This window comes from Sturnira hondurensis, unplaced genomic scaffold (genome assembly GCF_014824575.4).
Source record: "Sturnira hondurensis isolate 20B ecotype Veracruz unplaced genomic scaffold, ASM1482457v3 Scaffold0001221, whole genome shotgun sequence".
NCBI lineage: Eukaryota > Metazoa > Chordata > Mammalia > Chiroptera > Phyllostomidae > Sturnira > Sturnira hondurensis.
In genome coordinates, this window is record NW_028073852.1 from 3447759 (window position 1) to 3680253 (window position 232495).

General features: G+C 58.1%; 10 protein-coding genes, 3 long non-coding RNA genes and 2 other non-coding genes across 31 annotated transcripts; 7 read left to right on the forward strand and 8 right to left on the reverse strand.

The window, feature by feature from the left end:
* Nucleotides 1-7091: 7091 nt before the first annotated feature.
* ST6GALNAC2 (ST6 N-acetylgalactosaminide alpha-2,6-sialyltransferase 2) lies at nucleotides 7092-20711 on the forward strand. Of its 2 annotated transcripts, none has more exons than XM_037064829.1 (9): nucleotides 7092-7323; nucleotides 10465-10525; nucleotides 13170-13344; nucleotides 13906-14071; nucleotides 14438-14576; nucleotides 15923-16029; nucleotides 17732-17815; nucleotides 18949-19048; nucleotides 19961-20711. In XM_037064829.1, the coding sequence occupies exons 1-9, from the start codon at nucleotides 7199-7201 to the stop codon at nucleotides 20126-20128; spliced, it is 1125 nt and encodes a 374-aa protein (XP_036920724.1). In that variant the 5' UTR covers nucleotides 7092-7198; the 3' UTR covers nucleotides 20129-20711. The 2 variants fall into 2 exon arrangements, with proteins under 2 accessions (XP_036920724.1, XP_036920725.1); XM_037064830.1 differs by having other exon boundaries at nucleotides 7094-7323; nucleotides 15926-16029.
* Nucleotides 20712-22013: 1302 nt separating this feature from the next.
* On the reverse strand, nucleotides 22014-26814 carry LOC119000046 (uncharacterized). 3 transcript variants are annotated; one of them, XR_005069240.1, is made up of 6 exons: nucleotides 26470-26814; nucleotides 25882-25960; nucleotides 25338-25421; nucleotides 23845-23939; nucleotides 23638-23706; nucleotides 22014-22213 (listed from the first exon to the last, which is right to left on the reverse strand). It is a non-coding gene; the product is annotated as an uncharacterized LOC119000046 (long non-coding RNA). The 3 variants fall into 3 exon arrangements; XR_005069238.1 differs by having other exon boundaries at nucleotides 23830-23939; nucleotides 25338-25414; nucleotides 26470-26813; XR_005069237.1 differs by having other exon boundaries at nucleotides 23830-23939; nucleotides 26470-26805.
* LOC119003378 (small nucleolar RNA R38) lies at nucleotides 24056-24139 on the reverse strand. The gene has a single exon (XR_005069942.1). It is a non-coding gene; the product is annotated as a small nucleolar RNA R38 (small nucleolar RNA).
* On the reverse strand, nucleotides 25507-25584 carry LOC119003371 (small nucleolar RNA R38). The gene has a single exon (XR_005069941.1). It is a non-coding gene; the product is annotated as a small nucleolar RNA R38 (small nucleolar RNA).
* Nucleotides 26815-32024: 5210 nt separating the features above from the next.
* Nucleotides 32025-41516, reverse strand: PRCD (photoreceptor disc component). 4 transcript variants are annotated; one of them, XR_005069242.1, is made up of 5 exons: nucleotides 40762-41515; nucleotides 40434-40496; nucleotides 38075-38151; nucleotides 36121-36243; nucleotides 33351-33407 (listed from the first exon to the last, which is right to left on the reverse strand). XR_005069242.1 is itself a non-coding variant. In XM_037064855.1 (4 exons), the coding sequence occupies exons 1-3, from the start codon at nucleotides 40833-40835 to the stop codon at nucleotides 38076-38078; spliced, it is 213 nt and encodes a 70-aa protein (XP_036920750.1). In that variant the 5' UTR covers nucleotides 40836-41516; the 3' UTR covers nucleotides 32025-33407; nucleotides 38071-38075. The 4 variants fall into 4 exon arrangements, 3 of the variants coding, with proteins under 3 accessions (XP_036920750.1, XP_036920742.1, XP_036920764.1); XM_037064855.1 differs by lacking the exon at nucleotides 36121-36243 and having other exon boundaries at nucleotides 32025-33407; nucleotides 38071-38151; nucleotides 40762-41516; XM_037064847.1 differs by lacking the exon at nucleotides 36121-36243 and having other exon boundaries at nucleotides 32025-33407; nucleotides 40762-41510.
* Nucleotides 41517-43349: 1833 nt separating this feature from the next.
* Nucleotides 43350-52388, forward strand: CYGB (cytoglobin). The gene is made up of 4 exons (XM_037064840.1): nucleotides 43350-43616; nucleotides 48190-48421; nucleotides 48698-48861; nucleotides 51110-52388. Exons 1-4 carry the CDS (start codon nucleotides 43474-43476, stop codon nucleotides 51141-51143), a joined length of 573 nt encoding a protein of 190 aa, XP_036920735.1. The 5' UTR covers nucleotides 43350-43473; the 3' UTR covers nucleotides 51144-52388.
* An 11931-nt stretch (nucleotides 52389-64319) lies between these two features.
* Nucleotides 64320-87572, forward strand: RHBDF2 (rhomboid 5 homolog 2). 3 transcript variants are annotated; one of them, XM_037064893.1, is made up of 20 exons: nucleotides 64320-64392; nucleotides 77444-77608; nucleotides 78399-78523; nucleotides 78872-79064; nucleotides 79149-79352; nucleotides 80409-80537; nucleotides 80893-81011; nucleotides 81168-81362; nucleotides 82101-82212; nucleotides 82396-82470; nucleotides 82635-82796; nucleotides 83036-83145; nucleotides 83296-83359; nucleotides 83441-83535; nucleotides 83816-83891; nucleotides 84012-84112; nucleotides 84282-84435; nucleotides 84929-85352; nucleotides 85389-85894; nucleotides 87561-87572. In XM_037064893.1, exons 2-18 carry the CDS (start codon nucleotides 77465-77467, stop codon nucleotides 85346-85348), a joined length of 2478 nt encoding a protein of 825 aa, XP_036920788.1. In that variant the 5' UTR covers nucleotides 64320-64392; nucleotides 77444-77464; the 3' UTR covers nucleotides 85349-85352; nucleotides 85389-85894; nucleotides 87561-87572. The 3 variants fall into 3 exon arrangements, with proteins under 3 accessions (XP_036920788.1, XP_036920797.1, XP_036920778.1); XM_037064883.1 differs by lacking the exon at nucleotides 64320-64392 and adding an exon at nucleotides 74534-74584; XM_037064902.1 differs by lacking the exons at nucleotides 64320-64392; nucleotides 85389-85894; nucleotides 87561-87572 and adding an exon at nucleotides 74533-74584 and having other exon boundaries at nucleotides 84929-85380.
* AANAT (aralkylamine N-acetyltransferase) lies at nucleotides 69791-89089 on the reverse strand. 4 transcript variants are annotated; one of them, XM_037064928.1, is made up of 5 exons: nucleotides 88939-89089; nucleotides 88013-88249; nucleotides 87633-87787; nucleotides 86964-87279; nucleotides 69791-69802 (listed from the first exon to the last, which is right to left on the reverse strand). In XM_037064928.1, exons 2-4 carry the CDS (start codon nucleotides 88173-88175, stop codon nucleotides 86977-86979), a joined length of 621 nt encoding a protein of 206 aa, XP_036920823.1. In that variant the 5' UTR covers nucleotides 88176-88249; nucleotides 88939-89089; the 3' UTR covers nucleotides 69791-69802; nucleotides 86964-86976. The 4 variants fall into 4 exon arrangements, with proteins under 4 accessions (XP_036920823.1, XP_036920817.1, XP_036920833.1 ...); XM_037064922.1 differs by having other exon boundaries at nucleotides 88013-88221; nucleotides 88939-88983; XM_037064938.1 differs by lacking the exon at nucleotides 88939-89089 and having other exon boundaries at nucleotides 88013-88292.
* On the forward strand, nucleotides 70071-87028 carry LOC119000121 (uncharacterized). The gene is made up of 3 exons (XR_005069249.1): nucleotides 70071-70080; nucleotides 76311-76316; nucleotides 86969-87028. It is a non-coding gene; the product is annotated as an uncharacterized LOC119000121 (long non-coding RNA).
* A 10631-nt stretch (nucleotides 89090-99720) lies between the features above and the next one.
* UBE2O (ubiquitin conjugating enzyme E2 O) lies at nucleotides 99721-141137 on the forward strand. The gene is made up of 18 exons (XM_037064959.1): nucleotides 99721-100210; nucleotides 129974-130033; nucleotides 130153-130263; nucleotides 131898-131995; nucleotides 132487-132550; nucleotides 132857-133000; nucleotides 133483-133592; nucleotides 133725-133875; nucleotides 134136-134608; nucleotides 135047-135201; nucleotides 135465-135577; nucleotides 135666-135794; nucleotides 136446-136535; nucleotides 137394-138090; nucleotides 138336-138472; nucleotides 139782-139985; nucleotides 140078-140135; nucleotides 140251-141137. Exons 1-18 carry the CDS (start codon nucleotides 99800-99802, stop codon nucleotides 140907-140909), a joined length of 3864 nt encoding a protein of 1287 aa, XP_036920854.1. The 5' UTR covers nucleotides 99721-99799; the 3' UTR covers nucleotides 140910-141137.
* Nucleotides 141138-143189: 2052 nt separating this feature from the next.
* On the reverse strand, nucleotides 143190-149243 carry SPHK1 (sphingosine kinase 1). 5 transcript variants are annotated; one of them, XM_037064987.1, is made up of 6 exons: nucleotides 148847-149243; nucleotides 145659-145862; nucleotides 145180-145332; nucleotides 144955-145049; nucleotides 144757-144872; nucleotides 143190-144286 (listed from the first exon to the last, which is right to left on the reverse strand). In XM_037064987.1, exons 1-6 carry the CDS (start codon nucleotides 148854-148856, stop codon nucleotides 143473-143475), a joined length of 1392 nt encoding a protein of 463 aa, XP_036920882.1. In that variant the 5' UTR covers nucleotides 148857-149243; the 3' UTR covers nucleotides 143190-143472. The 5 variants fall into 5 exon arrangements, with proteins under 5 accessions (XP_036920882.1, XP_036920873.1, XP_036920898.1 ...); XM_037064978.1 differs by lacking the exon at nucleotides 148847-149243 and adding an exon at nucleotides 148015-148187; XM_037065003.1 differs by lacking the exon at nucleotides 148847-149243 and adding an exon at nucleotides 146709-146781.
* A 1851-nt stretch (nucleotides 149244-151094) lies between these two features.
* LOC119000157 (uncharacterized) lies at nucleotides 151095-152548 on the reverse strand. Its single transcript, XR_005069256.1, has 2 exons — nucleotides 151828-152548; nucleotides 151095-151402 (listed from the first exon to the last, which is right to left on the reverse strand). It is a non-coding gene; the product is annotated as an uncharacterized LOC119000157 (long non-coding RNA).
* A 13965-nt stretch (nucleotides 152549-166513) lies between these two features.
* PRPSAP1 (phosphoribosyl pyrophosphate synthetase associated protein 1) lies at nucleotides 166514-189584 on the forward strand. Of its 2 annotated transcripts, none has more exons than XM_037065023.1 (10): nucleotides 166514-166927; nucleotides 169654-169706; nucleotides 170732-170798; nucleotides 179870-180042; nucleotides 181367-181482; nucleotides 181883-181938; nucleotides 182496-182641; nucleotides 187161-187231; nucleotides 187834-187980; nucleotides 188475-189584. In XM_037065023.1, exons 1-10 carry the CDS (start codon nucleotides 166758-166760, stop codon nucleotides 188631-188633), a joined length of 1158 nt encoding a protein of 385 aa, XP_036920918.1. In that variant the 5' UTR covers nucleotides 166514-166757; the 3' UTR covers nucleotides 188634-189584. The 2 variants fall into 2 exon arrangements, with proteins under 2 accessions (XP_036920918.1, XP_036920927.1); XM_037065032.1 differs by having other exon boundaries at nucleotides 166525-166613.
* A 2268-nt stretch (nucleotides 189585-191852) lies between these two features.
* QRICH2 (glutamine rich 2) lies at nucleotides 191853-212449 on the forward strand. The gene is made up of 22 exons (XM_037069375.1): nucleotides 191853-192551; nucleotides 192731-192814; nucleotides 193798-193857; nucleotides 194239-194395; nucleotides 197530-199626; nucleotides 199888-200067; nucleotides 200382-201260; nucleotides 202076-202161; nucleotides 202693-202790; nucleotides 203242-203356; nucleotides 205998-206252; nucleotides 206990-207112; nucleotides 207211-207285; nucleotides 207480-207644; nucleotides 207757-207878; nucleotides 208300-208365; nucleotides 208623-208724; nucleotides 209430-209633; nucleotides 209920-210064; nucleotides 210404-210488; nucleotides 210827-210955; nucleotides 212263-212449. Exons 1-22 carry the CDS (start codon nucleotides 191853-191855, stop codon nucleotides 212433-212435), a joined length of 6099 nt encoding a protein of 2032 aa, XP_036925270.1. The 3' UTR covers nucleotides 212436-212449.
* A 2124-nt stretch (nucleotides 212450-214573) lies between these two features.
* On the reverse strand, nucleotides 214574-220091 carry UBALD2 (UBA like domain containing 2). The gene is made up of 4 exons (XM_037065043.1): nucleotides 219685-220091; nucleotides 219293-219355; nucleotides 215052-215730; nucleotides 214574-214833 (listed from the first exon to the last, which is right to left on the reverse strand). The coding sequence occupies exons 1-3, from the start codon at nucleotides 219802-219804 to the stop codon at nucleotides 215416-215418; spliced, it is 498 nt and encodes a 165-aa protein (XP_036920938.1). The 5' UTR covers nucleotides 219805-220091; the 3' UTR covers nucleotides 214574-214833; nucleotides 215052-215415.
* Between the last annotated feature and the right edge of the window lie 12404 nt (nucleotides 220092-232495).

The following is a 232495-nucleotide window of genomic DNA, read 5'->3' on the forward strand; positions in this document are numbered from 1 at the left end:
CTCTGGTCTTCTGGGAGCTTCCTTCAGAAGGAGTAGGAGAGAGGAAGAGTCAAAGACATTAACGCTGAAAAAGCCTCATTCTTCCACAGCGTCGGTAATTTGGCCAGGTATGGAATCCTGGGTCGAAATTTATTTTCCTTCATAGTTTTTAAGACATTGCTCCATTGCTTTCTGGCCTCTCCTTTTGCCTTTCAGAAACCCAAAGCCATGCTTGGTCTTTTTCATGTAAACTGTTTTTCTTCCTCTGGAATCTCGTAGAATCTTCTCTGGGCTTTGTGGGCCCTTTCAGGCTAGAAACTCATGTCCTTCAATGCTGGGAAGTTTTATGGAATTATTTTCATTGGTGACCTGTACCTTTCTGTTCTTCTCTTTCTGGGACTTTTATTGTTTGGGTGTTGCACTTCCCACATTTGCCCTATACTTTTTCTTAATTTCCCCTCCTATTTCCACCGAGCTCCTCTGCCTCCTTTCGGGAAGCATTCAGCATCCACACATCCCCTCACTGCGGCTGACTTCACTGACGCACCACATCTTCAGCGCTGCCTGCTGTCTTCCAGACCAGGCAAGCCTCTATTTCACTGGCCAGTGGGAAAACCTCGGGTCTCTCGCCGGGGCTGGGAGGGGCGGGCATACACTCCCAGAAGAGTGTATGGAAGGGATCATCTTAAACGGATTTCTACCAGTCCTTATTATAGTTAACCGCCTCGTCCCATTTCCAAATTCCAAACATTCCCAACCCCTTTGAAGTTTTTATAGTGGCTGTTGGTTTGGTTTTTGGCTACCCACTACGAGTTGAGATGCTAAATCTGTTACCTCTTATCTTCTGCCTCCAATTCCCAGAACTGCGTTCCTGTGGCCGCGGATCCTGGCCTCCCCCGACTTGGTAGCTTTGTGCTTCAAAATATCCCTCTAGTGGCGGCTCGGTGGGGTTTCCGAAGGGAACAGAACCGGACGCAGGTGCTGTCTGTCGTCTTCCTTCGGAAACCTGTGAGGAAGTTTAGAGCCGTGTTTTTTCTTCAACGATGTTCTTTTAAAAGTTTGCTGCAGGCCTTCTGGGTCATCCAAACCCGCACACTCAAGTGTCGCCCTGCGGTGTGTGTCCACATTTGTATTTATGACTATTTAGAATCTCCTAAACTGTCGCAGTGTAACTTCTAACACTGTGTTTGTCGAACCCGAGGGTGGGGCCTTCCCGTCTGTGTGTTCTCACACTGGAGCAGTTCCTGTCGGTGGGCTGGACCCCCGGGAGACTCTCGGGCAGAGGACAGATCCAGTCGGGCCCGCACCTCACATGCATCCCAGTGGCAGCCCGCTGAGTGAGACGTGAACTTGAAGGACGAGCGGGAAGACAGGGAGGTGAGTTCGAAGACAACTGTAACGCGGGTGGGTACAGGCACTTGCCTGCAGTGTCGGGGGAAGAGGTGAACACAGATGTGGGAAGTGTTTAGGGCCAAAATGGCAAATGGGTTCAATCTGGATTCCAAACTAATAAAAAAATTATTAGCTTGGATAAAACCACAGATTAAAAAAAAAATTAAATCACGCCCTGGCTGGTGTAGCTCAGTGGATTGAGCACGGGCCTGTGAACCAGACAATTGCGGTTCGATTCCCAGTCAGGGCACATGCTTGGGTTGCAGGCCAGTTCCCTACAGGGGATGTACCAGAAGCAACCATACATTGATGTTTCCTTCCTCTCTCCTTCCCTTCCCCTCTAAGGATAAATAAATAAAATATTTTTTAAAAATTAAATCACTATGGTTTATTTTTGAAAAGTTCATGAATTATGATAAATACGATATTATGGCAGCACAATTGAGATTAATGATAAAATTATTTTAAAGAATGTAATTTTAACATTTCATTTCCTGGTGTTACCAAGATCAATTTTAACCTCAAAACTATCAATTGCGTTGAGGAAAACAAGTGGGCAAATAAATTATCTACTGTCAAAACGAGTTTCTCATTCCTGACAAATATAATTTACCTTTTTAAAAAATGGACATTTCCAGAGGTTAAAAAAAAACTTTCCAATAATAGGTCTGTAGAAAAAACATTCAAAATCCCTTTAACTCTTGAAAAACATTAGGCTCTAATTGTTTGGCTCACAAGCGCTAGTCCACACCTCGCTGACGCGGGGCAGTGCGGCTGACGTTCCCAAGTCGGTCACCAGACGTGTCTTCTTTCTGCAGCCTCGGTCTCGGCTCGGCTTCAGCTCAGTGTGTGAGTGTGTCTCAGTATACGTTCTCCAAATGCAACCGGGACAATTTTTCACTGTGGCTTTTTTTCATAAAATCATTCATCATCTAAAAATAGTTTTGACTGAAATGACAAAATCAGCCTGTGAGATATCATTACAACATCTAATAAATTTTGATTAGGAACTTACTTGAAATTCATGCTGTTTCAGATAGCGCAAAACAATATCGCCTCTTGGCCTTTTGCCTAAGATCGAGTGCAGATAGCGCAAAACAAAGTGATTTTACTAAGAATATATATTTTACAAAGATGCTTACCCAGGATTGTTTCGGAACATGGAATACTTGACGTTTACATTTCTCAGTTTTGTAGAACCACAATCCACCTCCTAAGTGAAAAGTATGTGTATGTATTTTCAAGATTTTAACTCAACGTAATGATGACCTTATTTCTAAAAAATCTGATGCGGTATATGTCACAGGTACACAAAGAAATAAATTCAGCTTTATGCGATGGAACACTTCCAGCGTGCACGAAACAAGCATATACAAACGTATTCAAAGTAAAGAGTAGTGTAATGAGCTGCCATTTGCAGCTCCTATAATAAAAATCTATACAATGACTAACATGACATAATAATGACCAACTCATCACCTGTCTTGCCTCATCTGTGGCCCCCACCGCTCCCCACTTACAGCCCAGACCTGGTTACTCAGAGTGAATCGCATGTACTGTATTGTTTCATCTGTAAACACATCAGTATGTAAGACTAACGGGTAAGACCTCTTTAAAATAACCACAATACAGCCTGGCTGGTGTGGTTCAGTGGATCGGGCACCAGCCTGCGAATCAAAGGGTCACCTGTTTGATCCCCAGTCAGTGTACATGCCTGGGTTGTGAACCGAGTTTCCAGTAGGGGGCGCACAAGAGGCAACCATACCACACATTGATGTTTCCCTCTCTGTCTCTCTCCCTTCCCCTCTCTCTAAAAATAAATGAATAAAATCTTTTCTAAAAAAGTATTTAAAATAAAATAACCACAATACTATTATCACACCTAAAAAAGTTAATGCTTCCGCTCCGTCTCCCTCTCTCACCCCACACCTTCTTCCTCCCTCCCACCCCCAGGCATGCACCCTTGCTTCCTCTCTCCTAAGCTCCAAGGGCAAAAAAGAAAAGTTAGTGCTTCCTCAGCTTCAGCAAATACCCAGCCCTGATCCAGACAGCAGCATTGGAGGACGCCTATAGTGGAGCCCACTGAGGGTAAAACCCTCGCAGGAGGTGGCCTTCCAGAGCGAGGGCCTGAGGCCCTAGGCAGGCCCCTGTCCAGTGGGTCTGAAAGAGACGAACAGCCGAGGAAAGAAGCGGGCCCTCGCCCTCAGGGTATGCGGCACAGGAAGGAACATCTGATCAAGAAAACCCACTAAAATCTGTTAAGAGACCGAGGAATCTGAGCCAAACCTGCCGCCCCTTTCCCCACGCCCAGCGAGGTGAGAAAAATCCTGCCAACACCGAGATCAGGGCGGCCACAGGCAGGCTTCCTCCCCGCCCCTCCTTCCCCAGGTACCTGCTGCTGGGGCACATGCTGGGCCAGTGTGGCCACACAGTGGAGATTCCCTTCTCCTGCTCCATGTCCCTTGGGTACTGGGGTCTTGGCCATCCCTGCCCTGGCTTATAAGGGTGGCGGTTCCATGCCAGGAGAGGGAAGCCAAGGAGACAGGAGGCGGCCGCCTCTGCCCACCACGTGCTGGGCTCTGGAACAGGGGCGTCACCCTGACAGCCGCGCACCATCGTCCCCACCTCAGCTCCAGAGCCCAGGCTCAGAGATCCTGCCGAGGCACCAGGGCAGACTGTCAAACAGACCGGTCCTGGTCTCTTCCCGAAGGAACGGACTTCGTTTGCAACAGACGGTGGAGAAATTCAAGCCTGAAGTTATTCTCCAACACAGTGGCAGCTGTGGTGAAAGGCAACGGGAAGGAGCCTGCAGGAGAGAGCCAGGGAAGGGGACAGCTGGGAGAAGCCCACTGAGGTCCCGCAACCCCAGCAGCTGTGGCTTCAAAGGAGCCTGGGTCTGTGGGACAGTTTGTGCCCTGGGGCATTTTGGTAAACCAGGCAATCAGCTGGCACTACACATCTGGCTGTGGTCAAGGAAAGAGATAAAGAGAGCCCTGGCCAAATCGCCACCAGCCCAGGTGACAGAGGTCACACCCGGAACTGCAGGTCCCTGCAGAGTGACATCGGAGGTCTGACATTTCAAGGTCCTGGGGAGTGGGGAACTCACAAAAACAAGCCTGCCAGCCACTACACAAACAGGCAAACAACAAGCCTGGGGGCCGGGGGGCGTGACAGTGCTCAGAGTCGCTATAACATATTATCTGAAATGTCCAGTTTCTAACCAAAGTGCGTGGCACAAACCGAGGAGCAGGAAAGCATGACTTGTACACTTTTCAGTGTCTGCTCTGCTGGGAGTGACGAAGGCCCCTGGTGGCCTCAGTGGGGACAGTTTCAGTGACGAGGTAGGTAAAGAAGCAGATAGAGTCCATGGACAGCATGGACTTGGACCTGTCAAGAACTTGGATGAAAAGAAAAGGGAGTAGCTAAGAGGAGGGCCAGCTCCACGGAGGCTGCTGCTGGACTTTGTTTTGCTTCTTAGGATGAGCTATCAGGGGCACGTTCGCAGGCCAGGGTGAGGGTCTTGTGCGAGGTGACAGGGTGGCTGTCCAGGCCAAAGAGGTGGCAGGACGCAGCAGACAGGGAGGCTGGCTCTCCCTGGAGGAGAGCCTGGAGCCAGGCGAGTGAGGATGCGTAAGTCTGGAGGGAGACCATGCTCAGTGGCTCTGTCACATTTCCGGACACCTCGGGGCAGAGGCACTGAGTGTCCCTTTGTTCCGGAATATGTCTTTGAAATGTTGGCATAGCAAACAGCCTTGGAAAATGAAGGCAGTGTCCTGCTCTGGAGCAGGTGGCAGATTTTCTCACCGCCCAGTACATCTGGACAAGGGCAGGGTTCCCTCTGCTCAGGGTCCCTCGGTGGCACTGCAAACCCACTGTGTGGCTCTTCCTGGGCCTCACCTTCATGGGGCTGGGGGATGAGGCACGGAGGACGGACACCTCCAGGAAGCCTAGGCTGCCTGCGATGCCAATAAAATCCTTTGCCTCTGACCCAGGAGTCTTGGGTCTTCTGTCCGCATCCATGAGACGATTGGTCAGGTGGCCCCAGAGAAGGCTGGTGTGGAGTGGTGCCATTCCCTGGACCGGAATCTTGCCAGCCACGCTCGGCTGGGCCACACGGGGCAGGGTACACCGCACAGGCAGATACCAGGCGGCGGGGGTGGGGTGGGGTGGGGGCGTTCGCTGGACAGAAAGCCAGGGACACAAGAGAATCTGGGTAATGAGAGAGAAGCTCAGACCCTGACCCACGGGGCCCTGCCTGGGTAGGAGGAAAGCTTAGGGACAGGTCTGACAAGCTGGGAGACCGTGGAGAGCTGGAGAGACGCTCGGGCCAGCGAGGCTGCAGAGCAGGGGTGAGAGCTGCAAGTGGGCGGGAGACTTGGGTCTGAGGCGGACCGGAGCGCGCCTGAGGCTCGAATCCAGCCAGGCAGGTGGAGGCTGGGCTGTGGTGGGGGCCAGGTGTGTAGGTGGGCCACCCCTGAGATGAAGGGACAGGCATGGGGTGTGGGGGTTCAGAGACAGGGTCTGATGTCTTATTAACCTCGGAGGACGTGGGAGAAGGCGCGATGGGGGATAAGTAACACGTATGGGTGTTTTCACAACTCACAACCAGGAGGACTGAAATCTGAAACTCGAAACCACCAATTCTAAGTAGTGTTCACCAGCGGGGCAGCAAGGTGAGACGTTTCTTAAAATGATGAGAGCCAAGATTGAACAGCCCATTGGTGACCACAGGCATAAGCTCCAGGGAGCTTCTGGGGAAGTCTCCCAGTTGGACAGACAACAGACTGGCTCCCTCACCTGGGGAGAGCAGAAAGCTGGGGAAAGGGTCTCGCTGACCCCTGCAGTTCCTGGCCGTTGAGGGGCACATTCCACAGGCTTTTGAGGTCTGAGTCCAAGAGTTACCGTCCAGCGGAGAATATACCATCCCACCTACGCCGCACTACCTGGGAGGGTTCAGCCTCAAAAGCACAGGAGCTGGGGCTCCGGCCCTTCCTGGCCACACCAGAGGCCCTGGGGACCTTTCGGGTGGTCTCTCTGCCGCGCAGGTCTCCGGGTTGCCCCTGTTTTGCGGAGGGAATGCAGTGTGTTGAGGGCCCTGGCTGCCCTGGGCAGTGACCAAATGAGTGGGCGCCCAGTCTCAGCGCTCCCACCCCTCCCATCCTCGCCCCCGTCAACCCCGACGAGCCTCGGCGCTCCTCCATTCTCCGCCCCCTCAGCTGTCCCGGTGAACCAGTCTCTCATGACACCCAAATTCTGGAAGGGCCCCGAGGCGCCGCACCGACAAGTCTTGGGCCGCCCCACCGGGTCTCAGGCGTCTGGGAGCCTTGGGTGGGGCCTCGGGTGGGGCCTCGGAGGACACATTGCTCGGCCTTCGAGGGAGGTGGCGGCGGCGCCCCTCAGCTCTCACGGGCCCCGGACGGCACCCGCCTTTCCTGCACTTCATGGGAAAGAGCCCGGCTCAGCCCCCAGCGCGAGGCGTCCCGGGGCTGCACGCCCGCGGGAGCTCCATGGAGGGTGCGGCTGTGCAAGTGCCCCGGTGCGGATGGCAGCGCCCGAGGGGCGCAGGCAGCTCCGGGGCTGCAGGCGACACTTCTGTGCCCAGTGCACCCGACGGTGCTGCGGCTTCCGCTGCCCGGCTACAGTCGGGCGGGAAGACGCCAGAGGGGGCGGTGTGTGGGGAGAGCAGGGCTGGGCTGGGCTGGGCTGGGCTGGGCTGGGCGGGCCGGACTGGGCAGAGCAGCCGCTTCTAGCAGGCCGTCCCGCTCCCCAGGGCCTGTCCCCTCCGCCCCGGGACTGCGGGAGACAGGGCGCCCGCCGGCCGGGCTGCATGGGGCTCCCGCGCGACCCGCTCTTCTGGCTGCTGCTCCTGCTCGTGGCCTCCTGCTCGGGGATCCTCTTCGCCCTGTTCTCCTCGGTGGGGAAGCCGCACTCGGGGCCCGGGGCCGGAGCCAGGTAGGCGCTGCCTCCCGGGACCTAATCAGGAGGGCCCCGGGGATGGGCAGGGCGCCTTGCCCAGGGCCCTGGGCTGCCTTTGGTGACCTCTTTGGGGAGACTCCCAGCGGGGACTCCGGCTGCGGCCCTCTGCCCTTAGAACCTCCACTCCGGCGCTAAACTCGCGCTGCCCGGGACGCTACAGCCTCGTCCGGTCCGGCCGGGGAGGAACCTCTCCCCTTGCGCAGGGGCGAGCCGCTGCAGACAGCCTGGTGGGTTCATTCCCTCCAGCCCTGCTCGGAAGCACTTGGTCTAGTCCGGATTTGGCCGGCTCCTCCGAGTCCGATCAAAACAGTCCTGTTTCTGTGGGGAACTCTCCCTTGGTAACGTCACCTTTGCATACTCTACTTTTGGGGCAGGGACCCAAGTCTCCCAGTTCCAACTTTGCCGGGATCCCCAGCTCGGCTGCGACAGGCTGCCTTTTCCCACTCGCTCGCGCCCCTGCCCTCCTGTGCCCGGCTGCCTCTCCCCGGAGCCGTTTGCTCTGTTTATTTGATAAGCACCGTCTGGGCGCCATCCGACAAAGAGACGGCCGCCCTGGGAACAGGGACCGATTCGGGGCTCCGAACAAGTTTTCCTCGCCCAGCCTGCCCTGCGCTCCGCTCCCTCGCGCTCGCCCTGGGCACCTTCCTCTCCTGCGTGCCCCACGAGGAGAAACCTGAGAGCCCGCCTTTGGTCCGTGGTGGTTCTTGTTACTGAAGAAGCCTTGCGAGGACTGAGCTTTACTTGGGGAAGGACAGAGCCGGGCCCACAGCCTGGGTCTGGGAGGCTGCAAGGGCGCCCACAGTGCTGCGGAGAGGCCTCCGGGCCCTCTGGTTCCCACCGGTGCCTTCCTCCTTAAACCTTGCTGTAGGTAGAAGAGAATGAGAGCAAAACGAGTGTCTGCTCTCAGGGAACCAGGTCAAAGAGCACCCCAAATTGCAAAACAATGTAAGTTTGCAACCGAGTGAGTCCTGTCCCTTTAGAATGAAGGGTACTCTGTCTAGCGAGGGATGGCCTGAAATTATGGAATCCCCTTGTACCCAGAAATTGCATAAGGACCAGGGCTGGAAAGGGATGAGGGGGTTAAGAAAGGGGATCCTTGTCAATTTTATGTAAAGATGTATTAAAACAGGTAAATGTCCTTTGAAAGTATCAGATGCAACTTTAAATATGTGGTTTGCTGAACATCCATTATACCTAAACGAAGCTTTTCTAGAACTTTTATTTGTAAAAAACCCAGTAGTCCCAAGAACCTACCCATCTCCTTGGTGTTGCCCTGACTTTATAGCCAAATCCCAGGAAGCAGGTCGGGACTTGGCCTGTTGGGGGTGGGGAGCAAGGGAGGAAGTGGCGTTCTGGGAAGGAAGAGTAGGCTGTGGGCCTCCCCAGCCTGGGTCTGGAAATGGGCTCGCCTAGCCACCTGGAGAGCTGTGTGTGTGTTGGGGGCCGGGGGACCAGGGCGCTGCGGCCAGGCCTCTGGCCCAGGACTCCGAGTCTCTAATTGCGGATTTTTACTCAGAGAAGAATCTGGGTCAGTAGTTCCAGGCGAGGGGAGTTCTAGACTTATAAACAAAAAAAGGGGTGTGTTTTTTTTAATAGAAGAAGGGTGAAGGTAGATACAGGGGCCAGTGACTATCAACTGTCAACATTATTTTGTAAAAGAAAGCTCCCCAGAGGGGCTTAGGTGGGCTGGCTCTTCCCTCACTCCCTCCGCCTCCCCAGACGTGTGTCTGGAAGCCGCGGGAGGGGTCCCTGAGGACTGAGGATACCCTACAGGTGAGCTGGCCGCACTGAAACAGGGGCGGGGGTGGGGGAGAAGCGGAGTTCAGGGTGGCGAAACTGAATGGGGGGCCCCATCACCTCCCCTGCAACCCTATCCCTCCTGTCTCCATCCGGCCCTGCTGAGCAGGTCCTTGTCAGGTTCCTGTCTGGCCGCGGGTTGGCATCCTCTGGGGAGAGGCCCAGGCCAATCAGATCAGAATCCCCGGGGTGGGGCCCGGGCCTGGGTGTTTTCCAAAAGCTCACAGGGGTTTCTAGACCGGGTGACGTTTCTGGGTCCCTCCTCAGAGGGGCTCTGGTGGGCTCATGGCCAGGGTCTACAGGATGTTGTGGGTGGACATTGGCTAGTCTGAAGGGAAGGGGTCACCCCAGCTCTCTCTGCTCTGCCCCTCCAGGGGCCGATAGAAACCTGAAGGGACTCATGACTCAGCTCCGGGAAGCAAACAAAGGCCTTTGTTTCCCTTGCAAAGTGCCCTTCCCTAACCTCCCCACCTTCTCCCTCGTGGCTGCTGGGGGGAGGACTGGAGTCTGGGAGAAACCTGACACCTCGGGGAGTGGGCAGGGGCCCCTCTTCCTTCCTCCCTTTCATGGTGCCCTGTGCCCCATGGGGGGGGGCGGGGGCGCACCTGGGAGGTAGGGGTAGGGTAGTAACGTTAGCCCCTCACCTCCCAGTAGAAGGGACACTGTCCGAGAGGCTATCACCAAGAAGTCTTTTCCCTCTTTAGGGAGCCGTAGTGAACATTGAGTCCGAGGGCGCTTTTTACAGGAAGCCACAACTGATGACACGTAATGTGATTTTCCTTGCTGTCCAGACGCAGGGACTCGGGTTCTGAGAAGTTCGAGGTCCAAACCTCGGGGAGTCACGGGGTCCAAACCCAGGGATCCAAACCCAGGGAGTCAGGCCTCAGACTCGGGCCCCTCCCCAGGGCCCTCAGGGCGAAGGGGCCCAAGTCATCCGGGCCAGCCACAAAGCCTGCTCTGTGACCTCAGCAGGGAAGCCCCTTGCATGGTCACAAGGGGCTGGCAAGCTTTCCTATTTTATATTTTCATCTTTTAACCACTGTTCCTATGAACTCCACATTTCTGCCACTTGCCAAGGGCTCTCTTGATTTCTGGGTTTATACAGCTTGTCAGAACATAATTATGTGGCAGTGTTTGTGCGCCCAAGAGAGAGAAAGAGAGAGAGAGAGAGAGACAGACAGACATGGGTGAGAATCAGAGGATAGAAACCAGGGGATCAAAGGAGCGGTCACTCTGCCAGCTACCTGAGCTACCAGGGCGGCAGAAGCCAACCCCCGCAGGGTGGTCTGATCCCTGCCTCACCTGTGCCTTCTCCCCCAGGAGCTCCACGGCGCCTCAAGTGTTCTCTGGACCCAAGGCTGCAATTTCGGGGACAAGAAAGGTACGGTGGTTGGCTACTCGGTACTTTGAAGCACCCTCAAGTTAGCAGGGAGGAGGGGAAAGAGAAGAGCAAACACAGAACATTCTCATGAGATTGCTGGGCTCTTTGGAAGGCCCCCCCGCTCCCAGAATGAAGCAAACAGCGGGGCAGCCACAGGGCTCCTCAGCCCTGGCCGATAGGGCTCGTTGCACCCTAGATGAAGAGGTGAATCAGTAGGGTCCCTGAGGTATAGCTAGCTGAACATTTCTTGGAGGTCCTGTGATTTATACATCTATCTATATTTTTGGCTTTTATTTGTTTATTTTTATACAGAAGTAAGGAAGGGAGAGAGGGAGAGAGACATCAATATGTGGTTGCCTCTCGTGCACCCCCTACTGGGGATCTGGCCTGCAACCCAGGTGTGTGCCCTGACTAGGAATCAAACCAGCGACCCTTTGGTTCACAGTCCAGCGGTCAATCCACTGAGCTACACCAGCCAGGGCCCCTTAAAAAGGCCTGTGAACTTGACATTCTACTGCTCCAAATGTTGTTTTACTATGAGAGTTACATTTAAGCTGCTGGCCATAGAGTAAACACTAAACCCTGGGAGGACAACCCAGGTTTGCCCTGAGGGTTTAAGACCCTTCCAGGCCCTGCCGCATAACTAGCAGTCGGTGGAGACTGTGGGCTGCCACAGCGCAGAGGGGCCAGGTACCTCGCTCAAGGTCACTCAGGGGAGAGAGGCAGTCCTGAGATTCAAGCCCCTGGGCTGACCCCAGCGCCCGGACCACTGAGCACCCCAGGCCAGGCGGGCCCTTGGACAGCGGCAGGTGGAAGAGAGGCTGCTGGCATCGCGCGCACCCACACTCGCCCAGGTCATGTTCACGTGCCTCAGGTCCTTTCCCCTGGCGCTGCTCCGTGACCCCACTGGTCTAAAAGGAGGACTTGAGGTCGCTTTTAGACACATATCACAAGGCAAAAACGTAAAATAGAATAAAATAAACAGCGAAGGAAGATGTCAGACAAGCACATGAAACTGTGCCATGAGGCTTTAGACAGGCCATGTATCTGCCTCTGGGCTTCCTGGTGGCCACAGTGAAGCAGGAAGCTCCGCCACCAGGCCCGTGAGATAAAAGCCAGCCACAGGCCCAAGGGAAGCCGCCCTTCCGGATGGGGAGACCCTGGCGCCTCCTAGAGAAGGTCCTGGAAAACGTCGTGATGATACCCTGAGTGGCGGCGAAACTGCGACAGCCTGTCCTGCTCCGGCGCTTGCTTTGAAGGCACGAATTTTCCAGGTTCCAACCGTTTCCAAAGTTGCAACATCAATCCCACAAGACTGATATCTTAGGAAGCAGTTTGAGCATCACACAAATTTCGTGTTTGCTTCTGACCCACTTGTCAGCGAGAACACTGGATTACGCGGCCGAAAACCACACCCGGCTGAAGGGAGCTGCGTAGGAAAACGCAAAATGTGCACACGCACGCACATTTGCACACGCACACGCTCCACCTGCTCCATCGCGTGTTAGAGCCCCCTTTCCACCGCTTCCCAGTCACTTCCACGGTGCAGGGCACGTCTTTTCCAAGGTCGCCTGCCATGCTTATTAGCACTTGTGCAGTGAGCCACTGAATGTGCGAAAGCTGTGCTCCCATCCTCCTTGGGCTCCCCTGCGTTTGCCGCGTCACTGAGCAAGTTTTTGAGCGTCGTGCCCTGTGGCTTTGATTGCACAGTCTGCTGCTCTGTCACAGGATAGCAGATGTGACCACACACAGCCCCTTCCTGCGTTATCCAACCGGCCCCTTCACCAAGAGCCCCTGGCAGTGATAAGGGTGGCCCCGCCCAGGCCGAGGCTGGGAGGGGATCTGCCTTGGGATCCACAGGGTGCGGTGCTTGGGCCCGTTCTGCACGCCCCGTCCTTCAAGGTCCCAGAGGCTCCGTGTGTGGTTTCGTGGGGCTGCTGGAACAGATCACCAAAACTGGGGGGCTTAAAACAAGGAGCGTTTGTTCTCGAGCAGTTCCAGAGGCCAGAGGCTGAAAGCAAGGCGCCAGCGAGGCCGCCTGGGGGACTTTCCTGGGCGGGGCTCCTCCACCGCCTTCTGGTGCTGCAGGCAGTCCTTGGCTCGTGGCTGAGCACCGGCCCCTGCCTCTGCCCTCACTGGACCTCCTCAGAAGGACACTGAACTTAGGGCCAGCCTGATGCAGTATGCCCTCATCTTAACCACTCACACCTGCAAGGCCCTTCCAAGGTCCCGTTCCGAGGTGCTGGGCAGAGGGGCATTTTGGGAAGACACTACTGAACCCAGTCTGGGCACCGCCTGGAAGAAAGACGGTCGCTCTCTCCTGGCAGCCCTGTCCCCACAAACCCCACAGCCAGGACTCCAGACTTAGCAGTCAGACGCAGGCCCACCGATCCCAGAGCCCAGGCTGACCTCACCCACCCATGGGAAAATGCCCCCAAGCTTCCCCAAGAGTGAGGGACAGGAGTAGGGGGCCAGGGCCCTCAGGCTGCAGAGGCGTGGTATTCAGGAGAAGACCCAGCAGGGTAAACCCAGAAAATCCTCTGCTCCCCGAGTGTGGAGGGAGGAGGGCGGCTCTTGACCCCAGCCCTACTGCAAGGCCAAGCAGCCCCCCGAGGCTCAGCCCCTCTCCTCTGCTCACCCACAGGGCCCACCGTGCGGACGCCCTCTGGCTCTGGCCGCCCAGCGGCACCCACGCTTCCAGGGACTGTTTGACTTCTCCAAGCCAGTGCTACTGTCCGGGGGCCTCTACACCCAGGAGCTGTGGGACGGCCTGAGCCAGCGCAAAGCCCCCTATGGCTGGCAGGGGCTCTCCCGCCAAGGTAACCCACAGCCACGGCCCCTCGGCCAGCCCTCTGGCCTCAGCCCGTCCCTTCCTCACAGCCATGTGGGACCCCCATGTCCCATTCCTCCCAGAAAGGCCCCCAAGCTGTGTGGCTCCTGCATTACTTTCCTTCCCCCGCAGCGCCACAGAGTCAGCAAGAGGGCTTGGCTGCCCTCCTCCCCCAGAGCTCTCACCCTCCTGGGGCTTCCCTGGCATCAAAGACTAAGGTGCCAGGGTCCAAAGATGGCCGAAGACAGGGGCTGCAGCGCCCCAAGCTGCCCCCTGAACTCCGACCCCCTCCCCATTAATTTACCCCTTCCCCCACATGGCTCTGGTTATTTCCTTTCGGAATAGTCTCCAGGGGACCAGTTATTCAAGTCCTTGAGTCCCTGCAGGCACAGCCAAACCCTGTCCCCCTTTCCGTTCTCATGGCCCCACTGACATTGCATTCCCCTCCCACCCTCTGTGCCTCTTGGGAGGGGCTGGGGTCAAGCCTTGGGAAGGTCCCGGATGACCCGGACAGCCTCTGCATAATGCCCTACGTGCCCCTCGCCCACAGACATCGTCTCCACCCTGAGCCTTCTGAACAGCTCCGAGAGCTCCGGGCTGTTTGGCTCCGGGAGGCCGCCCCAGGACTGCATCCGGTGTGCCGTGGTGGGTAACGGAGGCATTCTGAACGGTTCCCGCCAGGGTCTGAACATCGATGCCCACGACTACGTGTTCAGGTACGTGGGGCAGGGGCCAGGAGGAGTGGCAGCAGCAGCTGGGCAGCAGCATCTTCACCGGCCTGGGTGGCAGCCAGTGGTGGCACCCGGCGGCTCCGCAGTTACAATGGGCTGACCGGCATGGACGAAGGCACATGCAAACATGCATGCCTCGGGGACCTGGGAGGAAGGGACAGCAGGGCCAGATGTGCCCACTTCACAGGCAGCCCCCTGAGGTCCGGAGGAGTGGGTGCCAGTGTGACTGTGAGCAGAGGGAGTGGTCCATAGAGGCGTGGGACAGGCTTGCCAGAGCCCGCCCGGGGGATGGAAGGGCACACACAGTGTGGTGTGACTGCCCGGAGGTTGACCGGCCTCTATCCGGACCAGACTCAATGGTGCTGTGATCAAAGGCTTTGAAGAGGATGTGGGCACCAAGACCTCCTTCTACGGTTTCACCGTGAACACAATGAAGAACTCGCTCATCTCCTACAAGGAGCTGGGCTTCACCTCCGTGCCACAAGGACAGGTGAGGCCTCTGATGGGCACACTATTCCCAGAGCCCCTCCGTGGGGAAAGCCAAGGGCTCCCAGGCCCTGGTCCAGAGGGTGCAGAGCTGTGCCAGGATCCTGGGCACAGGGGTGGAGCCTTTGAGGAGGGGGGTCTGGGCAGGGATGCCCTACTGTCTCAGGCAGCCCCTCGGCACCAGAGTGTGCATGGCTAAGTTCACTGAGAGCTTATGGGGCGCCACGGCGCCCATCTCCAGGTGCCACAGCGGCTCCGCTGTACAGGGCTCCACGCCCCGTGCCCAGCAGAGCAGCAGTAGGGCCAGGGTTCACGGTCATGCTCCCACGCCAGGGCTGCACGCAAGGGAAGGCGTTTGCTGAGGGCTCCAGCATTGCCCCGTTTTCCCAGAGCTGCCCATTTCCAGATGGCAGCGTGTCCAAGGCCATCACCAGCTAGAATCAATAAAAACCGGGCCCCTCAGGTTGCGGACCTGGAGTTCTTTCCATTCTCCCACGTGGCCCACCAGAACAGTGGCGTGTGCCTCCCGACCTCTCCCAGCAGCCTGTGCAGGAAGCCGAGGCCCAGAGACTGAGGAGCTCGCCCGAAGTCCTCTTTAGCCACACCCAGTCGCTATCACAAGCTTCCCCTTAAGGAGGTCTGGGTGCTGCTGCAGGGTCAGGGACATCCCCAGAGAAGGAGTTGCAGGATGCTCCCCAGGGCTGAATTTTTAGAAGCTTCCTCCTCTGAAAAGGGGATTAAGGAGTGTTCCACCCAGGCCTCACAGTGGAACCTGTTTTGGCTTCGGACAGAGCAAACGGAACGGCTTTATTTCCGGTGAGGCCACAGCACCTGTATGAGCTGTGTCCCGAAACACCCCCAAACGTGGTCGCTTTACTATCGTACAGTTTCATTGTGTCAGGAATTGGAAGCAGTTTAGCAGAGTGGTTTTGGCTCGGGATCTCTCCGGTGGCTGTGGTTTTGGAAAGGCCCTTGTCACCTGGGCCCCTCTGGGGGCTACCAGAGTGTCCTCAGGCCGTGGCAGCTGACTTTGCCCAGGGTCATTGATCCCAGAGAGCAAGAGGGTGAAGTCATACCCCGTCATTGTTTTCCTTTTTCTTAGAAAAACTGTTCTTAGTCATTGTCTGGCCCATGCTCCACGGCATGGTGGGTAAGCTTCCCCTCTGGACGGGAAGAACACCAAAGAATTAGCGAGCAGGTCCTGAAGCCCCTGGGAATGGCAGTTACAGGCATGGGCAGGAAATTCTCCTGTGGGGATGATGGTGGCACTGGATGGGGGGGCTGTCCCTGCGGAGCAGGAGCTGGAGGTGATCTGGTTCCCCCCTGGGCTCAGGGTCTCTGTCGCCCCAGCAGGACCTGCGGTATATCTTCATCCCCTCAGACCTCCGTGACTATGTGATGCTGAGGGCGGCTGTTCTGGGTGAGCCTGTCCGCAAGGGTCCTGACAAAGGGGACAGGTGAGCAGCCAAGCAGGGGCAGGGCACCTCCCCTTGCTCCTGAGACCCCCCTGTCAGGTAGGAAAGGTGGGCGAGGGCGGCAAGAAAACCTCCCAGTGCTCAGGAACTGTGGGGGAGGCTGCTTCCTTCCGCCACCTCCAGGAAGCCCAGGGAACCCTCCCAATCTGCTCGGCGGGCTCAAGGGGCCACTTTCCCGAATGGAGCAGGCATGCCTGGCTCCTCAGCTTCAGGCTGCTGACCCCTGCACCGGCCCAGCCTCCCAGGGGCAGCATGTGCAGGGCCTGTCCCCAGCTGGTTCTGCTGTCCTGCCCCGCCCCTGGCTGGCCCCCTCCCCAAACCGTGTGCATGAAATGGGAGAATGGGTGATGTGGGCCCAGCGTCCTGTGCTGTGGGAACGAAGGGCACTCTGTCTTGGCCCCCTCCTTCCTGGGCAGCAGGCCTGTGTCCAGCTCTCTTGCACCATGTCCTGGCCCTCAGCCCATCATCGCTCTCCCAGTGGTGCTGAGACAATTTGTGTCCCCGAGTCAGGTCCTTAGAAATCTCTGCTGCCTCTCCCCTCCCCACACAACGACCAGCCCTCCTCTCTCACTGCTCCCTGCCAGTCTCTTGGAAGAACAGCCTCTAAGGGGTCCTTGGGGTTTAACCCCGCAAAGGTCAGGCCCGCACCCATAACCCGGCCCTGCGCCCCGCCCCCACCCCTCCTTGTGATCACCCAACAGTCGCTCACAATGAGGCAGCTGGTTATGAGGGTGGGCTTTGTGACACGGCTGGGGCTGGGCTCCTGCGGGGGCTAGCTCAGACACATCCGGTGCAGAGAAGCCTGCCGACACCAATGAGCTCCCCTTCCCACACCCCTAATCCGTCCCCGACCCAGTCCCCCTCCCAGTCCCGAACCAACCACAACAGCAGCCCTGCCGGTCAGCAGCCCCAGTCCAACTCGGGTGGCTCCGCCCCTTCCCCACCCCCCAGCCGGGGGGCCACCTCCCGCCCCTCCTCTCACCCTCCCACCCCCACCCCCTCACAGCCCTCCTCCCGGGCTTCCTCCCTGACCCCCAGCCCTCATGTCCAACACGTGTCTCGAGGATCTGTCCAAAACCCCACGCCGCCCGCCTCCAAATCTCCCTCCCAATCCGGCTTGAAATCCGTCTCTCGAAACTCGTCCCAGTCGCCCGCCACGCCCCTCGCCAAGTCCCCCAACCAGAGCCCGGTCACCTCGGCCTCCTACATCGGGTGCATCCCGGGCATCCCGGCCTACATCACCCCCTATGTGTCCCGCTTCCTGAAGGAGCCCCCCTTCTTCCAGCCCCCCACAGCGCCACTGCCCCTGTACCCGGCCCGCGAGCGCGAACGCCAGCGCGAACGCGAGCGCCCGGCGCCCCCCGAGTCCCTCTACTTCCCGCTCCTGCCGCCCCCGGCCCCGCTCCCGCCGCTCCGCTGCTCCTACCGGACTCCGCCCGCCCTGCTCTTGCCCCCCTCCTCGCTCACCTACTCGCCGCCCATGGAGGTGCTGGTGGGCGGCAAGCCGCCCGTGGTGCCCAGCGTGCTGCCGGCCACTTTCTACACGCCCTTCTCGCGCTACTACTCGCAGCCCCGCGCCTACCGCACCGCACCCCGCCGCCGGCCCAGCGGCTTCCCCTTCACCTCGTCCGCCCACGGCCACTACGACAGCCTGAGCCGCTCTGTGCACTTCTTCTCCAAATAGGCCGCAGACCTATTTTGGACCGGAAGCCTCTGCCGGTAAATTCAAGCTACTCCATCCAGACTTCATCAACTACGTGACCCAGAGGTAGGTGGTCGGGGCTGGGGGGTTCGGGGAAGCACAGCCCCGGCGCCCCCCCAGCGCTGCAGGTCTCTCCATGCCCACACACTGCAACCTAGGGCCCGAGCTGTGTGCCAGGCAGGGCACCAGGTCCTTGTTATTGGCCCATTTACTACCTGAGTTTTTCCGTGGATGTGGCCATGGGTCAGTCCCTGCAACACACAAGAGACAGGGCCCTCGGGAGAGCTGGGTATTTATTCACCAGGGATGTTTACGAAGGTCCCAGCTGGCCAGGCTTAGGGGTAGCCCGGGTGCAGGGCAGTAGTGGGACTGGAAGCAGACTTGCCCTCATCTTTAGGTCCAAACACAGCCGGCCTACAGTGTGGGGGAGGGGGGGTGCAGGAGGAGCAGGGAGAAAAGGGCCCGACCTCACTTCCCTGTCCCTCTGGCCTGGTTCTCCAGGACAGGGTGGAGGGTCCTGAATGACCTGGCCCTTTCAAATGTCCCATAGTGCCGGTTTGGCAGGGAAACCCTGCTGCAGCCCAGAGGCCAGCATCCCAAGAGCAGGTGAGGGGTGCAGGTAGCCGAGGGCAAAGGGGAGCCCCAGGCAACAGAGAAAGATGTGGGCTGAGACCAGGTTTGCCCAAGAAAGTTGAATGTGAATCCAGGACTGAGGCCAAGGCCCGCGGTCACCACACTGTGGCCTCACTTCTGGAGTCCCCGTGCACACACCCCCAGGCACCCCCTCACGGGGGGCTCCAGCCACCGGACCTGTGTGCCCTGTCCCTCATGTGTGGTTCCTGTTTGGCCAAGTCTGCAGACAGAGAGAAACTTAGGTCTCAGTGCCGTGTGCCCTGTGTTTCCGCACCAGCCCAGGGCTGGGCACAGGCGGCTGCAGCAGAGTCAGGCCGCACTCAGGCTCCTAGAAAAGGAGAGAACGCGGGATCCTACCTGGGGTTCTCCTGGACGGCTCTCACCTGAAGACTGTTTGATGTCAGAGCTCATTTGGTTATTTTCCCCAAGTTAAGGATTTAATTGGGGTTCAAGGGCCAGAGATTTTCCCACCTTTTGGAACCGGTCGCTGTCAAATGTTAACTGCCCCATCATTGAACTAATGTGCAAGACCTCAATGTCTGCACAATGATGCCTTTTGCTTCCAGGTTTTTGAAATCTAAGCTGATGAACACAAATTTTGGAGACCTATACATGCCTAGTACTGGGGCCCTCATGCTGTTGACAGCTTTACACACCTGTGACCAGGTAAGAGGTCTTCTCTCTCAGGGATCCACAACCGCAGAGGACAGGTGTGAATGGAATCTGATCTGATTCCTGGGACCCCTACAAGCCTGTCACCCCCAGACCTGCCTGGGCCTCCGTCCTGTGGGGAAAGGATCCCTCAGCGGCCAGAGGGACACCACACCCAATATCCAGCGTCCTTGATAGGACAGCCCCGGGGCCAGCCTTTCCTCCCGGTGCCACCTGCCCCAACACCTCCTTCCTTCGCTCCCTCGTCCCCAGGAAGGCTGCTCTCTGTGAACTTGAAGGCTCACATTGTCAAATGGCTCTTCCGAAAACAAGACCTTCTCAACAGAACTGGGCAGGGACGGCCTTTTGTGAGGACATTCTAGAGGTGGGGTGGGACAGCAGGGTTAGCCTTCCCCACACAATCCCCAGGCGCTATAAGAGACAGTTGTGATGGGAAGCTGCCCACACGTGCCACAGGGCAAGGCTGAGAAGCAGTTTCGAGAAAGGCACTCTACACGCTGGCTCTGCCCCTTCTCCCTCTTTTAAAGCGGAGACTCAGTCCGCAGCCACCAGCGGCGCGGAGAACTGGTAGTAATGGGATTACGCCGCCTCCTTGAGCTTCATGGTGGTCATGTCTTTAGAGTCCTGGGTGTGGGTTCAAAACTCAGCCTGCCACTCACAGGACACATTTGGTGACCTGAGTCTGTTCCTCCGTCTATAAAATGGGGATGATAGTTGTAAAGCTGGGTGAGAAGTGCAAAGAGCACACGGGGCTGGATGTTTATGAGCTACAACTGTTGTGCACCTGCACCTTCACGTGGACAAATGTGGGGGGGGCGGGGGGCGTGCCTTCCTGAGTTCACGTCACTGTGCGTGAGCCTGCCCGCAGTAGCTCAGTGAATGCTGACTCCGACAATCTCTGTCCAGGTTAGTGCCTATGGATTCATCACAAGCAACTACTGGAAATTTTCTGACCACTACTTCGAACGAGTCAAGAAGCCACTGATATTCTACGCAAACCACGACCTGTCCCTGGAAGCGGCCCTGTGGAGGGACCTGCATGCGGCCGGCATCCTTCGGCTGTACCAGCGCTGACCCTGGACCACCGAGCCCTCTGTCCTCGCAGAGCTGGGGGCCAAGTCCCCTTCAAAGAAGCCGAAGTGCCACCTCGTCCTTTCAGCGTGACAGGGTCCCCAGCCCTAGACCCACTCCTTGCCTTCGGATGACTGTCACCGAGGCCTGTTCATTGCGAAACAGCGCATGTTGTCCTTGGCTCGTCCCAGAAGACTCACCCCTGGCTCGGGGACAGGCACTCCAACCTGGAGCAAGGAAATGGGCTGCTCCACTGGGTCCATTTAAAACGGAAGACAGCACTCCCAAGATGTGACCGTCACCTCATCAGAAAGGGACACCTCAGAGCCGAGCTTCAAACCAAGGCCAGCGGGCAGGGCTGAGCAACTCGAGGAAGTGGAGGACTCACCAGGCCAAACATCACAGGCAAACGCACACTCCCCAGCCCAGACCCTCCCTTTGCACACAGGGCCCCACGCAACCACCAAGGCAACTCGAGGACAGGTCTTCACCTCCCTGAGAACCCGGCTGACTTACGCTGACCCGTGATGAAGAACCCAGGGCAAAATGTAATTGGAAATTAGGTGATTGCATAAATGATGGACAAGCATTTCATTTTTCCTGTGTCGGGGGCGGTGGTACGCCAAGCAGGGGCATGGCAGGGAGATTGTTCTGAGAATTCAGGAGCCATGGGGAAGTTCTGGAGTTTGGCAGGGGCCAACAGCAGGGAAGGCTGCCTGCCCCTGGGGGAGTTTCCTTAGTGGTACAGTGCCACCCCGTCACCACGGGAGGAACCCTTGCCATCATCAGGTTCCGAACCTCATGGCTGCAACCGTTTGAACTTAACCGACAGGCAGTTTCACTTTAGACACCACATGGGCTTCTACTGGAAGCCAACCTGGCACCGTACTGCCCTTGAACCCTGGGAGTCGCCGTCTTGATGCCAAGCAGCTTTTACAAAGCTGTGGGGGGAGCGGTTGTGCCCACAGGGCTGAGCCGCCAGCCGCATCCAGTCTCCCTCTGGCCGCATCCATCCACACTGCTCACCTCTCCAAAACCTAGGACCTGGCCCCTGGGGTGGGCGGCTGATCCTATCAGCAAGTGTCACCCGGAGGGATGGGCTGTCACCAGCATAGAAGCGCTGCTATCTGAGCAGCTCAGACACGTGAACAGAATGGACATCTTGGGCTTTCACAGTCAAGCAGTTACCCGAGGAAGCTCTAGCTTTCTGCCGCCAGGACCCCTTTCTGTCCACAGTACTTGACCACCCCCAATTCCCATCACTCCGGGGTTATCGGAACCTGCCAATCCAGATTTCCTAAGTGCTGTGGGTGGCAACCCTTTGAAGGCATATAAAATCAACTTAGTGGGCAACTTAAACAAAAACCCTGAACATCGGACTGTGCCTTGTGTTTTTCTGCGAAACTTTCATTTATCTAAAGATGTTTACTGAATCCCAGTATAAATGTTTTCATGTGGGTCTCGATCTGAAATCCATGCTAGTCATTTAAAAAATGATTTATTTGTGCTTCAGAATGTAAGCCCAAGACATGCTGACTTAAACGGGAACACACCAGGGACGGAGTCTGGGGCAGAGCCTGACCCCAGAGCACAGCCTCGCCAACGGCCCTCAACCTGCCCTCACTGCAGCCCCACGGTGCCTGGGTCCTGTCGCCTGGGCTGTGGTGTCCCTCAGGTTCTCAGACCCCAATTTCACTAGTTGCCCAAAATTTTCCGGGATAAACTCACTGCCACCCAAATTGGGTTTTCTTTTTATTTTTAAAAATAGTTTATTTTTTGAGAGAGAAGAGAGGAAGAGGAGGAGAAAGGAGAGAAACATCCATGTGTGGTTGCCTTTCATGCATCCCCTACTGGGGACCTGGCCCACAACTCAGGCATGTGTCCTGACTGGGAATTGAACCAGTGACCCTTTGGTTTGCAGGCCAATGCTCATTCGACGGAGCCACACCAGCCAGGGCTATTTAGCTACTTTTGAAGATGAGGTCCAAAGAACTCTGAAGTGATTCTCCTTTGAGGGGATCACTTTAGAGGCACGAACGCTTGGCCCGGAGGCTGTGCTGACCCCCATCCAGAGGCACAGGAGAGCACCTGTAAAAGCAAAAGAGAAACACCTAACATAACAGCCGATGAAGCGCCTCCACATTGAAGGCTCAACAGTGTCAACTAATCCAGAGAAAAGGCGACCACAGAGGCACTCATGGTACCCAATGCGCCTCTGTGTGTGCTGAAGGCACAGCTGCAATTCAGTGAGCTCCACGCAGGCTGGGGAGGCGCCCAGGTGACCAGGAAGCTTGTTTTCTGGACAGTGCGGGAGGGGAGGGAAGGTGTGGCCAAGGTTCCTGAGTGGCCAGTAAAGACCAACCGGGAAGCTCGGGGGACATCTACATTCACCCGGCTCTGGGTATAAAACTTCTGCAGACTCCCCACTTGCCAATGTGCCCCTTCAGTCTGTTGGACTGTAAGCTGCTGGGGCCAGTGTACGGCTCATCAAATCTCACCCCAAGTGCAGCTTCCTCGGTGACCCAACAAACACACCCCCATCTTAAATAGAAATCTTATATTTAAATATAAAGACCTTAAATATAAAGAGTGCACACACAGCCCCATTTCCGTCAGCAATCTGCCCACCTCAAGCCTGGCATTTAAACAGGAACCAAGCCAGATGCCCTCCCTGTCTCAGCCACTTCACTGCTTTCTTGTCCCCGTGCCAGGCAACCCAGCCCTCTGCTGCCCGTCTTTTACAGAGGGGAAACGGTGGCGACGAACTGGTAACCTAATTTATAGGATGGTTGGGAGGATTAGCCAAAAATATCGGGTGTGAAAACGCCTTGCAAACGGCTCGAGCTTTCAGGATCGAAGGGAGAGATCTTGCCCCAGGCCAGTCACACCGCCGTGCCGCCCAGCCAACCCCAGGAGAGCCCTAAGGTGCCAGCCTGGCTTCCAGTAGAAGCCCATGTGGTGTCTAGAGTGAAACTGCCTGTCGGTCTAGTTTGAACGGTTGCAGCCGTGAGGTTCAGAGCACCTGGAAACCAAATGGCTCTGCTGGTGCCAGAGGCTGCCCTTCTCCCCGAAGGTCAGCACACGGGCAACCACCCAGAAGCCCTGAGTATTCACCACCCAGAAGCCCTGAGTATTCCCACTCTGCCCAGCCGGCGTCCAGTCCACACTCCAGTCTGTTTCAAAGGGCACACTCATCTTCTGAAGTATGTGACATGCGCTCTTTCATTGCACAGTTAAGAGCCTGAGCCAAATCCGGGCCACTTGCCCATTTCTGCCCCCTCTTACAGCTTGTGCCCTCAGAGGCATTAATCAAGGGGCGGAAGGAGTGACAGGGCAGCCGCACCGCTGGTTTTCGAGTTGCAGAGGGACTCGCTGGCCTGGAGTCCCAGTGGGGTGTCCACAGTTCCCTTTGGAGTCTGTTCTACTGGATCCCGCAGGAAGCCCGAGCTGCTTTTAAGAGTGCAGGCGATGGGGCTTCTTAGGGATTGGCAAAGCAGAAACAGGAAACTTACAAAGGATGGAGAGGGACTGACTGTTTCTCTGGCCTCAGGCAAAGCAGTTTGGTGCCTCACTGCCAACATCTAACAAAGAAAACGAAAGCCTATTAAGTCTCCTCGCCACTTAGCGTAACCCTCTCAGTCCCGGGCGGGGCGGGGCAAACAAGCCCTGCCCCCCAGGCCTGTGGGGGAAGTCTTGTTACTTACCCTCGAAAGACCCACCCCGGGTGCAGGGTGGCCAACAGGGCGCTAGTCACTGCTTGTTGGCATGGGTGCAGGGTCTGTTTCAGCATCAGAAACCAAGGCTGTGACTGTCCCTGGCAAGGAGAAATCACAAAAGAAAAAGTCTACTCGAGAAAATATGTAGGTATCTCTCAAGTTACTCACTTTCAAATCAAGCCTAAGTTTTCTGTTTAGGAGCAAACGTGGGAAACCGAGTCTCAGACATCCAAATTCCACACCTGGAGGCCTTTCTCTGCCTTCAGACAGGGATAACTTCACATCATCACAGACTCAGCTCCCACCAACCCCCCCAGCCCACGGCACCACAGCCACAGCTCCCGCAGACTGCTGGGCGTGTCTCGGGGTTTACCGAACTCTGCCCCGCTTCCCTCGGGAGAACTCCCATTCTGTTTCTATCTTGTCTACTTGGATTAGAATGTACTTTCCCTCAAGGGCAAACACTGACCATATCTAATGCTAGATGTACCCTGTGCCCCAGAACTGACACGTAGACAGTTCCCGCCCTTTTTATAGCAGGAACTTCCCCAGCACCTTCCCTCCCTGGCACCACACGTCTACGGCTGACTATGGGGCAGACATTCCACGGTCTCTCCAGCATCGGCGCAGCGTGGGTTACACCTTTCAGCAAGCCCACTGGAGACCAGTGCGCAAGGGGAACCTGATGCCAAGAGGCAACGACACACGTGGTCATTTCCCTTTCACTCGTCTCTGTGTACAAAATGACCCTGCAGAGCAAGCATATGGCTTCCAGTTTTTCAAGATAGAGGATTATGGATCTGCCCTGAGAGCTACTTAAAAATAGCCAGTGGTATAATCTTGCTGCAATAAAAAGCCAAGCTAAAAATATATGTGATCACCCTGGCCTTATGGCTCAGTGGATTGGAGCATTGTCTCATAAACTGAAAGGTTGCAGGTTCAATTCCTGGTCAGGGCAGGTACAAGAGGCAACCAATTAATGTTTCTCTCCTTCTTCCCCCCTCTCTAAGATCAATGAGCATGCCCTCAGGTGAGTATAAAAAAAAACTTAAAAGAAATAAAATGGCTTTAAAAATAAGGCTCTGGTGAGGTTATCTGGGGGTGGAGAGTCCAGATCACCCCTTAGTCTAACAAAGGGTTTCGAACCCCCTTTGGAGGGATGCCCTGTGGAGGGACCAGCTCTCCTGGCATTTCCGATGTATACTTCTTTCATCAGAGGAGTTGGCTTGTGCCTAACAGGACACTCAGAAGCCTTCACTGGACCCCAGTAACGCCCTCTGCCCCCTGCTGAGAACTGCTGGCCTAATCTAATCCAGCAATTGTAAGAAATGCTGTTTGTGAAACTGCTTGGCAAGGAGCCCAGCAAACAGAGCTTCTTATTGCTTGGTCTGGGCAGGACCTGGTCTGGGCAGGACCCACACATTCCGAAATCTCGCAGACCAAACTTAAAAGAGGTCATGCCCAGTGCAAGTCTGTGAAGGAGCTAAAAATCTTACCATTGACAGAAATTTCATCTCGAGGACATCTTAGGATGAGTTTTCAGGTGACTTTTTTCCAAGTTCACAGCCAATGTCTTTAATCTAAAAGAGAAACATGCAAAACATACTTTTCATTCTAATAGAAACAACGTTAAGGCATTTACTCTCAAGACTGGGATTTAAAAAGCTGAGCCTCAGCAAGTCAGGACTCTTCACAAAAGATGTCCTTTCAGACAGGGATAACTTGAAATCATCCTCAGCTCAGCCTGTAACATATCTAAATCCCAGGCAACCAAAACTCTTTTTCCAAGGTTCCCTTTCACCCTGTAAGCAGGGTTATGTATCCATTTTGGGTTCACACAGTGACACCTAGTGGCCCCCAGATCACACTGGCAGACCTTCATTTCGGATTCTACATTTATGCCACCATTGGTTTACAGAATTGAACTCAACTTCGGAAGGAAGTATCCGGCGCTGTATGTGCCAGGCCTGCACACCATCTCGGCTTTCTCGGTTCTGGTGCCCACCCAGATCCTGCCTCCACCCACCCATTCTTACTCACTTCGGGGCCCGATTCAAAACTCTGAATCGGGTTTCAACCCGCAGGTCTGCTTCTATCTCTGTAGATGCCAAAGGCAGGCCTGTGGGGAAGGAAAAAATGAGCATGTAAGGTTCGGTGTAAAAACGCGGCTCTCCAGTCTACAGTCCCACTAATTACTATCTGTGGAATTAAATAAAAACTGATTGAGGCTGTTCCCGAGGTACTCCTCCGTTCAAGAGGAAGTCAAATATTGAGACGGTAACACTCGAGATGGGACTATCAGCCCGCCTCGGTGGCGGCCCCAGGAGACCCCCAGGGCCGCGGGGGCTGCAAGGTCAGCTCACACGTGGCGGTGAGGTGAAGGAGGTCGTATAGATGCGGAGGATCTCTCTCCCCGAGGAGGGACCCTTCGGCGCCAAAGGTGGGCTTGAGATCTCTCCCTTCAATCCTGAAAGCCCGCGCCGTTTGCAAAGCGTTTTCATACCCGATATTTTTGGCTAATCCTCCCAACCATCCTATAAATTAGGTTACCAGTTCATCGCCACCGTTTCCCCTCTGTAAAAGAAGAAGCCAATGTGCTAGCACCCAAGGGAGACCCCATTTTCCCACCTGCCAAAGGCCTGAAACGCCTTGCCTCGCTGGACCCGAGTAGAACCCGCCATGACTCCCAACCACGCGGCCGGCCTCGTAGAAAGAGGACAGAACCAAGCTAGCGCGCAAGTCTTCTCTGCAGTCTCGCTGGAACTCTCGCGATGTTAAGAAAAGGGTGATGGGAAATGTAGTGCATGGAAGGGTCACCGGGGGTCGCCGCATTCTCGACGCGATTCTGGAACCCGGTAAGGTGGTGGCCACCACGAGGGGCAGCAGAGCGCCGGGGCTGGGAGGCCTGCTCAGTGAACGGCCGCGGCCGTTAGAAAATGAAGGTGGATTGTTGCTTTAGCTACCGAGTGCATGGATTGTCCCTAGCCAAGACCGGGGGAAAAGGGGAGCGCAGAAAGTTCTATAGGGCCTCCCGAGGCACAGCTCAGTTGCTCTGTGGGTTCCCTGTGGGGTGGCGCGGGGTCCTCTGGGGTGGTTGGTTGCTTTGATGAAGGGGAGCTAGGTTCCCGGAGAATCGTTGCACGGCCCGCTCAGCCTCTGTTCAGGTCCGGGCGAGTGGCGAGGCCCGGGGCGCCCGAGAGAGGGGAGCCGGGCTGCTCCGAATTCCCCTGAATCCGGGGGCGAGCCTCCCGCCGCAGGCCCCGCGGCCGGTGTGTGGTTCCGATGCTGGGAAGGAAAAAAATAATTACTTTGTGAAAAAGAACAGAGAGTAATGTAACACCCACGGGTACTTCTGAGTGCTCTTCTTTAGGCAACCACCCTGACTTCGTTTTGGAAACAACAATAGGGCAAAACAATTAGAGCCAGGGCCAGAATCTGCACCTTTCTGGAAGTCAGTTTCAGTCTGCAAGACCGCGAAGCCCCATCGGCATCACCCTCTCTCCCGGCCGCTCTTAGGCGGTGCTCCCAGGGTATTTAGTCTGGGTCGGGCTGCACACGCTCGAAGGGAGCAGGCGCTTATTTCCAAGCCACCGCATTTGTTTACATTTGACTCCCTTAATTTGATTGTGAGCACTTCAAGGCAGGAGAAGCCTCTTTTAATTATCACTATTTTTCTTTTTAATTTCCTCCCAGTGCCTACTTGGTATTCTGCTGCCTCTGATCACGGGGAGTACTCCACAAGTAATCATTAACTCACTTAGCGGTCACTTCCGTCTTGGGAAATGGGTCACTAGGTGTCTCTGTCTTACCCTTGAAGGGGTGACTTTTGTTATAATGAGTGGGAAGAGTGGGTTCTCTCCCTGCCAAGTCACCCCTTTTATTTCAGATGCAAGGAGGAAATTCTAAGTGTGGAATTTGCCCAAAGCCCTGGCGGACCTGCGGTTGTAGGCAAGGAGCCTGCGCAGGCAAAACCACGGTGGCTGATTCCATAGCGCTCACAGGCGCCGCTCACCGCGTGAGCACTTAGTAGGTTTGCTGATTCCTCCCCAGGGCGCTGTGACCCGCGCTGCCACCACCCCCACTTTACAGATGGGGGACTGGAGGCAGGCTGGGAGCTCAGCCTGCAAAGTTTGTGCTTTTACCACGAAGTCATGCTGCACCACGGTTATACTGGGTGCGGCAGAAGTTGGTAGGGTAATAATACGGGTGTAATAATTTATAGTTTTTGTTTGAACACTTCACCTATGATGTCGTATGGTGTGCTGGAGGGTGATAGTGTTATGTTACAGAATTCCATGCTTATGATTTTGTAATATAAGATTTTTATGTAATACACTAAGGGCGTTATTTGTGCCAGGGCATTTTTCTGCATGTAAAATTGATCTTCTGTATAAGGGATATTGGTTTGGAGGACATGGAAAGGGAAGGGAAGAAGGTCTTTGTGTGTTTGCTAGATGGTGAGGGATGAAATTAGAAGTAGCCTTGAAAGCAGGGAGGACGGGCACGTCTTTCTGTGTTCTGAGCCACCTTCTGGCTGGAAGAGTCAGGGCGAGGGGCTGCCGAAGCTGAGGCTGGACGCCTGTTGGGCTCTGGGCGTTACCAAGCAGGGCTGCCTTGGGCCCCAGATTAGTTGCCAGTGTGCAGTGAGGGCTCACCCTTCACGGCTCGAGAAGGGCCACTGTGTAGCTTGCACCCCTGGCAGGGCTCTTAGTGGGGGAGCAGCAGGCTCACAGCCAGTGCAGGTGCCACAGGCTGCTGGGCAGTGGCCAAGAGGCCGGAGCCAAGTGCAACGAGGGGCCTTGTGCCAGAGGACCTGTCGGGTACATTGAGTAGACGATTCAGGAATAACCAGGGGGCGCCTCGAATAATGCGCCAGGATTCCCCAATGAGCAACAAGGGCTCAGAGCCGTGGGGCTTCGTGTTAAGGTTGTGGCGATTCATCTGCCACACTCAGCCGCTGGTGCGGCCTAGGACATTTGAGTTTTTACATGTGGTGGGATTGCAACACAGCTATTATTCAGCTGAGTGTAGATGTGTGGTGGCAATGGGAGGAACTGCACAGTGATCAGTGACCGGAGCAGGTCACAGGGCAGGAGCCGGTGCGAGGGCGAGCCCGGCCTGCAGGCTGCTGTGCTGGGGCGGGCGGCTCGTCCAGTTCCCCTCACCGTCGGGGCTTACGGTGCCGCATCCCGGACCCACAGTGAGACGAGGCAGAGTCTCCGGCATGTTGGGGTGGATGTCTCAACCCAGAAAGGAATCTTTAACTTTATCAGTAAGAACGTGAAGGAGGGCGGGTATATCCCAAGCAGTTGGCTGCTTACATCGGGGACAGTGACATCTGTTTGGCAGGCACTGGGCTGACAATCCCACAGCCCTTCTTCTCCCCCCTCACAAGCTGAACAGGCCAAATGCTTCAGGGGAGGCACGCTCCTCCCCAGCCGGAAGGGGCGAACCTCGATTAGCCTGCACCAGACCCAACGATAAATCTGTTTCCTTGGCCAGTAATTGTTTTAGGAAAAGGTCTGTGATGCAGGTCTGCCAAGTGTGGGGAAGTGTTCTTTAAAAAACAAAAAACAACCCCACCCCCACCCCCCGCCTGGTGTAGCTCAGTGGATTGAGCTCGAGCCTGGAAACCAAAGAGTCGCTGGTTCGATTCCCAGTCAGGGCACATGCCGTGGGTTGCAGGCCAGGCCCCAGTGGGGGGTATGTGAGAAGCAACCACACACTGATGTTTCCCTCTCTTTCTCCCTGCCTTACCTTCTCTCTAAAAATAAATAGATAAATTTAAAAAATCCATGCCCTGGCTGGTGTAGCTCAGTGGATTGAGTGCGGGCCTGCGAACCACACGATTGCGGCNAAGAGTCGCTGGTTCGATTCCCAGTCAGGGCACATGCCGTGGGTTGCAAGCCAGGTCCCCAGTGGGGGGTATGTGAGAAGCAACCACACACTGATGTTTCCCTCTCTTTCTCCCTGCCTTACCTTCTCTCTAAAAATAAATAGATAAATTTAAAAAATCCATGCCCTGGCTGGTGTAGCTCAGTGGATTGAGTGCGGGCCTGCGAACCACACGATTGCGGCGGTTCGATTCCCAGTCAAGGCACATGCCTGGGTTGCAGGCCAGTTCCCGGTTCCCAGCAGGGGACGCACGAGAGGCAACCATACATTGATGTTTCTCTCCCTCTCTCCTTCCCTTCCCCTCTAAAGATAAATAAATAAAATCTTTAAAAAAAAATCCTTTTCACAAATCCCCTCTTCCGGCCTTGGGACATGGTGAAGGTGTGATGCCGAGGCTGCAGCAGCCATCCTGGGTCGTGGCGCTTGCTTCCAAGCAGGAGCCGAAGGTCTGGGATGGCAGAGTGGAAGGAGAGAACCTGAATCCCTGACGATGCTTTGGAACTGCTGAAATGACCGGTCCGAAAGCCCCGTGCCTTCAGACCTTCCGTTTCAATTCAGAGATGCGTGTTTTCACATTCCAGCAGCAAATGTATATTAAGCGTTTGCTCCCAGCCAGGAGGCACCCCCGAAGCACCTTTTTCTGAAACCTCTTAACTGCCATCTGGTTGGCATACAAACAGCTGTACCCGTTCGGTGTATGAACTTGGTGACTCTAAGCACCTTTTATGTGGGGTCCCATTTGACTCTCACAACCGCCCTGTTATTCCCCCACCCCCATGTTTGCACCCGAGGGAGCCAAAGTGAAAAGGGGAAAGTAGTAAGTCAAAGCAAGGCCAGCCAAACTCGTGAGACAGTCCAGCCCCAATACCCATGGCCTTAACCACTAAGCTAGGTTTCCTAAAAAAAATGCACCATGACACCGGAATGTGTTTTGCTAATGGGTTTTTTAAAGATAAATGGACTTGAAGACTCTGTCCCATGCTGTTGACTTCTGCTATTTTCTGGACTGCCTTCTCGCAGCTCTTGCATGGCCTTTGCCCATGTGGTCAGTTCCCTGGGCCTTGAACTTTCCTTCCCCTCCTCCTCTTCTCTGCTTAGCAAATCCCAACACACACACGTCTGTGCCTCCTCCGCAAAGTCTTAACCTGAGACGCTGTGAGGGTCCCAGGCTCTTTCCTCAGTGTTCTGTGGCAGGTCGGCCCAGCACGTGCCCTGCAGCCAGGGCGGCCTGGAGTCAAGCCCAGCCCTGGTGACCCTGGCCGCGCAAACCTGGGCGAATGACCGCCCCTCTCTCTAAGCCTCCCTTTCTCATCGGAACCTCTCAGGACTCAGGGTTGTGCGAGTGAAGCGCCCAGCATGGGCCTGGCACACGGGAAGCACGCGATAAATGGAACTCCTGTTGTTTGAACATGTTTCTTCTGCTACTCACTGTTTTATGGTGGTTTTCATGTCTGGTTTTTCCACCAGACTGTGAGCAAGATAAGGATCAGATCTTCATTCTTGTGTTGCTTCTTTTCAAGTTTTTTCTTTTTTCTGATTATAAATGATGACTCTTTAAAATTTTTGATTTTTAGAGAGGGGGGAAGGAAGGAAGAAAGGGAGAAAAATATGGACGTGTGAGAAATACAATTGTCTCTCTCATGCCCCTAACTAGGGACCTGGCCTCCAATCCAGGCACGTGCCCTGACTGGGAATCGAACCAGGGACCCTTTGGTTCACAGGCCAGCACTTAAACCACTGAGCGACACCAGCCAGGGTTCTTTTTAACTCTTTTCAATCATCTTTATTGAGGTGTAATTTACACACAGTAAAGTGCATCCATTTAAAATGTACAGTCCAGACCTGGCTGGTGTGGCTCAGTGGATTGAGCACCTGACTGTGAACCAAAGGGTCACTGGTTCAATCCCTGGTCAGAGCATTTGCCTGTGTTGCAGGCCAGGTCCCCAGTAGGGGGTGTGTGAGAGGCAACCACACACTAATGCTTCTCTCCCTCTCTTTCTCCCTCCCTTTCTCTCTCTAAAAATAAATTAATAAAATCTTTTTTTAAAAGTGAAATGTAGCCCTGGCTAGTGTAGCTCAGTGGATTGAGCACAGGCCTGTGAATCAAAGGTCACTAGTTTGATTCCCAGTCAGGGCACATGCCTGGGTTGCAGGCCAGGTCCCCAGTAGGAGACACATAAGAAGCAACCACACATTGATGTTTCTCTACCACTTTCTCCTTCCCTTCTCCTCTCTCTAAACAATAAATTTAAAATATTTTTTTAAAAAAGTGAAATGTACAGTGGTCTAATAAATGTATTCACCCATGTAACCACAACCCGAGTCACAGTTTAGGACATGTGGGAGCTTGTCCTCTGACTTCAGAGAGCACCTTCGTACCGTGTTATGTACCGTGTTACAGCCAGTCTCCGCCTCCAACCCTGGCCCCAGGCAACTGGCGATCTGCTTCCTGTCACCGTGGATTAGTCTGGCCTGTGCTAGAATTTCACATAAACGGATTCATACAGTGGGTATTCTGTTATGTCTGGTTTTTCTCAATGATCCGCGTTATGGCTTACATCAGTAGTTCATTTCCTTTTTATTTCTGACTATTACTGCATTACACGAACATACCACAGTTTGTCTATCCATTCACACGTTGCTGCACATTTGGGTTGTTTCCACACGAGAGCTGTTACTAATGAAGCTGCTGTGAACCTTTTTGTACAGATCTTTTGGTGAACACGAATTTTCATTCTTCTGGGTAAAGTCGCAGGGAACTGCCAAACCGGTGTGTTTCCCAAGCGCACGCAACATGGAGCGCACCCCCAGCAAGGCGGCTCGCCGTCTGGGCGCCCTGCCCCTCACCAGCCCCTGTCCTGTCCCTCCGCCCCCTCAGCTGTTCTGGGGGGGCCTGAGGCAGGGCCTCTCGATTCCTGAGTTGCAGTTCCCTAGGGACTGACCACGGCAAACGTCTTGCTGTGTGTTCACTGGCCACGTGTACACTTTTTCTGTGAACTGTTAAAACCCTCCCCCTCTTTACGGGCTACCTTTTAGATACCAAGTTGTAAAAGTTATTTATATATTCTGGATGCAGGTCTTTCCTCGGATATTTGCTTGACAAGTCTTTTCTCCCAGTCTTTCCAATAATTTTGATAAAGTCCAATTAATCACTTTTCTTTTATGGTTGTTGCTTTTTGTAGCCCGATGAGAGGACTTCCCTTCGTCTACCGAGTTGCCTTTATGGCGTCTGTTTTCGGGCCCCACTGATCTGTGGGCATCCTTAGGAGCATCCTCTCCTTACCTCCGCGAGCCCTGTGGGCCCTCGGGTGCCCCCCCCCCGCCAGCCCCTGAGCCACAGGCAGGAGCTGTCTGGGGCAGAGGCGGAGGCCGTCACGGGCTGCCGTCCTGGGTGCTGCCTGTTGGCAGGTGTCTGTCTCTAGCACTTTGCCCAGGGTTCTGGTTGTAGGTGGAAGGAAGGCTTAATTCATTTTGCACCCACAGGCACGGGCACCCAGGCGCTCCACATGCTGGCTGAGTGAGCAGGTCCCGGCATCTCCAGACAGTCCACTGAAGTCCCTTTTGATTGGGTGACTCTGTGGGGACCCCAGAGGCTCACCCCCTTCGTTTTACCAGGCAGTTCTCTTCCGGGAGGCAGCCGTCACTTCTGTCCGTCCTCAGCACCAGCCCACCTGGATTCAACACATACTAGTTAGACGGGGAAATTGAGGTCCAGAGAAGGAATGGTCACAGGGCCAGGCAGCGGCTGAGCGGGCAGAACTGGGCTTCCTATGCGGGCATCTTTCTGCTGGTCTGCGTGCAGGGCAGGCAGCGTCTCTTCCATCGCTGCTGCCCACGCCCCAACGCACCCCCTGCAGCCTACACTGTGGCTCCGAACATGTGCTTGTTAAGTCGATGACCAGTGGGATAAATAAACCAAATAATTTTCTAATGCTTAGGTCAACTGTCTCCTACATATGGTATTAGGCATGTGTGTGCATGTGTGTGCGTGTTTGTGTCCCCACATAGAAGCGGGGACTGACCATTCCTCCCCAGGCTCATTGGTCATGGTCCTCAGGAATCTTTAACATCTTTGTCAGCCAACCTCTAGTCTTAACCCCCACTAGGGGGCGTGTGTACCCCACAGAGAGGGTCTCCAGTTCCTGGGTGCAAGGCCTTGTTTCCCACATAAGGCAGCGGGTCCCTCTGAAGCTGCCCCCAACATCCCCACGCCCTGCTTCCCCTGCAACACAGAGCCTTTCTCTCAAGCTCTGCCTCCCCCTCCCCCTCCCGGAAGCTGAAGGAGGCAACAGAGTGCCTGGGAGTGATGACCTCATTGCCATCCCTGCATGGCCCCTGCTTCCTCCCTGAGGGGCATGACAGGGGCCTGGAGCAGCAGCTGCCCCTCTCCCCTCACTGGCCAGCAAGGACAGTCCCTCATGGTCCCGAGTCTGGTCTGCACTCGAATGATGAGCCCCGAAAGGGAGAGCCATGGGAATAACCTTGCCAACCCCGCCGGCCGGACCACCTACAGCCACGTCTCCCAAGTGAGCAGGTCCCAGCTCTCTCTCCTGGGCCCTAGGGGGTGGGTTACACCCAACTCTAGACCCAGGTCCTTTGTGTCCCAACAGCTTCAGGAGCTTTGGCATCACATTGCCATGGAGCTAGTGGTCCTGGCCTCACCACTAGCTGTGAGTGACCTTGAACAAACCCCATGAACTTCACTTTCCTTCCTGAGTAAAGGAGGAAGACAGGGGTTCCTGCCCCATAAACAGGACGGTGCCTATAAGTAAAGCCCTGGCACCGTGCCCAGCACCTCATCAGCGTTTGAGACGTGTCAGCCATTATTACTAATTATATCATCGTTATATTAATGTGAACCACAGTGCAAGCCGCTTGGCCATTCTCTTTCTGAGGCTCCAAAAGAAGCATCGCTCTCTAGCACAGGTCCCGGGCTTCTTCCCAACAGTGGGGACCCTGCCGAGGGATGCTGGGAGCCTGCAGGACCAGCGGGGTGCCCTGCTCCCGGGCCCTCGTGCCTGCCTCAGGTCAGGTGGGTGCCCGTCCCATCTTGGACCAGGGCCTCAGCTGCCTACCCTCCTCCAGGGCCACCCTGCCCACTTTCGCACGTCTGGGAAGGGCAAGGACTCCCTGAGGTGGCTTCTGCCCCCTAGGCTGACACAGGACAGCAGCTGCTACCACTGCTTCCCTCGTCCCCTACTCTTCCTGCCACCTCCTCAGCTCTCTGGTCATGTTCCAGTCTCCAGGGGAGATTGGCAGCATCCCTGAGTGTCAGGCACCGAGGTGGCCGGGAGCTGCACCTCCCTGGTCTGGGCTGCTGCCCTTGGCTGCCCTGCTGCTCCGAGCAGCCTTCTCCCTGTCACTCACCGGCAGTGAGATTAGCATTCGGAGGAGGATGGGAGCACCAGGGCAGCCGCCTCCCGCCTCCTCTGGGAGCTCAGAGTCGTGCCTGGAAGCGGAGCCGGTTGCTGGGGAGGTGTCCGGGCCGAGACCCCCGCTGCAGGTTGGGATGGGGTTCTGGGCTCACAGAGGCAGCATGGTGCTCTCTCATGCTGGGTGCTGGGTCTTCCGAGGTGCCTCCCACCCAGCAGTTGCACCCTCTGCTGTCCTCTGATTTGCTTTAGAATCTCACCACCCCCCGCCCAGCTGTTGGGCACATGGAAAGACAGGCAGAAACGCCGTGGGGTGAGGGGCGCGCGGCTCCAGCTGTTGGAGATCACGATCGCTCAGCAACTGCCAGGGCACAGACAGCCACAGCAGCTCTCGAGCGCCGAACGCTTCCCGTGCTGTGCACTTCACACGCCTCACCTGATTTAACCCCTTCCACACCTGCACGAGCTGGGCCAGGGCGGCCCGGCTCCCCGCCCTAGCCGTCTTCCCACGCACCCTCAGTCCCTCCCTCCTGTTTTGGTCTGTCTGTCGTGCACCTGGGCTTTCCTGCTCCCATTCCCAAGCCTTGGCTCCTTCCAAGGGAATGGGAGGAGAGAGGAACTCAGCCCCTCGGGGACCTTGCGTACACCCCCCACCCAGCTACCGTGGGCAGCCTTCTAGAGGAGTTCTGGGCCGGGGAAGGCCCTTGCTCTGCAGACAGTGCAGACAGGCCAGGGCTGGCAGGCGGCACAAGAGGCGAGCGTGGGCCGCGTGTGGGGGAAAGGTGTAAACAACCCACTCCCACGCAGCAGCCTGCACCCTGGAGGAGAGAGCCCCTCCCTCCCAGCCCACAAGGCCCGCTGTCAGGGCTGCCGCCTCCCAGCTTGTGTAGGCACACCCCCCCATCGCCCCCAGCCCCTGCCTCTCCTTCCCTCCCTTAATCCTGAGTGGATCTCTGGAGGAGCCACCATCTCCAGAGCAGGGCCTCAGAACACTGCTGCAAAGGGGCGTCACCTTGTGGCTGTGTGTCTGGGCTGGGAGCCAGCCCCGGTGCAGCCAGCTGACCTTGGCCTGACAGTTCCTCCGACCAGTGGAAGGAGACAGGCAGCTTGGAAATGGCAGAGAGCAGAGGCCAGGCTGTAGTGACAGGAACGGGGCCAATAGATCAGAGACTGGATGCGGAGATGGGATCGGGGAGCACAGACAGTCTGGGAACAGTGCCCTCTGGCCCTCTGCCCGACAGCCTGTCACCAGGAAGGCCGGGCCGCCCAGGAGAGAGACAGGCCGACAGGAGCAGAGACAGGTGGCTCAGACTCAGGGCTGCTGTCAGGCGGGCAGGGGGGTTCTGACGTGGCCCCAGCACAGAGCCCGTCCCCTGGTGTGACTCCTCCCTGCCCCAACCTGCCCTACTTGGGGGGGTGCTCCCAAAGAGCTGCCGGGCTCCCTGCAGGATCAGCAGCCCTGCCCCCGTGGCTTCAGTGTGGTCCCCTCACTCTCTCCCCCTTCCCTTCCTCCCCTTCAGAGGGGAGGCAGGGCTGTCTAGAGAACTCCTCCATCTCCTGCTTTCACAAAGTCAGGGGCAGAGGCCAGCCAGGCAGAGACCTGGCAGCTTGGGTGGGGGACAGGGAGGGGGCTGGGAGGGGAGGCGAGGTGCACGCCCATGGTGGGCGGCTTTGGAAGATGCATGGCTGCAGGAGACAGTGGGGCGCAGCTGCCTGCAGGGTCTGTGCCGAGATCCCAGCCAGCAGCAGTGGGGATTTTCTTTCATCCCCACTCCGCTTGGGGGGCACGACTGTGAAGAGGGAAATGGCAGAGCAGTGGGGGGGCCAAGGAGGCCTCCACAGTTCCTGAGCAGTCAGCAGGCTGACAACAACAAGTGTCACGCCTTTTCCCGTCCCACACTCTACTGCCCGTTTGGAACACGCACACACACACACGTGCACACACATGCTCAGAAAACTCTTGGAGGACAGCGGGGGTGGCTCCCGTCCAGCTGCGGGCACGGGAGTCGCAGACCCAACCGCATGTCTTATTGCTGGTTCCGGCAGAGCAGCCAGTGACCAGGTGAGCCCTGGGGCCCAGGGAGAGGCCGATGCCCCAGAAAGTGAGTGCCACAGCAGCCAGCTGACGCCACACAGCCCTGGACCACAGGCGCCGCCAGAGAGGCGGCCAGGCCGGGAATCTCCTTCCCGCACCAAGTGGCTGCGAACTTCCAGGTGCCCGCAGGGAGGCCTCTGTGAGAGGCCCAGTCCCCCACTCACGGGCGAGTCCTCACGGGCTCATCGGTTGGCCCGTCTGTGTTTCCTCGTTCCTAAACTGCGGCCCACAGCGTGAGTGGTCTCTGGTGCCGTGAAGGCTCAGTGAGAGGGCCAGCAGGAAGCCCCTCCGTGATAAACAGGAGCCTCCCCCTGGTTCCGCTCCCCCAGCCTGGGCTGCGGGCCGCAGACCTCACAGAGTGGACCCTGCTGAGTCCCACTCCTGGACCTGCCTCAGTGGGCCCCAAAAATCCCAGGGAGGGAGCCTGTCCCAGAGCAGTGATCATCTCTGCCCCCCCACCCCCCACACCAGGCCTGGCCAGGGGCAAACCAGGACCCAAGCTGACATGGAAAACCAGACTGGACAGCACTGTGTCCCACACCCGGGCGGGGGCTTGCTTTGCCGAGTGGACATGCCAGAGTACCCTATCCCTTAGAAGTGCCCCAGCACTGCCTTGTCCCCAAGCCTAGAAAATGCTGTCAAGATCCCATGTGTCGCTCTTGACACTGACCCTCCCACCTGGCGGCAGACAGACAGGTTCTAGCGGGAGGAGCTGGTGGAGGGAGTCCACTCACTTGCCCTCAGCCGCAGCCACGGCCACAAGGCTAACTCGGCCTGCTCTGCTCCCACGTGGCCAGGCCTGTACCCCCTTCCTTCTCCCGCCCCGGCCCAGCCCGGCCCAGCCCTCCAGGGCCTGCACCAACCTACCCACCTCAGCCGGCTGACCCTGGTTCCTGGGGCCGAGCTCCACCCGAAGAGGTAAGGGTTTCCTCCACAGGTGCCGTCTCCCTGAACAGACACACACGGGAGTCAGAGGATGGGAGCGGGGGAGGCAGGGGCTGCTCTCTGAAAACCTGCTGAGGAAGACTCCCTGTGCGTCTCCGTGCTCTTCAGTTCCAATTTCCAGGTGAGATCAGTCTGGTGACATCCGACATGTCCCCCAGGGTGAGCGAGTGTGGTACGGTGACCGCAGGGTCCTGGCTGCCCACACCGTGGCGCCGCGTCACCTCTGAGCAAGGGGCACCTGCCTGCCCCAAGGAGGCAGTGCGCCTGGTCTCACCCCGGCCCAGCAGAGGGAGGGCGGACCCCACTAGAGTGGGTCTGGGTTTGTCCCACCCCACGTTGAGGGGCAGGACACCCGAGGAACCCGCTGGGACTGACTACTGGAATTGGAGAACAGGAAGTTCACCCCTCCCGCCACCCCGGGCCACCCTGCGAGGCAGCCACCATCAGCAGGAGCAGGAGGGGTTGGATGTCGGAACCAGTTTTCCAGTTATCTGGGCCCCAAAGTCTTCCTTCCGGCCAGGTCACACAAGGCCAGGCCTGGCCAGAGGGTTCCAGGTGGGCCTTTCCTCTCCCAACGGGCCTCTCCCAGGCCTGTTTCACAGAGAGAAGACCGCCCCACAGAAGGGGCCTGTCCACCCCACCTGAGTCACAGATTGGATGGATGACCTTGAGCAAGTGACTTGAGTGTCCCTATCTCTCATTCCCTCTGCCGTTCATCAGATAGGGCCCTTGTCCTGCCAGCCCTTGGCTGCTGTTGCGAAGATGGAGCCCAGAGGGAGGCCCCCACGAGAGACCCCTGCAGGGGAGGGCAGAGCCCCGGTCAAGGGTGAGGTTCCCACAGGGACGGGCGTGGGGGCAGCAGAGTTCTCGGAGCAGTGTCTCGGTGCCGCAGGCTCTCCGACAGCCGCTCCGTGTCAGCTGCATGGCAGCCTCGCTGCCACCGCGGGTCTGGCCACCGGTTTGTGTAAGGAGGCAGGGACTCCGAGGTCCACGCAGGCTTCTGGGCAGTGGTGGAGAAGCTGGCGTTCCAACTCCAACCAACGCCAGATCCGACTCCGCAGCGAGGACCGGTCAGCATTTGAGGGCCACCGCGTTCGAGGCCCGGTGATGGCCACTTTATACATGGCCACCCAGTCCGTGCGGATCAGGCACCGCCACGGCCATCTCTGCTGGCCTCTCTGTCCAGGAGGGCGTCACAGAAATGCCTCTTCTGCCCACATGCCTAGCACTTCGCAACGGGCCTTCTGACATGGGAACTGGGGGGACGGGGCCGAGACGTAAAGACCCAAGACCTCTCGGCTTGCCAGGCCCCGCTGACGCCAAGGGGCCCACGGAGCCCGCAGAGACTGGGGTGTGCGGGGCGCACGCCTGATGACCATCTTGGCCCCCTGAGCCCTGTGGGGAGACGCCTTCTTCCAGGGGCCCAGGGGCCCAGGGCACCAGGCCCTCTGCTTCACCGGGAGGGAGAAAAGCAGTGCCCAGGGCCAGCAAACGCTCCCATAGGAGAGAGTGTCCCTCTTCCAAAAGGCCTCCCTCACCAGGTGGGTCCACAGGTGCAGAGGAACCTTCCAAACAGCATGCTCTGCACTGACATCTGTTGATTTTTCTGTGTTTTCATGGACTCGGGAACCCCTCCCATCAAAGGACACTGGTCACCCAGGGAAGGGAAAGCCCAGAAGTGCCTGGAACTTCACCCCCTGCCAGGGCCACATGGCCCCTGCCTAGGGAAGAGTTAACTCTCCGGCCACTGGAGACAGCGGCCTGCCCGAGGGGGCTGCCCAGCCAATGACGCCCAGTGCTGATGACGTCATGCTCCTCCTGCTCCTTCTATTGGGAACTGGACTGCGAATCCTGCTGGAGGCTCAGGCAGCGGAGCCCCTGAAGCTGGGCGGGGCCAGCGGGAGAGGGAGGGGAAGGGAAGGCAGGCAAAGGCCGAAGAGCTTCTTCTACCTCACGCCCTCTCTGACGCCCCCCCCCCCCCCCCCCACCCCCCNCCCCCCCCCCGCCCCAGCCTGCTACAGGAGGGACCCTGGGAGCCAGCCTCTCAGACGAGCAAGGCCAAGCAGCTCTGGTCCAGGGGAGAGGCCTGGAGCTCCCGCTCCCGAATGGACCCCACAGACACTGAGCCTGCCCACCAGGCGTACAGGGGGGCCAGGGGCCATCAGACAGGGCAGGCGCGCACACATCCATACACATCCGTCCCCGGGCGCAGACAGGGACAGGGGACAGCGGCAGCCGCCTTGGCAGCACCCTCCCTCCTCCACCCAGACTCTCCTCCGCCTTACCTGCTGGAGGACTGGGGGTCTGTGTCCACGCTGCTGCCCACAACTGCCCCATTGCTGGGCTCTCTGTGGAAGGGATGAACAGCCAGGAAGCGCTGTGGGCCAGACCCCAGACCCCAGACCCTTCTCCTGCTTCTCCCAGGCCCAGCCTCATCGGGCTGTGGGACTAGAGGTGGCGGCTAATGTCTCTGAAGAGCTCCAGGTGCCCTGCCCTGGGGGGAGTCCTGGCAAACCCCTCCAGCCTCCCTGGGGACCCAGGCAGCTCCTGCCCACCTGCAGCTCAGCCACGCGGTTTCCCCCCACCCCACCGGTGGCCCAGTCAGTTTCTCACGGTTGGACCCGGTTGGCAAATCGCCGGCGCCAGAGCACAGCCAAGGTGCTGAGCAGGAGGAAGGTGGTACACATGGCTCAGCCGCCCCATCCCCTCCAGGACGGGTCTGCGGGAGGAGGCCAAGATGGCCCCTGCCGGCCCTCCCGAGCCACTGTCGTGCGTCCGGAGGTTCCCGTCGGTGATGGATTAGAAGCCTCAAGCTGATTACTGGGATCAGCAGACCTGACCTTGTGCAGACCAACTAACCTCCCCAGGACCAGGTTGTCCCCCCAGGGCAGGGTCAGCTGACCTCAGTCTCTTCAGGATGCAGACAGACGGAGACCTGGGCCTGGCCCAGGCGTGTAGAGGCGTGTAGTCCAGACAAAGGCACTGGCAGGTTAAACAGTGGCCACGGCAGAGTGACACGGCGACTAAAGGCACCCACATGGCACTTCGGGAGTTGTAAGCGTCAGGGGAAGCTTCGAAGAGGAGCTGGGGACCTGTGGGTTTGCGGGGGCTCGAGGAAGGGTGGGCCTGCAGAAGACAGGGCCACCTTCTGTGAAGGTTGTGGAAGCACAGGGCACGAACGTCCCAGCACCTGGAAGCTGAGGGGCAGCAGGGCGGGGACATCCCGGGGGAGATGGTGAGGGGACAAGGGAGAGCAGAGGAGCAGCAGATGAGGCTGGAAGGACAAGGAGGGAAGGGCTGGCCCAGTGGCCCTGTTCCACCCTCCGTACTGTCCTCCCCGAGCCCCTCTGACTGCGTCCCCGCCACATCAGAAGGCAGAGCCGGAGTACACACGGGGGGAAACAGGCCTACTCGTCCACTCGAAAATTCTGTCCGCTGCCACTGGACACAGGCCTGCCCCACGGGTACACGGAAAACGTGTAAAGGATGAGATGGAAATAAACCCAAATGAGATTTCTTCTACTTTCTTTCCACATCCCCGTGAAAGGGCTTGGGCTGCCACCGGGAGGGCCACCGCGCTGGCTTTGGGAGGTGGTCAGAGGGGTCCGGTGAGGTGGCCCAGTGCGGCAGGCTGTGCCTCGGCCCAGGAGGGTGCAAGGCAGGAGGCAAGGCAGCGGGGACCAGAGTGAGGACGTGGGTCTCAGGGGGATCCAAGAAACTGAAACCCCCTCTCTCCTCCACGCCCCCTCAAGACCCCGACATGAAGGCTAGATTTTCCTTCCCTTCGCTGAGATGAGGCATGTCCACGGGCCACCGGCCCAGGATTCCAGGGACGCCCCTGAACCTCAAGGTCTAAGGGGGGTCAGAGCTGGGGCGGCACTTGGGCTCGCTCCTTTGAAATGTGAGTTTTGAAATACACACATAAACCGAAGCTGACGAAGAGAGCCGACCTCTTGCAATCTTTGAGCAGTGGGACACGAAGTCTTGAGAAGGGCAGGGTCACCAGGGAGCCTTGTGTCCAGCCATATTCCTGGACACGCCCGGAATATGCAGTCACATGGTTCTGACGAGCCGCCGCTGCGCCGCCGGGTCTGGCATCAGGCTTCCGCTGGGAGTCAGAGGTGGGACCTGGCTGTCCCACGACCGAACAGCTGCTTGCTGGGTGGGAACCCTGGGGCTCTCAGAGGCACAGTCCCCAGCTCTGGTCCGACAGCACTCACATCTCCCTGAGCAGGGCCACCAGGACAGGACTTTGTCTCCTCCACCCCAGAACCCATCTGTAATGAGAGGCCTTGGTGGCTGAGACGTCTCCATGAGTCCAAGCCTCCCCAAGGCTTCCTGACCTTCCGGGGTCTGCTTTGTTCAGCTTTGCTGAATCCGGGGCAGTGCCTGGTTGTCTTCTGACCATGTCATTAATAAGCCACCAGGGACCTCTTCCCGAGGACATGGGTATTTACAGAGGGGCAGGGGTGCTGGACAGAAGGAAAGTGGGCGCTGGCCTCTGGAGCTCAAGTTTGACAGCGGTCCCCTATCCCCTCATCAGTCACGGGGGCAGGGAGGCGACCCAGCCCTAACCGTCCTTTGCCCCGGGTCGGGAACTCGGGGAGCGGCGCCACCGGCCCCAGCCGCCGGCTCGCCAGAGGCCAGGAGTCAGCGGGAGCTCAGATCCGACCGCGGGGTCGCGGGACAGGCTCGCGTCCCCTCTTCGGCGGGCGACCACACCGCAAACGCCTAGAAGTCTATGACTTTGAGGCAGTTCTCCGCAGCGTGAAAGGTGCACACACGCACGCGTCCGGACACCGACCACAGCGCGAGCGGGCCGCTGGGCCCCCTGACCCGCACCCGCCGGGGCGCACTCCGAGCGCCCGCACCGCCCCGCGCCGCGTGACTGCCCCTCCTGCCGGGACCCCCCAGCACAGCCGCCACACCCACGTCTCAGCCCCGCCCCGCGGTCAAACTCCGTGGGGTCCCTGCGGGAGGGCGGGAGAGCGCCGGCCCGTCGCCCCCACCCTGTCCAGCCCTCACCTTGCAAAATTTAGCTCAGGCAAACGGGGTTGGGGGTTTGGAGCGAATTTGTTTTGGTTTTGTTTTTTTTTTCCACATTTTTCTATCAGACCACATCCCCGCCCCCCGCTCGCGGTCCCCCGCCCCCCGCACATATACCCTGCGCGCACACACACACACACACACACACGCGGCGCGCACAGACACGCTCCCTCCCTCCGGCGCGCTCTACCCCTCGCCCGCCCGCCGCGCACGCAGCCGGCCCCGGCTCCCCGCGCCCCGCCGCCGCCGAGCGAAGCCGGGCTGGGCTTGGTGCTGCCCATGGAGAAAGTGCCGGGCGAGATGGAGATTGAGCGCAGGGAGCGGAGCGAGGAGCTGTCCGAGGCGGAGAGGAAGGCGGTGCAGGCTACGTGGGCCCGGCTCTATGCCAACTGCGAGGACGTGGGGGTGGCCATCCTGGTGAGGTAGGTGTCGCCCCAGCCCTGCGGGGCCCGGGGGAGGGAAACCGGCAGCGGCTCCCGGCAGGGGCGGGCTCGGCCCGGGTCCGAGCTCCGGCGCCACCTCCCCAGATGCGATTGGGGTCGGGCGGGCGGGAGCGGGCAGCGTGGGGCGCCTTGGGTGGGCAAAGCTCTGACTGAGCCCCCGCTGGCCCTGGGAACTAGGGAGCAGATGCAGAAGGAGGGCACCCGGTCCCCCTCCTCTCCCCAGCCTCCGAACTCCAGGCTCAGCCCGTCGTGCCCCCCTGGCCCGCGGCCCCCGCCTCCCAGCCCAGCTGCTGTAGACACACGTTCCACCAGCCCTTGAAGGGGAGCTTCAGTGGGGGCTCCCCATTTTAGAGAAGGGGGAACTGAGGCTCGGCCCCTGGGGAGGACAAAGAGGAGCAGAGCCCTCCGTCTACTCAACCCCTTGAAAGAATTCAGAACCGTGCAAAGGGCAAGAAGACGGAGGTCAGAAGGGGCAGAGGCTTTGGTCCAGTTCCCCCCCCAGCCCCTTCCTACCCCTAGGGAGTGGGCCAGCCGGGGGCTCCCAGGTGGGGCACAGGTGAGTGGAGAAGCAGAGTCCCCTAGGACACTGTCCCTGCTGAGTTCCGTGCAGGGAAGGGGAGAAGCCACGGGAGACAGGGCCCCCACCCTGGACCTGAGACCTGGGGAGGAGGGGCCATGTGTCTGGGGTTCAGGGGCCATTCAGGCACCACATGCCCAGGAGGGACCCCCGTATACACTCATACTGCTCTTCACCCACATACACGCCGGTGCTCGCACCATTCCTATAGAAAAAGTGTCCCCAAGCCCCACAAGCTGGTAGCAGACTGCAGCTACAGATCTGTACTCACTTCCCACAAGTGCGGGTCCCTGGGGGTGCGGGCAGCTAGGAGGACCCTGGACCACACGCACCCGCGGCAACCCGTCCTTGGCTGGGGGACACTACCAAATCTGGGGCAGAGCAGGGCAGTCTTACTACGAGAAGATGGGGTAAAACCTCACTCTGGAAAGAACAGCCAAAGTGCCCGCCTGGCCCCCGTCTCTGGCTCCTCTTGTTCCTCCATACTCTCTGCTGTCTACCTCCCCCAAACCTAGGGCCTCCCCAGCTCCACAGTGATGTGCCCTGATTCCAATGAAGAAACAGATTCTGGAGGAAAAAGAGCAAGAAGCACTCTTGAGGAGTTGGAGGAGGATTCCTGAGGAAGGGGCGGCTCTTTTGGCAGCTCCTGGGGGTGGTAGGGAAGCTGGGAGGGGATTCCAGACCCTCGAGGCCATCAGACGTTGAGATGCAGATCGAATCTCGCTCCCTGTGGGAGCACCCACACAGGCACGTGGGTGAGCAGAGGTGTCCCGGGCACACAGACTGCCTCCAGGGAGGGTCGCCCTCGGCCTCGTGCAAGTACAGGGCCCACCAGGCCTCGGGATGCACCACGCACCCAGGGGCCACCGAGAGGAAATGAGACAGAGTCCCCAGGACAGACCTTGGAAATTCTTTGTGCCTCCTCCTGCCATTTGCCAGTGAGAACACGTAGGGGACGGGTCCCAGATCCGGCTCCTGGGGTACCACCCGGCCTCCCCAGAAATGGGGCATGCAGAGGAGGGAACCGAACCCTGAGAGCTGAGCTGTTTCTGGAGTCTGAGCCCCCCCGAAAGGCTTCTTTCTGTCTCCGAACGCTTCCAGTGCCCCATTCCCAACTCTCAGAAGGGCCGGAGCTGGGCTGGGGGAGGGGCTCACCAAAGTGCCCCGTACTCAGAGGGAGGCCCAGGACGGTGGTCATCACCTGGCCTTCTGTCTCCCCTGCCACGCTGCACCAGAGCCCACCTCTGTGCTGACCAGCGCCCAGGCCAGCCCGGCTCGGCCCTGCCAGCCCCACTCCCTCGGGCCTTCCGTTCTGTCTTCTCCTTCTGCTCTCTGCCCCAGGATCTGGCCAGTGTGTGTGTGGGGGGCAGTTGAAAGGGGGAAAGGCAAGACTGATAAGCTTCTCAGGTGTCCCAAAGCACTCTCCCCAGATCCTGTGCCCCTCAGCTGTGTCACAACCCCTCCTACCTTCCCACAAAAATCCACCAGGACGGGCCCCATTGAGCGCCTGAGACACCAGCCCTCTGTCTGTTGCTCTCACCCTCTCCCTCCCCACTGGGCTGAGGCCAGAGGTGCCCCTGAGCCCCACAGTGCACCCCAGGAGTTAGCAGCCACAGCACTGGTGGCAGTGGAGGCGCCCCCTGGGGGTCTGAGCCAGACCCCACACCTCCCCTGCCAGCGTCCCCTCACACTCAGACCAGCCCCCTGTAGGCTCCTGGAAGGACGGCCGCCGAGGAGAGCGGAGCAAGTCCTCAGGGCTGGCTGCTCCCAGCAACAGAGGCCTGGGTGGAGAGGCTGGGAGAAAAGGCGGAGGGGCTGGGGAGCACAGCCAGGGGAGCTGGCGCAGAAGCGGGGCTGTCATTCCTCGGGGCCATAATCTGGTGCTGGGTGTTGAGGCCACCCCCTGCCACCACCACACTGCAGTGGGGGAAGCTGCCAAAGCGGGGACTGCCGGGCCCCTTCCCAGCCCTACCACCAACCTCACTGGGCAACCGTGGGCACCAGTTCCTAACCCAAACGGCAGGGATAAAACAGGGCCGATGCTCAGGAGGGTGTTCCCAGGATTAAAGAGATCAGACAGTAGATGCTCAACGCACACTTCCCAGTAGCTTCCGCTCGGTAAAATGGATGGGATGACTGCCTAGTCCTGGTAATTAAGTGAAATAACAGGTGGAGATGTTTTGCACATTGCAACCTCCAGGCCCACAGAAACCGTTATTTCTTCGCGCTGTGGAGCCCCAGAGCCGGAGGCCCTCACGTACGGGTGGGGGGGTTCCCGTAGGTCCCTTGTTACAATGCTTCTCCAGAAAACCTGCCACACACTTGCAGACCCCTGGCCTCCCTTGCCCTCACCAGCACGTCTGTAGTAGGGAGGAGGGAGGGACCCCTCTCCCACTTTTGCAGATGTGTCCTGGTCACTCTCCCACCATTAGCAGCTTCCCTCGCCGGGATGACCTGGGCCAGCTGCCCTTCCTGAGTCTGTTCCAGCTCTCAGGTCCGACACTTCACCTCTGGCCTAAGGGCTGGTTTGGCAAATTATCAGCTCTCTAATCACAAAGGGGTCAAAATGTGAAACGACCAGAAAACGCAGACCCAAGACATTCCATGTGTTTTCTGAGGCTGCGGTTCTGTTTATGTAAGTTCCGGCTGAGGTTGTGACATCCCTCCCATGACGTCCAGCCCTGGGTTCCAGTGTCCTCCTGCAGACCGTGGGGCCCTGGGCCGGGGTGATGGACCCCTGGATGTGGGAGACCCCGGTCTTGCCTGCGGGCTGTGGCACCCAGTAACAGGTGGCGGGGAACCCACTCACGGCCTGGGAGGAGAAAGCAGTAGTCCTGGGCCAGGCCGGTGCCTGGGGAGAGGAAAGCCTGGCGTGGGAGGCGCTCCCTGTGTGGGAAGGGAGCTAGCACACCCGAGGACTTCTGCCCACGCTGAGTGGGGCTGCTGGGCGGTGGGGAGAAGGCTCAGGCGCAGGGAAGTGTGCCCACGGCGGTGGAGGAGCAGGTGCGGACCTGTCCGTGGGCAGTCAGTCTGTGGGAAGGCGGGAATGGCGAGTGAGGGACTTTTGACTTTGTCCGATAAACAGTGGGAAGCCGCCGACTGTGTCGGAGCATGAGAGTGAGGTGATGAAAGTGAGAGATGATTTGAGATAAACCAGACAGGTGAGGGGCCGGGGCTGGGAAGGCCTGGGGTCTGCTCCGGGAAGGGCGCGGCTTGCTGGAGTGGCAAGATGTCAGGCGAGAAGCAATCTCAGAACAGTGCCAGGCAGGTAAAATCAATCACTCTCTTTAATCACATCAGCCCGCAGTGAATATCCATCAGTATTCAGGCTGAGGAGGAAGGGAAGAGACGGAGCTGGGAGGAGAAGGCCGGAGTCTCGTGTCTTCCCTTGTTGGCTGGGAGGCCTGAACGCTGTCAGGGGCTTCACTCTGCAACGAGTGCTCCAACGAGGTCGCCCTGCAGACCGGCATGTGCCGAGTCCGCAATGCCCACACTCTGCCGAGGGCTCCACACGCAGCTTCTCACTTCCTCCTCACCACAGTGCACGAGACAGGAACGATGGCCCCCGTTTCACAGATGAGGAAACTGAGGCTCGGAAAAGCACTTGCCTGAGGTCACACTGACCGGTCATTGCAAACTGAAACCTCTCACCCTCTCAGCTGTGACCTGAGCAGGCCTTGAAGGGTGTGTAGGGTTTGGAAAGGAGGTGAGGAGCGAGGAAGGTAGAGGCAAGCTGCCAGCCCGAGCAAGTCTGGCCGACAGAAATGACCGGGGTAGAGATATCGGGCCGCGTGTGGGCCTGCTGGGCCAGAGGAGGGCCTGTGTTTGAGGGATGGCTCACAGGGCAGTTAAAACAATGATTGGGGTGGGTCCCTCTGTCCCTCCCCTCCCAGCCAGCAGCCCCCATGTCCTGGCCACTTCGCAGGGGAGGCCCAGGGAGGCCCTGCTTCAGCGCCCACCCCTTCTTCCCACCAGGTTCTTTGTGAACTTCCCATCGGCCAAGCAGTACTTCAGCCAGTTCAGGCACATGGAAGAGCCGCTGGAGATGGAGCGCAGCCCCCAGCTGCGGAAGCACGCCTGCCGGGTCATGGGCGCCCTCAACACCGTCGTGGAGAACCTGCATGACCCCGAGAAGGTGTCCTCCGTGCTCGCCCTGGTGGGCAAAGCCCACGCCCTCAAGCATAAGGTGGAGCCCGTGTACTTCAAGGTGTGTTGGCCGCCCCCCCACCTGCCTTGCTTGCTCCAGAGACCCCCAGGTCCCACAAGCCACCTGCAGGCTCCCCCCACACCGTGGGCCGTGAAAGAGAGGGGTGGCAGGACACCAGGAGTGGTCTTGGGGCATCTGGTTCCAAAGCTGCTGGCAGCTCGGCCATGAACAACCACCCACACCCGGGGAAGGGTGGGGCGGGAAGGGCACCTGGGACTGCGGGGAATGAGATTCAGGGCACCCAGGCATTTCCTCCCTTCCTCCCTTTGCCCCCAGATCCTCTCTGGGGTCATTCTGGAGGTGATCGCCGAGGAATTTGCCAACGACTTCCCGCCTGAGACACAGAGAGCCTGGGCCAAGCTGCGTGGCCTCATCTACAGCCACGTGACCGCTGCCTACAAGGAAGTGGGCTGGGTACAGCAGGTCCCCAACGCCACCACGTGAGACTCGCCACCTCCCTGCCGTGTCCTCCCCTGTCCCCTGGTCTCCCATCTCTCCTGGGGCCCAGGGCTGACCACTGGGCAGGAGTGCTTCCAGAAGGCGGGGTCTGGGGACAGGCAGGATCAGGAAAGGCCGCTCAAGCCCAGGCCCCGACTCGTGCCTGCGCAGAGCTGGGAGCCCCCGACAAGCCCCTCGCCCCGCCAGAGCAGGGGCATTCTCAGTGCACACCGAGACAGTGGCTGGAAGTTCCTGGCAGGAAGGCTGGCTCGTGGAGCCCAGAGGCTGTCAGGTGGCTGCGGCCACTTCCTCCCCAGGCACCAGTCACATGAGGCTGTTTGCACGTAAGGCTGACCAGCCCCGTCTCCCACCTCCAGCTCCACAAGGTCGGAGCCAAGAGAGTCACGAGGCCCGTGCACAGGCGCCTGCAGGGCCAGGCCCGGGGCCTGTGTGGGTGTCACTCTCCTGCGCACGCACCAGCGTGTTTACTTCTGGCCTGGCCCTGGAGGCCAGGTTCCGGGTTCTGGGGTGAGGGCCCGGGAGGTGGCCCAAGGAGGGTGGCCGGCCTCCGTGACTCCAGATGACGTGGAGCACAAGGGGAGGGCTGGCCCGGAGACGCAGCGGCTGGGAACACTCCGGCCTCCCCGGGCCCCCAGGGGCAGCCGGCGCTGGGAGCCCCGTGCACAGGCGGAGGCAAGAGCAGGAGCGGGAATGGAAGCAGGGGTCAGCCAGCAGCTGGGGACACGCACTGCAGAGAAACATTCCCGGCAGTTTCCCATGGAAAAGGCAGCAGCGTCTGCCCCTGGGCTCCATCCGAGCTGGCCAGCGGGCCCCTGGACTTCTGGCTCACAGGCCTCGGGGTGGGCGCAGCTCCACGGAGAAGGTCCCCCGGGGCAGTGTTGGGAGGCCAGGCCTCCAACAGCCCATCCCTCCACTGACCACACTGGCCCCCGCCTTCTCCTGCCTCCTTCCCCCACCCGCATCACACCACCCAGGCGAGTGGAGCCCTCCGAGCCACAGGCTGCAGCCAGGCAGCCGCTCCAGATGTGCACAGCTGGGCCCTGGTCTGCCCCAGACCCCGGGGTGGGTGGGGGCCGGCAGAGTTTTACCTGCCCTGGGAGGCACCTGCAGGATAGCACTTTACCTGCGGGGCAGCCCGAGGGGCCATGGGGGTCTGTGGAGAGGGGGCTTGCCCTCCCACCACTCTCCCCAGGCAGGCTTTGCCGCTAGAGATGAGTTTGTTTACAGCAGGGAGGCAAGACTTCCTGCTCCTAGAGAAAAGGGCTGTTTTCCTGGGGCCTAGAGGGGCTGGAGAGAGAGCTGGCCACTATAAGCTCCAGTGAATTAGAAACACATGGACAAGGTTCCCGACACTAAGCCCTGGCCCATCCCCTCTCTTGCCCCAGCTGGACCCCTGGGACTTAAATCTCACCAAACCCCAAGAATTAGGAAACCGCCAGAATAGCCTCGTCTGCCCAGTTCTCATCGTAGACTGAGTGGGGATGGCTTCGGAGAGAGGGGCCGGCCCTGTTCCTGATGAGGCCGGGCCCCTTGCCTTTGGGCTACCCCCCCAAGATGTGAAGTTGTGGAGATTGTCCCCTCGTCCCTTTGCACACCCTCCCCCCACCCCTGGCCCCCAAGAAGGCATGTCTCCCTGGCCAGAACCTGCAGACTCAACGTCTGCCAAGACCCCGATGAGTGGGAGTGTGGGAGGGAGGGACAGGACAGAAGTTCTAGAAGGCTCCATCCAATTCCTCTTATCAGGGACCAGGCGTGGGCCAGACACCACTGTTTACTGAGCTGTCTCCGCTCGAGGGCGTGTGTGCGTGTTTGTGGGTGCGGAGGCGGGGGGCGGGGGGGCCCAACTGGCGGGGGCGGCTGGGCAGGGATCTCCCGTGTCCCGGTCCGTATCGGAGAGCACACATTCGTGTGGGTCTTCGCGGTCTGGGACTCACGTTCCCACAGCCCACGGCTCTGGACCGCCCCGGCGCCAGGCGCGGCAGGCACTCACGCAGTAGAGGAAAGAGTCTGGGCTTTCGAGGGCGGCCAACTTGCCACGTGTCACAGCAGGCTCCCAACGGAAGGGGGACAAGAACTCAGGTCTCCAGGGCTGCTTTCACCTGTGTCCCTCAGGGTCTCAGCAGCGTCCTGCCCCGTGTCCCCTGACCCCTCCCCCTACCTCCCGTGGCCCCTGGTCCCAGTCTGTGCCCTTGTGACCTGTGGCCTCCATCTCCTGTCTCTCGTCCACAGCCCGCCGGCCACGCTGCCCTCTTCGGGGCCGTAGGGTCCCTTTCCGCCCTCCCCCCTCCCTGGCAGCACCTTGAGCAGAAGGCCCAGTTCCGAAGACCCTCCTTGACCCTCCGTCTCTGGGTGCCAAGGAAGCTGGAGGAGCCCCTGACTCGTCTTCCCGGAAAGAGGCCTCTGCCTCGGCCACAGCCCATCTGGAGCCGCCGGGAAGTGGCACTGGATGCTGAGCCACTGGGTGGTGGGTGGCCTGTGGGGGTGGGGGTCCCCTCCTCCTTGAAGAGCCAGGCCCACTCTTTCTTAGCTTTTCTACTAACCGTTAGGGACCGGGCTGAGCAGCTGGCAGGAGGCGGGGCCAGGTCTGTGCGCCGCGCAGGCGCCTGCCCTGTTTCTATCTGCCAGCCAGCATGCGGGTCTCCTCAGCGCCTCTCTAGACTATCACGCACACGTACCCACCGTATACACAGATATATTCTATATACAACCTATATAAATATATACAGACATATCTATAACTAGTATCCGCGGGGCCCAGAGGCACATGGGAAGTCTCGGCTCTGCCCATCTGCGTGTGGGGTGGGGGGCGGGGGGATCCTGGTCATGCTTCTGAGCAGAGATCTGCGTGTCCCGGGCAAGATGGGGGTACCACACCCGCACAGAGAGGATCTGGGCCTGTGGGCCGCGTGGCAGGGACCCAAGGGCCTGCACGGGCAGGGTGGGGGTGCCACAGCCCCTTCCCTGACCAGCTCCCCGCATCCCTGCCCTCCACTTCTGGGAGAGAAGGGTTTGGTTCTCCCCCCCTCTTCGCCACTCTTGAGGATGTGTGTGGCTCCCTGCCTTGCTCCAAAACGGGCAAGGGCAGACAGGGGGCCAGAAGTTCTGGACAGGACAGATGTGCTGGGGGAGGGGCCATGGTAAAAAAACAAAACCCTCCAATGCCGGCCCCATATCTGCTTCTGTCACTAAGACAGCCCCAGAGGGAGGAGGGATGGTGACGACAGGACCAGACACCTCCATCTCAGCCTGGAGCTCTGGGGGCCCAGGGCCGCCCCCGCTGCCCTCCTGGCTGCGGGCTGGGTCCGAGGGGCTGGGGACGACTCCTGGTGTGTGCCCCTTGGTCACGTGTATCGTCCCCAAGGATGTGTTGCTGCTGTGACTGTTGTGCCCGTGTCCCCTCCTGTCCCAGCCTTGTGCAGCCGTCCGTGTAACTGCCTGCCCTCCTTCTGTAGCCCCGACGTCTGTCCTCGGACCCAGCTGTGCCATTAAACAGGCTCCTCTTCCCGTGTCTGTGCGTTTGCTCTCTTCCTGCCGTCTGCCCCTCCCCCTTCTGTCTCCGGGTCTTACTTCAGGGCTCGGGACTTCATCTCAGAAGCCTGCCCACCGCCCCCCCCAAACTCTGTGTCAGCCTTGGCTGGTGGTGGACCTCTCTGAGTTGGGGGTCCTGGCCTGTTTAGCCGGGAGCACTGGGAAGGAGACTAGAAGCTGGACTTTTGGGGGACGGCTCAGGAATCTTGTCTGTGCTTGTTTTAAAAAGTCGGGGGGCTTCGATCTTTTGTTCTGGAAATCTCCTCCCTGACAAGGATGGGATAAGTAAGGGGGAATCCAGGGAAAGACACTTGGAAGGAAGGGCCTTGCTGTTCTGCCGTTCTGGTGAGGATGGCTCTCACAGAGCGATGTGCAGGCCCGCTGCTCAAGTTTCCTGTGGCGGGTGGGCCCTTGGGTGTTGGAGGAAGGAAGTGGGCTCCTCATCATAAATCCCAGCACCTCCCCTGGGCTCTCAGCAACCAGACCCCCTCCCCAACCCCTTTCCTGCCCCCCATGGAGTTGGACTGGGCCTGCCCTGCCCCCACGCCGGATGGAGGCAATGGTCAGCAGCATCAACCCTCAGAGGAGGGACTAGGAGGTCACCACCCCTTGAGGGGGCTGCAGGGCGGCCAGGAAGCAGCCGCTGCCCCTCGGGAGGGCTGCCGGCAGCCTGAGAAGACTCTGTGGACACACAGGAAAAGGCTTGTCTCCCAGGCGGGGAACTCCCCGCGTGCAGTCTGCGCCTTCACCTCTGGGGCCTGGCACAACAGAGGTATGCGACAGAAATGCAAAAAAGCAAATAAATAGCACTCTTAGAAAGCAAAGCCGGCACACGGGCCAAGAGCCAGCTGCGTGAGTTGAGACACCAGTGCAGAGGGAGAGGACAGTGTGGGCAAAGCCTTTCCCGGGAAGCCAAGCCACTGCAGGACAACGGAGCGCAAGGCTCGGGGTCAGACAGCCTGCTGTTGCTGCGTGACCTTGGGCAGGTCACTCGACTGGCTGGCTGAGCTGCAGTCACCTGTAATTGAAAGTGGGAACAGCGAACAGGAGGCTGACCTTGCAAGGCAGGTCACCTGCGCTGGGGACCTGGGGAGTGCTCAGCAGGGACACTGACTGCCGGGCCACCAGAGGCAGCAGATGGAAAGAGGGGCAGGAAGGGTGCCCTGGGCTGAGATGAGCCAGGAGCGCTGACAGAGGAGGAAGGGAGGCCAGTGAACAGGCTGATGTCAGGGGGCAGAGGGCAAGGGAAGGGAAGGGAAGCGGAAGCAACCCAGGAGCCCCGCCAGGTCCTGGGGGCGGGTGAGTGGAGGCTGACCCAGAGCCAGATGGGATGAGGGCTGGGCCTCGGGGACTGGGACAGAGGGGCATCAGCCATCTGGGTGGGGGATAGTCTCTGGGAAGAAAGACCCCCTCCCCAGTTTTACTCTGGTTCACTTCAGAGTGGGGAAGGGCTCCTGAACCAGCCCAAACTGGGGTCATTCTAGAATGCAGCCCTTGAGAAATGTCCTCCCCACTCCCCAGCCTCTGGGGAGAGCACACCGGCCACTGACGATTCACCCCAGACCTGAGGGAGGCATGATGCTTGCAGGGAGGGGGCGCCCTAGGTCCAGTGTTGGCGCTGGCCAGGGCCCAGGCATCCCCTAGTGGGCCGTGGGCTGGGTGCCGGGGCTACAGCGTAGGTGAGCACTCTCTGCCTGGGGTTTTGTTTTGTGCTCTAAGAGCTGAGCAACTGGGTCAGCTCCCCCTGGCGTGCTCAGGCTGCGAGCGAGGGGGTGTCGGGAACGTGGGAGCGGAGTCTGCGCCTCTTTCCCAACCTGGCGGTCCCACAGCGCCCCCTGCCGGCTATGCTGAGACCCTCACCCTGGAAGCTGCAGCCCATGCGGCAGGCGACCTGACCTCCCCACTTTTCCTACCTCGGGTGTGAGGCGGCCCCTCCACCTCCCTCCTAGAGAGGAAGTAGCACCATACCTGAGCCTGGGGTCGAAAGAAAAAATGTGAACCCTATACATACTTATGAAAATTGGCCTCTTGTATTTTGAGCCAAGTGGAAAAATTTAATAAATGCTCTAGTAAAAAGAACAAAAAGTCCGTGTATAAAACCCCACCAAGCCCAGGCTGCTGGCTTGCCTTTGTCAACACTTATGAACAGACTCAGCTGGGCACACGACAGCCGCGGAAGCTCATTAAAACAAACAACAGCCTTTGTTGAAAATCTTGATTCGTGAGTCCCACTGGGAGAGAGTTGAGAGGTGACCCGCCAGCTCTACAAGCACGCTCGGTGGCTGCATGGGTGGTGACAGTAGGGGCAGAGTGGCAGTGGGGGAGGGAAGAGGCTGGGATCCCGGGGTCAGTGGAGGTTTCGGGAGGCGCGAGTTCTGGTGCACTGGGCGCCGGGATGGCAGGGAGGAGGGCTGGGGATGCCCGCGAGGGTTTCGTTCCGTCTGCTGTCCTTGGCAGCCGGAGCGGCCCTGTGCTGTGGGGAAACAGCCAGGGAAGGGCAGGCTGGGGCAGGAGAATATCAAGAGTTCTTCCTTGTCCACGTGAAACTCATGGTGATGCCGTCAGAGCTGGGACTCGAACTTGGGACTGGATGAGGTCGCTGGGCGGAGACTGTGTGGGAACAGAGGCGGGGCAGGCCAGAGCCTTGGAGCTCTGGTCCCTGAGGTCAGGGGTGAAGGGAAGAGCCCGCAAAGGGGCAGGGGGTCAGGAGCTGGGACGAACCCCTGGAAGCTGCCGGGGGAGCATTTCCTGAAGGCCTGAGAGGACTCGGCTTGGGGGCGCCCTGGCCGACTGCCGCTCAGTGCGCTGTGCATCCAGGGCGCGCCCGAGAAGCCGGTGGGTGGGTGCGGGGACCGCGGGGGTTTGGCGTACGGTGCGGGTGGGTTTACTAAGGGAAAGGAAGGGCCTATGATGCCTGAGATGTCTGCCAAGAACTTGAAGTGAGAGCATCCAGTCCCTGCCTGTGGTGACTCGTGAAAGACCAACTAGAGTCGGACAGTAGTTAAGGCGTAAGAACCATTTGTACTGAGGACCGTGGTAACCGGGGAAGGAGACCTCAGCACGGAAGCTGGCTCGACCCCGACACCGCCTGCGCAGGGCGGGGGTGGGGGAACTTACAGCCAAGGAGCTGGGGTGGGCGGTGGGTGGAAGGTTACTCCCTGGAAACACCAGAGGGCAGGGGAATTCTGCCTAAACCAACCTAACAGGATTCCTGCTGAAGGCGGGCCAGGGGTGAGTTAGACATCACCTTGGGGGGCAGGTAAAGAACCCCGTGGTGGGACTCTGGCTGGTGCGGCTCAGGGGACTGAGAGCCCGCCTGCTAACTCAGGGCACAGGCCTGTGTTGCGGGCCAGGCCCCCAGTAGGGGGCGCGAGAGAGGCAACCACACACTGACGTTTCTCTTCCTCTCTTTCTCCCTCCCTTCCCCTCTCTCGAAAAATAAATAAATGAAAACCTTAAAAGGAAAAACAAACATAACCCAATGGGGGATTCTAGCTAAACCAGCTAAAATTGAGCAATGCACATGGACATATAAAGAAGCCCAAAAGTCAGGCCTCGTGGAGATCACGGGAACCTCGGCAGAATCTGACCCTTTGTACCTCGGGGTGCCGGGAGCAGCATGTCCCTGGAGGAGGGGTCCTTAATAACTGCAGGCCCGGCCCTGGGTCCCATAGGGATGGGCCACATGGAGGGGAGGCACGCTCCCTGCGGCTGGTGGTGAGGGGGCTGTAAGGGGGGAAGGGGGTGGGCATAGGTGGAGGTGAGGGCCTCCCAGGCAGGTGGGCAAGTCCACAGGCAGAACATGCAATACTATTCATTGTTAAAAACAGTTTTGTGATGTAAAAAAAATTGTTTTCAGCTGCGTTTCATAACATTTAGGAGAGAAGGCACTTGTAATCCGTCACCCTCACCCCATCTTCCAGATGTCTTTTGTACGCATTTAAAAATGTATAACGCTTTACATTTTTATACGTGGCTTTAAAAATAGCATAGAGATTTTGTACGATTGCAAAAACAATATATGGTCATTGCAGGCAATTTGGAGAAAAAAGAAAAACATAAAGAAAAAATAAAAATTCCCCATGCCTCTGCTGGACCAGCACCTGCTGGAGCTGCCCATGCAGAATCCTCCACACAGGCAGGAAATACAGGAGGGAGGCCTCCGCCGGCGGCAGCCATGGCCAGGGGCCAGTGCATACGGAGGTGTGGGCCCTGGTCTCCAAACCAGAGAAAGGGTGTCATCAAAGGCACCAAACACAAACCGTGAGAGTGGTTGGTGATGCAGGCTGTGAGAGAATTCACAAAGAAGAGACGGTGCAGAGAGAAAGGTTGTATTTTTACTTTCCCAAGGGAGGGAAAAGGCTGAGTGTGGCGAGGCGAGTCTCACCGGCACCAGCTCTGAGCGGTGGGGGCTGTAAGTTTTTATGGGGTGATGGGCGCCTGTAGAGCAGGAGGTTGTGTTGGGCTGCAGCTGGTTTTGATGCGGTCTTTGGGTGCAGGGTCTGGTGGTCCTTTTCGGGCCAGCATGTCCCACTTCACCAGTTCCTGGAGCCTCTGCGCCCTCAGGGCACTTCCAGTGATTTTTTTCTAGGCCTGAGGATGAAGGCTCCTAAAGCCGTTGGGGTCAGTCATGCTTCTGGGCTCCAGCCAGCTCCTGGAAAGAGGGCCCGAGAAGGTGGCTTTTGTCCTATTACAAATCTTTTCCGTTCCTCGCAGGTCTCCTGTGAGTCCTCACAGTGTTTTTCTCTTTGCCGTTTAATTCCATTTATTGATGTCATGGACTTTGAAACGGAATGTTAAATTATTAGCACGAACTTCACTGTTTATGTTGGGCGGTGCACGATTTTAAAGGCCAGTATGAAAACACTCAGCTCATCAGCAGAATCGTTGAACTTGCACCATGGGTGTTCCACAGCTTGGGCGCACTGTGTTGACGCGGCGTTCTGACTTCCCGGAATGGCCGGGCGCCGCTGCCAGCTACTCAGCCGTTTCTATTTCACTTTTGATTCTACCAAGACCCTAACTCAGGGGTGTCAAACTCCTTTTCACTGGAGGCCACATCGGCCTCGAGGTGTCCCTCAAAGGGCCAAATGTAATTTTAGGACTATATACATGTAACTGCTTAACCAGGGGCAAGGAGCTGGGCGCGGCCACCGGGTAGAAACAAGGTGCCAGACCGGAATCGGTTTGCGGGCCTGGTGTCTGCCACCTGTGCCCTATATGGAAGGCTGGTACTCACCTAGAATCTCGCTGAACTCCCACCCAGTGTGGGTTGCCCAGAACTCGGCACTCACGGGGTCTCGAAAACTCCAGGACAATGGAGCCCCGAGGAGTGACGGCAGACACGTGTGTGGTGAACCGCTCTACTCACACGCACATTCCGCTGTCCCGGGGGGCGGGGGGTGGGCTTATAGAACACAAGCTCGGAGATAATGGAACTACACACAGTGGAGCATGAAACCCAGCACAGCCCTCTGAGCAGGAGCCCCACATGCCTGTCCAGGTCCCACACCCACGAAGCAGGCCCTGCCTCCGGACAACAGTCAGCAAGAAACCTGCCAATGAACTTGGAAGTGGATCCTCCCCTCACCCAGCCTTGAGAAATCAACCCCAGGCCCCACTAACAGCCGGACGGTAGACCCAACTAAGCCCCGCCCAGATTCCCGGCCCACAGGAACTGTGAGATAATAAGTAAACTGTTGTTTCAAGCAGCCGAGCTTTGGAGTAATTTGTCAGACAGCCGTCAATAACTGCCGTGTTTTGCCGCGTACAGTGCACATTTCTTTGCCCGAATTTTTGAGGGAAAAATAGGATGCTCGTTATATATGGGTATAATGATTACATGGATGTGATAATGGGGAATAATAATCCTGTGCATAATGCGGACCATGCTTGAGTCTCTTCATTCACCAATTTTCTTTTTTTTAAGTTCATTTATTTATTTTTAGAGAGAGGGAAGGGAGGGAAGAAGAGAGGGAGAGAAACATCAATGTGTGTTTGCCTGTTGTGAGTCCCCCACTAGGGACCCTGCCCACAACCCAGGCATGTGCCCCAACCAGGAATCGAACCTTTGGTTCGACCCTTTGGTTCACAGGCCGGCACTCAATCCACCGAGCCACACCAGCCAGGGCTCATTCATCAATTTCCAAAGTAAGATATTGGTTTAATAAACGACTCAAGGAGGCCTAGTGACTTCTTCTGGATTTCTCCCGTTTGATTTTCTCAGGGACACATGACTTTTCATGATTCCATTGTTATTCCATCACCCCAAATCATTTTTCTTTTTGATGCTCAAGGAGTTCCATTAGGCCAGTGGGAGTTCTTTCCAGATGGTTCCTGAGTCTTTTTGAGAGGACCCCATCCGTCTTTAAAAGCTTCCCTGCTTTCTGCCACGAACAAGATGCCCCAGGCTCCCCGAGCACTTCCCTGGCCCAGGCCTGGGCTCCTCCAGGGAGCCGGGCTCCTGCAGTGACGTCGGGACGCCAGGGCTGTCCAAGCTTTACCTTACCTTCCCCTAACTGCTCTATTCCTCTATGTCCACCTTCTTCTGGATCCATGGACTATTGTCATTTATTTTCCTGTGAGTTATCTGTTCTGAGCCTCCGTCCAATGTTCCCTTAGATTAGTGTGTAACTTTAGAATGGAACTGCAGGACCTCGTGTTTGTTCAGTTCCTGGATCTAGACCCTTTGATGACATTGACTGGAAATTTACTCAGCCATCCACCTGGTCTGGGGTACCCTGGACGGCACAGGCGTCCGCGATGCGGGCGACATCGAATCTGCTCACCTTTTGGTTGCGGCTTCTGGGTGGGGCCTCCAGGGTAGGGTGTGTTCCTAGGAAGGCTCTGACACCTCAGGAAGAAGCGAATTGCCTAATGTCATATTTCCGATGAGACAGCCAATGAGAGGTGAGGCGGGTATACTTGAGTGTTTGCCACCAAAGCCAGTGCCCCTTCCCCCAGGCCACCTGGTCCTCCCTGTGGTGGGGGTGGCAAGATGCAGCAGTGGTCTGGGGTCCTGGAGTCCGCAGGATGACCACAGCTGGGAAGTGGGAGGGGACAGGGGCTCAGGGATGACATTCCAAGTTTATTTCCGATGGCCAGTCAGAATGACCAAGCCCTGGCTAAGACTAGGGTGACCCAGAGGAAGGCTGATACACTGCTGAGAACAGCCCGTGTGTGGGGAGCAGGCTGCTGGGAGGGAGGCAGGGATTTGAAGGCCACTGTGGGGGAGGGGACGGCACAGAAGACGGAGCTCAAAAGTACACTTTCAAGCCTTCGGTACCCTGAGGCCCGGGGTCTGACCACATGAGCCAGAACGCTGGCTGCCCCCCGTGTTTCCCCTGGGTGGCAGGCAGTTCTCAGGGAGCCTGGGGTCTAGGAGCACAGGGGCGGAGCCTCAAACAGAGGCTGGCTGGGGCCCCTGCCTGGGCCCCTTGTCCTGAAAGGCAGGCAAGATGGCAGGGACAAGAGTGGCATAGGCTTTGGCACTCACAAGCACTCTGAAGTGTGGGCTCGCGGCCTTGCACAGTAACCTTCGGGCAGGCCCGCCAGGTTCTCCGGTGAGAAAGCAGGTAGACGGAGCTAGAGGGCTTGTGGCTTTTCCGGATCTCCCCTGACCCCAGGTGGGGTTCCTCGGTGCAGTACTCCTTTAAGCCAGGAGGTGGCGACTCTGCACCATCAATACCAGCTTTGACAGGCACTAGACACTGGTTCCCCTCTGAAAAACCCTCAATCTTGCCCCACCCAAGCAGAATCTTTCCTGAGTGAGAGACCAACCCTCAGAGCATAGGTGGAGAGGACATCTGGAGGCTTNCGCCAGGTTCTCCGGTGAGAAAGCAGGTAGACGGAGCTAGAGGGCTTGTGGCTTTTCCCGGTCTCCCCTGACCCCAGGTGGGGTTCCTCGGTGCAGTACTCCTTTAAGCCACGAGGTGGCGACTCTGCACCATCAATACCAGCTTTGACAGGCACTAGACACTGGTTCCCCTCTGAAAAACCCTCAATCTTGCCCCACCCAAGCAGAATCTTTCCTGAGTGAGAGACCAACCCTCAGAGCATAGGTGGAGAGGACATCTGGAGGCTTGTGTTGGCCAAATTCTAGAGACAAGGGGTGCCTTCCTCACCTGTCCCTTCCACGCTGTTCTGCCGCCCTCACTCCCTGTTCCACTCCCCTGGACCCTTAAAGTGGCCTCTTCACTGGCCTCCCCACCTTTGCCCAAACCAACCTGCCCTTAGCACAGCCAATTTTGGGTGACCCTCCCGAAATTGGGCAGGGTCCACGAAGTCTGGAAAGAACGTGGGCCCGGCAGTGTGGCCTCGGGCACAGCACTGTGTAACCTTGCCACTCACATCAGCATCCCTTCACTCAATGGAATGTCATTACATGGTCTCAGATTTTACTTTATTTATTTTAAAGATGACCGCCCTGGACAAACACAGGGACCTCCTTCCCAGGTCTGTTAGCAGAGCCCTCTCCCCCACCCCCAACTTATGACTTCAAGTTCCCTTTCTCCTTTTCTCCCAAGGGTCATGCCATGTGCTCTTCTTGAGCTGAGTGTCACGGGATGGCTGCATTGGGGGACCAGCCAGGGTGGCTTCCTGTCCCACCTTCCCACTTGGTGGCACAGTGTGTGGTCTTCAGCCCTCCACAGCCCGTCTCCTCACCTGCAAAGCTGACCCCGCCTGCCTCTGCAGGTCTGCTACCTTGACTGACTCCTGTAATCACATCTGAGGACTCACTTTTTCACGAGGGTAAAATCTCAGGTGTGATTTCCCAGCAGGCCAATGCCCCATTGCTTACAGGATGAAAATGTTCACAGAAACACCTTACCCTGAGAGCGCGAGCCCGCAGCTCGTGCCCACCTGCCCTCCCAGGCGTGTTGCCCGTCACCCTTCCAACACCTTCTATGACGCAGCCAAACTGGGGGCCCAGAATTTTCCCGACCGTAACCTCGCTCCTCCACGTCTCTGATCTTTTTTTCCACCTGAACCCAATTCCTCAGCCTCGCTCGTCGAGATCCTTCCTATACCTTTGTGCCCATTAAAAAACAAAAGTTTGGACTGTGTTTTTCTGTAAGTTAGGAAAGTAATACACAAACATTTTGTGATGTAAAAAGTAGGTCTCTGGCCCTGGCTGGTGGGGGGCTCAATGGATTGAGTGCCAGCCTGTGAACTGAAAGGTCGCTGGCTCAGTTCCCCATCAGGGCACACGCCTGGGTTGTAGGCCAGGTCCCCAGTTGTGGGCCAGGTCCCCAGTTGCAGGGGCCAGAGAAGTAGCCACACACTGATGCCTAAAAAATAAATAAATAAATAAATAAATAAATAAGTAGGTCTCTGTCCCCCTCTCTGCACCCCACCGTGGGAGACACCCCACACACAACTCCCCTCCCCACCACACAGGGTTACTCCACGAACACACCTCCAGGTTTCTGTGGATCTACCCGTGCACGCACGTATGTTCCTTTGAACACGGTTGAGTGGAATTGCACTGAATGTTCACCTTGCTCTTTTCACTTCGTGTCTCTTGGATGTGTTCCACGCAGCACAGAGTGTGTCCTTCCTGCTTTTAACGCCTGTGACATCACCACCAGCCCCTGCCCCGGCTCCTTTGACACCTTTCCCTCCTGCTGGACAGACACACTTGTCATTGCTGTTCTGTTGCTGAGCAGGGTGCCATGTTTCTGTGGGACAGAGCCCTGCCGTGGGCCTCCAGCATGACCCCTCCCCCCCGGGGAGCTCCAGGGGTGACCGCACAGCTCAGCTCGGGTGCCCAGGGCGGTTGCTGGGGTATAGGGTCAGACTGTGACGGGGTTCAGACCCCAGCTGCTCCCTCTGCCGGTGGTGCCTGGGCCGCAGGCCTCTCACCCCTAGAACCTCACGGCAGAAGGGCCTGAGTGACTGACCACCTGTCTCCTTCCTGTTATGGGACCCGTGTGCTTCCACCCCCCTACAGAGGGCCAGCACTCTGCTCGCAGGTCCCGCTGCACCCCCATCCTGACCCCGCACTGGTTCTGGCGGGGCCTGGGGGATGGGGAGGAGGAGAGCCTTTCTCTGGACGGCCCCCGCCATTTCCTAACCTCCCACTCCCCTCTGATCAGTGAGAAACGGGGGAAGGGGCCTCAGAAGGTCTGTGAAGAGCCAGGGTCTTCGCCGCCTCTGAGACCAACAGGTCTCCACAGGCCCAGACCCCCTCTCCCCAGGCCTGAGTCCTCCTTGAAGTTCTGTTCCTCCAGGGAAGGGTGCGGCCTACAAAGTGAAAAGGTCGCAAATTGGATTCCGGAGAGGGCGCATGCCTGGGTTTGGGCTTCCTCTTCGTCTGGGTGTGTGTGAGAGCAATGGATGGATGTTTGTTTCTCACACTGATGTTCCTCCCCCTCTCTTTTTCCCTCCTTTCCCGAGAAAGGGGCATCCCGACACACACCCTTTCACCATTCTGTTTGTCTAGCCTGCAGGCCCTGGCCAAGGCTCAGCCTCCACTCTGCACCCCTGCCCCTGCCACCCAGACCTACCCAGCTGGCGAAAGTTGGGTGGTTCTAGTCCCTGCCTCTGGGAGAGAGGCTCACCAATTTTGGTCCTGCTGCTGGGCAGATGCGGGAGGTACCCAGGAGGAATGCAGGGGAGGGGGAGGCGGTTGGGGAGTGGAGGAGAGAACGATCACAATCACGGCCCGAGGAGCCGAGAGGGACAGCAGGGCTAGGGGAGAAGGAAGTCAGGAGCCGAGCTAGGGCAGAGAGCAGAAAAGATTGCCTCAACAGTAACAACGATTACGGCAACAGTAGCAATAGCAGCTGCTGACAGTTATGAGCTCCAGCCACTTGCCCTTCAAGGGGGTCCTTAAGAGGCTAGGCCTATTATTACATTCATTTCACAGAGTAGGAAGTAGAGGCCCGGGAAGGGGAAGGATTAGTCCAAGGCTATTCAGGTGGTAATGGTCGGGGCTGGATCTGAACTCAGGACTTCTGGCTCTGGAGTCCCCACTGCCTCTGGTAGGAATCCCATTAGCTGACAACGCTAGGCCTGTTTCACAGGTGGTTTTCACACCCCTTGAGAAGACCAGGCAGGCTTAGCTCCTTTGCAAACTAATAACCGCCTAGGAGGGGCTAGGCCCAGACCTCCCTGCCTCTGAGGCTGACCCGGCTGCCGCTGAACCTCTGGTCCGCATCCACTGCCGGCGCTCGTGGGAGCCAAGGTTCTGCCTACGCAGCACCCAGTGAGGGCGGTGAGCTTGACCCTGAGGCAGACACTCCGCTCACTGTTGTCAGTGGCTGCTCGCCTGCTCCGGGCTGGGAGCCGGGGGAGGGAGAGCGCGAGGGAAGTTGAGCAAGACCCGATCTCAGCCTGGGAAGAGGCCTCCGCCCAAGAGCGTGCGGAGGAGGGAGGCAGCTGGATGTCGGGCAGAGCCTCCGAGGCGGAGGTCAGAGAAGGTTTCCCGGAGGCGGGAGCTGCGCGGGATTTGGAGTAGCCGGGATTCTGCAAACGCATTTCCAGGAAAGGGCGAGGGCTAACAGGTTCGCGGGGGCAGGTCCACTTGGTCTGAGAATGAGGGCGCTGGACGGAGGGGAACGGGAGGTGGCTGTTCCTGGAATGGGTTTTCCTGGGGGTGACGCGTTGATGGCACTTTATACCTAGACTATGCGCTCGTGCGATTACGAGGAGAAAACGGCACCAGGAAAACACCAGCCCCGGCGGAAAACAGGGCTCTGCCTGGGCAGGGCATGGCCCCCCCACTGGGCGGAGCGTGGTGAGGCTGTGCCAGCCCACGGAGCCACAGCGCGACCCGCAGGGCTGCTAGAGCCGACGGGAGCCCCGCCCCCAGGGGTCCGGCCCCGCCTCCAGAGATTCGCCCCGCCCCCAAGGGCCAGGCCCCGCCTTCGCCGCCCGCGCGCAGGTAGGGAAGAGGCGGGGCGTCCGGGTCCCGCCCCCAGGAGCCACAGCCCAGCTACGCTGCTCAGAGCTTCTTCCCGGGGACTTGGGGCCACAGGGAGGTGAGCATGGGCGACTGGTGGGGCCGACTCTTCGCCACAGGGCCTCAGATACCAGAACGCGGCGTCGCGCCCAAGCCCGCCCTGGGGCGGCGGCGCGAGGCTGGCAAGGGAGCCCGCCCTGCGGAGCCCTCTGGCCCCACGTGGGCGAGCCGGACGCCAGAGGTCGGGGCTAGACTCGGACGGCGTCCAGGCTCAGCTCAGACTAGACGCCTAAGGGGTCCCTGGGCCAGGGGTCACCCGATGCGGTGACAAGATGATTGGGCAGAAGTTTAAAGCCCGGGGAAGAAGAGAGGGGACTGCCGCAGGGCAGCACCGCTCAGCCCCGCCTTGGTCCCAGTAGGGCCTGGGATTCAGATCCTTCCCTCCCCTCTCTCTGGGCTTAGCAGCCCTTGCCAAGGTGGAAACAGGTGTGGGAGGCTGGACCGGAGCTCGGAAATTGGACACAGGCGTCTTGACTTATGGACTGAGGGCCTTGGAAAGGTTGGCCCCTCGTTTTTTGGATTAGATTAGAGGGATAGTCCCCTAAGGGGCATAGGCCCCTCACCCCAGGTCTCAGCGTCCGCCTAAGTGGGCTAAAGACTAAGGAAACAGACAGTAGGGTTGGAGTGGCTGAGAGCTTGACCCCACCCCTGGGCTGCCTGCTGTTTCCCAAATGGCTAGCTAGATTAGGACCCCTGTCTGTGGCATTTGCCGGTGAAATAATGACCCCAGCCTCTATGTTATGTTTCTGTCACTCTATAGGGAGGGCGCAGGGAGAAGTGACAAGTGAAGCTTGTGGCTCTTGACCAAGGGGGGTGATTTTATTGGTCAGAGGATATTTCTCGGCAAGGTCTGAACGTGCTCTGGTTGTCACAGCTCAGGGGAGGGGGGTGGTGTTGTTGCTACTTCACATCCGGTGGGCAGAGGCCAGGGATGCTGCTGAACACCCTCCAATGCATGGGACAACCCACACAGCAAAGAGTCACCACCTCAAAATGTCAGAAGGGCTGTGTCACAGCACCTGGTCCATCAAGAAACAGGCATTCCTCGTTTTATTGTGATTTGCTTCAATGCACTTCACAGATGTGTTTTTTCTTTTTTTGTTTTTTTAAATAAATGGAAGGCAAGACCCTCCACCAGTAAAAAAGATTATGACATGCTTTATTGCAGTATCCTAGACCCAAACGCACAATACCTCCAATGCATCCCTGTACTTCCTGACTTCCCCTCCCTGCCCCAGTTTCCTCAGGGGTTTGGAGAGGAACTAGGAACAAACCTAAATGAGATAAGAGGTAAGGAGGGTAAGGGCAGTTATTCCCCCAGCAAGAGACTGCCTTTGATGCCACAGGCTTGCCTCTTCCTGCTCAAACCATGGCCCCACAGGAAGTGGGTCTGGGGGCCTTGGGGAGGAGCTGAGACCGGGGGCAGGGGACAGTCCTGGGGTACTTCACCCCTTGGGCAGCCTCCTGCCCAGGAGCCCACATGTCCCCTGAGAATGAGCTCTGTCCTCGTAGATTTTCCCAGAGCTGGGTTGCTGATGCAGTCATGCTCTCCTGATGCCATGTGACCCGCTGGGATTTTCCCTTCTAAACTCACACCTAACCTCTCCAGTATTTACACTGGGACTCTCACACCCAAGGAATATAACAAGGTTTCTAATTCCTTGTGGCTCCCCAACTGCTCCCCTCCTGCGATAAAAGGTTCCAGTGTGGTCAGATCAGAGCCTGGGGCAGGACAGCGAGGTGCCCGCTTGCGTGCAGTGTTAGCTGAGCCACAGGGCAGGGGGAATCTGGTAGGGAGGACTCCGAATTGACAGAGCTGGACTCAAGGAATGTGCTCCTAGTTTGAGGGGGGTGAGGGCATGAGGGCAAGGTGCCAGGCCACCCCACACCACCTCCCTCCTTCCCCATTCCTGGCAGTATCCAGTGCCCCTTGTCACGTTCACTTCTGGACACTGGAACCCTGGCGGGGCAAGAAGGCAGGTGGCTGTTTCTGGTTTGACCATTGTATTTTGTGTGCTTGGTTTTTTGTCTTTTAACTTTACTTTTGTAAAGATTTTATTTATTTACTTTTAGAGAGAGGAAGGGAGGAAGAAAGAGAGGGAGAGAAACATCAACGTGTGGTTGCCTCTTGCACACCCCCTACCTGGGACCTGGCCCGCAACCCAAGCATGTGCCCTGACTGGGAATTGAACCAGCAGCCCTTAGGTTCCCAGGCTGGCGCTCAGTCCAATGAGCCACACCAGCCAGGGCTGTTTTTGTCTTTTAACTTTAAAAGGCTGGAGTGAGGCTCCCATGTTTTCAGTTAAACAAGAAGCCACAGTGGTGGCCCCCATTGGCGCTGTGCCTCTTGGAACACAAGGCAGCACCAGGCTTGCGTGGAGCTGCTCTGGAAGTAAGTGGCAGGGCCCAGTGTAGAACCTGGGCCACCCTTTCCCAGGTCCAGCCCTAAATCCTTGTGCCACCTGCCCATGAACCGACTACCACTGCCCGTGACCACTACCTGGCTCGCTCATATCTGAGCTGCCTACACCTGGCGTGTCTCACACGCCCCTCTAACAGGGGAGGTAAATCACACCCCAAATGCATTGCAGAGGCCCTGGGGGCCTGAGTCTCGCTCTGGGCCAGAGCCCTGGGCACTGCCATGGCCTCGGCGCAGGGTTCCTGCCCACCTGCTGTGTAAGCTCTGCCCCAGACCAGACCCCAGCCGAGAGCAGAAGTCAGGTGGGGTGTGTCTGTGCATGCCCCAACCCGCTCACATCCTAGTGACTGGGTGCTTCCCCTGGGGTCTGGGTGCGTGCGGGGAGTGAGGTGGCCCTAGCACCCCACCCTACTGTGCAATGTCAGGGGAGATGTGCTCTCCCGCTGCCTCTACCCCGGCATGTCCTTATGGGTCCCTGTGCCACCCACTTTGGAGGAGGCCTCGTTATTGCCCTGGCCACCGGCGGGGATTTCCAGGGTGAGCTCACACACCGGCTCCCAGTTTCCTACCCTGCTGAGCCAGGCCGGGGGAGGGGTGGTGGAGACAGCAGCACCCTCCCAGAGTGCAGGCTGACCTGGCCTGGTGACCAGGGCAGGGAGGCTGCCAGGAGAGGCAGCTCCCAGGACACTAGCCAGGAGGCGGTGTCCTCCAGGCTGCCCATAGAGTTCCCGTCCCCTCCCTGGGGCCGCTGGATGGGCAGGGAAAGAAATTCAGAGAACCACCATGTCCCCATGCCCTCGCTCGGGAGACTTATCCAGGGACCAGCCCAGATACTGGTCATCAGGGATTCCAAAGCTGCCGGAAGGGAGGGTGCTCTGGGCCCCCCTAGGAAAGTGGTGGGAGCTCGGTGGGCCGGCCTGGGGAGCTGGCCTGGAGGGTGGGGGGAAGCGGTGGGAAGGGGCACAACATGCAGGGCCTAGAGGCCAGCGGCATAACCGTCTAGAAGAGCAGTCAGTAGGATGGGGGTCACTTAAATAGTCTGTGCCTCAGTTTCCCCCACTGCGCAGTGAGTAACAGCAGTGTGGGAGGGAGGGTTGCTGTGAGCCCTCCAGCAGGGGGTTCTCGGAGAGCCTTGGGCCGGTGCCCAGCCATCCTGGGAACATGGTGAGGGGGCTGTCAGGATAGTGGTGTCTCGGCACCGCGGCAGTTGGGGGCGTGTGTGTGTCCTTGGTACAGTCTGGGGATGCCAAGCCCGCACCTCTTGGTGGGTCAGGGGGAGGGCTGCAGTGCCCTGAATGCTGAGGAAACTGAGGCTGAGTCTCAGCCTGGGAGCCAAGACTGGCGTGAACTGCCACCCCCGCCTGGGGTTTTCCTGTACCCCGACGAGTGTCAGAGGGGTGTGTGTGCCGGCCTGGTGGCAGGGGTGTCAGGGAGGCGATGGCCTTCCTCTCTGGCCCTGGGGCCCAGTGTAGGGCACGCGCCCAGAACCTTGGTGTTCTCCTCTGCTTCCTGCATGTGGCCCTGGAGTCTGGGCCACGAGCACCCTTAGGTGGTCCTGCGTCCGACGCCCAGCAACAAGCACCTTCTTCCTGTCCAGATGGCTCTCCCCAGGCCAGTGTGGCCCCAGGAGGCCAGGGAGAGAAGGTGGGGGGTCTGCTGGAGCAGAGTTGGAACCAAAGTTCATTATCAGCCAAGGCAGACGGTGAGATAAGGACAGAGATGTGAGACGGGAAAGCCTTTTGATGAACTGAGAGGTGCCGCCTGCGGTGGGTGGTGCGGGTTCTGCTTGAGGGTGTGGGCAGGGCTCTCGAAGCAAAGGCCCAAGCTCCCCCCACTGGACAGGCCGGACCTGGGCTGCTCTCAGATTCACGACTCCAGGTCTGCTCTGCGGCCACTTTGTCTCATCAGTTGAGGGTGACAGGAGGTTGCCGGATGTGGGCCCCACCACCTCCTCACTATGGAGTCTTGGACAGGTGACTTAAGGGAAGGGAGGGAGAAAGAGAGGGAGAGAAACACGGATCGGTTGCCTCTTGCACACCCCAACTGTGAGTGTGGCTGCTGTAACCCAGGCATGTGCCCAGTCTGGGGATCGAACTGGCAACCTCTCGGTTTGCCAGGCGATGGATGCCCAACCCCCTGAGCCACACCAGCCAGAGCGATGAGTAGGCAGCTTTGTAAGCCCCCTGGTGGGAGTGGCCTAGATGGGGTGCCCTAGTGCCTTGGAGCCCTGGCAGCCCAGGGGTCGGGGCCAGCCTCTTCCGAGGAGTGGAACCGGCAAGCCCCAGGGCTGAGTTCTGGAAAGTCAGGTTTATTAGCTCTTTAATGACTGTTTACTAGCTGAAAAGTGTTTGCCTGGCATGTTGCCTCCCTGCTGAGGGCCACCCAGCACCCTCTCTGAGTTTGTGGCCGACCAGGATCCAGGGCAGCTCAGGGCCAGGCTTCTGACAGGAAGGCCTGGGTCAGGGGCTCACCTGTCTATAAAAGACTTTGTCCCTCAGCCGTGTGGGTCTCCGGGGAGAGTGCCAGCTGATGGTAACAAGGGCGCCAAGATTTCAGACCCCTGGGAGGCTACTCAGCATTTTAGGCATAAACAAAGTGAGGTTCAGAGATGCCAAGTGGCTTGTCCAAGATCACGCAGCATTGAGGGCTGAGCCTAAGACCGTTTCCCCAGTTGGACGGTGTATTCGCTAGAGCCAGGCTGTCCCATCTTTCCCCCACCCACTGAGCATGTACAGGCCTCTGCCAGTTACAAGGACCAGTGCAAACCCAAGCCCTGGCGCCCCGGGATCCCGAGAGAGGCATCCATGAGTGTTGAGTTCCGAGTCCAGTGTGTGGGGCCCAGTAGGCCGTGTGCCCCTCTCCAGGAACCCTCCTGTTCCCTGGTGTTGGCCCCAAAAGACCAGGCCCTTCCCCTTCCCAGCAGTGCTGGCGGGTGGGGGGTGGGGGTGGGGGCAGCAGGTCTCGGGTAGAACATGCCACCGCTGGAGGGAGGCCCCGGCCCGCGGGCCCCCTTCTGCCTGATGCCCCGACCTGTGGTTGCCTCCAGGCTCTGGGAGGCGCTGCTGGCCCCGGTGCCGAAGGGCACTGCCCCAGGCCTCTGGCCAGGCACCCGCATCCCTGCTCAGCAGCTGACCCACTTGTCCGTGTTGACCAGCAGCTTCTAGGGTCCCAGAGGGGCGCCTGGAGGGCATCCTTGTGGGCAGGGCCCAGCGCTGTGTCCAACTAGAGACACCTGGGAATACTGTTGCTTCCTGTGGTGCCCGCCCCGTGTAAGGGAGCCCGCGGGGGGTGCCACAAGGGGGGTGCCACGTGACCTCGGGGTCCGAACTGCTCTAAGAGCACGGCAGCCCCCCACGCTCACTCTGCTCTCAGCAGCACGCCGGAGCCCAGCACTCACTTTCCGGCCTGTGGTTGGCCCTGCCACCCAAGCCACTCTCACTGGGTCACGGGGAGCCCGGGGCCTGGGGTCTGATGGGACAAGCCGGTGGGTCCCCAAGGTCCCAAACCTGCCCCTCCAGTTCTCTCTCTCTTGAACTGAATTTAAGCAAAGTCCGTAAAGTGGGCAGGGAAACTAGGGGGCTCTCTGGGCAGGGTGTCGGTGGTGAGGGGGGCCTCTCCCTGTGGAGTGTAGGGGACGCAAACCGCAGGTGCCTCCATTTTTCCTCTCTGTGGGGGGCAGTGGGGCAGGAGACCCTGTCCCTATGTGGGGGGGCTCCCTTTGTGTTCAGCTTGTGCCTGCAGACCGGCACCTCTGGGGATGTGGGTGCCGGCCAGGAGAGAGGGGCACAGGGAGTCCCTTTCTTCCCGTGCCCGCTCTGACTTTGGTAATTGGGTTTCAGCCTCCAGCTGGGACTTTGCTACCTTCCCTCTGTCTTCCCAAGCCCTGTCCCTGGGCCCTCAGCCAGCCTTCTTTGAACTTCTCCTGTCGCCAGCCACGCCCTCTTGCCAGGGCAGGGAGGTGTGCAGGGGCGGGAGCCCCCCCCCCCTTCAGGTTAGGAGAAGCAGGGGTTTTGCAGGGGCTGCGCGGCGGGGAGGGCCCGGCTTCCTCTTCGCCGCTTTCTAAAAACGACTGGTTCCCAGAAGGGCTGTGGGAGGGAAAATCGAGTTTCAGTTTCTGTGGCAGGGAAGTAGGGAGACTTGCCACTTCCTCGCCCCCTCCCCTGTCATCCTGTGAGTCAGCAGGGGACCAGCGGGCAGCCCAGCACCCCTGCCCTTGGCCCTGCCCACTTGCTCATAGCTGGGAGCCAGGGCCAGTTGGAAGGGGACTTCTGCATCCCTGCTGGAGGTCCCCTAGCTTCCTGGTCACACCTTGTGGTGAAAAAGATCTGCCTTCTCTTGGGAGGGCCGACCACCCCCTCGGGTCCCCGTTTGTGGTCACAGACACTCTGGGCCCTCCTGTCCGTTGCCCACTTCTGTCTGGGAGCTGCTGCTGGCTCCTAAAGTCCTCAGGGTGTGGGGGTTCTGGAGACCGGCCCCTTCAGCCAGGCCAGGGAGTCTTCCGGAACCCGCTAGTGTGTGTTGGGGGGGCCGGCAGGTAGAATGAGAGGGAGGGCACTGGAGCCAGTCTCCTTGGTGCTGGTGGAACTGGGGGCAGGCCGGGGGGCTGAGGGGCCTCCTCCGGCACCCTTGCTGGAGGCACAGTGGTGCCATCGGGGACTTCCCCGGGGCAGGCTTCCCAGCCGCTCTGAGTTGGGACCCTGCTCACCTGGCAGTGCCCAGCCCCACCCTTCGCGGCGGAACCAGCTTCCCCCACTGCACCAGCAGGTTCCCAGCCTGCAGCCCTGTCTCAGGGCTGGGCCATCACTCGCTGGCCTCAGGCTCCTGGGCATGAGGGCAGCCGGGGTGCAGACTGGGTGGAGTGGGGCGTTTTGGCCCGCAGTACCTTGGGGTGATTTGAATGCTGCATTTCATTTTTTCAGTGGGTCTGCCCCACCCCGACCCCTGCTGGACCCGGGCCCCCCCCTCAGGCCTGCCCTCTACCCAGGCCCCCTGGGAGCCTCCTAACTACCCTGGGGCCGAGGCCCTTTTTGGGGGAGGCCCCACCGAGGCGGGGGTCCAGCTGAGGTGGGCCAGGCCCTCAGACTCCTCCCCGACCCCATTCATGGGCTGGGCACTGCGGCCTGCCGGGGGTCCCCCCGAGCAGCGGACGTGACTGCGGGCCGGAAGGAAGCCTGGTCCCAGGATGTCATAACTTCCTGCAGTGAGCAGGCACTTCTGGGTCACAGGAGATAAGTGCCGGGGAGGCACTCCCGAGGCCCCAGCCCTTTTCCTGCCTGGTCTCGGCAGCCTGGGCTCCTCCCTGCCCTACTGTGCAGGCATCCAGAGTGGGTGTGAGCACCCCAGCGCTGACACCCATTCCTCACCCTCCCTCCCGGAGCCCAAAGGGGGGGTGCGGGGCTCCTTGTGCACAGAGTGGTCTCCGGCAGCCTGTCCTCCCTGCCCCACCTCCATGGACAGGGGCTGGGGGAAAGTGGTGTTTTTATACCAGATGTCCAGGCTTCCTGGGTGTTGAGGCTGGGCCGCCACCTTCTCCAACTCCCTCGCTTAACAGAGCGGAGACATGTAGGGAGGGGGCTTCTGGGCCGGGGCTCGCACTGCCCTATGGAGATGGGGAAAGTGGCTCCCCTGGGTACCATACCCTCCCCAGATTAGGTGGCCCTGCCCCTGCTCTCTAGGGCCAGGGTTGCCCAGTCCTTCAGCCTGCACTGATGCCAGCACCACAGTGGGTCCTGAGTCGGGGTCCCAGCGGGGGTGAGATGGCCTTGGGATGGGTGGGCTGCTGGGACAGCAGGAGGTTCATCGGGGACCCACCCTGGGACAGCGTCCTCCAAACTCAGCCCTGGTCACAGAGCCTGGGTGGAACAGGCACCACTTTGCGGGCCTTCCGGAGGAGGCCGCCTCTGGGGCTGGTTGCAGAATTGGGGGGTGAGAGTGTCAGCCCTGGGTACACATGGACTGACCACCCATGCGTGCCCACATTCCCACCTGCCTTCCCTTCAGTGAGCTGTGAATGGGGTTGTGGGGACACGTACATGTGGGCTCATCTCCTGCAGGATGCTACGAGAGAGCAGGTGAGAAAGTGGTTGATTCTGTCTGGTGGCAACAGGGAAGGCTTCCTGGAAGAGGTGGTATTTTTTCCTTAGAGCAGCTAGCAGCCAAGGTGGAGCTGGGCACGCCCAGTGCAGGGCCTCAGATAAGGGAAGGTGTGTCTGTTGGGGTGTGGGGACAGGTTTTGAAAAGCAAGGGGTGCCGACTCACAGGGGGTGTGGTCAGCTCTCAGTTCCAGAAGGATCCTGCCTGTTTGGCAACCTTACTGGAGCTTGGGCCCGGCAACCCCACGCTCACCCCCAGCCTCCGTTCCTGGGGCCAGTTTCCCAGGACAGTGCTCCACCAATGCCCTCTCTCTGTACCCTGGTCCCAGAGGAGGCCACTCGGGGGAGGTTTCTGTGCAGGGGCCCCAGACGAGGCTGTTGTCTTGGAGCTGTCCCTAGAGTGGACTCAGAGTGCCACCATCACAGGGCTCCCAGGGCTCTGAGGAGCTGCCTGCCCAGTGCCCCAGGCCCTCTGCTTGAGTCTGTTGGCCTAGTGAGGCAGGAAGCGCCCGAGGCCCCAATTTTGCCTCACCTGCTCTCCAGGGCCACTCCACACCCTGGAGTCAGTTCCTCTCACCTGTAGTCAGAGGACTTAGGCAGGTAAAAGCCCTGATCCAACATGTAAAGCAAAAGGGGTGCTGCCCTATGGACTCGGGGGCCCAGACCCACCCCCCAGCCTCTGGTTCACCCCGTGGCAGTTTCTCGGGCACCTCTAGGTGTCCAGGCCTGTGAAGAACAGTTTGCAAACAGCTCGGACACTGACCATGTTTCCCCGGGGGTAGGACTCTGCTCAGTCCCCTGATAGGGGACTGTCCAGCCGTGAGTGTACCCCAGGTTTAGGGAGGGTGAGGAGCAGCCGTTTCCCAAGGAGACCTCAGTCCTTGGTGCTAGAGGCCCGGTGCTGGGCCTCCAGGCCCTTCCTGGCTGTGTGGTCTTGGGCACGTTCCTTAGTGCCTCCGAGCCTCCTCCATTCCCCACCCACAAAAGGGAGACACGATAAAATCCGTCCTGCAGGGTGTTGAGGACCAGGTTGCACAGGAAGGGCCTGCAAGGCCTGGTGCACCTCAGGACCTGACCCCGCCCCCAGCACCCCTCGGGGATCTGTTCCTCCCTTCTAAACTCCAGGTGGCTTTCATCTCAATAACTTACTCAATGAACTAAAACAGCAGAGGCAGTGCATCTGAACGCTGCCTTAGGTATTGGCGTGTTCACACTGAAACGAAGTCTTAGAAGACGGCCAACAGTTCCGGGGTCTTTGAAGTTAAATGTTTCTAGTGAAGTGCTGTTGAAACCAAAAAGACCCTCTTGATTTTGGGTTCCCAGCCCGGAGTGGGGGTTTGTAGGTCAGGGTTAGAGCTCACCACCACCAGGGACCCTTACTGTGGGGAGGAGGGACATACCTCCTTTAACCCCTCAGCCTTGGGACAGGGCAGGGCAGGGGGGTGCCTGGAGCCACGGTGATCCTCACTTTCCGGGTGAGGGGGCTGAGGTCCTGACGCACCCCTTGAACCTGCCCTTTTGTGCAGGCTTGTGGGCTGTGAGCCCAAGGGAGCCGCCTGTCCTTCTTCCCATCTGTCCCTGCACACGCCCGCCTCTCCGCACAGCAGAAGCTTGGTGCACTCTGTGAGGAGAGGACCGGAACATGCTCTAGAGACCTGTGGCAGGCCTAGGAAGCTGCGAGCTGCACCCCGACACTGAAGGTAGGAAGCTGGCGGCCGGGAGCCTGGGCCCATGGCACCGGCTACTGAGGGTCAACAACTGTGGGCCAGCACTCTTCGCACAGTGGTGGCGGCCGTGAATACAAGGCGGCTGCTTCAGGCAGTTACGGAGGGCTTCTTGGAGGAGGTGGCTGGCACTCAAGCTGGGACTGGAATGATGAAAAGGAGCCGCTCACTGTGTTGTGTGATGGTCTGATCTGGGGGTGGAGGAACCAGCATATCAGAGGCCTGACATTTATGGAGTTTTGGGGTTGTTTTTTTTTTTTCACTTTTTCGAAAGAGTTTATTTATTTATTTCTTAGAGGGGAAGGGAGGAAGAGAGAAAGAGAAATATCATTGTGTGGTTGCCTCTTGCACGTCCCATACTGTAGACCTGGCCAGCAACCCAGGCATGTGCCTGGGAACCAAACTGGTGACCCTGTGGTTCACAGGCCGGCGTCCAATCCACTGAGCCGCACCAGCCAGGCCTTGAGACAGTTTATGGACAGCGTTACTGAGATGGGATTCACACGAAGTTCATCCCTTTGAAAGAATGTGCCATCCAGTGGGTTTGGGTACGTCGCTGGTGGATGGGACCATCGGCATAGTCAGCTCCGGGCCATTTTCATCCCCTCAGAATGTAACCCACATCCTCCCCACTGCCCTGAGCCTGGGCTCATCTTCCTGTCTCTAGATGGGCCTCTGGGGCTTTTCTCTGGAGGGACTCCTGTAGCTTGTGGTCTCCGTGTGGCTCTGTCACTGGGCACTCCACTCCTGCTAGTGCCTCAGCACTGGTCCAGAGTGGGGCGGCCTCGAGTTTCCTGTGCACATGTGGGCCGTGTCCCCCTTTGGGCCCGACGGAGGCACCACCGCGGACGTTCCCGAACAGGCTCCGTGAGGACGCGCTGCCTGTGTGTCTGTCACGTCCACTCGTTCAATGCTCAGGAGGCAGGAGGTTACTCCCCCCGTTGGGGTGAGGATGTGGTGGCCGAGGTCAAGTGCAGGCCCGTGTGTGGGGCAGGCCCCAGCCACAAGTGCCAGTCTGTGCTTTTGACCTTGCCCCGCAACACCTCCTGCAGAGCTGGGCAGGCCAGAGCTAGTGAGGGGCCCCCAGATGGGTGAGCAAGGAGGAGACAGAGCCACGCAGGGCCCTGAGCTCCCAGTGAGAGTCTGGACTTGATTTTAGGTGAGAACAGGAAATCCTGGGACCGTGTGAGCAGGGAGTGACATGGCGTGATTTGTGCTTTAAAAAGGCGATTTTGGCCGCTGAGTGGAGAATGGTCATGGGGTAGGGGCCCAGGGGCAGCAGGTCGATGAGTCTGGAGGCCGCTGTGGCCCTTCAGGTGACAGAAGAGGGTGGCTCTGGTGGGTGCTGGGTAGAGGTGGAGAACACGGACAGATTTGGAACGCACGTGGCCGCTGCGTTGCCCTGTCGTCCCACACCTTGGCTCCATGTCCCTTGGCCGGGCAGCTCCTGTGTGACTCTACCCCCAGCCTGTGCACACCCAGGGTCGGCACCCTCCTCGGAAGGTGGCAGTGGAGCCCCTGGCTTTGCCTGAGGCCAGGAGGGACCAAAGCTGCCCCAGGAGCCTTGGGAGGTTGGATTAGGAAAAGCTAAGGATTTGAGTGAGAAAGAGGTCGCGGGGCAGAGCGAGCGATGAAGAGACGAGCACAGAGTAGGCAGAGGGCGCTGATTCCGGTGGAATCAAAGGGGGAGTGGGGAGTGGAGCCTGGGGTGAATTTGCCCAGGTAGGGGTAAGTGACTACCCCCTCTCGGCAGGGCCACTGGGCAAGGTCGTTGAAAATACTGTCCGCTTCCAGGACTCGGTCCTGCGGTCACACTCGGACAAGCGCACAACGCGGGCAGGGGTCCGGTTCCCTGTGCTCGAGGGTCTGACGTGCCGGACTCAGCCCAAGGGGCGGCCACCCTGCGGCCCGGTCACTCAGCGCAATCGTCACCGGGCATGAGGGGGTGGATCTGCCTGCGCCTGTGGGCGGGGAGGTGTGCACGCCGGAGAAGAGGTGTGCGTGTGTGTGAAGCAGGTCCCCGGGTCCCGTCCCAGGTGCAGAGGAGCATCTGGAAGGACGGGCACGCAGCTCCTTCCCCGGGAACCGGTGGCCAGGAGTTCACGGTCTGCTTCCTATGGTCTTCGGCATCTTCTTTCTTTCTTTCAATGAACATGCACCCTATTTCTCCGCCTCCTTATTTTCCCCCTCAAAAGTTTGGGTGAAAAAGTGCGCCTGATACCACTTTTACATTAAGACAGAATGTTTTTCCTCCACGAAAAGGAAAAAAGCGCTGGACACATGGCAGTTTCGGTTCCTTTTGAAAAGGGAACCGGGCGGCCACGAGCAGCAGGGACAGGTGGCTCTCCAGTTTGGGCTGCCACTTCCTCCCTCCTGGCCTGGGACTGCTCTGAGAGCCAAGCAGTGTGGGGGCAGGGAGATGTGAGTGGCCCGGTGCGCCAGCTTGCTCCCTGGCCTCCTTGTCCTCCCCTGAGCCCTGCCACGGGGACAAAGGCCGGGCTCGGCCACCTGGCAGCCAAGTCCCTGCAGCCCCATCCTTTGTCCCCCTGCCCCTCTCTGGGTGTGCTCCCCTGTCTGAGCTGAGACCAGAAATGGACTGAGGTGGGGAGGTGGGGACAGACACAGACCTTGCCGTACCCGGATTCAGTCTCTGCCACGCGGTTTAGGGTCTGGAGTTAGGTTAGAAACAACTTCTGGCCCTGGCTGGTGTGGCTCAGTGGATTGAGCACCGGCCTGCAGACCCAAAGGTTGCCGGTTCGATTCCCAGTCAGGGCACATGCGTCCCCACGTGCTGTCCAGGTCTCAACACATCTGTGCCCCCTGTATCTTTTCCAGCCGTCCCACCCCCTGCCCACCATGGCTTCTGCAGACAGGAACGGCGAGAGCGTCTCCTCTGTGCCCAGCAGCCGCCTGCAGAGCCGGAAGCCGCCCAACCTGTCCATCACCATCCCGCCGCCCGAGGCCCCAGCCCCTGATGAGCAGACCAGCATGCTGCCCCTGGTAAGGGCTGGCCTGGGGGCTGTGCCCCGCCACAGGTGACAGATGTGCCCACGTCACATGTCTCAGGCAGTTTCACTTCCTGGCGGAGGCCCCTTCCACCCAAGCACAGCTGCCTATGTGGCCCCCAACTCAGGCCTGACCCCTCCCTCCAGGCCCCGAACATCACACACAAGGGAGCTGGCGCTCTGTCTTGTGGGGGTCCAGGAGAAAAGGGAAAGCTTCTCCTGAGGACAGGCTTGTCAGTCCCACTTGGGACCTGGCTGCTTTCAGGTCCTCACCCCGGCTCCTCCGAGGGGCGTGGGCTGTCTGGGACTTGGGTGTGGGGGCCCGTGTGTCTCCAGCATCGGCAGCCTGACCTCCCAGGGCCTGCTCCTCTGAGAATGGAAATGAAGCAACGTGTCTGACAGGCTGGACTGTCAGTCCATAAAGAGCTCATTGAAAACAGGCTCGAAACAGCGTGGGCTCCTGCGCAGCCTGCTACATAAAGGGGCCTGTGTCTGTGCCGCCCGCTCACCCCGGGGGCTCTTGCCCATGCAGAGAAACAGGCCAGGACGCCACGGCGTGACAGGGGTGCAGCGAACAAGGAGTGGGGAGACGCGTGCTAGGGCTTTCTGAAAAACACGAGAAAATGGTGATCTTACATTCAAAATCAAAGCAACTTGGAGTGCAGATGGGGTTTGAGGACTGTCCTCGGGTTTTCACGTCGAGAGCCAGAGAAGGCCCGGTCCGGGACCTGGGCTCCGTGGAGTGGCTGGGCCTGTGCACACCCACCCCCTGCTTCCTCCCGCAGCGGTCCAGGAACCCAGCCTACTTGAAGAGTGTCAGCCTCCAGGAGCCCCGGGGTCGATGGCAGGAGGGCTCGGAGAAGCGGCCCGGCTTCCGCCGCCAGGCCTCCCTGTCTCAGAGCATCCGAAAGTGAGCATGTGCCTGCCCCTCCCAGCCACCCCCTGGCAGGTTCACAGGGTGTGGCCCTGGGTAGAAGGTGTAGGTGGATGTTAAGGAGCAGCCCCTCCCTGCAGAGGTGAACGTGTTGGGGGAGGGGGTGTGGAGGCCCGGAGATATGGGTCCGGCCTAGAGTCACAGGTGGACTGGGAGGGGGGTTCCAGTAGCAGAGAGCAGGGACCATTGCTGTACAGAGTGGCTCCCAGGGGCTGTCCCCGCCCGGCTTCTCGAGTTCCGCACTTTATCTGGCCGTTGGGCGCCACACCAGGGGCCTGCACGAAAGCTGAGCTGTGCATGCGCCCCCCGCTGCCTCTGTCACAGGGGCGCTGCACAGTGGTTCGGGGTCAGCGGCGACGGGGAGCCGGAGCGGCATTGGCAACGCAGAAGCCTGCACCACTGCAGCCTGCGCTATGGCCGCCTCAAGCCCTCCTGCCAGCGTGAGCTGGAGCTCCCCAGCCAGGACACGCCTTCCTTCCAGGGCACTGAGTCTCCAAAGCCCTGCAAGATGCCCAAGGTGGGCTGCCTCGGATCTGGAGGGGGTGGCAGGTGACAGTGCCCGGGGGCTGTCGGCTCTGCTCACCTCCTCCCTCCCTTCTAGATCGTGGACCCACTGGCCCGAGGCCGGGCATTCCGCCACCCCGATGAGGTGGACCGGCCCCACGCCCCACACCCACCGCTGACACCGGGGGTCTTGTCCCTCACCTCCTTCACCAGCGTCCGCTCTGGTTACTCCCACCTGCCCCGCAGGAAGAGGGTCTCTGTGGCCCACATGAGCCTCCAAGCGGCCTCCGCCCTCCTCAAGGTGAGGCCTCTCCCTCCCTCTCCCCAGACCATCGTCTGTGCTCCAGGCCTGGGACCCAGGGCAGAGAAAGGGGCCCACGTCCCAGCCTCGGTTCCCCCTGGCTCCCCTGCCGTCTCCCTGGTCTGGGAGACAGTTTGCCCTGAGGCAGAGGCTGGGGAAGACCCCCACCGACACCGGGGATCTTGTCCCTCACCACTCATCACCCAGGTTCGCCGGGCAGGGGGCTGCGGGCTGAGATGGGCCAGTGTCACTGCCCTGGAAGGGCCCCTGACCCAGGTGAGGGTGGACATCACCATTCAGTGTGATAAGTACAGGGCCTCTCCAGAGGGGGTCCTGCCCCAATCCCGCCCAGGCGAGGGGCTGATGTCAGAGAAGTCACCTTAGCTGAGCCCAGAAAAGGGAAGAAAGAAGGGGACAGCATTCTCAGTAGAGGGGACAGCCTGTGCAAAGGCCTGGAGCCTTGGTCCAGCAGCTGAGGTGTTTGGAGTGTCGTCCAATGTACCATGGCTGCGGGTTCGGTCCCAGGCCAGGGCACGTGCAGGGGCCAACCAGTGGGTGTATGCATGGTAGAACAGTGAGTCAGTGTTTCTCTCTCTCTCCCTCCCCCTCCCTCTTTAAGATCAATAGTTTTTAAAAATTAGAAAAGGCCTGGAGGTAGGAGGGGGCGTGGCAGGTGGCTCCGCCTGGTGTTACTTACAGCAGCAGAAGGAGATGGGCTGAGAAAGGTGGACAGGGGCCTAGTGTGCCATGCCAGGCCAGGATTGGGGGGGACAGCCCGAGTCTCAAGAACAGGGGGCAGAATGAGTGGTCAGGTGCCCCCTGCCCAGCCACAGAGGTCAGGGGCTTGTCAGGGAGAACACAGCAGCAAACCGTGGTGGAGAAGGGATGATGCGGTCAGGGCCGTGGAGAAGCTGGTGCCTTGTTTCTGGCCTTCCCTGCCCTGGGCAGAGTCCCACCTCCCAGGGCACCATCCCCAGGAGGGTGGGCTGGATGATTCCTTTGGTGTTGGGGGGGCCTGACCTGGGCCTGATGCCCGTGCCTCTGCTCCGGGCACAGGGGCGCTCAGTGCTGGATGCCGCCGGACAGCGGTGCCGGGTGGTCAAACGCAGCTTCGCCTACCCCAGCTTCCTGGAGGAGGATGCGGTCGATGGGGCGGACACATTTGACTCCTTGTTCTTTAGTAAGGCAAGCATGGGGTGTGGGCCCTCGGGGCAGAGGGGCAGGGTGGCCTGGGAGTGAGGACAGGTGGCCTGCTGTGACCGTTCCCTGCCGGGAGCCCCTGAGATCCAAAGGCCCATTGGTGGAATGGGATGTGCCACCTTGTGAGCTCCTTTGGGCAGAGTGGGGGGGACCTGGGGGTGAGGCAGGATGCCAGCCAGGAAAGTCCCACGGGGCCGACACCCGAACCTTGCGCTTCCCTCCCAAAGCAGCTGCCTGCCCTGCCTTCTCCTGCCCTTGAATTGCGCCGCGGGGGGCAGTACCTGGGCAGTGACTCCTCACACCGCCTCTCTCTGTGTCCCCCACTCCTCCACCACCCCAGGAAGAAATGAGCTCCATGCCCGACGATGTGTTTGAGTCTCCCCCGCTCTCTGCCAGATGCTTCCGGGGGGTCCCCCGCTCCGCCTCACCTGTCTCCCCTGGCGGGGTGCAGGTCTCTCTGTGAGTTCTGGGCAACCCCACCTGCAGGAGGTGGAAGGTGGCGTGGCCAGGAAAGGGCTCCCCAGAGCCCATTGACCCTGCGGGGGCCCCCAGACCATAGGTCCCTCCTGGGTTGTGTGAGGCGGGCATCGGGCTGAGAGCCACCATCGCCGGCAGGAAGGAGCAGGGCCACGCTCCCGTGCCCGCAGCCAAGCGCGGCAAGCGCATCGCCTCCAAGGTGAAGCACTTTGCCTTCGACCGGCAGAAGCGGCATTATGGCCTGGGCGTGGTGGGCAACTGGCTGAACCGCAGCTACCGCCGCAGCATCAGCAGCACGGTGCAGCGGCAGCTGGAGAGCTTTGACAGCCACCGGTGAGTGAGCGGGGCGCTCTCCCGGCGCCCCCCCCCCACCTCTTCTCCACCCTCCTCGCTTTGGGGCTCCCAGCCAGCAGTCCGTCTGCAAGCATTCGCTGAGTGCCAGGTCACAGGCCCGGCAACAGAGCCCCGACAGACCAGGGCAGGGAGGGCCGGGTGGGTCAGACGGACAGTTAGCAGCTGTGACCATGATGAGTGAGGAGACTGTCGGGGGGAAGACACGTGCAAAGGCCTTGGAGGAAGCCAGAGAATTGGGGAGGGGCAGTTCTCACAGAGTGGACGCTTGGCAGGGACCCAATAGACGTTGTATCCTAAGTTACAAAAAATTAAGTAATAACGTGTGGCGGGTGTCCTGCGGAGGGGGACAGAGAGTGGGAGTGAACAGCTGTGGGGTGGGGGGTGGTGCCTGCAGGGTGAGCATCAGTTAGTTGGCTGGAGAGAAATGGGAAGAGTATCGCTGACAAAGGAAGCCGTGTGTGCAAAGGCCCTGGGGCTGCAAGGAACCGTTGGAGGAGAGGAAGGGGGCTGGGGGACAGGGTGGGCACAGCAGGGCCTGCAACCCGCAGGAGGGGCCAACGTTAGACTCGATCCCAAGGGCAGTGGGAAGCCATCCAACCGTCTCAAGCCTGGGAGAGAGGCACGTAGAGGTGCCTTCGGAAGTCACTGTTGAGGGACCAGTGGCAGGGAGCAGGTGTACGTCGAGGGTCGGGGTGCTGACGCAGGCCCCTGCCGCAGGCCCTACTTCACCTATTGGCTGACGTTCGTCCACGTCATCATCACACTGCTGGTGATCTGCACGTACGGCATCGCGCCGGTGGGCTTCGCCCAGCACATCACCACCCAGCTGGTGAGTCAGGTTGCGGCAGCAGGGCGCCACCTCAGAGGCCTCGGCCCCCCAGGAGGCCTCAGCAGCGTGGGCCTCCCACAGCAGTGGCCTGGCCCAGGTGGGAGGGTGTGCCGGGCTCTCCTGGGGACCCGACCCTGGGACAGAACCCCTGACCCCTCCTCCTGTCCTTCCCACTTCGCACAGGTGCTCAGGAACAAAGGTGTGTACGAGAGCGTGAAGTACCTCCAGCAGGAGAACTTCTGGATTGGCCCCAGCTCGGTGAGGGCCGGGGGAGGCAGGGGAGGATCCCAGCAGGGGGACCTGGGCCCTGTCTCCCCCACTGGGCAGGGAGGGGGTCAGCTCGCCTGGTAGCGCTCTCCTCGGGGGAGACTCAGGAGAGCAGTCAGTCTGGGTCCAAGCTCACTTCCCGCCCCGTACCCCAGATCGACTTGATCCACCTGGGAGCCAAGTTCTCGCCCTGCATCCGAAAGGATGAGCAGATCAAGCAGCTGGTGTTGCGGGAGCGAGACCTGGAGCGGGACTCGGGCTGCTGCGTCCAGAATGACAACTCGGGCTGCATCCAGACTCAGCGGAAGGACTGCTCGGTGGGGCTCCATGCCCTGGCGGCTCGGCCCGGCCTCGGGGGCGGGTCCCCACGCAGGGAGGGTGCTGACCTCCCCAGCCCGGGCAAGTGACAGTTGGGTCTCCTGGTTCCGGGTCTGAGAGATGGGCCCGGGCTCTAGGAAACCAGGGAAGAGCCCTCATCCTGGGGGGCCCCCCCTCCTCAACTGCTTCAGTGGGTGTGGCCCTGTCCTGGCATGACCAGCCTGCCTCCATCCTCCAGGAAACTTTGGCTACTTTTGTCAAGTGGCAAGATGACACAGGGCCCCCCATGGACAAGTCCGACCTGGGCCTGAAGCGGACGTCAGGGGCCGTGTGCCAGCAGGACCCCAGGTACAGTCCCAGGGTGGCCCTCGGCCGGGCCGCTTGGAAGATGGGGCTCGGGATAGTGTTGTCTGTGCCTCCCACGGGGGCATCGGGGTGGGTGCGGCAGACTAGGGGTACCACGGCCCCTCATTTTGGCCCCTCCACCTCTGCCCCCAGAACCTGTGAGGAGCCGGCCTCCAGCGGTCCCCACATCTGGCCTGATGACATTACCAAGTGGCCAGTGAGTATCCAGGCAGAGGGTGGTCTGGGAAGGGGGGCGGGGGTCCTGCCACACAGGCCCACCCGTGTCGGCCCCCCACAGATCTGCACGGAGCAGGCCAAGAGCAACCGCTCGGGTTTCCTGCATATGGACTGCCAGGTCAAGGGCCGCCCCTGCTGCATCGGCACCAAGGGCAGGTGAGCGGGGGGCCCTCCGCCCAGAGCTGCACCCCCCGCCCCCGCGCCTGCGCCAACCGCCATCCTCCCTTGTCCACCCTGGGGCCACCTGCAGTGGGGGCAGGACCAAGGGGTGCTTTGGTCTGGGGTTCTACCTCTGGTCCCTACCACAGGAGCCTGGGTCTCCAAGGAGGGGCCCCGCCTTCCCACTGGTGATGCTGGCTGTGGCCAGGAGGCGCTGGCTCTGGAGAGGTGGGCAGGGGTGCGTGCTCAGGGTCCTGACACACGCCCTGTCCCCCAGCTGCGAGATCACCACTCGGGAGTACTGCGAATTCATGCACGGCTATTTCCACGAAGAGGCGACGCTCTGCTCCCAGGTGAGGTGGGGCGTGGAGACTACTGGAACTGGCCTCACCGGCGCCCTCCCACGCCCCATATCAGGGAGCTCACCCGGCCAGGTCCCAGGCACCGACTGACCTCCATGCCCTTGCCCGCAGGTGCACTGCCTGGATGAGGTGTGTGGGCTGCTGCCCTTTCTTAACCCCGAGGTCCCAGACCAGTTCTACAGGCTCTGGCTGTCTCTGTTCCTCCACGCCGGGTAAGGCTCCTCAGTGGCAGCCACCCACCTGGACCCCCAGCAGAGGGTTCCCTGCACTGGGGCGCAGCTGGCACCGCCCCCGGGGCCCCACTGTTCCTAGAGCGCCTCACGGACTGGTGGCTGTGGGCGGCCGTGGGGGAGGCTGACGCCAGCGTGTGCCCCACCCTAGCCTGGTGCACTGCGTCGTGTCTGTGGTCTTCCAAATGACCATCCTGCGGGACCTGGAGAAGCTGGCCGGCTGGCACCGCATCTCCATCATCTTCATCCTCAGTGGCATCACCGGCAACCTGGCCAGTGCCATCTTCCTCCCCTACCGGGCAGAGGTAGGGGCTCGCAGGGTACAAGGGTGGGGGGGGGGCGGCTCCAGTGCTCCCCCCCCCGCCCACCNGGGTGGGGGGGGGGCGGCTCCAGTGCTCCCCACCCTGCCCACCCAGAGTCTGCCCAGGAGCACGGCCCCTGCCAGCCCGGCTCAGTGGCTGTCCGACCACTAAGCTGGAGGCTTATTGGCCAATCCTTTAATCCTGAGTGTGGGGAAGCAAGTCCCAGAGTCATGCTCCGATGGCAGCTCTGGAGAGGCCTTTCTGGACGCTGTCCCTCCGTGTCCCTTTTCTCTGCCTCGTTTCTCCATGGCCACATCGCCACCCGCCACCATGTCACGTAGGTTGAGTCATAGGAAATTGCCAGAGTGTGACCATGCTGGAGGCCCTGGAGTGTCAGGTTTTGATCTGTTTGCCCTTTCGTTGCCCTGCTGGACATCCGGCCCCGGTGCCCTGGCCTGGCCCCTGCAAGTGACGGCGTCCCTCCCGCCCTGCCCAGGTGGGCCCAGCAGGGTCCCAGTTCGGCCTCCTCGCCTGCCTCTTCGTGGAGCTCTTCCAGAGCTGGCAGCTGCTGGAGCGGCCCTGGAAGGCCTTCCTGAACCTGGCGGCCATCGTGCTCTTCCTGTTCGTGTGCGGCCTGCTGCCCTGGATCGACAACATCGCCCACATCTTCGGCTTCCTCAGCGGCCTGCTGCTGGCCTTTGCCTTCCTGCCCTACATCACCTTCGGCACCAGCGACAAGTACCGCAAGCGCGCCCTCATCCTGGTGTCCCTGCTGGTCTTCGCCGGCCTCTTCGCCTCGCTGGTCATCTGGCTGTACGTCTACCCCATCCACTGGCCCTGGATCGAGTACCTCACCTGCTTCCCCTTCACCAGCCGCTTCTGCGAGAAATACGAGCTGGACCAGGTGCTGCACTGACCACCGGCCCGGGCAGGGCCGGGCGAGGCCACCGCGGCCACCGCCCACAGCACCGCCGAGGACGCAGGCTGCCTGGGACGGGCTGCCCCACGCACACTCCAGCTGCCCATCTGTGGACACGGGGCCTGGGCCCTGTCCCCGGTCCAGAGACAGTCACCAGGGTGGGCTCCCTGGGGGACTGAGGTCCCCTCCTCGTGAGCCCCTGGCCCTGGCTGGGGAGCACTCCGAGCACCCACCTCAGAAGCTCAGGGCTCGGTCGACGTACCCTGCTGTCAGGACCACCTCCTGGGGGTGGGTTTCTTTCTTCCCAGGGTCCTCAGGATGCTTCCCCCTCGCTCCTCAGCCTCTGCCTCCTCCCACTGTTACCATGTATGTGGGCCCTTACTGGGGACGTGGCCGGGGGGCACCCCACCAGGTTCCCCTCCCCCCGTTTCTCCTCCCCTCTCTGCCCAACAAGCCAGTCATCAGTGGCCTGCTAGGTCTGCCCGTAAGGTGACCAGACGCTGTGAGAGGCACGTTGGCTGTGGTCTGGGGCAGAGGAGCGCTGTTGGCTGGTTTGTAGCCAGCTTTGTAGCCTGGGGAGGCTGTGCCCTGCCCCCACCCCACCCAGACAGTGTTCTGCTTCTCGGGGCGGCTCAGGCCACAGCCGGCCCCATAGCCTTTGCCTCACTGACCCCAGGTTGGGGGGGCTGCTGAGCCACCCCAAGGACCCACTCCCGGGGACGGCCAAAGGCTCAGTCAGGCCCGTTTTATACTGATTTATATTGCGGCCCTAATTTTTAAAAGGAACGCTCACTTTGCATGGATGACGTCTCAAATGTATTAAAAGGTATTCTTTAGGAAATGTCATCTTTTGATCTGAGGACTCAGGAAGGATGAAAACTGGAACCTGATCTGGGGGGTTGGGGGCGGCTCAGCCAGGAGGCACGTGGGACAGTGGAAATCTCGTGGGACTTCTGGGAATTCGGTTGGAACGGAACCCAGGTTGGGGTCCCATGGAGGGCCTCAGGGGGTCCCTTGACGGGTTGGAGTTAAATTCCTAGCCCTCTGGCATCCCCCAGCCCCACCTGCTTGCCAGGGCAGTGGGAGGGCAGGCCGCCCTGGCCCACTCCCTTCATTGGACCACTGTCTCCCCCACCCCCTTTCCCCACTCACGGCAGCCGCCAGGAGACTTCGGGCACGGCCATTTATCCCCGTGGGCAGAGGACCCAGGGTGCCCGGGCGGGGGGAGGCAGCCCCTGCGCTTTCCCACTGCCAGCTAACCACTGCCCCACTGCAGGGCTGAGCCTGAGAAGGGCCATCCCTGGGACTGGGGAGAGTAAGGGCCCCCGAGCCCGGGCTCCTGCGAAGAGGAGGTCAGGACCGAGGACTGAAGCCTGCCTGCCTGCCTGCCTGCCTGGAAGGTCCTCCCCAGCTCTGGAGCTGGGCAGCTGAAGCAGCATGGCAGGGCACCACCCACGTCGGGCGCAGCTGGAGTGCGGGAGGTCTGGAGGGTCCCCGGGGGACAAACTGCAGGACACACCACTTGGAGAACCTGCCACATTCTCTTTATTTTCCCCCTCCCTCCGGCTGGAAATCACAGCCTCCCCTCAAGCTCAGCCCAGCCGGGAGGGACGGGAGCAGCCGGCTCAGCAGCTGTTCCTCCTAGAGGCAGCCTGGCCCTGCAGGGAGCACTGGAGCTCCGTGAAGGTCAGCGGGCCCACAGTGACCGCACAGGGACCCACGGGGCTGAAGCCAAATCTCTGGTAGAAGGGCACCAGGGGGTCCTCGCACATGAGTACAACCCGGCGCACGGTCGGCTGGCTGCCCAGGTGGCCCAGGTAGCGCCACAGCAGGACGGAGCCCTTGCCCTCCTGCCGGAAGTTGTGGTGCACGGCCAGCACATGCAGGTGGGCCGTGTGGCCCCCGGGCCTGTGCAGCGTCAGTGACTCCTGGGGGCAAGGGAGACACTCGAGTCCATCATCTCTGCTGATACCTGCCCCGCCCCCAGGGCCCAAGAGCAGGTGTCCCCTGAGTGCTTGCCAGTCAGGGCGCCTTCCCACCCAAGGAGAGCCCCAGTTTGGGTTTACACCCCCAGCCTCATGGCACCCCTTCCTGAGGGCTCTCGCTCTGAAAGAGGACTCGTGGCCTGTGTTCACGTTTCTGGCTTGGAGGAAGCAACCCCAGTCCTTGGCTCCTCTCCCCTCCCCTCCTCTGGCTGGCTCTGAGGTAGGGGAGGGGCTCTCCTCCAGAGGCTGTCCAAGGGCTGGGTGGGCAGCCCTGCCCTGCCCTGCCCTGTCCTCACCTGTGTGAGCCTCTCCTCATCCCAGAGCGAGCCAATGATGAAGGCCACAAGGCGGCCCTCCTGGAACCAGCCCAGGGAGAGCTCCGGACACAGGGTCAGGAAGTGCTGGATCTCGTGCAGATACAGGGGGCACATCCCGGAGACGGAGATAAAGGCTGCGGCAGGGAACGCAGGCAGGCGGCTGGGCCTCTGTGCCCCAGGCCTGCCCCGCAGCCCACCCCACAGCCCTTCCGCAGGGGATTCAGGGCCAAGTGCACACACGGAAACATATGCATAGTCTGATACTCTAGGGTCCCGGGGACAAGGACAGGAGGGGCAGGGGTTTTCTGGCCGCAGGGCAGCTGCAGTATCAGGGCACCCGGACTCTGTGGGCTGCTCACCTTCCCGTTCAATCTCAAAGGCGCTGGTAGCATCCTGAGGGGTGAGGCAGCGAAACTCACTGGCTGGGAGAGTGTGGCGCCGCTGGCAGCTTGGGGGCTCTGGCCCCCTGGGCGGCAGGCTCGGGGCCACGGGCGTCAGCCAGTGGATGCTCTGCTTGGACATCTTTGCCGCTGGTGCCACCTTTGGGTGCCCTGGCTCAGGAACCGGTCTCTGCAGTGGAGAAGGGCGCCCAGCTCCTGACAGGGAGCAGCAAAGGGTCTCACCTCTTTTGTGGCTGAACCTGGGGAGGGGCCGGCCCCAAAGCAGGTGGGCACGTTCCCTAGTGCCTGCCCCCCACCCTGGGACCGTTTTTGGCACTGTAAACACTGGTGTTCTCTCCCCCACTTTCCCACTCAGCAGCCCCTCCAAACCTCCGGACTCCAGGCTCACTGCCCTCCAGTAGGGGGCGTGGGCGAGGCCTGGAGACCAGGGAGGAGGGGCGGTGAGTCCCCACCGATCACGTCTAATGCAACTGTGGGTTGGCTGGGGTGGATGGTCTTACCTCCCCAGAGGAGACTTTGCAGCCTTTTGGGTACGAGGTGGTATGACTGAGAGCTGTCCGAGCAGCCTCAGCCCTCAGCCCTAGAGACAAGCCACTTGATCAAAGTGGGTCCTCAGGGATCCCCACATTTACCCACATGGCCTCCAACTTTGCCATTCACACACAGGTTAGGGTGAGGAGCGGAGGGGGGCCCTGGGGGTGTGGGGAGGAGCCCGCACAGACCTGCAGATGTACAGTCCCTAGCAGAGGCCAGCCCCCCTTAAAAAGCGCCATGGCTTCCACATTTGCCCTCCCTCCTCCCCCTTTTCTCCCTCCATCTCCAAGCCCCAAGCTGGGTATTTCTATTCCTGGACGCTGGGAGCCAGGGTACGGGGTCCCTGTTACCAGGACAAAGGTCCCCACGTCCCCACCAGTCAATCACTCCGGGCGCAGGTACAGGCGCAGGTGCAGGAAGCAGGCAAATCGGAGACACCCAGGCACACTGCTGTCGCAGCAGGTATGGCCCGGCCTCCTGTGCTCGCAGTTGGACAACTGCCCCAGCCCCACCTTCGAATCGTAGCAGGCTGGGGCACACCAGCAGGGCCCTGTCCCTGGGGTCTGAAGGTCAAGTGTCACCGTCACCGTGGCACACTGGACAGGGAGGGGATTACAGAGGAGGGCCCAGGGCTTAGGGAGGATCAGGGGACTAACTGATTCCTGCTGTCACCCACAGGGACAAGTGTGCATCCTCTGGCCCCTGGAGGCCTGGGCATGCCCCCCCCCCCCAGGGTCCTTCCAGCCTGGGCTCCCAAGGAGGCTGCTATTTATAGCTCTAGCTCTGTGCTCAGCCCCAGAAAACAGTCTCCTCTCATCTGTGTGACCCCATCAACCCCTCTTTACAGAGGAGAAGACGAGCTCAGGTTCGGCAGCCCCAGTGGAATGCCCAGGGCTGCCCCCCTGTTGCACAGGGTTTCCGCCTGAGCCGCCCAGCCCGGGGACATCCCAAATGGCCTGTTCACATCTTCCTGGCCCTGCTGCTGGCCACCAGACAGTGTCCCCAAGTCGGGGTCTTCCAGAGCAGAAGGAGGAAGCCCTAAGTCCGGCTCTAGGACAGGCAGGTGGAGCTGACGGGCCAGGAGAGGCAGACGGGCTTACTGTGCAGACATGTAAGTCCGTCTTGGACTTCCACCAAGATGGAGGTGTAGGTGGAAACTGTGCCTTCTCCCACAGCCCAGTTTGAATACAACAAAGGTTTGGAGAACAAAGACACACCAGAAGACCAGAAAAATGGAATTATACGGAAGTCCCACAACTACAAACCGTTCAACCAGGACGGTAAGAGGGGCAGAGCCAGCAGCGGAGCAGCGTCGGGCAGGACAGATCCCCTGACCCAGGCGAGCAGGCAGCGGGGAACCAATCGGGGTGCGGGGCAGACTGACCCCAGTTGCACATTCGCACACAGTGAGACGGACCACGCAGGCCCCAGGGGGCGAGGGCTAACGGCGGTGGCATACTCACGTGCAGTGGGACAAAACGAGTGGGCCTGGTGACGGTGGTGGCCGTGGCACCGGTGGGTGGGACACAATTGTTCCTCTTTGACCCCGCCCCCACATACAGCGTCACAACCCAGCGACTGAGTTGCCCTGCTCTGGTGAACACCTAGGGCTCCGATCCTGCTACGGAACAGGCTCGAACAGCCCAAAAGATGGCGCAACAAGAACTCAAAGTCCCAGAGCCGATAACTCTCAGCGACCGAGAAATTGCCAGCCTCTCAGAAGCACAATTCAAGACACTGTCTATCAGGATGCTCCCAGAACTGGTTGATTATAGTCACAAATTAGAGGAATATATGAAGGCTAAACTAATTGAAATGAAGGGAGATGTCCAGGAAACCAATAGTGATGGAAAGGAAACTGGGACTCAAATCAATGGAGTGGACCAGAAGGAAGAACGAAACATCCGACCAGAAAGGAATGAAGAAATGAGAAATCAAAAAAATGAAGAGAGGCTTAGGAACCTCCAGGACATCTTTAAACGTTCCAACATCCGGATTATAGGGGTACCAGAAGGGGGAAAGAAACAGCCACGAGTGGAAAACGTATTTGAACAAATAATAAAGGAGAACTTCCCCAGTCAGGCAAAGGAAATAGACTTCCAGGAAATCCAGGAAGCTCAGAGAGTCCCAAAGAAGTTGGACCCAAGAAGGAACACACCAAGGCACATCATAATTACATTAGCCAAGACTAAAATGAAGGAGAGAATCCTAGAAGCAGCAAGGGATAAGGGGACAGTCACCTACAAAGGAGTACCCATCAGACTGTCAGCGGATTTCTCAAAAGAGACCTTACAGGCAAGAAGGGGCTGGAAAGAAGTATTCCAAGTCATGAAATCCAAAGACCTACAGCCAAGATTGCTTTATCCAGCAAAACTTTCATTTAGAATGGAAGGACAGATAAAGTGCTTCTCAGATAAGGTCAAGTTCAAGGAGTTCATCATCACCAAGCCCTTATTATATGAAATGCTAAAGGGACTTATATAAGAAAAAGAAGATGAAAAATATGAACAGTGAAAGGACAGCAAACACACAGTTATTAACAACCACACCTAAAACAAAAGCAAACCAAGAGGACAGCTAGATCAGGAGTGGAACCATAGAAATGAAGAACACATGGAGGGTTAGCAACAGGGGAGTGGGAGGAGGAGAAGGGGGGAGAAGGCACAGAAAATAGCATAGACAGTAGGTAGAAAATAGATAGGGGGGAGGGAGAGAATAGTGGGGGAAATACAGAATCTAAAGAACTTGAGACACGTGGTTATAAACTAGGGGGGGAGAATGGTGGGGGAGGCAGTGTGCAGGTGGAGGGGAATGAAGGGGGGGAATAGAACAACTGTAATGGTATAATCAATAAAATATATTTTAAAAAAAAGAAAGGGTTTGACCTTTCTTTCAGCAAGCCACTGAAAGAAAGGGTTTCACCTTGTCCTTTCAAGTCCTACCCTGGTCTATTACCCGCTCCCGTCAGGTATGTGACCCAAGTCTGCTTCCCCAGGTGTGACTCTCTCAGGGACACCCTGGGGAAGATTCCCAAACCCAGAGGCACGGGTCAGACCTCGGGCCCCCAGCTCTGCACCACACTCGGCTATCACCTGGTCGACTGTCGCAGCGACCCACCAAACAAGCACATGGCCTGAGAGATTCATAGATTCACACCCTCCAGCCATCCTGCTCCTACGCCTGCCACCGCCCCGAGGTACTTGAGCCCAAGGTGGTGCGGCCACCGCTCTGGGGACAACCTCAGGCACATATACCCCTGGGGCCCACGACCCCACTCTGTGCACCCAGCGAACACTGAAGGAGCAGCAAGGCTCTGGAACTGGGGACAAGCCAAAGGGCCTGCAAGTGTGGGAGAGACTACAGAGTACACATTGGATGGAAGGTCGCCCTGCAATGAGAGGCGAGCATGCCAACGCAGCACAGGGCAGCCCGGACACGGCCCTCAACCCGCGCCACGGCGACCTCCCGTTCTGACCCGCGTGTGGGAATCAGGAGAGCGGCTGCCCTGGGCGGGGGTGTGGGCTGATTTCCTGGGGGTGGTGAAGATCCAGCAGGCTGCGTACTCCAGCACTACTGGACGTTTACTTAGATATCTGGGAGATTGCCCTAATCTAACCTGTGCACTCCCAGGTCCCGTGACCGCCAGTGACCTTGGCTCCACCCCATTCCTAGCACTGCCCCCAGGGCCTTGTCAGCACCTGCTGGGACCCCTGAGCCCAGCAAACTGCCTCCTGATCTTCTGTTCCCTCCCCACCCCAGGACCCTCTCTGTCCCCAAGACGGTCCCGGCCCCTCTTTTCCCTCTCAGCTCACAGCCCTGCTGCAGCCTTAGCCCTTCCCTCACCAGCACCCACCCTGTCCCCCCCCCTCCACCACCACCGCCGGCGCCTCCCGCCCCATCAGGGCCTGGCTTCTACACTCGCCTAGCACCGCTGACCCCTGCCACACCCACCCTAGGAGAGCCTGCCCTCCTCTATGACCAGGAAGACCCTGGTGCCAGCCCTGCCCGGTGCTGCTGGGCCTACCTGGTCCTGACACTGCGTGACCCTGGCCCAGCCCAGGTGCCCCCACCCCCACACTTGTCCCTTCCCCCCAGGGTCCCTCTGCTCTCTGGGGCCCAGCAGGACCTCCAGAGCTCATCACAACCCCTTCCAACTGCCACCGGCCAGCTGTCGGAATTGACCAGAAGACCCCCTCAGGCTTGGCTTTCAGGCCTGGTGCGGGGAACATGCCCAGAACCTGGGCTGGTCCCCTGTAACCTCCAGATCCCAAAAGAGGTTCCTCTGTCCCTCTCAGACTCTGTGGCCCCCCTGCGCCCCCTGGTGGCCTAGCACAACTGCTGGAGCCGCCAGAGAAGGACCAGCACACTGTTCAGTCTGCCTCTCGATGATTGACCACCAGACGGTCCTGTTCTTCTCAGAAAACACCTCTGGACACGTGGAACCCCAGAGAACAAGACAAGACAGCACAGTAAACATGGCTGACATGTGGGGGGCAGAGGGGTGAGGGGAGGGCCATCAAGGGGCCTCTCCTGGTCAACTGGGAGGAAGGGACAGACACTGCCACTGAGAGAGGGGGACAGGGACCAAAGTGAGGATATCTTCTGCAAGAAAATGAAGAGGAACATCAGAGCATCTCCACGAGGAGTAAGAGCCCTTGTCTCTGGTCCCAGCCTCGGCGAGTGACAATCTGCTGAGACGTTTAGGGCCACTCAACCTCTCTTGGCACTGGGGAACTCCAACCACAGAGCTGCAGTGAAACCTGCCTGGCCAACAGAGGGGTCTCAGGAGAGGCACCTTCTAAGGCTGCTAGACTGAGCAAATAAAAATGCGAGATGCCTGATGAAATATGGACTTCAGGCAAGCAGCAAATAATTTTTTAAGTGTGTCCTGTGCAATGTTTGGGACATACTTAGACTAAAATGCTGTTGACTCAAAGTGTGGATTTCACAGAGGATCCTGTAGTTTACCCGGAAACCCTGCTGTAAGGTCTGGGGACAGGGCGGTCAGCACAGGCCAGGGCAGTGAGAGAGTGGGAGGAACTGTGTGCCTTCCCGTGGCGGGGAGTGATCCGAGCCCCAGGCAGAGCTGGAACCCTTGGCCTCCAAATCCCTATAGTGTGCATCCTGGCCTGAGGCCACTGGTCATTACCATCCCCTGTTCAGCTCTCCTCACTTCAAACCAGCAATCCTGGCATCTGGCTGCACCTTGGAATCACGTGGGAGCGTCGAAAAATCCTAACACCTGTGTCTCCCTCTGAGCTGCTGATTTTAAAGCTCTGGGGGAGATCCTCCGGGGTGTAGCCGGCGCTGAGAACCGCTGCTCCAGGGCACGTTCTCCAAGAAGCCGGAGGCCGTGACTTTGCATCCTGTGTGTCTTCCTTCCTGGGAGAGAGTGCGGTCACCAGCCCGGTGTCCCACCCGCGGCCGTGCACTCACATCAGGGGGCTCGGGCCTCCGTGGCCCCACACCCGTTTACCAGCAGAGGCTTTGGCTAGGATCTGGAATGTCAAACAGCAAGGGCCGCCTGGCTGGAACTGTGGCAGACTCCATGAGGGTCCCCAGAGGGACCTGTGGGACAAGGCGGGGGCAGAGTGGGCCCCCATGGGGATGTGTGGAGAGAAACGGAATTCCCGCAGAGGCGCAGACCCAGAGTCCCCTCTGCCCTGCATGCCCCATGGGTCAGCACCCCCACACCCGTTTCCTTTTGTGACGTCTGGGTCTTGTGCCCAGGGCTGCTCTGAGGGGTGCACAGGCCCCGCCCAGGAGAAGGCAGGGGCCAGAGAAGAGGGCCTTTCGCTGTGGAGCTGTCACAGGCAGCGTCAGCAGTATCTGACTGCGCAGCCAGAGACGAGAGGGCAAGACTGCGTGTTTAATATCTAATCACACGTCCCGATGCCGGGACCACTGGCTCCAGTGTTTCCTTCACACCCAGATCAGTGCAGCTTCGCTCTGATCCACAGTCTCCCTCCAGTACCTGCTCCCATGAAAGGGCCCTCTAACCACCTCCGCCCTGGCGCTGACTCTGCTCCTTCTGTCCCCACGCCATGCTTCTGTGCCTGTGGTGGCTCCCCTGGGAGGCCCCCGCTGTCACTCCCTGCAGCCTGGCTTCCTGCAGGCCGCACCCCCCCCCCCCCCCCGCCGGCAGACGGGTCTGGGCACGGTGAATTCAGCGGGGGCTGGATTCCACTTTTCTCCCACAAGGCTCTATGGCTCCCGGCAAAGTGTGGGCTCTGACTGGCCTGTGCCCAGCACCCAGAGACACCCTGTGGCAGTTTGAAGCCAGGTTGTCCAGGGTACACAGAGAACTCCCAGTGGGCCATGTCACCTGACTCCCCCTCTGCCAGCAGAGCCTCGCTCCTCACTGCTGACCCCCACCCCACCAATGGCCCGAAGTGGCAAGGACGATGGGCACAGGTTTGGCTGTCCCCGTGGTTGAGTAGACAACAGAGGCCACGGGTATCAGGAGAGTGTCCTGAGGGCCCATGTGTCACCACAGGGAAGCTGAGCAGTGGACACTCTTGGGGGTGGGGCAAGGAGCCACTCACAGGGAGAGAGAGGGATCTAAGCAGAGCAGGATCAGGACACGTCCCCGAACCCCAGAGACGAGGCATCAGTAGCATCACAAGGAGCCAGGAAAGGAGAAGAGCCCTCAGACCCTCCTCAGAAGGAGGCCTCTGGTGTCTGCAGGAGGAGGGGCGGGGCTGGGGAGACCAGTTGTTGAGAAGCAGCCTAAGGTGACAAAGCAAAGGTAGCAGCGGGGCAGAGGCCATTGGTTAGGGGAGCGCTGACCCACCAGCATGGCCGGGTGCCGGAGATGACTCCCCACCCGACCCCCCCGACCCCAGCCTGCAGCCGCCCTAGAGAGCCGGCTCAGTGTGGCGGCCAGCATCTACCTGGGCCCAGGTGACACCCTGACCCTGGTCCCAGGTCCTCCGGGAGCTTCCCATGTGGGCCCTTGTGCGACAATTTGCATTTTTTGATGGTCTGAGGGTGGCTTCTTCTCCTGAACTTCTTCCCTACACACCCAGACATATTTACGTTTCGATGCCCAGGTCCAAGGAAAGAGGGCGCTAACCTCTAATGGACTGGAGAGGCCACACCTGTGAGTGTCCAGGAGGCTCAAGGAAAACCTCAGGCTTCCAGATGTTTGAATGCAGCCGCCCAGCTCTCCCCCAAACATCTCAGAGTTGAACTTCTTCCCAATCAGGATCCTTCTCGGCACAACCGAATCAGCTTGAGATTCCCCTCTCCTAGGGGGCCCTGCCATCCTGACTGCCTGGTTTTCTCTGTCTTCCGGGGCTGAGTGTCTTCCACACAGCCGGCTCGTGTACGGGGCCTCGGATCAGCGGCTCACCACCCACGGCCTTTTGCTGTCTCAGGACGGCCATGGACTTCTTAGGACTGGTCCCCTAACCTCCTGATGCCCTGTCTTTCCACTGGTGTGCCCTGCCAGTTCACTGCCCACGGAAGTTTTAACAACCGTTAAATAAAACCTTTTATAAAACCAGATTTTATACTCACGGTGCGCGTCAGTTCAGCCCAGCCACGTGTCCAAGTGCTCAAAAGTCACAAGTGGTTAGAGGCACTGTGGTGGGCGGTACAGATACAGGACAGATAAAGGCTAAGGAGAGACCAGCAGTGTGTGTGTGCAGGATGAGTGTGGATGTATGTGTGCTGTGAGTGTGCTTGTGTGGGATGTGATTTTCATACCCCCAAAAATGGGGAGCTGGAGACTTTGGCTGGCTCGGCTCAGTGGATTGAATGCCAGTTTACAAACCAAAGGGTTGCAGATTCCATTCCTAGTCACATGCCTGGGTTGTGGACCAGGTCACCAGTAGGGGGCGTGTGAGAGGCAACCACACATTGATGTTTCCCTCTCTCTCTCCCCACCTTTCCCTCTCTAAAAATAAAGAAAATCTTTTTAAAAATGGAGAGTGGGGGACTCGAGGAAAGATGAAGGCGTCCCAGAGACTTGACATTGGCTTGTTTTGTTCAATCATTCAAAGAAATCGATTGAGTGATTGTACACCACCTGCTATGGGCCAGACCTATGCCGGCTGCTGGGATACAAAAATGAAGACACGGTCCCTGTCCTCAAGGTTCACAGTCCCATGGCAGACACAGTAGTGAAGTAATGGTTGTAACAGAGGGTAGGAAATACAGTCACACGGCTATTACCAGGTAAGCAGGGGGACGGCTAGGGAATGGGGCACTTGGAAGACTTCATAGCTAAGAAGGCTCCTGATTCTTGAGCAATCCGCAGCTGCAGACTCAGGCAGAGGCGCTCCTCCAGCCAGACACTAAAGGTGTGGGAGGGCTCGGTGGGGTAGCTCCCCTCCCACCCCTCCTTTCCAGCCAAAGCCCCCGGCACTCAAGGTACCCTTGAGCCTCCAAACATCTGCTCCAGGGCGGGCAGGCTTGCACAAGGTGTCTTGGAGAGGCAAGCCTGCTGAGGCTCCCCCAGGGGGCAGTGTGGGGCCCATTCACACTTTGTGGGTCTGGAGAGGTGGCCCAGCGGCCAGAGAAGCTAGGGACAAGGCGAGCTCTGCTTCCCTGGATCATTTCACTTTCCTGCCAGCTCTACTGCCTCCTGAACCGAAGCAGTTCCTTTAGCAAGGGGAGTGGCCAGGCTGGCTCAGCTTCTGGCAGGCGCATTTGTAAATAAGTGAAATTCTCCTGAGAAGCATCCACAGCCCCCTCCCACCCAGGCTCGCCCCCTCTTGCAAGCCTGAGTGTGCAGAGACTGTGGTTGGGGGCTCGGGGTCTGGGAAGGAATCGAGCCTGAAACCATGTCCAGAGCATCTCAGGTCTGACTGAGGTCACTGAAGGACACCAGAGGTGGGGAGGAATATACTGAGCCTTTCTCCCCAAAAGGGCTCACATGCAGCTCAGAAGGGGGCCAAAGAAAGGGCTGAGACACAGCGCAGCAGCTCCCTGGGTGTAGGGGCGGGGTGTGTGTTTGCAGGAGAGCTAACCAGGGGGAGGAACAGAATCTCAGGCCTTCGCTACCATCATATGGCACCGTGCCAGGCACTGCGCCAGGCACCAGGGTTACACACGTAAATACAACCGGACCCACATTCTCCAGTGGGGTTTAGTGAGGGAGAGATCAGTATTTGAAGAAAGCGTTCTTACCTACAACCTAGCAGAGTCCTGGTGTGTGGGGGGGGACAGCAGAGTGCGGCAGGATGCTGCACCAGAGGGGACTCATACTTCCGCCCGCACAGGCGGACAATCTATGCGAAGCACTCAGTGCAGTACCTGGCATCAAGTTGCCGCTCAATAAACGGTAGCTATTATTAGCCATTATTACAAGAAGCTGCAGAATAAACATGGAGCATCTTTCGGGAGTGCCAGTTTTACTCAACGACTGGGGGGGAAGGACATTGTTTGTATAACCAACCCAGGCATAAGCTGGTGTAGAATGCAAGACTCACTCGGATTTTTGACATGGACCATTTCGGGCCTGCACTGCCCTGCCCCCTCAGCCTACTTGCACACCCCCATCCTCCAAAGGACACAGGAATTAGAAAAGCCTAGAGTCAGGAAACTCGGGGTCCAATTTATACCGGCCAGTCACTACCTTTTGACCTTAGGCACCGAGCTAGTTTAATTACTTCCTATATTTCAAAATGGCAGGCCGTAAGTGTAACAGTTCTGCCAATCTAGAATTTTGGTGTAGGTGGGAGTGGGAGGGTTGAAATGTTAAAATAATAGTTAAGGGAACTCTATGCCAGGCATTGTTCTATTTCATTTAATTCTTCCAATTGCCCAACAAGACAGGTGCTGCTGTTATCACTCCTGTTTTACAGATGAGAAAATTAAGGTGAGAAGAAGTTTATCAGCTTGCCCACCTTTATAAGATGAGTAAGTGGCAGTGCCAAAAATTAGACTCTTGGACACCCAGCGTCAACTATCTGGCTGTCTTACCTCTTTCCATGTATAACCAGCCTCATAGAGCTTTGAACTCATCTAGATGGAGTTAGAGGCAAACCACAGGGGTCACTAATCCATGCAGGTGCTTTCTGGTCTCTCTGGGACTCCTTCAGCGGCATCTGGCCAACCCCCAGGAACCATCACTTCCTAGCTTGGCATGAAATTCCCTAATACAATATACTTTATTTTTAAAAGATTTTTTCATTTATCTTTAGAGAGAGAGGAAAGGAGGAAGAAAGTGGGAGAGAAGTATCAACTGGCTGCCTCTCAAACACCCCAAACCAGGGACCCAGCCAGCAACCCAGGCATGTGCTCCAACCGGGAGTCGAACCAGGAACATTTTGGTCTGCAGTCTGGCACTCAAGCCACTGAGCCATATCAGCCGGGGCATATTTATTTCTGTATTTATTTATTTATTTTAGAGATTTTATTTATTTATTTTTAAAGAGAGGGACAGGGAGGGAAAGAATCATCAATGTGAAAGAGAGACATCGATCAGTTGCCTCTCACACGCCCCCAACTGGGTACCTGGCCTGAAATCCAGGCATGTGCCCTGACTGGGAATTGAACCAGTGATCTTTTGGTTCTCAGGACAGCGCTCAATCCACTGAGCCACACCAGCCAGGGCCATTTTAAATTTAACGTTTATTTTTTTTCATTACCATTTAGTCTCCTTGTATCCCCCTCCCGCCACAATATACTTTAGATCCACTCTATAAATACCTATTAATGCATTGCTTACAAGTTGACATGGAGTCGCTTTTTAGCTATTTAACGTGTACATGTTTTTTCTCTCCAACTAGATTATAAACACCTAGAAGACAGGATTGTCTTGCTCTCCGTGCATCCCTCAGACTAGGCTGCAGACACCAAAGAAGCTCATGGACTATTGTTGACAGCCTCAGGACAATCCTCCGCCCCACCTCCGCCACTCCCCTCTTCTTCAGTGATTCCTCCACCTCGGTCCGCACCCCCTGCCGCTTCCTCTACTTTTATCCCTTGTGGCTCCGCCCCTCCCTCGTGGAGTCCATCCTACCCCCTCGCTCCCGGCAGCATCTCCAGCGTCCCCTAGCGACCAGACGGTAACTCCTAGCAACCGCATCTCGGTGCCCTGACGACGGGGGCACGTAGGGCCACGTCAGCGCGCCGTGGCCCCGCCCCCGGCGCCGGCTGGCCCCGCCTCCTCGCTTCTCGGCTGCCGCTGCCGCTGCTGCTGCCGCCGCAGCTACTGCCGACGCCGCCGTCGCCGCAGCCCGAGACTCGCGCAGAGCAGTTATGGCGGATTCCGCAGCGCTCGCGCCTGTGGCTCCGACTCCCGCCCAAGCCCCAGCCGCGGCCTCGGAGGCCGCCCCGGACGCAGCCCCAGTCTCGGCCCCGGCGCCCGCCCCGGACTCGGCCTCCGGTCCGTCCTCGGACTCCGGCCCCGAAGCCGGCTCGCAGCGTCTGCTGTTCTCTCACGACCTGGTGTCGGGCCGTTACCGCGGCTCGGTGCACTTCGGGCTGGTGCGCCTCATCCACGGCGAGGACTCGGACTCGGAGGGCGAAGAAGAGGGCCGCGGGAGCTCCGGCTGCTCCGAGGCTGGGGGCGCGGGCCACGAGGAGGGCCGAGCCAGCCCGTTGCGCCGCGGCTACGTGCGCGTGCAGTGGTACCCGGAGGGCGTCAAGCAGCACGTGAAGGAGACCAAGGTGCGGCGGGCCGCGGGGCGGAGGGCAGTTGCCTGTCGGCACCCTGGATGGGGAGGGGAAGGGTGCGCGGCGCTGTCCGGAACGGTGCCGCTGCAGTGGGCCGAGGTGGTAGGACGAGCCTCAGCGCAGGTCCGCTCCCGTGCAAAGTCATTGCACCAGCCCTGGCCCCCCCACCTCTCACGCGAAGGGACTTCGAAGCCAAAGGAGGGTGTGGTGTGGGCCTCAAGGTTATGTACGTGGACCCACTACCGTGGGGGACTCCTCGGGCTCTGAGGCACGCCGGGCATGACACCGGGGCGGCGGCGTTTTGCCCACCCCCAGGAGCTCCATACTGACTGTGCATCCAGAAGGGAAGGCCATGTCGGGCAGGTGCCAGGAGGGGTGGCAGGCATTCCGAACCGGAGCTACAAGTACAGGGGGAAATCCAGGACCACGTAAACACCCAGGGAGTTCACTAGGTTGCTGCATGCATTATTATGGGTGAAGAAACCTAATCCCTTTTTGTTTTACCTTGTCTCATTGTGATTGCTGCGGGGAACTTTGTGAGTAAAATCACTTAGAATCAGAGCCGTGATATTAATAGTACTGGGGGAGGGGGACGTGACAGCTGTGCCTGGGATTGATGACTCCTAAGTGCAGTTGGACTTCTTGGGGGAAAAAATGCTACTGAACCATGGATGGAAACCTGAAGGCTGTTTTTGACCTGAGGCTGTGGAACAAACATCAGACTCCCGTATGGTATTCCGGTTAGGCTGGTGAATATTGCAGCCTCACCAAACCAAGGGTTTTATCATCAGAAACCTGAAACCATGAGCCGAGGTTGGTTTGGTGGCTTTTGGTGGCTTGTTTTCCTGAGTGTCAATTCCTATCAGCGATTCGCACGCGCACGCAGCCCTGTATCTTCCACCCCTTTTTCATGTCCTCCTGTCCAAGACAGCATTTTAAGCAAGAATCAGGTCTGAGTTGTTTCAGCCACTGGGCACTGTGGTGGGGGGGGCAGGGGCACTTCAGAAGTTGGTCTGGGTTCTCACGCTCTGGGATACCATGGCATTAGGAACAGGGCTTCACGCCACTCTGCGGAGGGGGCTGTGATGAGGGCTCAGGTGGAGGAAAAGGCCCCATGCCCAGAAAGAATCTGCAATCCACTTCCTAGTGGCAGAAGCGACTTCTGACACCAGCAGGTCTTTTTTCCTGCTCCACCAGCGCACGTGCACCCACTGACACAAATCCGCACACAGGACCCCGCTTCCCCCCAGAAAGGTGATAGCTTCTCAGACTCGAGAAAACTGTAAATTTGTATGTAAAAGTACTTGGAAAAGGCTACTTTTGCAGCAGAGTAGTTGTTAAAAATTACCACCAGTGCTGTTTTGTCGGGGAGAGAGTTTTGCTCTATGCACTATTTGTGCATGGTCATAGTAGCAAGTGGGCGCTGGTATCTCTCCATGGTTGTTTTTTGTTTTTTTTTAAATATAGGTCCCTAACTGTCTTCTCTAGAGGTTTGTGACTTCAGGAATGCAACTCATTCGGCTCTGAAGGGCCTTCTGCCTGAGAGCTCAGGGAAACAGGCCCAGCTGACTACCTGGAACTGCCCTGTTTATCAGTTGCTCCTATTCATCTTGACTTCGGTGGTTAACTTTGTTTACAGTTCTGTTCCCTCCACCCCCCTCCCCACATGTAGTTATATGAAGTTTGACCTAAAATACCAGTTTTGGAATGAAATGTAAACTAAGGTAAGGGCACCAGGTTGGCTCTATCTTGAAGCTTCTCTCATGTGACTTGCTGTGAATCGGTTGGAATCTCCTGTGACTGCAGTGGTGGTGGTTTCTTTTCTTCTGCCATTGCAGTTTCTGCAGCTTCTGGGCTTAGCTGAGGAGCATAGAGGTTCTAGGACACGGTGGCCTGCAGCGCCCATCAGTGGGTGGCGGGACCCTCTTTTAAGACTTGAGAATGGGTTTGTGTGGGGAGGACATGTGTACCTGATTGTGAGCTCTCTGTCACAGGCGCCGATGGCCCTGGGCTACTGAACGTACCCCCAGCCACCCACTAGTGTAGTAAGGTGGATCCTTGCCTGCAGCACTGTGGTTTAAGAGGATTGTCCTTCTCACCTCCCACTCATCAGCCCATTGAGGTGGCAGCGTGCTGTACAGTTAGGGCCTCGAGGCCGAGACAGAGCGTTCAGGTTCTGGTGTTGCCACCAGCACTGATCTGGTTATGAGGTTTGAGAACCCAGAGTAAGGTAGTGACGGTCTTGGGAATCATTTCTTTTTGTAGTTTTCACCTTTTGGAGTTTTTACGTTTTATTTATTGACTTTTTAGAGACCGAGGAAGGGAGGAAGAGAGGGAAACACCAATCAGTCGCCCTGACTGGGGAATGATCCTGCGACCTAGGAATGTGCCCTGGACCTAGGAATGTGCCCTGACCGGGAACCAAACTGATAACCTTTTTTTCTGCAGGACCACGCCCAGCCGAGCTACAACCGCAGGGGATTGGGATTTTAAAAATGTTGCCCTTTTAGTTGGAGTAGTAGGCTGTATTTTTGTAGTTTTCATGTTAATTTGGTGGGCAATGAGTAAAGGCTTAATATTAGCCTCTTAATTTCTTTTAACGTTTTGATGAACAGATGTCAGAAAGAGAGGGGAAGAAGCCGACCAATGGGCCTGACCCCCTCCTGGTCACTTCCAGACATTGGATCAACAGAAATAAAATAGGTAGATTTCCCTTAAAACTGCGGAAGTTGCAGTCCAGTTCCTGGGACTCCCCGCAGCCAAGGTGGAGCCCCTTTAGGACTTGAAAGAAGCCCTTGAGACTGGCGCCCTTCCTTCCCTCACTGTCCCAGCCCCTTCGCCGTCAGCATGGTGGCTGACTCGGGCACTGGAAACCGTTCCCGTTTGGCCACACGTCTCCTTTGCGGAGACCTGCTCCTTCCCCCTCTGTGGTCATCCCCCGAGTAAAATTTTTGTGGTTCACAGGCCCGCGCTCAATCCACTGAGCTACACCAGCCAGGGCTTCGAGTAAAATTTTTGAATGAAGCCAGTTGCTCATGGCCTCTTGGCCTCTGGAGCACCGGCTGGCCTTGGCGGTCTTTTGGGCACCTGTTGTGGTCGGGCTGGACAGCCCCGCCCCATGGGGAAGAGCCAGGCGGCCCTGTGTCTGCCCAGGTTTGGGGCTTCCTGTTCTTGCCCCAGTGCTTCCCTCCCTTGGGTGCCGCCTGTTGCTTTAAGTTGCCACACACTTCGAGTCTCAGCTGGTTTGAGATTTAATGTCTCTAAATTAAAGCTGCGTCCATAATCACCCTGCTTTTTGTGAGGCGCGTGTGTAGCATCTCTGATGACACGTCCCTTGGGAATTGTCTTTTCGGTTTATTTTTGGCTCCTATTCAGTCCAGATTTCCGGGAGGAAGACTATTTAGGTGTAGCATCACAGCATGTGAAGTTTGCTTGCCTCACCTGCCCAGGTGCTGGGCCCATTAGAAGCAATTGTTCTCAGTGAAATAATAGGAAGAAGTTATATAAGGCTACCCAAGATGCAGGACTAAGTGCATCTAATTGTGTTTTGTTCAGACAGGATCACAGCGCATATAGACTCTCACATCTCTTCTGTGATTTTATTCTTTGTCCTTCGGTTCCTCCCGTTCAGCTCTTGGGACTCGATGCCTTCATGGTGCCCCTGTCTGGCTTGCTGCCGGACTCAAGGGCACTTTCATCAGATGAGAGGCATGTGTCTTGTGTCCTGTGATTGGAAGGCAAAACCCTTGGGTGCTCTTCCTGGCTGTCACCTACTCTGAATGACCTTGGCCTACTCACTGCCTCCTTCTCTCTGCAGTGAAATACGAGGTCTGTCTGTCTGGCCCCTGAAGTGAGCCTGCCCAGGTGGAATGACCAGAAGTGTAGGTGGGTGGTACTGGGGGTGGCTATTAGGGGACGCCATCACCAGCAGACAGAGCGCCCCTGCCCCACCAGAGTGAGGGTCGCCTCTGCGTGTCACAGGTTGGTGCCACACTGGAGAGGCATCTTGGGAAGCCAAAGGCGTGTGGAGGGTTTGTTTCAGTGGTGGTAAGAGTTTTGTTGCTTGTGATCTGGCAGATTACAGACTTGAGTTCTTCGTTAAGCCTCTTCTATATATACTCATGAACTTCACTCTGTTACTTTATGAGAAATTCAGTAACACACATTTAAAGCAACACCTGCTAAAGCCCACCAGTCTCCAGGAAGGGGGTGGAGTGAATAGATAGCATGTTTTCAGGGTCTGGAAGACACCTTTTGAAATTCCCGAAAGATCAGGAATTATGCTCTTGTGAATTATGAGGATGGTACGGTGTTGTTTTGTACTCAACAGTACGACAGATATGGTACAGGGTCACTCCAAGCTGGGCACGCTGAGCGCTTTGTGTGTGGCGTTACTCAGTGGCAGCCACAACGACGCTCTGCGTCAGGCACTGTCATTATCCCCATGATTCAGAGGGGAGCTGAGGAAGAGAGGGGTTCAGTAACTTGTCCGGTGTCACACAGCTCATGTGTGGAGTCCTTCACCTGAGGGTGTTTTAAGTTCAGGGTTCGTGGGTCATCACGTGTCTGAACACCTTGATCAAACGTAAGTCGCGGGCCCTGTGGTTGGCACGAATCAACCTGTTTGTAACACTCTAGCTGAGTGGGGTAGGAGGCAGCACAGGTGAGGAGAGAGGAAGGAGCAGGGTGTTGGGGTGGGTGACCGGTGCGCCTGTGGGCAGGCGGGTGGCCCAGCTGAGCGGTGTTGGGGCGGGGGGAGCCGTGTTTGAGCTCCTGGTGTGCTGCTTTCTGCTCCGCAGTTTTCATTCCTGCCCCCCCCCCCCCGCGATTTTCAAAATACCTGTCCAGAAATGCACGCTGTTCCTGGGGAATCTGTGAATGCCCCTAGATGTTGAATGAGCGCACCCCCTGGGCCCTGATTCATTCCAACTCTGGTGGCCGGTGTTAGGAAATCCACCCTGACTTCCTGCCTCCAGAGACCCGCCTGTCCACTCTCTGGTGGTGGTTGTCGCCCTCCTGATGGGAATGCTGAGTCATGAGACAGGTTCCAAAGGGCTCCTTGGAGAGAGGCTGAGTCCTGCTCCCTTCCGCCTCCTTCCCTTCAGCTGCCCTGAACTTGGCTGTGGGTGTGTTTGCAAAAGGTCTTTTTGCGCCCTCCCCACCTGCTTTGCCCTTGTGCCTGCTTTTCTGTTTTTCACTTTCCTCTTCTATCGAGAGGGACTTTGTCTCTCTTTTTTTCTGTTGTACCCACAGGCCTCGTGGAATCTGGTAGGGCCTCTCTGGGGCTGTGCTTAGAGGGTGTCGGGTGAGTCGCCATCACAGCAGCGCCAGGCCCCTGTGTCTGGTCCCTCAGCGTCGGGTTTAGGGTGGTTTCTGTGATGGGTGGGTTCTCTTTGAACGAGCCGTCCTGCGGTTTTCACCCAGAGAACACGGTCTGTGATTCTGCTCTGGCAGAAGGAGGCTTCGGAGTTCTCGGCCCAGAGGTCAGCCTGTTTCTGGGTCAGAGGGGGAAGGTGCTAATTTAAATGAATTCCCAAAGTGGGGGGCATGGCAGTCGGGGCCATGCATGTATAAAGTGCTTTTTCTTCCTCAAGATGCTGCCACTTCCACTTCCTGGGGTTTTGCTGTTTTAGCTGCAGCTCCTCCTGGAGGCTCCGCTTGCCAAGCCCTGAGGAGGTCGTGGCTCTACTGCCGCCGCATCCACATTTGCAGATCGAAAGCACGGGGAAGTGCGCGGTGCAGGTCCGCGAGTTTCGGCCGACTCCGCCCGCCCCAGGGGGCTCCACCAGGGACCACCTAACCTCTGTGCGGTCACAGATGGGGAGGGGCGAAGTGCTGACTGCAGGGTTTTGTGGTTCAGAGTAAAATCGAAACCTTCGTGGAAAACCCTCTAGACTTGTCTTCTCCAAGGTCATTTGCCCCCGTTTCCCTCGTCAGCCGAGCTGTGTGGCTGGGAGTTCCTTGTCCTTCCACCCAGGCCGACTGTGTGGGTGGCTCTTCGGTCAGTTTCACCCACGGGTGTCCTGTGTTCTTCTGAAGCAGCATTGTGAAATGCTAAAATGCATGCTTTAAACATTGAGGCAAGTGATGCATCGTTTGGAAGTATTCAGTTAGGCATAAGTACTGGAATGAATGTCCTTTTTGGGTTAAGTCTTTTAATATTTTTTTTTAGATTTTATTTATTTATTTTTAGAGGGGAAGAGAAGGAGAGAGAAACATCAATATGTGGTTGCCTCTCCTTCATCCCTCGCCGGGAACTGGCCTGCAACCCAGGCATGTACCCTGACTGGGAATCGAACTGTGATCCTTTGGTTCTCAGGCCCGTGCTCAATCCACTGAGCTACACCAGCCAGGGCTGGGTTAAATCTTGTTGAATATTGGGTTGAGGGGTTTTTGGTTTGTTTGCATATTTTGAGAGACCGAAACATTTCATTTTCTGCAGCTCAGTCAAAGGAAGAAGACCCTTACCAGGTCACTTTTGGTTTAAACGAATAGCCTGGCTATATCTGGTAAAGATTCATTCTAACTGTGACAATTAAATTTTTTAAATCTACGTTACTGAGTAGTGCTAATAAGGTGGGGGCAGCCCCGGCCCACGTGGCTCAGTGGACTGAGCTCCGGCCTGCACACCAAGAGGTCACCAGTTTGATTCCCAGTCAGCACCCGCCTGGTTTTCAGGCCAAGTGCCCAGTTAGGGGTGCGTGACAGGCACCCAAATCTCTTACACATTGATGTTTCTCTCCCTCTCTTTCTCTCTTCCCCTCTCTATAAACGTGAATAAATAAAGTCTTTTTTAAAAACAGTCTGAAGAGGCCCTGGCTGGGTAACTCAGAGCATCATCCCAAGGCTTCAAGGTTGTGAGTTCAATTCCTGGTGGGGGAACATAAGGAGCAACCAATCAATCCATAAATAAGTGAAACAACAAATCAGTGCCCCCTCTCCCTCCCCCCCTGTAAATGCAATGAAAAAAGTCCTCAGGTGAGGATAATAAAAAAGCTAGGGGAGTGTGAGCGCAGTCAGTCCTCTTCAACAGTAAACTGAAAATCCCCAGCTAGCTGAAGAAATTCCTGCAGTCTTGAAGAAGCGCCTCCTCATTTGCATCTTGCAAGTGAGAGCTGGTCTTTCCTGCACAGCAGCTCCGATGGGGTTTGTCCTCCTTGTTTTAATTTCAATCCTTTTTGTGGGAGATACTGCTGCGATGGGAGCTGGTGAAGCCCTCAGGCAGGCAGATCCACAGGACTGCCCCTCAAGTGTGGATGGGAAGGAACACGGACACACACGTGTCTCTCGTGTGGTTTCTGGGAACACAGGGCCTGACATCTCCATGCTGAAAGCAGCCCTGTATGTGTCTGCTCTGTTTAATTGCTTAAGGGAGTCCGAGGGCCCTGAAGGTTGGTGATGTCATCTTCAGGCTGAGGAAGAAAGAGCCTCGCTCCCCGCCTCAGCGTGCTTGCTGGGGGAGGGGTGCCCAACTACCTTCTGGTCAGAGGGGATGTCTGCCTTCATTTGCTCATGGCCTGCTCGTCCCATCTGGCCCCTCCTGCCCCCGGATGTGAGACGGGCCTCCTGGAGGTCACCAGGCACCGGTGAGCTCCTGGTCACTGCACCCACCGCTTTTTCCCAGTGTTTGCCCCTTTGGTCCGTCAGCCCCTCAATGTGGGTAGTTGTCTCCCTTGTTCTTCAGTTGGGTTTTGTGTATCAGGCTGAACCAAGTTTTTCTCTTGCCTTCCGTCTCTTTCCTCCTTGCTCTGTCTGTGAGACTCTTCCAGAGCCCCGGGCTCTCCTCTCCTCCCTTGCGTGTCCTCAGTGCTCTCCCCCCGCCCCCCCAAGCAGCACCTGCGTGTGTCCGGCTGCCACGCTTACTGCCCCACATCTGTCGGCTCCGCCGCACGCCAGGGGCCGCACACTTGGGGGGTCAGACCTAGGGGTGTGATCACGCCATCCCTGACTCGGCGAACTCCTCAAAAATCTCTGTCTCTAACTTTTTATTGGGAGAAGTTTCCCAGTGCAGAGAAAAGTTGAAAAGCCAGGCCAGTGATTCCGAGTCACCAGCCATCGCGAGCCAGCAGCTTGCCCTCTGCTGCGCCCGCGTTACCTGTGGGAGTGGGTGGCCGGTGGTCCGGGAGCCGTCTGCAAGCCGGCGGCCCCTGGGGTGACCCGCACCTCCTCACGCTGAAGCCTGCATCTTCTAAAGTCAGAACGTTTAAGGTTGACCACTTTGGGCCCCCACGGCGGTGATAATTCTTTTTCTTTAAAGATTATTGTTATTGTTAAATTCACAGAACATAAAATTTACCACCTTAACCATTTTTTTCTATCATTCTCACTCGGGGACCTTCTTTTCATTGCTTCTGGAGACACGAAAGGGCTGGTGGTGGAGAGAGAAACATAAGCATCCACGCGAGAGAGAAACAGGGATCGGTTGCCTTCTCCTCTGTGCCCCACTGGGGGTTGAACCCACACCCTGGCTGTGGGCCCTTTGGTCTGTGGACCTCGCTCCAGCCGCTGAGCCCCATCGGCCAGGGCCCCACCGCAGCCATGTTGACGTGCACAGCTCCGTGGTTTGAACGCTGTCACCAGGTGCTGCCGCCTGCACCGCCCACCACCGGAGCCCTTTCTTTCTGTCTTGAGAAACAGCTACCGGCACCCAGTGAGCAGGGGCCCCTCCCCGTGCCCCTCTCCCATCCCAGCTCCTGGCAAACGCCTTTCTGCTGTTCTCTACGATTTCGATTACTCCCGGGACCTCTAAGGGGTGGCGTTGCACAGAATTCGTCTTTTTATGACTGGCTTATTTAACATAATGGCTTCAAGCTTCATCCGTGTTGTAGCCTGTGTGAGAATTTCCATCCTTTTTAAGGTTGAATAATATTCTATCGTGTGTCGATGTTACTTGTTGCTTCTCCATTTATCCGTTGATGGACGCTTGGGCTGCTTCCATGTTGCAGCTATGGTGCATAGTGCCATGTGGACACAGGCATGCACGTGCCTTCCTCCCGGCGGTGCTTTTGGGTGTAACCGGCAGCATTGCCGGGTCACAGGGTGACTGTTATTTTTTGTAGAACAGCCACACTGGTTTCCATGGCACCTTTCCCATCTGCGGTCCCGTCAGCGGTGCTCAAGGGCTCCCCTTTCTCCGCATGCTCATCAACATTTGTTGTTCTCTGTTTTGTTTTGTTTTTAAGATTTTATTTATTTTTACAGAGACAGGAAGGGAGGGAGAGAAACATCAGAGTGTGGTTGCCTCTTGCATGCCCCTTACTGGGGACCCAGCCTGCAAACCAGGCATGTGCCCTGACCGGGAATCGAACTGCCAACCCTTTGTTGAAAAGGCCCATGCTCAGTCCACTGAGCCACACCAGCCAAGGCTGTCTTCTCTCTTTTTGGTAGTAGCCATCCTAGTAGGTGTGAGGTGATAGCTCATACAGTTTTTTAAAAAGATTTTATCAATTTATTTTTAGACAGAAGGGAGGGAGAGAAACATCAATATATGGTTGCCTCTCACATGCCTGGCACTGGGGACCTGGCCTGCAACCCAGGCATGTGCCTTGACTGGGCATCGAACCGGCGCACCTCTGGTTCACAGGCCGGCGCTCAATCCACTGAGCCACAGCAGCCAGGGCATGTCTCATGCAGTTTTTTTTTGTGTTTTTTTAAAGATTTTATTTATTTATCTTTAGAGGGGAAGGAGAGAGGGAGAGAAACATCAATGTATGGTTGCCTTTTGTGTGTCCCCTGCTGGGAGTTGGCCTGCAGGGAACCGGCCTGCAACCCAGGCATGTGCCCTGACTGGGAATCGAACCACGATCATCTGGTTCGTAGGCCCTCGCTCAATCCACTGAGCTACACCAGCCAGGGCTCATGCAGTTTTGATTTGCATTTCTCTCCCCAGTGATTAAGGAGATCTGACACCTTTTCCTATGCTTGGTGGTCACTTACATGTTTGGGGGGAAATACCTGTGTAAGTGCTTTTGCCCATTTTTGAATTGAGTTGTTTGGTTTTGGGTTATTGAATTTTAGGAGTTCTCTCTGTGTTCTGGATATTGCTCTTTTATCAGATGTCCGATTCACAAATATTTCCCCGCACTCTGTGGGCTGCCGTTATGTTCTGTTGATAGTGCCTTTCCATGCACGTGTTTTAAATCTTTGTAAAGTCCACACTGTCTGTTCTTCCCTGTGATGCCTGTGCCTTTGGTGCCAGGCCTCTAATCTCTGCTCTGGCATCAGACCTTTCCTCAACTCGTCTCTTACACCTGTTTTCTTCGGTGCCTCTGGGTCGCTCTCTGGCCGCTCCCTGCCTGGATGGCCTCTCCCGGCCTCCCTGCCTCTGTCCTGCTTCGGGCCTGCACAGCACACCGCGGGCCGGCCTCCCACAGGGCTGCGTGGTCGTGTCAGGACCCACCTGGCTGCTGGGCGCTCGTGGCTTGGCATTCAGGGCCCCTCACCTGCGTTTCACACTTTACCTCCGGCCTCTTCCATTGTCGCTGGTCTGGGTCCCCCGCCTCTGACACCCAACAGCACAGAGACAACGCTCTTGGATTCTCTCTGGATTAAAGCTTCTTGGAGACAGAGTTCTTGTAAAAGCTTCTGCTCTGCGTGGCCTGCGTGGGCGTAGTCACAGGAGCACTGGAGTGAGGGACCTGGCCCTCCTGCTTGCCCACGAGGTGCCCTTAGCCTTTCCCCGAGGCCTTGCGGTCTCTGCTGGAACTGTGTGGGCCCCTTGCCAGCTGACATTCCCCTGTAGGGACCTAGTGGCTTGACCATGTAATTTACTGCCCAAGCTGGCTCTTTTGAGAGCACCGTGAATAATTGCTCCAGGCGCAGGCCCTGTGGGCATCCTAATACTAGGAAAAGCCCACTCATCAAAATGCCCTATGTCATAGTTTGCTGCTTTAGCCACTTCCCTTGGGAACCGCCCCCGGCCTCGGGCAAGCACAGCGCCCCCTGTGGTCCAAATACAAGTGCCGCTAGTGGTAAAATCCAGTGGAAACCGAGATGCACTCCTGGCCACAGCTCCCCAGGAGCATAGCTGGTATGAGAACTGAGAGGCCGGGTCTTGGGAAGCCAATGAAAAGTCTCCCCCCGGCTGGTGTAGCTCAGTGGATTGAGCGCGGGCCTGTGAACCAGAGGATTGTGGTTCGATTCCCAATCAGGGCACATGCCTGGGTTGCAGGCCAGTTCCCAGCAGGGGACGCATGAGAGGCAACCACACATTGATATTTCTCTCCCTCTCTCCTTCTCTTCCCCTCCAAAGATAAATAAAATCTTGAAAGAAGAGTCTCCCCAGTTGTCACCACCCAGCTTGCCTTTGAGGTCTTGGCACAGTGGCTCTGAGGGACCTGGGAGAAGCACCAGTTTAACACGCAGAAGCCACCGGAGTTCTCGTGCCTGTAGTGGCTTCAAAACCGGGTGGGAGCGCGTCCTCTCCGCGCCTCCGTTCGTCCTGCGGGGAGCTGGGCTGCCGGGAGGAGCAGCTGGAAGCCCCAGGCAGATACACGTGGGAGTTTCCTGAGTGGTGGTCCGCACTCGCCCCCCCCCACATACACACACAGGGGAGGGGCGAGTGTTTCGGTGCGAGGTACCTCTGTTGGGGAAAGGACGCCAGCTCCATGCTGGTGAACCGGAGCCCTGCCCGGGCTTTGTGCTCCGCCTGCCACGGCGCTCGGGACGAGTCTAGAGGGCGCAGCCCGGGGTCGTGGTTACTGCCAGGCGGTGGCTTGAAGAAGGTGGGCACCAACTACTAAAATGGGTATAACCGACCCTGTGTGGGGGGCGGGGGAGTGTGGCTGGAGAAATAAAATCTGGACCAGCCTGCCTTACGGGCGGCCGTGTGTGGGCTCACCGGGGGCTCTTGTTCCCGCTGGTTCTTCGGAAGCTGTCGGGCTGGGGTGGGCCCAGGAGGGCACTGGTTCTCCTGGCCGGGCTGCCCTTTGAACTAGACTGGTGTGTAGGGCCTTCTCAAACCCTGCTGATGTCCATTGGTTCAGCTTTTTGTCTCTCCCTCTTAAACTGTAAGTACCTAACTGCCAGAAATTGTCAGATACGGGCCATGGCAGGGGGAGGAGGAGGGAAACCGGCCCCAGCCAGCCCCAGGCTGCACTCTCAGGTCCTGGGGTTCATGCTGGACAGGCCTCCCCCCCCCCCCGGCCAGTGGCCAGTGGCCAGTGTTCCTGCCCAGGCATTGCCGAGGTGCTGCGTGGGGTCTCGTGCCTTTGTGGGGTGCATATGGGGTCGTTAGTGAGAGTGTGAGGCGGCTGGTCCACGAGGAGGGCGGCTGGTCGGGGTGGCTGTCTTTTATCCCGCCAGTGTCAGTGGGTTCTCGGGAAACACTCTTTACCTGGCACCTTACTCCTTCCCTGCAGTGGCCGGCGCCCCCTTTTAGAGAGGGAGAGACTGAAACCCCAGGGAGGCCTGTGCCTCCTCGCCCAGGGCCACCCAGCGGGCGAGGGGCAGCCAGCCGGGCTTCGGAGCCCAGAGCACAGCCGAGCGCGGGCTAGGTAGCTGCAGCGCTGCCTCTGCAGCGGGCCCACCGGTTACATTGTTTCCAGTTTTAAGTGATGTAAATAATATCTTATACTTGATACTTTTAATGTCTTTGTCTCTGTGTTTAAGTTTCTTAGGATAGATTCCTAAGTGGAATACTTGGGTCAAGGATTAAGAATCCATTTTTAAGATTTGATTCATTTTACCAGAGGCCCCCTGCCCCGCAGTGGCACCCATTCACACCCTCAGGAGGCCTGCGTCCCCAGCCCCGGGGCAAGACTCGAGTGTGACTTCAGCGGGAGGCTCCAGCTTGTTGGCAGCTTCCAGGGGGCTGGGACTCGGGGGTGCTGCCTGGGCCACTTTCTGCTTTCGCCAAGAATAAGGCCTTCTCGTGCCTTCAGCTCCGGGCATGGCACTCGCTCCCCAGCAGAGGGCTGGCCTGGGGGCAGTGCGTGAGTGAGTAGGGAGGCAGGAGGTGGCTTGGGCACAAGGCGTGGAGGCAGCGTAACACCCTGCGATGGCCCCATGTCCACAACTGGACGTGCAGGCCGACTACTGGGCAGTCGTTGAGAGCAGGTTGGGATCACCTTGACCAGCGCTCTGCGCGGCGCTGGCCAGCAGTTAGAGCCGACTGGAAGGGAGTGAGCTCTGCTGCGGTTTCCCGTCCCCTCTGGGAGCCCGCACAGTACGTACGTGTGACCCCGGTGTCGGGGGAGATGCTGCTGACTAGCTTGTCTGCCCCATGAGGCCAACCTTAAACCTCATCTTGGTCTCCGTGTCTGTGTCCGTGTCTGTGTTAGTGTCTGTGTCCGTGTCCGTGTCCATGTCCATGTCCGTGGGCATGTTCAGGGGATACAGCTAAGAAAACTCCCTACTCAACACCATAGACCAGGCAGTCCTGACTTGCCTTTAAAAAAAAGCAAAACAGCTTTATTGAGATACCATAAAGTTCTCCCTTTTAAAGTGTCCAGTCAAAGTGGTTGTCAGTGTGCACTCAGAGATTCGTGCACCCATCGCCGCCGTCTAGATTTAGAACGTTTCGTCACCCCGGAGGGCCCTGCCCCCTTAGCAGTCCCCCCGCACTTCCCCACCCTCGGGCCCTCTGACCACTGCTTGTCCCCGTGGGCTTGTCTCTGCTTTTCATGTGTGTGGGCCTGGGTGGCCTGGGTGGCCCGGGTGGCCGTCGGTGCCTGGGTCCTCTCACTGAGCGTGTAGGCTTCTGTGTGGACGCGTATTTCCAGTCTCCTGGGCGTCACTCACAGCAGCGGACGTGGCTGGGCAGTGTGGTGACTCTGCGTTTAACCTTCTGAGCAGCTGGCCTGCAGTTTCCCAGGGTGGCCCCACTGTTCTACGCTCCCGCCCGCGACGCAGGAGGGTCGCTGTTTCTCCACGGCCTTGCCAACACTGGTGGGTGTCATCCCGTGGGTGTGAGGCGGCGGCGCAGCGTGGTGGCGCTTTCCCAGTGACCGAGGGTGTCGGGCGCCTTTGTCACGAGCTTGCTAGCCACCTGCGGGTCTCCTTTGGGAAGTGTCTCTTTGCACCGGTCCTTGCTTTCCGATTGGGTTGCTCGTCGGCTGCCTCTTGGACCTGCGCTTGCTGCACCTTCTCTCTGTTCTGCAGAGTCTGGCAGGTGGGCGCCACCTTGTCCAGCGGGCGCCCTCTCCGTGCCGTGGGGTCTGTGCCAAGCATTCATCCTCCTTTCTGTTTGAATGTGGGGGATCTGAGACCCTCAGAAACCGAAAGGCCTGAAGTTCTACGTCTTTCCAGGGACAGAGTTTTCATTGTACGTCCAGGGCTGCTACCTGGCTGTTGTGGACAGTGGGGCAAGCCGTCTCATACTTTGCAGTCATGTGACCCCCAGCACGCGGGTTCCAGGTGAGGCCGTCGTGGGCGGAGACCGCCCGCCTGTTGTTCCCCGCGTGCTTGCGCACAGTCCAGACTGCAGCGCTTCCTCCTTGGACAGCGGCGAGATGCTGCTCTGTCGGTCGTTTCCTGTGCCCACCACGGTGACGAGGCGCAGATCTGTTCCTTCACCGCAGAGGAGGCTCACTTTCTGGTGGGCGCGGAGAGCCAGGGATCACCGGACATACTCAGAAGACCCCCTGCGTGAGCGAAGGGCGGAGGCTGGCACCAGCGAAGGGGGAGGCGCATCAGGGGAGACAGAGCGGCACCGACCCAGAAGAGACCTCCACACACAGAGCGAATGTGCTCACAGGAGTGAGGGCTGATGTTTTGTCAATGGAATGAGACAGGATGCTCTAGAGATGAGAACAAGAAAGAATTATGGGCCCTGGCTGGTGTAGCTCAGTGGACTGAGCTCGGGCCTGCGAACTAGACGATCGTGGTTCGATTCCCAGTCAGGGCACATGCCTGGGTTGCAGGCCAGTTCCCAGCAGGGGACTCAAATTTTTAAAAAATCTTTAAAAAAAAGAATTATGGGAAAGTAGCGTAATACTCGGGAGGGAAGGAAAGTTGACAAAAAAGACCCCAAGGAAAGAGGGTAAAAACATGTAGGCGGTCTCTAAAGAGAGAAAGGGGGAGTCACAGAAGTCCGGGGTGTTTCCAGAAGCGACGGCCACGGGGTTTCAGGAGGGGAACGGAAAAGCCCTGACTGGCACCTTGCGTGATTCCAGAACCCTGGGGACGATGCTGCCAAAGCGGGGACAGATCATGCATGGAGGGACCAGGCGAAGGTGCTGGGACTTGCCCACCTCCCGGGAAGCCAGAGGCGGTGGGGTGGGTTTCCAGTCTGATGTGGGGGACTGAGCACGCGCGGACTGCTGCTGCGGCGACCACTCGGAGTTGCTGAGTGACCTGCGACACGGCTTTGCATGGCTGCACTCGTAGGAGAGTAAAGGGATAGTGAGAAACAAAACACAAGGGATTTACAGCCAGAGCAGAATTGCCCCACTGGTGTGGCAGCCCTGGGGGTGTTTATTGGGCCCCACAGCAGTAGAGGCGTGGGTTTTCGTGAACGTGTACAGTACAGATTGAAATACAGAGCCCCTCAGAGGGCTCTTTCCTGACCAAAGGGATTCGGGCATGTCTCCTCTGTGGGGCCAGAGGGGGGCAAGGGAAGGTTCAGGGCCCCACTGGCCGAGGTACGCGGGGTCTCCTGTCACACCCGCATCCGAGGTCTGTGCCTGGATTCCCACACAGGTCGGACTCCCAAGGCGGGCGCCAAACACCCCACAGCGGGCGCAGCCAGGCTGCCCTTTCACTGGGTTCCTGAGATCGCCCCAGGTGACGGGCTCGTGCTGGGAAACTGCTAGACACGCAGAAATTATGAGCAAGAGTCAGCCAGCTGTCACAGCAAACAGGATTGCCAGCATTTAAAGACTTCAGATAATGGGAGAGATTATAAAATCTATAAAGTGATCGAAATAATTATAGATTCACAGGAAGCTGCAGAAACATACTTCCAGAAGGACGCTAAGCCCAGGAGAAAGGACAGGGAGGAGGAGGAGTGGTGTAGAAGACATCAGAATCGTGTGTTGGCTTGTGAAACCGTGGCTGTCACTCACTCGAGGAGAATTAAGAACAAAAATACAGACAAAGTGTGGGCGTGAGGGACGGGACGATTGAATGAGCGCGTTCCAGGAGGGCTGAATTGGGGGGGGGGGACGGGTCTTGATCTGCTTCGGACTTCGATCAGGCAGACGTGTTAGAAGTGTGCGGGGAACCACAAAGACGGTAGGAAGGGTTGGGGGCTTTCAGACCAGCAGAGGGGAAGTGTGCAGATCGCAGAACCGAGGTCACCACTCTGGGAAAAAGAACAAAGAGAACGTGTGGACGGCGGAAAGCTCTGAAGGAACTTGAACTAGTCCACGCGGTGTCGGTTGGTATCAGCAGTGACCGTCCATCGGAGGCTGCCCAGGAGCCCTGGAGGGGATTCCGTATTTGGCCCAGCTGCCTGAGAAGCGGTTCTTTCCAGGCGTTGGGGACTATGAAAACCGCCTTCCTCCGGCCCTTGAACCAGAAGCTGGTGGGAGGTGGGCTTCACTGGGACAAGGGAGTTTGCTGAGGCCCCGAAACCGAGCTTCCACACGGCAGGCCGCACAGGGGAGTGCACACTGGGTGGGCGGTTTCCGCGGAGGAGAGCCTCGGGAACGGGACAAAGCCCGGGAAACGCATGGGGGTCCTTGGACCACATCAGGAAAAGTTAGGGACTGGCACTGGACAGGGCTCTCGCTGTGTGCGCAGAGCGTGCGCAGAGCGTGCGCAGAGCGTGCGCAGAGTGTACGCAGTCACAGGGGGGGTTCCCTTGTGAGCTGTGCCCGCTCCGCAACAGGGCCTTTCTGTGGCTCCAGGCTCGGCGGTGGGGTGTCGAAGGGTGGGCTTGCGGTCAGGGGCTGTCAGGGCGGCCGAGAGACCACAGGGCGATGGGAGTGGCCTCGGCACTGGTTGGGGATGCCAGGCGAGAGCATCGTGTTTACATGTCGCGGGAGGAATGTTCGGACTACTGAGAAATTAGAACTTGGCTGCCTGGAGGGAGCTCTTTTGGGAGCGTAAGACAGGGACTGTTACTTCGTGTTGTTAAACCTTTTGGTGCTCCTCCATTTCTTGTGTTTTTTAGATTTACAGGTTTAAACCTACACTGTTCCATAGAAATACGGTATGAGCCACATGTAATTTAATATTTTTTTTAGTGGCTACGTTAAAAAAAAAGTAAAACGGAACTGGTGAAGTTTATTTTAGTCCATTTTATTGAAGCCAGCAGAGACCCACAATATCATCGCAACCTGTAACAGACACAGAAAACATCTTCGCGGTAGTTCGTGCCTTCCTCCTCAGCCTTCGGAGCCCTGCTCTAGCGTACCCCATTCAGCCTCGGCCGCGTTCCACGAGCTCCCCTGCTGGACAGCGCAGGGATGACCCAGGAGGGACAACGGAGGACCTGCTTCCTGTGGGCTTGTGCTGCTGTGCAGACCTGTCCTTGGGAAGCCCACCCTGGAGGGTGGCGCCCGACCCCGGTTACTCCCCCTGCCCGGCTGCCCCTACTTTAACTTATGGTCACGGGCAGGAAGATTCATTCAGCATCCTCACGGCAGTCACCTGCCCTGGTGGGCTTCACACACAGACAAACATGGATACAAGGGGTGGTGGGTCCTATGGAGAAGAGACGGGGGGCGGAGAATGAGGCTGAGTGATTCTGCGTGGGTGGTCGGAGCAGGCCTTTCTGAGGAGGACACGCCTGAGCAAAGACTCGGGCGCAGTTGTCTGGGGCAGATGCGGAGCCGTGACTGTTCCGAGGTGGCCCGGTGCACACGCATCAGTGCATAGCTGCCTGTCAAACTGCCTGTCCTCCCCGCCGTCCCCGCCCTCCCTGCCCTCCCTGCCCTTCCCTTGGCTCTGCACAGGCTCAGCCCATGTGCTGATGTTTCCTTAGCATCCGGCACAGCGTCCACCATCCTTGTAGGTATTTAGTTTGTGCAGTGACTGGATGGGTGGATGGTCAGCACTTGATCAAGTGAGCAGCGTATAATAAGGTCCAAGCCCAGACCTTTCCCCTGGCTGGTGTTGCTCAGTGGATTGGGCATTGTTCTGCAAACCAAAAGGTCACCAGTTCAGTTCCCAGTCAGGCACAGACCCAGGTTGCGTGCTAGGTCCACAGTTGGCGTTCTTGAGTGACGTTTCAGGCACCCAGTCGATGTTTCTCTTCTTTCCTTCCCCTCTCTCTAAAAATAAATAAAATCTAAAAAAAAAAAAACCAACCCAGATTTTCTATAGGGCAGACTGTGTCCCTGCCCAACGTATGGTAGACCAGAGACAGGACTGGAGCCTCAGGCCTGGGAACAGCCTGGTGATGGTCAGATGCCCTCAGTCCCACCGTGTCCTGTGTTCATTTACAGCTTCTGTGCATCACCTGCTTCCGGACGGTTCAGACTGCTGATGTGGGAGGCAAACTCCGGAATAATCGGAGGGGTGTTGGAGGAGAGGGGGGAGGGCAAGGGAGCGAATGCTTCGATTGCTTTCCGAGTGCCGCACGGGTCCTGGTGCTGAGACCCCTGACTGTTGCTGCCTGCCCCCTCCAGTGGCTCCACTGGCCCTCGAAGGAAGGGCTGTAGCGCAGCCCTTGAAGCGTCTTCATCAGGTCGTGCTCCTTGAGAAGGTCTGGGTACAGCCTGGTGCCGCCTGCTGGTTCCTTGGGCCTTCAGTGCAGCGTGCAGGTCGCCTGCTCCTAGGGCCCATGGGTTAAGGGACATAGAGCCAGGCCAGAAAGGGGAGAAAGGAAAGCTGAGACGTTTATTTCATCAGGGATGTAGCGCAGCCCAGAAAGTGGCCAGCCCTTCCCAATCAGGGATGTGACACCTGAATGCATCCACTGTCACACGTTAATGTGTCCTGGTGGCACTTGTCACTACCGCTTTTGGAGGGACACAGTATAGCTGTGCCCGCTGTGTCCCATGCTCTGGTGGCTTGGGTGAGTGTGATGTCTTTCTCTGGAGGGGGAGTAGACACGGTAGCGTCAGCCACAAACTGGTGGCAGGCTGTGACTTGGTTTTGCAGTGTTGTCCTGCAGTTGGGTGCACAGTGGGGCACTGTCATGGCTGGGCTGTGTCCCATTTCCTGCTAGAGGACCAGAGGGCCTCTTGGAGATAAACCTATAGCCCCAGTAGGCATTTGTAGGAATTTCCTCCTCACCTCTGTCTCCACTCGTGTTGGGAACCGCCCTGCCTGGTTTCAGGAGCTGAAACCCCCATGGCTGAGGCTGAGTGAGAGACCTTGGGACCACAAGCCACTAAGGAGACAAAGCTTATCTCCCTGGCAGGGGCGCTGCCTCTGCCCCCTGTACTTCACCCTGCTTGGCCCCGGGAGGATGACTGGTTAGCCAGTGACCAATAAGATTCCTCAAGGGAGGGACGACCTGAGACAGGCATGGTCAGGAAGGGGCCCTCAGGGAAGGATTTGGGGGGGCTGTAGAAAAAGGGGGTGATGGACCCTTGCCCCTCGGCTTTGACATAGCCTGAGTCCTCATTCTCTCTGCTAGAAATCTCCTAAACTCTTGGCTGCCTTACTTCCCCCACCCGACTTAAGCCTGAAACAATGACAGAGGGTGGTGCAGCCCTGTGCTGGAAAGGGCGGGTGCCCTGGGGCATCAGGCCTTAGGAAGAATGCATAAAATCCTGTGAAACCTGCTTTGATAGGAATGTCCGCAGTTTTCTGATAAGGGTCTGAGCAGGAAATGAGTGTTTCCCAAAGTTTCCTGGCCCTTTAGCTCTCTGACCCAGACTCTGAATAAGCCCTCGGAGTTCTCGGAATGTTGTCTATTGTTTGATCCTCACTGCTGGACAGTGATTGATGAGCTTTACCCGTGTTCCTGAGCCAATGAACCCAATAAGGACCCACTGAGGAACAGGCTCCTGGCCCTTCTCCTTTGAGAGCTCGGCCACCTTTCCTCCCCAAGCAGAGCACGTCTTGGTGGACTCACTCTCATCCGTGGAGGACGGGGGAACCTGCGAGCGGAGCCCCCCCACGTGGACTGGGGGTCCTCTCACTCTCCTGCCCTGCCAGTCAACACAAGCTCACCCAGAGACGGCCGCCACATGTGTTTAATTTTGCTGGAAATCTCTGCTCAGGAGGCGGCTACCTGATCCCGTCCTGACCTAATTCTCATGACATGGGTGCTGAGGGAAGGAAGGTGTCATCACTGTCAGGGTGGGCACTGAGGAGCGCTGGCCCCGGGAAGGCCAGGTCTGCTGACCCCTGACCCTGTGGTGTTGGCCTGTCCGTGGGCTCTATGGCTATGACATCAGGGGGTGGGGTGGGGCCTGTTTGGGGGGCTGTCAGAGTCATCACCAATGACAAGAGACCCTGGCTCGTTACCGGCCTCAGGGTCTTGTGTCTCCCTCTCCTCAGCGTCCTGGGCCGTCATGAGCCCCTGCTTTTCTGGGAAAAGGAAACCTTGGCAGCACCCGCCCAGCCGCTCGTCAAGGTGGAGTTTTAGAATTGAGGAAAGCAGGGACCTAGCGCTGTTCTGACGTGGCCGTTCCGAGGCGGAGGGTGGCACCTGCCTGCCCCTCTGGGGTGGCGTCCCCTTGCCTGCCTTCCTGCCTGCAGGGTGGCTCAGCAGTCGGGTGGTGTGGGGGCTTCTGCCCAGCCTTCTCCACCCTGAGCTCCCGGGCCGGAGGAAAACAAGGCCCACAGGAAGGCCAGCCGCTGGTCACTGAGAGCCTGGCCCCTAGGATTCGGGCTCTGGTGTGTGATTTCTACAGCCTTTGCCACCGCATTTGTGTCCTTAAAAATAGTGGTGCTGAGTGAGTGCCTTTCCTTCGTAGTCTGCTTCAGAAGGCAGGGCGTGCTTTGCAGAGAGCGTGGCCATTGACTGACCATTGGTGATGGGCGCGGGGACCAAAGGAGCCACAGATGCGCTGGATGGGGACGGGGGAGGGGGGGGCGAGACAGGCAGCGCTTTGCCGACTGAAGGTGATGTCGTTTTAAGACCATGCTGTTTTCCTGAGGGTCTGCAGGGGGGGGCGGCTGAAGAGAGGGGAGCAGGAGTGGCTGTCTTTGGGGCAGTACACCTGGGCCCCAGGTGCCTGCAAGTCCGGCTGGCAGAACCTAGGCGGTGGGCGCTGAACGCTGTCCTGGGACCTGGGGCTTTGTTCTGGGTGTCGGTCTGGGAATCATCCTAGCCTGGGGGCTGGACCGCCTAGGTGGAGGCGGGTTACAGTTGGGGGCCCTGTCATTTGGGGGGCCTGGTGCCTGTGCACCTGTTCAAGGATGAGCCACAGAGTGCATCAGGGATGTGAGGTCCCAGTGAGGGCACCCTTGGTTCGTTGTTTTAACCCGCTTTGCGTTTACATCTTGAGCCCCAAAATTAAATCTTTAAAATTTCCTAAAATTAAAAAGTGAATACCCTTAAGTCGTTGGAGTTCTGTTGTGTTCTAGAAGGTAAACTAGTTGAAGTAGAATAGTTTTAACCAGGGTAATGACTAGATTTGCTGGGGAAAATTAAGAAGTACATTGCTGGCTTCATCTAGAGGTTTGCTCAGCAGGTTGGGATGAAAACCGGGAGTCTGTGCTTTTTTTTTTTTTTTAAGATTTTATTTATTTATTTTTAGAGGGGAAGGAGAGAAGGAGAGAAACATCAATGTGCAGTTGCTTTTCGTGCGTCCCCTGCAGGGAACCAGCCTGCACCCCAGGTGCGTGCCCTGACTGGGAACCGAACCACGATCCTCTGTTTCGCAGGCCTGTGCTCAATCCACTGAGCTACACCAGCCAGGGCTGGAGTCTGTGCTTTAAAAGAGATCCGAGGAGTCTAGTGCGGAGTCGCCGTAAACGCTGGTCCTTCTCTGCGGGGCTGCTCCCATTTTCCTTCCCAGTCTTTCCACCACCGCCAACCCCCTCTGCTGTCACGGGCCGTCTCCACCGGCTGCTCTTCGAAGGCAGCCGTGTGGGGTCAGCCAGAGCACCTCCTTGCAGCTGGTTCTACGGCGTGGTGTCCAGAAGTGGGTGTCCTGGAGTTCCAGTAAGTCGTAGTCTCCCACCCCCAGGAAATGTGTCTTCCTCCAGGCTTGCGACAGCCTGAGTCCTGGCTGAGAGGTGCCCCCGGCCCTGGGCCCAGAGGAGCCCGGAGGAAGGGGGGCAGGCAGGTTTGTGACGAATGTACAGATAGGTCGTTGGGAGGGCAGGGCCCCGTCTCAAGGGGTGGCATCTGTCACTAGTTCCCTCTGCTACCCAGCACCCCAGGGACTCTGCAGGGTGCTACGGGGCCCTGTGGGGCGGCGAGGCCAACCTGGCCATGGGGGTGGGCCTTGGCAGAGCTCACTCCAGGGCACCCCAGCTCGGTGACTGCCCCTGCACCCGGTTTCCTGTCTGAAATGGGAGCCGGCCTTCCCCCGAGGAGGCTCTGGGGGCCCAGTGGCCTCTGAAGCCTCACTCCTCACAGCCGTCCGAGCACCCGTCCCGTGCTCTCCGATTCTCTCTTGGTTATATCCTCGTCATCTTGGGGGGGGGTCCGTGCTCATTAAAGGGGGGCGTTTTGACCGTGTGAGTAAGAGGGTGGTTATTTACACCCTGGAAGACTCTTGCGGGTTTCCTTGAAGCAGCGTTCCTGGTGTAGCCCAAATCCCTCCAATTCCCCCAGATTTCTTAGTGGCAGTACCTGAGTCAGGAAGCCCCTGTGCGGTAACTTGGGCATCCTTCTCATTCTGGGTAATGTTGCTGCATGCACTTGTTTTCTCCAGCTGAGCTGGAAGTTCCTCCGGAGGGAAGTGTCGGGGGCCTGGATTAGGTTGCGCCCTGGTGCCCCATCCCTGGGCTTTCTCAGGCCATGTAGACCAGGGTCACTCTTTCCTTTCGGCCAGCTAGCTGCTTGGGGGGATCTGTGGGGATCACACTCCAAAGCCCCCGTAGCCCCTTGGAGGGGCGGGAACTGGGCAGGTAGAGACTGGGCGAAGTGGCAGGGCGAGAGCTTCGGAGCTGGCCTGGCCAGGGCCGCCTGCCCTAGGTAGTGTCTGACACCTGGGGGAGGGGACGGGACTCCCTCCGCAGGCGTGGCTGGGGAGTGGTGATGCGATGCTGGCCTCAGCGGGACCAGTCCCATGTGCCTCGGGGCCACACTATGCCCCCTGCCGCATCTCCCTGCACTCTGGGGTTGGCGCGGCCTCCTCCCTGTCCCAGGGGCTCTGCTCTGTTGTGGGTTCGTCCCGACTTGGCAAGGTGTCTCAGCCTGAGACAGGCCACTGCGGGCGAGCCTTGGGGGCGGTGGCAGCAGCGGGGTGGGCCTCGGAGGCTCTGCGGCCTGAAGAGCAAGCTGGGAGGTGCCTTTGGCCCATCTGCTGGATCGGTCCCTGAGGGGTGTGAGGGACAAGCGGAGGCTGGTGCGGGTCAGCGAGGTTGTGTTTCCGTCGTGTTGGGGTCTCGGTCGCGGGCCTGGCTTGCTCCTTGTGCCTCTCTCATCCTGGCTGCCTTTGAAACGCCAGTCAGAGCAGCCTGAGCTCGGGGGTGTGCCTCACAGTCGCTTTGGGAATGTCTTCAGATGCGACTTTCCAGAATTCCATCCTGGGGACTGGGATGGGACAGTGAGCCTGGGCTGGGGCCCCAGGAGAGGCCAGGGCTGCAGCCAGGGCCCAGCGCTGAGAGCCAGCGTGGCGCTGATTGCTCTGGTGGCAGGCAGGGACAGCCGGGGCTCTGGGGCGCAGGGCTGGGCGGCGTGGGCAGGGCTGTGGACAGGTCACTCACCTCTCTTCTGTGGGTGGGGGCGGTGGCAGTCATGCCCCCGCCCCCCCGGGGAGTGGGAGCCTTGTGAGGGGCAGAGCCCGTAGATCGCCTTCCTGTAGGAGACGGACCTCAGTGAAGGTCTGCCCATGCGATCGCCACCATGCATTGTTCTGTGAACGAGCGTGACATCAGATGGGCAGGGTCTGGAAGGCAGCCTGAGGCCATGTGCTCTCTCTGCCCCGGGATAGTCAGGTTGCTCCCTGCTGACTCTCGGGGACAGCACCTCGGCCACCAGACCAGGACATGAAGTGGTGCTGTCCATTTCTCCACCGTTCAGTTATACTTCCTGAGGACAGATGCCTTCTCCTAAAGCTTCACATTTGTCCCCTCCCGTCAAACCCAGGAGTCTCCGGGCTGTTTGGTCCTTCTTAAGCTGGATTACCAAGACAGGGGTGTGGAGGTGGGCTTTCCCTCTGTGCCGCTCTGGCCACCGCACGCACCTGAGACCCGAGTCTCAAGCGCCACAGCGTCTGCAGAGACCTGGCCCCACTGCCGGGCTCTGGCTGGCCTGCTGCCAGGCACAGCTCTCCGGTCCGCCCCACACTTAGCAGGCAGTTGGACTGGGTCCCCTTCCTGTCCCCTTGGGCAGGCCGTGCCTCCAGGCCGTTCCTGTAAGCTGAGCACTGCAGCTTCCAGGCAGTGGTGTGGTGGTGCTGCCTCGCCGGCTGCTGGGCTGCAGTGTACAGTTGGAGGGAGCGCCGCTGGGCTCAGGCCCTGGGCTAGCCCTGGGGGTTGAGAGCACGGAGGCCTGGCCAGGTCTCCCCTGAAGCGGGGTGGGGGGGGGGGTGTCTGTGTGGGCAGTCCTGCGCCGCTGGGCCCTTCCCGCCTTCCTCACCCGCCAACCAGAAACAGGTTTGTGCCTGCCCCTCAGCTCAGCCTGCATTTCCTGTGCGTCAGTGTTTTCAGGTGTTCCATCCTATGTCCTCTAAGTGAGTGTTTTATAGCCAAGGTGCATTCCTGTGTGTGTCTCTTCCCGCCTCATTCTGAGCTTGTAGGAGACACAGACTGTTGAGCTGATTGGCCTCAGTCTTTAGCAGAGCTGCTGTCGAATTTCTGCAGCTCTCGACTGAGAGTTTCTCGTCAGGGGCGCCGACACCTGTCTGTTGCTGCACACTGCCCAGCCATTTCCTTATGCCCTCCCTGTCCCCCGAGTGTGGGAAGCTCCCAGCCATTTGTGGTTTGCTGACGAGCTGCGCGGTCCTCAGGTGGGCAGCTGCCACCTGTTGTGGCTCCCAGTCCAGTTGGAGCTGGAAACCAGGCTTAGAACAGAGCTGGAAGAGGGCCTGCTGCAGCCCCAGTCGGGGCCCTTTGCTGCCCGTCCTGTCCCTGCCCCACAGTGTCTGTGTGCAGGCAGGCACACGGGTCCCGGGTCTGTCTGTGTTTGCTGGCGTTTCGGCCCCAGACCAGCTTCGGATGACAGAGAAGAGGCGTCGTTCCCCTTGATGTAACCGCCAGAGCAGTGTAGAGCCTGCACAGGGCACAGAGCGGTGGGGAGTGGCCTCAGACCTCTTGGGAGCAACCCACTGCAGGGTAGGCATTTCGTGTGTACGTCACACGTGCAGCTGGAGACATGGTCTCTGGACAGTGCCCTTCCATGTCCCAGTGCTGGCCACGCCGCTCGACTGAGCTCACAGCCCACTAGTGGGCCACGACCTGTGGTTGGAAAACCACTGCTCTAGGGGGCGTTCCATTCTAGGATCTTCCAGACTTTTCCATAACCTCACGCTGTGGCGCCCGGCGGGCCTATGGGGACTGTGGCCGAGTATCAAGAGGCTTCTGGAGATCTCGGGCCTGGCTCTGTCCAGCGAAGGGAATGCCTTACTGAGTACAAACCCTAACTGGGGGCCACAGTAGGGCGTCCCCCATTCTCCACCAGGGCACAGGGTGGGGCTGGCAGCCATGGGTCCTCACGGCCTGAGACTGGCTTATTAATGGGCACCAGTGGGAACCGGGCACGCTGCTGGGCCTCTTGTTTGGGGCTGTTCCCGGATGTCAGTGCAGCCCGGGCATTGGTGACGCCCCTGACCCCAGAGAGACTGGGCAGGTTTCTCCCTGTGGGAGAACGTCCACATCTTCTGGGTGTTTTGGTCTTCTCCAGAGTTTGACAGGAGGTGACAGTCGGCGGTTGGTGGCTTCCAGCCTTGACACACAGGCTTGGGCGCCTCTGTGGCCGTCCCGTGCCCTTGCCGAACCCGACCTCTGCAGCTTCCCCTCTCGCGAGGGGCACCCCGCCCCGTCAGCGTTCTGGGCATGGGTGCCAGTGACTAGGCCCGAGGCCGCCTCTGTCCATCCCTAGGGCACGTGCTTGCATTCCACTGAGTGGGCTAGGCCTTAGGGACCCCCAGTCCTGCAGGATCTGGCCTTCAGATCCACTTGGAAGTAGCTTCTCATATCATTTCCCCAGTTCAACCTATGGATCAGCCTCAGTGTGCCCTTTTCCATCCCAGGGACATTTTTGCAGTCCTCCGGGCCTCTGCTGGGATGGCCCCTCCCTCCCTCCCTGCCCTTTGGAGTGGCCCCTTTAAAGGGAGTCCTTCGTGCCCTTTGCCAGTCTCTCTCTCTCACATGCCCGCCTGCCACTGCTCTCTGTGGGGCACTCAGCACCGCCAGACTGAGTCTGCCAGTCTCACCTCCCCACCCCGCTGGGGGGGGGGTGCGCTTCGGGAGAGCAGGAACATGGTCCCAGTCCTCGCGGCTCAGGTGCTTGAGCTTTCTGGAAAGTAGGTGCAGGGACCCCTTGTCACGAGGGCAGGTGCGTCCCGTCTCCTGCTCCCGGAGGAGGCCGTGGGGGCTCAGGATTGGGTTCTTGGCTCCAGCAGACGCGTCACAAGTGTCCACAGTGATGTGCGGTCATTTTAACCTCTCGCTTGGAGACACACTTCTGTTTTGGTGTTATCTTTTGTTGTTTTTTTTTAATGCTCAGAAAGTTCTAGTAGCTGCAGCTCTCGCTCAGAAATGCTAATAGCTCACCACGTCAGAGGTTCGGGAATTCAGGGAGGACAGTTGAGATCTGTCCCCGCTCAGATCCCACCCTGGTAGCACTGTGTTTGAGAAGACATTCAGGCTGCACCTGCCGCCAACAACGAAACACAGGCCTGTTGTCCTGGGGTTGCCGTGCTCTGGAAGTGCGGTTTCCTAGAGCGGGTACAGCGCCCTCTAGCGTCAGCCTCTGGGGCGTCCGGTGTTTGTGATCTAGGTACCCGCTGGATGAGGGGAGGAGGGCTTCTCCCATCTGAGCCCTCCACAGGCGCTGGGGCCCTGCTGGCACGGCAGCCAGGCCTCAGCAGCCTTCCCCAGGCCTCAGCAGCCTTCCCCGGGCCCCAGAAGTTAGCAGAGCATCACTGCTTTGGCAACCAGGAGGGCCTCTGTCTTTCAGAATGGAGCGTGGGTCCGCCAGAGATGTGCTCCCCTCTGTCCTCTGTCTGCAGCTTTGGGCCGGGTGACTGGGGCTGGACTGCGGGGCTCTGGGGCTGGCTCCACCCCCCAGGAGCTGTGGTCGGCGCTGTTGGTGCTGCTACTGTGAGGCTGAAGGTTCTGGAACTGGGTGCCCACAAGCACAGTGGTCCCTTCCAGTGCAGGGTGCCCGGGACAGCGGAAGGGAGGCCTGCTGAGGGAGAGGCACACAGCTGGCAGAGGGCAGCCTCTGTGGAGAACGGCAGCGCCCAGGGCGGGGCATGGGGATGTGAAGGAGGCCTTCCAGACACCTGCTCCTCATCTTTCTGGGATTCCCGAGGGAAGGGAATGTTGCCAGGACAGGGGTCACCCCAGCACCTTGTTCTCCCTGCCACTCCCACTCTGCTTCCCGCTGCATCAGGGGCTCTAGAGAAGTGTCGCCCCTTGTCCTGGGAGGTTAGAGGGGCCCGGGGACTGGCTTCGCTGGGCAGGGGAGTCACACATTCGCAGGTCAGGAGAGGCCGGCATCGGCTGACCGGGCTCCCTGTCCCGGGAGTGCTGTGGCTGAGGTAGGCAGGAGAGGACCCACCCCGGCCTGGTGGCGGTGCCTGGCAGCTTCTGGGGGCCATGCTGCTCCTGCCTCAGCCCCAGTAGGAGCCTCCATCTCCCCGGCACCTGGGAGCAATGTCCCACTGGGGTCTGCACCGACCGAGGGCCCGTACCCAGGCCACTGTCCCGCAGGCTCTCCTGGAGAAAAACACAGCCGCCGGGCAGGGACACAATCTGCAGGCGCCACGTGGGCCCTTCTCAGGGGTCCCTGAGCTGACTGCCACGGCTCACCCCGAGCATGACGCACACCCCCCCCCCCGCCCCCACAGGATGGTCTCTCTCCTTGAATCTCCTGGGGCTGTATCTCCTGGCGTCTCTGGCGAGTTGGAAAGACCCGAGTTTGAAATGAGAGAGGCCAGAGATAGGGTGGTTGGCACTGAAAACGCCCCGTCCCCGACCAGAGACGAGGGCCCAGGGCATTCCAGGGTGGGATGTTCTTTGCATTAAAAAGTGCCGCTGTCGGAAAAGTGCCACTGTCGGGCCACCACAGCCTCAGCAGGGGCCACGTGGCCCTGCACAGCCTCCTGGGCCTTTGATCAGAGCCTAAGGCCCGGGACTCAGCAAAGCCTCCGCCGGGGCCGTGGTGTCTGGCAGAGCCGTCACAGCCAGTGCCTGCCGAGCACTTACCGTGCGCCCCACGCCGCCTTGTTAGTCCCCTCCGCCACCCCAAGGTGGCCACTGTCACCTCATTTTATACCCGTGGACGTGTGCAGTTGGCCTGCAGTTTCAGAGCTGGTGCATCTGTGTGTCTGGCTTGAGGAACCCCATGCCTAATGGCCGGGCTCAGTCTCATCTGGGTCACGGGCTTACGTTCCCTGTAGGAAAATCGGACTGCTTGTTGGTGGCTGGGCCCGGTGCTCCCCCTGTATGTTTTTGTAAGGCACAGTCTAGTTCTGGTGGAGTTGGTTTCAGTCACCATTGCCAAAATGTCAGTGACCTTGAGCCGGTGTCTCCGGTCTCCTGCTCTGGGGGTCACCTTTCCATGGCCCCGGGCTTGAGACTGGAGAGAATGTTGTTGGAGGGAACAGCTCGTCCACCCCCCATGGTTTGAGGACTTGCAGGTGCCTGTCCGTGACTCGATGAGGAGCTACAGAGGGGTGGCCCTGGGCTGGGGGAGCCAGCAGGGCAGACTGGCTGGCCTGTGGGAGGGGGATCCAGTGCCTGACAGACGGGGGTCCGCCCCCCTGAGGCCCCAGCTGTCCTCTTGTCCTCTTGGAGGAGGGCGGCCTGCGGGGTGTTTGTGGAGGGTGGGTCAGGTGCTCGCTGTGCAGTTGGCCAGGCTCCCAAAGCCGGCTGACCGGAGTTACTCAGCAGCCTGCAGGGCTCCGCAGCCCGGCAGATAAGGAGCAGGCTGTGGCTGGCGGGACAGATAGCCAGGATTGGAAGGTGGCGTCGGTGATAGCTGGCTGCAGGGTGACTGGAGTGACCCGCACAGCCTGGAGTCACGCCCCTCCTCCGCCCCACTATCTCCTCGGCCCTCGGCCCAGGGCCCGGGAGCAGCCACTTGCACAAAGGAGAAAAAGGATTTCACTCCCAGCAAAGTGTTTCGCTCTCTGTAGAACAGGCTCTTAAATCTTCGATTTAAATGATGGTTTCTGTGATCTGTCATTTAGCCACTGTTTGGTCAAAATGACCCCTGTCAGTCAGAGCAGAGGTGTCAGACTCCTTTCTACCAGGGGTCGAATCAGCCTGGGGTTTGCCTTCAAAGGGCTGGATGTGGTTTTTTAGGACTGTGTAAATGTAACTACTCCTTAACTAGGGGCAGGGAGCTGGCCGCTGCCGCTGGGGAGGAACGAGGTGGAGGGCCGGGGCCTCTGCCTGCCGCCCGTGGCCTCTTGCTTGCTTTTGGTGGGGGGGTTAGAGCTTAGAGTTCTGAGGTCTCCCAGTCTGGCTGCAGCGAGTGGGTGTGTGTTTGTGAAAACCAACCCCAACACTCAGGATCTGTGTGCTCGCTCCAGTGGGTCTTTGCTCCCGGGAAGCTGGGACAACTGTGCACACCCCATGGTGACACCCGGGGCCAGTCTCTCATGCCTGTGTTTTCTTGTCCAGCTAAAACTGGAGGACCGCTCCGTGGTGCCCCGGGACGTGGTCCGGCACAGGCGATCCATGGTGAGTCCTGCATCCCAGGCCCGGTGGGGGGCTCCTGGGAGTGGCTGCGCCGGGTCTCCCACAGGGGCAGCCACAGGGGCTCACTCAGGCCTGGATGCCCCCCTGCCCCTCAACCCCAGGACAGCCAGTGCGGCACCGTGATCGACGTCAGCATCGACTGTGCCGTCAAGCTCGTCGGCACCAACTGCATCGTCTATCCCGTCAACAGCAAGGACCTGCAGCACATCTGGGTGAGCCCCTGCCCCCGCCGTGTGCCCCTTGCGCTTGGGCCCCTTGGTGGGACTTCAGTGCAGCCCCTCTTGGGTCAGAGGCCTCAGAGGCAGAGCACAAGGTCCTGTGTCCCCCACCACCACCCCCCTGGGGCCCGCTGCCACTCCGCTCTGTCTGTGAGCCCTTGAGACAGGAGGCCAGACCTGCCCTCTGGGCTCTGGCACCGGTGGCTGCCCGGTGCTTCTCCCCCGCCATTCTGCATTCTGGTCCAGCGCTCCTCTCTCTTTTCGGCAAGCTTCTCTTCAGTCGTTCATTTTTCAGTGATTCCAGACTTACTGAGAAGTTCTTGCACCCCAGCCCCCTCGGCAGTCAGCATCACACTCCATTCGCTCTGTCGACTGGCCCCTCCCTGCCTCTCCTCTCTCCTTAGTCTTTTTTCCCTCAAATCCCTTTTTCCCTCAGGTGTTTGAGAACAAACTACAGATATGATGCCCAATGGCGCCTAAATACTACAAAGTGTATTTCCCCAAATCAGGAACATTGTCCTGCATGACCCCCATTCCACTGCCCAACAGTGTTCTTCTTCTTCTTCTTTTTAATTTAAGATTATTTATATATTTATTTTGAGATAGGGGAAGGGAGGGAGAAAGAAAGGGAGAGAAACATCAGTGTGTCCACCTGCCCCCTACTGGGGACCTGGCCCGCAACTTGGGCATGTTTCCTGACTGGGAGTTGAACCAGTGACCCTTTTGTTTGCCCTCAATCCCCTGAGCCCCACCAGCTAGGGCCCACCAGTATTCTTTTCCCCATTCTAACCCAGAATTTCTTTCAGGAACACACTTTGTGTTTACTGGTCAGCTCTTTGATCTTCTCTTTTCTGGGCCGGTTCCCCAGTCTTGCTTTGCCTTCCACATCCTGACACGCCCACCTCTTGGACCTTAGTTGGGGAGCGGTCTGCAGCCCCCCTTCCAGCCTAAGGCCCGCACCCGTGGCGGGACGGCCCCCGGAGTGCGGCTGAGTCCTGCTCTGGCCCACAGTGGCCAGTGGTGGCTCCAAGGCAGCGTTCACTGTGATTCCTGGTTGCGCTGGCATCTTCTGCATCTTCCCACCATGAAGTCACCTTGTGCCCCATGGCAAATAATTCAGTTTGGTGGGAGATGTGCCAGGGCCATGGCAACAGCCTGTCAGCCAGCGCCCCACCAACCAGCGCTCCACGGTTGGTGGATGGCAGCTTCGTGGCTCTGCTGCTCCCTCCTGGTCACGATGAGTGGGCTGCCGCCGTGTGGAAGAGCCTCACTGCCACCTGTCTGTCCATTTACTTGTCCGCCTTTTACATCCCTCTGGGCTCGGGAGCTCCTGTTATGTTTAGTTTCTGGTCCATTATCGCCACTATTTGTTTTTGGTTTTGTTTTTTATGAGTGTTCTATTGTTTATTCAACTTTACTCATAAAAAGCCCCAGCTTGGAAACAGCCCCAATATAGCCATTTAAAAAACCGGGGGCAGCCTGCCGCAGCGGTTACTTAGGTTCGGTACAGCCAGTCTGGCACCAAGCTATCTAGACCCTTGCTCCCCGCCTCGGTGGGCCGGGGGCGGGGGGCGCCTCGGACACGGCTGTCGCCTGCCGCCCCTCACGGCCCCGTGCCCTGGTCACAGCCCTTCATGTACGGCGACTACATAGCCTATGACTGCTGGCTGGGGAAGGTCTACGACCTGAAGAACCAGATCATCCTGAAGCTGTCCAATGGCGCCAGGTACGCTCGCTGCCGAGGAGCCGCCCCCTGGGCGGGGCTGCCACCAGACGGGCGGGGGGGGGGCGGTCATGGGCCTGTGGTCACAGGCTTCTCTTCAGTGGGGGCGACAGCGCACGGTGCTGTGGGCCTGTGGGGCCTGACCCTGGGCGGGTCTTCTTGCCAAAGCGTGAAGTCCTCGGTTTCTGGCCTCTGCCTTGTCTTGGTTCCGGGAGAAAAGCATTATAACTTGGCAGCTGGAGCTTCGTGGAGACATTTTAATGGAGCTGAGCACTCAGCCCCCGGTCAGGGTCTGGTTCACGCGGGGAGAGTTACCTGTGCCGGGTCAGAGCTGTGCTGTGGGCAGAGGAGGAGCTGTGCCCGTGTCGGGCGTGCGATGCACTCCTGCCTCTGGGTGCCTCCTTTTGAACCTGACCAGCCCCACACTGGCCGCCGCGCCTCCCGAGGCTCGGCCACTGGGCTGAGCGGAGACCAAGCCTGTGTCCCTGTTTCAGGTGCTCCATGAACACAGAGGATGGCGCCAAGCTCTACGACGTCTGCCCGCATGTCAGCGACTCAGTACGTTGTGGGGAGGATGTCGTGTCCCTTGGCCCCCCGGGCCGTGCAGGGAAAAGGGCTCTGAGCTTGTAGCTAGCCTGGGCGAAACGCTGCTGCTGGGCCAAGTGGATTCCCAGAAAGGGGCAGAAAGCAGTAGAACTTCTCTTCGTATTTTGTTAACTTCTCTCTCATCTTTGAACATCTCTGTCGCCTGGGGCACGTGCGGCGTTTCCTTGCCACGTGGCACTAGGGCGGTGGGGCAGGGAAACACCGTCCCCCGCGGGAACGCTGCTCACGAGGACTGTCCTCTGGCTTCACGCCCTGCAGGGTCTCTTCTTTGATGATTCCTACGGCTTCTACCCGGGCCAGGTGCTCATCGGCCCCGCCAAGATCTTCTCCAGTGTCCAGTGGCTGTCGGGGGTGAAGCCTGTGCTCAGCACCAAGAGCAAGTTCCGGGTCGTGGTGGAAGAGGTGAGCCTGGGCGCCGGGTGGGAGTTGGGGCTGGGACCTCAGCCTCCATGCCCTGGAGCTGAGGTGCTGCCCCCTGCTGTCCTCCCCCCCCCCCCCGTCCTCGCCTGCTCTGAGAGCCAAGCCCCACTCACTGGCCCCTGGACCCTCTTATCTATCTGCAAGGTTCTTGAGGATAATGGGAACCCAGGCTGTGGTCACAGAGTGACCAGTAGGCAGATGTCCCCCAGCTCGGCCAGCCCAGGCTGAGCAAGGTTGGGGAGTGATGAGTAGCAGGTCCACTGGGCCCTGACTGTCCGTGAGGAGGTAACAGGGACCCCGGTGGGGCCGTAGTGGTAGGTGGGTCCTGTTCAGGGTATTGCACTTGGTGTAACACTAGGAAGATGTGCTTCCTGCCCTAGAGGTCAGGTGGGCTCTGGGCGGCTGCCGAAGAGAGTGTAGTTGGCGCCTGCTGAACGTGGCCCTGTGCCATTCACTGCCCCCAGGTGCAGGTCGTAGAGCTGAAAGTCACATGGATTACCAAGAGCTTCTGTCCAGGGGGCACGGACAGCGTCAGCCCCCCACCCTCTGTCATCACCCAGGAAAACCTGGGCAGGTGAGTGGCTCCAGCATTGCCACCCAGTCCGTAACCTCAGGGGCGGGCCCTGAGCAGGTCTCAGAGCCACAGTCCCAGGTGTAGGGGGCTGAGAACTGCCGGCCCAGCCCCCTCCTCTCCTCCCCCTCGCAGGGTGAAGCGTCTCGGATGCTTTGATCATGCGCAGCGGCAGCTGGGGGAGCGCTGTCTGTTTGTCTTCCCAGCCAAGGTGGAGCTGGCCAAGATTGCCTGTGAATGTCCAGACAGACACTGCGCCCCGGGGGAGGGCTCCATGGCCAAGAAGGTACGTCCTCGGGGCTGGGGTCGGTGGGCGTTTGAGGAACTGGCCTTGAGCTGTGTCCGCAGCCAGGAAGGACAATCTGTGCTGCAGGCCTTGGGCGGCAGCCCAGACAAGCCTTGGAGGCCACATAGGTGTGTATAGCTGCTGCCCACCCCCAGACCGAGTCAACGGGGGTCCGGCCTCCCTGCGTATCCCACGCCCCCAGGGCAGGGCCGTGTGAGCCCTGCCCCCACAGCTCCCTCCTGCCCGCTCTGCCCTCGCAGGTGAAGCGCCTGTTGAAGAAGCAGGTTGTGAGGATCATGTCCTGCTCCCCGGATGCCCAGTGCTCCAGGGACCATTCCATGGAGGACCCAGGCAAGAAAGGGGGCGTCAAAGCAAAGAGCGAAACAGGGACTGCCAGCCCCGAGGAGACTCCTGACGGGTCCCCCAGCCCAGTGGACATGCAGGACGAGGGCCTGGAGGAAGCCCCAGAGGTGGGCGAGCAGCTGCCGCCCTTTCTGCTGAAGGAAGGCGGGGACGACAGGCTGCACTCGGCCGAGCAGGACGCGGATGATGAGGCCGCCGATGACACGGACGACACCAGCTCAGTCACCTCCTCTGCCAGCTCCACCACTTCCTCCCAGAGCGGCAGTGGCACGAGTCGCAAAAAGAGCATCCCCTTGTCTATCAAGAACTTAAAACGAAAACACAAGAGGAAGAAGAATAAAATCACCCGTGACTTCAAGCCGGGGGACAGGTACACCCAGGGGACACCCTCCCTACTGGCCGAGTGTCCAGCCTGAGATCACCCGCTTGGACTCGTGTGCACACGCACACTCGAGCTTGCACGCGCATGATGTGCAGCCCGTAGAGGCTCAGTGTGGGGGGCCCAGCTGAGATGATGCAGGTGCCTGGGGTTTGCCCCGGGGAAAGGAGAGATCTGGGGGTGAGGCAGAGATGGGATGGTGGCCTGGACCCCCGGTCTGCCTCTGGGACCCCATTCACTGCAGATTGCCCAGAGGGGGCTCAGGGCATGAGCACTGTGGGTGAGCGCCCACTGGCCTGTTCGTCTTCCTTCTTGCCAGGGGCTAAGAGTTTCTGGCCAGCGGGCCCGCAGGGCAGGTGGAGGGCTGGGGCCCTGCCCTCGCCTCCTGGAGGCCTTTGCACAGCCTGACTCACCGCTTCTGCCCTGCAGGGTGGCGGTGGAGGTGGTGACCACGATGACCTCCGCGGACGTGATGTGGCAGGACGGCTCTGTGGAGCGCAGCATCCGCTCCAACGACCTCTTCCCGGTGCACCACCTGGACAACAACGAGTTCTGCCCCGGAGACTTCGTGGTGGACAAGCGAGGTAGTGCCGGCTCCAGAAAGCCGTCCCTGCTGAGGGCCTGGGGGGGCCTGGGAAAGGGGGCGTGAGGTCTCAGGGTCAGGAGGAGCCTCGCCTTTGAAGCGGCTCGCTCGTGAGGACGGGGGAAGCCTTTCCTGCCCTCTGCCGGCCTGGCCGGCAGACACCAGGGCTCTGTGCCCCGAGAGGCCTGGCGCGTGGGGGTGGGGAGGGCGATGCCGGTAGCGCCAGCAGGGCTGCTCAGCCAGCTGTGCACTCTTGCTCCCCAGCCCAGAGCTGCCCCGACCCCGCGGTCTACGGAGTGGTGCAGTCTGGGGACCACGTGGGCCGCACCTGCGTGGTGAAGTGGTTCAAGCTGAGGCCCAGCGGGGATGACGTGGAGGTGAGCGTGCGGCGCTGCGTCTTCCCTCAGGGTGGGCTCCAGGGGCTGGGGTGGGCCCGGGCTCAAGGCCACTCACCCCGTGTCCTAGTTGATTGGAGAAGAGGAAGACGTGAGCGTTTACGACATCGCCGACCACCCTGACTTCCGGTTCCGCACCACGGACATCGTCATCCGCATTGGCAATGCTGAGGATGGAGCTCCTCACAAGGAGGATGAGGTCCGTGCCGCCCCAGTTGCAGTTCCCACAGCTGCTTCCCCACCCCTGTGGAGCAGTTGCAGTGCCTGGGGGAGCCACCAGGTGGCTCCAGGAGACCAGACCTGCATGTCCTCTGCCTCATCCCTAGCTGCCACTCAGCCTGGCCACCTGCACAAGGGCACACCTGCCTGCCTGCCTGCTGAGGTCAGATTGCACTGACGCAGCTGCTCCCCGAGTCCCGCTGGTTGTAGTTACTAGGGAAGCCCTGTTCCTTCTCCTCCTGAGCGCTGTGGGCATGCTGACTGGTGCAGGGACACGGGACAGGCTTGGGGAGGTGGCATCTGAGCTGGCCGTGGAGAACAGGCGGGAGGGTCAGGCAGGCTCCAGTGGAGGAAGGGTAGGCACAGAAGTCCCGAGGCTGGAACCCCACCCCGAGAAGGACACAGAATGCTGTGGGGAGGAAGGAGTTAGTGGGCATCATGTGCTCAGTGGCCCGGGGGCAGGGTGCGTCGGAGGGGTTTGAACAGGAGGGCCCCAAGTTTTGGTTACTCACTGTGGCCTCCTCTGGCTGGTGCTCTCATCTCGTCTTCATGGCCACGCCCTTGCCACCCACTGCCGGCGTTCCCGCTTGGAGGTGCTTTGGCCCTTGACCCTGTCCCATTTGCCCGGCAGCCATCAGTCGGCCAGGTGGCCCGCGTGGACGTCAGCAGCAAGGTGGAGGTGGTGTGGGCTGACAACTCCAAGACCATCATCCTGCCCCAGGTATGGCCTTGTGGAGGCCCACACTGCTCGGGGTGGTGGTCGGGCTGAAAGCCACAGCCTGTTCCCCGCTCAGCCCAGGGAGCAGGCGACAGGCTCTCTCCGTCTCCTGCGAGGGCTGCCTTGTGGGTGACGGTCTCAGGGAAGGCGTGAGAGGGAGGGCGAGCTCCGTAGTCCTGCCCCACTGTGCAGCCTCCTCATATTGCCCAGTGCGTGTGGGTTTTCACAAACCTCCCTGATTTGCCAGGACCCCCTCTCATCACCATGCTGGGAAAATGCAGGTTACTTCCCTTAGGCAGTAGAGCCAGCGCCACTTCTGGGAAGACTGCCCCAGGACAGTGGGGGCCGGCCGGCGGGGTCGGCCGGCGGGTTGTTCTCAGTGCCGTGCCTTCATCTCCGCATCCAGCTTTCCCCAGGCCTCAGCTCCCCTCTCCTGGGGCCCCTATGGGGCAGGGCCAGGGAGGGGCTCGCCCCTCCTCCAGGGGTGGGAACACACATACGTGACCCAGGCCAGCCACCACCGCCTCCCCTCCTCTGGCGTGTCCCCAGCTCCCGTTGCAGCCCCACAGAGGCCTCGGGCCTGAGCCTGCTGGAGGTGGGGCTGGGTCTGCCCCAGAGGCAGACGCCAACTGAGCACACACAGTAGGGGAGAGACCTGTCAGCTGGGGCTCCCAGTGCTGCTGCTGGGGCGGGGCAGGTGAAGCCACTTCTCAGAGGCAAGGCTGCCTGGCCCAGAGAAGCTGCCTGCAGAACCCACTGCAGGAGAGGGGAAAGAGGGCGGCAGGGCCACCAAGGCCCTGGCTCCAAGGGCCGGGCGCCCGGCTGAGCTGTGCTGAGCGGCCCGTGCCCGTCTGCCTCCAGCACTTGTACAACATTGAGTCTGAGATCGAGGAGTCGGACTACGACTCGGTGGAAGGCAGCACCAGTGGGGCGTCCTCCGACGAGTGGGAGGACGACAGCGACAGCTGGGAGACAGACAATGGGCTGGTGGAGGACGAGCACCCCAAGATAGAGGAGCCCCCGATTCCACCCATGGAGCAGCCAGCAGCCCCCGAGGAGGACAAGGGAGTGGTGATCAGTGAAGAGGCCGCCACGGCCGCCATTCAGGGGGCCGTGGCCATGCCGGCCCCGGTGGCTGGGCTGATGGAGAAGGCTGGCAAGGACGGGCCCCCGAAGAGCTTCCGGGAGCTGAAGGAGGCCATCAAGATCCTGGAGAGCCTGAAGAACATGACCGTGGAGCAGCTTCTGACGGGGCCCCCCACCTCCCCCACAGCGGAGCCCGAGAAGCCGACCCGGGAGAAGAAGTTCCTGGACGACATCAAGAAGCTGCAGGAGAACCTCAAGAAGACCCTGGACAACGTGGCCATCGCAGAGGAGGAGAAGATGGAGGCCCTGCCGGACGCAGAGCGCAAGGAGGACAGGCCCGAGGTGCAGTCTCCGGTCAAGGCCGAGTGGCCCAGCGAGACCCCGGTGCTCTGCCAGCAATGCGGCGGCAAGCCCGGCGTCACCTTTACCAGCGCCAAGGGCGAGGTCTTCTCGGTGCTAGAGTCTGCACCCTGTGAGTTAGCCCCTTCTGTGTGTGCAGACCAGGGGGTGAGGGGCACCCCCATGTAGCGCCACTGCTGCTCCGGGCCTGGGGCGGGGACAGGACATTGCCCTGGTGGGGCCCCAGGTCCTGATGCTGGGGGAGGTGGGTGGGACAGGTGTGGGTGTGCTCAACCCATCTGGGGAGTGCACCTGGCTTCTGAATGGAGTGCTCAGAGCCTCACCAGCAGGGATGGAACATTCTCTCTCCCCCTCTAGCAAATCACTCTTTTAAGAAAATCGAATTCCAGCCTCCGGAAGCCAAGAAGTTCTTCAGCACCGTGCGGAAGGAGATGGCGCTGCTGGCCACCTCGCTGCCTGACGGCATCATGGTCAAGACCTTTGAGGACAGAATGGCAAGTAGCTCGTCATGGGCTGGCGTGGGCAGGTGTGATGTGGCACCTGGGAGGCCGCCCACACCGCTGATTGGGTGGGAAAGGGACTGGGGCAGGTGAGGGCCTGAGCCTGGTGCTCCTGTCTACACCAGGTGGCTCGTTCTTTCTGTTCTAGAGTTATGTTTAAATCACGTAGTTGTTACCCAAGTCAGGCCTTCTTTTTGAAAAATTAGAACGTGACAGAAAAACCTGAAGTTGTCTTTGCCCCCGCCCCCCCAGGGGTCGTGACCCGGGAAGTTGGGTGCGTCTTCTCTTGGATACCTCTTACTTTTTGACGATCTCGTGCTTCCTCGTAAATGCGGGCTGTTTGGTGGGATTTACGTAACTCGAACGGCACTTTATACGGCGCCTGTAGTTCGCTCTCGCACTCTGCAGCGTTCCTCTGAGAGCCCCTCGTTGGCTCACACTGGGCTGGCCCCCTTTAGCTCCCAGACAGCCGTCCTCCTGCGACAGTGTCACCCCACCTCCTCTCCGTCTCGGTGGCCGGGCCCAGGGTCCAAGTCGTCCAGCCCCAGTCAGTGTCACTGTGTCCTTGTGCCCCATTCCAGGAATGGGCAGATCCCTTCCACGTTGTTTCCCTTCATTTTTTAAGTCCTCGCAGAGGAAGAGGGAGACAGAGTGAAACCCCGACTGGTGGCCTGCGTGCGTGCCAAGTGGGGGACTGACCCCAGCCTGGGCACATGTCCTGATTAGAAATCACGCCCACACCCTTTTCAGTTTACGGGATAACGCTCTGACCAACTGCCTGCCACACTGGCCAGGGCCTTCGCCTTATTTATTTAACAGACCCCTTGGGGCCCCTCCAGACCCCTTGGGGCCCGGGCACACACTGGTGGCAGTGGCTCACTGTGGGCGCCACCCCGAGGGCTCAGCGGCCCCAGGCCCTTCGGCAGCCTCTCCACACCTCCTTCTGGGGCTCAGGCCCTCTTGCTGCTCCGGTCCCCGAAAGCGTGGGCAGCCTGGCCCTGCAGAACGCTCTTCCCTCCGTCCTGACCCGCTGTTTGTCGCTTGCCTCTTTGGATTCAGAGCAGCTGTTTGGAGGAATACAACTGTAAAGTGGTGATTTTTGAGGGATAAGACCTGGTAGGATAAAAACCCGTTTAGAAAAACCCCTTGAATGCTGGGAGTTAAAAGGTGAGGGAGGGTCACGCTCCCCTCAGCCGCTGGTGCGTGTGGCCTCCGGGTGCCGCTCCTGTGCCCGTGGTGCCCTGGAAAATCACAAACCAGACCCTGCGTGGAAGCGCCTGCCAACCACAGCCTCCCCCAACAGGACCTCTTCTCAGCCCTGATCAAGGGCCCCACGCGCACCCCCTACGAGGACGGCCTCTACCTGTTTGACATCCAGCTCCCCAACATCTACCCAGCTGTGCCCCCCCACTTTTGCTACCTCTCCCAGTGCAGTGGCCGTCTGAACCCCAACCTCTATGACAATGGGAAGGTGTGCGTCAGCCTCCTGGGCACCTGGATCGGAAAGGTGAGCATCATGCTGCCACCCGGGTGGGGGTGGCCCTCCCCTGGGGCGGTGTTGGGGACGGAGCTGACCGTGCCGTGCCATCTGTGTTTCAGGGGACAGAGAGGTGGACGAGCAAGTCCAGCCTTCTCCAGGTGCTCATCTCCATTCAAGGTACTGTGGGTGGGGCTCGGGGCAGAATCTGGTGTCCCTGCCCCTGCCTGCAAGTCTGGCCCTGCCTTAGGGGTGGAGGTCCAGGGCCCTGACCCCTGGCGGCTCCTGCCCGCAGGCCTGATCCTGGTGAACGAGCCCTACTACAACGAGGCTGGCTTCGACAGCGACCGGGGCCTGCAGGAGGGCTACGAGAACAGTCGCTGCTACAACGAGATGGCGCTGATCCGCGTGGTGCAGTCCATGACCCAGCTGGTGCGGCGGCCGCCCGAGGTCTTCCAGCAGGAGATCCGGCAGCACTTCAGCACTGGCGGCTGGCGGCTGGTGAGGCGCATCGAGTCTTGGCTGGAAACCCACGCCCTGCTGGAGAGGGCCCAGGCGCTGCCCAGCGGGGCCTCCACGGACAGCAGCTCTGCAGTGGCCGAGCTCCCGGACGGCGGCCAGGCAGAACCTGAGGATGGCAGGCTGGCCCCCAGCGAGGCCTCCCAGGGCTCAGACTCAGAGGGCGGCAGTCAGGGCCCGGCCACAGCCAGCAGGGACCACACAGACCAGACCTCGGAGTCGGCGCCGGATGCCTCGGTGCCACCCAGTGTCAAACCAAAGAAGCGAAGAAAGAGCTACCGGAGCTTCTTGCCTGAGAAGAGCGGCTACCCTGACATCGGCTTCCCGCTCTTCCCGCTCTCCAAGGGTTTCATCAAGAGTGTGCGGGGTGTTCTGGCGCAGTTCCGGGCCGCTCTGGCGGAGGCGGGCATGCCCGAGTGCGCAGACGGCAAGTAGCAGCCGCCCCGTGGCACGGAGTGTCGTGGTGGGAGAGGCCAGCTGCTGCCTGCGCCTTCCCTCCCCTGGGCCCACCCCTCTTCCCGCTCTCTCCTCTGTCCCTGACACAAGCCCCCCCCCCCTGCAGCCCCCTCTTCCCAAGGAGAGCTTGATGCTGACGTGCAGGAAGTTTCCTGAGATGCTGCCACCTCTATTCCGAAGTAGTCTTTCTGCAGGCGAGCCCCCTGTGCAAAGCCAGTCTGAACCCTGTGGCCAGTGTTCCACTTGTCACCCGAGGCGAAATGACCCAGCCCAGCGCCCCAGAGCTGTGCAGAGCAGCGGTGGGACCGGTGGCCTTGCGGTGCATGGCGTACGGGTTGCCTCGGCGACTTCCCTCGTCCCTTTCATCCTCTCCGGTGCCATGGTAGCTTCCCTGTGTCCCAGGCCCTCCCTTGTTCCCTAGCATCAACATATTCTCCTGGGCACTGTAGCCACAGTCCACGACTCCTGGCTCTGTTCTGGCTTGGTTACCAGGGGGCTGCCCTCAGGCCTGCCCTCAGGCTGCCCTCAGGCCAGGCCTGTTGAACTTGCTCTCTCAGAGACCAGGCTGGGTTCAGGTTGACACCCAAAAGAGGTGGTGGCTCTCGCACCCCGATGCGGAGCGAGGACCCAGGAGCTGCTGGGAGAGAGACAACTGTAGGTGCCTTGCTCTTCTGTCCCATGTGGCCGGGTGGGCAGTCCTGGCCCCAAGGCCTAGAGTGTCTCCTCCCTGCCTGGTCCCATCCCAGGACCCCGGGGGCAGGAGCGTCGGCACATCCGGGGCCTTGGCACATGTGGGGGCCTCTCCTGTGTTCTCCACCCCTCCCACTTTCAAATACTCGTGCTGGGAGGTGGCCTGTAGCTCAGGCACAGCCAGGCCTCTCCACCACGAGATCAAGGTCGCCTGTCAGCCTTTTGCTTACCATCTCTGCAGGCTCCGTCTGAGGGGCTCAAGGTGGCTGGGGGTGGGGCCCGCCCTTGCAGAGACAGGCCCTGAGGTTTACAGGTTTTCTAAGCTTTTGATAATGTGAAGCTCCAGGTAAAGAGGATGCCGTGAGCACATTGCAGGTATGTAATTTTTGGTGTACGTATGTAATATTTAAGGTTGAAAGAAAATAAATTTCAAAAGCAAAGATATTAACTCCTACTAGAAAAAACAAAAAAAGCCAAAGCATGATGCGTCTTGTCCGCCTTAAGCTGGCTCCTCACCCGAGCGGCGTCATTTCCACCCAGCGGGCAGCGGGCAGCGGCCTCGGGGAGGACAAGCCAGGCCCAGGCCACGTACCTGGGGTCGAGTCGGGGTCTTGTGTGAGAAACACCCGAAGTGGCCGGGGGGCCGTGCTTCCCAGGGCCTTGCTCCCGTGGAGATGTGAATGCCTACTGCTTAAGAAATCTGTACAAAGTGCTGTGTGATGGAACCGTTTTTTTACTTGCATTTTTTTTGTTTGGCTCATTACAGTGTACAAAACAGACAAGGTGGCACCATTAAACCTGCCTCTGCCATTCATCCGGGCTCCGTGGCCTTTCTTCTCCGGGCACCTCACACACCCTCCCGGGGCGGGGGGGGGGGAAGCCCACTCTTGCCAGGAAGGCCCAAGGTAGTGCCCACTGCGCTTCCTGCCACCTGCCTTTCCCATCCTGGGGTTCACAGGGGCCAGAAGTTTAGTGTCCTTGTCTCTGGGCAGGGCTGTTTGTTCTTCAAGAGCCCATTTTTAGCCGTGTGGGCCATGTGCCCGATGTGGGGGAGATGACCCAAAGCACCTGGCCTGGGCTGCAAGCCAGAATGTTTGCCGGGTGTGGGAGCCTGGCATCCGCCCTTCCCTGCTGCTGCGTTTTAACTGGGGCTCAACAGCCACCCACCGGGGCTGGAGCCCTCAGTGTGGGGGGTGCCAGACTGCTCCTAGGAGGGGCCTGGGCCCACCACTTTGGGTTCTGCTGCTCCTTGCATTTTCCTGAGGCCTTTTCCCTCATCGAGGTGGTTGGCAGGCTGCGTAGCCCTCCGTAAGAAAGCCATGCTGGCTGTAAGCCTGCCTCCCATGTCTGAGGTGAGGCAGGTGGCCTGGCTCCTTGGCTTCTAGGTTGAAGGGTGTGTAATTTCAGGACAGGGCTCTACCCTCTACAAAAGAAGCTGTGGTCCTGCGCCCATCACCAAAATGACTGGGCAAGCCAGGAGGCACCACTGGGCATCAATGCTGAATAGTAGAGCCTGGCAGGAGCAAGGCGCCACTGCCCCCACCCCACCCCCTAGGATAAGACAAGTAGGCCAGGAATGTGACTTTATTCGGATTTGATCCATGGGGGCGGGGGACCAGAACCGCAGGGTGGCTCCCACGTCACAGTGGGGCCCATTCGTCACAGTGGGGCCCATTCGGCTGCTGCTTCTGAGGCCAAGCCCTGGCCCAGCCTTCCACGGGCGTCTTCCTCTTCCTGCGCTTCCTCTTCCCAAGGGAGCTGGGACAGCCCTCCAGTCCTGGGGGGAGGGGGGAGGGCCCCGAGCTCAGACTGCACTAGGCAGACAGGCTAAGGCACAGCAAGGCCCAAGGAGTCATAAGGAGACCTCTGGAGGCGGCGTCCGCTGAGGCTTCCGGCTGGGCGGCGGCCACTGTGGCTCTAGAGGTGAGGGGTCCCCACGGCCACTGACCATCCAGAAGTAGTCGGGGTGCACCTGGCCCTGCACAGCCTCGCTGACCATCATTTCCCCGTCCACAGCAAACACCCCCTTCCCATCCTTGGGCTCCAGGCGGAAGGCCACCACAGGCACGTACACCAAATAGGGACAGTTGCACTCCATGTGCCTGCCCTTCTCCATGGCCAGGAAGAGGCGCAGCAGCGAGGCCCGAGACACACCTGCCCGCACGTAGAACAAGTGCATAGCACCGGCCACACGGTGGCCCATGGGTGCAACAAACATCTCGCTGCCCAGGTGTGAATGCAGCTGCACCAGAACCAGCACGAAGTCCTGCTCTGGCACCACCGTCCAGTGAGCAGGCACCGGCTCCTCCAGGGGCACGAGGTGGGCGTCCACAGGGCCCTGTGGGTCCTGCCGGTCCAGAGGAGGGCAGGTGGGCGCCTTGGAGACCACCTGCTCTACAGGGAGGTAGGCCAGCCTGCCCCGGTAGATGCGCAGGGCCGCCAGGCGCAGGAGGGTGCCCAGCGTGAAGCGCATCTCCCCTAGGCGCCGGAACTTCTCGCTCTCTATGTCCACGTCGGCGATAAAGCCCCAGGCCAGGCTGAGCACGGAGAAGACGCGCAGTCCCGAGAACAGCTGCAGGGACAGCAGGTTCATGGGGGCCAGCTGCCTTCGGCACAGCAGCAGCGTGCAGTTGTTCAGGAGGTCTTCGTCCGTCACCTGCTCATAGCTGCAGGGAAAAGGTCCTCATGTGCCCTCCCCTTCCTCCTCCTGGGGAGTGTGGCCCCACAAGCCACACTGGGTCCCTGGGGACATGGAGCAGCTAGGCAGCCAGCTGGCATCACCGAGGAAATGAGCCAGAACTGAGGGTCGAAGCTCCAGGAAAGAGGGAATGGGAGTTACCCCAGCAAATGGGAATTTCTAAAAACCAGGCAATGAGCCCTGGCTGGTGTGGCTCAGTGGATTGAGTCCCGGGCTGCAAACTGAAGGGTCGCTGGTTTCAATTCCCAGTCGGGGCCCGTGCCTGGGTTGCGGGCCAGGTCCCCCAGTAGGGGGTATGCAAGGAGCAGCCACACATTGATGTTCCTCTCCTCCTCCCTCCCCCTCTGTCTATATTTAAAAGTAAAAAATAAAAACCAGGCAGTGAGGCGGCACTGAGAGGAAACTGAGGGCCCACCGCCTGCAGCCCTGGGTTCTCACCCTGCGTAATGGTTCAGCGAAGCTGCCAAGGCGTTGCCAGAACCAGCCGGGAGGCTACACAGAGGCTTCCGGATGGCGGTCTCCCAGTCAGGCCGCTCCATGAGCCCGTTCACCACCTGTTGGAGCACGGGTGGCCTCAGCCTGGAATGCGCAGACCCCAGCCCACCGCCGGCGCCCAGGCTCCCACGCAGGCCTCACCTCGTGCATCACCCCGTCTCCAGACATAACCACCAGCGCGTCCCAGCGTTCCAGCTCCTCGGCCCGCACTAGTTCCCGGGCGTGGTTCCGCCTTTCTGCGACGGCAGGGGCGGGGGGGGGGGGTTGGTATCCGGGAGACAGGGTGGGTTTGAAGGAGGGTGTCCCTGGCAGTGGGTGCTCCCCTGCACCACCTTCCTCCCCCACCAGCCCCCAGAAGGCCCTCACCAGTGAGCATAAGCCTGAAAGAGACATCGGCCTGGGCCAGCAAGGGCTGCACGTGGCTCCGGAAGAGCTGCAGGGCCTTGCCTTTGCCGCCGCGTGGGTTGAGCAGCACCAGTACGAGGCAGGGCCGTGGGAGCTGGTTCTGGGGGCCCCCGGCTGCAAAACCCAAACCCGAAAAGGCCGCGTCACCAGTCGCCCGCTAGGGGGCGCAGGGCCACAACTGGGGTGGAAACCGGGCCCAGAATGCCGCGGTAACTGAAGCAGGAGAGCCTGGCCGGAGGCAGCACCCCTCAGCAGGGACCTCCAGCGGGGAGCGGGCACCCTTGACGCCCCCATCCTTGGTTCGGGCCCAGCCCGTTTCTGGACTCGTCGGGGACAGCGTGTCTCTTCAGCGTTCCCAGCTCCTCTCTTCCGTCCCGCTGACCCTGGCCAAGGAGAGAAAGGAACCCCCCAACTGTCCTTCCAGGCCAGCCCCCACAAACCTGGATCCATAACCTCGACCCGTGGCGGCCGCTGCTTAGGGCTCCCCAGTGCTCCGGGGGCGCTGCCCTCGGCGGTGGCTCCTGCCTTCAGCTTCTTATCGGTGCTGCCCAGGCGGGCGTCGCGGTGTGGGCTGTGGGGCTCGCCTTCCCCGCCCGGAACGCAGGCCGCGGGGGCACACGCATCATTCCCTCCGACTGCCGAATCTGAGGGAGAGGAGACAACGCTGGCGGGGGCCGGAGCGGCTCTCCGAGGTGAGGTGCGCCCAGCCAGAAACTCGGACCACGCGCGCGCACGGGTGGCAGCGCGCTCCGACATCGCCGGACTCAGCTTTCGGCGAGGTCCAGGAAGCCAAGGCCGGGTGACGACCCAAAGGGCGCCCGGGTCCTGGAGCTGAGCTGGGGCGGCGAAGGGTCTCTGCCTGGGGCCTGGGTTCCGGCCCGACGGATGAGTCACAGCCCCGTGGCACTCTCTCCGTCCGACCAGCCCCTCAACCCCTCCCAGGGGCTGTCAGGGGGAGTCCAGTTGCGTAAAAATCCCAGAACTTGAGCGGACACCGCCGGGCACGAAGTTTGGGGCGAGAGATCCGAGCCCCAAGCCATCCGGTAGCCGGGATCGCGCGATGACTGAGCCCAGGACCGGCCGCCAGTGGCCGCCCCCCTTAGCCGAGTGCCGAGTGGGCGCGGAGGCCTCGCGGTGCGTGGCCCAGTTCTCTGGGCGGCTCAGGAGCCACGAGACGAGAAAGGGCAAGGCGGCCGGCCGGCCCTACCCAGTCTGGCCGGTTTGCTGGGGAGGCGCCACCTCCGTTCCCTGCAGCGGCTTAGGGCGGGACGCAGCTCGTCCCGGGCTCGGCCCCGCGCCTGAGCCACACAGGCCGACTCCCCGGCTTCGAGGCCTCCGGCCGCAAACTTTTTGTAAACTTGGCCGCCCCCCGCCGCGGTGCGAGGAGGCGCAGGCTCTGCGCCCGTCCTGGCCACGCCCCGGGCTCCGCACGCGGGAGGGGGTGGAACCCGCACCCAGCGCGGCTGGGGCTCGCCAGTCCTCGGCCTCACCGCGTCGCCTCCCGCGCTGTCCGGCCTGCGGCTCGGCAGCTAGCAAGCCCTCGGCTGGGGCCCGGGACGTGACTACGTGCCCCCGCCGCCCCGCAAAAAAGTGGAGCGGCAGCCTGGCCCGGGGAGAGGCGAAGGCAGTCGGCGAGGCGTGGAGCCCGGGGTCGGGTCACGAGCGGCGCGCCGCAAGCGCAGCGTTCCGGTCGCGTGAAGGTGAGCGCGCAGCGCAGGCCCGGTGCGAACTCGCGGCCGCGCCCAAAGCCACAGCCGCACGCGACAGGGTGCCGCGTGCCCTAGTCTCATTGCTCCGGGCAGACCCTCGGCTGCCCCTGGAGGCTGAGCCCTCGCTCCCCGGGGGCTTCTCCCTTTACGAACGTAGCTCCAGCCCGCCCCCAGAATGCGAGGCCTAGACCCCCGCCCGTACGGGGGCGTCTCACCTACCGCCCCGTTCTCCCCCAAGCGGTTATTTTTAGCTCCTGGACGCTGCAGCAACCACCCCGCCCGACGCGGCTGAGAGCTTCCTCCTGAGTAGAGCCGGGGACCCGCTAGGGGCTGCTGTCCGGGGGAGGAGCCCTTCTCAAGAACCTCAAAAGTTGGACCTTTTCTCCCAGGGGACACCATCAAGGCTCGGCTCACCAGGGCCACAGAAGCTTCCCGTACCACTGGCGATCAGGCCCCCGGGGCCCCTCACCACCCCGAGGGGAGCCTGGCAGTGTGAACAGGCCTAGGCCGTCGGAGAGCCCAGCATCGGGGGCGTGACCACCGCTCCCCGCCCCCAACGAGCTCAGCCGTAAGATGCAAACGTGCCTGGGAGTTCTCACTTCAACGGAGCCACACGGGGACGCGTCCGTGCTAGTGAGTGGGATATATACATACAGCAATAGACGCCTGGGTCCACGACCAACACGAGTTAAATCCCCCGGGGGGGGGGCGGTTGTTTGCAGAGACCCCAAAAAGTTTCCCAAACCCCGCCAGGTGGGGCCGAAGTTAGAAAAAAGCAAACCCCTTAAGGGGCTGAGGTGGCTCACGCGCCCACACCCGCCCCCCCTCGGCCCCCCAACACCTCTCCCCACCAGGTCTGGTGGGGTCGGTAACTCGGGCACGCCTCCGCGGCCATGGCTCCCCACACCTGAGGGGCGGGGCCCGAGGGTTCCCGGGAGGCGGGAGCTCTGCGGGCTGCTCGGTCCAGGGGCCCCGCGCTTCGCCCGGGTGCGCGTCGCCGCCCCTTGCCGCCCCCGGGCATTCCTGGGTGAGTCCTGAGCATCTCGAGCGCATTCCGGGAAGGTGACTCAGCGACGTGCTCACCGACAGAGAAACCCCGAAACTAGGGACGAGGGGAAGGATCTGGGCGTCGTCATGCTCCAGCAGCGCCGCAGCGCGCTTCTGCAAGGTCCGCTCTGGACGCTCTCGGCCCCCCACCCCACCCCCGGGATCGGAGGGGGGGAGGGGCGCGCTGCGGCAGCGGTGCTGCGCCCCGCAAGGCGGTGGCTCTGCGCGGGCGGCGGGAGCTAGGCCCCGCCCTCCTGTCCCCTTCCTACCTCTCTCCCCCCCTCCCCTTCAGAAGGGGTCCAGAGTCCAGGCTTCCGTGCCCAGGGGGCGCGGGGTGCGGGGTGGTGCTCCCTGAGACCGCAACCCTGGAGGGGAGTGGCTGCGGACACCGCCGGGGCGTCCTCCCCTTTATTCTCCCTTGCTCGAGAGGGCACTCGCTATCAGGCCCGAAAAGCTGCCGCCTTAAACCTTGGGGTCTGGTAAGAAACTGAGGCACTGGGAAGGGAAGACATGGCTGTGCCCGAGTCCGCGGTGAGAACGTCCTCGGCTTCGGGGGCCCCTCGCTTCCTGCCAGGGCCCCTGGAGTCTCGGGCCGGTTGGGGTGGGGTTGACTGGAAACCCAGCAGGGAAGGGGAGGCGGGGCCGCCTGCTGGGTTCTTCATCCCGACCCGGGGGCCCAGTGGGAGGGAGATGAAGCTCTCTGGCCCCGGTTCTAACCCACACAATGGCCTGTCTGTCCTCCCTGCCGCCTCTCCCCTGCCCCCCTCACCTCTGGTCTTTGCTCTGCCCCCTGGTTGTTGTCATTCACCTTCCCCCTCCCTGGCTGCCCCAGCCCCTCTGTAAAGAACTCTGTCACAACTCCGGAAACTCACCCATCAGCATCCCTGACCCCAGACAGGACTGGGCCAGGGCGAGAAGCCTTTGCCTGTGACAGCTGGGGGAACCGAAACCCTGAGAGGTGGAGGGTCTGGTGCCAACTGCTGTGCCAGTTGCCAGCAGAGCTGAGAGGCAAACCCGGGAGGCCTGACCCCCAGCCTCCGAGGCTGAGCCTCCCCAGGATTCTCACTGGTGTTGGAGTATCCGATGGCCTGGCGGGGGATTCCGCAGAGCTGCCCCGGTGACCCGGCTGCTCAGTCTTCCCGAGAAAGAGGAAGTGTCTTCAAAGATCTTCCAGGCTTCGCCCCGTCCCCGGGCTCCCGAGGAAGCAGCCAGCTGCTGCGCCAGGCTCACCATGGGCCTGGCATTAGGTTTGATCTGACCTGATCGCCAACTCAGAGCTTGGCTCTCAGGTCATACCGGTCTGACGGTGAAAGAAACTGCCTTTCCATCCCCCCCAGTGCCCCCCATCCCAATTCCTGCTGTGGGCAGCCGCCCCAGCTCTCTGGAAACTTGGAGCCAAGGCGGCCAGATGGCAAATGACTTGATTTTATTAGGAAAGGATTCCTGCCCCCTCTCCCTTCCCTGAAGCTACCTTCCGGGGGAGGTTGCAGCTTCTGAGCTGGCCTGCAGGGCCTCAGGGCCTTCCTGGATCTCAAGTCTCTTCTGCCTGGGTGACTGCAAGGGAAGGGAGGAGTCCAGCTCCGAAAACCCTTCGAGACTCTTCTAGGACAGCCCCAGGTGTGGCGGGCTGCTCTGAGAGTTTCCTGCATGCCGGTGGCTGTCCTAGGCCTGGGGCGGTGGGGTGTGCCATGCGTGGGGGTCCGGGAGAACAGGCAGCTCCTCACCTGCGTGGTGGGTAAGTTTAGGTCTGCTCTTCGGGTGTCCTCTTCATTAAAGTGCATGTCCGTGCTGAGGCTGGGAACCTGGGTCCCATCTGCCCGTGGGCTCTGCCTTTCACACAGGCCTTCTGCCGCAGCTCCCCAAGGTCTGGCCCTGGCCGCCCTGCGGGGTGATTCGCTTCCAGAGCCCTCTTAGCACGAAAGCTCTGAGGGCCACCCCACTCCACTGTGCACCGCGGGTGCCCGCCCAGCACCTGTGTGAAAGCAAGGGTGCTTGTCTCCCAGGGTTGGCTGGTAACAAAGGTGCCTTAACAGATACTTACTGTGTCCCGGTCTGGAGACCACAAGTTCGAGGTCAAGGTGTCTGCCCCAGGGTAGGTTCCTTCTGAGGCTGGGAACCATCTGTCCCCTCCCAGGCATCTCCCCCAGCTTCTGGTGGTTGCCAGCAGGCTCCGGGTTCCCTGCCTTGTTGATGCATCTCCCCGTCTCCGCCTTCACCTTCACGTGGCCTTCTCCTCTGAAGACCTGGCTGAGATCTGTTCTTCTAGGGTCCACATTGTCTTCTGTGGGCTCATTCTTTTTCAATCAAAGTCCTCTGGGAGGGACGCTAGTGTAAATTAATGTGTCGCATTTTAAGCAAAAAAGTATAACAATACAGGTGTCTGGAGGAAGGGAAGCAGAGAACGCTCCCGTGGGTGTCAGAGGAAAGGGGACTCTGGTCCGGAGCCAGACCAGCTCCCCATACTGGCGGTCGTGTCTGTTGGCAGGAGCTGTGGGTGGACATCGGCCCTGGCCTCTCCTCACCCAGCGCTCCGCGTCCTCCACTTTCAGATCTTAGCTCATATGGTGGCTGCTTAGGGCGCACTTAGCTTCTGAGCTCATAGATTTGTCCCCCAGTCCTCGGAAGAACAGATCGGAGTGTTGCGTTGGTATGTTAGGTGCTTGTTGCAGAAATTTATTGTCTTGCCGTACTGAAGGTCAAGTTTGAACTGGATCGGCAGGGCCGTGTTGCCTCACCTAACCCAGATTCTGGAGGCCACCTGCGTTCCCGGGTTCGGGACCCGTCCCTTCACCTCCAGAGCCGGCAGCAAAGTGTCTTCAAATCTCTGAGTGACTTTTGCTTCTGTTCTCATGTCTTCTCTGACTCTGACCTCCCTGCCTCCCTCCTGTAGCCCCGCCACCTCGCCCACCACTGTGATGACACGGGGCCCACCCCAATAACCCAGGATAACCTCCCCATCTCGAGAGCTTTAACCTTGGGGGCACATGGAAGAGGGTGAAGGGGGGATAAACGGTGATGGAAGGAAACTTGTAGATGATCTGTTAAAATAGAACCCCACACCGATTTAGTTATGTAATTTTATTAACAAACGTCACCCCAATAGATTCATTTTTTTTTTAAAAAGAGCCTAATCGCAGCTGGGAAGCTCTGTTTGCTGTGTAAGGTAACAGTCACCTTCTGTTCGGGGATTATGACGTGGGCATCTTGGGGACCGTCGTGCTGCCAGCCACGGACGGGAGGGACAGAGTCTGGGAACCTTTTTGTCACGTTCAGCAGCTCCCCGGCACGGCCAACTGAGCCCGACCAGGAACTCACCGTCCCCCAAATGAGCGTCTGTCTTGCGGGGCTGGAAATAACCCTCTTGCTGCAACCGGCATGTGAGTCTCTGGACGCCGTGGTCTCCGGCTCCACTGGCAGAGGTTCCTGTCCTGCAAAGCAAACTGGTCTCCACTTTCAAAAAGTACCCAAGAGAGAGAGGCTGACGTGCTCACTGCAGTCGTTGTAGGGTTACAGCGTATTGACTTTTCACCTGAGGAAGGGGTGGGGAGCCAGCCAGCCCGTCCATTTTTAGCCTGGCAGAATTTCCCACCTGGCTTTGCAGGAAGGGCTTGCCATAGGCTCGGCTTCCCTGGGGACCAGACTGAAGTGTGTGGCCCTTTCAGATCCTGTCATGTGACCTCACAGTCCAGCTGCTCCTACTTCCCTGTGGTGGGGCTGGGCCCGGCCTGCCACACGGAGCCCCGCGGCTGGGAAGGGACATTCCACAGGCTCCAGCCTGGTCTCCAAAGCCAGCCCCACATCCTAGACAATGGTGAGCCAGCCCCTACCCCACGCAACTGTGCTTTGCGCTCACCTGCCCGCTTACGCTGGTTCTGAGCTGGACAACTGGTGCACGTCCTCATTCAGGGAAAGAGAGGCCCCAGCCGTTTGTCTGACCTCCTTGGACAAGTCCCAGAAGGACAACTGGGGATCAGAAAGCGACATGGCAGGTTGGCGGTCTGCGGTCCGGGAGCAGGAAGGCCCCGCTGCCTGCCTTTGTCTCCCCGCAGCCCGCAGCCCGCTGGGGAGCAGGCGTGTGCGCAGTTTTCCAGGGGCTTTTGTCACACAATGTTTTTCACTTTCGCATCTCGCTAGAGCTGTGTCCTTGGGCTGCTCCCAAAACAAACAGACAGTGGGCTGGACGCAGCCGCCGGCTGGGCTGTGCCTCCTCGCTAGTGCTCTGGAGCTGTGTGCTCCACCAGGGTGGACGCCCCTCTGTGCCCAGGGGAGGTGAAGTCCTCCCCCCACCCCCGCCCCGACCCAGGGAAGCACACGCACACGCACACAGCCTTGGGACACTGCCCCAGGTGCCCTGCTGGCCCCTGGAGGCCGCCCGGGAATGCATCCCTCTCATTTTTCACCCAAGAAGTGCCATTACTCTGGCTTCCAAGGTAGAAGTCAATTTGGGGTTTTGGGGTGCCAGAGAGGGGCATGGTGCCCTGCTTTTTCCGAGCAGGAAAAAGCCGCAGAGCCTAGAGTGGGGTTTGCCTGCCCCTGCCGCTCCCTCCCTCATCCCGGGAATAGAAATCGCCTTCTCTTGGGGCTCGTCTGCTGAACGTCAAACCCTTCTGTCCTGTTCCAGACACAGCCCTGGTCGTTCACGTAATAATTACACAGGAGGGCCTAGGAGAGGGGCTGGGGACACTTCGCCCTTGAATGCCACACGTGGGCCCTTAAGCCTGTGTGGAGCGAAGGAGTGATGCTGTGTCGGTCTGACAGGAGGGCCGTTTCCCAAAGCAGAGTCCCTTGTCCTCCTGGCTCGCTGCCCTGGCCAAGGCGACATGGCTTCTGAGACTGAGATGAGATGTCCTCTCTCTTCCAAGTCACTCTCGGATGACCCAGAAGCTTTCTCTGAAACTCACTGTTTCCAACGTGAACGGGGAACCAAGTGTTACCTGTCAAAGCTTACAGACTAATTTGCTAGTGCAATTATTTTTTTAAAAAACACACAAAACGCCCTGACTGCTGTGGCTCAGTGGATTGAGCATGGGCCTGTGAAGCAGGGGGTCACCAGTTCGGTTCCCAGTCAGGGCACATGCCTGGGTTGTGGGCTGGGTCCCCCAGTGGGGGACACATGAGAGGCAACCACATACTGATGTTTCTCTCCCACTCTTTCTCCTGCCCATCCCCTCTCTCTAAAAATAAATAAAATATTTTTTTTTAAAAAACAACATACAACCTGGCTGGTGTAGCTCAGTGGATTGAGCGCGGGCCTGCAAACCACACGATCGCTGTTCGATTCCCAGTCAGGGCACATGCCTGGGTTGCAGGCCAGTTCCCTGCAGGGGATGCACGAGAAGCAACCATACATTGATGTTTCATTCCTCTCTCCTTCCCTTCCCCTCTAAAGATAAATAAATAAAATATTTAAAATTTTTTTAAAAAAGAATAAACAACAACCCACAAAATGTGGACCGGGCCTGGGGAATGCGCCTATGCAGTGAGGAGCCGGTGTGGGCAGGAGAGCATTTCTCTTGTCTCTCTCCCCGGTCCGCAGTCAGCACGCTCCTGCGCACCGAGGTCCTCGAGAAATGTTGTGGGCTGAAGTCTCCCTGCCACCTCCCTCTCGCAGATGCAGCCAAGTGGAGCGCCCGGGGAGGGAGCGGCACCTTGGCGGCAGGTGGCCGCTGAGATTGCAGCAATGCAGAGAGCCCAGGAAGGGCATGGTCCCACAACCTACCTCCTGGCTCCAGATAGCAGGCTGATGGGTCCCCAGAGGGAGGGACAGATGGCTTCCTGACTGCATGGCCTGGAAGAATCCACAGCATCAGAACTTGGCATTCACAAACAAGCACAAAGGTCCTCCTGAAACCACGACAGTCGATCGATGTTCCTGCTGCCTGTCACTACCAGAACTGACAGGCAGAGACAAGGGCTGAATCTTTGTGGGCGCGTTATTCAGATGCCGGGGATCTGAGAAGATGGTGGGTTTGTACCCTAAAAACTCTCATCTCAAGTGAACCTTACAATAAGGAGAGGAAAAAGGTAGGTAAGGGGTTTGGAGTCCAGGAGGGAAGAGTAGTCAGATAAAAGCTGCAGTCCAGAGATTTTCCTACTGACCAGGGATTCTTCATCGGCATTCTGGTCTGTGGACGGTCCCTCCCTGGAGCTCTGTGGCTCAGATACCGCCCTGAAGGCTGGCAGTTCTCCTGGGACAAGAAGCTTGAATTGCTCGCAGGCCCCCTGGAGTCAGGGTGGGTTGGTCGTGCATTCCAGGTCCCGGAACAACAGCTTTCTACCTGCACTAACCACTGAAACGAAGAACTGTAACTAGAGCTGCATGGTTTCTAAAACTGTTGAGTTCCCCCGTCACTTCCACTTTGGGCTGAGACAGGTTTCTGTGACCACTCGGTTCTCAGACTGGGACCTTGGTGCACCGAGGAGGAAGACGTTCGGTAGCTGCAAAATCAGATCAGGGTGGGGTTGGACCTGCCGCCCCGTCTCTTGCGTCATGGTTCTGGGGCCAGGGAGGCATGTTGGGTTCACAGGGGTGGGTCTGTCACCCAGGTTTGCAGCCTTTAGCAGCAACAGAGCCAAGAGCCATGCTGGCTGGGAAGAGGCAGCTGGGACCATGGCACATCCCTGTGACACCCAGGGCCACGTGAGCTCCCAGGCATTGCTGAGATGCTGGGGGAACAGTGGGAGCCTAATTCTAATTTCAAACCAAGACTTGCCTGTTGTGAGTTCTCAGCAGAGACTAGCTGGTCAACCATGAAAAACTGGTCCTAATACGTGTGGAAAGCAGAGCTGGGGTTACCCACTGGCTCTTAAGAAAAACGTCTTTTAAAAACCCAGAGACTCACCTTGGTCCCGTGACTCTCTTGTTTGGTTGTCATCCTGTGTACCAAAAGGTTACAGGTTCGATCCCCGGTCAGGGCACATAAAATCCAGCAATGAATGTCTGAATAAGTTTGGTTGTCATCCTGTGTACCAAAAGGTTACAGGTTCGATCCCCGGTCAGGGCACATAAAATCCAGCAATGAATGTCTGAATAAGTGGATCCAAAAAATTGATGTCTCTCTCTCTCTCTCAAAATCAATTAGAAGACAAAAAACTCACGTATTCATAGGTCTATTCACAATAACCAAAAGGCGACCTCCGTCAGTAGGCGACCAGACGACTGTATGAAGGCATTGTGACAAGTTCGGATCATGGGGTCCTGTGGAGGCAAAACCAAAAATGAAATGCTACCTTGCAGATGAACCTCAAGAATCTTACGTGGAAGCCCTGAACGGTGGGGCTCAGTGGGTGGGGTGTCATCCACAGAGTGAAAGGTCACCGGTTTGATTCCCGGTCAGGGCCCAGGCCTGGGTTGCAGGTTCGGTCCCCGAACAGAGTGCGTACGAGAGGCAGCAGATCAATGTTTCTCACATTGATGTTTCTCTTCTCACTTCCCCTTCCCCTCTCTCTAAGAATAAATAAAATCTTTATTTTAAGAAAAGAATATTATGTGAAAGAAGCCAGATGCAAAAGACCACATACTGTATATTAGTGCTCATACGAAGTGTCTAAATCACAGGGACAGAANGCTACCTTGCGGATGAACCTCAAGAATCTTACGTGGAAGCCCTGAACGGTGGGGCTCAGTGGGTTGGGTGTCATCCGCAGAGTGAGAGGTCACCGGTTTGATTCCTGGTCAGGGCCCAGGCCTGGGTTGCAGGTTCGGCCCCCCGAACAGAGTGCGTACGAGAGGCAGCAGATCAATGTTTCTCACATTGATGTTTCTCTTCTCACTTCCCCTTCCCCTCTCTCTAAGAATAAATAAAATCTTTATTTTAAGAAAAGAATATTATGTGAAAGAAGCCAGATGCAAAAGACCACATACTGTATATTAGTGCTCATACGAAGTGTCTAAATCACAGGGACAGAAAGCTGAGTGGTGTTTGCCGGGGACCCAGCAGAGGGCCGTGAGTCGTGACTGCGTACTGGAGATGGTTTTACTTTGGGGAGGCGGTGGTTTGGAACTAGATGGAGGGGCGGCTGTGCAGCGTCATGGTGTGCTACCTGCTGCCGAATCGTCCCTTCCAAGTTGGGTGCATGGCACCTCACTTATTTTTAAACAAGGGCTGGAAGGAACTGGTGGCGTCCCTTTCAGGATCATCACTTCGTGATTCACGACCTGTCCATTTCTAGGCTGCAGCTGGAATTCTGATCTGGGCCATGCTAAAGAAAAAATTATCCAAGGCGCTTGTTGACGGTGGCAGATTTTATTCAGGACCATTTGGATAACTGCAGGGACCAGAGCAGCGGACAGGGTAGAGGTTGGTCTCAACTCCACACACGGGGGGGAAAAAGGGAATTTATAGCCCAGGTGCAGGGTGGGGGTCAGTGGGTGGAAAATCACTAAGGAACATCAGGAGTCAGTGGGGGCTCCGGCTGCACTGGCCTAGACCTTGCTGAAGGCTGGCCAGGGTGACTGGACAACACAGTGGGGGTGTGGGGGGAGGTGGAGGATGAGGGACCTGAGCGCATCAGACATGGAGGGTGGGGGCTTCTTGCTAANCATGGGGGCGGGGGCGGGGGGGGGGAGGGAATTTATAGCCCAGGTGCAGGGTGGGAGTCAGTGGGTGGAAAATCACTAAGGAACATCAGGAGTCAGTGGGGGCTCCGGCTGCACTGGCCTAGACCTTGCTGAAGGCTGGCCAGGGTGACTGGACAACACAGTGGGGGTGTGGGGGGAGGTGGAGGATGAGGGACCTGAGCGCATCAGACATGGAGGGTGGGGGCTTCTTGCTAAGCTGGCTTCGGATTCTTGCTAGAACTGGACCCTACACGCAAGGACACAGCAGCCCAGGGTTGGGGGTGTAGTGGACAAGAGCGCTCTGACGAGCCTGATCGGATCAAGGAGCTTGTGCCTGGGAAAGGGTGGCGGTCCCACCGGGTTCTCCGAGCAGCTTCCCCGTGGCTCTGACTTGTTTGGAGTCCCCTGTTTAGGGCTCAGGTGACTTTGCAGCCCTACAGGGCTGAGGAGTGCCGTCGGCACTTTGGTGGCATTATTTGGAGGAACTGCACTTATGTAAAAAGTAGTGTCACTTGCGAAGGCCCTCGGTGCCAATTCTTGGTTGTCACTGTTTTCTTTCTATTTCTCTGGATCTTTCCTCTGTAGTTATACAATAGGAGTTTTTAAAAAAACTGATTTGAGAGAGAGAGTGACATCAATTTGATGTTTCACTTCTTTATGCATTCATTCACAGCTTCTTGTCTGTGCCCTGATCGGGAATCAAACCCACAGCCTTGGTGTATTGGGACAGTGCTCTAACCACCTGAGCTACTTGGCCAGGATGCACTATGGGTTTTTAATTGAAGTATACATACCTATAGAAAAGCATATAGATCATAAACTATGAATTAAGGGTCCAACGCACCTGTATTAAAAAATAATAATGACATCCTAGAAATCCTTTGTGCTCCCTCTTAGCCAATGCCCCCCACACCCCACCCAGGAATATCCCCACACATGTAGTGTAATTTTATAATTGGAAAAAATACTTAACATTTAATCAAAGTGAAAATACATTAGAGATGGAAAAACTTTTAAAGATTTTATTTATTTTTAGAGAGAGGGGAAGGGAGGGAGAAAGAGGAGAGAAACGTCAATGTACGGTTGCCTCTCATGCGCCCCCTACTGGGGACCTGGCCTGCAACCCAGGTATGTGCCCTGACTGGGAATTGAACTGGTGACCCTTCAGTTCACAGGCTGGCATTCAATCCACTGAGCCACACCAGCCAGGACTGGAGATGGAAAATTTTAAGAAATCCACCCTGTTTTCTTTGTGAAAGTTCTACCCAACGGTGCAGTCGTAGAAAGTGCTTGGCGGGTTTGGCCCTGGGGTGTCCCTGGAGGAGATCAGCTCTGTCGGGGCGGCAGGCCACAGCCACGGTCGTTTGGCACTGCGGCTCCCACACCAGGAAGCCCACGGTAGCCCTCTGGAGGCCTCACCCTGCGGATGCCTGGGTCCCACCCACAGAGCTCCAGATTGAGCCTGTCTGGAGTGCAGCCTGGGCTTCACAACTTCTCACCTATCCTTCGTGATTCCAATGTGGAGACAAAGCGGGGACCCCCTGACTTAGCCTAGAAGGAGGACCTGAAGCCTGTTTCCCAGGCGGCTAAGCAACCCGAAAGGACGCACAGAGGTTTCTGGAAATGCCAAAGAAAACCCCTTCCTGAAGGACGTTATGAATTGTCATGGTCCCAACAACCACTTGGACATGAGTGACAGAGGCCAGTCCGGGCTCCACCACACCCTCCCCCACGCCAGCCTGCAAAAGTCGGCTGCCACCCACGTCCCAGAAAAGGGGGCGTCTCTCCAGCTCCCACAGCCCCCCTGCCCCCACTGGGGGTTTCAGGCAAGCGCCCTGGGGACCTCGAAGCTCAATGAACTCCCACTTCCCTCTTGAGCTGTGATGCAATTTTGACTTCCAGTTGTGGCTTTTTCTTCATATCAAATTGGGGTTAATTAACAGGAAGTTCTATTTTTCCCTTGCATATAAAAGGAAGAGAAAGGCGTCTTATGAAGAGGACTTACGACCCCCCTCCCCCCGCCCTCCCCCTCGAGGCTCACCTCTGAGGGTTTTAGCCTGACTGTGTTTCTGCAGTGGTCGTTTCAAAACAGCGGTGTGACACCTACTGGGAGGGGTGGGAGAGGGCAACAGGCAGAGGAGAGTGGAAAGGGGTGGGGGAGGGCGCCCTGCCGGGACACCCCTGGCCCTGGCCAGCGCTGGCGGCTCGGCCGGTGTGTGAGCTGGACCTTGGGCCCGCAGAGCTGTTTGCTTTGGATCCTGCCCCAGCCTGGCAGCCCGCGTGTGCAAAGCCTCCCAACAGTCCGTCACTAGAAAGACACAACTTGGCATCCAAGGAAGGGGCACGTGGTGCTGAAAGTGCTCGGCTCCGGGGAGGCGGGGCTCCAGTTGTCTGTTCCCGAGGCGTAAGTCACCCTGGAGCTCCGAGGGGGCCTCGACGCAACAATCTATTCCGTCCGTTGTGGGTTGACTGGACTTGGCCAGGCGGTTCTCACATGTGGTCACAGTGTCTTGGGCCCAACACCTGGGCTGGGTCCCTCACAGGGCGGCAGCTGAGGCAGGCTGTCACCTACATGTGGCCTCTCCATGTGACACGGTGGCATGGGTTCTGGGAGGGAGCCACATGAGGACACGGAGAAGGACCTGAAGAGAGCTCTCTTCTTTTTTTTTTTTTTTAAGATTTATTTATCTTTAGAGGGGAAGGGAAGGAGAGAAGGAGAGAAATATCAATGTATGGCTGCCTTTCGTGCGTCCCCTGCTGGGAACTGGCCTGCAACCCAGGCATGTGCCCTGACTGGGAATCAAACCACAATCGTGTGGTTCGCAGGCCCGAGCTCAATCCACTGAGCTACACCAGCCAGGGCTAAGAGAGCTCTCTTTAGAGACTTCGTTACTTGCCTCAGACAGTAGGAACTGGGACAATTTTAGGGAACCGCTCCACCCTTAAGGCAACTGCTCTGAAACTTAAAAGGTTTTCAGGACCCCAGTGCCTTGCTGATCAACACCCTGGCTTCCTTGGGCACTTTGAGGGACACCAGCTACGCTTTGTGACGTTTGTCCTGGGGCCCCTTCCCCTCCCATGAAGGCTGCCGGGTGGTTTGCACGGAGGAGACTCGCCTTGATGAAGTGCGCCTTCCCCGTAACGACCAGCAGCTGTGCCCGATGGAAACCTGCTTTCCCACTGGGCACCCGGCTGCCCACGAAGGCGCCTCCGTCAGATTCCACTGTGCCAGTCCCTTTGGGTGGTTGGTACAGCTTCGCGTCGGCCTCTGGGACTCGTTTGTTTACAAGTTCAGACCTGTCTGGAATTACCCCCACCCGCCCCTCACAGGCCAGGACACCTGTCCCACATCCACGTGGCGGTGACCTGTCTAACTCTTTGCTGCTGAGCCCGCTTGTTCTCTGGAGCAGGTGGCATAAGTGGGCTGCACACTGTTCACCAATATCCCCGGCCTTCGCCAGTAGCAGCACCCCCACCCCCCGGGGCTAATTGTGCAACCCCAAAATGGGGACAGTGCCAGTGTCGAGGGCGCCCTGAGCAGCGATTTCCCACTAGGGCGGGCGGCACACGAGCCCTGTAAAGCGGTGCCCGGCGATTTGGTCGGGGGCGCCGACCTCTCTTCCCTCAGGTGGTCGAATTGAAAAACGACAACAGCCAGCCCAGCAGTAGCTGTCTGGTGTGAATGACCTAAAATTATACCTATTTTTGGTCACATTGGCGAAAACTGTTTTTTGGTGTGCCGCGGAAGCTCAGTGAGCGGGTTGTGTGTTCCGGGAGATGAAAAAGGTGGAAAACCGCTACTTAGAGGCTTTGCGAGGGCGCAGGCGGGGCTCCCCGGCCAGATGCTGACACTCTCCCGGGCGTCTCCTGGGTCACTCATGCTCACTGATGCCCAGAGGTGGCTTCCGGCCATGTTTGTCTGAGGAGGTGCCCCAGTCCCAAACCCTAGACTCTAAGTCCACCCGCGCTGTGCATGCAGCACCGGGCCTGTGGGGATGGCGCCCATGCTCTGGGGGGCGGGGGCATGGTCCAGGCCTTTGCCTCCTGGCTGACTGCCCCCTCAGCTCCTCTGGGCTCTGTCCAACCTTCAGGAGGCTCAGGGGGGACCCACCAGCCCACAACTGAGTGGGCAGCCACGTGGGAGACGAGGGGCCCCTTTCCACTGCCCCACACACTTTATATGGCTCCACTGTGCCCCAGTCTCCCCCACCCTCACCTGGTTTCAACAGAAGCCAGGCAGGGCCTCGTGCAGAAGTGGTCTCTCTGCATGACAGCCACTCTCCCCCAAGAGTGGTCTCCCCCTTCTCCCTGTGCTTTGGGGGCAGGATGTAATGACACCAACTTCCCAAAATTAGACCAAGCCTCTCAGGTCACGGGCAGTGTCCCCTGCAAAACTGTCCTCACGCAGACGTCAGTGGCAAGTTTGGGGGTCCCCAGGTCACCCTCACTTTTGACCAGCTGGCTACAAATTCGGGGGTTCCCAGCACCCCGAGGTGCAACAATTCACCAGGATGCCCCCCAGAACTCAGGAGAGTGTTTGAACCTGCCCTGGCCACGGGGAGAGGCAGCAGGGCCAGGAGGGCCCCAAAGGCAAAGTTTCTGGTGTCCCCAGGGACGCACTGCCCTCTTGGCACATCCGCGTGTGACAGTGTGCAGAGCATTGCCAACGAGGGCAGCTTTCTGTGTAGACTTTCTGTTCCTCGCGTGGACGTGACCGATTCAAATCATCAGCCGCTGATTGGACGCAGCCTGCCCCTCCGCCAGAGGCTGAGCCGATGTCACGCAGCCCGTGCTTTGCCATGAGCCATGTGGTGGGGTTCGAGGGGCCGCCACGGACAACAACCAGTCCTCTCAGGAAGCTCCAAGGGTGTCGAGACGGCCTCCCAGGGCCCGAGGCCAGGCTGTTCTGGACCACGCCAGGGTGTCTACAGTCAGTGCTGAGTGGCATCTCCCAGGCAGCCCCCTAACTAGCAGAATGTGGGGTGCGTTTTATTCTTGGAAGGAAGCAGCGGCCGGGGAGAAATGCGGCAGCTGAGTGCCGGGACTCGGCTATCGCTGAGCAGGGTACGGTCCCGACTCCAGACATGGCCTCCTGACAGGGCACTGGAGGAGGAGGAGGGCGGGTGTGCCAGCCAGAGGGTTACAGACCGCCTCTGGTGATTCCTGACAAACGGGTCAGACCCCACAGGCACCTCCCTCCACCGTAAACACAGGGACATATTTGGCTCTCACAACCCCGAGGCACAGATTATTGTGGTCGCCGTCTCATGACGGATGATGGCAGAGACCCAGGTGCAGGTTGAGGGACCGCCCCAGGTGACCCATAGAACTAGGGCTATGTCCAGGTGTGTCCCACCCCAGAGCTGGCCCCTCCTGAGCCAAGGAGCCCTGCCTCCTGCCCCCACCGGTGTAGTCCCGCCGGCTCCCCACGAGGCCCCCAAACCGCCCCTCTTCCTCCTGCACAGCCAGGCCCACTCTGGCCCTCTGCTCCCGGGCTGGCTACCCTCAACCCTCCCAGGCTTTGTCCACTCCTCCCCTGGGGCATCTCTTGTCCTGCTCAGAATCTTCTCAGCTCTAAGCCTTCTGAGAACATGCAGAACCCGGGGATTTGGGAGTTGCACCCCTGCCACGACCTCTCTTCGATCTGCGCCCTGGTGTGACCTCGGCCCCCACACTCATGGCCCCAGCTGGACCCCATGCCACTTCTGAATGCTGAGGCCCACTGTGCCAGCCTGCCCTGTCTTCTCCCTCCTGTGGGTTGTCTCTAAACCTCTGGCCCTGCACGCCCCATCCCTCCCTGCACTCCAGTCCACTGTCAGGAGGTGGTGGGGAGGCCGTGTCTGGACTCAGGAACTTCCCGCCACCAGCGACGCAGTGCTGCTGGGACTCCACAGCCGTGTTTCTCCCCTGCCACCAGCAAGGGGCCCTAGAGGGTCCTTCATACTGGAGGAGAAAGGACCAGCTGCTTCCTGTCTGATCCCTGGTCTCCTGAGCATCACCTTGGCCGTGGCGACATGTGGTTCCATGTTCCAATGTCCCTTCACTCCCAGAAGCAGCCTCTTTGTGACTCCCCAAGAGGCCGGCACCAGCAGGGCACCGCCCCTCCTCAGATGTCTGAGCCCCGGCGCCAGGGGATTGCCGCTTCTGGGGTCCCATACCCCAGCCTCCCCTCTTGCTCCCCAGCCGCCACCCCCGCCATTGGGGTGGAGTGGTCACTTCCAGCAGTTACCCTCTCTGCCCTCCAGTGGCTGCTTCCTGTCTTTTTTGTCCTGCACTACCTATGTAACCAGTTCTCAATGTCAAGTTGTTACAGTGATGAACATGGTTTGTTTTCCTGACCGTGGTTTGTTTTCCTGATCGTCCCAACTGATACATGTGTATGAACATTTCCCTCCTCCTGTGCCAGACCCCATCTGAACCACCTGGCATGTACTAGGCCCCCAGACCCTTCTGGGTAGCAGTCACTGTTAGCCCCACCGCATGGGGGAGAAACCCAAGGTGAAGGGAGACACAGTGTGTGCTCAGGGGCCCACGGCTGGTAGGAGCTGGCTCCCGAGACCACACTCAGATCTACGTGCTGCGCGGCCTCTGGTCCCTGAAGCAGGAAGTGACCACAGTTCTTCAGTTTAAGATGGACGGTAGCTATTGTTGGACACTTGAATTGTTTGGGGGTTTTAGCTGTGATAGGGCCTGGATCCCCTTGAACTTGACAGATTTGTCACACTTGAGCCAGGAACCTTGTGACTTGAATTATTTGGTCCATGATTTGTTACAAGCTGTCTCCTTAGCGTTTGCCTCCTCCCTTCTGAGCCCCACCTGCCCCTGGCCTCTCTCTTCCCTCCATGTTCTCCTGATCCCATCTCGCAAGCAGTGCCAGAAATCTGGTGATGTGGGAAGGAAGCAGCGCTTCTGAGGAAGCTCTAGAAGTCACTACTTGGCTTCTAGCTGGGATCCCAAAGTCCTCAATGACACATGAGTATTTGGGGTACCCTGAAATACCTCTACCAAGGGCCACGGAGACCCCCACGACAGGCGAGGCTCTGTGCTGCGCAGGCCCGCGCAGCGAGCGTGGCTCCATCTCAGACCTTCCAGCGGCCACCACAGCAGCTGCTCTCTACCACTGTCCTTGCCGGAGTTGGGAAGGGTCACTCCCAGCGTGCCTGGCTCTGCCTGCCCGGTCTTTTGCTCTTGCCCCAGCATGGTTTCTGGTGCCCTGTAGAGAGAATCAACTTAGAGATCCAAGTTGGTATTATTTTTAGAAATAAAGACATTCCATCTCAGCTTGCCTAGGCCTGTTCAGGAAGGAAAACAGGGGAAGAAGGCCCAGTATTTCTCCCAAGTTCAAGCTGGAGCCGTGCAGAGGGGAGGCGTAACTCCTGACTCACTGCCTAAAACCTTCTTCTTTGTTGCAAAGACTGACCTTGTCTTCCAGATAATGCAGCTCTCGAGGACGGGCCCAGCGGCCCTGCACACTGGCCTCTTTGTCTTGTCCTGGCCTCTCTCGGACAAGGCCTTGTGCCAGACCCGAATCTGTGCCACCCCTTTGTCTTCTGTAAAACTGGGCAGCTCGGGTTTCCGCCGTTCACGCCGAACCTGCAGCCCTCGATAGACCAGGCTGACCCTGCAGTTAACAACAGGATCATTTTTTTAAACCTTGAAAACTGAAATTGGGATGAATGTGGAAAAATGTCACCTCATCCTGGGCAGAGCTGTGTTTGTCCTTATAGGGAATGCCCGCAGGTCTGGAGTCTCCAGGGCCAGCCTGGTCTATCGAGAAACATTGCAAAGAAAACCCCAACTAGATGGGGTCAAGTGAAGTCTCCCTTCAGACTTCACAAAGGACCTTCTCTAGAAAATGAGGGAAGGCCTTTCTCTGCTCGCTTCAGATGCTGTACTAGGCAGGACTCTCCCGAGAACCAGACCAACATGGCATGGACGCAGAGCGAGTGCTGGAGAACCTAGGCGGAGAAAACCCTCCACATTAACAGACAAGTGGATTAAACATAATTAAGACAACAGGCAATGTCACTGGACAAACTAGATCTGACCAACATACACAGACCATGCACCCCAAACCTGCAGAACACACACGCTTCCCAGGTGCTCAGCGGGCACTGACCGCCACATAACGCAGGCTGGGCCGCCACGCCAGGTGTGTCTCAACGAGTTTCCGGGGATCAGATTCACCCAGAGCATGTTCTCTCACCAAGTGGAACCAAATGAGAAATCAATAATAAAACACAAGAGCCCTGGCTGATGTGGGTCAGTGGTTACTGCCAGCCTGCAAATCAAAGGGTCACCAGTTCAATTTCCAGTCAGGGCACATGCCTGGGTTGCAGACCAGGTCTCCAGTAGGGGGCGCTGGAGAGGCAACCACACATAGCTGTTGTTCTCCCTCTTTTTCTTCCTCCCTTCCCCTCTCTCTAAGAATAAATAAAATCTTTTTTAAAATTCTTTAAAAAATTATAAAACACTAGGAATTTCCCAAAGTTTAGAAATCAAGCCACACATGTCTAAAAACTCTCACACACACAAAGAAGAAATCGGTGAAAATTACAACGGTGAAAATTACAAAGATTCTCAGCTACAAAAAAATACCCATAAAAAACCAAAAAATAGCTGTGTCATTTTTGACAAATGGCAAACAGTTCAGAAAGGGTAGGAAAGCAGGAGATGGGGGTGGAGACTTTGGCCAGATCAGGATAAGAATTGGGCTTGGAGGTGGTGGATCGCTCTGGAGGCTTTTAGACAGGGGGCCCTGGGGGGGGGGGGTTTGTGAAGGGAGGGCTAGAGCTGTTGGAGGGGAGGGTGGATGGAATGAGGAGTAGTGAGACCAGTTTGGAGACCACTGCCCCACAGGGCCCTGGCCAGGTAGCTCAGTTGGTTAAGAGAGTCATCCCAACGTGTCAAGGCTGATGGGTCAATTCCTGGTCAAGTGTATGTAAGAAACAACCAACCAATGCCTAAATAAGTGGAAAAACAAATCAGTACGTGGATGAATGGAGCAAGGAACCGGAAGAAGAGTAAAGGAGGACCCTGGGATTGATTGACTGGGAACCTCACGGTTATATTCACTAACAGGGCACAGAGGAGGAAGTGCAGCTTAGGGACAACTGGGAGAATGAAGAATTCCTCCCCAACCTGGGACAGGTGGTAACTAAAGGGTTCCTTTCTCTTCACTTTCACCTCGGGCCGAGGGTGTGTCTCTCCGGAAGGCATTACACTGCCCTGGGCAATGAAACAGGAAGCACTGAGTAATGAGCCATCTTGCCCCTAAGAGGACTTACATCCTAGTGGGTAGAAGACGGGTATTCACAAAGGTAAATGAAAATACAAACAACTATACATAGTGTGGTCCCGCGGGCGCCGTGGGTGGCAGGGGAGGGTTTACCGTGATGGAGGTGATCTAGGAAAACTTCGCGGGGCAGGTGATTTGTGAGTGGGTCTTTGAGGGACGGAGCACGTGGAAGAAAAGGAAGAAAGACATGATTAAAAGCAAAACGAAGAGCGTCAGGAGCGCCTTTGACTCCTTCAGGACGCGTTGCCTCACAGGGACTTATAAGGTTGGATTGTGGCTCACGAGTACGCCACCTTTGGGGAATTTTAGTATTGCAGGCAAGCGGCGGGGAAAAAACCCCGCCCTCCACTTTTAAAGCCATTCCAGCTGAACGCATGCGCATAGGGTTGTGTTACCATAGAGGCGCAAAGCTAGATCGTCATCTTCCCCGGAGGCGGACATTTTGGGTTCTGGCAGCAAATTTAGAAAGGTCTGGGACTGCTACCGAGTCAGGCTACACAGCTCAAGAAGGTGAAACCGAAGAGCTCCTGTTGGAGGACAAAAATCGAGTGGCGGAGCGACTTCTCGGTGCTTCCCCAGGAAGGACACGCTTTTAGAGTTGTCCCCCCACCTTGCCCTCATCTGAGATGGCGGCTCTGCGGACGCTCTAGCTGGCGCCTCTCGGATTTCCCGGATCCCCAGAGGGGGCGGGGCCTCGTCGCAGATTCTTTGGAGGCTACTGCGGTGGTCGCAGCGAACTCTGGTTCCGCCTGAGTTCGCTGTGGCTTTTGGTACCAGGAGGGTGCGGGTCCCGGGCCTCTCTTTTGGGCAGAGCTGCTCGGCGCTTTCTCCGGCCGGATCCCCTGGCCTCGCGGACGCCTCAGTGGGAACCACTCCCGGCTGCAGCCCTTCGAGGGCCGGCGGTAACCGCTCCTCGGGCCGGACGATGCCCAAGAAGCTGTTGCTGCTGCCCTCGCTCTCCGTGTCCTCCGCCTTCCGCGCCCCGCGAGCCAGCCCCGCCTCACGCCAGGCCATGAACGCCGCCCGCACCGGCTACCGAGTGTTCTCGGCCAACTCCACGGCCGCTTGTACCGAGCTGGCCAAGCGCATCACCGAGTAAGAGTGGGAGCGGGGGCCGGGAACGCCCCGAGGGACCCGGCCCGGAGGCCGTCCGTACTCCTCTTCCTCTCCAGGTCCTGCAGCAGGCCGAGGGATGATTTGCCCCATCGCCTTGTACCTAGGCGAGAGGGTCTCAGAATCCTGCCATTCCCGGCGGGACAAACCTTTGGAGATGAACGAAGGCGTCCCGCCCCTCCCCCCCAATTCTGCAGATTTTTAGTAATTTAACACATCCCAGCCCGGTTGCTAGACCCGCTCTCCTCTGTCACCCCACTCCCGCTGCGCCAGACGGTGGTGAGGATCCTTGTGACCCCAGCAGGGAGCGCCTTGGAGAGGGGGCTGTGAGCTGGCTCCCTTTTCCACGGCTGGAGTTGACCTAGGAATCTGGACCTCGCCATTCTCAAGCCTCCTCCCTGAGCCCGGGGTCAGGATGCAGCTACAACGCGGAGCACGGATAGAGCGGGTGCACTAGGTGGGCGGTGGGCGGCGGGCAGCGGCTCCCTAGGCCCGCCGGGGAACGACCATGCTGTGGGGCGCGCCCTGAGAGAGTGGCAGCTGCAGGCCCACAGGGCAGCCGGAGCTGGTCCTGGAAACGATGGGTCTCACCTAGTTTCCAAGTCGGCTTGAGGTCTCCTCGGCCTTTTGAAGTCATGTCTTTGCCTTTCCGTGTCTGTTTAACCCCAGGACCCCCATGGTCTCCGGTGGCCTGGACACAGCTTTGAGATGCCTCCCTGGGCTTGCCACTTACCCGGCTCCGTGACATGGGGCGAGGGACGTGGTTGTTCAGAACCGCATTTGTAAAACAGGGATGATTCTGTCTACTAGGCACGAATATTGGGAGCTGGGACAAAAGCATGCCTACGGAGCATCTCTCGGGGCGGAGACTCCCGGGCCCGTGGAGGGTGCGCGCTGCACGGCCGTGTCTCTGCTGGCCTCTCGGGGTGGAGAGCCCCAGAGCCCTCGGAACAAACCTGTGGCCGGTGGGAGGCATAGAGGTCATCGCTTGTATTTTCACACTTAAAGTCGTTTTCGCATTTTAAATAGTTTTACATTAGCGTCCCTCTGAATTTTTCCGAGTCGATAGATAAAAGCGTGGTTATATTTTTAAATCCTAGTCAGGAATGTAAAAGAAAGGGGAAACTTGAGTCCTGTTTTCTCAGTCATGTTTTTCTTTTCAGTTAGAACTTTAAGAGCCAAGAGTGTAAAAAAACACTCCTTCTGCTAGGTCTGTTTCTAACCCCGGATTTTTGTCTTTTCTGAGGCCAACTAAAACACCAGCGATAACCGTAAAGCTGGCGTCTGTTTGTTTGGGCGGTGTTTTTCACCCACTGACCTTGCAGGGACAGCAGGAAGGAGGACACATGGAAAACCTCATTGGCTTTGGCTCTTTGATCCGGAAAGGTTTAAAGTTGCTGTGAATAATGAATACCTGTGGCTACTTATCTGTTTCATATGTTAAATTTCTCAGTAAGATTTTATTTGAAAGGTTTTCCCACTTAGCAGAGTTTGAAGACCGTAGGTGAGATTGGCCCCTGAGGTTGTGACGTTCCCATGATTCCGTTCAGATCTCAGTGTTGAGCGGGGATTTGCAAACTTTTTTTATGATGCACTTTTACTTTTTAATTGAATTTACTGGGGTGGCATTTGTTAATAAAATCACGTAGGTTGCAGGTGCACCAGTATAAACGTCAACTGTGTACTGTACCACGTGTGCATCCCCCCTTGAGGGTGTGCTTGAGTCAATGAAAACGTTAGGTGCATTACACCCCCAGGCTATGTGCAAATTACACAGGGTGCTAGTGAACCCCTGCGCCCTGCATCCAGCTTCCACACTGTGTTCACCTTGTTTTGTTTCATCCGCTCCACCTGCCCCTCACCTCTTCAGCTGGAGTACTTTTTAAAAAAGATTTTATTTATTTTTTAGAGAAAGGGGAAGGGAGGGAGAAAGAGAAACATCAATATGTGGTTGCCTCTCACGTGGCCCCCACTGGGGATCTGGCCCACAGCCCTGGCATGTGCCCTGACTGGGAATCCAACTGGCAACCCTTTGGTTCACAGCCCACACTCAATCCACTGAGCTACACCAGCCAGGGCTTGGCTGGAGTATTTTTAAACAGATTCCAGCCTTCCATCATGTCATTTACTCATAAAATGGTCATGCCAACCAATAAGATCTAAAACAACAACAAAAAATACAGCACCATTAACTCCTTAACATCATGTAGTGTTGTTGGTCCTTATTCATATTTTCCTGATTGTCTCAAAAAGGGCTTTTTACACTTGATGTGTTCCAACCGGGGTCCAGATAAGATTCACACTGATTTTGGTTAATGGTACTGAAGGCTCTGTGCTTTGACAATTGAGGTGTTCACCTCTCGCTTACCATTTCGGAATTAATTGCTAGTATCCAGGTAGTTGTTTGGGAATGATTTTCCGAGACAGTCATTCATCAAACAGTGATCCAGACACCAAGCCTTGGCTGTGGGCTCGTCCTGGTGCAGCGTCGTGTTACAGAATGCTGAGTGCTGGACGCTGCTTGTGGACTGACTTGTGGACTGACGGCAGGTTTTTAGCTCTTGATGAATGAAACTTCGCAAGTTGTTTTTTGGGGAAAGAATGCCAGTCTAGTTATTTTCATCTTTTTGTTAAATTTATGCATATGAACTGGAGTTTTGTTAAGAAAGAGTGCTCTTAATTAATTGCCTTTTATTTTCCCCTCACAGGCGTCTTGGTGCTGAGTTGGGGAAGTCTGTGGTGTATCAAGAGACCAATGGAGGTAAAGTTAAAATGATTTCTTAAACATCCTTTGCTCTCTAAACTATGCTTTAATTGGCTGGTATGTATTTAAAAGGCAAAGGTTACTCATGGTTAACACAGGAACACTTCTCTCTTTAACATTAGAAGTATAAGTCATCATTCTATGCTTTCCTTTAGATCTTTACTACTTTTTTTTAAGATTCTATGTATTTCTAGACAGAGGGGAAGGGAGGGAGAAAGGGGGAGAAAAACATCAGTGTGTGGTTGCCTCTTGAGCGCCCCACACCAGGGAACCTGGCCCACAACCCAGGCATGTGCCCTGACTGGGAATCGAACCCGTGACCGTTTCGTTCACAGACCAGCGCTCAGGCCACTGAGGCATAGCAGCCAGGGATAAATCTTTACTTCTTTGTTCTCCTTAAAGGCTACTTTCCTCATTTGGAAATTAAAGGAGAACCGGAGAGAGAGTTTTTCTGTGGTGGTAAATACTCCTTGCTTTTCTCTCTCTCGTTAGGTCACCAGTTGGCATCAGGAGCCATCTGGTACTAGGTAGTGGCAGCTTAGGGAAAGACCCCTGCATTTCCCCTCGGGTGTCTCGTAGACTCTCGCCGGGGCCCCGTGTTCGCTGGCCTGTGGGTTTCCTGGGGGAACTGTTGCTGGGAGAGCTACTGAGAGGTTTCTCTGATGGACTCGGTGAAGTGCTGGCTGGTTTAGATTCACCTGTACTCCCTTCAGATACTGTCTGGGTTTTTTTTCTTTTTAAAAATATTTTATTTACTTGTTTTTTAAAGGGAGGAAGGAAGAGAGGGAGAAAGACCTTGGTATGGGGGAGGTGCGTTGATTGACCCCCTTTTGTGTGTGCCCCACCGACCCGGGACCGAACCCACGGCCCAGGCCTGTGCCCGACTGGGAATCCACCTGGCGACCTTCAGCATCCTGGGGCAGCACCCAGCCGGCTGAGCCACCCCCGCCAGGGCAGATGCTGCCCGGATGTTGCATCATGAAGTGCTTTTCTTAAAGGTGCAGGACATTTTTATTTTTCAGAAACAAGAGTGGAAATAAAAGAATCTGTTCGTGGCCAAGATATTTTCATTATACAGACAATACCCAGGTAAGAGTTAGCAGTACCTTGGTATAATTCATTTTCATTTCATATAAAATTACAATGTGTTTGCATGTGAAGTGGTTTCCCTGAGTTCTGTGAGCCAGTCCAGCAAACTCATAACTCCAGGAGGGGTGACGGGGACCTCTGGTTCATAGCGGGTGCGCCACAGTCACAGCCGGCGCCGTGGGCCTGGTTGTCACCTGAAGTGGGAAGGGGTGCCGTCTGGAGGGAGGGCGTAGCCCGTGGGAGCTGATGCTGTTCTCCAAGTAGATCACGTCGGAGTGGAGCTGAGTTTAGGACGCCCCGCTGGCGTCTGGAGAGTGCCTCAGTGTGGGAGGAGCCCACACACATTTGGGGGCAGAGTCCTCAGTGTTCCGAACGTACGGCCTCCTTTGAGGGAACCGTCTGAAGGAGACTGAGGGCCATCGGGTCGCAGGGTGGGTTATTTGGTCCCCAGTGTAACAGAATTCCCCTGCAGTGACAACTGGTAGTTACCATGTGCTTTATTTTTAGTCCTTTTTTATGGTTACAGAAGCAATGCTCATCACTAAAAATATAGGCATTATAGAAATGTGTGTCAGAAAATAAAAATTTCAGCCCTCGTCCGCTCCCCAGTCTTCTGAGATAACTAACTACTTTAAATAGTTGTTTATTTCTCTGTGTTTTATATATGTGTACACATTTAGGCTCAAAAATCAGAAACAAGTAATTGTAATTTTTCTGGATGGTTCAAGTTTCAGGAGCATAGAAAGACATGTCCCTGTGCCCTTTGACACTGGCCACCCACCCTCCCCCCACACCGGGTGGCAGTTACTACCCATTTCTTAGGTGTTCTTCCACAGACTGTGCATGCTCAAGCAATTGCTTGTATATTTCTCTTAATATTTACATAAAAGTAGTCTAATGTACTCTGCTGAACTTAAAAAAATAAAACCGTATTAGCACAGGAAGAGCTGCCTCGGCCTTTAAAAATGCGCATTTTGGCACAATCACAAGCTTCCAAAATGCCTGCAGGTGTGGTGCAGCCACCTGAGAGTAGTTGCTGCCTGACACCCCCCCCCCCCCCCCGGCCCAACGCTGCAGTGGGCAGTCCCCACGGCCAAGGACTTTCCCTGCCTGGCCCTGCACAGCCGTCAGAGCAGGTGCCCACACCCCTCTGTGACTGCTGTCTAACCCTCAGACCACGGTCACAGGTGGGGTTTGTTTTTTAAAATATTTATTTATTTTTAGGGAGAGGAAGGGAGGGAGAGAAACATCGATTTGGCTGCCTCTTGTATGCACCCCAACTGGGGACCCGGCCCACAGCCTGGGCGTGAGCCCTGACTGGGACCCGAACCTTTGCCTTGCGGGCCCACGCCCAGCCTGCTGAGCCACACCAGCCCGCAGGCCCCGTTCACATTTGTCTGCTGTCCCACACGCTCTCCATCGTGCCAGGAGCATGGAGCGGTGGTGCCTCTTTGGCCTTCCTCAGCCTTTGCTTGACTTTCAAAACTTGGCCACTGCAGCCAGTTGGTCGAATATCACTCGATCAGGTGTGTCAGGCCTTGTATTGTATCCCCCTAAAAGCAGAGGGGCCGGAGTGAGAGGCCGCTGGCATGTATCTGGGACCCAAGAGGAGGCTGTTTGGGAAGCGCCGGCTCGGGCAGAACCCGAGCGGCGTTCTGAGCGGGGCTGCAGGCAGGGGCGCCTGTGGGAGAGGGAGGGGTTTTCCGTGGGTGTGAGTCAGTCAGGGGAGGAATTGTGGCAGGTGTGTATGAGCTGAGTTGTTTTTTAGCTGTAGGTGGTGGTGCCGATTGTAACGAATGTTTTTAGTTTTCAGTCTGAAGTCAGAACGCCCGCTGCCCGCAGCGGTGCAGGCACTTGGTGAGGGCGCAGCGTGCCCTGGCCAGTTCGCAGGTGGCTGTGCCGGCACAGTCCCCGAGAGTCGAGGCGGAGCGGTTCCAGGCAGCCCCGACGCTGTGTCAAAGTGGCCTGGTTTGTGTCATTCTTCGTGGTGACAATGGGGTTCGTCTGTGCGGTTTTGGAAGGAAAACCGCCGGAGTGGAGTTGTGTCCTCGTCTGGTCGCTTGCTGCTTCATAATGTGTTAGATGCATGGACCCCGATTTGTTCAGCAGGCACGTACTGGACTGTTCCTGGTCCTGTGTGGACGCAGTAGTGCTGCAGCGGAACGTCCTGGAAGTGTGTCTTGTTGCCCGGCTCTCCGGTGTCTCCGTGGGGAGACGCCGAGAAACGGGACTGCAGCATGCGAGGACCTGAGCACTTGCGGTGTCGCTAGGCCACATGCATTGAGAGCCGTTGGTGGCGTCTGTAGTATCGGGAGGTGCCTCTCTGTGTTGCCCTTCCTCGTGTGTGCACTGATCGACGTCCCCGTCGGCCGCATCAGCCGGTCTGGTTTGGTATCACTTGCCTCCCAGCGGTTTGGTTTAACACTGCATCTGGGGAGTGAGGGGACACCTGAGGGCCTTGCCGAGGAGCGTGACAAGCAACTGGGGCGGGCTGGCGCTCCAGAACTGCTCCCTGGCCTTCGGAGCTCGGTTGCGTTTTGTTGGTGGTATTGGTAAGGTTGCGATGTCATTGCTTCTCCCCGCAAGTTCTTGGCGTCCTTACGGCATGGGAAAGAGCCGCTGTGACCCGAGGTCCTCGGCTTGGCTACCTCAGCCTGCTGAAAGCCGTTGACCAGGTTATCGAGGGGTGGCGGAGAACAGGACCGGGCACCACAGCCATGACAGGCCGGCTCTGCCACTGATCCTCCAGGGCATGTGGGCTGCGAGTCCACATGGAGGACGGTCTCCTGCCTCTACCCTGATGGGTATGTGCTGGCCAAAGACTCAGTCGTGTGAAGAACCCTTATCTTTAAGAAACCGTACAGTCACATCCCGGTCTGCGTCTTGGTTTGGAATTGGGGCCCTGACTTCTAACTCTTCTCTAGGGATGAGGTCACTCTCTCGGGATCATTGCCCCGAGGATGCGAGTGGCTCTGCTGTTGGCAGCCCCATCTGTCCGTGTGTTTGGGGGTCACCCCTGCGTTGGGGGGGCCACGAAGTCAGACCCCTGACCTCAGAGGCCCCAGTTTGTTGGGTGGCATCAGAGACTGAGGGTTGGGGGGCTGCCTACCCTGCGGTCTGTGGATGCTGGTGAGTTTCTTGTTTTCAGGATGAGTTGGAACAGGTGAGGCTTGATGGCTTTGATGCCTTGGGTTAAGTATAATCTTTTATTTATTTATTTTTAGAGAGAGGACGGGAAGGAGAAAGAGTGGGAGAGAAGCGTCAGTGCGTGGTTGCCTCTTGTGCGCCCCCTACTGGGGACCTGGCCTGCAACCCAGGCGTGTGCCCTGACTGGGAATTGAACCGGCGACCCTTTGCTTCACAGGCTCATGCTCACCCCACTGAGCTACACCAGCCAGGCCTTGAAGTGTAATCTTTTTTGATACATTTCATGATCATAGGATTGACTTAGTAGGACCAAATATTTTTGTAGCACATTTTCCTGAGGCTGTCACATGTTCTTTCCCCTCCATCTCCAGTGCGGGTCAGGACATAGTGAAGAGGTGCGGTAATAGCCCACTTTGCAGGGGCTGGTTGGTGCCAGACACGGCTCTGGGGGATTCGGGGGGCATCTCGTTGGGTCCTCACCGCCGCCTTCTGAGGCAGGTGCTGTTCTCATCCCTTTGTGGTCTCAAAGCAGAGATTTCTGCATTTGGGTGTGCCTGTGTGTGCCCGGTCGTGCGCGTGGGTTAAGGGCACAGCCTGACCCTCGCTCTCATTTTGTCGCCGCATATCGCCCTCCCGGCTTCCTTAGGGCACCAGCTCCTTGAGGGTGTGGCTCTTCCTTTTGCTGCTGGGTCTCCAGCACCCACAGCCCTTTGGTTTGATGGGTAAGTGGATGTCGACCTTCCATGTCAGTAGCGCATATAGCCCCTTGCGTGCGCGTGGAGCGGATTGACGAGTGCTGTGCAATCCTTGTTCATTCTCCTCTTCGTGAAATGCCTGGACCCTCCTCTGTTCTTGGACTTCAGCAAGTCCCTGATAACTGGTGTGACTGCGTTTCCCACTGCATCTCCTCTGAAGTGGAAAAGACCTTTGCAACTTCTGTCTGTCCTTTGAAATCCTGGTTTTAGTTCAGACTTCCTTCAGTACGTCACACACAGGAAGAGTTTGCAGTTTACCGCCAAGCGGAGTTCACTGTGAACAGCACTGTCCTTTTGGGATCTCGCGATAATGTGCTGTCAGTCTCCTTTGCAGTAAGAAGTGGCCCTTTGTGCAGTTCTTGGGTTCGATGTGGCAACCAAGAACGCGTGGTGTGAGTATTTAACATGTGCAGCCGAGTGACGGCACAGCGTTTTCCAGGGAAAGGACAACACAACACGGAGAGAGACAGGTCGGTTCCTGACTGCGGGGAAGGGTGCGCGTTAGTCCTCTGGTGCTCAGAGCACTGGAGAATTGGACCAAGGGGCGCCCGCCAGGTGCGGCTGCAAGGTTGCAGCGGAGAGTGTGACTCTGGCGGAATAACCATGATGACACACTTACTGAAGGTGGTAGCATCCTCTGGGTTAGTTACTTTTGAGATTGTTCAGAAGCCGTCATCATCTGCCCAGTGGTTCAGTTTGGCAGTTCATGTGACGCACTGTCGAGCCATCTCCGACTCCCGGCCACCCCGTGAGTGAGTGGCGCCCACACTCTGCGGTCGTAGTTCAAGGTCCCTCCCTGCCAGGCGCCGTCCCACAGCACGCAGCTGCGCAGCCTTCTCCAGTGCATGTTGCTCGGACAGCCCCGGGGTGCGTCCCCTGGAAGCGCCTTTGGGACTGGCGGCGTATTTCTTCAACCAGTCCAGCAGTGGTAGACTTTTGGTTGTTGGGGATGGACCTGGTTTTTGGAAATAGCCAACAACCGTGCTGAATGGGGTGAGGTTGAGTCTCTGAAAGGTCTGTCTGTGTCTGCACTCACCTCCTGTGTGGGGGGGGGGGTGCTCTTCTCCCCAGTACCAGGCAGTCCTCTCACACACCAGCTCAGTTCGGACCCTGTCTGCCTGGAGACAGCCTCAGATCCCACAGGTTAGGGCTCCATCCTAGCAGACCCCCCAAGCACTGGTCACAAGTCCAGGTGGTCACCTCGCTTCTGACCCTCCAACCCAGTGACTGGCTGATTGGAGGTTCCAGTGACCCTGCTTTGGTTTTGTTAACGTGTTAGAGGGTCTCACAGGTGTAACTCAGTACCAGCCCGATGGAGGAGACTCGCAGGACTAGGTGTGGGGGGGGGAGCCTCCACGCCCCGAGGGGCCGCCCGCCCCGCCTCTCCAGGTGTTCCCCCACCCAGCCTCTCCGCGCTCCCCCCTTTGGGTTTCCATGGAGGCTTCATTACAGAGGCACCGTTGATCACGTTGGCCTGTGGTGATTTTCGAGTCCACTCCTGGGAGGCCAGGAGGGTGGGGTTGAAGGTTCCAGCCCTCTCGTCACACGTGTTTCATCCTCCCGGCAGCCAGCCCCCGTCAGCAGGTGCAGTCGGAAGTGGCCTCCTGCATCGAAAGACGCAGAAGCGTCTTTACTGTGCTCACTGCGTAGGAAATTCCAGAGGTTTGGGGAATTCTGTGCCGGAAGTGGGAAGACCAAATACGTATTTCTTGCTGCGAATCACAACGTCATGCCGTGGTGCTGAGGTTTTAGGTAAAGTGGATAGGAAGCTTACAAAGTGTCTTTTGAAGGACGACTGTCTTGTTTATGTTACCAGTTCTGATGTGTGGCAGTAAGAAGACTTGCTAACAGAACATGGACTGCTTTTTTTTTTTTTAAGCTTTAAAATTTTTTTAAAAATATTTTTTTTATTTATTTGTGTGTTTATTTATTTATTTATTTATTTTAGAGAGAGGGGAAGGGAAGGAGAAAGAGTGGGAGAGAAACATCAATGTGCGGTTGGTTGCCTCTCATGTGTCCCCTACAGGGGACCTGGCCTGCAACCCAGGCCTGTGCCCTGACTGGGAATCGAACCGCTGACCCTTTGGATCACAGGACTGCACCCAGTCCTCTGAGCTGCACCAGCCAGGGCCTTTGACCAATTCTTTGCTGCAGATGGTTCGTTGTTGGAGGTGGGGCGGGGTAAGCCTCACCCCATCGGTGGGTCTCAGTGCTGTCTGTGGGGCTGGTTGGGTTGCAGTCCCAGGCAGTGCAACTGACATGTGTGAACGTGTCTGTTTCCTCGATCACATTCCTTTTTGCCCATCAAGAGGGCTGAGTTTAATATAGGATATCATTCTCTTAGAGGAAGGAAAAATGTTTAATTAGTAAGCAATTAAGAGTGTCCTACTTAGATACAAAGACTATAAGAATTAGCCAAGATGTACTTGGAACGGCCTTAGGGAACAGATAAAGCAAGGCTGCCTGCCAGCCAGTTTTTCTCCCCGCTGCCAGCCCACAGTATAACGGTTTGGTGTCCAGTGTGTGCAGCGCTCCTCCATGAATGGGGAAAGCCAGTGTGACAGAGGCCCTTTGGTGGCCTTCCTGACCAGTGAGGAGTGGGGTGTGGAAGCCATCCTTAGCCTTGGGCTAAGGGGTGCTGACCACTTGGCACAGGTCTTCAGGGAGAGGAACAAGTGGGAACTGGAAACCTTGGGGGAGAGATTAGTGATTAATGGGAGGAAAGGGCCTCTGAAGTCAAGGCGCCTCCGAAAGTGTTCTCCTTGCGTTAGCATCCAGCTGTCTGGGCCTGCCTTGTGGCGGCTCTTCTGACCTCCTCGTGTCCTGGTTGCGCGTTGTAAATGCCACCACAAAGCCAGTTAAGACCCACCGCCTGCGCAAGCAGGTTCCAGAGCCGGTCACGTCAGCTCCAGCCCCGAACGTGGTGTGGGCACTGGGATCTAGGAGGAAGCCAGGCCCAGGGGAGCCGTTCCAGGGCTGCACAGCATGATGTGAGTGGGGGCTGGGAACGCAGTCAGTGCACTTCCGACGTCGACGGGCAGTCTGTGTGGAAGGGCTTTGCTGTGGCGTAAATGATGTCTGGTGTTTAGTTTGGACGTGGGGTTATTTCATACTGCCCTGCACATACTGTGCAGGCTTCCAGCCGAACATTCAGAGCCCGCGGGGCGTCCTTTTAGGTGACAGATGCGGGAAGGGACAGGCAGGGAGCATACAAGTGTCTAGTGAGGGAACGGTCTCACATGAGTTAGCTGCACTCTTCTTGGGACAGATGACTTCCACCGGAGTGACCCAGTGTGGTCTCTGGCATTCCCCCAGGCCGTGGCCAGCTGTGTGGACCACTTGGCCTCCCCCGCCTGCTACAGTGCCTGGCCCAGGTCGCTCAATAGGTATTTGTGGAATGGATGGATGACCTAAATTTGGCCAAGTGTCATGAATTCCTCAGTACTTTGAAAGTCCCGATTATACCGAAAGATTGTGTGTCCTCTGACCTTATTTTGCCTGACTTGGGACATTATTGCTTTTGGAGTATCATGGACAATAAAAGGGTGCTTGCTGTGCTGTCGTAAATTCCTAGCAGCAGGTCAGGTGGGCCTGTGAACTCCTCCGTGATAGGTTTTAAGCCGCCCTCCCCCTTGTTCTTGTGCATCCGGGTGACCGGCCTTGAAATGCCAAAGTCAAACCTGGTCAGCCCTCTGACCTGGTCCCAACCTGCTTTCCTCCCACCTCCCTGGAATCTTCCCTACTTCCCTCCTCAATTTCAAATGCATAAAAGAAGCTGCAAAACTTACCCTCCAGAACATTTGAAATCTTCCACAGTTGTCGCCGGATTGTCTCAAATAAACTTACAAAAATTCTCTACAGGTTTGGACGTTTCTCACATCAACAATATTAGGGAGAAAAATGCCCCTATTTATTTCCAAGGAAGGCTTGATACTGGAAAGGGACTCTTTGGGAAGGAGGCCAGGGGGTTGCACGCTTGACGCAGAAGGGGGGTGTCTTTTCAGAGGACAGAGCCCACCTTAGCCCACCTGGATCAGCTTTGGCAAAGGGTAGCCATCCTTATTCCTTAACAGTGGAAATGGCCTTTCCTTGGACAGCTTTCAGACCCATAGTTCAGACCCTTCTGTGTCCTGGGTAATCTTTAACAGGAATCGGCGTAGCTCAAGGAGAGAAAGGGTGGAGAGTTCTAAGACCTTCCCGTTCCCTACCCTGCCCTTCACCCCCAAAAGAAGAAAGATACCAAACCCTTTCTGGTAATCTTCTTTATTGTCCCTCCTTAATTTCAAATGCATAAAAGAAGTTGTAAGCCTTACTTTTTAAAAAAAGATTTTATTTATTTTTAGAGAGAGGGGAAGAGAGGGAGAAAGAGAAACATTAATGTGTGGTTGCCTCTCGCACACCCCTATTGGGAACCCAGACATGTGCCCTGACTGGGAATCAAACCAGCAACCTTTTGGTTCACAGGCAGGCACTCAGTCCACTGAGCCACAGCAGCCAGGGCATGTAAACCTCACTCAGTTTTGATGAATGGCCAAAGAGAAGAGCAAGCAGGTTCCCCTTGGGGTCCACAGGGAACGAGGGGCCGGCCTGCTGGCCTGCCTCCAGACCCCTGGGTTGGTGCTGCAGATGACGGCTAACTCTGGTCGCTAGCAGCTGGTGTTTGCTTCACACGCTACTGCAGTGACTGTCACTAACCTGAAGGCCCAGGCAAAGGTGACAGTGGATAACCGAGCTGAGGGTTTAAGGAACCACAGATGAAAACCGGCGTTCACACAGCTCAAAAGGAGTTCATCTGGCCCTGGCTGGCGTAGTTCAGTGGATTGAGTGCGGGCCTGTGAACCACATGATCGCGGTTCGATTCCCAGTCAGGGCACGTGCCTGGGTTGCAGGCCAGTTCCCAGGAGGGGACTCACGAGAGGCAACCATGCATTGATACTTCTCTCCTTCTCTCCTTCCTTCCCCTCTAAAAATAAATAAATAAAATCTTTATTAAAAAAAAAGTTCATCTGCTTCCCCCACACTCCTGGGGTGCCGCCATGGGGGGTGTGGAGATGACATGCCTCCAGCACCCTCTTACCCTGGCAGCTCCCGGGAAAAGGCTGCGGTCGAGATCTTTTCCGGGAGCTGACAAGTGAAACTGACTGCAGACTGTGCACTTCCCTCGTCCAGAGACGTGAACACGGCGGTGATGGAGCTACTGATCATGGCCTACGCGCTGAAGACGGCCTGTGCCAGGAACATCATTGGGGTCATCCCCTACTTCCCCTACAGCAAGCAGAGCAAGATGCGCAAGAGAGGCTCCATCGTGTGCAAGCTGCTGGCGTCCATGCTGGCGAAAGCGGGTGAGTGCGGCCCTCCCGGGCTCTGCCCTGCCCGAGGTGAGCCCAGGCCTCATTTATCCAGTCGGGAACCTTTTCTCTCTAAGTGCTCATTTGCTAGTTGCGTTCTCTCGTGCCCTGGCCAGTGCTGGTTAGGGGTGTGTGAGCCTAGGTGTGAATTCTCACTTTGTTCTGTTCTCTCCGTCCTGGAGTGACTTTATCTGCTTCAGTGGTTTCTACTCTTCTCCAGTCTCGGCCTTTGTCATCCTTCTGTTTGCTTCTGTTACACTCCATCTCACCATCGTCCCGTTTTACCTGGTGGTCTTGGCAGTGGGTGTGATCTTTTGAGCTTCAGGTCTAGATGTATGTATTTGCCTTCGTTAACGAAGTTCTGTTTGTGTGCAGACACTTCAGACCGGGTTCTGCTGTTACTGCTTCTGCAGCTCACACGCCCTCGTTCCCTCCCGACTGCAGAGCAGAGGCCGCGGGTTCTGCTGTTACTGCTTCTGCAGCTCACACGCCCTCGTTCCCTCCCGACTGCAGAGCAGAGGCCGCACTGGCTGCTTTCGTTCTGTTTGTGGTCATCCCACTCTGGCCTGTGGGTCAAGTGCAGTAATACTTCCTGGGTATTGGAATTACAGTTGCCTGATAGTTATTTAAAACTCTAGCCAAAAAAAAACACAAAAAAACAAACCCCAAAACAAAACATCACTAACATAGTTGTGTCCTCAGAAACTTACACGTTTTTTGTTTAGCCCTAATAATTATAATTATATCAGTCTGTTTTCATTGTTTTTCCATAAATATATTTCTTGACCCAGCCTTTTACAACAGACAGAAATTGCTCCAAACCCTGCCATATCTGATCTTTGTATTACATGAGTTTCTTTTTTCCTGTACGTACATTACTTTGCCTTTGAGTTCTTATTCCTTCAGCCTTAGCCACAGTCTTTTAACATTTCTTCCTAAATTCTTTAATCAAGACCTTACTATATTTTACATCAACTTTTGCTTCGATGTTTATTAATTCCATCCTCATGTTTTTGCTTCGACCTGAATTTTCTTGATTTTGAGGCCTAAGCTCATGATCGTAACAGGGAGAGCACTTTTCTCGGCTGCAGTTCTTTGTCCATGTGGAAGGCCGCAGGCTCCTTTGCATTAGGGTGGCCATGCTGTTCCGCTCCTTGAGCCCTGTCGGGGCTACAGGTGGAGTCTGTGACTGACGTGTTGGGTGACAGCACCCCGGCCTCGGTCTCTTGTTAGGGAGCAGGAGTCGGGAGTCTAGTCTGCCCCCTGTGGCCACCAACTTGCAGGGGTGAACTTGTAATTCTCTGTTTTGAAATTTCAGGTTTAACTCACATTATCACGATGGATCTCCATCAAAAGGAAATTCAAGGCTTTTTCAGCTTTCCTGTGGACAACCTTAGAGCCTCTCCTTTCCTGCTTCAGTATATCCAGGAAGAAGTGAGGAGCCTCCAGCTGCACCCCCTTGTCCTCCAGACCACCCTGTGTGGTCTTCTCTGGCGTCCAGTTCTGACGCTGAGGGCACCTCAGAGATCTTGCCCCTCAGGCTGGGCACTGAGGCGGCCAAGTAGGGCCAGCAGCCAGGCAGGGCCAGGCGTCTCGGAGCCGTGGAAGCAGACCACCCTCCGTGCATTTGTAGGGATTTGCCTGTTTTCCAAAGTTAAGGTTTTAAGAATTAGTTTCTTTTTATGTTGTTGATGTAACAGTACTTTTGCAATGTGTGAATGAGATTCCAGCCTATGTAATTGCTAGTATAGATAGGTGTTATAAGAGGAAAAAATGTCATACTAGCACCCAGGTATAATTTTTCAGTGTTTTCTTATTTTTCCTCCAAATCTAGATTCCAAATTACAGAAACGCAGTCATTGTAGCTAAGTCTCCTGATGCTGCAAAAAGGTAAGTAACGGCAGACACTTACAGCGGTCCCTGTCCCCCGTGGGCACTTCCTGAAGTCAGAACGAGCTGTGTGCTGTCCGGGGCCTGGCATCGTGTGGCCTGGGGCAGCTCCCGGGCCCCGCTTTCCCTGAGTCCTTGTCCTGTCCCGCACCCCCACGTTGCCTAGCCTAGTTTCCAGGCCGCATGGGCGGTTCTCTGAGCCACTCAGTTTCCTGCTGGGAGAGAACGCTGTTCTTCCTTCAGTTTCTGAGGGCGAAGGACACGGACGGGCTGTGAGCCCTTTTCAGCAGAGTCCCCCTGTGAAACAGCGTTAGAGCACTGGGCAGCGGGTGGCACCAACGTCATCCACGGTCGGTGCTGGCCCCGGTCTCAGCGCACCTGCCGCCGGAGGCGTTTGCGTTCTGGCCTGTGCCCACATTCCGTTTTGTGTGAATAATTGCCTTGTGGGTCCGAGTGGTCGAATGACATTTGCATTTTGTGACTGATAAAATGATGGAATAGTGATGCTTGGCTTGTCCTGTCACGAACTTCACCATCTCCCTGCGTCTCCCGCTCAGGGCCCAGTCGTACGCCGAGAGGCTCCGCCTGGGGTTAGCCGTTATCCACGGAGAGGCTCAGTGCACGGAGCTGGACATGGACGACGGCCGCCACTCTCCCCCGATGGTCAAAAACGCCACCGTCCACCCTGGCCTGGAGCTGCCGTGTAAGATTAGCTCTGGTTTTTGCTTTATTTGTAAACTGAAGAAAGTCCTGAATGATCCCAATGGTGTGCGTCGGTCCCCTATCCGTGAAGGGGGCTGTGCTGTGCAAGTTTGCAGACTGTGAGGACGGCCGCCCTTACCTGGGCAGCGCTTAGCATTCGGAGAGTGAAATCGTCGTCGCTGTAGTGGAAGAGCTGTGCGTGGTGCTGTGGAATCTTGAGCCGTCACACTTGGGTGACACCGTCCACCGCGGATGGAAAAGCAGGTTGTGCGGGGTGAGCAGCTGCGCGCGCAGTGACCCAGCTGTTGGGCCGAATGCCTTCCAGACTGGCGGTCAGCACGGCTGTGCGGGGGCCGCTGGTGTCCCTGGAAATTTTGAGTTCTGGGAGATACAGGATGCCTTTAGGGCTTGTTTCTTTTACAGACGTGCATCTGTTTGCCCCAGAAACACAGCCGTCAGCAGCGGGGGAGAACGGTTGCACCTCACCCGGCCTCCTGTGAGGGTGGGCAGTCTCGTCCGTCCTCATTATCGGAGGCAGGGAGCTAACATTGTTGTAACGCTGTTGTCCGCTCTTTGGACCTTGTGTTTTACTAGTTGTCCAACCAGTGTCCTTCAGAGCAAAAGGGGAAAGTTTTTTTCAGAACTGTAATCCAGTCTCAGATAACACGCTGCACTCAGTTGTCATTTCTCTTTAGTCTCTTTAATCTGGAATGGCTTCTTTGTTCTGTGTTTCTTAAGACCTTGATCCTTTTTATTTATTTATTTTTAGAGAAGGGGGAGGGAGGGAGAAAGAGAAGGAGAGAAACATCAGTGTGTGGTTGCCTCTCACACACTGAGGACCTGGCCCGCAACCCAGGCATGTGCCCTGACTGGGAACCGAACTGGCGACCCTTTGAATCGCAGTCTGGTCACACCAGCCAGGGCTGATCCTTGATACTTTTGAAGTGTACAGGCTAGTTTTTTTTGTAGAATACTCCATAATTGGGGCATGTTTGTTTCCTTGTGATTAGGTTGAATCAGTTATTACTGTGATGGATGTCAAATGGTGATCTTTCTAATTGCCCCATTTCCCCTCTGGTTCGTTCATTTGTGTCAGTGTGGATTCCCAGAATCTTGTCTGTTCAGTGTGTTCTGACCTAATCCATTGCTACTTTTTATTTTAATGCTCACATTGCCTCAGATATGGCCAAAGAGAACCCTATAAACTGCCTCCAGTGTTTTTTTGACATGTGCGCTCAGTCACCGCACTCGACGGCCTCTGACTAACTTTGACTCACGTTCTTTTGTAAGTGAAAATAAATTTATAGCATAAATCCCAAGAAATAAAGTTATTGAGTCAGAGGTTATTTTTTTCAAGATCTAAACAAAATGCCTTTTATAATGAATTACACAAAATCAAAACTCAAACGAGTTCTGCTTGTAAATTCCACGGACATTATATTTTAAAATAATACTATAAACTTATTTTCTTTAAATGTGAGTTAGCATATCATGTATTTTTAGTAATACTCCAGACAACCATAACCACATTAATACTTGATAGAATTTTGATCTCTGCTACTCCTTCCCAAACAGTATCCAGTTCAAACATCAGTATAACTTTCATTCGATGAAGAAAATATTTTATTTGTTTCCAAAACAAATTTGAGGAGTTCTGTTTGGTTCAAATTAAAGAAAAAGGCCCAGTTAAAATAGGGAAACAAAATTTTCACTTGTTGGAGCTGAAATCGGTGTACGTACTCCAATCAAAGACCCGCCCCATGTGGCCTTTTTAAGTCCGTAAAAGTCTCCCGGGCCCAGCTCCAGGCTGCCCGCACTGCCTCCCCTTCCCTTTCTCTCACTGGGCCTTCAGCCTCTTCCTCTGCCTCTGGTCTGTCCACGTGGGCTGGGCAGAGGCCACGTTGGCAGACATCGCTGACGTCTCCGGAGCTGCAGACGGAAGCCGCTCTGTTCCAGGCAGGCTGTCTTCCCCGCGCACCCCCGCGCACCCCGCGCACCCAGACCCTGGTGCAGCACGGCGCTGGTGTGGGTCATTTGTCTTCGGTTCCCTTTTAGCGATTTAGTCAAGAGAACTCTGAAAAAAATGCTATTTCTTGTAGGTGTAATTGAACCTTCTGAATTAGATATGCTTTATATTTATTTACTGTTTTGGTGGTTTTCTAGTATAATGGAGATGAAGATGTTAGATGTTAGGAAAAGGCCAAAGGAGAGTAAATCCTCACCCTCGGAGTCTTCGCGTCTTTTAGGAGGGTGAACTGTTTGTCTTCCTAGAGCCCAGTCTTCTACGGCAGCCGTGGCTCCCAGCCGAGGGCCACCCTGGCGTCCAGGGGTTTACCAGTGTCTGGAGAGATTTCTGGCTGCCTCAGCCCTAGGGGTTGGGGGTGCTGCGGCGCTGCTGGCACCCCACGAGCATCCTAATGGACAGTTGTCCGGTGCAGAACGTCAGTGGTGCTGAGGCGGAGAGACCTTTTTGGAGTAATTTATTAACAGTGAAGCTGTGCAGACGCTCCTGTTTGATAAGGTAGAGTTGGTGCCTCCCTGACGGCAAGGCAGCTACCGAGCCTGGGCGCGCGCTGGTGGTCCCTCAACTCCGCCCAGGGTTCGCCACAGTGGTGACGGCTGTTTATTCTACTCCCCATCTCTGTTTAATGTCAGTCAGACAGTGAGTTTGACATTCCATTGAACTGGAAATAGACCAAGATCAGAAGGATAAGGAATGAATGTTCCTCTTTTGTTCTTTATTTTAGGAGGGAAAGGTTTGGTTAATTGGGAAAGTGTGTTTGTGTGTGTTTGTGTGTGTGTGTAAGATCTAAGGATGGTTATAAATACAGCATTATTTTACTTGGAAATGCTAACTTCAAAAGCAAACAATGTTTTCTACTTTCATAGGAACGTTGGAAAATATTTGCTAATTAACATTTTTATTGCAGTAAGTTGATGTAGTTTTAACAGTGATTTCTGGCTACAAGTAATGATACACAATTCATTTATTCTTAAACAAATTTGGTTTTGTTTGATAAAATGGAGGAGAACAGAATCTTAAAACATAAGGTAGTGTAAGCATCCTGTATCCCTGACCTTCAGAACATACGTTACCTGCTCCGGCTGGTGTGGCTCAGTGGCTGAGTGCCGGCCTGGGAACTGAAAGGTCACCGGTTCGATTCCCACTCAGGGCACGTGCCCGGGTTGTGGGCTGGGTCCTCAGTCTGGGAGTGCATGAGAGGCAACCATTCACTGTTTCTTTTCCTCTCGTTCTCCCTCCCTTCTCCCTCTCTAAAAATAAGTAAAAAAAATCTTAAAAAATAATTTTAAAAAGCTTTCCAAAAACATGGAATACTTAGCCTACTCTTCTGGAGTCCTCTTCCTCTTCTCGGTTTGCACCCTCCTTTTGAGGGGGAGCCCTCGTTTCCCGTCCCCGTGCCGTGGATTGTTTGGGCGCTGTCGGGCCTTTCCCAGAGGTGTTCGTGGTGAGATGAGAGGCCGCGTCTTTGAGGCCTCATTGAGGCAGGAAACATGGTGGGCCCGTGGCCATTGTTCTCGGGCAGCTCTGATCACATCCACGGCGTCGTCACCTGGTAACAAGGTTGCATTGTCGGTTGAGGTCACTCTGGAAGGAAGCCAGTGCCGGCTCTCTGCCCGCGGCCCTGCCCTGTGCAAGTCCCCGCAGAGTGGCGGTGCTTTCTGTGTCCGTCCCGGAGCCGGCATTTGTGTGGTCAGTGGCCAGCCGGCCCTCATCCGCGCTCGGGTCCGAGGGCTCCTCCTGGCTCCTCCTTCCCCGCACCCGTGCTGGCAACAGACTGCCGGTGCCGGTCACTGTGGCTGTCGCCGCCCTCCAGAGGCGAGGCTGGCCCAACTAAGAAGGGCTGTGGTGGGCGTGTGTGCGCAGCGCGAGCGCCATGTTAATCATTTCAGCACGTCTGCACGGTGATTACACACTCAAATACCGTATTTTGCCATGTGTAATGCACACTTGTTGGCCCAAATTTTTGAGAGAAAAGTAAGTACGTGTATTACATTGTACATGGGTAGTGCTGGAAATGCCTTGTATCTGTCCTTGTGTTTTGTGATTGTTACAGAAAATGTCTTGTATGATAATATGTTCAAAAATAAATGCAAAAATTTCTTTATAATACAAAAAAGCAAGTATCTAAATATAAATAAATAACTGAATTTAAAAAATTATAAAAAAAATTTTTCCTGAAAGTTTGGACCAAAACCATGGGTGCACATTCTACACTGGAGCACATTATACACAGAAAAAATACCGTAATATTTGGGCATATTGGGTAAAGTAAAATCTGTTCATTCATCCTGTGTGTTTCTGCCTTTTGATGTGGCCACTAGACAATGTGTGGTCCCGACAGGGTGTCATCTGCGCCCCAGGCTCACAGAGGGGTGTCTGCTGCCTGCTCTCCGTCCACGTGGCTTTGCCACCACCTCAGAGGGCGAGGCGGTCGGCGATCACCTCAACTTCGTGATGCCTGGCTGACGGGGTCTTGTCATTTGTTTTGTTTTGCTAGTGATGATGGCCAAAGAGAAGCCCCCAATCACTGTGGTCGGAGACGTTGGTGGGAGCATCGCCATCATAGTGGTACGGTCATGTCTTCCTTCACGGGCAGAGGTGACACCTCTGGCTCTCAGGCACCTGTCCTCCGGGCTACATGTCCTGAGACAATGACAGCTGTAATTGGGCCTGCGCCCTTCCTCCCCCAGCCCCAGGGGACAGGCAGAGACTTGACAGAGGCGGATGGGGCTGTCACAGCAGCAGGGGCGCAGAGAGCACAGAGCCCCCGCCCCAGCGGGCCTGCCTCATCCTCCCTGAAGGGCCCCGAGCCTTACTCTCCTGTTTTAATGCCAGGGTGTGCCTGGCCCGGCCGTCCTTGCTGGGCGGAGGGACGCCCCTGTCACTTCCCTGTCTCTCAGAAGAGCCAGCAGGGCGCCGGCTGTGTAGGGTCAGTCTGCAACTCGAAGTGGGAGACGAGCCTTGGGGTCGGAAGCTCTGGCTGTAAATGTCGCTGGCTGCAGGGCTTTGGAGCTGTGCACCGACAGCCACGCGGAGCACTGTCCCCACAGCTCTGCCGCCAACGCCGGGTGCCGCCCTTGCCTGGGCAGGCGGCCGTGCTTGTCACCCGCCGTCCCGAGGGGCGCAGGGAGGGCGGGGAGGCTCCCTCACCCTCACACGGGTCTCCGCAGGACGACATCATCGACGATGTGGAAAGTTTCGTGGCGGCTGCGGAGATCCTGAAGGAGAGAGGCGCCTATAAGATCTACGTCATGGCCACTCACGGCATCCTGTCCGCGGAGGCCCCCCGCCTCATCGAGGAGTCCTCCATCGACGAGGTCTGTCCGCGCGGCGGGCTCGGGCCTCACCGCTCCTCTCTGAGAATGGGGGTGCTCGGCAGCCCCCACAGCGGGGGGCAGACCCCTGTCCGGAGCGCCCCCGCGGGCAGCACGCACTGGGAGACATGTTCGGGAGTGCACGTCTCTCTTATGGGTCTGCCTCGTGCGCTTCGGCGCAGCGTGTCGGTCGATGCGACCGATGCCGCAGTGGCACGTCCCCCGGGACTGGACTTCTTCCCCGCGACGCAGAGCTTCTGCGCAGACCTGCCCCCCCAACCCCCACCCTGCGTGCAAGGACCACGGCCCTCGGGAGCTTAGGCCCCGGTCCACACGCGAAACCTCCCCCTGGCGTAGTTGGTTCAGTTCAGTTCGTGAAAACTACACTCCGTGGAGTGAGGTTCGGCGGATTGGGGCTTGGGCTGGGGGCAGACCTTTCCGAGTGACCGTGCGGGACACTGCAGTAACTGTGTGTTTTCCCTGGCCGCCGTGACTAGGTGGTGGTGACCAACACTGTCCCTCACGAAGTGCAGAAGCTGCAGTGCCCCAAGATAAAGACGGTGGACATCAGCCTGATTCTTTCTGAGGCGATTCGCAGAATCCACAATGGCGAGTCCATGGCGTACCTCTTCCGAAACATCACTGTGGACGACTAGCTCCGCGGCCCCGGCCCGGGGCTCGGCCGGAGACCGAGCCGTCTCGTGCGCACTGTCACGGGGTCAGATGGTTGCACGCGCACCTGGTGGGCAGGAGGCAGACAAAGCTAACAGAGAAATGGCCTTAACTGTGCGCCCTTGTCGTCCTGCCCCTTAGAGAAAAGTTACAGGCACCTTCCCAAAAGAACCTGGAAATCTTGCAGTGTTGAAAAGGCGTTCACTGCAGATAAAGTTTTAACTCTGCAGTGTTGTTCGGTGGTCTGGGCCGCAGGGGGTGCATGTGGGGCTGACCTCGGTCAGGGAAGCAGAGCGCCGTGGCACTGTCCCCGTTGCAGTCGTCCTCTCCGCAGCCGCCCTCACGGAGAGTCTTCTGGAGATCGCGCTTTCCCTGCGGAACTGCTGCGCCTGCAGCCCTCGGTCCATGGGGCGATCGTGGGGTTACCCCCCCGCAGAGGGCGTCTGCAGGGCTCACGCCATTGTGCAGACGCCCACTGCTGTGCCTTCTGGTGGCTGACCCGCGTCCCAACTCTGCAGGAGATGAGGGCTACACAGTAGAGGGTGGCGGGGTCCCTGGCTGGTCCCAGTCCCTGGACATGTCTCCTCCTGTAGGCCCTACCCCTTCCTAAGCATTGAAGTTGAATAATATAGTTAGGATCTAAGTTTGCAAAAAAAGAATAGAACTAACTGTACCTCTTTCAATTATAGGTGACACTTGTGTTTATTGCATTGCCTAGGACTGCACTTGGCCTTCCTGCCCCCCTTTAAGGTTATATAATCAGAATTCTGATTTATGCCCCAGTCGTCAGGTACAGACTTTCCGTGCCTTTGAGGCGAATCCAAGGCAGGGCTGAATGTCGTCTGGGAAGGAGGGGTGTCTGCTGGGCAGTGACCTGGAATTGCCTATGGGTTCTGCTGGTTCCTGAGAAGTAATAAAGGACAGTTCGCACACTCTGCAGTTGTAGCTCTTTTCGGGGAGGTTTCGTTGACACTTTTACCTTTAGCCCCTTCCAAACGAGTGCAGACGTTCCCCACCCACCTGCAGCCCAGACTCTGAGCACGTTAGCTCTTCCAGCGTACAGGTGAGTTGCCTTTGGTTAACAGGCCACGGAGGGGCATTTTGAGAAAAGAACTTAGTTATGAAAGGATGAGCATCTCTTTTTATAATTAAAGGGGGTGGAGGAAGAGCCACCAGGGACGTTCCTCGGGAGCCCCAGTTCTCATTCGCAGGTTGGGCAGGTGACTAGGCCTTCTGGGTCTCTGTCATCAATGGTGGAAAGGAAGGTTTGGGTGGAAAGCTCCGGTCTTGGAGCCCAGTTCCGTTTGTGCCCGCTGCTCAGTCCCCGCCGAGTAGAGGCTTTTCAGTGTGTGTATCCAGTAGAAGCACATAGTGGAACGTACTTCCTGGGATCAGAATGAGCATAGGTTAGAACAGGCCCTTTCCAGCAGCACTCAGAGTCCTGGCCTGCCTGGCGGGACTCCAAGCGTCAGGGATGTGAAAATGAAGAGGGGGGCGCTGGGTGGGCCTCTGGGGGCCGATGTGCAGGCCATGGCTAGTGTGGTCGCAGGAACCTTGGGGAGTCACTGAACTTAGACTTGAGAAAGCCGATGCAGCTTCCACTTCAGCTGATGCCTGATCCCAAGGCTTTAACTTGGTGATCTGGCTTCACTTTCATAAGATAAGCTGGTGAGCGCAAAGGAGAGGACCGGGACTTTGCTCCCCAGGATACTGGGGAGCAGTATCCAAAGGCCTGTGTGCCTGGCACTGGGGGTCTAATGGTGACCAGGTCTGCAGAGGCAGCCTCCTGGAGGTTGGAGGTCGCAGCTTTGGGCTGGACGCAGTTCCCAGGGAACGCTGGCTTGTGGTGGGGACAAAGGGTTCCTGCAGCTTACATTTTACCAGCTCAGACTCAACTGAACGTCTGAATCTGAAAGGAGTGACCGTATTTTTAGATGCGTCTCAAAATACCATACAAGACACCAGGCCGTAAGATGCACTCAGGTTTTACAGGAGGAAAATAGGGGAAATTTTTTTGAAGCAAAAAATGTAAAATAATTAATAACCTGTGACCCTGCTCCACCCCTGCCTCCCCTACCCACCGTGAGCCAGGTAAGCTACCTTCAGACTAAGATGCATCCCCCTTTCCCCCAAATCTGAGGGGAAAAAAGTGCATCTTACGGTCGAAGAAATACGGTAAAACAGGGCTAAGGTGCGTGCCCAGTTTTCCTGCAGCGTCCCTGCGCGTGTTGCACGTTCTGGCGGAGCCGGGAGTGGGGAAGCCCTGCCCCTGGAGAGCGCCGAACTGGCCCAGCGCGAGTGTGCGGTAAATTAGGCCGGTGGAGCAGGGAGAGCACTGTCACCGAGTAACTAATTGGTGTCAGATGTGCGGGGAGCGGTCTTTTCTAAGCCACCCTTCCTTGGATGGCGCAAAAGGACGTAGAAACTGCCCCCCAGGGGCCAGGGCGTCCGCACTGCACCCTTAGGTCTGTGCCACTGCTCAGTGTAGTGGGACAGCGACGGACGCGCAGCGCAGGTACTGCAGTGCCCGGTACGTCTGGGTCCTCACCGGCCTCCGAGGGTGAGCAGATCGGGACGGCTGGAGGCTCTGCGAGCCTTCGGACACGCCCCCTCCAAAGGCCGAGGCGCCTTGGTTCCCCGATAAAAGTGCCTCGGCACAGCCGTATGCCGCCTTTCCTCGGGAGAGAACAGAAACGGGCGGTGCCCGGGAGTACGACGGCCCAGGCGTCCCCAGCTCCTTGTGGGAAACGGTCCCCAGGGGAGTGGCGGCAGGTCCCGCGAGGTGTGGACTCCTGCGCCCGCCGCTGCCGCCCTCCTCTGGGGGGCGCGCCCCTCTGTGGAACCCTCGGGCACGCGGGGGCCACCACCGCTGGGTCGCCCCGCCCCTTTTCAAACGGCCGCTGGCCGAGACCCGGCGCGAGTGGGGGGCGGCCCTGGGCTGGAGCACGGACCGTGAGGAGCCAGAGGAGGGCGGAGTTGCCCCAACCCCGCCCGGCAGGCGGGCGCCGGCTCGGCTCCGGGAGCGCAGAGCGGCTGTGGGGCGCCCCTCTCTGAACTCCAGGCAGACTCCCGACAGAGCCCAGAGGCATCTCAGGACGCCCCGGGACCCCACAGGGTCCCCGAAAGCCCACAGTGGCCGTGAACAGTGAGGGGGCACGGCCAACGGTCCGGCCGCGGGAGCTGACCGCCCGAGACCGCGCACGATGCCGCCCGCGACGCCTGCCTCCAAGGTCTCCCTCCGGGAGCTGGCCGACCTGGCCATCGGCACCCCGGAGGTGGGCGCCGTGAACTTCACAGCCCTTCACACGCTCATTGTGGCCATGCTCAAGAACCTCCACTTGCAGGACACCCAGGTGGACTTTCAGTCTCTGTCGCCTGAGCAGAGCCGCTCCTTTGAGGGCGCGCGGACCTCGCAGAGCACCCCGCAGATGGGTGTGTCCAAGGAGAAGCGGAAGAGCAGCGTGGCCAGGGTGCCGGCCCGGACGCTGGAGAGCCAGGTGAAGGACCTGGGTGGGCAGGTCCAGGACCTCGGCCAGCAGGTCAAGACCTTGGACAGCCAGATGCAGGGCATTCTGGATCACATACAATACTTCACTGCCCTGGTAAGTGGTGTGGACTTGGACACCCAGGACTGGCTAGGGAATCAGGAGATGGGAAAGGACTTGGCCCAGGAGATGGCCTCACCTGCCACTGAGATGACCGGGCCCACTGCCGACATGGCCACACCCACTCTTGAGAAGACCAAGCTTGAAAAGACCACACCAATGCCCAGGATGGCCACGCCTGAGCTGGGGGTGGCCACAGCAATGCCTGAGGCGTCCGTGCCAGTGTCCGGCATGGCCACATTGGTGCCCGAGAAAGTGCGAAGGGGGTTGATGAAAATGTGGAAGGACAAACCAAAGGTGAGAACATGCCGGGCACCTCCAAACTGCCCTCCAGCCCAGGTTGGGGCTGAGTCCCAAAGGCACCCACAACCTCCCACCACTGCGGGGAGGAGGCCAGTGCAGGCCAGAGCGGGGACGGTGGAAGTGCCAGGCCTTGGTGCAGCCCAGGCCCACAAGACCCCCACTCCTCCTTGCAGGCCATGGAGCTGCTCCAGACCATCACACAAGATGTGAAAACGCTGCAGGAAGTCCGGGAGAAAGCCCAGGAGTTGACCCCAATTGTGAGGGTGGTGGGACCCCTCTTCCCCCCTTCCCCCCTTCCCCCTTCCCCCTTCCCCCCTTCCCCTCCATCGCCCTTCCTCTCCCCGTTTGCATGGGGGCTCACCCTCCACTTATCAGTCACCCAAGGATCCTGAACCCATCCAGAGGGCACTGACGGCTTCTCAGAATAATTCTTTGAATTTCCTCTAGAGCGTAAAGAAATAAGGCGGTGGGTGTTGAGACACAATGTCCAGTCCAAGGCGGGGCTGGGATGGAGAGAGTTCTGGGGCTGCCCCCTCAGCCCCCTAACCTCCATCTGCAAGGGCAGCGACACCTTCACTTGGCTCTTTGTTTTCTTGGGGGTTAGGGCTGAAGACAGGGGCACAGCAGGAGGCAGAGAAGAGCCTTGAGGGAAAGGAGAAGCTCCAAGGAGCCAGAGGGAGGCTGAGACTCAGGGAGTCCTCCGCCCACTAACCACCTTCTGCCCTCTTGGGTCATTCCAGGCCTTGAAACCCACGCAGGGCTCATCTGTGCTCTGGGAAGCTTTGCTTTTGAAAGTGGGGTGTTTCTGGTTTTAGGTTGTTTTATTTTTTAGAGAGAAGGCATTTTATTTACCTTTAGATTCTGAGATTCTGAAGGTTTGCAGAAGGTTTAGATTCCAGCAGTTTGCTTTTAAACAACATGGCGTCACAGATGCCCTCAAAGTGCCCAGTAACGCTTGTCCTTGGGCAGCAAGGTCAGTCCCACTCTGCATCTGGCAATGTCGCACTGGTGGTTTGTCCAAAGGGGGTCCCAGGACCAAAGGTTCCCATGCTAGCATTAGCATTTGCTCCTGGCACATCTGTCCCCACTGCCACCCCACCACACCCCATGTCCCCTCCTCTTTTCTGTCCCCCGTTCCTCCAAGACCCACACGTCTCTCCCCCTTGCCCCTGTGTGAGTGTGTGTGTAAGGGCCACAGGAGGGCCTACTTTGACATTCCACCTCTGAACCCTTCTTCCAGAAACTTCTGCAACGGATCAAGGAAGTAGAGCAGAGAGTCAGAAGCCGGGAGGAAGTCCTGGTAACGTCTGCCAGTTCTGTGGGAAGGGCCCATAGGGGTGGAGGGGATGAGTGCCCGAAGCTTGGCCCCCCCTCGGCACCCCCGAGCTTCTGCCCTGGATGTCTGTGTCCCCCAGGGAGGACGAGCTCTGCCCTCTGCCTCAGGTGCTGCCCCTGGATTGAAGGAAGAGCCCTCCCATCCCCGCCCAGTGCTCCATCAGGGCCCCCATGAGACAGGAAGCCAGGGGCCCAAGACTCCCAGTGACATCTCCTTGGGGTTAGGGCCGCGGCAGGACCCACCCGTCCTGTCAGCTCAGTCCTGCTCCTCAAATGTCCTGGGATTAAAGGAGCTGTGTGTGTATGTGTGTGCGTGCACACCCACGCTGCTGTCTGTCGCCGTCAGGAACCCTTGAGCCGGAAGTTGACTTTGATACCTCCTGGGGAAGAAGTCACCATGGTCACCTGGGAGGAGCTGGAGCAAGCAATCGTTGACGGCTGGAAGGCCTCCCAAGGGGTGAACAAATCAAATGGGGGGCCGGGGTGTGGCAGCGGTCTCCCCTGAGCCTCTCTATCTTTACTATCGTACAGTGTCCCACTGTGTGGACCTTCATAGTTTGTCTCACAGTCTCCCACCATGGCTATTTCTCATGTTCTTCCCAGCTTAGAACAGCTCTCCATGAGTGGACACACCCATAGGGCCAGTTCCCAGCCACGGAGTGTGCGTTTGTGGTCTGGGCACCTTTTGGCTGACTGACTCCCATGGTAGGGTCCTCATGTAGACCACCCCTAGCCATGGAGGAGAGAGGTCCCGTCTCACGGCTCCCCCAGCACTGCCTGCAAGGCCCCCATTCTTTGAGCTTGGCCACCCATTTGGACAGAAAAGGGCATCTGGTTTGCTTTTGCAGCGTTTCAAAGTTCTTTCGCAGCCTGTCCCGAAATGCACAAGTCCCTGCGCTACCGGTGGACAGAGGGGAACCAGCCGCGGCAATAACACCTCTCTAGGGCAGGGGCCCTTTCGCTGACGGGGAACTTGCGCAGAGGCCGGGGTAACCAGATCCTTTCTGAGCCCTTTCCGAGCTTCATCTGAAAAGAATGGGGGTTTTTACCTGGCCGTCCAGGACAAGGATCAGCTGGCCTTTGGTCTCAACGTTTTCCTATCCCTGGCTTTGTGCACCTGGGTCCCTCAAAAAGGGTCAGACAGACAGGCAGAAACAACGGGGAGCGGGGAGGAAAGGGGACCCTTTGGCACCACCACATGGCCATCTGGGGTGCAACAAATATTTCCGCACAATAGGTAGGCACCCTGCTGTTTTCTGAACTCTGGGCCCATCTTTGGAGGAAAGTACCACCAAAAAGCTTTGGAAGAGGAGTCTGCAAACGGGAGGGGTGGCCTAGGAACGGGCAGCCTCTGCTTTCACTGTTTTAAAATTTAAAAAGATATTTTTGATTACTGTTGACGTGCAATATTAGTTTCAGGTGTACAACACAGTGACTAGGCATTTCTGTGCTGCATTTCTTAAAAAGCTGAAGCTGATGTGCAAATACCATGGTTGTGTGTTGTGAGTGAGCACACGTTCTCAGGGAGCCAGCGGAAGGCACCTGTGAGACTATAAATAAGTACCTGGAGACATTCTGCTCCTCCGAGAGCTAACGAAGCGTCAGCGTTTTGACAGTTCCCAGAATCATGAACAGCTCCAGAAGCAAGGGAGAATATAAATGCCACAAGCTTCTGAGAAGCTAGAGGTCAAGTATAGCTCAGTGGGTTGAGCACAGGCCTGCGAACCAAAGGGTTGCCAGTTCAATTCCCAGTCAGGGAACATTCCTGCCTGGGATGCCTGCCTGCGTTGCAGGCCAGGTTCCCAGTAGGGGGCACATGAGAGGCAACCACACATTGGTTTTTCTCTCCCTTTCTCTCTTTCCCTTCCCCTCTCTAAAAAATAAATAAATAAAATCTTAAAAAAAAAAAAAGCTAGAAGACAAGCCAGGTGATGACAGGTGTCTGCCCAGGCCCATGTTAAAGTCTAGGATCCCATGAGGTTTGACAGCCCCTCTCCGATGAGCCCGCAGACGATGTCTTCCGTTCTCGTGGGTTTCCTGATGCAGACTTTTCTGGGTCTCTAGCCTCATTTTCATATGTATAGCCGACTTGTGATTAATCACTTCTGGGTTATCCAGTCTTCAGTCTTCTTTCGGGTACTTGGTGCCTTTCCATCCTTGAATTTTCCCAAGAACAAGAGCACGGGTGGCCAGCAGCATCCCAAGGTGCGGGGCTGGGACGCAGGCCTCGCGATGGTTTGGGCTTCTCCCCACCTCCCTTTCCAAAGGCCAGCATCCCTGCTCACTGGTGTCCTCCCTGGGGTCACATTCTTCACTCCAGTCTGCCCACCTCTGCTTGCTTGCTTGCTTGCTTGCTTTTTAAAAATTTTGCTGTTCACAACCTCTGCCTTCTGATCGGAGTGTTTCATTACTGATAGAGTGGGGTCTACGCCTTTCGCTTTGCTCTTTGTTTTTTCTATGTCCTTCCACTCCTCTAGGATTGTGCCATGGGAAATCCCTGGCTGTTTCTTTGCCTGTATTTTTTTATTGTTCTCTTTTTTTTGCCCGTATATATTTTAGTTATTTTCCTAGCGGGTCCCCAGCAGTATTCAGGGTAGAGCTGACCGCTCTGCACTGCTGAGGCCACACCTTTCTGGGGGACTCTGCCCCCTGGATTCTGAGTGTTTTCCAAACTGGCCAGTCGGAGCAGGCACTGCACCCCACCTCATGAGAATCTGGGCACCGGCCCCTCCGGCCTTGAGGGTGGTCCCTTTCTCAGCCTCAGAGAATTCCTTCCTGGGTGTGCCGGTCACTTCTGCGCAGGCACCCGAGGGGGACCTGCTGCAGAACCTCCAAGTCATCTCTGTGCTTCTGCTTTCTGATGATTCTCTGTCCCCTGGCTGCTGACTCCTGAACACTCAGCTCTTCTCCCCGGCTCAGGGCGTGTGCTGGGCCCCCGTTGGCCCCTTCTCATACCGCAGCCTGGAAATTCCGTCAAAGCCCCAGGCGAGGCGGCTTCCGGGGACTGCTGACCTCCGTTAGTGGGCAGCCAGGGCCCGGAAATCCACTCTCTCACTGCTGGTTTTGGGTTTCAGATTCTGGTTGTTACAGAAAGGAGGGCAAATGTATTCCTTGTGACTCCAGTTGGGTTGGACATGGAGATGGTCCCTGATTCATTCTGTTTAAACAGATTTTTCGTGTTCTCCCGTGTGGGTGCACCATACAGCCATCCGTCCCCAATCGGTAGCCTGTTTTTATAAGCAACGCCACAGGCTCAGTCTTCATGCCTGTTCCTTGGCAGCCTTTTGTGAGAGTCGGCAAAGAGCATTTCTGTCTGTGGAAGTTCTGGGTCTAAGGGCTTGTGCGTCTGCATTTTAAACACGCTGTTCAGTTGCCCCGCAGCACACACTGTTGCCGTCAGCCATGGGCCGATCATGGGCCGGACTTCATATCTTAAATTTAATTACTCGTGTTCTCTGTGGCGCAGACCCTTGCGTATCGTGGTGGCCCCGTCCTTTAGGAGGGAGGTTACGATGCCATTTGCAAATGCGCAGGTCCTCCAAAGTCTGGAGAACTGTCCTTCTAGAGTGCCCACGTCTTTCTTTGTGTTTAGCTTATATTTGGGCACCAGCGGGGACTTTCCCCCAGGGGCCCTAAGTGTTCCTATTCGGACAGCCCAGATTTCCTTCCCTCCGAACCTCACAATATTTTTACTTGAGGCTTCTGCTTTCTTTCCTCCTCTTCAACCAGGGCTCAGAGTCAACAACAGCACTTCTTAAGCGCAGAAGCTTAAAGCAGGTTTCCTTATCACCAAACGACATGGCTCCGGGCAGGTCCTCCACCAAGAGCTCGAGTGTCGACGAGGCTCCGGATTCTGCTGGTGGCTTTGGCCCAGGTCAGACCTTACCAGGGACCAGCAGGTCAGGACAGCCCTCCAAGGGGGTGCCTGGCAGGGAACGGGGCAGGGTCACCTCTGCCGCTGGGTTTCCTGGGAAAGAACAGCACCCAAGTGCCCATGATGAAGCCAGCCTGGCCAAAACCCAGCACCCCTCTGAGTCCCAGCTCAGAATGGAGCCTAGAGAGCAGTTCGGCTTCGCACATCCAAGAAGAGAGGAACAGGACGCACACCCTGGCCCGGCTCCAGAGGACTTAGCCTCAGCTAGAGGTGGGCGTCATCACGTGTACCCAGACCCGACTGGGGCGGTGCACGTCAGCACGGGTCAAGTCTATGCATGGCCAGATCAGCACAGGTTACAGCCACTGGCCCCGGATCAGCCTGAATTGCTGCCGCCGAGCACTCACCCACATGACGTGTTCCCCTTCAGCACCAGCCAGCTGGGTATGATGCCGCCTGGAATGGGTGGGCAGGAATCAGTAGGCCCCAGCACGGGTCAGCATGACGGGGTGCCACTACGGGTACCTGGCACAGAGCAGCAAGGATCGGCACTACCTAGTGTGGAGCAGCCTGGTGCAGTTCCACCTGGCACCTATCAGCAAGGTGTGAGACTTGCTGGCACAGACCAGCGCGGTATGGAACAGGCTGGCATGGACGAGAGTGGCATGGGGCCACTCGGCATAGATCAACATGGATTTGCAATATTTGGCACGGACCAACAAGGACCGGTTCCCCCTCTTACAGACCAGCATGTTTTGGGATCACCTGGTCTGATGCAAGCTGTCACAGATCAACAAGGTTTTATACAGCTCAGCATGGAAACACCTGAATTCATACAACTTGGCATACAGCAGCCTGGTTTGGTCCAGCCTGGTGCTTATCCACCTAGTTGGGTTCAACCTGGTGCATATCCTGGTTTGGTCCAGCCCGGAGCAGTTCAGCCTGGTTTGGTCCAACCTAGTGCAGTCCAACCTGGTGCAGGTCAGCCTGGTGCAGGTCAGCCTGGTGCAGGTCAGCCTGGTGCAGGTCAGCCTGGTTTTGTCCAACCTGGTGCAGGTCAGCCTGGTGCAGGTCAGCCTGGTTCTGTCCAACCTGGTGCAGGTCAGCCTGTTGCCGGTCAGCCTGGTGCAGGTCAGCCTGGTTTTGTCCAACCTGGTGCAGGTCAGCCTGGTTTGGTCCAACCTGGTGCAGGTCAGCCTGGTGCAGGTCGGCCTGGTTTTGTCCAACCTGGTGCAGGTCGGCCTGGTTTTGTCCAACCTGGTGCAGGTCAGCCTGGTGTAGGTCAGCCTGGTTCGGTCCAACCTGGTGCAGGTCAGCCTGGTTCTGTCCAACCTGGTGTAGGTCAGCCTGGTGCAGGTCAGCCTGGTTCTATCCAACCTGGTGCAGGTCAGCCTGGTTCTGTCCAACCTGGTGCAGGTCAGCCTGGTGCCGGTCAGCCTGGTTCGGTCCAACCTGGTGCAGGTCAGCCTGGTGCAGGTCAGCCTGGTTTTGTCCAACCTGGTGCAGGTCAGCCGGGTGCCAGTCAGCCTGGTTCGGTCCAACCTGGTGCAGGTCAGCCTGGTTTTGTCCAACCTGGTGCAGGTCAGCCTGGTGCAGGTCAGCCTGGTTCTGTCCAACCTGGTGCAGGTCAGCCTGGTTCGGTCCAACCTGGTGCAGGTCAGCCTGGTGCAGGTCAGCCTGGTTCGGTCCAACCTGGTGCAGGTCAGCCTGGTGCAGGTCAGCCTGTTTTTGTCCAACCTGGTGCAGGTCAGCCTGGTTTTGTCCAACCTGGTGCAGGTCAGCCTGTTGCCAGTCAGCCTGGTTTGGTCCAACTTGGTGCCAGTCAGCCTGGTTTTGTCCAACCTGGTGCAGGTCAGCCTGGTATAGGTCAGCCTGTTACCAGTCAGCCTAGTTTTGTCCAACCTGGTGCAGGTCAGCCTGGTGCCGATCAGCCTGGTTTGGTTCAACCTGGTACAGGTCAGCCTGTTGACGGTCAGCCTGGTTTTGTCCAACCTGGTGCAGGTCAGCCTGGTGCAGGTCAGCCTGGTTCGGTCCAACCTGGTGCAGGTCAGCCTGGTTTTGTCCAACCTGGTGCAGGTTGGCCTGGTGCAGGTCAGCCTGGTTTTGTCCAACCTGGTGCAGGTTGGCCTGGTGCAGGTTGGCCTGGTGCAGGTCAGCCTGGTTTTGTCCAACCTGGTGCAGGTCAGCCTGGTTTGGTCCAGCCTGGTGCAGGTCAGCCTGGTTTTGTCCAACCTGGTGCAGGTCGGCCTGGTGCAGGTCAGCCTGGTGCAGGTCAGACTGGTTTTGTCCAACCTGGTGTAGGTCAGCCTGGTTTTGTCCAATCTGGTGCAGGTCGGCCTGGTGCAGGTCAGTCTGGTGCAGGTCAGCCTGGTGCAGGTCAGCCTGGTTCAGGTCAGCCTGGTTTGGTCCAANTTCCGATCTAGGTCAGCCTGGTGTAAATCAGCCTGGTTTTGTCCAACCTGGTGCAGGTCAGCCTGGTGCAGGTCGGCCTGGTTTTGTCCAACCTGGTGCAGGTCGGCCTGGTTTTGTCCAACCTGGTGCAGGTTGGCCTGGTTTAGTCCAACCTGGTGGTCAGTCTGGTGCGGGTCAGCCTGGTTCATTCCAACCTGGTGCAGGTCAGCCTGGGTTGGTTCAACCTGGTGCAGATCAACTTGATTTGGTCCAACCCGGAATGGATCAGCATGGTTTGGTTCAGAGTGGTGTATATGCACCTGGTTTGGTCCAGCCAGGGGCCTATCCCCGTGGTGCGGTCCAGCCTGGTTTATATCCACATGGTTTCATGCAGCCTGGTGTGGATCAGCGTGGTTTGAGGCAACGTGGTACAGATTACCAAGGATTGGTACCACCAGGCACAGAGTTTCATGGCTTTCCATTCCATGTGGATTCTCCAACGTTCGTATCACCACACCCATATCAGCATGGTGTGGTACCTCCTGGCAGAGATCAGCATACCCAGGTGTCACCACTTCTAGCCAAGAAAGGTTCGATGTCGCCAGGTACAGACCGGCGTGGTCCAACACCAGTAAGCACAGGTATGGAATCTGCACATCCAGGTCAGCAGCATTTGGTCCCACCTGGCCCATACCAGCGTGACCACACACCCTCGATCCCGGACTCCCGGGGCTTCATGTATGCCGGCCCTCGTGGCCCGGGATACCCCGATGTCGATAAGTATGTCCAAATAGGTTTGGATGCAAACCAACCTGAGACTCATATCCAGACTCCCCCACGCCAGGACACCACCGCTCTCAGGAGTACAGACTCCCTCCGTCATCTCTACCAAGTCTCGTCGGAGAGGAGCAACGTCCTGGGCGAGAGACACGACTCACTGGACAGAGTGGCTCCCAGCTTCCCCGTGGCAGTGGAAACGTTCCGTATGATGGGGGAGCTCATCGCCCTCTACATGGAGCTAAAGGAGAACATGAAAGAGCTGGACGAGAAGAAGGCCGGCCAGTCAGACTTGGAGAAGATCCAGTATCTGCTCTCCTTGATGGGTGGGTGCCTCTGGCTCGGAGGGGAGGCCACGGTCTTTGTTCTGAATTGATTTCCTCTTTTCCCTGCCCCCCCCCCATCCCTGACCTCAACTCCTGGCAGCCGGGCTCCTCCCCGAGTCCTAAAACACAGGACACGTACATTCTTGATCATTCTGGGTTTTCCTAGAGCCTTCAGGGTCCCAAAGGCAGAGAGAAACCAGCGGGAGCAAAGGAGCCTCAGGAGCGGAATGAGGCGGGGCCTTAGGCCTTTCGCCACAGGGGAGGGGTGGGGGAAGGGGACACCAACAGCATCCGTCCGTGGTGGGGGTGGGAGAGACTGTTGAGGGTTTAAACCCAACTTTGTCAATTCACATCTCCAGGTCCAGAATAACTGGGAGTAGAGTGGGAGTTGGGTAGGTTTGGTGGGTCAGTGGTCCCCCAGGGGTATTAAGCCTTAGGTAGATTTCTTTTTTATTTTTCAATATTTACTTAGAGTTGGGAAGGGAGAAGGAGGGAGAGGAACATCAACATATGGTTGCCTCTCACACGCCCCCTAGTGGTGACCTGGCCTGTAGCATGTGCCCCAACTGGGAATTGAACCAGAGACCCCTTGGTCCACAGTCCAGCACTCAATCTACTTAGCTACACCAGCCGGGGCTCCTTAGGTGGATTTCTTATGGGCCAGGGACACTCCTTTCTCTGTTCTTCCCATCTCGTCTCTCGTCCCCCCAGGCCTGTGTTCTCCGGGGCAGCTTCATCACGGGGCCTGGAAATGGGGATGTGAAGCCCACTGGGAACCCTACCATTCCTGACTCGAAGGGTCCCGTTTTCCATAGTGCAAAAGACCATACCGCCGGAAGTGCAGGACCAGGTGAAGACCTTAAAGGCCTTGACCAAAGAAGTCCGGCAGGAGAAAGCAAAAGTACGTAAGGGAGGGTGGCCACCTTCGCCCCTACACCTGGTGCTGTGATGCCCAACCCAGTCCTGTCACAGACTGGCTGAGCCCCTGGGTCCCCACAGTCCTGTCATGTAGGAGCAGCCCTCGGACATTACCATGTCTGTTTCCCAGTCGAAAACCAGATGCTCGGAGCTGCTGGGACGCAGCTGTACTGACCAGGAGGCCCGAGCGCGTCCTGGTGCCTGCACCCGTTCCCAATAAAGCCCAGGGCCCAGGGCAGCCCCGGGGTGCCCTGGGGTGGCTGCCCAGAGCAGCCCTGGTGACCCCAAGTGCATGGGGTCATCTGGGGCCAGTGCTGCTGGGCCTTGAGCGCTCCCCTATGGCCACCTGTGTCCATCCCTGGGATGGATGAGTGGATGGACGTCAGGAAGGGACCTTGGGTTTTGTCAGAAGGTTGGATCAGGATTAAGGAGTGGGGGAGGGGCTTGCTCAGGCTGAAGAGGCACCTTCAGAAAGCCAGGCCTGTCTGGCCCTCCCCCTCTCCTGGGCTTGTAGATGGACAAGATACAGAAGATCCTGGAGGGCGAAGTGCATCCAGAAATGGGGACGGAGGGGAAAGGCAGCCAGCTGGGCTTACAGCTGGGCATCCTCAGGTAGTTGCCCCAACCCCAACCTCAGCCAGGGAGGCGACAGCGGCTCTGGTCCACTCGATGCTGACCTTTGACCTGGGTGGTGTCCACTCTTCAGTTCGCCCCCATCTAGTTCAAGTTGCTGGTAGAAGTTCCCCAAGTTCCTAGACCAGCTCAGCACCAGGGTTTGAAAGAGCCCTCCCTCCTCTCCTACCTCTCAGAAAAGGCCCCTTTCACTCTGCTCCCAGTCTGGAGCTGGGAGTACTTGCTAGGGTCCCTCTGAGTCCTCGCTGCACAGTGCCAGACCTCGCCGGGGAGCAGCACACTGGGCACCCACCCCGGGACAGGCAGGGCCTTGGGCTCCCTAGACACAGCCCTGGTCCGTCTGCCTCCACCCCTGACGGCTGGGGCCAGCACCGGGGGGGCCCTGGCCCCTGGGCTGGCGCTGTGGCCAGGCCACCCCTTGCGCATGCAGAGTCACCATGGCTGACATCGAGAAGGAGCTGGCTGAGCTGAGGGACAGCCAGGAGCGGGGCAAGACCAGCATGGAGCATTCGGTCTCCGAAGCTTCCCTTTACCTGCAGGATCAGGTGAGGCTCCCACCCCCTCAGCACAGGGGGCGGGGCCCTTCTCAGGTTTGCTGCCCACGGCAGCCTTATCTGTCCCCACCAGCTCTTCTGTGTGTGGGGGCGGGGATGGGGTGGGGGACTGTATCTAGGATTCAGCCTCTGGTCATCCAGAACCGGTACTGAGGCCTCAGGTTTGAGAGGGGCAAGGCCCATGTCCAGGCCTGCCTGCCCACCATGAAGGCTTTCCCCGATCTTTCAAAATTAGGTGATTCAGGCACCATAGAACTCACCCTTTGAAAGTGAACGAGGTGGTTCTTCGTCCACTTACAAAGGTGTGTAGCCATCAGCACGATTGAATTCCAAAAGGTCTGTCCCCCTGGAACGAGTGCCCCCCCTCACTGTCCCTGCGACCCCGGCCCCTGGCAGCCACCACCAGCTCTCTGTCTCTGGGGAGTCCCCTGTTCTGGGCACGTCCGTGAATGGAGTCTCACGCAGCACCTGGCCTCCTGGGCCTGGCTCCGCTCACACAGCGAGAGGCTCTGCGGGCCCCTTCCTGCCGCAGCGGGGACTCCTGTCTGTCGGGGCGCAGCCGAGTCGTGGTCCGCCTCGCGGCTCTGCCGAAACATCTTGTTTATCCCGCCTTCGGCTGAGGGGCATCTGGCATTTCTGCCTTTTGGCTCCCCTGGATAAGGGTGCCGTGGACATTCATCCACCCGTTTTTGTGCGGCCACGCGTTCTTGCCTCTCTTGGTCACGGGCCTGCGAGTGGGATGGCTGGGTTGCACGGAACCGCCTCGGTCACCGTTTTGAGCCGCTGCCGCAGCGTTTCCCACTGAGGCCACACCATGTACATCAGCACCGGCCCCCGCGAGGGTTTCAGCTCACGCTTTCTTTTACTTACTGAGTTGGGTAGAGCCCTCCTAATGGTGTAAAGGGGCATCTCGTTTTGGTTTGGGGTTGCATTCCCCGAAAGGCTAATGATGTTGAGCATCTTCCACGGGGTTGTTGGCCATTTGTGTATCCTCTTCAGAAAGATGCCCATTCAAATCCTTTGTCCATTTAAAACCCTGGGTTATTTCTCTTTCTGTTGTCTAGCTATTGAGAGTTCTTTATCTCTTCTGGATGCTAGATTGCTACTGGGTGTGTGGTGCGCAAGCATTTTCTCCCACACTGTGGGCTGGCTTTCCATGCTCCTGATGGTGTCTGCTTTTAAAGCCTGGGCGATGCCAGCCGTGGCCATCCCAGAATGTTCCACCAAGGGGCATCTGGACCGGGAGCACTTCTGGAAGGAGCCGATAGGAAAACCCACTGAGCCGAGAGGGCGCATGTCCATAGAGGCCCCATTCTGGGCCACTCCAAGGTTTGCTGGGACCGTGGTGTGACCGCTTTGCCACCCAGAGCAGGTCATTGTGTGTGAGAGTCACCTGTCATTCCAAAGCCCACGGGTAAGCTCAGCAACCTCCAGGCTCCTCCCAGGTTCACTCCCTGTGGGCAGCCTGGCCTCCTGGAGCAGCGCCCGCAAGGTCCCACCTCCCACCCCTGACTCCCCGGCCTCCGGCTCCCGCCCTTCCTAACACAGCGCTGCTCCCTCCGCTGCCCTTCCTCCTGGAGTGGCCACTTCTTCCTCTTCCTGGCCCCACTGAAATGCCAGTGGTTTGGGGCGCATCCTCCGTCTTCCAGAGAGAACTAACCCCCTCTCTTAACCCTAGGGCCCACTGCCAGGCTCTTCTGGGCTCTCCAGGAGAGTGTAGGCTCTTTTGCTTCTGAGCAAGGGAGTCACACCGAGCCCAGGCAGAAGAGGGCTTGGTTGGCAGCCGGTTCCTGTACAGGGAGCTGGAGACAGAGGGACTTCCAGGCCAAGGCGCAGTCTGGCCCAGGCCACTCTGTCTGTTCTGCTGTGTGTTTGTTCCCGAGTCTCTTTCCTCATCCATCTCGCTCAAATGCTCTCACATCTCTTTTCCATTCCACTCTGGCAGCTTCTGCCTCTCTCGCTCATGGTCCAAAGTGGCCGTCCTAGGCCCTGCTACGTCACATGCTCCCATGAGAGGGGCTGGGGTTGGCCCCGCCCCTCTTCCTGAGCCAGGTAACACCGCACAGGTCTTCCGCCAGTCTAGGGACTGGTTGCCCTAGAATCAGGTGCCTGTCAAGGACCAATCACTTATGGGGACAAAGTGGGACCATGGGAAACAGCAGAGAGCAGGAGGGCCAGTCAAAGGAGTTTGTTCCCGTCCAGCCCACGAGAGAGCCGTGGAGCGGTGGTGGCGCTCATCACAGCGCTTTGCCGTGAGCACGGAGCGTGTGTGGGGCTGCCCCTCCCGTCCCCAGGCCGGAGCCAGGCCTGTGTGTCATCAGGAACCTCTGACACACGTCACCACCCTAAGGGTTAGCAGAGGGGCTCTGCCATCACAAGGCACCGGTGGGCCGGCGGGGAAAGGCTTCCTGCTCGGGCTTCAGCTTTGATGCCCTTTCTGAGGACCCTGGTCACTGTTTGATGGACAGCTGTTGAGCACTTCCCGTATGCCGTGCGCTCTGTGAGGCACTGCGGGGATGGCGACGGCCCAGGTCCGGCAGGCGAGGGGCGGAAAGCACAGGCTGGCAGGGAAGCGGACAGCACCTGGCCGGCCCGCTCACCGCCCTGCACCCGCCCTCTCGCCTGCCCCCAGTTAGACAAGCTCAGGATGATCATCGAGAGCATGCTGGCCTCCTCTTCCACCCTGCTGACGATGAGTATAGCACCTCACAAGACCCCGATAACCTTGACACCCGGCGGGATCGACCCTGAGGCCACCTGCCCAGCCTGCAGCCTGGACCTGAGCCATCAGGTCAGCACACTGGTGCGGCGCTACGAGCAGCTGCAGAACATGGTCAACAGCCTGGCAGCCTCCCGACCCTCCAAGAAGGCCAAGCTCCAGAGCCAGGTGAACCTCCGCCGGCCTCCCTCCAGCCGCAGCTGCGCCTGGCCCCTCGGGGAGGTACACAGAGTTGGGGTGGCTAATAGAGTCCCCAGGCATTGTTTTTTCATGGTGGAGCCCTTTACTGACCTCAAAGGTGCCTGGTCCTTCCACAGGGTCACAGCGAGTAGCTCTCAGAATGGGGGCGACCACGGGCTGGGAAAGCACAGTTGGCTGAGGGTGGAGCAGAGCCCCTCATGTGCCTTGGGGATGCTGGCATAACTTTAGGGGTTGCTGACTCTCTTTCACATGAGTCTTCCACACCTTTGCCCGATGCTCCCAAAGGGTAGGTTTGCTGGTGGGGCCTGGGACGGTCACAGAGCCTGAGTCCTGCCTTTTGGGTTCTGGAATGCTGATCCAGCCCAGGGTGGGTGGGCAGACTGCAGCCCCCACGCCAACTCTCAGGGGCCAGAGGGCAGCTCACTTCTCCTGAGCTTCATTCACCTCTACTGATTGCACCCTTGACCCCAGCCGGCCAGGTCTCTCAGGGCTGGTCCACAGGAGGCAGGAAACTGCACTCCTGGCCCCCTGGGGGTGCTCACAGGAAGAGCCAGGAGCCTCCTGCCGTTGGTGGGCAATTGAGGAGGCAATAAAGGGGGGGCAGCACCGGCCTGCAGGGGGCCCGCCTGCTGGGCAACGCTGTAAGAGCTGGCTTACAGTGCCCTGCAGCCTCAGGGAGCCTGCTTCTGCCCCTCTTGCCGCAGGACGAGGAGCTGCTGGGCCACGTCCAGAGGGCCATCCTGCAGGTGCAGGGCGACTGCGAGAAGCTCAACATCACCACCAGCAACCTCATTGCAGATCATCAGCAGAAGCAGAAGGACATCAACGTGAGCCACCAGCAGGGCAGGTGGGGGCGGGGGGGGTGAGGCGTGACCCTGGCCGCCCCCGCCCTTGGGTTCCTTATTCTCCGTCTCCTTGCCCCCAGGCCTTGTACCAGGGTCTGGAGAAGCTCGAGAGAGAAAAGGCCAACAGGGAGCATCTGGAGATGGAGATCGACGTGGTAGGGATCAAGCCCGGAGGGGCCACCCGTGTCCCCGGGAGGCCTCACTGGGCATTCTTTGAAAGACCAAGAGTGGAGGGGAGCCCACAGGGGTGGGGGGCGGATGTGGGCTCAGTGTCAGGCCTGACACATAGGGGACCCTCCATGGCTCTCTTCCGTTGGGTGGGGGGACGCCTCTTCCTCTCTCCGGGCAGAAAGCCGACAAGAGTGCCCTGGCTGGCAAAGTGAGCCGTGTCCAGTTTGATGCCACCACGGAGCAGCTGAATCATATGATGCAGGAGCTGGTGGCCAAGATGAGTGGGCAGGAGCAGGACTGGCAGAAGATGCTAGACCGGCTCCTGGTGGAGATGGACAGCAAGGTGAGGGCAGCAGGGCACTCCGAGGCCCCCAGAATAGGGCGGCGGCGCCTTCCCCAGGCCCTGCAGACCCCACCTGCTCCCTCAGTGCTCACACCTGGTTCTCTCCCCGCAGCTGGACCGCCTGGAGCTGGACCCTGTGAAGCAGCTGCTGGAGGACCGGTGGAAACCCCTGCGACAGCAGCTCAGGGAGCGCCCCCCATTCTACCAGGCTGACGAGGCAGCCTGCATGCGAAGGTAAGGCCCGGAGAAGGCGGCGGGCGAGGCTGGCACAGCACGCTCGGGGCAATGGCTGATCCTGTGTGGACTGCCCCACAGCAGGAGTGGCAGTATTGGAGAGCTCAGGCCACTTCGCAGTACAGTGAAAATGGAGTGGGAGGGAGACCCCAGTCCCCAGAGCTGAGATCACTCTTGGGGGACCAGCTGAGGCAGCCTGAGTTGTGGATTTCCACTACTGGCCACCAGAGGGCGCCCGAGGCTCACACAGAGCATTCCTCAGGGACAGGTGGGTTAGGGCAGGCGGGTGCTGCATCTGCACCCCGGTGTGGGCCTGAGAGTCTGTGAGTTCCAGGGGAGCAGGGACAGGGTGGGTTCTGTCTCCCCCACTCCAGATCCTCTGGGCAGGGCACTCACCCTCCTCATGTCCCGTTCCTCACAGGCAGCTCTTGGCACATTTCCACTGCCTGTCCTGTGACCGCCCCTTGGAGACTCCTGTGACTGGACAGTGAGTGCCCACACGGGCCGACCCAGCCGGGCGGCCGTCACCGGGCGGGCACGGTAGGGCTTGGTCTCCTCTACTCCCTACCCGTCTCCAGTGCACGTCCTCTCCCCTGTCCTGCCTCGTGGCTCCATGCCTGTCTGCCCAGACAGCTGCCCGCCCCTTGGTCCTTCTGGGCAGGCAGCATGGGGGGAGTGGGCAGCGGACTTGGACGATGGGAGTCCTCACACTGAGGCCCCTGGCTCCTCTCTGTCCCTGCGCAGACCCATCCCCGTGACTCCCATGGGGCCCAGCCTGCCAGGGAACCGCTCCACCCGCCCCTACACCATCTTCGAACTGGATCAGGTCCGGCAGCAGAGCCGCAGGTACGTGCAGAGTCCTGCACAGGGCTTCCCGGGAGGGCCAGGCAGACAGGCGATGTGGGGGACCCTGTTCACCGCTGGGACACTCCTGACCCGGCGGCAGCTCTTCCCAGGGCGCTGGAGAACCAAGAGGCAGGACCAGTGATCTCCTGCCTTCGGTCCCACGGAGGGGGTGGGGGGTTCCTGCCAGGACCTCGCCAAGGGTGCCGGCCACCTTTGCTCCTCACACCCCCAGACCCTGGCTGACTCAGCAGTCCTGGGCATGGGACTGGAGGCGGGTGGATGGGGGTACCAGCGTCACTCAGCAAGAGGGCCGCTTGGCAAATGTGGGAGGTGAGTGTGGGCTGTGGTTTCACACTGCTCCGGGCTCCTGCCCGCCTTCCTGCAGCCTTCCCGCCTCCCAGGGTTCAGTGGAAGGGGTGGTTTTTACATTGCGCTTAGGAACCTCAGGGTTCCAGGCATGCGGACTGGATATGCGGGGACAGGGAGAGGCCAGCGCCACCACCCTGGTTAGCCGGAGGAACTGGGCTCCCCTCGGGGTGGCTTCTCTGCACTGTCCTGCCTCAGGAAACCTTTCCTGCAAGTCTACTCATGCCCACCTGGGTCCCGCTGAGTCAGGAGGTGACAGGGTGTGGCGTGGGCTGGGACGCTGCCTGGGCACGGGCTGCAGCCTCTGCGGCCACCTCACCCTCCTTCCTGCGCCCGTAGCCTAAAGCTGGGCAGCACCGCCTTCCCGAGGGCCGACCTGGCGCCCCTGGAGCGGAGTGTAGGGCGCCTGCACTCCATGCACTCCAAGATGCTGATGGACATCGAGAAGGTGCAGATCCACTACGGGGGCTCAGTCAAGGCCAGCAGCCAGATGATCCGAGAGCTGCTGCAGGCCCAGTGCCTCAGCTCCCCCTGCTACAAACGGTAGGAGGGAAGGACCACACCGACGGAGCCCCTGGCCGTGGAAACACCTCAGCTAGGACTGGGGAAAGCCCTGGGGTCGGGGGAGGGTTGCCTGTTCATGTGTGTGGTCTTCAGGATGGCCAGCCAGAAGGCTGTTCTGCTCGTTCTCCTGCCTGTTCTGTCCCTGGCTCCTGCCCTGGTCCCCAGAGACCCCTGCAGACCGCTGTCCCACCTCCCTTGGGCCTGGCCCCACCGTAGGTGTCCCAGGTCACATCTGCTCTGGGTAACTCTGTGGTCCTCCCCACAGGGTGCCAGACACGGCGGAGTACACCTACTCTCCGGTGCCCCGGCCCTGCGGCGGCAGCCACACGCTCACCTACCCCTACCGCCGCACCCGCTTGCAGCACCTGCCACAGGGCCTGCACCCTGAGGAGATCCAGCTCGCCCTGAAGGTCCGGGCACTGTCCAGGAGGGGGACCCCGACATGCCCCAGGTTCTCAAGTCATCTGGAAAACCCACCCAAGGTCACCTTGTCCCGCCCTCTGCCTTGAGGCAGTTTCTTAATCAGACCTGGTTAAAGCCTCAGGTTCTGGGAAAAGGAATGCCACCTGGTACGGTGCCCAGCACCCCCCACGGGCCAAGGGCAAGAGCGCCTCCCTCCCCACCCTGCCCCCGTTGCTGTTCCCTGGTGCCGCCCAGCGCCCCGGAGGGCGCCCCAGGCCTGCGTGGAGACAGGAGCAGAGGGAAAGCTCTGGGTGCGACATGGTAATGGACGCCTGCCACCTCCACAGCACGAGGTGGACATCTTGGGCCTGGATGGACATATTTACAAGGGACGGATGGACACAAGGCTGCCCGGCATCCCAGGCAAAGACAGTGAGTCTCCGGAGGTCCGGCCGCCCCTCGGGCTCCTTGCTCAGGCGCCTGGGACCCGCCCTGAGCCTGGAACACCACACACTTCCTGGGGCTGCGGGACCTGGCGGTCTCCTTTCCGCCTCCCCGAACCCAGACATTCAGTCTCCAGAGGCTCCAGACCTCTGTGGGCAGGTGGCCAAAGGCTGTGCAAGGTGCTCCTCAGCCCGGAGGCCGTGGCCCGGCCCCTCTCTGGGCTGGCTGTGCTGGCAGCCCTGCGGCCCTCTCCCCCTGCCCCGGGTCCCCACAGAGCTCTCAGTGGATGTCTCAGAACGGACCCTTCTCTCCAGCGTCCCCATCAGGCTCAAGCATCACCAGGCACAAGGCCAAGCTGTCCCGGCCCCATGTGCAGCGACAGCCATCCCTCGGTGACAATGGCCAGCTGCCCTCGAGGCCTCAGAGTGCTGAGGTGCCGGCTGGCAACACGTCAGGTAGGGTCCCTCTGCTGGGAGTGCCCTTCCCGAGGCCCCAGGTGCAGCCTCCTCACTCCAACGCCCCCTTTCCTGCGCGTGGCTGGTGTATGCCTTCATTTATTTCCCTAGGGAGAGAAAGGGCCTGGGAGCTGAGTGGTGTGGGGAGAGGGCGGGGAGGAAGAGGCACCCGTCACTGCCCAGTGCAGGCCACGCCCCAGGCCTGTGGGGCGGGCACTACCCTGGCGCATTGTTTCACAGAAGAGGAAACAGTGGCAGGTGGCAGCCCAGGACTCTGGCTCGGGCCGGAGTCTGTCCCTGCTCCCACACACTCACGGGCTCTGCGTGGTGGCGGCTGGGCCGTCTGGCCCTGCCCGTGGAGAGGTTCCTCCTTGCCCGAAGGTCTGGAAGGTCCCTGGAATCTCTGCTGTCCCCTGAGGGGCTAAGTCCCACCTGAAAATTAGAGGGCTGAGGGCCCCCCAGGGTGAGGCCACACCTCGGGGCCAGAGAAGGACACTGGCCTGGAGCCAGGAGGCCAGGTCACGTCTAGGCACCTCTAGGCAAGTCTCCCCCGTCTCCAGACCTCGGTTTCCTCACCTGTCAGTAAAAGGGACACCGAGTGCTGCCATGTTGGGGCCCCACGAGACCTGGAGGGAAGGTGCTGCCCTCGTTCCTGTGAAGCCACAGACCCACACACTTCGCTCGCAGGGTCAGGGCCTCCCGCATCAGTGGGAGCCCCAGGAAGGGGAAGGGGCTGGTGACGGTGGGGCTCAGGCCCTGGTGAGGAGCTTCACAGGCATGCGCGCGCGCGCGCGCGCACACACACACACACACACACACACACACACACACACACACACACACACGGTTTTGGTCTTCACGCTGACATGAGCCTCTTCACAGTGGAGGAAGCCCAGGCCCAGCATGGCCAAGGTACCTGCCCAAGGCCACATGCTGGAGTTCAAAGCCAGGCTGTCCGTGGTGGACAGAGCAGGGGTGCCACGCTCCTCCCTGCCTGGCACCCCACCGTCTGGCCACGGGCCTTAGCACCATGGCAGCCGGCAAGAGGCCAGTCTTGGGGAAACCCCTGGGCTTACCTGTGCCTGTTGCCCCAACAGTCCCATGTTAGCAGAGAACACGTGGCCAAGGGGCGGGCTCCTAGCCAGCAGTAAGGGGCTGACTGTCCCTCAGTGATTATTCCACTTTGCTGGGGAGCAGCTGTGAGGACCCCACACCCCGGCCCGGTTCCCTCGCCAGCATTTTGTCCCCGAGCAGCCCGGCAGGTGCTGGGGGGCGGGCAGAGCCATCCCCTGCCTCCCGTCTTGCAGCTCCTTCCCGTCAGCGGACAGACAGACCGGTCTCCTCGCAGGGCCGCCTCTCCCAACCGCTCAGCCCCCGAGAGGGGCCAGAGATGCGCCTGGAAGTGCCTCCTGCGGAGGGGCAGGAGGCGCCCCCACGGGGCCGAGGTCCTCCACTGCTCACTGAGCAGAGCTCTGAATAAAGGTTGAGGACGCAGCTCCGGGGTGGTGAGGCTTCCCTGGCCCTGGCTCAGGAAGGTGGGGTGAAGGGAGGGCCCCAGGGGCAGGGGGCAGACCTCTGGGGCGGCTGTCATAGGGTGAGAATTGGAGCAGGGTACCCTAAACCGATTGGAAGCCATTCCCTGAGGGTGCAGGGTCTCCGGGCTGGCCAGAGCAGGACTACTCTCACAGCCTCGGCGTCTCCTGGGCTGGACCGGGCCCACTCTCCCCTCTCGGGTGCCCTGTGTGAGAGGGCAAGCTGCACCCTTGGGGCAGAGGCGAGGGTGGCAGCTGCCGGAGGCTCTCCTGCTGCTTGCTGGCTCAGGGCGGTGCCCAGCCCTGGGCTCAGAGCCCTGGGCGGTCGGGGAGCACTGCCACCAGCCACCTGGGAAGGTCTCTGCTTGAGGTCCCCTGCTGAGGCAAGAGACTTCGGTCACAGGGTCCACCAGTGCTGGGCCACTTCCCTGTTCCCTCTCCGCCCAGCCCCTGGAAATGGAGACCAGGGTGTGGCCCTGCGGCTCCCACTGCCTCTCCCCACTGGTCCCCAACAAGCCAGAGGGCTCACCGCCAAGTCCCCGGGGCTCAAGACCTTGACGGGTTGGGGGGACAAAGGACCACGTGTGTGGTTCGGTGCGGCCAGGGGCAGGGACTGCAGGGACAAGCCCCCCCCCCAAGGCCTCTTGTCTGGGAAGCAGTTTCGCGCCCAGGTCTGTTCTCATGAGCTCCCTCCTCAAAGACGGGGATCCCCCACCCCCAGCCCCGTCTCCCCCTCATGGGAAAGCAATGCCAGGGCAGCAGGCCTGCTTTAAGAAGTGAGGACAGGGTGACGGAGTCACAGAGGAAAGTGTGGCAGGAAACAGCCCAGAAAAGGGTTTCTCCCCAGCCCCCACCCACATGGGCAGAAGAGGGCGGGGCGTTGTGGGCGCAGGCAGGTGCTCCCTGCGGAGGGGCAGCCCCACTCTTTCCCCGGGGGCCAAGTGCCATTCATTTTTAAGTGATGACGGATGGCAGGAGGGGCACCTGAACCCTGGGGTGCCCTTGCCTTGCCGGAGGCAGGCCCAGGCCGGTCTCTGCTCCCGCCCAGGCTCCTGTTTCTCTCACCCTCCCTGGGAAATGTCAAAGTCTTTGGCCTAGAAACCAAACTCACCAGCCTGGCAGGGAGGAGCAGCTGCAGGGACCGGCCAGCCCTCCCTCACACCCATGGAAGGACAAGGAGCCACAGTCCCCAAATAGGCCAGGACAACCAAACTCCCACCTGGGCTCACCACTGGGCCCCACCACACTGCATGCACCACACCGTGGAGACAGACCCAGACCAAGTCTCCTGGGACCACCCACAAGCAAAGGGGCTGTCCCAGCCTGGGAAAGCACAGGTGGGCAGGGTCAGGGGTGAGGGTGGGAGGAGCTTTAGGGATTTCCAACCAGGAAACAAAACTGAAAGGACAGACCTAGCCTCAAAGACAAGATCACAGGCAGGGGACTTGGGGCAGCCCCACAGGGTGGGCTGGCTTGCTAGGCAGGGCCCTTCTCAAGTGTTGCTTCACTTTGGGGCTGAGCCTCCAGTCCCATTGTAGGGCCAGGGGCTCAGGGAAGAACTCCAAGCCTGGGGCCAGCCCCATACCAAGTGACCAGGCTCCTCCCCACCCAACTGATCCGCCTGCCTGGGATGGGCAGCCAGGAGCTGCCTCCTGCCCGGCTCTGATGCCTGGAGGCTGGGGGAAGGGGAGACCCCTGTTGCTGGGGCTCCCTGGCAGCCCTGGTTGACCTGAGTCACGGCCACATCGCGCACACAGGGACAGGCCACTCTGGAAGGAGGCCATGGGCAGGAACAGCTAAGACTGGGAGAGGCCTGAGGCACCTGGCAGAGGCTGGGGCTGCCGCTGGGCCCCCGGGGGAAAGGGCAGCCCTGCCCATCCCCTCAAGACAGTGGCCACAGGACCAAGCCCAGCCTGTGATGGGCAACAAAGGGAGGTCAAGGGGAAGACAGGGTACACAGCACCCAGGTCAGGATTGGTCCTTCCTCTCCCCACGCCCTAGCCGCAGCAGTACAGAGCCCTGCTCCCCCCTCCTCCCAAGGAGAAAGCTTTCCCTACCAAGGCAAATAAAGGCACCGCAAGCCAGGGAAGTTAGAAAAGTCTCTTTTAAGTCTTAAAATTAAAACGTCACCCTGGTGAAATGACTGATTTGGGAACGATGAGCTTTGAAGGCAAGCTCTCCGCCGGGCCTGGACGCAGTGGGAGGCGAACCCGAGCTGGGCAGAGCCTGGGCTTCTGCCCCTCGCAGGCTCTTTAGTCCCAGCCGCCAGTAGCCACTACTTGCTGGTGGCCCTCTTCTCCCCACTGCAGAAGGTGTGCCCTTTGAAAGGAGGCAGCCAGCAGACACCTCGTGCCTGGGCCGTCACGCTGCCTGGCCCCGCAGCACTGGCCCGGGCCTGGGGTGGAGAGAGGGGTGGTGACCACAGGTGAGCGCCTTCTGACCCTTCCCTCTGACCCCAGGCTGGCCGGCCTGCTCACATACATTAGTTACATTTATATATTATAGTTATATATTAAAAACAGAAAAAACTTGCCTGAAGAGANAAGGAGGCAGCCAGCAGACACCTCGTGCCTGGGCCGTCATGCCGCCTGGCCCCGCAGCACTGGCCCGGGCCTGGGGTGGAGAGAGGGGTGGTGACCACAGGTGAGCGCCTTCTGACCCTTCCCTCTGACCCCAGGCTGGCCGGCCTGCTCACATACATTAGTTACATTTATATATTATAGTTATATATTAAAAACAGAAAAAACTTGCCTGAAGAGAAACTCCTGAAGGACCCAAGTGGCTCAGGAGGTCTACTACCCCCCTCCAAAATTCCTTTACAAAATCTTCCAGTGCCATCTTCAGGAAACCCCGCCCCACCCCAGCCCCCAACCCTGGCCTTCCTCTGTCTCCACGACCCCGGACGGCCCAGCGCGGTGGCGTCCAGTCTCATCTCTGGCCGTCCACGGCAGCCATGGCTTTCTGCTGTGCGCCCCCTTGCTGTGCGCCAGGGGGCCACGTGGGCTGTGGGTGGTGATGGTGGTGGCAGCTGTGGGCCGTTGGGGAGGAGGGTGGCATCCAAGCAGCCTGGTGGCTGGGAGGGGACGAGGCCCAGAAGGGGCTGAAGTTTGCAGGCGGGGAGCAGGCCCCAGCCGTCATGGGGCCGCCGCTCTGCAGGCCCTCAGAGGCGCGGAGCTTGGAGAACATGGCCAGGGCGTCCGGGAAGTTGGGTGGCGTGGCTGGCGTGTTGCTGGGGGTGCACATCTGCTCAGAGAGAACACAGGTGTCGGGAGGGCTGTCCCCCTCAGCCCAAGGGGGCTCACCCAAGGGACTGGTCGGCCTTTCCTTGCTTCCCACTGGCCAGTCCACAGCAGCCCCAATGGGGCAAAAGCACCCTGGTCCCGAGCCAGTAGGAACAAAAAATAAAGACAAAACCAAACAGTGGTTCATGACCCTGAGGGGTGTCAGAAGTAGATGGTGAACTCCGACTAGAAGCTGAGCAGCCTGGGACACCAGCACGTGGCCTCACCCCGGGTAAGACACCAGCTGTCCCCCAGGAACCCACCCTCAGACATTCCGAGGCTGTTGGTCCAGGGAGGGTGCCCAGGCCCAGGGTCTGTCTCCTGGGCCAGCCTCGGAGGAGTCACTCTCACAGCATTGGCCTCACTCCACGTTAACCAACCAGCCGGCGTGCGTCTCACTGCTCACGCCAACGCCAGGCCATCTCCATCATTCTCCCTGGATGCAGGTGAGGGGACCGCGGCCCAGAGCTCAAGTCACTGAACCGAAACCACCCCCCCAGCAGGACCTAAGTTGGGAGGTTCTTAATCTCTCCTCAGCTTCATCATGCGCACAGTCAAGTGCAACTTCACACCGGGCTACCCGAGAACAAACCGTGGGATTTCAGTTTCCTGAGTCCCTAGCCCACCCCCCCCCCCACCCCGCCACAGCCATAGTGCTCTTGGCCAGAGGCTGGCAGTGTCTGTCCGTCCAGTCCCCCACAGCCCGCTTCCTGGGGGTGACCACAAATATCCCATCATCTGCTACTACCCTGGGAGGGGGCTTCCTAAACTCCTCACTATCCCCTGTCATTTCTGATGGGGGACCCCAGCCAGGGAGGGCAAGGGCTAGAATTGGTTTCCTGTGAACATCAGAAACTGCAGACCCCTCAACCCGATAGTATGGGGGGCCAGGCAGAGGTGCCATCCACCCTCACCTCACCTGGGGCACCACCTCACCTAGGGCACGGGGAACAGCACGAAGGCCAACACGAAAGCCAGTTGGTTCAGACCTCACAGAAAGCTTCTCGCTTTCCCAGGAAGTCCTTGTTTGAATTTCTCCTAATTTTAGCAACACCAGCCCCTCCCCCAGGCCCTGTGTGGGAACAAGATTCTAGGACTCTTCACCTGTCACGGGGGAGCTTTCCCAGCCCTGCAGTTACAGACCTCACCGGGCGCTGTAGCTGGGCCAGCTGTTATCAGCAGCTAGGGAGCCCTGACCATTGTCCTCCTCAGGGGTAGGCTCAGGGATCCCAGTAGGCCTGGCCTCACCCAGCCCGTTTCCCCTCCCAGCGACAGTAGCCGCCCCGCCCCCCGCCCCCCCCCACGGCTGACTTCTCGGCAGCAGGAAACAATGAATGGGGGTGGGGTGGGGGGAGCAGAAGCCAATTGCATCACAGCATCGTGACCAACTTCCCCAGTTCATCAAGTGAGCCAGCCAGCCTGTAGCCTGTCTCCGGGAAGGCCGCCTGGGGCCCGCCTGCCGCCATGAGCTTGGGAGGTCCCTCAGCCTCTGGACCCGGGAACCAGGGGCTCAGACCAGATGCCCTGGAGATGGCTCCAGTCTGGGCTTCCAACAGCTCCGAATGCAGCTCTCCAGCACGCCGTGCCCTCTCACCTATCCAGTGCCCTGTAGCTTCCAGTGGGCCCCTCTCCCCTTCCCAGCCCCCAAGAACCCCCTTATCTGAGGAGGTGCCTCCAACAATGTGAGCATACAGTGACCGACAGGACAGCCATTATATCAATCCCTCATGCCCTGAGTCATTTCCGATACTGGTCTGCGGCCATTACTGGTCTCGGTTGTTTCTGTTCAACTGTTTCCTTTATTGACTGTCTCTAAAAAAGTGACTGGCTCCTGGCAGGCAGGGGTTCTCCACCTTGATCAGGATCATGCTCAAGGCCCTGTGTGCTGATGGATACACTGATTGTAAGGTCTGTTACACAACCCAACACCCAACTCCTGCCTCGAGGGAAGGAAGCTCTGGAAGGATTTTGATACCTTGGGGTTTGCAGATAAGGAGCAGCAGGACCTCCAGTCCCGGTTCTGGCCCGAGTCTTCCAGCCACTACCCACCCCCAAGGCCAAGCAGATTGTTTATTTTTTTAACGTTTTTAGACCAAAACTTGGCGTTCTGAAAATGTAAACTCATGTTAACATACACTAAATATAACTGCAAGGAGAAAAAAGACTTTCTTAGTCACTAATATCCTAAGCCCAGAATTTTTCCCCCTGAAACTGGTTGACCTAACCAAATCATTATTTCTACTGTCCTTTTGTTGGAAAATACGTAAATAACGAATGATATGCAGGCAGTGGCTCTTGATCCGGGTCACCCAAAAGCAAACCAAGGCTCTTCTGAGAGGAGGTGGGAGCCCAGGCTCCTGGCGCGAGCTGGGTCTCCTCCAGACAGGCCCCTGGGGTCACGAGGAGCCTGGTCCCAGCAGCCACAGCCCTGCAACCCACAGGATCCCCCCATCACTTTCCAATGCATTTTTGTTTTTCTATTTGTATGCAGCACGAGCCAGTCCAAGACGAAGCTGGTTAAAAGGTCCAGAAAAACCCCTTCTCTATTTGTCCTCTGCAACCAGGTGAAGACAGGGTGCCAAGGGCTAGACACCAGCGTCAACAATGCCAAAAGCATCCAAGACACCACAGCAGATCTCCTGGGATAATGAGTTACAACTCCTGGGCCTGGCACAATCCCTTCTCCCAGAGCAGGGCTAATAGGTAACTAGGGGGGTGGGGAGGACAAACGTCCTGGCCTCCACAGCGGAAGGGATGGCCTGGGTGGGTGGAAGCAGGACATCCCACTGCCAGGAGGGCAAAGGCCCAGGCCTGGGGGCCAGGAGGGCCTGGGGCCCAGCTGGGAAACTAAAGAAGTAAATCCAGGCCTCAGCCACTTCTGTTTCCCGCACCTACATGTGTTCACATACTGAGATTAAAAGCAAATGCTTGGCATTTCCTTGTCAAAATCTGTATGTCCTCCATGCTCAGGGTATGTCCTTTTCCATAAACAGGAAAGAGAACATATCTCTCTGGGTCGAGCCCAGCTCCGAGCCGCGGTGGATTTATCCCTTTCCTGTTCCCTGTAGAGCTGAGAGGTTTGCATGGGGGGCTGTCAGTCCAACAGCAAGAGGTGCCTCCCCGCAAACAGATGCCCCAGCTCTCACTCCCTCAGGGCCCTCCCTTCACTGGACCCCCTGGTCCCCTGACGTCTACTTCTCATCCGAGCCCTCTCCCCACTCCCTGACACCCTCGCCTGCCTCGTACCCCTTGCCTCGGGAAGGACCCCGGTCGGGCACATGGCTTTAGGTCGAGACTCAGCAGCTCAGGAGGCCGGACCACAAAGTTGGGCGAGCCAGCCCTCCGGGAGCCGCTCTTTCCTGGAAGACATTTTGGCTCTTTGTTTACATCGCGGCGCGGCGCTCCCCGGCAACATGGCTGTCACTGCCGGTGGCTGACAGCGGTGCCCGGCCCCCGGCCCGGGCCCCCCCGGGGCTGAGGCCCCGGGCAAGACCTACCCTCCCGCCGGTACGGGCCGCACTTACCATCTGGTGGTGGTGGTGGCTGTTGGGAATGTTGGTTTCTTGGAAAAACGTGCTCAGGGCGGTCTGCGGACAAACACAACGGTGGAGAGGCGGTTAACCGGCACGGAGGAGGAAGCCCTAGGGTTGGCCACCCGGCCTCCGCGGGGTACGCGACACCGCGCTCAGGCCTCCGGGCCCGACCCCTCTGGCATCCTCGGGCCGCGGGCAGGGGTACCGGGCGGCAGGGCCCTCTGCGCCGCCCCCAAACCCCGCGCTCTACCTCGCGGTCGCGGATCGCCTTACCGGCGACATAAATAGAGCCTCCCCCAGTCTCGCGCGGCTGGGCGTCTCGGCCCGCGCCCCCACCCGGGGAACGGGGACCGGCCGCCACGCTCGCTCCGGCCCGCTCGCACCTCGAACTGCCAGTGGGCCGCTTGCAGCAGCTGCTTCGCCTGGTCGGCCGCACAGCCCGCGGCCAGCACGAACTGGTTGATCATGACCTGATGCCGCAGCTCATCCGTGTTAACCGACATGGCTCTGGCCGGCGCGCAATCCAGCTCGGCGGCCGCGGGAGGCCGGCCGCCCTCGGCTCACACTCGCCGCCGCCCGCGGCCTCCGGACCCTCGCCGCCCTGCAGCCCGCTCGGCGAGTGTTATGGTCCTGCTCCCGCGGCCGCCGACACGCAAACAACAGTGCGGGGCGGGGCTGTGTCCCAACGTTCGGGGGCCGCGAGCCGCCGCCGCTGATTGGCCCGCGCCGCTCGGCCAGCTCCTGGCTCCGAGCGGACGTTCGGTTCGAATCCTGCGGCCTGAGGACCCGCACTGTTTCTCTTTTTGCCCGGCCGTGCCCATTGGCGGAGGTCCGCTCCGTGGGGTGCCCCGGCATTGGCCAGCCGCTGTGTTTTGGCTCGTCCTGGCTCATGGTTGGCCACAGCCCGGCGTTTGGGGCGGAGCCTCGCACTCTGATTGGCCTCCCGTGGGCCTGTTTGAACTCAACTTGAAAACCTTGAGTGCCTGCTGATTGGCCAAGGCCCCTGTGTTTGGTGTTGTAGGCTAGGGGGTGGTGCGGCCAAGTTCATTCATTACTTCATTGAAACTGAACATGCTCAGCTGGAAAAGCAAGACAGAGTGGCTTTGACTCATTTCCTCTGAAAGATGTGGTCATCTCGAGAAACAGAATGATCAAAATAGAAAGCAGATAGAGCCTTTGTAAGCTGCTGGAGTCGCGAGATTGTTTATTTTTTAAAGTCATTCAAGCAACTCTACTTTTTTTTAGCCTTTTATTGAAATATAACAGACCCCTTTCATGCCTCCTTTCAGACACTACCCACCCCAAAGGCCAAGCAGGGCGGTCTCTTTTTAAATGTCTTTAGACCAAAACTTTGCGCTCTGAAAACGTAAACCAATGTTCATGTATTCTAAATACAACTGCCAGGGGGAAAATACAGCTTTCTCAGTCATTAACACCTAAATCCAGAATTTTTTTCTAAAATTGATGACTTAGCCAAATATTTAGTTTGTACCATTTTTTTTTTTTTTAATGAGTGTTACACAGGTTCTGGCTCTCAATCCTAGCACTTTGAAAACAAAGCTTGTCTGCAGCAGTCACCTTCCAGATTAGGATTTTAAGCAGACAAAGGAGGAGGCAGCATGGTTAGGAAGGTGATATTCACAGTTAGAATATCTTTCTGAAAAACTTACTAAGTTCTGGGTCTGAAATACCAATCCCAGCATGTATTCTGAAGCTAAGAAGTAAGCCAGCCATGGTCCTATTTTGAGTTTCCCTAAAGTGGGTTTAACTCCCCACTGAAGAAAACTTGACCATATGAAAAATAGAATATAAACAGGGGGGAAAATCACACCCAGTGTTTATTACTGATGAGAAAGAGCCTCAGACACTATCACGAGTTTATCCCATTGAATTAGTCCTTTGATTGTTTGTTTGTTTGTTTGTTTGTCGTGAAGGAACAGGAGTCAGCGTTTTGCCTTCTGAGACCAGGTTCTCTTGCTGTGATTACTCTTGGCCACCCCAGAGTGTGCGTGGGCTGAAGCCTGGCGTGTGGCTGGAGAGTCAAGTACAGCTTGCGAGGCTCCTCCCTTCCAGTAATTGCAAGGTGAAAACAAAAGTGAGCAGCTAGCAGCTAATATTACCAGGGAGCTCGGCCGCAAGCAGCCCTAGAACAAGGAAGCACTGTCGGTGTGGGACTCCAGTTTTCGCAAGTGCATACAGGTGCCAAACACGCCGGGGCCATGAGTGGTAGGATCTACCTGGCCCAAGAGAGGCATTTTGTACCACTGGAGCCCTTAAGTCTTAAGTAAGAAGTTTTAGAGGAAGCCTGGGGTCTTGAAATGCCAAAAGTGCAGACCTCCTGCCTCCTGGAAACCTTTTCTCCTGAAAAGGTTTGTTTAATGTTTACCATTTGCAGAGCACAGCTCTGGGCATCTGGGGGAGGCCTGGAGGATGAGACCCCCGCCAAGCCAGAGAGACCCGGGTGACGGTTATCTTCTGGGGACATAGGCCACTCCCGGCTGAGTGAGTCCCCTTCTCAGGCAGGTTAAAGTAGGCGTGCCCCCCTCCTGGGAGCACAAGGAGAATGAATGAGGTCATGTTTGTAGAGGGCTTTGAGCTGTGGGGATGAAAGCAACTCCCCAAATGCAAGGTATTATTAATGAAAGGTGTTATTATTTTAATCTGTGAGGACAATGTGTAGCAATAAAAACATGTCCATTAACAACAAATAAAACTCAGTAGTGGCCTCTGAAGGAACAAAACGCTCTTGCGTCCGAGGTCCAGGCTACAGAACGAGGCAGGGCTCAGCAGCTGCAGGCGAGAAGCAGCCTCAGCCGGTGTTTCCTTGGGTCGGGTCACAAGGATGTTTTAGAGGGAAGTCGCTGAGCTGGGGCTGAGACCGGCAACAGTAACTGAACCCTCAGGGGCAGCTGCCACCTACCAAGCACTTCCTGTGAGCCCGGCACCTCACCGTTTCATATCAGTCAACTCGTCTTTGTCCTCACAGCAACCCAAGGTGCCACCCGCCCCGCAGGTGAAGCGGTTCGGCAGTTCTGGCACCGGGCGGGGGGGGGTGGGGGGGTGGGGGGGTGGGGGGGGCAGGAGGAGCTGGCTCAAGGTCACAGCGGAAAGTGGTGGAGTCAGGCTCTGGCCCAGTCTGCATCTAGAACCTTGTGGTTAACCATTACCCCATGTTACCGTCCTTCACGCTGTACTTGTCGCGTCAGTGGGGCTCACGCGGGGCCCCTTGCAAACAAGAGGTATCGGGGCCCCGGGATGGTTTCCACCCTGAAAATGAGTGAGGCTCCATGGGGCATGGGGCACGGGGGCCCCAGCTGCCTTGAGCAATCAGGGGAGGGTGGAAAAATTGATCATTCCAACCTCCTCTCTGCAGGGCATTCGAGTCCTCTTCCTCTTTCCTTATTTCTGTTTCTTTCTTACTCTGCAAACCCACAAGGTTCCAACAAAGCTGAGGGAAAGTGGAGGGTGGGCTCCCTGTGAAGCTTTGTGTATCCTCCAAACAGCATGTCTGACTCGGAACTCCCAGTTGACCTGAGGCTCAGAGAGGGCAAGAAACCCATTCAAGGTCACCCAGCCCCTTCCTAATTTATAGTCGCCAAGGGATCGAATGGGTTAGATCAGGTTTGATTAATGCAAGAGCTCATTTCCTTTCTCCCCTCCTTCCTTTCCCTTCCTCACTCCTTTCTTTTCTCCTTCCTTGGATTCTTATTTTTAGTTTCCCTCCTCTTGCTTTAAGATGCCAAGACAAAGGGACAGTGTGGTTGGGAGAAGCAGAAAGATACTGAGGAAACAAGAGGATGATGGGATAGGATGCAAGTGCCCAGATAAGAAGACAGAATGAAAAGCAGCAGCGCCCAGGCCCGCTGGGCTGTGCTCCCCGAAGGTCAGCCCGGGAGGCGGCTAGTCGGGTGCTGACGGGTGGGATAGCTCCTCTCTCTCACGGACTCCTAAGGCTCTCGCTAGCTGTGTTTGCTCAGTGCAACCTCATTTCGTTACTGCTACTTTTCATTGCAGATTGACTCCTTTTCTCCTAGAAGGTGGGTGGGCAGACCTGCCACTTTTGAAGCATCCCCCTTTCCCCGGTCATTCTCCTTAAGGTGGGGTGCTTCTCTATTCCAAGCAAACTCCAAGCAAACTCCAGCCATCCTCTGTAGCATTCGAGATGTATGTCCATTGAGAATGGGCTATGAACCCAGCTCTGCTAAATCCTTTTTTAAATTACCTTAATTAGTACAACAACCCAGCAACGTGGGGACTGTGCATCAACAAACCAGGAAAGCAGGGTCGGAGAGGTTAAGCGGCTTGCTCACAGTCACTCGGCTGGCTCAGGGTGGGGCTGGGATCTGAACCCACAGACCTGTGGTCGCTCCCAGAACTGCAGCTCTTACATATCACAGGCTACTTTCTAGCCTTGCCTTCCTCTTGAGTCCACCTTATCTTCTCCCTCAGTGATACTGAAAAGATATAAAAGCTTGTCTCTCCTTGTTTGAAGTAACCGGAAGGTCAAAGGCAGCCCCCAGGGGATGAGTTCATGCTGGTCGATAGGAGATTACATTTTCACCAAATGTCCTATATCTTACAAGGGACAAAGGCTGGACCACTCCCAGCATAGTTCACACCATTCTCCAAAGCAGCATTGGGGGGTTGTACACTCTGTACTGTACCTGCCAGCCTGGTGATAAGGCGGCCTCACCTCCACTTGCCAGGTGTGTCCTGTGGGAGGTGAGTCTCAGGTGATCATTTGGAGGTGACGCCAGAGGGTGGGTCTTCACCCCGCGGAAGAGGCAGGCAGGGCAGAGTGACAGCTTTCCAAGGAGGGCCCTTTTTCTCAGGAGTCCTCGACTCTCTGGCACTCAGGTTCCCAGCCACGGTCTCTCAGGGCACAGGACTGGATCCCCTGGGAGCGGGTCTTCCCCGCACCCTGCATCCAAGCCCAAGCCATTTCCGCCCAAACTGCAGGACGCTGGCTGCCCTGGCAGCTGCTAACTTCCAGGTCTGAGGCAGCCTTCCCACCTGCCCACCATTTTTTTCCTTAGGAAGAGAGAGGACACCGGGAGTTTGTGTACAATCTAGGCCCAGTTTGAAGACTAGCGAAAAATCACCCATGCACCCAACCTGGAACTGAAGGAGTAAGAAACCGGTGCCTTTAAAAACCCTCACATGACCCTCCCCAAATACATATTCTTTCCTCCCCAGAAAAACTCATGATCATAAATCTGCATTAGTCGGTTCCTTGGTTTTCTTTGTCATATAAGCATGTAACTCTGAACAAGGCGCTGTGATAGGTTGATTCCTTTAGTAAGGCCCCCTTGCCAACACGGATCGCCGGCAGCGAGGGCTGGCTCACTTCTTTCCTGTGACCACAGACAGCGGCTCCGATCCGGGTAGCAATCCTAGGTCACGAGGAGGTGGTCCCAGAAGGCTTGCCCAGGGCACTGCGCCGGGCACTGAGGAATGGGGCAGACAGAAAGGGGACTTTTGGAGGAAAGAAGAATGCACCCCGAGGCACAGAGTTACCTTAAAAGCAGGTTTACGGCAAGGTGCGTTCAGGGTGTGTGTCGGGGGACCGTGGGGGTAGAGGATGCTCGCCCTGGATAGCCCAGGGTCAGAGTGGACCCGAGCTGGGCAGCGGGGAGGAGAGTGATTAGCACCATTGCCGTTATTGTCCCCCACCACGACAGCAAAAATGGGCCATGCTTTCTCAACGCGGCCCACACACGCCTCAAATCAACCAGGTTAGGCCACGCTGTGCTGAGGCAACACGCCATCCTCAAGTCCTACTTCTCTGCCTTACAAATTTCGCTGTAATCCGGGACTCTCAAGAAAGACTGCCCTCCGGGCGGTGACCGAATGATTCAGACTGTATGTAGGAGCTCCCCTGGTCTGGCGGATCTGAGTTGGCAAAATACAGCCCTCAGGCTGCTGCCTGTTTTTGTAATAAAGTTTTATTGGGACACGGCGAGGCTTATTTGTTTATGTAGTGTGTTTGTGAGGGCTCCAGGGTTAGAGCAAAGTAACTAGATGTGCCATGAACCACAAAACCTAAAAGGTTTCCTATCTGGCACTTTGCACGGTTGGGAAGAAGCCAGCAGGCAGTTACACGCTTCAGCCGGGAAGTTATACACTCTGTCCACAGTTGACTGTCTAGGAGAACCCTGTGGCCACTCCCAACTTCCAGGGGCAGGAGACTGACCCCTGCTGCCCGGGCACCCGCGGACATCAGCAGCGTCTAAAGGCCCGCCTGCTGCTCTTCCACAGGGGTGAGCCGGAGGAGCCCGGTTTTCCTTGCTTATTTATCTCCCAGTCTCAGTCACAGAAGGCACGGACATCCACTGTGAGGGCTCAGAGAGAGAGAAATGTTGAAGAGGTCTGACGTTTCTGATGAGGGGCTGCTTGAAGTTTCATCATTCTCCGGGCCAGCACGCTCGGGCCCGTTAGTAAACACGGCGCTGTGTTCCTCATAAAGAGGAAGGAAGTATTTACCGAGAATGAGCGCACTGGGCCGCACACAGCAGCGCCGGGAAACCACCAGCAACAACATCCGCGCCCGAGGCCCCGGCCCTTGAGGGTCACAGCACATCCCGTGCCCTGCCCTCTGGGGGCTTCCAGGCCCCAGCTGCCCACTGACCCGATTGTGGACAGAGCACAGGGGTTAGACCTGGTTGTGCAGGGAGCCGGGGTGTCTGTCCCGGCCTGAAGGCAGTTACAAAGCACGAGGTTCACCGAAGTGTCTGGGGGGAGGCAGGTTGTCCATTTGCCAGAGCTCTCAGGGCAAGGTGTAAGGCCCAGAAGGATTTCCAGAGACAAGAGGAGACGGGGGTCAAGGGCTTGTTGAAAAACAGTCTGAGCTCACCCAGGATATTCTGCAGAGGGAAGTGGGCAGGATAAGCAAGGCAGATGGAATTCGGAGGGAGGCAGGGTGGAGGCGGGGGTACGGAGAAGTCCCCACTCACACACGCTTTGCCTCTGGCGCCTCTGAAGACAGAACCAGCACTGCGGACCCCACTGACCCCCCCACCCCCCACCAGCTTGGTGGCCAGGAGGTCTGGCGCCTGGACAGGTTTTCTCCTAGGCTGGTAGGCCGGCCAGGCAATCTGCCAGTCAATCCCGGTAAGACCTGAGACTTTGAACTCAGATGAACTTCAGGCAAGATCACGTTCTCTGCACCTAGGGTGTGAGCTTCTGGTCTCCCATCAGGGAAGTGGGAACAATTGTCACACTTATCTCATAGGGTGGCTTTGCAGATTAAATGAGATCTTGCATTCGAAGGAGCTCAGGTGGAGTCGCTGCTCAAAACGATTGTTCTCCTTACCTTTTAATTAGTCGTTTATTTAGTGAGTCCTCACTGTAAGGGCCGCACCTGTCCTCCTGGGCCCCGGGGGGTGGGGGTGGGGGTGGTGCTTGACTCACAGCATTGGATGGTTTCTGTGGTGTAAACAGTCCCATCTCGGCACTGACAGTTTACCAACCAGCTGGCAGAATTCCTGAGTGATCAGTGCTGGAGAAGGCCCCAAGGGGTTCCCTTTCTAACTCAAAAGTAAGTGGAAGGTTAATGGTGACTCACAAATCCCCCCTCCCCCTCCAGAAGGATCCAGACCACGGGGGTTGGGGGGCTGTTCGTTTAGGGGCAACATTCCCTTTGATGGCTGCACTTCTGGGGAGAAGGAAGGGGGCAGGCCCGCTCTTTCTCTGGTCATTCCGCAGCCAACACCCACGGGCAGTGGACGTGTGTGCCCGGCATTTGGAGGTCCAGTGGACGTCCAGTGGGATGTCTCAGGAGGGCCACACCCCTGGGCTCTGCCTCCCGCAGAGAGGCACCCCCTCGGTGTCTGGCCTGCCTGACGAGGGCAGGGTCTGCAGGGTACGTTCTGCCTCTGACGTCCCGGAACTCCGACTTTTCAAACTTATCTTTGGAATCTAACCACTTGGCAATAATTTTTCTTTTAAAGTTAAAACAGCTGACATTTATCCCAGGCTGCTGTGGCTCAGTGGATTGAGCACCAGCCTGTGAACTGGAAGGTCGCTGGTTTGGGTCCCAGTCAGGGCACATGCCTGGGTTGGTCCTCAGGAGGGGACACACAAGAGGCAACCATGCACTGATCTTTCTCTCCCTCTCTTTCTCCCTCCTTTCCTCTCTCTCTAAAAATTAATTAATTAATTAATTAAAACAAAATACATACTAATGCATGGAACAGTATCTCTCGCCTCCTCTTAAAAAAAAAAAGTTGGCATTTATTGAGCACCCGCTGGGTGCCGGGAGTCACATTAGGGCTTCACAGGCCTCTTCTAACTGAATGTTCAAACCGTCTTTGTTACTCTCATGTCCATTTATACACAAGAAAACTAAGGCTCAGAGAGACTGTGGAACTTTTCCCAAAATGCATGGGCAATGAGGAAACTGCTGGGTTTGAACCCTGTTCTGTTGGGCTCCAGAACCGGTGCGCCCCTTGCCGCTGGAGGCTGGGGACAGCCTGCATGTAAATGTCAAATGAGTTATGCAGAAAATCACCCATCAGTAAGACTTCAGAGAAGGAGAGCCAGGGTCTGAGGGCGGCTTCGTGGAAAAGGTCGGCTTTCAGCCGAGTGGGACTCACCCGGACACGCAGGAGTTGGCAGGGCGCACATGGGAGCGTTTTTCATGAGCAAACTGGTGATGGACTGATGGCTGTATTCGGGGTACAAGCGGGAGCTTCAGGGGACACAGAGGGAGGACAGGGTCCGGGGACAGAGTATCTGTTTGGTGTGAGGTAACAGGGAGCCACTGAAGGTGTACAGGCAAGGGAGTGACGCAATGACTGCCGTAGATCAGGGAAGTTAACCTGAGAACAGTCTCTAATAAAGGTTTTATTTATTTATTCTTACAGAGAGGGGAAGGGAGGCATAAAGACAGGGAAACAGCGAAGTGGGGGAGGTACGCTGATCAGTTGCCTCTCGCACGCCCCCTACTGGGGACCTGGCCCAGAACCCAGGCATGTGCCCTGGCTGGGAATCAAACCAGCGACCCTTTGGTTCCCAGGCTGGCACTCAGTCCACTGAGCCACACCAGCCAGGGCGAGAGTGGTCTTTAGAGTGGATGAGAGGCAGGAAAACCAGAGAGGAAGCTAATGGAACAGCCAGACCTCTTCTCATCCACAGATTTTAGCTTGGAATATAAAAGAAAACAGTTTACAGCTAAGCAATATCATCAACATACACCTCGTGGTGCAGTAAAAAGATCTCAGGTGTCCAGCAGTTACCGTGGGAACCACCACAGTGAGGAGCACTCCTGTTTATTACTCCGTCAGGCTCCCTAATGAGGATGGTGGTTATCACTTAACTAGACAGGCAATTAGCTCAGAAATAAATGTGTCACTCTAAATGAGGTCATTGCATGCTGGCGGTTGGCAGACTTCAGCGTGGACTCAGACTTTAGCAGGGACACACTATGTGTGTGTATGTGACACTCTTAACCCACTTGCTGAGAACCTGGCTCAACCCCCAGGGGCTGGCACTCCTTCTTCCTTGTCACTCTTAGGTGTCTGCACTGGGGGGGGCTGGCTGACCCCCACTCTGGATCAGAGGAGCTGGGTGGGGGAGTGGGAGGGGAGGAAGCCTGCAGCTCAGAGGCGCCGTGTGGCTTGCTTACGCCAGCTTGAGCCCCGAGACCATCACTTCCATGCAAGAACCAATTCTTTTTTCTTTAAAGATTTTATTTATTCATCTTCAGAGGGGGAAAGGACGGGAAGGAGAGAGGAAGAGAAACATCAGTGCATGGTTGCCTCTCGTGCATTCTCTGCTGGGAACTGGCCCGCAACCTAGGCATGTGCCCTGACTGGGAATCAAACTGCGATCCCTTGGTTCCCAGGCCTCGCTCAATCCACTGAGCTACACCAGCCAGGGCAAAAACCAATTCTTGCGTGTTGGCACTGCACTCCTGTTAGATTTCCGAGCTCTGTCCTTCACTTGCTGCCTGCTCTGACACGGGCCATAAGAGACAGCCTACTCTGCAGGACCAGCAGGGCAGGTTTCCCACAGCGCGAGGCCGGGGACTGCAGCCTGGGCTCGCTGGGGCCTGGACCCCGAGCCCCTCACTCCCCTGTCTGAGCTGCAACTGCGGCGTCCGTCTTGGGAGGGGCCTGGGCTTGGTGACCTTTGGGGTTCTTCCAGATCTGAAGCTCTAGCCAGGTCCCCCATTGTCCAGGAACCCTGGGAGAAGGAAGAGAATTCTGTCGCCTTTTCTTCCTTTGATTTGTTCGTGTGGTGAAAGGGTACCACCCCCCCACACCCGGCTCCATTCTGGTTTCTCTGGGCAGCAGGAGAAAGATGCTGGGCTTTTCGCCTGCCTGGTCTGTTCAGCCGAGAGGGGCAGAGAGGCAGCTGATCTGTACCTACTGGGCTGAAACACGAGTGGTGTACTTTCACAGAGACTTTATCAGGCAGCACATGGGGTTGAGCCCCAAAGCAAAAGCAGGGTGGAATAAATGAAGGCGGAAGTGACTGTGAACAGAAAGCAGCCTACAGGGTTTGGCGCTTGCTAGGAATGACTCGGGGCCAAAGGAAGGCGAAGAGAATGAACTAATTCTTTAAACTGGTCCTTGAAGAGGGTTAATGTGAGGCTCTGGCCCTAAGCTGAGAGTGAGAGCAATGTCAAGGTCACTCCCTAGGCACTCACGGTCCTCTCCCTGGGCCTGGCCAAGCTGGCCGTGTAAGCATTGTCTTCCATTTGGATCTTCACTTGAAAAGCAGATGAAGAAGCTGCAGACTCGGCTGAGGTTTGCAGCTCTTTGAACAGGTTCCTTTGTTCAGAGGCACACAGCTGAGGAGGCGATTAGCAGTGCGGCGTTCTGGCCAGAAGTGAACTCGGGAAGCTGACTGCTGATTTCCTGAAGGACAAGGTCGTTTTCCTCAGCGTGACCGTATGTTGCCAGAGGAACTGTCTGCAGGCTCCCAAAACATTTAGGATCGGCTCCTCTAGCCCACTGACCTGGAGCAGGATGGGAAGAAGTCCTCTGTTGGCGGTTTTCACTTCATCTGCCGAAGCCACGGCCGAGGATTGAGAGGGGGGTCAGAGGCCGTGGGCTGCTGCCCAGGCTGTATCTTTTGGAGCAACCCTGTGCTTACTCAGAGCAGCCAGGGCTCCAATCTCCCTACCCCTTCGCAGGGGCAGAAAGGCCCAGCTGGAGGCCACGAAGGGCCAGGCTCCGCTCCTTCAGCCCCTGGGTGCCCCCGCCCAGTGGCCTTGCAAATGCTGAGCTACAGACACAGGGCAGGCAGGGCCGTCAGCTGTCAGCCCGCAGGCTCTGTCCTTCCCGATAATGGAACTCATGTGAATCCTTGAAATGAGTGGATGTGTGACAAAGGTGAGCTAAAACCAGGACAACCAAAAGGAACAAAATTAAAAGCCCAAAGGGATGAGCTGGCCTGGAAATTATTCGTCCATGTGCTTCCCCCACACGCTTCTCCTTTGTCCGTTAGGCCCGAGGTTGAGAAGGGCTTGGACCCAGTGAACTACGTGGCCTTTGCCTCCCCATGTTCCGAGGATGCTTAGAGGAAACCCCTGAGACCCTTAATGCTGGGCGCCCGCTGGGATGCTCCCAGGGCTGCACCCGCAGCAGGGCAAGGCCCAGGGCACCTTGAGGCTGCTCACACAGAGGGTGCCGATGTTTGCATGGTGTCCCTGTGCAAGTTGTGCCACCATCTCCGGGCCATTTATTCAAGTTAAAGGCATTTTTATAGTTCTCCCCAAGGCAGTCACTTCTGGGTGTTTTTTTCCCCTCCTCTCTGTGCCATCTTGTCCCTCATATGTTCTCCCTGGCCCGGATCTCTGGCAAGGGAGCCAAGTGGCGCCCAGGAAGCACCGGAGAGGAATGCAGGACTGGCCGTCTGGAGGGGCCGCTCCAAGTGTTTGGCGGCTTTATCTGCCCTTTGCCCTGGACACTGGCTGAAGTTCTCTTTTCCCAAACTGTAGTACTGTGTGATTACACTGTAGAGAGTGGGACTCTAACTCTGTTAGTTCACAGAAAGTCTCTTTGATCTAGAATTTTCTCTGGCCTATCCCCTATGCCTTTTTCTTCTGCCTCATGACCCTAGGCAGCTGGTTATTGCTTCTTCTTCTCCTCCTCCTCCTCCTTCTTCCTCCTCTTCTTCTTTCTCCCTCTTCCTCTTCTCCTTCTTTTTAACTGAGCCTGGTTTCAATTACTGCTTAAACGCTGGGCTATTTTGCAAACTGATACTTGCTACTCAGACATGAGCCCAAAGTTACACAGAGGTTAGGGTGCTGATTTGTCCAACTCAAAACTCAGGGCTTATCCTGGCCAGTGTAGCTCAGCGGATTGAGCACAGGTCTCAGATCAAAGGGTCTCCAGTTCGATTCCCAGTCATCAGGGCACATGCCCGGGTTGCAGGTCTCCAGGGCCATGTGAGAGGCAACCACACATTGATACTTCTCTCCTTCTCTTTCTCCCTCCCTTCCCCTCTCTCTAAAAAGTAAAATCTTTTAAAAATTAAAAAAAAACAACAGGGTTTGTTCTCCGCCCTGTTTTCCCCTCACTTTCTCTGACCATACAACGTGGGAGTCAGCAGCACGTGCTTCGGAGCGTTGCCGTGAGGGACGCAAGCCTCAGTGTGTGCAAAGCTTCACCAAGGGGCTTTTTCCTGTTCACTCACAGTGTTTGATAAGTGTCCGCTCATGTGATCTTGCTGTGCTTTGTTTTTCTCGGCCGTTCCAAGCACTGATTCATGACTCATTCTTGGGAAGAGAAACCGAGTTATGGGCCTGGGGTGCTGAGAGCGGACCGAGCTGGGGCCAGGATGGATTCTTGGGAGCAGCGAGGCTGAGGGGCCGGATGGAGCCCCGTCCCTGCCCAGCCCCGGCTGGGCAGAAGAAACTGTCCGGCACGGAGAAACCCCTAAAGGAGATGGCACCCTCTTTACAAACTGCTGACATCAGGAAGAACAAAGGCTTCTGAACGGAGCCCACGGTTGTGAGGCAGCAGTTCACGCTGTGACGTGCTGCAGGCCTATTCTGAAGCGGTTCCAGACTCTTCAGGACTTGTAGTTCACCTTCGCCCAGTAATTACAGGTAGGACCCGTGGGTGGGGAAAGGTGTATCAAGGTGGACACCAGTTCCCTCCCAAAGGGATGTCTGAAAGCTTTCTAGTGGTTAGAGCCAGGGGCTGGAGGGAGGGCTCTGAACTCGGCTGGGGAGCTCTGGGG

Bases quoted from the DNA above. Each gene is read 5' to 3' on its own strand.
- ST6GALNAC2 (XM_037064829.1), top strand. From the start codon at position 7,199: ATGGGGCTCCCGCGCGACCCGCTCTTCTGGCTGCTGCTCCTGCTCGTG. The intron at 14,072-14,437 runs GTACGTGGGGCA...TATCCGGACCAG, and splicing joins GCCCACGACTACGTGTTCAG to ACTCAATGGTGCTGTGATCA. The intron at 17,816-18,948 runs GTAGGTGGTCGG...TTTTGCTTCCAG, and splicing joins ATCAACTACGTGACCCAGAG to GTTTTTGAAATCTAAGCTGA.
- PRCD (XM_037064855.1), bottom strand. From the start codon at position 40,835: ATGTGTACCACCTTCCTCCTGCTCAGCACCTTGGCTGTGCTCTGGCGC. The intron at 40,497-40,761 runs GTGAGAAACTGA...TCCCTTCCACAG, and splicing joins TTTGCCAACCGGGTCCAACC to AGAGCCCAGCAATGGGGCAG. The intron at 38,152-40,433 runs GTAAGGCGGAGG...GTGTCTGTTCAG, and splicing joins GACCCCCAGTCCTCCAGCAG to GGAGACGGCACCTGTGGAGG.
- CYGB (XM_037064840.1), top strand. From the start codon at position 43,474: ATGGAGAAAGTGCCGGGCGAGATGGAGATTGAGCGCAGGGAGCGGAGC. The intron at 43,617-48,189 runs GTAGGTGTCGCC...TCTTCCCACCAG, and splicing joins GGGGTGGCCATCCTGGTGAG to GTTCTTTGTGAACTTCCCAT. The intron at 48,862-51,109 runs GTGAGACTCGCC...TCTCGTCCACAG, and splicing joins CAGGTCCCCAACGCCACCAC to CCCGCCGGCCACGCTGCCCT.
- RHBDF2 (XM_037064893.1), top strand. From the start codon at position 77,465: ATGGCTTCTGCAGACAGGAACGGCGAGAGCGTCTCCTCTGTGCCCAGC. The intron at 82,213-82,395 runs GTGAGTCAGGTT...CACTTCGCACAG, and splicing joins AGCACATCACCACCCAGCTG to GTGCTCAGGAACAAAGGTGT. The intron at 84,436-84,928 runs GTAGGGGCTCGC...CGCCCTGCCCAG, and splicing joins TCCTCCCCTACCGGGCAGAG to GTGGGCCCAGCAGGGTCCCA.
- AANAT (XM_037064928.1), bottom strand. From the start codon at position 88,175: ATGTCCAAGCAGAGCATCCACTGGCTGACGCCCGTGGCCCCGAGCCTG. The intron at 87,788-88,012 runs GTGAGCAGCCCA...TCCCTGCCGCAG, and splicing joins CTTTGAGATTGAACGGGAAG to CCTTTATCTCCGTCTCCGGG. The intron at 87,280-87,632 runs GTGAGGACAGGG...CCTTGCCCCCAG, and splicing joins ATGAGGAGAGGCTCACACAG to GAGTCACTGACGCTGCACAG.
- UBE2O (XM_037064959.1), top strand. From the start codon at position 99,800: ATGGCGGATTCCGCAGCGCTCGCGCCTGTGGCTCCGACTCCCGCCCAA. The intron at 136,536-137,393 runs GTATGGCCTTGT...GTCTGCCTCCAG, and splicing joins AGACCATCATCCTGCCCCAG to CACTTGTACAACATTGAGTC. The intron at 140,136-140,250 runs GTACTGTGGGTG...TCCTGCCCGCAG, and splicing joins GGTGCTCATCTCCATTCAAG to GCCTGATCCTGGTGAACGAG.
- SPHK1 (XM_037064970.1), bottom strand. From the start codon at position 145,974: ATGTCGGAGCGCGCTGCCACCCGTGCGCGCGCGTGGTCCGAGTTTCTG. The intron at 145,333-145,658 runs GTTTGTGGGGGC...TGGGTTTTGCAG, and splicing joins GGTCGAGGTTATGGATCCAG to CCGGGGGCCCCCAGAACCAG. The intron at 144,873-144,954 runs GTGAGGCCTGCG...GTGCTCCAACAG, and splicing joins GAGACGGGGTGATGCACGAG to GTGGTGAACGGGCTCATGGA.
- PRPSAP1 (XM_037065023.1), top strand. From the start codon at position 166,758: ATGCCCAAGAAGCTGTTGCTGCTGCCCTCGCTCTCCGTGTCCTCCGCC. The intron at 170,799-179,869 runs GTAAGAGTTAGC...TCCCTCGTCCAG, and splicing joins ATTATACAGACAATACCCAG to AGACGTGAACACGGCGGTGA. The intron at 181,939-182,495 runs GTAAGTAACGGC...TCTCCCGCTCAG, and splicing joins TCTCCTGATGCTGCAAAAAG to GGCCCAGTCGTACGCCGAGA.
- QRICH2 (XM_037069375.1), top strand. From the start codon at position 191,853: ATGCCGCCCGCGACGCCTGCCTCCAAGGTCTCCCTCCGGGAGCTGGCC. The intron at 200,068-200,381 runs GTCAGCCTGGTT...AACCTGGTGCAG, and splicing joins TTTTGTCCAACCTGGTGTAG to GTCAGCCTGGGTTGGTTCAA. The intron at 207,113-207,210 runs GTGAGCCACCAG...CCTTGCCCCCAG, and splicing joins AGAAGCAGAAGGACATCAAC to GCCTTGTACCAGGGTCTGGA.
- UBALD2 (XM_037065043.1), bottom strand. From the start codon at position 219,804: ATGTCGGTTAACACGGATGAGCTGCGGCATCAGGTCATGATCAACCAG. The intron at 219,356-219,684 runs GTGCGAGCGGGC...GTTTGTCCGCAG, and splicing joins CGGCCCACTGGCAGTTCGAG to ACCGCCCTGAGCACGTTTTT. The intron at 215,731-219,292 runs GTAAGTGCGGCC...CTCTCTGAGCAG, and splicing joins GCCACCACCACCACCAGATG to ATGTGCACCCCCAGCAACAC.